The sequence below is a fragment of the Bufo bufo genome, chromosome 11 (genome assembly GCF_905171765.1).
Source record: "Bufo bufo chromosome 11, aBufBuf1.1, whole genome shotgun sequence".
NCBI lineage: Eukaryota > Metazoa > Chordata > Amphibia > Anura > Bufonidae > Bufo > Bufo bufo.
In genome coordinates this window covers 13,900,895-14,177,365 of record NC_053399.1, presented here as the reverse complement: position 1 = coordinate 14,177,365, position 276,471 = coordinate 13,900,895, and the positions used below count along the sequence as shown (strand labels likewise).

The following is a 276,471-nucleotide window of genomic DNA, read 5'->3' as shown; positions in this document are numbered from 1 at the left end:
GCGGGGGAGCAGTATAACTTACTGTCCGTGCGGCTCTCGGGCGCTCCAGAGTGACGTCAGGGCGCCCCAGCGGCCATGGATGACGTGTCGCATGGATCACGTCATCCATGCGCATGGGGCGCTCTGACGTCCATCTGGAGCGCCCCGGGAGCCGCACGACGGTAAGTATACCGCTCCCCCGCTCCTACTATGGCAACCAGGACTTTAATAGCGTCCTGGTGCCATAGTTACTATGAACGCATTTTGAAGACGGATCCGTCTTCAAATGCCTTTCAGTTTCACTTGCGTTGTTCCGGATCCGGCGTGTAATTCCGGCAAATGGAGTGCACGACGGATACGCAAGTGTGAAAGAGGCCTTATTGGTTTATATTGTTATAACCCACATTAATATTGGTGTGCGTAAATATTTGAGATATCATGGTTATATAGTAAGTGTATTTGGGTATATTTATGTATATTAAACGTTTACAATTATTTTGTGGTCTATGTGTTTGTGCAACAAAATATAATTATGCAACTGTATAATAATAAAGAGAACAAACAATACAATTCATGAAAATAAAAACTTTTATTCCACCAGAGTAGTAATTTTTTTAAGGTCAATAATAACATAATGAATACATCCAAAATAAATTTTCAAATTTAAAAAACGCCCAGGTGGCGATGGGGGACCCTGAAACTGAGGGCCATGGTAGGAGGGTGGTGAAGGGGGCCAGCTGGCGATGAGGAGGGGACAGGCTTGCCATATGAACTTTCCCCGTGATATGGTTGGCTGTATGACCGACTTAGTTGGCCATAATGTTCCCTTGTACTAGGGAAATGTGGCGGCCCCTGTGAACCCTGGGGAATTGGGCAGGTGTCAGACATGTGCCCATGGGTGTCCAATTCTCCAGGGCCACAAACATGTCTGTGGGGGTCATTTGGTGGAGTGGCTGCATCCAGAACGATTACGAGAGCCGCTTTGGTTCTCAGCAATCATTCTGGAGGCACACTCTGCAAATAATGGGGCCAGACTTCTGGCATACAAATCTAAGTGGTCCCCTGCCGGGCTCTAGCCAAATAGTCCAGGACCTGGCTATTGACCAGAGCTTTGGCAGGAGGCATGGGGCATCTTCTTTGCCGGCTGGGTAGAGGCAAAGTGGGGGGGGAATCGACTACCGAAGGCAGTGGGATGCGAGGCTGCAGAGTTTGGGCGGGTCTTTCAGCACTCTCTGTAGGAGGTAGGACAGGGGGAGTCTCCTCCTCGCAGGTGCTGGAGTGCTGGGGAGCGGACTCGTCTGCTTCCTCCTCAAGGTTGTCCTCCGTTCTTCACAATTAAATTTTTTTTTTTAGTGATGTAAGGGTGACAAAAAAAATGTGTTTTTTTTAGCACAGTTTTTATTTAAATTTTGTGACTGTGTTCATCTGGGGGGGTTAGGTCATGTGATATTTTTATAGAGCAGGTCATTACGTACGTGGAAGTACCTAATATGTCTACTTTTTTTTTTTTACTTTAGTTTTTACACAATGATTTAATTTTTGAAACAAAAAGAAATAATCATATTTTAGTATCTCAATAGGTCTGATAGCCATATTTTTTTAAATGTTTTAGGTGTTGTGTCTCAAGTAGGGGTACCATTTTTTGCGGGATGAAGGTGACGGTTAGATTTGGCACTATTTTAGGGTGCAATATGACTTTTTGAGTTGAATGCTATTAACTCCTTTTGTGATGGTAAGGTGACAAAAGAGATGGGCTTTTTTTACACCGTTTTTACTATTTATTTTTTTACGGTGTTCATCTGAAGGGTTAGGTCATTGTGATATTTTTATAGAGCAGGAGGTTTTTACGGATGCGGGCGATACTTAATATGTGTACTTTTTTTATTTACTTAAGTTTTACACAATAACAGCATTTCTGAAACCTAAAAAATTATGTTTTAGTGTCTCTATTCTGGGAGCCATAGTTATTTTATTTTTTAGGCGATTGTCTAATGTAGGGGCTCATTTTTGTGGGATGAGCTGACGGTTAGATTGGTACTATTTTTGGGGGGAATACGCCTTTTTGATCGCTTGGTGTTGCACTTTTAGTGATGTAAGGTGACAAAAAAAATGTTTTTTTTTTTTTTTAGCAGTTTTTTTTTTAATTTTTGACGTGTTCACCTGAGGGGTCATGTGATATTTTTATAGAGCAGGTCATTACGTACATGGAAGTACCTAATATGTCTACTTTTTTTTATTTCGTTTTGAAAACAAAAAAAAATCATGTTTTAGTATCTCCATAGTCTGAGAGCCATAGTTTTTTTATGTTTTGGGCGATTGTCTCAGGTAGGGTACCATTTTTGCGGGATGAGGTGACGGTTAGATTGGCACTATTTTAGGGTGCATATGACTTTTTGATTGCATGTTATTACACTTTTTGTGATGTAAGGTGACAAAAAATGGCTTTTTTGACAGGAGACTCAACCGCCCGATACATGTACTGCGCTGGTCCTCTACGGGTTAATGGTTCAATGCAGACATACCAGGGAAGGAGAGGGTCATTTACTTTCAGTTTAACTCCCTTTTTTTGACGGAAAATTGTCTTGTGACCCCCTTTTTTGTGACTTATTACAATATTTGTCGCACAGGCGTATGACACATAGGAGCGTCGAGGGAGACTCCGGCCTCGGCAAATATACTATTTTCTTTGCCAGTAAAAAGGCGTAAAAGATGCCAAAAACTATGCCTGTCATGGGAAGGGGCGCACAGACCACCAAAGATCCTAATTTGCAAGTCAGAACTTAGGCGCGTGTGCCGGCTGCAACTCTGGCGTAAAATTATCGGGTTTTTAACGACGGTGAATACTGTCCTATAAAAAATTTAGGACATGGTCCTTTATTGTCCGTTTTCCACAGTGCTCCCCCCCCCATACAATTGAAGGGGACCAATTTTTTTCAGAAAGGCGCCAATGTAAAAACGGCCGTCCGAGTTTCTTTTTTTCACCGTCATGTGAACAGAGTCTCAGGGTTTCTTTCACATGTTGCAGTCACAATGCTGTTTTTGGCTATGATGATTCCTAGATCTGCATCAAAATGGCGGCGCCAATGTTGTCTCACAGGATTCAACCTGACTTTATTATAGGGCATTTAATTTGGCTGTGGCCCTAAATTACTGTAAAAAATGGAGTTCTGTGCTACAAAGGCAATTTCTGGTGCACAGCGGTCACAGGACCTAAATTACGCGATGTTTCAGGCCATTTAAAGGGGTTGTCCGGCCTTGGGGCTGACTAAGCCTGGGGTCCTAACCTGTGGCCCTTAACGTAAACCCCCCCACTCATTGCTGTGACGTATCATACAAACCGATGTGTCCGCAGAGGAGTGTGATCATCCGCAGCGGTCACTGGACCAAGTGACTTCCCGATCCTGCAGGGATGGGAGCGGAGCAGTGAGGCACCGTGGACAACACAAGCGGGTTTTTATTATGTTAAAGCCTCATGCACATGACCATGTTTTTAGGACAGAACATACCGCCTGAAAGATGTGGAACGCATTTGACCGGTATCCGTGTTTAGCGTATTGCGGACCGCATAAACGGACAACTTAGGATCCAGGGGTTGTCAGGTCCAAGGCTGTACAACCTCTTGAAATGGTTTGCTCACCCTTGGGACCTTTTTTCCCGCAGACCCTCCCAGTGTGGCCAGACCCCGCGGTGGGAATCAGACTTAACCGATCCCCGTCGCCTGTGTTCCCGCTCCATCGCTCCCCCTTGGGCGCCGCAGGTTTTGGGTTCCCCGCTTCAGCATCCAGTTTGATGCGGGTCACGTGCCTGTTGCAGCCATTGACTGGCCACTGCGGTGACGTGTCACCCATGCGTCAGGTCACTCAGTCACATGGCGAACAGGTGACCCGTCACTTCTGTGGCAAGTCAATGGCTTCAGTGGCCACGTGACCCGTGCCAAACTGGATTTTTACGCACAGAGTCTCAAGACTTGCAGACTGATGGAGCCGGAACACAGCGGCGGGGTCTGACTACGCTGGGAGGGTCTGCAGAAAGGGTCCTCGGGGTGAACAACCCCTTTAAGTCAATGAAACAAGTCGTGACTTCCATTCATTTCTACTGGAGTCAGATTAGTGGTTGTCAGAGGAGGCCCGGTTCGCACGCAGTGGTATTCTGCCGCCCTGCCAATTACTTCGACGCGTTTTGGCGCGGTTTTGCAATGTGTTTACTGTTCATAAAAAAAAATACTTTATTGGAGGGCGGGTTCGTATGCAGGTTTTTGCTGGCGGTTTAATGCACTTTGCGCGTTTTTTGGTGGTAAAAACACTAGCTCCATATGTCAGCTGAAGGTTTAACAGACATAAGAAACGCAGGACGCATGAGCGGTTTTTGCTACTGGGCGTTTCTTTGTTTATTAGGTGGCGGTTTGGGGTGAAAGAAGCATCATTTCATTAGCTACACAACATGGCATCACTCCTAGGGGCTGAATGAGGAACCTTAGTGTATTTGTGGTAATAAATATGACAGAAACTCTGTCATTTTACACACATTATAACACGGCTCCGCACTTTACCGCGCCATTACGTTGTTTCCCCTGTTGCCAGGGCAACAAGCACATGGCTCGAGCATCTTCTAGTGTTTTCCACAGTTTTCTGTCGCGTCGTGTAAACCCCGCCCCCTCCCCAGCTAACCGAAAGTACTGACAGGTACCTGCTGCTCTGTGATTGGCTGAGAGCTCGAGCGGCGCTCCTCCAGCCAGAGGAAAAGTCAATGAAGGTTCCCAGACGTTTCTGGAACTGTGGGCGGGGCCGACTGTGTTCTATATAAGCGGCGACGAGGCAGTTTTTCAGTCAGACTTACTGTTATAGGCTCCTAGGACATTCCTTGGTGGCGGGAAGTTGTGGACCAAACACGGTAGGGCGCTTCCTTCTTCACGTCTGTCAGGCTTCCGTGTCCATGGCAACCGAGGAGCCTTCGCGGGCCGTTGGCTGCTATGGGCGACGTCCCTGGTCCCTTTCTCTATTCTATTGCTCTTGTGTACAGTACTGCAGAACTACAACTCTCAGCAGGTTGCTATTGTTCTGACTGGCCATAATGGGCTGTGTAGTTGGTGCGGCATCTCCTGATGCATTTTAGGAGTCGTAGTCCCTGATGGGTATGGGTTTGTGCTGAGGCTTGTAGTCCTGCAGGCTTATTCTATAGCAAGGTCTCTTTATTTTTAGAAGCTGCTATGTGTCTGTTAGTTCTAATGTGTATTTTGGGAGGGGGGTCTATAGAGAAATGTGGGGTCCTCATTATGGTGTGTAACTCTGTATGGATTAGTCTGGTCTAAAAATGCCTGTCCTTTTTAAGGGTATGGTGACCAAAGTCAGCACATTCATGCAGATTGGTGCATTTTAAAAAAAATTGATAAAATACTTAGCAAAAAAAAAATAAAATCCCCCATTAGTAAGCCATTTAAAAATGATTTGCCTCGCGTGTAGGGGGTAGACGATGAGGTTCTATATAATGTTGCGGGGTTCTTCCATGGCTAAGATTCTAGGACCCTGCAGGATGGATTCTTTGTAGGAAGCGTCTATTATAAAGGTTTCCGGACGGTCGTAGCTGTCGGTTCAAGCCTCTGGTAGAGGGACGGCATCATCATCGTGGTGGTCCAGAACCTTCCTGGAATAATCTGCATTAACTCCTATAGGACGGTGGGGGAGGGATGATGTCTTCAGTGGTATCTTCTAGAAGCTCGCAGTACCCAGGTCCTGGCAGTAGGTGGTGCTCTGATCTCATTCATGTGGTCGAGTCTAGAAAGATCCTGGTCTTGCTGCAATAGGGAGGAGGGAATCTCCAGCGATCGAACCATCGGAGCCGTATTTTATCCGTCTGGTAGTCGGTGCTTTTTGCGTTGCTCACGTTCCTAACTGTAAATCTTGCTTGCGACAGATGCCAGAGGAGACGCAGACTGCACCCCAGGACCAACAGATGGAGGACGATGTGGAGACTTTTGCCTTCCAGGCTGAGATCGCTCAGACTGATGTCCTTGATCATTAACACTTTCTATTCCAACAAGGAGATCTTCTTGAGAGAACTGATTCCAACTCTTCAGATGTAAGTGACCAGTGCGTTAGTAGTTATGGGGATCTTTTGCTTGCCAACATGTTCTAAAAAAAATCTATATAATTTTTTTTTTTGTAGGCTTTGGATAAAATCCGCTACGAGAGTCTCACTGACCCCAGCAAACTGGATTCTGGCAAAGAGCTTAAGATCGACCTGATCCCTAACAAGCAGGATCGCTCCCTGACCATTATCGACACTGGCATCGGTATGACCAAAGCCGACCTCATCAACAACCTGGGCACCATCGCCAAGTCTGGAACCAAGGCTTTTATGGAGGCTCTGCAGGCTGGAGCAGACATTTCTATGATCGGTCAGTTTGGCGTTGGTTTCTACTCGGCCTACCTGGTGGCCGAGAAAGTGACGGTGATCACCAAGCACAACGATGACGAGCAGTATGCCTGGGAGTCTTCAGCCGGGGGATCCTTCACGGTCAAAGTAGACAACAGTAAGTGCACAAGAGCTTTTCTGTAAGGCCTCTTGCACAAACGTGTGCGCCCCGCAAAATGCAGGCCGCAATGCACAAACACTGTCCGTGGGGCAGCCGCAGCGGATCGCGGACCCATTCACTTTTGTTCCGCAAAAACATAGGACATGTTCTATCTTTGTGTAACGGAAGTATGTGACGAAGCACTCCATAGTGCTCCCGTAGGGTTCCGTTCCGCATCGCCGGATTTGCAGACCCATTGAAGTGAATAGGTCCGCATCCGTGATGCTGAATGCCCACGGAACGGCACCCGTGCATTGCGGATCCGCAAATGCGGTAACGGGCGCACATGTTCGTGTGCAAGAGGCCTAAAGATGATATTGTAGGCCTGGTCATCAAGTGAGTGATTTGGTTGTCCGATATTTGCAGGTGAGCCCCTGGGCCGCGGTACCAAAGTGATCCTGCATCTGAAGGAGGACCAGTCTGAATATTTTGAAGAAAAGAGGATTAAGGAGATTGTGAAGAAACATTCCCAGTTCATTGGCTATCCCATTACACTCTTTGTGGAGAAGGAGCGCGATAAGGAAATCAGCGATGACGAAGCGGAGGAGGAAAAGGAAGAGAAGAAAGAGGAGGAGGAAAAGACCGAGGAGAAGCCCGAGATAGAAGATGTGGGCTCTGATGAGGAGGAAGATAAGAAGGAAGGAGACAAGAAGAAGAAAAAGAAGATTAAGGAAAAATACATTGACCAAGAAGAGTTGAACAAAACCAAACCCATATGGACCCGCAACCCAGATGACATCACAAATGATGAATATGGAGAATTCTACAAGAGTCTCACCAACGACTGGGAGGACCACCTGGCTGTTAAGGTAAACGCCACACAACATGGTCTGTACCAGTCCTTACAAGTATTCTTGAATCCACGGTATATAAATGCTCTGGTAACCACCACTGACATTCATTGTAGGTGTGATGTAGAGATGGGTATTAATTTTGGAAGCATTAGAGTAGTGACCAAGTAGGCTGGTACTGTGTGCCAAGTGGTAACCCTGGGCTTTAATATGTAATAAATGTAAAATGTAACGCTCTCTGATCTTGTAACTCTACAGCACTTCTCTGTGGAGGGCCAGCTTGAATTCAGAGCCCTGCTGTTTGTGCCCAGGCGAGCACCTTTCGACTTGTTTGAGAACAGGAAGAAGAAGAACAACATCAAATTGTATGTGCGCAGAGTCTTCATCATGGACAACTGCGAGGAGCTGATCCCAGAGTATCTGAGTAAGTAAAACCTGTGTAGATGTTGGAGAACGTAAACAAATTGTTGCCTAATTACAGAATGATGATCGTAATTTTTTACTCTGCAGACTTCATCAGAGGTGTGGTGGACTCTGAAGATCTTCCGCTGAACATCTCCAGAGAAATGCTGCAACAGAGCAAGATCCTGAAGGTGATCCGAAAGAACCTGGTGAAGAAGTGTCTAGAGCTTTTCACAGAATTATCCGAAGACAAGGAAAACTACAAGAAGTTCTACGAACAGTTCTCCAAAAACATGAAGCTCGGCATTCACGAAGACTCCCAGAACCGCAACAGACTGTCTGAACTCCTCCGCTACTACACCTCCGCATCTGGAGACGAAATGGTGTCCCTGAAAGACTACTGCACCAGAATGAAGGAGAACCAGAAACACATCTACTACATCACAGGTGGGCAGTGCCCAATCTCTGTGTGCCAGGGTTAATTCACATAGATTTGTTTCTGAAACTTATGTGACTGTTCATCTGAATTTCTGCAAGCCCCATTCAGAGGACTGGAGTGATTTTTAGTGGCAGAAAGTTAATAAACTATTTGGCTTGTAGCAGTTCAGATGCCTACAGTCCTTCTGCCCTTGCCAATACTATAGCAAGTGTGAAGACTGCAAAATGTGATGGCCACACTTTCTGGCCCAAATCTGACCTAAACTCAGTCAATGGAGTGAGAGGAAACCGGAGTACCTGTGGAGAACATACAAACTCCATGCAGGTTGGATTCAAACCCAGGACCTCCAGTGCTGCAGGGCACCAGTGCTAACCACTGAGCCACCTTGCTGGCTTTTTTTTTCTCTCAATTTGAATGTTGCTTTGTCTTCCAGCAGCATCCGAGGATCCTTTTCTTGGCACGGCTGCAGGGGATACAGCATAAAATCTGACTACAAAACAGATGGCTACAGTAACTTGCAGCAGCTGACTGAGGTTAGTGCTATACGTTGGCGGTGTGACTAAACGCCTCTTCTCTTTACAGGTGAAACAAAAGAACAGGTGGCTCACTCGGCCTTCGTAGAGCGGCTCAGGAAGCAGGGCCTGGAAGTCATCTACATGATCGAGCCAATAGACGAATACTGTGTACAGCAACTGAAAGAGTTTGAGGGCAAGACTCTCCTCTCCGTCACCAAGGAAGGGCTGGAGCTTCCAGAAGATGAAGAGGAGAAAAAGAGGCAGGAGGAGAAGAAGGCCAAGTATGAGAATCTGTGCAAGATCATGAAGGATATCCTAGAAAAGAAAGTAGAAAAGGTTGGTACCTGCTGCGGGCTCTCGTGGGGCGTGGCCTTCCATGAATGCTAATGACGCCCCTGGTGGAGACTGTATAATATTTCTAACTTGTGTTTCCTTAATTTCAGGTTGTAGTGTCCAACAGGTTAGTAACGTCGCCCTGCTGTATTGTAACTAGTACATATGGCTGGACCGCCAACATGGAAAGGATCATGAAGGCCCAGGCACTGAGGGACAACTCCACCATGGGCTACATGGCGGCCAAAAAACATCTTGAAATTAACCCTGACCATTCCATCGTCGAAACACTGAGGCAGAAGGCAGACGCCGACAAGAATGACAAGTCGGTGAAGGATCTGGTTATCCTGCTCTACGAGACCGCCCTCCTGTCATCCGGCTTCAGCCTGGAAGACCCCCAGACACATGCCAACCGCATCTACAGGATGATCAAGCTCGGCTTAGGTGAGTTGTGCCAAATGATGTTCTGGAAATGTGACAGGTTATCTACATCCTGTGGGGACACTGGAGTAATCCTCTTCTAACACTGCAGGTATCGACGAGGACGACGCAACCACTGAAGATCTGACGCCCCCAGTCACTGAGGAGATGCCACCTCTGGAAGGAGACGAAGACTCCTCAAGGATGGAGGAAGTTGACTGAATCCATTGAACTTTTAAAGACGTTCCAGTTCTAATCTTAATCGGTTAGGTTTTGTACTTGTGCAGCATTCCCGCAGCCTGCATTATGTTTAAAATTATTTATTTTTTGGATGTTGTATGTTTTTGTTAAAAATTAAACTGTTCTATTAAAATATTGCCTCCTACTAAGGTCACTCGTGTCATTGGGGTAGTCGGGGGGGGGGGGGGGGGGGGGGGGGGGGGGGGGGGGGGTGGGGGGGGGGGGGGGGGGGGGGGGGGGGGGGGGGGGGGGGGGGGGGGGTTGCGTTGCCTCAGTATCTATGTAGGTTGAAAATAAAAGCCTCACAGGCGACTTCCTGGTCCCCTCTGGAGGAGATTATATGGCACAATACTGCCTGGTGGTCCGAGCGCTGCAGTGATGTGTCCTGCCTGGTGACTCTCCTATTCTTCTTGTGGTTGCAGACACTTGGTTTGTGGCAGTGGGCAATACCCCCTGGCACAAAGTTGGCAATGTACTTTCTACTCCTCCATTGCCGTTACACTGGTCTGGCTGCAGTTGTTGGCTACAGCCTCATCAGCTAGTACAGGGATCAGCCACCTGCAGCACTCCAACAATGGTGAAGCTAGGTCTCCCAGCATGCACACTTGCTTGGTGGTTCTCGGATCGCCTCCTAGAAGTGAATGGAGCATGCTGGGAGTTGTAGTTTCACGACAGCTTAAATGCCAGAGGTTGCTGCCCCCTCAATGATGTTCCCACACTCGCTGAAGGGATTTCCATCATTTATTGAAAACCATGGACGACAGATGCCATCCATGTTCTGTCTGGTTTTCATGGACCCAGATTTCTAGGTATGTTTGGTCGGCATCCTGAACCGAAGTCATGACAGTGGGGGGAAAAGTGTGAATAAACCCATCGGAATCAATGGACGTGCGCTGCACGTGGAGAACACGGATGGCACCTGTCTGACATGAAAGAGGCCTGATAACTGGAGAAACTTCTGCCTCTGACCACATCTTGCGAGAATCCATCCTCTTGCTGCCAAATCGGCCCCCGTTCCCATGAACAGACCTGTCCGTGGCGGAAGGTGTGGGAGGTGTGTAACGGCACAAATATCTGCCTGGTGTGAATTCACCCTTGCTGCAAAAAACGGATTTCTCACTAGTTGTCAACTTCCTTGTAGGCCTGGAGAAAAAAACGGATCCGTCCCATTTCCGTTATGCAAGGGGAGTCCTCTCCTGCATAACAAAAAAACGGACAGATCCGCTTTGCAGCCCATATTTGCAGACTTCTATTATGACGGAATGAATAACGGAATGCCTCTAACATTCCGTCATAGAATTGCGTTATGGTCCGTGGTAACGGAAACCATGACTCAATTCTGCTTTTACCACCAAGCAAAGCGTGAACGAATTTCATAATATGAAATTCGCTCCTCTCTAGACAGAAGGTCTCTGGAAAGTTTCTTGGTTACCTGAGGTGAAAGAACTTCTCATAGGGGGACTCTAACCCTAAATAACCCGTCAGATTACTGCCCCCACAACAAGGAGATCACGGCGGTCTGTCACTTATTTTCCTGAAATCCTGACGGTCAACACTCAGTTGTGTACTACAACTCCCAAAATCCACACAGTAGTAGTTGTGAGCCTATCACTGTGACTGCTGGGTGCTTTCTCCATTGCTGCACATAGAAACCCATTCACATTACCAAGTTATTGCGGTGGATTACCCGTCTCTGCACCACTCTCGGCCTCCGTTCACTCCTGTGTTGCATAGCCTTGGCCTGTGAACGGCGGCCACCATCATATCCTGGGGTGAGGGTCCTCTGTGACTAGTTTTGCTTAACCCCTCAAGGACTCAGCCCTATTTCACCTTAAGGACTTGGCCATTTTTTGCAAATCTGACCAGTGTCACTTTAAGTGCTGATAACTTTAAAACACTTTGACTTATCCAGGCCGTTCTGAGATTGTTTTTTCGTCACATATTCTACTTCATGACACTGGTAAAATGAAGTAAAAAAATTTAATTTTTATTTATAAAAAAATACCAAATTTACCAAAATTTTTTTTTAAAATTGCAAATTTCCAAGTTTAAATTTCTCTACTTCTATAATACATAGCAATACCTACAAAAATAGTTATTACTTTACATTCCCCATATGTCTACTTCATGTTTGGATCTATTTGAGAATGATATTTTATTTTTGGGGGATGTTACAAGGCTTAGAAGTTTAGAAGCAAATCTTGAAATTTTTCAGAAATTTTCAAAAACACACTTTTTATGGACCAGTTCTGGTCGGAAGTCACTTTGTGAGGCTTACATAATAGAAACCCCATTCTAAAAACGACACCCCTTATGGTATTCAAAACTGATTTTACAAACGTCGTTAACCCTTTAGGTGTTCCACAAGAGTTAATGGCAAATGAAAAAATTTCAGATGATAAAATTTCAGAATTTAGATTTTTTGGCAAATTTTCCATTTTAACCAATTTTTTTCAGTAACAAAGCAAGGATTAACAGCCAAAGAAAATGCTATATTTATTGCCTCGATTCTGTAGTTTGCAAAAACACCCCCTATGTGGCCGTAAACTACTGTACGGGCACACGTACATATGATTTTTGGTTACTCTATATTACACTTTTTATGAGGCAAGGTAACAAGAAATAGCTTTTTTGGCCGTTTGACCGTTTTTTTTTTTGTTATTTACAACATTCATCTGACAGGTTAGATCATGTGGTATTTTTATAGAGCAGGTTGTCACGGACGCGGCGATACCTAATATGTATACAATTTTTTTATTTATGTAAGTTTTACACAATGATTTCATTTTTGAAACAAAAAAAATCATGTTTTAGTGTCTCCATAGTCTGAGAGCCATAGTTTTTTCAGTTTTTGGGCGATTATCTTAGGCAGGGTCTCACTTTTTGTGGGATGAGATGACAGCTTGATTGGCACTATTTTGGGGTGCATATGACTTTTTAATCGCTTGCTATTACACTTTTTGTGACGTAAGATGACAAAAAATGGCTTTTTTTACACCGTTTTTAGTTTTAGTTTTTTACGGTGGACACTTGAGGGGTTAGGTCATGTGATATTTTTATAGAGCCGGTCGATGCGGATGCGGCGATACCTAATATGTATACTTTTTTTTATTTATGTAAGTTTTACACAATGATTTCATTTTTGAAACAAAAAAAATCATGTTTTAGTGTCTCCATAGTCTAAGAGCCATAGTTTTTTCAGTTTTTGGGCGATTATCTTGGGTAGGGTATGATTTTTGCGGGATGAGATGACGGTTTGATTGGTACTATTTTGGCGTACATGCGACTTTTTTGATCACTTTTATTACCTTTTTTGGGAAGTAAGGTGGGCAAAATTTCAATTTCCTCATAGTTTTTATTTTTATGGCGTTCACCGTGCGGGGAAAGTAACATGACCGTTTTATAGATCAGGTTGTTACGGACGCGGCGATACCTAATATGTGTAGTGTGTTTTATTTTTTTTATTTTTATTCAGTGATAAATGTGTTTTTTTATCTTTTTTTTTTACTTTTTTTTGACCCAGACCCACTTGGTTCTTGAAGATCCAGTGGGTCTGATGTCTGTATAATACAGTACAGTACACTATATAGAGTATTGTACTGTATTTTACTTACACTTTGTCTGAACAGATCTATGCCTTTAGCACAGATCTGTTCAGCACCATGGACAGCAGGATGCCTGAGAAGGCGTTCTGTTGCCATGGGAACCTTCCCAGTCTGCCACAACTGAGCAGATGGGGAAAGAGAAGGAAGGGGCTCCCTCCCTCTGTGACCCCATCCTGTCTGGGGGCTGCAAAGGCACAGCAGCCCCCCGATGGGAGAGGGAGGGAGCTCCCTGACTGTTAACCTTTTCTATACAGCGGTCCGTACGGACCGCGGTATGGAAAGGGTTAAACGGCTGACATCACAGCACAGATGTCAGCCGTTTATACCAGAGTGTCAGCAATGTGCTGACACTCTGGTATACCCACTGGACGCCAATAAATATTCAAGAGGAGGCGGGCGGGGGATTGCGATCCCGCCTGCCGCACCGCCCGCCTCCGCACCGCCTGCAACACCCCCCTGCACTACCCGCCGGCATTCAGGGGTGCAAGGGGGGGTGAAAAATCTTTCATTTCGGCATATTAAAGTTTCTGATCCCGCGGTCATGGACCGTGGGGATCAGAAACTGCAGAAAGCGCAACAAACCGCAGGTCTGAATTGACCTGCGGTTTGCTGCGATCGCCGACGGGGGGGGTCACGGGACCCCCCCGCGCATTTAGCCGAGGTACCGGTACGTCATGTGTCCTTAAGGGGTTAAAGGGGTTCTCTGGTTGTACAATATTGATCCTCAGGATAGGTCATCAGTATGTGATTGGTGGGCGCTGGGCTCCTCACAAATACCAAGCACAGCGCCGCTCATTGCATAGTGGCTGTGCTTGGTATTGCAGGTCCATAAGGTGCGCCTAGGAGGCCATGTGACAGAAGGATGTGATGTCATTGGCTGCAGCTCTCATCTGTTGGGGGTGCCAGGATCTGATATTCCTGACCTAGAACAGGCCATCAATATTTTATACCTGGAAAAGCCCTTTAAGGTTGGACTTTTTCTTCTAAAAGGGATAGTTCAGCTGCACTGTCACACTTCTATGTGGGTATAATCCTGACCTGTAGGTGCAGCTCAGTGTGATGCTCGAACTACCCCTTTAAGAAAAGTTTTTTTTTTTTGTGGGGGTGGGAGGTGTTAGAGATACCAGAGCCTCTACCACACCAAATATTAAATAAAAATGAAGAAATCCTCTAAATAACTTCTACATTAGTTGTCACTCTCATCATGGCCTGCACCAACTCTAGGTTGTCAGAAGTCACTCCCCCCCCCCTGTAGCAGCGGCTAACCTACCTCTCCCTGTATGCTGGGAGTCGTAGTTTTATGACTTATGGACGGCATGATGTATTAGCTACGAGAAAATGACGTCACGGGCGAATCCATGGCCCTAGAAAGCCCGCCCACTCGCAGCGCTGCTCTGCCGCGTGACGTCACCACGATAGTAGCCCCGCCCACGGTCGCGCTCCTCTTCCTGCGCTCAGCGTGAGTGGGCGTGTCTTCAGAGGGGGGCAGACGCTTTTTGGCGCGAGCGCCAGGAACAGCAGCGGCATGCCTAGGAGACGCCAGAGGGGCCGAGGAGCGGGAGGCTGGAGACCGGCGGCCGGGGAAGGTACCGCGGGTGGCGGTCTCACTACAAGCCGCATTGTTACCGCAGGTTCTTACTGCAGCATCGGCACTGTAGTGTCTACCTGCGGGCAGGGGCTTTCTCCAGTGTATGGCTCCTGTGGCTCCTCCTTGCTGTCAGTGAATGGAAATATTAATTTTACCTCCTGGTAATGTGCTGCGCTGAACCGCCATAGTGTGATACGTTGTAGCAAACTTAAAGGGGTTGTCCACTTTCAGGAGGAAAAGGTACAGCGCAAAGGATCGGCTTGTGATCATTACTTACCCTGGTGGATCCCAGCCAATGACTGGCCTCAGCTGGGCACCAAAGAGGCCAGTGATTGGCAGCTGTCGTCACACGTCACCACTGGCGCGGGATCTGCCGAGTAAGTAATGATCCCTTCTTTATGGCTGACTGATCCTCCTGAGAAAGGACAACCCTTTTAAGTCCTCTTTCACACGACCGTATGGCTTTTTCAGTGTTTTGCGGTCCGTTTTAAACGGATCCGTTGTTCCGTATTTTTGTTTCCGTTGTGTTTCCGATCCTGTTCCGTTTTTCCGTATGGCATATACAGTAATTTCATAGAAAAAATTGGGCTGGGCATAACATTTTCAATAGATGGTTCCGCAAAAAACGGAACGGATACGGATGCATTTCCGTATGCATTCCGTTTTTTTTTTTTAGAGCCACGGAACGTGATTTGCGGCCAAATATAGGACATGTTCTATTTTTCAACGGAACGGAAACGGAATGCATACGGAGTACATTCCATTTTTTTTGCGGAACCATTGAAATGAATGGTTCCGTATACGGAACGCAAAAAACGGCCCGCAAAACGGAAAAAAAAAAACGGTCGTGTGAAAGAGGCCTAAGTCGGGGAAAGATCTGTGCTCTCAACTGCACAAATGCGTTTTTAGTAAGGTTTTACATTCACTGACAGCAAGCAATGATCTTTAAAAACTTTGCAAAATGACAAGGCCCTGATTTATCAAGAGAAGCGTCTGCTGCCCCGGACTTGAGGAGCCCTGTGCAGCCGGAGGAGGCGCCTCATCATAAAGGACATGCCGCCGCTGGCAGTGCAGGGCCCGTCAAGTCCGGGGCAGCAGACGCCAGCCCGTGCGCCGGAAGGAGGTCCACGGCGGCTCCAAGCTGCAGTCATGATTTCCGCCAATTTCTGGAGTAAATAATAATGATGATAGAGCCGGGGGCCGATGGTCCCGCCCACATCCCATCACGCCCCCTTTTCGTAGAATTGGCGAGGGCAGCGTAAAATTCTATAAGCGACTAGAAAAGTCTCGGCTCAAATTCGGAGGACCTCCACCGATCACGGGAACGGGGGCCACTTACCCTGTGGAGCCCCCCTGAAATGGCTGGTCGGAAATTCCGCGGCGCCGCTCCATTCATTTGTATGAGTACAGGGTTTCGTCCATTTCAGGTGGGCTCCACGGGGTACGGTGCCCCCTGTTCTCGTAAATTACAGTGGGGGTCCAAGTGGTAGGACATCCCCCGAACATCTAGTCCCAGGATAGGGGATAACTTGTTATAACCGGCGTAGCCCTTTAAGACAGGAGGAGCCCTTTAAGCGACCACCTGGATGAGCGTCCTGCTGTGTTATGCTCCTCCTCTCTCCTCAGGTGACGCCGACGTAGCGATGGATTCCGGGAGAAATTCCGATTATGTAGAGCGGCTGGCTTCCAAATACATGGTGAGAACCGGAGGGATGCAGAAGTCATGAGACAAAGCTCCAAATCCTCTGCATAGGCACAGAGTGAATTGTAAAATCCTGCCGTCTGCAGCCACCACCAGAGGGAGCCCAGGAGCTTACTGCATAACATACTCTACATTGATCAGTGTAATACAGGCTGCATTAAGCTCCAGAGCTCCCCCTAGTGGTGGCCGCAGGCAGGCGATATTGGGCTGATAATAGGCGCCGTTTTTGACAAACGCAACTTTAAATTTTTTTTTTTAAAAGGAGATGTTTCTGGAATGTCCTGAACTTGAAACCCTGTGGGTTCGCAACGATGTTGCTGTATAGCAGAACATTTGTCTTTGTCAGTTCATTTGTGTGTGAAAATGTGCCACCTGGAGACAGTCAGCAAGCTGCTATTAACAATGTCCATTGTGTAGTGGAATTGCAGTGAATGGGGTCTGGGTCTGACTGACTCCTTTATACTCCCTTCCCCCGGCTCATAATGAGCTAAGTCCTGGGGTCTTCGACTATTAAGTTTACATGCTTGCTGACGGTTTCCGAGTAATAGCCAGTGGGGGGAGCTTCACTCTAAAGGACATCTGTCAGCAGCATCAACGCTATGAAACCAGGCATAATAAATGTGCGGTGCAGCTGCCTCTGCTTCCCCAGCAGCGCAGATCACTACTGCGCATGCGCCAATGATGTCATCCTCCATCCGTAAGAGGAGATGCTCTGCCTATTTCGGGTGGAGGACGACCACATTGGCGCATGCGCAGTAGTCATCTGTGCTGCTGGTGCTGGGGAAGCAGAGACAGATGCACTGTGCGTGCTCCGCTAGTGTAGACTGCGGCGCAAGCGTCAGATGACAGGGCCAGTTCAATCAAGGAGACGAGGAGGAAAGGGGAGAGGACCTCTAGGGCCCGCCCCCAGTGCACTGAAGAACGGTGCAACGGAGGAACATAAATGAGGTAGCATCGTTATCAGCAGGTTCAGCCCTAGCAGGCAGTATGCAGGGTTTAATAGGGTGGATCCTGCTGACAGAAGCTCTTTAAAGTCTCATTCACCATGTAGCTTATCTGCTTGCTGATGGTTTCCACAGAGCAAACGCTTTGAAGCTCTCGCCATGGCTTCTTGAGTTACGTTTGTGTTTGCGATTTCTTGTTAAATGATCTTTTTTTTTTTGATTTTATGTCTTAAGCGGAAATGTAAAGTAGAATCCAGCACCGACTCCGAATCCGACAACAACAACGAGGTACGGGGCGCGCTGCCGCCATGGTTGTCAGGTGACGCGCGTCATGAGGATGACGTCTGCAATAATAATTATGTGAGGGGAAAAGTATTAGTGTTCAGTGATGGTGGTGAAGTGGGCGGGGCTGTGACTACCTCTCTGTTAGGGCTCATGTGTTGGATGTTTTGCGGTCCGCAAATGGCGGCTACTGGCCGTGTGACTTCCGGCGGCACCCATTGTGTGATTGCCGGGGCACGGACCCTCCGTAGATGCACTTTTGGGGACAGATCTTGAAGTGCGCATTAGACTGCTGAGTATTTTACAGTGTCAGGGCTCATACATACGAACGTGTGGCGGCCGGGCCCGTGCAGCTTGCGGTCTGCAATGCACTGGCACCGACCGTAGAGCCCCGCTGCATGCGGATCGCGGACCCATTCACTTGAATGGGGTCCGCAATCCACATCCACATCCAAAAGTACTTTTTTGCAGTGTGGCGGCACGGAGAGTAACCCCAAGGAAGGAAGCACTCCGTAGTGTTTCCGTGCCTCTGTTCTGCACCGGCCTTCCGGATTGCGGACCCGTTCAAGTGAATGGATCCGCACCCGTGATGTGGGGTGCTCGTGTATTGTAGACAATACGGGCACAGCTGGGCAACGGCTGTGTGCATGAGGCCTTAATAGGGGTATACCCATCTCAGACATTGGTGGCATCACTAGGATATGCCATCACGGTCGGGTAGGTGTGGGTTCCACCTCTGGGAGCGGCTCCTATTTCCAGAACGGCGCCCCGAAGTGCAGGAGAGCAGCCGTTCAATAGCCGAGTGAGTGGAGGGAGGGCGCACATGTGCAGGGTGCTCTTCTGGACTTTGGAGGGCCCGTTTTATACAACCGCACCTACCTGACATCGATGGCGTATCCTAGCGGTGCCACCAGTGTCTGAGATGGGAGTACCCCTGGTGTTGTGTACAGCTCCACGGGGCAGATCCCGGATTCATTGGCTCGCTATAGGGTGTGTTTTTGATGTGTTTTTCCCTTCTATATTTAGGGTTTGGGAATCAATATGTCAATCGCAGCGTCTCCTGTAGATATAAAGACGATGGATTTCCAGAAACTGCAGGTACTGATCGGGTCAGCAATAAGAAAAACTAAAGCAGACCATTCTAAATGTGCTGTAAGCAGAGTCATTAAATGTATTAGAAACATAGAAACCTAGAATGTGTCGGCAGATAAGAACCATTTGGCCCATCTAGTCTGCCCAATATACTGAATACTATGGATAGCCCCCGGCCCTATCTTATATGAAGGATAGCCTTATGCCTATCCCATGCATGCTTAACCTCCTTCACTGTATTTGCAGCTACCACTTCTGCAGGAAGGCTATTCCATGCATCCACTACTCTCTCAGTAAAGTAATACTTCATTATATTACTTTTAAACCTTTGCCCCTCTAATTTAAAACTGTGTCCTCTTGTGGCAGTTTTTCTTCTTTTAAATATGCTCTCCTCCTTTACCGAGTTGATTCCCTTTATGTATTTAGCAGTTTCTATCATATCCCCTCTGTCTCTTCTTTCTTCCAAGCTATACATGTTAAGGTCCTTTAACCTTTCCTGGTAAGTTTTATCCTGCAATCCATGTACTAGTTTAGTAGCTCTTCTCTGAACTCTCTCTAGAGTATCTATATCCTTCTGGAGATATGGCCTCCAGTACTGCGCACAATACTCCAAGTGAGGTCTCACCAGTGTTCTGTAGAGCGGCATAAGCACTTCACTCTTTCTACTGCTTATACCTCTCCCTATACATCCAAGCATTCTGCTGGCATTTCGTGCTGCTCTATTACATTGTCTTCCCACCTTTAAGTCTTCTGAAATAATTACTCCTAAATCCCTTTCCTCAGATACTGAGGTCAGGACTGTGTCAAATATTCTATATTCTGCCCTTGGGTTTTTACACCCCAGGTGCATTATCTTGCACAATCAATTTCAGTTGCCAGAGTTCTGACCATTCCTCTAGTTTTCCTAAATCCTTTTCCATTTGGCGTTTCCCTCCAGGAACATCAACCCTGTTACATATCTTTGTGTCATCAGCAAAAAGACAAACCTTACCATCGAGGCCTTTTGCAATATCACTTATGAAGATATTAAACAAAATCGGTCCCAGTACAGATCCCTGTGGAACCCCACTGGTAACATGACCTTGTTTTGAATGTTCTCCATTGACTACCACCCTCTGTTGTCTGTCACTCAGCCACTGCCTAATCCACTCAACAATATGGGAGTCCATGCTCAATGACTGCAGTTTATTGATAAGTCTTCTATGTGGGACAGTGTCAAAAGCCTTACTAAAATCTAGATATGCGATGTCTACTGCACCTCCACCGTCTATTATTTTATTCACCCAGTCAAAAAAATCTATAAGATTTGTTTGACATGATCTCCCTGAAGTAAACCCATGTTGTTTTTCATCTTGCAATCCATGGGATTTTAGATGTTCCACAATCCTATCCTTTAATAGGGTTTCCATTAATTTGCCTACTATTGATGTCAGACTCACTGGTCTATAGTTGCTCGATTCCTCCCTACTACCTTTCTTGTGAATGGGCACGACATTTGCCAATTTCCAATCTTCCGGGATGACTCCTGTTACTAATGATTGGTTAAATAAATCTGTTAACGGTTTTGCCAGCTCACCACTAAGCTCTTTTAATAATTTTGGGTGTATCTCATCAGGCCCCTGTGACTTATCTGTCTTCACCTTAGACAGCAAACTTAGAACATCTTCCTCTGTAAAGATACATGCATCAAACGATTTATTAGTCATCCTTTCTAGTGGAGGTCCTTCTCCTTTTTCTTTTGTAAAAACTGAACAGAAGTATTCATTAAGGCAGTCGGCTAGCCCTTTATTCTCTTCTACATGTATTATACTCTAGAGCTGCACTCAGTACTCTGCTGGGGGTGGTACATAGGATCAGTACAGGGTAAGTAATGTATGTACACAGCGACTCCACCAGCAGAATAGTGAGTGCAGCTCTGGAGTTTAATACAGGATGTAACTCAGGATCAGTATAGGATGAGTAATGTCTGTACACAGTGACTGCACCAGCAGAATAGTGAGTGCAGCTCTGGAGTATAATACATGATGTAACTCAGGATCAGTACAGGATAAGTAATGTAATGTACACAGTGACTGCACCAGCAGAATAGTGAGTGCAGCTCTGGAGTATAAGTATTACAGGAAAAGTAATTTAATATGTATCCACTGTGATGATCAGCTCTGCTACATCTTGCTATCTCTCTTGTGCAAATAGCAGTGTGATAGGTTTATCTGTATTATATAGGAAGCTACTATGATATGACATACAGTCAGGTCCATAAATATTGGGACATGGACACAATTCTAACATTTTTGGCTCTATACACCACCACAATGGATTTGAAATGAAACGAACAAGATGTGCTTTACCTGCAGACTGTCAGCTTTAATTTGAGGTTATTTACATCCAAATCAGGTGAACGGTGCAGGAATTACAACAGTTTGCATATGTGCCTCCCACTTGTTAAGGGACCAAAAGTAATGGGACAGAATAATAATCATAAATCAAACTTTCACTTTTTAATACTTGGTTACAAATCCTTTGCAGTCAATTACAGCCTGAAGTCTGGAACGCATAGACATCACCAGACGCTGGGTTTCATCCCTGGTGATGCTCTGCCAGGCCTCTACTGCAACTGTCTTCAGCTCCTGCTTGTCTGCAGGTAAAGCACATGTTGTTTGTTTCATATCAAATCCATTGTGGTGGTGTATAGAGCCAGAGATGTTAGAATTGTGTCGATGTCCCAATATTTATGGACCTGACTGTAATTGGCTCTACTGCACTGACAAATTCAGCTCTGCGTGGTCCGATCACGGCCATTATATCCACGCCTATTTCTCTTTCATTCAGTTCTTGGACCCTTATGATGGAGACTCTGAAGACACCTTACAGTCTAACAGCAGTGAGTGTGAGCAGACGTGCATTAGTGATGACCCCCAAGACCCCTGTCCTCTCGGGGAAGGATCTGTGGGGATGGACTGTGGACTCGTCTCCATAAGTGACCCACCATGCCTCACGTCCTGCAGCGACCGCCTGGAGAAGGTGAAGACATCTTGGCAAAGTCCAGACATATCTGAGAAATCGAGTGTGCCGAGCGGCTCATCTGACCTGTCCATGGACTCCGGTACGGTGACCGAGGACGCCAGTGTCGCGTCCGGCCGCTTCCTCCTGATTGGTCTGGCCTCCAGAGCTGAGACGTCTACGGTCTTTCCAGCCAGCCTGACGTCGGAGGAGACCAGTGACTTCAGTATGTTTGAGAGCTCGCTGATAAAACGTAAAGGGGGGATACGAATGGAGGGCGAGAAGATGAGGCTGAAGAAGCTGCGCGTCGCTGAGTATATGGTAGGTGGAATGATTTAGTCTTCTGACTCTACCCCCTGCTGCGTTCCTTTATCTGTGCTTGTGGTCAGTGGCTGTCCTGGGTTCCTGGGCAGGCAGATATTACAGCACCACTCTAGCCCATTGGCTGGGTCTGGTATTGCAACTACAGCCCATTAAATAGCAGACACAGCGCATGGACACGAGTGGCGCAGTTTCAAGAAGAAATCCACCATGTTTTTCTTATCTGACAGAACCCCCAATAATGTCCATGGGGTGTCTGCACCCTCATTCTTGGAGGTTCTAGAAGTCAACCCCCTTCCAGTCATGGTAGAGTATGCAATAACATTCGATAGATGCACCACTCCAGTAAGTCCATATACTCAAGCATCAAATGTAGATGTGAAATGGGTGGTTATCTACTCAGAACCCCCATTATTTGTTGTGTTCTTCCAAAAACAGCGCCCCACCTGGTCGCAGGTCATGTGTGGTATTGCAGCTCAGCTCTGTTCACTTCAGAGCAGCTCAGCTGCAGTACCAATTGCAACCAGTTGGGGGCGCTGTTTATAGAAGAAAGAAGCCATGCTGGTCAGCCCCTTCATAGCGTCTATGGTTAGTCGTCACTTTTTATGAATTTTTCTCTCTATAATTTGAAGTTTAGACTCCTTTATGTAATGCTGTGGTTCCCCAACTGTTGCAAGACTACAACTCCCAATATTTGGCTGTCAGGGCCTGCTGGGAGTTCTAGTTTTGCAGGAGCTGGAGAGCGACATTTATCAGTTTTCTCGCTCATTTTCCTTGGGGGACACAGAAGACCTTGGTATAGCTCAGCTCCCTGGGAGGCGTGACACGAAGTGAAAACTGTGAAGCCCCTCATCCAGCAGCTATACCCTCAGCCTGGAGAGAGAGACGGACAGTTTTTTGCTTACCACTGCGCTGCTCAGGGCCAGGGGCCCGCTCCTGACGGCGGAGGCGTAGGGCTTTGCCTCCGGCCCGCGGGGTGGGCACCCGTGGCCGGCATGGACTTGAGCGCGATGCTCCAACAGGCCCCGGCCGACCGTCGGTGCATTCCGGTTGGCTGGGCGCCGCAAATTTTGGTCCAGGCTTCGCCGCCTGCTGGGCCGCAGTTCCGGCGCTCCTTCCGGGCCCCTGGGCACCGGCGGCCGGTATGTACATGCGCCACTCCGGCTCCTTCCAGGTCCCGGCCGGTACCTCCCGGTCGGCCGGGCGCCGCAAATGGGCGGGGTGCTTGCACTCTCACTGGATTCGCTGCCGGCCTTGGGCATGCCTCCTTCCCTCAGGCGGCATACATACACTCTCACTGACTGTGGTTGTTCTCTTGCCAATACGTTGCTTGCCATGTGCATGACCCCCCCTTTCTGGGCGGAATACTGCACTCCCATTGGATACGGTGCTGGCCTTGTGCATGACCACCCCTCATTCCATGGGCGGAATTTTGCACGCTCACGAGACTCACGGCTGTCCTTGTATATGCTGTGCTGGACTCGTACATGTCCCCCTTCATTGGCGGAGTAGTTGCACTCTCACGAAATTTGGTGTTGGGTGGATTATTGCACAATCACTTAATGCTAGGATAACCCTGTGCATGTCCCCCTTTCACTAGGCGGACCTCCTGCGTTCCTGCTGGATACTGTGCGGCCATGTGCATGGCCCCCTTCTGAGTGGAATATGGTATGTCCTACTTCTCTGAAGTTGGTACTGGCCTTGGGCATCACCCCCTTTTGGGGAGGGCCTTTGCACTCTTGCCGACTGCAGTGTTTGCCAGGTACATTTCCCCCTTTTCTGGGCGGACTGCTTGCGTTCCATCGCATGCCGTACTAGTCTTGTGCATAACTCCCTTTCAGGCTGCACTTTGCACTTCCGTAGATACTGTGGGACTCTGTGGCTGGCCCCCTTCGCTGAGTGACTATTTTGCAGTGAGCGGACGTTCTTGTGCGCTCTGTGCGTTGTTTGGGCCGTGTATGCCTTCTCCTCCCGTAGGTGGGTTGGCCTTCTCACTGCTTACGGGGCTGCTCGTACGTATGCCTCCTTTCCTCCTGCGACATACTTGTTTCTCTTGGGATACGATGCTTGCCGCAAGCCTTGCACTCTTCTCTGAAGAGATCATTCTGCTTCCACCTGACCCGGACGGGCTCTACTTGCTCTCTACTGCACCGAGCTAGGCGGCACTCCTTCTCGGGTTTGGATTGTATATTGCGGTTCCGTTGTGACGGTATCCACCATGTTCGTTGGCCCTTCCACCTGGTGAGTGTTCGTGGTTCCTAGATGCGTACCCATTCGTCCTCCCGCGCCATTGCTTCCCTGCGCAAGCGGTCACATGGACGAGAGTGCTGTCTGCAGTGCCCCTCGAATTCTACGTTGGCTCTGGCGGCACTACGGTTCCCTTGCCTACTACCATTTCCTCCTCTTCTAATGCAGTGTGGTATGAGTCCTTCCTATTGGCGCCCTCTGCACTTCAGTTCTGCTCTGCTACCAGGTTCAGGCCGCTCTTCTCGAGAAGGTCACCCAACTTCTCTTGGGTGCTCGTTTATCCAGGTCCGGGGGACCTCCACTTTGGGTTCTTCAGGGTATTCGCCTTCTGCGAGGTGGTGAGCCGGGCGTCTCACATGTAGCGGGGGTTCTGCTTTTGAGCTGTCCTACTATGACTTCCCTGTTACCCACTCCTCCTTTCGGTTGGAGGGTGTTATGCTGGCCTCTTTCTCGACTGCTTTTTCTCGCCGGCTCTGTTTTGGCTCCCGCTCGGGGCATATCACTCCGATGTGGCTTCTGCCCTGGCCAGGCTTCAGAGGCTGTTCTTTCACTGCCCTCCCCTCTGGGGAGAGCTTGGTTGTTCACTTGGATGGTTCCGGTGTTCCTTGTGGCCTCGCACCGTCTCCCTCGTTCACACTGGCTGTACTAGCGGTGTGCCTATTTACCGGGTCTACCGCGTTCTGTCCTCCCGCAGGGTGCAGATTGCGTTTTCCATTCTAGGCGATGGTCCTGCTATGGACTTACCTTCTCGGTAACTTGGGAGGACTACCCTTCGGTCAAGATTGTCCTTAGATCTCCCACACCGGGACTGTAAAACCCCTTCCTCTGGTGGCAACATCGACATGGACTTTAGCCTGTCTTGTCCTGACATCTGTCGGATGCTGGGCGGACCCTTTCGGTTCCTTCCGTCTGTCCTTCTGCTCCCCCAATCCGAGTGGATATGGGACGACGTTGCTCGGGGGCCGACGGGACCAGTTTTGCTGGACTCTTCTGCCCGTGTTACTGGTCTGCGCCTGATCACATATTTTTTTTTTTCCCGCTTGCCCAGGCGATTCCAGCGGGCACGCTAGTGTTCGCTCCCGGCATGCTTCGTCCAGGATCTATTGTCGGACTTGGAGTTCTTACCTGGGGTTCTGTGGGAAGCTGGGCATTCCCCCACTCTGCCTTTCTCTCCCCATGGTTCTGTCCTTCTCCAGTCCGGCCTGGGACTCTGTTCCTTGAAGTGTCAAGTGTCGGCGCTGTCCATCCTCTTCCAGCGTTCCCTGGCCCCTCTTGGGCCTGTCAAAACCACCTCCCCCGGTACTGCCCTGGGAACTACATACTGAGCTCTCGGCGCTCCAAGCTTTCCCTTGGAGCCGTTACAGAAGTTCTCTCTACTTCTTCTGTCCTGTACGGTTGTGTTTCTGTAGCCATCGTGTCTCTCAGACGGGTCTCTGAATGGCGGCCCTTCTTGTTCCGAGCCTTCTGTCCTTCCCCAGGACAGGGCTGTTCTCCATCCCGTCCCTCCCTTCCTTCCTTCCTTCCTTCCTTCTGAAGGTGGTATCTGCCTTTCATCTCAATGAGGCTATCGTCCTCCCCTTCCCACCCCCGGGAACGGACACTTCACCGATTGGACGTTGTTTGGGCCTTGCAGTTTTACTTGGAGATCACCGGCTCTTGTCAACGCTCTGACTCTTGTGGTTCCAGGAGGTCCGCGCAAAGGTTGGACGGCCTCCAGGGTGGCTTTCCTCCGCTTCATCAGAATGGCTATTGCTGAGGTTACCGCACCAAAGGCAGGGTTCCGCCTTTGGTGTCACCGTTCATTTCACCAGAGCGGTCGGTGCCTCCTGGGCCGGAGGCATTGGGCTTCGGCCGTGCACCGGTTTTCCTTGCACGCCTTACCAAGTTCTACAGGGTGCATACTCGGGCTTCGGCGGATGCTGCCTTGGGCCGCCTGGGTTTGCAGGCGGCGGTTCCTTGATGCCTTCGGGTGCTTCGCCTTGGAGCTGTGCTCCCTCCCCTTTTGGACTGCTCTTGGACGTCCCAAGGTCTTCTGTGTCCCCCAAGGAAAATTGGCGAGAAAACGAGATTTTTGTATAACTTACCAGTAAAATCTCTTTCTCGCTCTTCCTTGGGGGACACAGCACCCACCCATTCATTGTTTTTTTTCTACACGGTTTCCGGACTTGGTTTTACCCGTTGGGTAGTTGGCTTGTTGGTTCCACTTGTTGGACATTGCCTTTTCTCACTACTTGGACACGCAACTGTCCGTCTCTCTCTCCAGGCTGAGGGTATAGCTGCTGGAGGAGGGGCTTAACCGTTTTCACTTCGTGTCACGCCTCCGAAGGAGCTGAGCTATACCCAAGGTCTCCTGTGTCCCCCAAGGAAGAACGAGAAAGAGAGTTTACTGGTAAGTTATACAAAAATCTCGTTTTCTTCTGTTAAAAAGAAAAAACGCTGTAAACGCGGGGTTTGCAACTTTTTTTCGCACCACTGCGTCAGAATTGTTGCACCTGCCATTTTTACGCTGCCCTCTCCACTTTAGAAAAAGGGGGCAAAGCGAGGGCAGGGTGGTCCAAGCAAATTTATCTTTATTCATGCCAGTTTTCTGGTGTGAAAGAAAACTGAAATCTACGACTGCCGTTCATTTCAGTCTGGCGCATGGCCTGATGGAGGATGCTCCATGTCTATGACGAGGCCCGCGCCTCCGGCGGCGCAGGGGGAATCAAGACCGGTAAAGAAAAGGTTCCCCATAGTGTCTGATCTATTCAGCTCCTCCATACTTGTTGTCCTCCCTGCGGAGTAACCTCCTCTGTTCTGACCCTCCTAAGTATTATCACTTATGGTCAGCGCTCTCTTGTGAGATCGCGCTGATGTCTTGCAGTCAGGGTGGATTTCTGTCTGACCACACATCCTTGACTCGAATTTTCCTACCTCCTCCCACCAGACGTGAAGGCTGTGACCGGAGAGTCCCCGCAGGATGGACACTTCAAGCAATAAAAGTGTAAGACTCGTTCATGTTATCACGCTGGTGTTACGAATAGAATTCGAGGACTGCGTTGTCTGGATTAGCAGCCATTTCTATGTCTCATGAATGGTAATGGGCATAGGTAACTGTTAGTCTGACTGGATCTGCTGCACGGGGATCATGCCCCGTCATATGAACTTTAGGAAGGAAAAAAGTTCTTGGGACTCCGACGGACAGATATTAGATTTGGATCTTAAAGGGATCCGGTCACCAGGAAAATCACTGCTGAACCTTGTAGGGCTAGCCCGGATGACTGTAGTGATACCTTTAACTCGGTTATCCGTTGCTTCCTTTTGGAGAAAAAGTACTTTTAATACATATGCAAATGAGTAGTTAGGTGCCTTAAAGGCAGGACCCAAGCCACTCTGTGCACCCTTGCTCCTCCTACTTCCTGTGTCAGCCCCTCCCTCTCCTTGATTGATAGAGCCGAGTGAGATGACTGCGCCAGAACCTGGATCGGTCAGTCAAGGAGAGGCTGGCAGAGGAAACAGGAGGAGCAAGGGTGCACAGTGGCTTGGCCCCGCCCTGGGTGCACTTAACTGCTCATTAGCATATGGTTTATCAGTGCATTTTTCTCCAGAATGGAGCAACGGATCGCTACGGGAAATGTATCATTATATTAGGCTAGAGCTAGACGTTGTGCCTGGTGTGGCAGTGAATTTCTTGGTGATAGTCCCACCTTAAAGGTGATTAAAAAACCAGTGACGCCTGTCCATGGGTTGTCTTATTTATTTTTATTTTTTTTTTTAGCATCTCAGCCGCATTGTAGTGAATTGGTTGGAGCTGCAGTACCACACACAACCTGTGGACCGGTGTGGCACTGTTTTCTATACCGCTCCTTTAGGCCAGTTTCGCCTATGCGTATCACGAAAGTGTGTGTTTTCCGGCCCAGCCGCAGGCTTGCTCACTTCTGGACTGTAAACCTGTGGCCAGATGTCCGTAATACAGAGGCATAAATACTCGTATGAAACCGCCCTTGAAGAAAGCATATTTGCACTGCTGTAATATGGCCACAAGACCCGATACTCCGAGGATCAAGTAACTAAATCTGCGCTCGTGCACCAGGGGAGGTTCGGGATCTGGCAGCCATATTTGAAGCTATAATGCAGGGATCAGCAATCTTTGGCACTCCCAGCATGCAACATGCTCTCCTGTTCTTCTAACTCCCATAGAGGTGAATGGAGCATGCTGGGAGTTGTAGTTTAACAGCTGGAGTGCCTGAGGTTGCTGATCGATGCTATAATGCATTGATGTACAGAGAAATGTTAATGATGTGTGCACTTTGAGGAATGAGTGACCCTTTAAGGGGGTTGTCCCATTATAACATGTCATAGATCGTTTGCCATTAACCAATAATCCAGTGAAGTGCTGATATTTGCTTGTATAGCACCACCTGGTGTTCAAAGCAGTGTACACGTCCATCTGCTGAAGGCTGGTGGTCGCACATGCTCAGTCACCCTCGGCCTAGCAACCCCGTTCACTGCAAGGCGGCCAATAGAAATGGGCTCCTGCCCTGTGGTCAATGAAGAGGAGCTAATAAAAATGCATGTGTGACCACCAGCACTCAGCTCAGTAGGTGGCCGTGCATGACGCAATACACTTTGCCCACCAGGTGGTGCCACAACTCTTCACTAGAGAAATGGCAAATCGTTTTATTATTATTTTTTTAAATCTATACAACAAATGACGCAATGGTGGGACACCCCTGTAAGGTCTAGTTTTGTTACCAGGCTAACGGAGATGGAGCAGGATTGGTTATACAATCTGATGTCAGTTGCAGGGGGCGGGGCCGTGACAACTTTTTGCTGTGCATTCACCTAAAATAAAATGTGACTTATTCAACATTTCCTCATGGCTGTAGAGGGTTTAAGACTCACGTGGTTTTTACCAGTAATAAAATGTCCTGGGATCATGAAAAAAAAAGCAGCGGCTCCGCTAGATTCTCTTCATTGGTGCAGTACCTGATGCAACCCAATGCATGTTAGAATCGGTCATGTTTTGTGATCCTGTAACCCCACTGCTTCTAGAGAGAGGGTGGGTTCAGTGGCTGCGGCTATAATAGGGTTAAAACTGATGCAAGTAAGGCCTCTTTCACACTTGCAGCAAAGTGATCGGGCAAACGGACAGCATTTGTAGACGGATCAGTCAGTTTTTTTTCTTCACATTTTTACTGGTCTGAAGGACGGATCTGGCATTGCGGTATTTTTGTCGCCAGATCCATCACTAATACATTTCAATGTAAATTAAGGCCGGATCCGGAATTTTGGACTGAGATAATGCTGCGGTATTTCCAAAACGCCGTTCAGTGACTGAACTGTAGACATCCTGAACGGATCGCTCTCCATTCAGAATGCATGGAGATAAAACTGATCAGTTATTTTTCGGTATAGAGCCCCTAGGACGGAACTCAGCGCCGGAAAAGAAAAACGCAAGTGTGAAAGTAGCCTTCTTGTAAGTTATGCTTTTCGGCCATGTAATGGCACTGCGCCCCTGTATGCATTGGAAAATCCTTATTTAAAAGGGGCTGTCCAGGATAGGCCATCAATATCAGATTGATGGGGGTTCAGCGCTCTGCCTATAAGCTGGGAGTAGCCCTGGATGTGCACAGCGCCACCCACAGAGTAGTGGATGAAGCCGGTAACTGCAGCTCACCATCCACTACATAATGTACGGTACTTCCAGTGCCGGAGCTACTTGCTTATTGGTGGGGATGCTACACCTCCAGCTGTTGCAAAACTACACCTCCCAGCATACCCTAACAGTTGTAGGCTATCCAAGCATGCTGGGAATTGTAGTTTTGCAACAGCTGGAGGGTCACCTGACCTAGGCCGCAAGTATAAAAGGACCAGGCAACCCCTTTAAGGGTAAGTCCCGTTTTTGCACCAGATTACAGGTGAAACTAAAAAAAATAAGAATATTGTGCAAAAGTCCATTTCTTTCAGTAATGCAAATTAAAAGGAATTGCATTAATGCAGCTTAAAATTAGATTTTTTTTTAAAAGGTTCCATATTCTCGGCTCAAGGTGTCACACTCTAGTCAGCTAATTAATCCATACCCCCTGAGCAAAGGGGACCCGAGATTGGGACTTTGGGGTTTCATAAGCCGTAATCATCCAAATTAGAACAAATAAAGGCTTGGAATATCTCACTTTGCCTGTAATGAGTCTCTCATAAAAGGTGAAACTAATATAAGAAGTGGCATTACTGAAATAAATGAACTTTGCACAATATTCAAATTTTTTTAGTGTCACCTGTATGTACTTAACACATTGAAGACCTTTCGGCTTTCCTCCTCTTGCGCTGCTTTCCAACTACGCGATGTAATGACAGACATGTGACCCCAGAGCGAAGACGCTGCCAGCAGCAATGTCGGGGCACCTTCACAGGTGGTAGACTTTGCCGGAATCCATGTCCCTCCCACTAAAACAACTTTTCAGATGAATGGAACAGATTTCCAGTCGCAGAAAACTTTCTGCAACAAAATATGCTGCATGTGAAGGCCGCCTTATGTTCACCATCGATGTGACTGGGGAGAGATCCGTCAGCAGTTATTTCACTTCTGTGTAGAGTAGGGATCGACCGATATTCAGGATTTTGAAAGTTATCGGCATCTGTTTTGCCGATAACGAATCGGGAACACGGATCGCGCTGCTGACAGCGCGATCCGTGTTCCCTCAGCAGCACAGGGGAGAAGGAAGCAGTGTCTCCCTCCCTCCCTCCCCCTCCCCCCCCCCCCCCCCCCCCCCCCCCCCCTGTGCTGCTGCCGCCAATGAAGATAACTCATATACAGGAGCTGGCTGCAGAATCCCATAGCCGGCTCCCGACCTCTATGACAAGTAGCTGCGATCTGCGGTAGTTAAGAGGATCTGCGGTAGTTAAGAGGAATAGTCAATCTCCAGCTGGTTAACTTTCAGCTTGCACATGTGCTCTGCTGCTCTCCGAACTGAATGGAGTATGCTGGGAGTTGTAGTTATTGTGAAACAGTGCTGGGGGTTTAGGGTGACAGAGCTGGGTTCACATTCAGAGACAGATGTCACGCTCTAGGCTTAAAGGGAACCTGTCACCTGGATTTTGGGTATAGAGCTGAGGACATGGGTTGCGAGATGGCCGCTAGCACATCCGCAATATCCAGTCCCCATAGCTCTGTGTGCTTTTATTGTGTAAAAAAAACGATTTGATACATATGCAAATTAACCTGAGATGAGTCAGAGCTTGAAAATATGACTCTTCTGGTCACACAAGTAAGGCTACTTTCACACTTGCGGCAGAGAGATCCGGCAAGCAGTTCCGTCGCCGGAACTGCCTGCCGGATCAGGCAAAATGTATGCTAACTGATGGCATTAGTAAGACTGATCAGTATCCTGATCAGTCGAAAAAATGCATTGAAATGCCGGATCCGTCTTTCCGGTGTCCTCCGGCAAAAACGGATCCGGCATTTCTTTTTTCACCTTTTTTTCAGTCTGCGCATGCGCATACCGGAATGCCGGATCCGGCATTCTGAATGCCGGATCCGGCACTAATACATTCCTATGGGAAAAAATGCCTGATCCGGCATTCAGGCAAGTCTTCAGTTTTTTTAGCCGGAGATAAAACCGTAGCATGCTACGGTTTTCTCTTTTGCCTGATCAGTCAAAACGACTGAACTGAAGACATCCTGATGCAAACTGAACGGATTACTCTCCATTCAGAATGCATGGGGACATACCTGATCAGTTCTTTTCCGGTATAGAGCCCCTGTGACGGAACTCTATGCCGGAAAAGAACAACGCAAGTGTGAAAGTAGCCTAAGATATGACTCTTATGTTAATTTGCATATGTATCAAATCGTTTTTTTTTTTACACAATAAAAGCACACAGAGCTATGGGGACTGGGTATTGCGGATGTGCTAGCGGCCATCTAGCAACCCATGTCCTCAGCTTTATACCCAAAATCCCAGTGACAGGTTCCCTTTAATCATAGGATCAGTGTTTCCTGCAGTGTTCCTTTAAAGGCTCCATTCACACATCCGCATTTTGCGGAACCGAATTGCGGACCCATTCATTTCTATGGGGCCGCACAATGTGCTTCTGGGTCCACATTTCCGTTCCCGAAAAAATAGAATATGCCTATTCTTGTCCGCCATTGCAGACCAGAATAGTACATGTTCTATTAGTGCCAGCAATGTACAGTCCGCAAAATGCAGAACACACATTGCCAGTGTCCGTGTTTTGTGGATCCGCAAAACACACACGGATGTGTGAATAAACTCTAAGGATTCATGCACTCGGCCGCAATATGTGGGCACCAGCCGTGTGCTCACCACATCACGGAGGCGAACCCCTTCACTTGAAAGGGTCAGCAATCCAGAAGGTGCGGTGTGGAACAGAGGCACAGAACCCCATGGGAGCGCTTCCGTGGGGTTTCTCTCTTTGCCTCCACACCGCAAAAAAAAATAAAACATAAAATTTTTTTTGTGGTGCAGACGGATCATGGACCCATTCAAGTTGAATGGGTCTGGATCAGTCTGCGGAATCCACACAGATGTTGCCGGTGCAAAATTGCGGTCCCCAATGCACAGAATGGCCAAGCAACGGCTGTGGGCATGAGCCCTAAAGGGGTTGCACATCTACGTAGTGTTTTAAATACCCCCCCTCTTGCACTGCACTTAATGGAATATATTGAGGGGAGTGTACCACTATCACTGGGGGGGGGGGGGGGGGGGGATGAATACATTTCTGGCATAAAAAGTCACAGACCTCATGTTTTGCAACTTTTAAAATACCATTCTTCCTAAATGTAGGCACAAGTGGTGTTTCTACACTGCCCATGCCACTTTCCTGAAAAGGGGTCAGGTCCAGTGTGCCCGCCGAAATTCTTTTGACAGTTTTCTGACAAAGCTCTGCTATAGAGTTACAATCTGGGCGCAGGGAACGTCAGACATGTCTGTTTTAGTAACCACTTACATTCCCCATGTAATACTTCTGGATCATCTATTCTTATAGGTGTATGTTATGCCATTCCTCTATTATTCCTACTAGAGGTTTACAAATTAATTGCCAGGAGTCTGCAGTAAAGGTACTGCTGCGTGTTACCAGGAGCTGGAGTCAGACTGCAGGGACAACCCCCCCCCCCCCCCCCCCAAAACAGGTAACACCCATCTGTACCTTTACTGCAAGCTGCTGGCAATTCCTTCAGGAATGGCATGACAGAGCAATAAATAGATTCTGCAGAATAGTCGGGGGGAATGTAAGGAGTTACTAAAACAGACCTGGCAGAAAACACCGGTATACAGGGGAAACTTGAAAAATTAGAATATTGGGCAAAGTTCATTTATTTCAGTAATGCAACTTAAAAGGTGAAACTAACACATGAGACTCATTACAGGCAAAGCAAGATATTTCATGCTTTATGATTATGGCCTCATGCACACGACCGTTTTTTTTGCGGTCTGCAAAACGGATTTCCGTTTCCAAGTTTGCATTGAAAATGATAGTCATCTGCGTCCGTGATCAGTTTTTCCTATCTTGTGTGCATCCGTGATTTTTCACGGACCTATTGACTTAAATGGGTCCGTGAACCATTGTCCGTGAAAAAAATAGGACAGGTCATATTTTTTTCACGGACTGAAAAAACGGATCACGGATGCTGAAGCCAAACGGTGCATTTTCCAATTTTTCCACGGACCCATTGAAAGTCAATGGGTCCGCGAAAAAAACGGAACAGCGGCCGCACACAACGGTCATGTGCATGAGGCCTATGGCTTACAGCTTACGAAACCCCAAAGTCTCAATTTTGAGGTCCCCTTTGCTCAGGGGGTATAGATTAATTAGCTGACTAGAGTGCGACACTTTGAGCTGAGAATATTGAACCTTTTAATTTGCATTACTGAAAAAAAATGGACTTTTGCACGAAATTCAAATTTTTCGAGTTTCACCTGTAAGTAATTTTCTCCTTCAACGGGGTTGCAATACCACTACGTATAGGATCTTTCCCCCAAAGAACACTTATTTATCCCTGTGGGCAGTGTCTGATTGCTGTGCCCACCCTACCAGGACTGTATTTTTCAGAAATGACCATTTTTTGTGTGCGTCCATCCCCGAGGCGGTTATTCAGAGGAGATCGGGTTTATGTAATGCATACTTTATTAGATTAAAACGCAGTTTACACATTAGACAAATCTAAAAGTTTCACATGCCAAACTCTTCCTGCTTGTAATCCTACCTGGAAACCTTCACAAATCACCTTCCTTTCCCACCTACATCTCAAATCTTTTCCTGCTTTATCACACTCTCCATTATATCACATGCCCGGATCCCTCATGTCTGTACCCACAGAACAAATCTAACACAAAAAACAGTAACCGACGAGCTGACGATCAAGTCGTTACTCGGTGCTCAGGATGGCCACCCCTCGTTCGTAGAAGCTGTGCGGGTCTTCTTTGGTGGCGATTTCAAAATCAACTGTGAAGATCAAGTCAGCCCGAGTGAAGTTAAGGTAGACCGGCAGAGTGACCTGGAGGAGGAGGGGGAAAGATGGTGAGTCTCCCTGTGATCGGAACAATCCCCCACCCCATGTCATCACCAGTGGACAGGTCAGGCAGATGTAGGAATCTCATCATTTCACATTAACCAGACCATCACACCCCTCTGCAGATCTCTCACCACGTTGGCCTTCTTCTCAGTAATGGTCAGCTTGGTCCAGCGCAGCTGTGTCAGGGCCAGCACGGTGGAGATGGCGTTAGACAGGGACAGCTTGTTATTGGTACAGGTGGCTCCTTGAAGCTTCAGCCCTAAAATGAATCATATTTCACATGGTTTGTATTATATAGCTCCAGTGGCAGACAGCACAGGCTGGGAGTTGTAGTTCTGCAAAACCTGTAAGGCTGCATGCTGAAGTCATGAGCAGAACAGTCTCACCATCAGCGCTACACTGAGTGATGCTGGGTAACTACTACTCTCAGCGTGCTCAGATGGCTGGGAGCTGCAGGTAGTGATACTTCAGATAGAGGACGGCCATGATGAGGCCACATTCACAAGGTAAACATCAGTCTCTATTAAGTACCTGTGATTCCAAAGCTGTAGGCATCCAGCACGGCATTCTGACTAGTGGTCACGCTCACTTCAGGACACAGTTCCTCTAGGGACCAACTGTTGGCCTGGGCCACATACTGTCTGGTGGCAGTAATGTACGCTTCAGGGACAAACAAGCCGCCCAGCCACACGTGGAGGTTCTGCGGAAGAGAATAATCCATCACTTGACTAAATCGGCATTTATGACCAACCCGGCAACCTCCACTGTACAACATGGATCTAGCAAACCTTCAGCTCTTTGGCTCCGCTGGCAGCGGCTGCTTGCGAGATGTTCTGCAGCTGTTTGATGCGGTCGCTGAAATCTGCAACCCACTGGATGACAGTCATCCCTGCAGGGACCGTGAAACGAGACCAGCTCCGAGGCAGGATCCCTGAGAAGAAAAAGACAGCGCTGAGCTGGGTAGGTTATAGCAGGGTGGGCACAGACCATGGCCAGGTTCAATCCTCCAAAGTGGAAGCTGCTCATCACTAATGATCCTGATGGGAGGTACCTGCCCCCAAGTCTTGCACCTGGATCATTAGGCACAGGTCGGACCCCTGCTATTTTGGTAAAAGGCAGGGATGCCCAACCTGTGGCTCTCCAGCTGTTGCAGAACCACAACTCCCAGCATGCCTGGACAGCCTACAGCAGGGCACGGTGGGAGGTGTAGTTTTACAGCAGCAGGTTGAGCAACCCTGGTGTAAGGTATCGGCCATACCTTTCACCAGCTCATTGATCAGGGTGCGCAGGTAGTTGGTCTGTTTCTTCTTCCCTTCACACACTTGGACGACGTCTGTCAGATCCTGCCGCACGTCCTGCAGTAACTTGGCGCCCATTTTTACTTCCCGCTCAAAGAATCTGAACAAAGGATCCTGGAATGAAAGTGGACGTTAGAAGCTTGTATCTACCACACAGACAGGAGATCGCAGTCTCATCATGGAGGCCGTGCCCTCACCTTTATATTATCCACCGTACGTTTCAGGTGGTTGAGGGCTTGGGGTATGACGCTGAGCCAGTTACAGGCAGTGGTGTGCAGCGTCCTCATCCAGGCCGGGCGGCCGTCAGAGGTGGAGTCCGTCCTCTGCTTCTTCTCAGTCTCTGCGTAGGCCAAGTCATCCTCATCCTCCAGCATTTGCATTTTCAGCATTTTACTGATCATGTCAATGCCTGAACCACGGGGTAGAAACAAAACAATGCAGGGCAACGTAAAGCAACGTAAACTGAAAAGAGGCGGGAAGGAATCACAACAAAAGAGTAAAATAGGAAAACCCCCGGGATAAGGATCCATTCAGATCCTGAAAGATCCCAATCCCCATGGAATCTGATAACTGACATTAATTTCACTTAAGGCTCATGCACACAGACATATGGTCCATGAGCGGGCCATATGTCCCCAAGCGCCATACATCATGCGCACGGGAGCACACAGCACAGGTTACTATGATATTATGAGTGTGGGACAATAGCCCTGCGGGCGGCCCGATGCACACCGTGTCATAGTAACCTGTGCTGTGTGCGCCCGTGCACACGATGTATGCCGCTCCGGGACATATGGCCCGCTCACGGACCGCACGTCTTGGAGGGCATATGGTCGTGTGCATGAGCCCTTACAGCTACAAGACCCCCCTGGCTGGACACTGAAGCTTTGGTCTAGCATCTCATGGTATAAAGGTGTCCGTCCCCGAACATGGACAAAATAAACGACCTAAGTCACCTAAAAAGCATTATGGCATCGTGTGGGCACTCAGGTGGTACTTAAGTCCTTCTCTTGCTTCCAGACAAGAAAATCAGTATTTCCTGCAGACACCACTGGGAGGGGGGCTCCATGCATAGAGGTTTTTAAAGCTTCCATCAAGTTCAGTGGCATCACAATAAATTCCTATGCACTCGGCTCCCCCTTGTGGTGGCTGCAGGCAACTAGCTTTAGACTATACTATATAGGAGAAGCAGGAGACAGCTGTATGGGTGAGATTTATCAATGAATTTATGACAGTCTGGTGTAAATATTTTAAGAAATCTGGTGTTCAGGATAAGGGACAAAATTACAAAGCAAAAATCTCCCAATGGGGTCCTATGATAATTGTGTACGACCTGGGAAGGAGGCAGCCACCCCGGACCACCCCTTTAACCACCAGATCTTAGAATATAGAGTTAGGAAGAACACTTTTTGTATGCACATATGGATGTGGAAGAACAGGTGGGGAAGACCCTCCACAAAAAACATAAAAATAAAATAAAAAGATACAAAAAAGTGTCATGTAAAATGAAGGAATGTTAGACATGGCAGGCTGATGGCTCAGAGAAACACGAGGAAAATACAAGACTGTTGAAGGATGAGAACAGATTGCAGGAGATCCGGTCGGGAAATGTGCGGTTGAGAGGAGATGGTAGAATCTCCACGCCGATCGCACGCATCCCCCCCCAGTCATGACACAAGAGGAGAACGTGACAAGGGTTAATGCTGTGGCTGAAGATGACAGAAGTTTAGTTTGCAGGAAAGAGAGGAGAGAGTCCAGTGCACATTACCCTGTGTCGTCAGCAGAACGCACTCGGCATTGTTCGGCAGCCCCAGCCAAGATGGTGTCTGAGTGTCCGGCAGAAGCTCTACCCACTGTACAAACTCATCCCGTCTGGCAAGATTAAAGTAATGTGCATGATTAGTTAATGTTGCATCATGAGAAAAACATGGCCGATTTCTTCTAGAACAGTGCTAGGGTCAGGTATTGCAGCTCAGCTCCGTCTAAGTCCATAGGGCTGAGCTGCAACCCCACAGATAACCTGTGGTCTGCCATGGTGCTGCTTTTAGGAGGATTACCCTACAACAGCCTAACGACGACGACACAAGGAAGTGGTTCTGCCATCAGTACCTGATGCCATCTGGCATTTGGATATCCTTGTGTCCATCCACTTTACAGGCCAATTTGAAGTCCCCATCAAAACTGGATGTAGTGAAGAGTCTGTCCAGGAAGGTGTTAAGCAGACGCTGATCAAACTCGTTATCAATGCGGCCTCCGTAAATGGACTGCGCCATGAGAGTCTTCAAAGCCGACCACGGGATCTTATCTGGGGAAATGTTCTGACGACCCTGAAAGGAGAGTCCAGTGTAATCAGCATCTCCTGGTCAGATATGGGTTGCAATGGACTCCCAAAAAGGTTTTCCTTGATTTTTATACCGATGACCTACCCTCTGGGGGTCCAACACCCAGGACCTCCGCGTATCAGCCGTTTTAAGAAGGCAGCGGTGCTCCTGTAAATGTCGGTGCCTTTTTACAGCTTACCAAGCACGGCGCCGTACGTCGTATAGTGGATGTGCTTGGAATTGCAGGCTGAGCTGCGCCTAAGCCACGTGACACATGAACGTGCAGTCACTCACCTAGAGGCCGTGGTGATACTGCGAGTGCTGCTGCCTTCTCGAACAGCTGATCAGCAGGGTTCCTGGACGTCGGACCCCCACCGATCAGTATAAAAATCATGGAAAACCCCTTTAAATCGCAAGCCCACCACCTGTGACCAATTCACAAGTTTACCACCAGTCGACTAATGTAAACATATGCCTCCATTCACTAACAGCAAGGATGCAGATTGATAGATCTCGCCAAATTTGGTCACTCACCTTTGCGGTGTCATCCAGCCAGGTGTCTACAGTATCACACGCCGACCTCAGATCAGATTCCCCAAATTCATATTTCTTTGACCAACCCAGTGGAGCATAACGCAGACGTTCCTGGATGACTGCGTGGAACCAGGCCAGCAGGAAATACAGCCGGGCACGCTCATTTGGAGCCTAAATACAAGAGAATAGCACAGGATTAAAGTACGTTCTCAAATAGACACACCGCCGATCTTCTATCCCGATGTGTAGGTGAAAAGGACGCAGTGACTGCAGCAACAACAAAGCGGACGAGGTTTTACCAAATGCTGCAGGTGGCATCAAATCTGCAAAATATCAATTCTCTCTGCAGATTTTCACCCTCCCAACAGGTGTGGATGTATCCCCAGGCTCCATACAGTATAAATACGTACAGGTCCGCATCCCCCCCCCACCTACCTTACAGATCCTGGACACAGGGATGCTACTGAACGTCCGCAGCATGTTGGCCTTCACACCAGGAGGTGGTTCAAACACGAAGATACGACCGGCTCTCAGCAGATTCACTGGCACCTGGATCAGAGCACACAATATACAGTTATGCAGGAAATAACAGGATCCAGGAGGAGCCGATCTATACACCAGTGTAATGCAGGAAGACATCTTTTCTGCCACATCACCTTTGGATTAATTTCCATGGTTAGGAAAAGTCGGAAGGAAGAATGAGGCTGCAGGGAATGAAGTTTCTTCTCCAGCTGCATGAGCCAAGCAGGAGCCAAGTGCACGTTCTTCAGCATCACCCACCTGTAGGGAGGAAGCGACGGGACTTCAGATCACGTCAGACATGAATGGTCTAGGCCAGGGATGCCCAACCTGAGGCTCTCCAGCTTGCAAAAGTACAACTCCTAGCATGCCCGGCCAGCCTACAGCAAGGCATGGTGGGAGTTGTTGTTTTACAACAGTTGGCGGGCTGCAGGTTGGGCATTCCTGGTCTAGGCCATGGATCAGCCAGCTGCTGTGAAACTACAACTCCCAGAATGCACACTCAGCTATTCTTGTAACTCCCGTAGAGAAAGGAGGACTCTGGGAGTTGTAGTTTTAAAGCTGGGGGTAGCTGTTCCTTGGTCTGGGCCATCAGTATGAGACTAACCTAGGGGACCCCTAGGCGCTACAGTGTTCCAGTGAGTGCAATGCACCCCTTCAATGTCTACACAACGCTATATACACACAGTATGGCTTTGTCTGGTACTGCTGGGGTCCGACACCCACTGATCCAGAGAATAAGGGGCCCCTGTGCCGATTGACTGCTGGGTCCGATTCACGCGGATTGCAGCAGCTGCAGATCCTACACGGCCGTGTTGGTCTGGGGTGCCACCTTGCATGGAAAACTTGGAAGGGGACAACACTAAATCAGCACTCAGAATGTGAGGGGGACCCAGAAGCCAGAAACCCACTAATCATAATGATGGTAGATCCTAGCTTTATGCCATGACTTTATAAGATGGGAATACCTTTTTTAAATCAAGAATGCGATAATTCTGGCATTTCCTTACCTTCCAGACCTCACTGCGGTATTAATGGCCTTTTCTGCTTGATTAAAACCTTCAGCAGAACCTGGAATTGTAAACGTTCAGGATTTAGCTCTTAAAAAAAAACCAAAAAAAAAAAAAACCTCCCCCAAACCCCACAAATCTCAGAAAAAAAGAGAGAAGACCTAACCAGAACCAGTACAAACCTATGGCAATGGATGTGATCTGAGTGGACTGTTCAGCTGCCAGATCCTCCGCGCGGCCGCTGGCATCAAACCCAGGGACGGAGCACATCAGAACTGGAGTGTTTGGTTTGACCTACAGTGAATGGAAAACCCATGAGGTCTGAACATGTATAAACCCTGGGGTGTACACTGCACAGGTCAGCAGCGTTACCTCCGTGTCCACAATGTGTGCCAGGTCCAGGGGCTGGTCGATGACGGACATGAAGGAGTCCCCAAGAATGGTGGAGACAAAGATGTGGGCCATGGCCAGCAGACGGTCAGGACGGAAGGCCTGGATCAGGAGCAGGCGATGCACGGCTTGACCGATTGGGGCTACAAAGAAACCACATTAAATTAGGTTGATATTTTAGAGGTGGTCATGTCTCCCAGTATAGAAACGCCCTAGATCAGGCGCGGCTATCCAGCTGTTGTAAAACTACAACTCCCACCATGCCCTGCTGTAGGCTGATAGCTGTAGACTGTCTGGGCATGATGGGAGTTGTAGTTTTGCAACAGTTGGAGAGCCTCAGGCTGCCCATCCCTGCCCTAGATACTGCAGACTGTGCATTTACAACCAGTGGACTCCATATAATGAGAAATTATGAAAATTTCCAATATTCTTTCACCAATTAAACCCCTTTCCTCAGGATAGGTCATCAATATCAGATCGACGGGGGTGCCGGATGTCAGCTGTACGAGGAGACACTGCACGCAGTGCGCACGTGCCGTCTCCCTTCCGGTCCGCTCCTGCTGTCTACGGCAAAGACCAATGGCCGGCAGCAGCGGACAGGAGGAGAGACGGCACGTGTGCACTGCTGAGGGGGGCTGCAACCTAGCAGCAATGGCTATAGGAAAAGCATCAGCCTGGACCGTGGGGCTCCTGTCCCCAGCCACCTTGTATCTGCGCTGCAGCAATGGCCATAACCCTTGGAGACGAGCCATGTATACTGTGATGGAAAAATGAATCAAGCCAGCAAAGGAAGCAAAATGGACAATCACAATACATTAGTAAGTGCCTGGTATTACCTTTCTCTATAGGATAAATGCCATTTGCTGTAGTGAGACGACAACCTCTTTAAATAAGCTTTAGTTACAAGAGGTGCCCCCCCCCCCCTTAATTTGACATCTACACTTTCTCCCAGCACTACGTACTTGCAGGCTTCTCTTCATTCCATATGTACGGGACGGTCTGTTCAGGAGAACTGCTTTCCAGCCAAATGCAGAATTGCTGCAAAGAGAGAGACAGTTCAGGGAGATCTGCATCCACGGCGCCAGGCGCACCATCACCTTTAACATACAGGAAAGGACACTTACATCGTCAGCTGCAACCTTGGCCACGACATCCCTGAAGGCGGGCAGGTTAGCGAGTCTCATCACGCCCTCCACCTGCTCTTCTGACAGACCGTTCATCTTGGGTACTGAAGAACCACCGAGGACAATCTCTTTGCCTCTGAGGAAGTGCTGGAACTCATGATCATAGGTCGGCTCCCTGCAATACAGACGGAACAGGGAGGTCAATAAAGCAGTGGGGACAGATCCGCCAACATGAGAAGGACCCAGAGCACCTCCCAGAACTACCACACAACATGCAGCCCGTGATGTTCCTGGGACGAGGGACAAGATCTCAATGTCCTGCATGGTCTTTCATCAGTGGTGTAATATGGCCGTGCTGACGGTATAAACCCTTGACCTACAGTACACACTGCTTCTCCATAACTTCAATCAGATAAGATGCCCCCATAGCAGTGGGATGGCTTTCTGGGTGCCTTGCACTGGATCACTGAAAACAGGTCCCCCAGTCTGCCATGGTGTCACAACCAATTTGCATGTCACCTGTCACATTTACGCCATGGGATTATTGACGAAATTAAAGGGGGTGATGAGGTCACGTATGCCCTAATGAAGTTCAAAAAGGGAAATGTGAACCTTACCCAATAGTTCCCTTCAGTTTAATCCTGGCCAGCAGCATGGCGAAGGTTATGTGATCTTGATGAAGCATTCCTCGAGCCACCCGGTTAAAAGCCACCTGCAAAGAAAACCATTTCAATGTCCTATACAAAGATACAGAGTATGAACCCCCCTTTCCCACCATGACACCCAGGGGATAAAACCAATTTGAGCTCTAATAGTTAAAAGGTATAGGAGAAATAATGCGATTGGTGATCTGTTTCTGGTGCAAAGTTTGGAGCACAACGGTTTTGTCTGCACTTTTCCCGCCCTCGGCCGGTCAGGATGATGTCCATGTGACTTTCCATTCTTTTGCGGACCCGTTGACTTCAATGCGTTTGTGGTACGCATTTTGTGGCCCAGGATAGGACATGGAATGGAAAGCACATGGATAACATCAGTGTCCAGTCCTTTTTGTTTTTGCAGACCCATAGAAATGATAGTTACACTTACCGGTAATTGGATTTACCAGAACCCATGACAGCACCATAGAGAGATGGATTCGCCCCCACAACTGGACAGAAAGCCCCAGAGCAATTAAAAGGGGGGGGACACCCACTTCCCCCCTCAGTGTTGATTTCAGAGTAGATCAGTAGGAGCCGTACAAAATAGAATTCCTATAACCGCATTCGTCCTTTTTCACTTGAAAGGCAAACAATTCTCAACAACCATAAGCACCAGGGAGGGAATTAGAGGGGTGCCGTCATGGGTTCTGGAAAATCCAATTACCGGTAAGTGCAATTATAATTTTTCCCTTCACCCATGACAGCACCATAGAGAGATCGAATACCAGAGATATAAAACACCCCTCGGGACGGACGCGCTTGAAAAGTAATCTTATGCTATGAAGACCCCAAAAGCTAACGAGAGGTCCAAACTAAAGTGGGAACAATAAAAATCCTAACCTAGGAATTTCAACATTATACCTCCAACCCAGGATAATCTTATAAAAGAAATCTTATGGGTTTCTCATCAAGTGTTATCATAAATTATAACAGATTTAACAGAACATCTTCGAGAAGGACTTGACGCAGAATGATCAAACTGAAGATGATTGCTGAACACCGATTCCTTTGGTGCAGATTATATTCTGAGACGTTTCTTCCTGCCTCACCAAAAGGAGAGGCCCTACCAAGGCACGCCACCTGCACTGTTGAATCTTCAGGGAGCGCGTAGCGGGGAATTCACCCGGCATGATCCAAGATCCACAGGAGGACTAGAAGAACTTCAGATGCCAAAATTTCCAACGTTTCTCGCAATCTGGCATCAATCCCTTATGTGGAGGAGCTCACGGATCTGCTGCAAGAGGTCCAAAGAGCCCACTGGACCCTTCAGACCTCCTAGGGTCCCAACTACCGCACGAAGAACCCCAGCAGACAACAACCGACCCTCCAGGGACTCCCTGGAAAGTTCTAGATGGGCGGCAAGTATTCATAGGGTTTTGCTGGTGAGCCATACCTCCTGTAGGCCATCCAGACTAAATGGACCAGCCCATCTTCTTACTCCCAACCAGGAGCCATATTGGGCTTTGTTGGTAAGCCATATGTCCTGTAGGCCGTCCAAACAAAATGGTCCAGCCCATGTCTTCACTCCCAACTAGGAGACTTACAGGGCTCTAAGCCATCTGGTCCAGCCCATCTTCTCATTCTCCACTAGGAACATTATAGGGCATCGTTGGTGTAATATGCTTATTGTAGATTAAAATACAAACTGTCAATCAGGCATAGCCACAGAACCAGTTCACCATGCAGGCATAGCCATCAAGGTAGACTGCCACCAAGACATGGTTGCATATCAGGCACAGCTGGTCACAGACACCCGTTCAGAGCCAGGTACCGTCATCCAGATACTGTTGCAAGAACCGCCAGTTATCAAGACATGGTGGCACGAGCAGCCAGCCACACAGACATGGCGACCAAAGCTGCCAACCATGCAGACACGGCCCATGCAAAGTAAGCAGCTGAACAAACAAGTCCAGCAGCAGAATCAGCCACCTACAATGCAAAGCTGGAGGAGCAGTCATCCCAGGCAAGCATAACATAGCAGCAATCAGCTCCATAGGAACATGAGGCCATGCAAATAGTCACCCTGCCACAAAGACTGACCCAAGGCAGTGAACCAAAAAGGCCCAGGCTCCCATCATTTTTAAAGCATGGACCCAAAGGGGCGCTCAGCAGACCAGGCATAGATGCACAGGCGCTCAGCAGACCAGGCATAGATGCACAGGCGTTCAGCAGACCAGGCATAGATGCACAGGCGCTCAGCAGACCAGGCACAGATGCACAGGCGCTCAGCAGACCAGGCACAGATGCACAGGCGCTCAGCAGACCAGGCACAGATGCACAGGCGCTCAGCAGACCAGGCTTTCAACAAAACGGGCATAGATGCAAACCTTTTTCAGCCAGATAGGCATACAGCCAAGCATGCACAGGGCATCGGAATTCAATGAAACCAACAAAAGATCAAAAGACATTCAGCCTGAAGCCAATAGGAAACCAACCAAGCCCCAAAGCCATCAGGCCTCCCCCCAAAAGCCACGAGGCAGTCAACCAGGCCCTGAAGCCCGACAAATATTCAAACCTATCAATTATGCTAAAGGCACCAAACAGATTCAGACCAAAAACACAAATATTCGCTGTATAACCTAAGTTCATAAGGCCCCTTTCGCACGAGCGAGTTTTACGCGCAGGTGCAATGCGTGACGTGAACGCATAGCGCCCGCACTGTATCCTGACCCATTCATTTCAATGGGTCTGTGTACATAAGCGTTTTTTTCACACATCAGTTCTGCGTTGCGTGAAAAATGCAGCATGTTCTATATTCTGCGTTTTTCACGCAGCCCCGGCCCCATAGAAGTGAATGGGGCTTCAGTTAAGAACACATTGTATCCGGAAGCAAGTGCGGATGCAATGCAATTTTTTATCACGCGCGTGTAAAACGCATTGCACTCGCGCGGAAAAAAACTGAATGCAATTGCAAACAAAACTGACTGAACTTGCTTGCAAAATGGTGCGAGTTTCACTGAACGCATCCGGACCTAATCCGTCACGCTGGTGTGAAAGGGGCCTAAGGTGTTCCTTGTTTCACATCCCTGGCGGCTGCATGCACCAGGCTCCTCTGTCCGGAGGACAGGAAGCCACACTGAGGGAGGAGGTAGGTGTTCCCTTTTTGATTGCTCTGGGGCAGATCCATCTCTCTCTATGGTGCCGTCATGGGTGAAGAGAAAAAAAAAAAAAGTGGATTGGACACAGATACAAAATACAATCATGTGCATGTGGCGATGTAATAGCTCATCGCTGGTGTAGATTTGCTTGCACATGGACTGGCCGCTTTATTAAGAGGTCTGCACCCATTAATAAATGTGCTAATTTTTATCCCCAGTGCAGTTCTGATTAAGCCAGGGATATTAAGTAATGATGCTTGGTGTGCCATACCTGGAATAGGTCCTTGGTGATGACGGAGAGACGCTGAGTGTGGTCTGTGGTGTTCTTGAGGTTGGCATTCTCGTACAGCACAGTATGGTAGATATCGAGGAAGAATTGCAGCGAGTACTGGTACAGGAAATGAATCTTAACAGGAACAAATACACAAATCATGAGAATGAAACCATCAGTCTTCACATCATCATTATACCTGAAGGGCATCAGTTATTACTTGTTTTAGGGACTCCATTGTGAAGTAGATGCTGCTACACGCGTTGGACAGGGGGAGGTATTGCTGAGACACCGTCTCCACTTCCTGCATGACGATATCCGTTTCCTCCACTTTTCGGGTGACCTCCGCCGCTTCTTTTTTCAGGTTCTCCAGGGTGGTAATGATGGTGTCATCGTCCAGAATGCGACCTTTCACCTCATTGAGTGCTTGGAGCAGAGACTTCTCCAACTGGCGCAAACGGAGCTGGAATTCGCCTACAGATGAACATATAAAACCAATTAGTTAGTAGGTCTAGAAGTTGACATCTCGGCAGCAGGCCCGTCGCCCACCCTCTGTCCAGGATGTACATGTTATAGTGTTGGCCTGTACAGTAATGAGTTACAAATGAGCTCTATGGACACGTACCCTGCAGTTTGAGGAGGTCGGAGCGCTTCTCATCGACATCGGGCCTTTCCGCCTTCAAGACTTCATTCAGACACTGGCTCTGCAGGCTGCTGCGGGTCACGGTGAAGTTGACAAGTGTCACTCGAGAGCACAGATCCGGGGGGAACTCAACCTAAAGCAAAATAAAAAAAATGTCTCCACCATGCAGATAAAAGGGTAGCATAGCAACGAGCAGAACGTTACGTACTGTGGGGTCTCTGGTAGAAAGGAAGATGACAAATGAGGGAGACAAATCAATGTCCTGATCCCCAAGTGTAATGAGCACTCTTCCTCCAGTCCTACGAACTTCACGATTCAGTACAGGGTTCAGGATGGGATCGTAGCTTTCCACGTCCTGAGGGGAGAGAGACCACAAGTCTTTAACTACACTCCTTGGACCCCAGATTGACCAGACGCAGAGCTGCACTTGTGTGGGACCACTCACCTGGACAAGGAGCGGATTACCAAAACGGAGAGCACTTTCCAAGTTCTTCCTGAAGGCATCATCCAAGAAGCTTGTGCGGGTGATCTTCCGATCCTTGTACTCATTCATGATGAACTCCGTGGCTTGGCCCGACGGATCGATGATCAAGGGATACCTACAGGGAGAAGCGGAAGTTAACACATCCACTGTATGGACGCTAACAGCAGCCCGATGTCCGGCTCCTTAGACACATGAGCACTTACCTATTGAACCGTTTCAGCATGATGGCGTTTTCTGTGCACAGGTCATCTGCAGGTAATGAGCTGGCTTGCCAACGAAGTCTCTCATCGGCATTAGACAGGTATTCTGTCCTTGCGATGTCTGTGCGGAACTACACAGATCACACAAGAAGGAAGGTGCATCTTTATTTACCATGAAAGGTTAATAGCGGGAGAGGTGAAGAAAAAATTAAGACTAAACCGACCTGGATGTTGGCTTGCTGCAAGTGATGGGACCAAGTGGTGAACAAGTTCTGTCGCATCTGTTGATCGAAGTATCCGGCATAGGCAATGAAGGCGGCAGATAATAGGCAGTCGCCAGCGATGGTGGACATCTGGTTCTTGAAGGTTTCGCTGGTCTTCTCCCACCGATCTCTCTCTGCTGACAAGCTCTTCAGAAGCGCTGTACTGCGGTTCACCTGCAATGACCAGACAGGGTTGCTTTTAAACGGTCACGAGCGCTCTCGCCACCCCCAGCACACCCCAACAGCCAGGTGCTGGTACCAGTTACTTTACCTTAGCTTCCACTGCTGCCAAGTCGGCCTTGATGGCCTGAGCTTCTGAGATGAGCACGGCATACTCCTCTTTGTAGCGGGCGATGCTGGCCTCCAGGTCTCTGATCATTTGCTCCACTTCGTTGGCTTTTTGCTGGTTGTCTTTGGCGTCATCCTCCAGCTTCTGCAGCTCGTTTCTCAGGGGCTCCACGCGTTTCAGCATATCGGCGTAGTTTAGCTGGTAAAAAAGGTAAAAAAAGACTCCGGTTATGGATGCAGAAAGGAAGCAGACAGACTGCAGGGTCAGGGTACGTCCACATGGAACGTATATTACAAGGAAAAAAATAAAATAAAAATCTGTTGCAGAATTTGTGGCAAAATAATCTTTAGGCTTTACATGTGGATTCTGTAGCGGATTGTACTCTATGCTGAAATCCACTACCTAAATTGCTATACAGATTTTTGGATAAAAGTTAAAGGCTAGGACAGTGATCTATGCCGTCTTGCCGCAAGTTAAGTGCAAGAGGCTCGATGGCTGGGGCAAACAAGGGGGATAATGGGCATCCCTGTCGGGTTCCTCTTGCCAGAGTAAAACAAGGGGAGGAGACGCCATTAACGGACACATTGGATCTGGGATTCCTACACAGGAATACATTTAATGAAGGCCGGCCCAAAACCAAACCGCAGGAGTGTACACTAAGTATGGCCATTCAACTGAGTCAAACGCCTTAGCTGCGTCAAGGGACGCCATAGCCCACCGCTGTTCTTGTCGAACTCCTATCTGAGTAAGTACTTGTACTCGTCGTGGATGAACCCGGATTGATCCGTGTGGATAATACTGAGGATGCATTTATTCAACCTGGTCGCTAAAATCTTAGCAAGAATTTTTTAGTCAAGGTTTAACAGCCGATAAGAATCCATTGGAATGTGGCTCGCATCAGGTTTAAGAATAACCACTATTGTGGCGTCATATAGGGATGGTGGTAACGTGCCAGTTGAGAAGGCCGCTGTACACATTTTCTCTAGAGGGGCTAAAAGGAGATCTAAATACTTAGCATATACGTCTAATGACATACCATCTGGGCCTAGAGATTTCCCATTAGCCAGAGAGGACACCGCCGAGGCGATCTCCTCCCTAGTGACAGGGGAGTCTATTATAGCAGAGTCAGTGAGGCAAAGTTGAGGGAATTGGAAAGGTAGGAATCGATTTGCTCAGGGGTAGTTTGAACTTGGGATTGGTACAAGTCATGATAGAACTCCTGAAAGCGGTGGACTATCGCCGTCGCCTCAAGCAGCGGGGCACCATCTACTGATTGAATGCGCAAAACTGCTGGAGATCTCTGGTTTTGATGCACCAAGTGTGCCAGTAATTTACTGGACTGGTTACCTAATTCAAAGTACGTTTGCTTAGTAAAGAACAATTTGCGTTGTGCTTTCTCCTTCAATAGAGTAAGGTATTGGCGGAGAAAAATAACCATTCCTGTCTATTGGGATCAGTGGCGTCAGCTCCATAAGCCGCCTCTGGTCTGGTACATTCCTCTGCCAATTCCCGCTCCTGACGGGCTGAAGCTCGTTTAACATATGCCATGGATGACTTCAGGCAACCCCTAAAAAGGTAAACTTTCAGGGTTTCCCGTAATACTGATGGATTTTCAAAGGATTCATGATCAGCTAAAAATATGGATAGCTGATCAGGTATCCGGTCATTCGGTGTTAGGAGTGTCAGCCAAAACTGATGCATTCTCATGGAGACAGGTGGTCGATCCATTGAAGTAGATCTGGTTAATTGTATGGGCGAGTGATCAGATATTCCTCGTACCCCACCCCTCTACCCTCTGGGTCAATAGATATTCCCTCACCCTCTGGGTCAATAACCAGGCTACCTACCTCCCACCTCACTGATTTATGTATCATAAGAGAGACTCCCCTAGAGTAGGACGTATGACACGCATGACGTGCCCACTGCACCCACGGTTTTTGCATCTATTAGTGTTCTCAAATCTGATCTCGTTTTCGTTTGGCTAGTTGTAGGATGTGGTCTCGATCAGTAGAAATGAGTAAGCGGGCAAGCACGGGGCGCGGAGGAGGAGGCTTAGCTGGGACACGATGCGCCCTCTCAATGGCGAATGCAGTGGAAAACTTTGCTTCTGGAAATGTGGCCTTAAGCCACTGAATCATGAATTCACAGGGGTTAGAGCCTTCAACCCGTTCTCAAGTTATTTCTCCTTAAGCGATTTTCATAATCGTCACATTTGTGCTGCCAAAAGTTGACTTTTTTCTCGAGAGGCAAGTTACGCAGGGATAGGTGCAGTACAGTCTCCTAGCTCAGAGACGCGGGTCTCAGCTTCTCGGACCCTATCGCGCAGATTTTGCATATCGTGCCTTAATAGCCCTAAGTCCACTATGACCTCCTCCATCTTACCCGACAATGACGATCTGCAGGCCGAGATAGCATGTAGTAGTTGGTCGGTGACCTGTTTCAAAGTAAGTTCAGAGTCTGGCTCGGTCTCTCCTGCCACTGCATCTGCAGCTTCCGGGGAGACAGGTCTGGCTGGCGAGTCACCGCCATCTTGGGCTTCTGTGCGTGCAAAGACTTTTAGCTACTCAGCTGCTGTGAGGGACTTGTTCCTTGCCATACTGCGTCCCCGGGGTCTGCCCGACCTCCTGCCTCTGGATTAAGGAATTGTGACGGCTGTTAAAGTTCAGGATGATAAGAGTTGAGATAGCGTGGAGCGGAGCGCGCTCAAGCACGTCTGTACATTCCTGCGGCTGGCCATGCCCCCCTCCATTCATTTCTATTGCGTTCTGTGAACAGCCAAGCAAGTGTGCATCTTGGGAGTCGTAGTTTAACTGCAGCTGGAGTGCCGGAGGTTAGCCATCACAGGGCTAGGGGATAACATATCAGAGGGACCCCCATGCTCATCACTCCCTTGGAGCCCCTCAAAATGAATGGCTCCATTCATCTCTTTGGGAGTTCAGGAAATAGCCTGACCTGCTGCTCTGTCTTCTTCCAAGAGGTAGATAGATGGGAGTCTTTGCGGTAGGACCCCCACCAATCTTATAGTCATCTCCGATCCGCATGAATACCTCTAACTTTTACCCACAAAATCCGGAAAACAAACCTTTCAGATCTTGCTGGTACTGCAGATTTTTGCACACACAAAAGCCAGAAGACAGAAAATCCGCAGCGTATCGGCCACATGTGGACCGACCCGAATAACAGAGGTACCACCTAAAGTTCCGGTACAGCTGACCCATTCAGAACCATACGCCATTTACCTGAGCGATCGCCCACTTCACCATAGGCCCGCACGCCAAAGAAGCTCTGTTAACAATCTCGTAATTGTAACTTGGATTTGATAAATAATTCTTCTTCATCTTCTCTCGGATAGCATCACTAGGGGGACAGAAGATTAAAAATCAGACACCAAACACAACAGTGGAAATCTTAAAATATGCTGTTCATAGGTCCAAAAGTCTGTGCATTATTCTAATGCAAAATGTCTACATAATTCTTGTTACATTTAAAAACATGTTTGCCGCCTGCCACCACTAGAGGGAGCTCAATGCATACTGTCTGATTACTGAGGTCTATGTATCTACAGTATGCAGTGAGCTCCCTCTACTGGTGGCTGCAGGTAAACAGGATTTTATTTAACTCTGCAGAGCTTTTAATATACTTTAAGAATAAAACTTAGTGGCAAAAAAATATAAATCGACTTGACAATCCCTCAAAGTGACGTTGGGGTTTATTTAATTTAATGCTGCAATTATAATTTACCAATATGGATTGTGTTAGGGTGAGCCAGCCCCAAAATTACTGGTATAAGGGAACATGCCTGTAGCATTAATGAGCAACTAATCTTTTATAATAATTTATAATATGTTGTTTCTAATCCTCAAAAAAAAAAATATATACTTTAATTTTCTATTTTTACATCCCTAAAGCGCACCATTCCCTATGCACTTAAACTCAGATCTCCGTACACCGCTGATAGTTCAGCGGTGTACGGAGTACTCATTTTAGGGAGGGAGAACGGGCAGGAGTGCACATTGCTGCTCCTGCCCATGCTCCCCAGACAATTACTAACTCCTGGCATAGTGCATGGGTACCCTGCATGCCAGGATTAGCCGAGCGGGCTCCTGCTTCTGCCTGCTCCGCTAAGCTAAGAGAACTGCATGACAATCTGTGATGAGAATACCTTCCACTGCCTCCCAGTGACTTGTTTTCCCTTAACCACCAGGCTCTTTACATTAACTCCTTTCAATGCCCTAGACCACCAGCGATACTGATTATAACGGGGCTGTCTTATCTGAGACATTGGTGGCATATTACCAGGATATGCCACCAATGTGAGATAGGTGCGGGTCCTACCTCCGGGACCCGCACCTATCTCCAGAAAGGGCCCTCAAAAGTGGAGCACGCACCGTGCATGCAAATCTATGACACTTCCAGAAACAGACAAGCGCGCAATTTCTGGAAATGAATGGAGCACACCACACCACACAATTGCACCCACCGGTCTATGCATCTGCTGGAGATGGCCGACCAGTCCCATAGAAACTAATGGAAGGTCAGCTGCACATGCACCGCTGCTCTCTTCGGGGGTCCAGTTCTAGAGATCGGTGCGGTATGCCACCAATATGTCATATGAGATCAGATCACAAGGGAGAACATTAACCCTTTTACTGCTCTAGCCCTGCAGCACAGATACTGACATTAACCTCTTCACCACCCTAGACCACCCAGGCTGTTGTAAACCTTCAAGGCTACTGGATGTCATTTGATACTATGTGGCCCTGTACATCTGGCTGCTTTATAGCGAAATTATTGGGGTGCTGTACGTTCATATTTCATGCAGTTCTGTGTTGTCTGGCTTAGGGACCCGGGCAATGCTCCCTCTAATTGCTTCGCTCACCGCCTACAAAGGCTTAAAGGGATCATTCAGTACAGCGGGCAATGCAAAAATAAATACATGGTATTAAGAGAGACAAAAAAAATAAAATAAAAAAAGTTATGGAGAACAGAGGCATCCGGAGGAAACAGGCAGGAGCTGGAGCTATACAGAGCGAGCGGGATACTGCTCTGCAGCAGGACAGAGGATGCGAGAGAAATACCTTAGATCCATTGGCTTTAGGTTGATAATGTTGGTGATGAAATTATCCCTGAGAAAAACTGTCCTGATCTTTTTCCAGTCAGTCGTCTCCTCTCCCAGAAGGAGACAGATCGACTCTAGGGCCAGTTTTACTGCGGCAGGAGGGTTGCCCATTGCTTTTACTTCAACAAGGTGTTGCCTCTTTATAGAGCTCACCGCTATTAGGAGGGTGAAAACAGGGTTAACGCTCATGCAGGGTTAGTACAGAGAACTGCCGCTCTGGAGGACGGAAAGAAACTTGAGTTCCGGGAAGAGAGAACTTTACTTGGGATAAATTAAAACTGCCTCGACTAAAGGATTGCCGCCCTTATGGTGTATGTGGGATGCGTCCAGTGAATTGCTTTTAAGCTGTGAGAACTGGCAGGGGTGCGGTCGTGATGCTAAATTGCGCATAATAGTCAAGTCACCCCTTAAAGGGGTTGTCAGTTATTTTTTTGTTCATTCTACATTTTTAACTAGGCAAATGTAAGGACTTTACCATGCACTTACTGCATCTCCAGTTGCTGCTTTCTCAGATTTCACTGGGGGTCACATGACCTGTGATGTCAGCTTCTCTCCCTGCTTGATGATGTTTCGTGCACAAGCCTGAGAGATCTGTACACGAGACGTCACTGTGCTGGCCACACCCCCTGCACTGCCGGCTGCTGCTTATTGCTCTCTCCCTGGATTCTTGAGGAAAAACATTAAAGGGAGTCTGTCATCAAAGTTTCACCTTTTTAACCCTTCCCATAGCTTTCTAGCAGCCTTAGAGTTAATAAAAACGTTACCTTTATGAGCAATCCTGGACTTATAAAAACGGGCAAAAAACAACTTAGTAGCATATGCAAATGAGGGCTCGCAAGTGCCCAGGGACGGCGTTACCCTCGTAGGTGCCGAGCTAGCTCAGCCTTATTGTCGCTTCCCCCCGCCCATTCTTTCCCTCTGACCGCCCATCTACTTAGTTCTTGTTTCGCCGAGATCCCACGCCTGCGCACTCAGTCCGTCGGCCCGCGCATGCGTACTGCAATGCCCATTCCTTGTACGGCACCACAGTAATTAATGCGCATGCACCGGCTAACGCCGCGAAGCCGGCGCAATAATTACTGTGATGCCGTACAAGGAATGGGCATCGCAGTGCGCATGGGCCGGCCGACGGACTGAGTGCGCAGGCGCGGGATCTCGGCGAAACAAGAACTAAGTAGATGCGCGGTCAGAGGGAAAGAATGGGCGGGGGGAAGCGACAATAAGGCTGAGCTAGCTGGGCACCTACGAGGGTAACGCCGCCCCTAGGCACTTGCGAGCCCTCATTTGCATATGCTACTAAGTTGTTTTTTGACGGTTTTATAAGTCCAGGATTGCTCATAAAGGTAACGTTTTTATTAACTCTAAGGCTGCTAGAAAGCTATGGGAAGGGTTAAAAAGGTGAAACTTTGATGACAGACTCCCTTTAACAACTTCAGCTGCACAGACTCAGGGCTGAAGGCTTTACTGAGTAGCTGCAGGCAGCGAGGAGACAAATGCAGGGCACAGGAACTGACAGAGGAGTTCTGCAGAGCATTGCACAAGAACAGGTAGGGGGAAGATCCTGTACGTCAGCAGTGTCATTGTACAGCTAGGACTTGTAGTCCTACACATACAACATGCTGCTGAGTATCCCAGCAGGCAGACATGTCACTCAGGGCAGCACTTGTATTCACTCCCTTTGCAAAGCAGGGGGAGGGGCAGAGATTGTAAACAAAGGGCCAGAGGAGAACCAGGGAAATGAGAAAATAGATTTTTTTTGCCTAAAACTTGCTTAGCTTAGTTATATATTGCTTCCCATCAGATTCAGTGCTATATTTTTGTTCATAACTCAGACAACCCCTTTAAAAGAGTTTTTTTTCAAGACAAAAATTTTTTGCAAAAGCTTCACTCGCTTGCAACAATCCCCTTCTATTCTAAAGCCGCCACGCCAGCGCTCCCAGCAGTCTGTTTCCAGCACTGCAGCCAATCACTGGCCTTAAAGGGCTTCTGTCACCCCCCATTGTGCAATTTTCATTAGCCGACATGAGCTATTTGCTAATGTCAGCTGAGTGCAATCATACATCTCCTACCTTTGTCTGTGGCTTATTTCTTGTAAAAATCATACTTTTATCATATGCAAATTTCTTCACTACCAGCAAGTTGGGCGTGTACTTGCTGGTAGCCGCTGCATCTTCCGCTTCTAGACACGCCCCATGTTCTCTTGATAGACAGGGCCAGCGAGCGCTCTCCTCCTCCCGTTGGCCCCGTCTGCTGCTGAATTCCCGCGCCTGCGCCGATTATGTCACACTACACCCGGAAGAGAAGACTGCCGGCATCAGCGATAATCGTCAGTCTTCTCTTCCGGGTGTAGTGGGACTTAATCGGCGCAGGCGCACTGAGGAAGGAGCTGGCAAGCGTGCGTCCTTCACTCAGTACGCCTGCGCTGATCGAGGAACGTTACGGTGCAGGCACGGGAATTCAGCAGCAGACGGGGCCAACGGGAGGAGGAGAGCGCTTGTTGGCCCTGTCTATCAAGAGGAGATGGGGCGTGTCTAGAAGCGGCGGCTACCAGCAAGTACACGCCCAACTTGCTGGTAGTGAAGAAATTTGCATATGATAAAAGTATGATTTTTACAAGAAATAAGCCACAGAAAAAAGTTAGGACATGTATGATTGAACTCAGCTGACATTAGCAAATAGAACATGTCGGCTAATGAAAATTGCACAATGGGGGTGACAGAAGCCCTTTAAGTTATCTTGTAAGGTAGTCTTTTACATTACTTCTGTAGTGATGTGTCCAACTGAGGCCAGTGACTGGCTGCAGTAATCACAAAAAGTGCCTGAAAAAAAAAAAATCGCTGCAGTGCTGGAAAGAAAGCAGGGGTGCTGAAACAGCAGGGGGTTGAGCAGCTGCGTAACGCTCTTTTTTAAATCATTCGGACCTTCAAAATTTTTGGGGTCCTGAAAAACCCCTTTAAAATAGGTTTGTTCACACCTGGACCTCCGGAGGGAACAAGTATCTGATCCTTGCCGCTGGGTTCCGGCTCCTTTGCCGCACCGCAGCTCTCATCCAGTTGGAGCAGGTCACATTGCTGCTGCAGCCAAAGAATGGCTGCAGCAGGGACGTGTCCCTCAGGCATCATGCCACTAGGTCAAACTGGATGTTGACGCAGGAAGACCTGAAAGCTGCAGCAGTAGTAAAGGGGGAAGCAAAGAAGCCAGAATGAATTGGCGGAGGATTAAGTATGATTCCCTTTGAGAACTAAAACTACCAGCATGCATAGAAATCTTGTGGATGAGAGTTGTAGTTCCACCACTGCAGGGGAACCACATAATGCAGGCCATGACCTCAATCTAGATTGGTAGTATGCAGTTTATTCATGTTTACTGCCCCCTAGTGGTGGAGCATGTACTTGCACATCAGGGCCACAATGAACAGTTTCTTTTGCCTCTCCTGGCAGCGGCAGTTCTAAACGTCTTATCTATTCACCTGATCTCTTCAGCGGAAAAGTTTACAATAGTCGGGATGAAGTTTTCCCTCATTATGATGGAACGAATCTGCTTCCAGTCCGTTGTACTCTCGCCCAGCAGCAGACAGATGGACTCTAGGGCCAGCTTCACTGCTGCTGGAGGATTAGCCATAGAACGGACTTCGACCAGATGCTGCTTCTTTATAGATTTTACAGCTACCCGACGGGATCAATGGCCGATCAAAATGGACAGAAAAAGAGGAGGAAAGAAGAAAGTTGTGACAAAAACACACAGAAAGAGGGGAAAGGGGAAAACAAAGTGAGGAAACTTGATTAGAAAAGTCATTTTGGTCATATTACAAAACAGTGATACTCAGATCTTTCAGATATTCCTTACGCTCTTTAGGTCCGTCTTGTTTAATATGTGCAAATCAAGGGGTTTCTCCGAGCCCCCAAGGACACCTTCCTACAAACCTTGCCAGTCATGGAGGTCACCTGCCAAGTTGCTGTTCATGGTGGTGGTCATTATCCAGGAATTTGAGATTGAGGACCTATCTTCAGGATAGGTCATCAATTTCAGATCGGCAGGGCTCCGACTCCCGGCACCCTTATCGATTAGCTGTTTGAAGAGCTGACAGACAGCGCTGCGGTCTCCTTACAGCTCAAACACAGCGCTGTCCATTGGATAGTGGTCGTGCTTGGTATTGCAGCTCAGCCCCATGTAACTGATGAATGTGATGTCACTAGCCTAGAAAGAGGACTAAGAGCTCACATAGTGCTGCAGCCTCTTCCCACTGCCGATCGGGAGTTGGACACACACCAATCTAATATTTATGACCTATCCCGAGAACAGGTCATCAAATTCCCAGTCAGTGAAGGCAGTGAATGGTCACATGACACAGTAGTGACAGGGCACACAATTTCTGGGGATATGGGACTTCTGTTCTCGTGATGGGTGGGATTCTCCAGCGATCAATCACCAATCCTGTGGACATTTGATAAACGAGGATGTCGGGACATTATGAGTGCGTAGGAAGGTATCTTTAGGGGGTCAGGAAGTTTGTTCAACAGCTGCAAGAAAGCTCTTTGCACACATATTTGATCAAAACTGTGTTGGGTCCATCTACCAGCAACAAGGTGGCTTCCAACAGACGGTCCCATCTGTTGGAAGTACTTGTCGCTGGTAGATGGGCCCAACACAGGTTTGATGTTAAAAAAATGTGCGCAAACCGCTTCTAACTTTCGTATACTCAACTATAACAGCAATGCAATTCCTATTTATCCACGTTTCCAGGGTTTGCATGTGTCTTTGGGCATGGAGCAGAGTACTGCTGCATCTAGTGTTAGTTTGCAGGTTCATAACTTCTGCATGTGTGAAACAGACATCGCATCTGACTCCAGACCAATTAGATGCTGTTCAGTGCTTTCCTAGTACTGACTGAGTTTATGAGCAGGATCATTGTGATCCGGGGAAGCTTCTATATGCATCTGATGTATGGTCACTGATGAGACGTACCATTCTGAGCCTCGATGACGGCCGGCTCTACCTGATCCAGATCCTCCTTCACACTCATCTGCTTGTCGGCAATTACAGCTTGCTGCTTGTAAACCTGCTCCTGGATTTCCTGACTCATGACCTGAGGAGACACCGAACGATGAGACCACGTGGGAACCCCAAATGTAAGACATTAGTATGCCTTGACAGGGCACAGGGGCAGCGGATACGTACACCGTATACCCCCTATAAGTGCATCCATAACCTCTTACCTTTTTCTTTTCAGCCTCTTGTTGATCCTTCACCATCTTCTTCAGCTTGTCATTTGCGGCTGCATTTTTCACTTCCAGTTCCTGGCTTTTTATCCTCAAGTCACGACGCAATTCTTCCACCTGAGGCCAAGAAATAAAAGGGTTACCTACAGACATTGATCGTGTGATCTTCTGTTAGAAATCTGGGTTCCAAATAGTTCACTACAACTAGGGCTGCAGTAAACGATTATTTTAGTAATCGAGTATTCTATCGATTATTTTTTACGATTAATCGAGTAATCTAATAAGAAAAAAAATACTGTTTTCCTTTATAAAAACTCAGACCCCCTGCCATTAGACCCCAACACCCTTTGTTCCCCACTGTGCGATCAGCCCCAGTGCCATCAGCTCTCCCTCACCCCTGTGCCATCAGCTCTCCCTCACCCCTGTGCCATCAGCTCTCCCTCACCCCAGTGCCATCAGCTCTCCCTCACCCCAGTGCCATCAGCTCTCCCTCACCCCAGTGCCATCAGCTCTCCCTCACCCCTGTGCCATCAGCTCTCCCTCACCCCTGTGCCATCAGCTCTCCCTCACCCCTGTGCCATCAGCTCTCCCTCACCCCTGTGCCATCAGCTCTCCCTCACCCCAGTGCCATCAGCTCTCCCTCACCCCAGTGCCATCAGCTCTCCCTCACCCCAGTGCCATCAGCTCTCCCTCACCCCAGTGCCATCAGCTCGCCCTCACCCCAGTGCCATCAGCTCGCCCTCACCCCAGTGCCATCAGCTCGCCCTCACCCCTGTGCCATCAGCTCGCCCTCACCCCTGTGCCATCAGCTCGCCCTCACCCCTGTGCCATCAGCTCGCCCTCACCCCTGTGCCATCAGCTCGCCCTCACCCCTGTGCCATCAGCTCGCCCTCACCCCTGTGCCATCAGCTCGCCCTCACCCCTGTGCCATCAGCTCGCCCTCACCCCTGTGCCATCAGCTCGCCCTCACCCCTGTGCCATCAGCTCGCCCTCACCCCTGTGCCATCAGCTCGCCCTCACCCCTGTGCCATCAGCTCGCCCTCACCCCTGTGCCATCAGCTCGCCCTCACCCCTGTGCCATCAGCTCGCCCTCACCCCTGTGCCATCAGCTCGCCCTCACCCCTGTGCCATCAGCTCGCCCTCAACCCTGTGCCATCAGCTCTCCCTCACCCTTGTGCCATCAGCTCTGCCCCATTAGCTCTGCCCCCATTGTGCCATCAGCTCTGCCCCCATTGTGCCATCAGCTCTGCCCCCATTGTGCCATCAGCTCTGCCCCCATTGTGCCATCAGCTCTGCCCCCATGCTCCTCCTGACACCCGGATTGCACAGCGTCACTGGTTTCTATGACGCTGTGCACTCCAGGCGCCTGGCCTTAGTTGCGCCCCCATCCCCTCGGTTTCACCAACTTACCTTTCCAGCAGGGGCGCTGCGGACACTCCATCGTTCTGCGCTGCTCTGCTCCTGACGTCACACAGTGTGTAAGGTCACAGCGTGCGTACGTCAGGAGGTCAGAGCAGCGCGGGACCATGGACGTACTGTGGAGTGTCTGGAGGCCGCCTGCTGGAAAGGTAAGTATTCCAAGCGCCGCGGGAGACCACGGAGCGGGAGTAATAGCAAACGCTTCACTCCCGCTCCGTGGTCACATGACACAAACGAATCTTCGATGCTAAAAATTTGCATCGAGGATTTTTTTGTGTCGAATTACTCGATTTAATCGAGTAATCGTTTCAGCCCTAACTACAACCATAGGTGGATGGTCTTGGTTTCTCCCAGCTTTTTCAAGAGGGTTCACCAACCTGATCCACAGTTTCTTTGATCTTCCTCAGACCAACATTCAAGTGCATCTGCTGTTCCTCCAGCTCGCTTCGCTTCTCATTAAAAAGATCTGCATAGTGATTGATGAAGTCCAGATAATGACGTGGAGTGATCGCCATGGTTCTGCCTCCTCTCTTGGCAAGACGGGTATTAGCCTGCAGGAACAAGCTTTTGTCAGTCCACGGAATTTGCCCACGTTCAGCTGGATGATTGACAGGCTAAGGGACTGATGCATGCACTGGACAATTGGATTTTTGTTCTTACTTTAAAATCCCTTTCTCGTTCAATTCATTGGGGGGACACAGCACCATGGTATATGCCCAGCTACCACTAGGAGGCGACACTAGATATCGAAAGGTGGGCTATACCCGCTACACAGACACTAGGCTAATCAGTTTGTACCAATAACAGTAGGAAAGAGAGAAACAAAAGCGAAGAACCAACAGGATCTGGACCGGGGAAGGAAACGGGAACAGCAGCCCGGTGACAGGAAAAGAAGTGAAAACAAAAGGGTGGGATCTGTGTCCCCCAATGAATTGAACGAGAAAGGGATTTTACGGTATGTACAAAAATCCAATTTTCTCGTTAATGTCATTGGGGGACACAGCACCATGGGAAGTCCCAAAGCAATCCCCGAGGGTGGGAAGGAAATCTCATGCAAAAAGTTGGACGCACAGGTGCTGGAAAACCCCATGACCCAACCGAACCAGGAGAGGCCATAGCATGGAGTGGTTTCAAAGAAACAAAATTATAGGAAACAGTCAGGATCCCAAGGACAAGTGGCTGGGAAAAAAAAGCCCAAGAAAGAACAAGGGGAAACACCTGACTCCCCACCGAGGTGGGATAGGGAGCAAGGCAGATGTCCTGCGCAAGAACCAAGAGTTGAACAAGTGCGCACTAAGGAGCCCAAGTAAGGATCTGGAAAAAACCAGGGCTCCTCCTAAAGAAACGGGAGAGTAGCACAGCAACGTCTGTGGGCAACGACCTAGCGCTCTGCATATGGAAGGATGCTGCAGGAGGAGAATCCATAAGAGGATAGACCCAACAAGAAAATTAGGCTATGAGGGTACCTGGCAGGAGGAAAAATGCCTGAAAAAAAAAAAGGATAACTGTCATTTTTTTTTTTTGCTAAAGTGATGGGTAACAATTTTTCTATAGACTTTATTTAGCCAAAACGTTTATTTTTTGGTAGAAAACTGGGGCTGAAATGGCCCTTAGCAGCACTCTTTAAATGAGCGTTGCTAAGGGCCATCCGTCTCCTATTAGAAAAGGGGTAACAGGCTGTGCAGACGCTGTGCTTCTGCCTCCCGTGCTTCCCTGGGACACAGAAGGCTGGGCACAGGAGTCTTAGGAGTTAAAATTACATTTATATTCCCCCTTTCTATGCAATCTAATGCTCCGTTACATTCACTGACCTGCGATAATAATTCACGAAGCAGCCGCTGGAAGTAGAAGCACTGTGCGCAGTGAGCCGGCGGCTGCTTCATAAATTATTTGATATCTAGTGTCGCCTCCTAGTGGTAGGTGGGCATATACCATGGTGCGGTGTCCCCCAGTGACATTAACGAGAAAAGCTTATACTACAGACTATGCCCAGCGGGACTCTGTATGGTCTCCATGCAAAAACACTCAGATTTGGAAGTACCTGGTGAAGGGTTAGGTGAACAAACACACAGCCATTGACAATCGCTTCCCTGTGCGATGGGGGCTCGGGCAGTTTGTCATAGGCTACAGGCATATAGTCAGGTACAATGTAGTTTGGTTTCTCAAGATCCATTTTACTTGTGAACTCCTTTCCAACTTGGTAGAGTGCTTCTGTTGACCAATCACCAAACCAGTTGAGCACGCACCTAGCAAAGAATACAAAAAAAATAAAAAAATTTAAATAAAAAAAACCTTGCAAACTGGTAATCTGCCCCGACATCTTGGGGTCATCATCTTGAGTCAACAAACCTGTTGAACAGAGCAGGGGAGGTTGCTGCTCTGTCCTTCAAACCTTCTGAAGATGGGTTCATGGTGAAGACAACATGGAGATTGCGTATGACCTGGCTGGTGAACCACTTGTACAGCTCTTCATGCGAGTCCAGCATTAGTCCTTCCTTCTGGGCTCCCTCCTTGCATTGAGTCATCAGTGTGGAATACTCATCCCCTTCAAACAAACCGGGAACCTAGATAAAAAGAAGGAAGAGAAAACAGAACATAAGCCTGTGGGGTGGCCCAAACATCTCGCCCAACCATGGTCATGTACAAGGACTTTACCTCTCCGTTGGCCAACAACGTGTTCATTCTCTCAAGGAATCCAGAATCCAAAACATTGGACTCATCCATGATGAAGGCGATCTTCTCGTTTTTGCATCCTGAGCGTCTCAGCACAGTCCTAAGATCTTCATCAAAGTCTTCCCCTGTGTATTTTCGGTGCACCTACACAAAACGGAAGGAGGATACACAGTAAACGGCAAAGCCCAGGAAGACGAGTCAGCAACCAGGGACCCAAATATTAGACCGGCACCAACCTTAATCTGATACACGCTCAGACCATTCATCCAGGCGACAAAACGGGACAGTGTGGTCTTCCCTGCCCCACTTACACCGATGAGCAGTAAGTGGCCTTGTGGCTGACGGAAAATTCTGGAAAAAAAATAAAAATAAAAATAAATTACAAAATAACACATTTTGATGCCCAGAAAAAAAAATGACAAGTAAAACTTTAGATATATTATAGTGACATATCAAAGGTTTTTGATTCTGGGGGTCCAAGTGCTGAGACCCTCGCTGATCATCAAGGCGAGGAAACAGAAGAACTCAGTTCTTTCTCTTGCTGCAGGAGACCGACTCAAGCAAGGCTCAGACTTTCTATTGATCCAGTCTTCAGCAGCAAGACAGCACTGTGTCTAAGCCAGTGTTTCCCAACCAGTGTGCCTCCAGCTGTTGCAAAACTACAACTCCCAGCATGCCCGGACAGCCTTTGGCTGTGCGGGCATGCTGGTTGCAACAGCTGGAGGCACACTGGTTGGGAAACACTGGTCTAAGCGTTCTGTTTCAGCCATCAGTGGGGGTCCCAGCACTCGGACACCCACCAAAATATTTGATAAGTCAGTATGACATAGCAAAGGTTACACTTTACAGTGTATCCTTAGGCTTCAGTGCAGGGCTTCCCCGATGCATACGCTCAATATGTACACATAGCATGATGTGAACACAGCCTTAGAGAGCAGAGGTTAAGCAATCTTTACTGACGAGTATATCGGGACACTGAACCAGTAAGTCATTTTGTAGCTGATGTCTTGGAATCCGTGTGATATTTTGCCCAAACTACTAAATATATGCAGCACTATTTAGTTACATTACCTGTCAATTCTTAGGACATGGTCCAGGACTTCGTTGAACAGAACGAGTGGCACATCCAGTTCTTCCTCGTAGAAAACTTTGAGGCGAGCTTTTACATAGTCCCTCAGCTCCTCCTGATCCACAGGGATGTAATCCTGCAAGAACAATAGAAATGTAGTGGAAAAGAGCCACTCGAGTACTACATCTCCAGGGTGAAATCCGTGTCATCTGGCAATACCTTGGACAACCAGTTGCTGTACAGGATGGGCCTGTTCAATGCCTTCTCCTTCTCCACATTGGGGAAGTGCTTCAGTGCGACCATGTCAATGTTCTCATCGGTCCAACGCCTCTCTTCATCTTCAACAAGCCTGACATACGAGAGAGACATCTCTATAGGACCATACTGAACGAGGTAGTGCGTTTGCCATACAGCACAAACTTACCTGTCCTGGAAGAGCCGAAGGGCTTCGTGGGCCCAAATTCTGATTAGTCCTTCCACAGCCAGGGTCTCAAGTGGCCGCAAGGCTTCGAATATGCCCCTCACCCACCGCGTCATTTCACGGGGAGAGTAGATGTAGTGGGGCTGGGTGTCCTGAGTAAATCTCTCCTGCAATCAGAGATAATGATGCAGTGCAGCTTCATGGAAACACACGGTGAGAAGATCAGATTACTCTACACTACCTACCTGCGACATGGTGTAGAACTCAACCATAGCAGCAGTGAGCGGTTCTGCATATGTGCGGAGTGCTGGAATGAGCCTCAGCATTGCACGGTTAAAGGTACCATAGATCTGGGTCAATGATGCAGGTCCTGGATAGTCAACATACACCACAGGAACATGGCGCAAGAACCTACATGGTAATTAACCCAGGTTACACCAAATGAGCTTCAAGAGAAGAGCCAGGCAGAAGAGAAAAAGCTCAGAATTGTCACCTACCTGTGGGTAAGAGGCTTTCTTCCAGGATCGGTAGGGGGGTTGCAAGCTCCAACAAACTGAATTCTTTCTAGTTTCACCCAGGTTTGATCAGATGTCCTGTAGAAACCTCCATGCTCCACCATCTGTGCAAAGATATCACATAATGTCAGATGCAAGGCTTTTCAGCCTGCATCATACAAGCAGCATATCCTCCCTAGACCAGTAGGTTTTGTGACACCACATAACTCTATAGCACACCATGATATACGCACCTGTCTGATGAAGGAGATGACCCTCTGGGTGCCATATTTGTCCATATCCGGCAAGTTGATTTCATCACAGAACAGTACCAGCCATTTCCCAAGTTGCACAGGTGCCAGGACCACACCGTTCGGTGTTCGCCGGTACTCACAGTAGTGATCGAAGGTTTTCAGAAGCAACTCTGGAGTGGTGGCACTGGAGAAGTTCAAGCCAACGACCTACAAGAGAGACAGAGTAACCGGATTTTAAGGCAATGAGAAATTCTGAGTCAGGAGTCAAGAGTATAATAAAAAGATATCAACTTTACCTCCATGTCAGGCAGAGCCCTCAAAGCACTGAAGAGCGTCATGGTCTTTCCTGAACCAGGAGGACCACAAAGGACGAGAGGTTTGTGTTCGGCCAGCCATGTGTAGAGGAGCGCCTCATGCCGCACTGTATCCAGAGTGGGCACAACAACATCAGGTGCTGCCACTTTGTGAGTTTCAACTTCAATTTGAGGAACTTTGCATTGCCAAGGAAGCCACTCGCCAGTAATGGAAACCTAGAGATTGGCAGCAGTGTTAAAGCAATAGCCATATGGAAAGAACCATTAGATCCTCCATGAATATAAAGCAGCCTCATACCTCGTAGTCAATGATGGGGATGTTGGGTGCACTTGGCAGTGGAATAGTGGTGATCCTCCTGATGTACTCTCCAAGTTCTGCCCGCATTTTCAGACGGCCATCTCCAGAGAACGACCACAATACGGCGTAGATGAGATATCGCTGTGGAAAAAAAGGTATACAGATACCAAATTAAATATCAGTTCAAACCAAGCAAAGCAGTAAAAATTTTACAATGACTTAATTACGCTCCCAGAAAAATATTTTCCTATAACACAGCATTACACTGTTCCCTCTGTTATTCCTCCTGGGAAAAAAAAAAAAAGTTACGAATGAACTTACAACTGGGTGTTGGCACTTGATCAATGGGGCTCGTCACAGCTGTCTGACGGTAGGACCTGAAGGCCCGGCTGGCCACATGCAATCAAGCGAAGCCCATCAGCGGCAGTCAGTGGCTGCATCGCCATGCGGCCATTGGATGCCGTGGGTGTGGCTTAGTAGCATGTGGCACTACGGGGCAATGCCCTGACCCTGTCCAATCAGTGCTGTGTCCAGGAACAACCACTGACAAGGGAAGTAACACCCGGTTGTCAGAGTATTCATAACTTGCATGAAGAATAACAGAGGAGTATCAAGACACAGACTCTCCAAATGTGTTATTTCATGGGAAATGCAACCATTCACTAGAACATACATCAGGAGAGCCGACAAATTCCCTTTAATTTATCGCTCGTAAACCCCTTACCTGTATGTAGCGCTCTAACTGGTCAATTGGCATGGGGAAATCTGGGTGATTCGCGTTGTACTGGGCGATGTTACGACAGGCTTGGTGCAGCATGGAGAACAGAGAACCCAAGCATCGCAGGCGGGTCAGGTCCATGATGTGCTCCAGTTTGAAGGCGTGCTCCAGAGCTTTGATCACCAGTCCACTGGATGTGAAGTACGGCTGCAGAACTGTCGCTGCATCTCGCTGGATCTTTAAAACAAAAAGGTGCAAATGTTTCGGGAAACTAGAGTAAAGGGGTTACATGGAGTACCCCATAATAAAGATTAAAGAGGTTGTCCGGTCCCAAAATCAAAATGCTTCCTATGTGCTCCTAACACCCCTCACCATGCATACATATGCCCCCAATACCTGTTTTTTCAGGTCTGAACTTTCCTTCCTCCCCCGGAAGACATCAGACTATCCTGGCAGATCTGTTTACTTTCTCCCCTCCTTGTTTTGTTGAATACATAACTTTATTGCTACCCAAGCCTGGATGTACTGCACAGAGACGAGTCACAGGCTGGCCTGTTCTATCCTAACTGGAACTGACAAACGGATGTAAAAAACACACTGATGACGTCCATGTGCTTTCCACAGCCGTATGTCAGTTCTGTGAAAGAGAGCATGTCCTATTCTGGTCCTCATAATGCAGATCTAAAACCCATAGAACTCAATGGGACTGCACACGGACAGTAACCTTATTTAGTGGATCCACGAGCCTTATCACTTATACTCAGTGCCCATAACAATGACGTTCACAGCGCAGCCATCCAGTGCCCCCTGTGTGCCATCCAGTGCCCACTGTGACATGCACAGTATAGCGATCAGCCTCTGTGGCTGATCGCTATGCTGTCACTCCTGCACAGCGCTTACATCACGCTGTGCAGGAGTCAGTACAGGCTTCACATAGAAGCTTTACGATACAGAGACTGACGGCCGGCCGGTGTTCCTGCACATGCGCACTAGCATTCAGCCTAGTGCGCTGTGAAGACTGCCGGACGGCGCTTTCTTCGGCAGGAGGCGGTGACGTCACTCGTGGCGATCCGTCTCCTACTGGAGAAAGGAAGAGAAGACGGACTTTGGCCGGAAGATAGAAAATCCATCAGGAGGGACCACGTGACCGGGAGGTGGATCTCCAAACTGGCTGCACTGTGGAAGGCAAGTATAAAGCCACTAACCTTCTCTCCACAGGTTAGATTTAGCCAGCAATTAGATTTGGACCGGAGAACCCCTTTAATATATGGGATATTACAGAAACAAGTTTGGTCAGCCTGTGTTCAGATGAACCCTTGGATGATCTGGTAGATGGGACAGGTACCTGCAGCATAGGAGATGCGGACTCATCCCCTTCATCCTCTTTGCCTTTCCTCATACGTTGAGCTTCATCTTCACCTTCATCAAGTGGGATACTACGCACCCTGGCCAGGAAGTTGTTGAAGATCATGTCTGTGCTCAGAACGTCCTCGCTGAACCAGACCATGCCGCATCTAGACACAGTGGCCAAAGTGGCATATTTCAGGTCCTGGACTTCAAACATGATGCGGACCTAGGATGAGAAGACAGACCTGGTTAGTGGCCTGTACCAATGTTAGTGCAGATATATCTGTGTTCTAAATCGGTTAGTCTTTTCATTTAGATTACATGTGCAAAAAAATAAAAAATAATGATCAGTGGGGGCTTGACTGCTGGGAAAAAACAAAAAGGTGTGCGCCGTTTCTCCCCCTCCATTAAAGCAAATAGGATATGAAAACAGCCAAGACGAATGTTTGGGGCTCCACTGATCAGATCTCTTCAAGCATACCTATTTCACATATGGTGGGAAAACTCTAACCTCCTTTGGAGAAAAATCATGACCCCTTTGAATGTAAAAACTAGAATAATTAGAAAATTACGTTGGGAGGCAGGCTGAGACGCTCTCCATTGGGAAGTGTGAGCAGTTTGTTATCATCCAAGACGGAGTTCAAGTTCTCAACCCATTCAGGATCTACGTCACCATCGAAGATGATCCATTGGCGCTTCTGAAGCTCCCCACGGACATTGTCAATGATCCTGTGGGCAAAAGAAGTTTAAGGAACAGGTTTGAGCTCATCAGAATCTACAGCTGCAGTAACGAGGCTGCCGTGTGGTGTTGGCAATAAACTCACTTCCTGAGAACGTGGGTGAACAAGCCGTCTGTCCATTCTCGGGTGTTTGGATCCAGGGTACCGTACAGATGGTCTTTGCTGATTGCTTTAGGATCAATGATGTGAGCAACACCTTCCACTCCCTCCAGTCTTTCTAAAGCTTTCAGCAGCACTCGCCATGCCATGGACTTGCCACTGCCTGAGGGTCCGACCATCATCAGGCCATGGTTGATTTGGGTGATCTGATAAAGCTGAAGGACCTACATGAAAATAAACATGGAATGCTTAATTACATTGCAGGTTAAAGGGGTATTCCAGTTATATCAACAGGAAAAGTTTGATGGGGGTCAGACCACTGGGACCACTACTGATTAAGAGAACGAGCACCCTATTCACCACAGGACCTCCAAAATGAACGGAGCTGCAGATGAAGCATGTGCCATGCCACTCCATCCATTCTCTATAAGACAGCTGGAGACCGCAAAGTCTCTCGCAGGTACATAGACAAGGGTCCCTAATTAATCGAGATCAGTGGGACTCCTAGTGGTTGGAAATAAAAGGAACCATTTACGGACATCTAGAAACACGGATCTAGTACCTTCTCCACCCACATTCCACCAACTTCTTCTCTGTCTCCGTAAGTCAGGTACATCTCCTGGCACACCTTCTTCAGCTCCTCTCGAAGAGCAGTCATTTCACCGCGGTGGTACTGAACTCCAGGGAACACATCAGACAACAGAGAGAAGAGCAGAGGGATGTCTTCTGCAACCAGCTTGGGAACCATGGTCTCACAGACACTTTGGATCAGGATCTGCACAAGAAGAAGAGGAGTGTTAAGTCTCTGTCACCTACATGAATATTTAGTCAAGCTGGCAATTCCATGAAACTGGGGATAAATGATCGTACTTCTTGCTCAGGAAGGTACTCGGCAACTTCTCCTTCGTCAACGGCTTCTCCGCGTTCTTCCTTCTCCTTCTTGATTTTCTGAATGCGCTCTCTCTTGACATTGCCGGCACTCACCAAGACGCTCTTCAGGGCTCGCAGACCAAAGTCATAGTGGCTCTGAGAGGACAGCTGTTCATCACACAATCTTCAGGAAAAAGAATTATAATGAGTGGTTCATCTATAAAAGGTGTCCTAAAATCTAGCCACCAAAATGGCTAATATTACCAAAAACTGCAGACCCCAAGCCAGTATATATCTCTCCATATACTGACTTTGGGTCTACAGGGGAAAAGTCAACATTTTACTAGGCATCAGCCCATTTGTGGTAGGGGCTATACGGTATAACCGTAACATTTTGAGCTTCACATGATCCCAAACCTGCAAGAAAGTAGTTAATACTACATAGACCGGACAGGTGATGAGATGTTTAATGACTGATTTAAAGTCTAAGGTTGGGACTCCATGTTGCAGCAGGGTCGTACTGGGCGAGAACAGGGAAGCATAACTGGTTGTGGAGCAAGTTTAAGTGACTCACATTGATCTTGGACACAAGAACCCAAGTAACCACTGCAACATGGAAAACCTAGCCTAATGATTGGCTGTCCATATGTCATCTTACATTACAGCAGAGACATCAAAGTATATCCACATTTACTCACTTGAAAAATGGCACAATTTTGTTGGCCAGCACTTCGGCCGTCCGGAAGCCTTGAGAGTACAACATGACCTGTGCAATGAGCTGACGGTCAGGTTTTGTCATGGCCAAGCTGCGGAACAGTTTCTTCAAGTTGTCAGGCAGGTTGGATCTTCCGGCATAACCAGGGTTCATGGTGATGAAGATAGCCATGTCAGGGCTGACTTTCACTTGTTTGTTGAGCAGTTCACAGGTAACTGTGAGAGCTGAAAGACAACAGAACGACCGTTATCTAACAAGGTATGATCTTCATTGCCGACAAAGAGGTTTCCTTACTGCGCAACAGGTTACCCAGAATACCCCTTTTAATTCTGGCACCAAAGTTTGCCAACACTTACTTTTGTCTCTGTTTGGATCGGAGTGTTCCCTTAGAGCCTCCTGGATGCACTGCACCTGCTGAGAAACCGCCGACAACATGCGTTCCTCCAATCTGTTGAATTCGTCGAAACATCCCCAAGCTCCGACCTGGCACAGACCCACAAAAATGCGACCCATGGCCTGAAAGATAGAGAAAGAGGATGGTCCAGGGAATACCATCATGGAGACATGGGATCGGCATGACAGCTTTCAAAAATTCCTTTACCTGGAAGTCAAAGGTTTCGTCACAGTTGAAAACCAGCACAAATCGGCCAAGTTGGTGTCCAAGGGCTTTGACAGATTCTGTCTTCCCAGTACCTGCAGGGCCTGTTAAGCATATCCACAATTAACACCGTCGCACCCTATAGACCGATACAGACTTATTAATGTCAGCGTTCTAATAATGGGAAATGTACTTACCAAAAGGTGACCCTCCAAGTCTGGCCTCCAGAGCCTGGGTCATGGTCAGGTAACAGCGGTCAGTCAGAGGGGTTTGCACAAGTTTATCCTGGACACCCAGGTATTCAAAGCCATAGTTAAATTTTGCATTTGCCATCTGGATGGAAAGCTGCTGCAGAACATCAGTCTGCTTGGGATCAAAGTAGAACCTCATCTGGCTCAGCCACTCGAATGACTTGGAGTTGTCAACTCGGAGTTTCATGAGCGATCTGGTGACATCTCTCTGGTGCACCAGTTCTGTGATCTGTGGAGCAGTACAGTCATTAGCTACGACACATAGCGACATAAGAATTCATCAGATTAAAGAGAAGTTAACAGTTACCAAGTGTTCCAGTTTCCTCCTTCGCAGGGGTGGCTGCTCCATCAGCACAGAATCCGCCAAGACGTTCAGTGTGGCCTCCACGTTGACCATCACACCCTGCATGGGTTTGGAGTCACCTCCTCCATTGGACATGTTGTTGAGAGCAGACTCCACATTCTCAGACCAGGCAATCTGAGCCGAGAGGACCACAAGCTGAGCCTATGGGAAAAAAAATAAAAAAAATACATGTCAAGTGCTATACAGTTAAAAAACAAACAAATAAATTAAAAAAACACAAGATCTGTATGTCCATCAATACCTATATATTGTACTTGCATATAAAGCAGGTGTGTGCACAATTAAAAGGGGTATTCCCATCTTCAGTTTTCATACTTACCTTCGTCCAGCGCGACGTTCACTTCCTGGATTCGGCGGTGCTTGATTGACGTCTTCTCCCGGCCAGGCCGCGCTTGCGCAGAAGACTAATGTTTTTCTCCCGGCCGGGCATAGTACAGAGGCGGCGTGCGCGTTCGCGGCTCTGTACTATACTGGCCAGGAAGAAGTCATCAAGGCGCATGCGCGTTCAGGACATTGCATGGCCTGGCGAGAATCTTCAGTCTTCTGCGCAAGCGCGGCAGGATTCAACAGGAGAGGTGGCCGTAACCAGGGGAGACAACAATCAGGTAAGAGGGGACTTATTTTCTCAAAAAGGGTGGGAATTGGGTAATAAAATGTATTTAGAAAAATGACCACTGTCAAATCATAGAGATTTAACAGTGATCATTGTGATGGGAATACCCCTTTAAGTATTTTCTAAATATACTGCTCCTGAACTGCAAGATGAGGTGGCCATGGTCCGTGTTGCTTATATCCATACACTAGGAGACAGAGTATCCTGCTGTCTTTTAGGTTCCCATATCGACCTAGCACTATATAATCACCCTTGACAGTTTTGACTCCTGCACTGGATATTAGTGTCTAGAAGACAACATAGGACTGCATCTTCGAGCAGCTCTGAGCATGGACCATGGCTACCACCAGAAGCGAGATTTACCTGGTACTTGTCAATCCAGGAGATGTACGTGGCAGGATCGATGGCTGTGGACTTCCCGAAGATCTCAATTTCAGTCACCGACTCGGCCAGCAGTTTAGCCAGAGTGACTCTCATTTCTTTCTCCACCAGAGTAAGCCACTCATTGATCTTTGGATGCTCGATGATGGACACTGGAGTCTTGAAGAACACCTGTAAATACACACAAAGATCACAGGATGTATTTAATAGTTAAATCTCTTCTAATACGCCCTGCGAGTAGAAGATTCCGCCGTCTTCATGCACGTCAGTGTAATCTTTACCTCCTCTCCTTCCCGTGAGGAGATTCCCAGCACAACAGAACTGTCTTCATTCAGGATGATGCTGGACACACCAGCAAACATCTTCTTGAAGTGTTTCTGCAGTTTGGCGACATTTTTACTGTTTCCGATGATCTCCAGAAGATCTTCATCACCGACGAAGTAGAATCTAAAACATGGGTCAGAGAGAAGCCAAAAATATTAAGACAGACAGACCATGTATGAAGGCACAGTCTCAGACCAATCTAGATTTCTGCACTCGCAAATCAACAGTTTTTCTAACAAATAATGTATGGCGTGCTGATCATGAACGTCAGATTCTAAGAGGTTTGGCCAATGGGCGGCTAGTCTTAAGAAAAGTAGCCACATGTCAGTCCCCATGAATGAGAACTTTGCCTCCTTTCTACTGGGAATAGGGGGCAGTGCACCGCACCGCTCTTTTCTCGCAGAGCGGTCAGCCCCCTAAGGAGGAGGAAGTCACATACAATCTTTTATGGGAACGCCCCTTTATTAAAAAGGACCATGCCATTTATAACTTATGAAATGATTCACTCCAAATTGTATAGGTCAAAATCTGAAAAGGTTATGGTAACCACAGCCTCAGAACTCACCGTGGGAATGAGGAACGCTCCCTTTCCAGATATTCTCCAAGAGCTTTCTGGATTTTGCCCAGTAAATCAGCCAATCTTTCCAGAGATCTTTGCACTCCTTGGATGTTCAGAACGTCCATGACGAGAGGAGACTTTGTGACCTTCTTCATCAGTGACACAAATTCTGTGCTGATGCTGCAATAACAAAACAGCGCTATACATTCAGAGACTTGATCATTGCAGAGATTCATCGGTCTTATAAGGGCTTGTTCATGCGTTCAGGATTTGGTGAAGATTTCGGAGCAGATTCTGCACTTAAATCCTCATCAAATCTGCGCAGTCTCCGCATCCAATGCAAATGAATGGGGTGTCCTATATCCCATACATTTGTGAAAGAAATCAGTGCGGATCTGCGTTGGCACTGCAGCGAGATAAAAACAAATCGGTGAGAATGAGCATTATCATTCCCATTGCGGATTCCGGTCAGAAAAGGCTAATCTTCATGCAGATCTGCTGGCACATCCGCAGCAGTAACCTGAGTATCAGCCATGAATCCAGAGGAAAAATGCAAATAAAAAAGGAAAAAAAAAATATAAAAAAATAAAAAATGGACATACCTCTGGAAACGCTGCGTCTCCACAGGAAGCAGGTGTTTGATGTCAGCGCTGCCAGTAAAGATGCCTTCCAGGTAAACCCAGCGCCGCTGGACATCGATCCACACATCGAAAAGGGACATAATCCTGTTGAGCTTATCTTCCCAGCTCAAGGAATCTTCTTCAAAGACCTAATAAAGAACATAAGACTTATGAATGATGCAAGAGCGGATCCATGATGGTAATTTATCCCCTTAACGATCAGGCCCCATTCTTGTTTTTTTTTTTTTTTTTAAACTCCCCACATCCCAAAAATGATAACTCCTTTAATTTTCCTTTCACATAGCCCTTTTTGAGAGACCAGTTGTAACTTTTAATGGCACCATGTCTCGTATTGGCAAATGGGAAAGAGATTTTGTGGGGTGAATTTGGGAAAAAAAAATTAAAAATTAAAAATTCCACCAAGGTTTTTGGGGTTTTAATATTTAAGTGTTCAATGTGCGCTAAAAATGACATGATGTCCTTATACTGCGAGTCTGTACGTTAACTGCGATAATAAATTTGTATGGTCATTTTGTTTTACTACCTAAAAGATAAATAAAAACCTTAGAAAAAAGGAAATTTTCTTTGCATCGCCATTTTCTAACAACCATAACTTTTTGATATTTCTGACTACAGAGCCACGAGGGCTTATTAAACATAAAATGGCGAATAGTGGATTTTAATTTTTTGTTATGGCTTTCACCATGCAAGAGAAATATTTTTACATTTTAATAGTTCTGCCATTTTTAGACACGGCGATACATGTTATGTTTGTTAATTTTCAGACGTAAAACTGGGAAAGAGGGTGATCTGAATTTTTATATATATTTTTTTGCCTTCTCCACAGTAACTTTTAGTCATTTAAGGGGCTGGAGCCTGGTTGCTTGTCCATACATCACAATAGATTATTGTGGTCTATGGGATTATGAGACACTGCCTGTTGAGCCGTGCCTCGCACATGGCAATACCCATGACAGGCCTAGGGACCTTCAGAAGGCCCAGGGCTGTCATGGTAACTGATCAGAGCTCTGCAACTTCGCTGCAGGGGCTCCAAATGGAAGGCAGAGGAGGCTCCCTCCCTCTGCCTAACTTCACAGATGATGCGATGGCCATTGACCGCAGCATCTGCGTGGTTAAACTACCGGATTCAGCGTCATTGCCGATCCTGGGCATTGCGGCCAGGTGTCTGCTGTATAATACAGCTGGCAGTTGCCATGTACAGAGCGAGCTCAGTGTGTAAACGCGCCACATGCACGTTAGTGCCATACATGTACGCCATTATATAAGCACTATTCAAATGAAGTTCCATCCATGTAATATATGGATCGACAGCCTCTCAGAACAGGAGCTTCTCTTACCAATTACAGTTCTGGCTCATTGAGAAAGATCCTAAGGTCTTATGGAGAGAGGCTGTCAACCCCCTTAAGGGGGAAGTGTAAGACAGTACCTTGTAGTAGGGAGAAAGCTTCATGGCAGAAACGCTGTTGATGTGTTCCTTGACTTTATTGAACAGATCGTCCCAGCCGCGGATCAGGCGACATTTGTTCTGGTAGTTGACAAGATCCAGTTCATACGCGTTCCACACTTCTCGGATCTGGACGCAACCAAAAATAGACAGATTATTAATAAATCCACTATACCCTGTGAAGGAAAGGCTTCTACACTGAACTATTAGATTGAATAACTTACGTGTTAGCGAAAAACCAGAATTAAAGTTAAAGGGGTTTTGCCATCTCAGACAATGGGGGCACATCACTAAGATATGTCCCCATTGTCTGATAGACGCAGGTCCCACCTCTGGGACCCGCACCTACAATGATAACGGAGTGGGGAAATTAGCCGAGCAAGAGGAGAGTGCGCCCTCTGTTATTTACATCTGCCCCATAGAAATGAATGGGAGCAGGGGTCGCGCGTGCGCTCCCATTCACTTGTATGGGAGCAGCACTTGGTGGTGGATGGACGCCGGGAAGTCTGGGGGTCCTCCAGCCACTGCTCTCCCTGCTCCATTCTCATTGAAGGTGCGGGTCCCAGAGGTGGGATCGGCACCTATGAGACAATGGGGGCATATGCTAGTGATATGCTCCCATTGTAGGTGATGGGAATACCCCCTTAATAATACGGTCCATGCACTGTTACCTGTGAGCGACTGCATCCTCTATGACTTGGGGACAGATTAACACCTCTGTGCCGGCACCCAAGTCATGGACGATACAGCCACGCGGTCTCAGACTGATAATGCAGGCATGGTTTTCTTCTGAACCTTCCTAGAGATTAGGGTTGAGCGAACTTGTGTTTTTACGTTCGGGTTATCGAAGAATCACGTTATGGATTCCGCTACCACAGACCATAACGGAATTTAGAATCCATAACCCGAACCCGAACTTTAGACGCCGAACTTAAAACACAAGTTCGCTCAACACTACTAGAGATCTCACACAAACGGCAGAACATACTGTAAGCTAAGCTGGTACAACCCTACTATTTACCTGCTTCAAGAATTCCTCCAGAGCCATTTCTCCTTGAGCAACCAGAAGGACATCCTTGACAATTGCCTCATTCCTTTGCAGGTCAACATCCCAGATCTGACCAAGGGTGAGCTCGGACACCACCCAATTGACACGCAGCCTCTTCATGAGCTGTTTCCAGTGCCGATCTTTCAGGGCTTCAGACTTCAGTTCGATCACCAGCATGTTCACCTAGTGGAAGCAGTAGATGGCACCTCAGTATCGGTAACATTCGCCCAGCAATTGAATTGCAGATGGGATCAATGTTTCACCTTCATGTAACCCTTCAGAAGTCTCTGGACGTATTCATAGGATGCATACTGACGTAAGCGGGCGGGGAAGTTCTTCAGCTGATTCAGCAATCCATCCAGGCTCTGGCGTAGCTGTAAAAAAAGGACAGACCGTAATGTAAAAGCAGTCCTGTTTGCATGGGGATACTTCTTGGCGGTTACATACCTTGCGTGGTTGCACAGACACCCATGGCTGCTCCTTCATTTGGTCAATCTGTTCCCATACTTTGGAGAGTTCGGACCAGACGCCCTTGAGATCTTGCAACTCTTCCAATGCAACCTGCATGGAAAAACCAAAAGCACAAGTATTCAATATCGCACAGGCTGTATATCGCTAGGATGATATATGTATACAAAAGCTAAACAAGGACAAATCAAGTCTTCACCTGAACCCGCTCTTCGCTGCCGCTCAGCAATCCTGTGTCGGTCAGCTCCAAGGCCTCCTTGGCTTTGGCACATTTTTCCCGGTCATCTTTCAGTCTGCCAAACTTTCCTTCGTATATTGTGAGGGCTTGAAGCGCCTCCTCAGGTCGCAGGCTTCCCTGAAAAATTCAATGAGAAGAAGTCAGAAGCATCATAGAGAAAAATGAGGAGCACTAAAACACGCAGGTTTTGGGGGCGACTGTCCCCCAGCCCTAAAAGTTTGAAGTTTCCAATGGACAAGTACACACTTTTTTAGAACATTTTTGCTGCAAAATGAAAAAGTATCAGGCTAAGGCTTTATTCACATACAGTCCCAGCATATACCTTTTACACAAGTCACTGTCTACCATAAGTCATCCGTGGGCCACCATTTTAAAAGGGATAAGGCCTCAAAGTGAGGGGATATTGATAGAGAATGCCATCTCTATGATCGGTGGCTGTGCTTAGCACTGGGGTCCTGGGTTTGGATCTCACTAGGGACAACATCTGCATAGATGTTCCCATGTCTGTATGGGTTTCCTTCCACACTCCAAAAAAATATACAAATATGCTTCCTATGAAATTGACCCTAGTGTGCGTTGGGGTGGAGAGCATATAAGGCTGCAGTAGTCTTCCCAGGGAGTCGCTCCAGTTCATGATAATAAAGGGGCCTCTGTGCAAATTTAGTGCTGCATATCATGCTATACATATTGTGTCTGACTATATTGGAAAGCGCAGAAGGATGTACGTGGTTCCATATTTAGGAATGCAGTACACCCCCGTCCCATGCCGCAGTTTTTTTTTGCTTTGTCTGGTTTGTAACCTGAACAGAAACCACAATGATCTTACCCCGACAGGCTTGGTCTTCTCCCAGTCAGTCAGCAGATCGATACTTCGGCTCTCCACAGCTCGGTCCTCCTGAACGATCTTCATCTGCAGATTTGCCACTTGCTGCTGAATGGCAGAGTCTTTGCGCCGCATGATGTCATTAAATGCACCCCATTCGCCCTCAATGTTGTCGATGTAAAGCCAGGACGATGGGAACTGGAAGCGCTGTTTCTCCAGCAGGCGCTGTCCGTTCCTATAGAGCTGCAGGAGGGAAGTGCACATTAAAGGGGGCAAGTCAATAGTAGGACATGTATAAAAAGATGGTAACATACAGAATAAGTGTCAGACTTACATCGACTTGTTTCTCAAACTGCTTGATCTTCCGCTTCAGAGACTGCACGTAGGTGATGAAGGTCACAGCATCAGATGTACTGGCAGTGTCCACTGAATGCTGCTCCAGCTCTTGACGAGACTGCAAGTAAAAGTCGACATAGTGAGGAACGGACGGCTCCGTCAAATGTGCTGACACATTATATTCTCAGCCTGTACCACATAGGGGACACGGCATGCCTCTAGGTCTAGGGGTTACCCGCACAGTTCTCAGTGTATGATCGGAGCCTTGCTGGGCACTTTGATGTAATTAGAGTTTCACTTGGAAACAGTGGAATATGCTAGATGCTTCAACACTCCGGGTCTGACCTCTGGGGTTCCTTCCGGAGCCCTTTCCCAGCACAGAGATGGCTGTTCAAGTCCACAATTTCTGTACTTACCATTCATTAGAATGGAGAGCGGCAACACGCCAGCCTTTTTCACAGTAAGGTTGACTTAACACAAATGGCGGATTTGCACAAGAACAATCCAAAGCGGATTATAGTATAAGGCAAGTAGAGGAGATGTTAGAAATGCCATATACTCAAATAGGTTGCAGATTTCACCACCGTCAATGTAGCAGCAGTGAAATGTGTGGTAAACCTGCAGCGGCGGGCAGGCTTTGCTGTGGATTAGTGGCAAAACCTGCAGCAGAATTATTCTGCCGCATCTGGACATACCCCCCCAAGAGGCCACCCTCATTTTTAGGGTCACGATCACCTATTCGTAAAGGATAACCCATTTTCAGGATCAGAAAGAGCCCCCCCCAGTAAGACCCATACGAAGACTCACCTTGGAGATCTGAGAATGGAATTCAGTCATGTTATTCCCAAGCATCTGCCCGAATTTGCTGAGAACCTCTTTGTGCCAAGAATCGTATTTCAAGTTCACTTTGGATTGGACTTTTCCGTAGTCGATGATGACTGGACCAAATTCCTTTCTGGTCTCTGCGTTGTCGAACGTCCCTCTGGCCTTTCTGATCTGAACCAGCAGCGCCTGCCATTTATTCAGATCTTCTTCCAGTCGATTGTATATGTTTTCCGCCTGCATATCCCACAGGCACTGGTACTGCAGCCACACCTGCGGAGTAATGAGCAAATGACAAACTTCAGTTCCATACCTAAAAATCCATTAATTGTGCATTTTTGGATTACTAGAAATTCTATACCAGAACAGTCATTTCACATGTGTGGACTCCCATGTGACAGTCAGTATGGAGACAGTACAGTAAGTGCTGAGAAGTGGACAGTCTCTAGAGATTCCAGTACCGGGTTATTTCCCTGTAAATCGGGCACGGGAATATTTTTGGTGTATATGGTTCACAAGACACAGATCCTGGCCAAGTGCTTAACTGCAGAAATGTCCTAGCCTTGTCCTCAAAACAGACAATTTGACATGTTTAATTTTTTTGGGGGGCCACGGAATGGACTTACGAATGCAGACAGCACACGGGTGTGCTGTCCGCATCTTCTGCGGCCCCACTGAGATGAATGGGTTCGCATTCGATCTGCAAAAAATTCAGAAAGGATGCGGTCCAAAGCCTAAAGCCTTGTGCATGGACCCTAATGGGGGATTTCTGAATTTCACAACTATTTGTACTAAGTGCACCAGATGTCCCATTTAACCTATGGCCTTCTCTTACCTTGACGTACTGCTCCACCTCTGTGACAATGTCCATAACGGCCGAGTAAGCTTCCTCCAATCCAGCAGGCCCATCGGGCATTCGGGTCAAGGCGTTGCGATAATACTTCTCTTCTTCAGACAGTTCGTAGTGGACGCCCACCTATCTCACGGCACAGAGTTGCAGCTTGTCAGGTCTAATTAAAAACAGTGGGTGCAGAATATCTATGGAGGTGAACTTACCTGGTATCTCTGACTCTGAATTCTGGGTAGAGACAAGATCACCATTTTCCAGGAGAACAGCTCTTGATAAAGTTTGTATCTGCAGTCTTCAATTGGTGGATTCAGGTAAATGACCTGATTGGTGATGCGCAGCTCATGGACAATATTCTGCAAGGAGAAGTTAAAGGCGTTCAGGTGGGAGAACTGAGGAACCTCCAGTATTAAAGGAACGGTAGACTTCACTTACCTTGATTTTCGGTTCACCACCTGGTTTGTGGCTGACCTGGGGAGCATCGGTGTCCATATCAACTTCTGCTTTGTCGTCAACCTGACCCATGAGGACCTGAGTCCATGTTTTCAAACCAGCTTGTAGACGGACTCCCAGGATCCTTTCAATCTATGAAGAAAGGACATAAAAAAGTCAATTCCAATATTGAAACCCACCCCCAATTAGCAAAATGTATTTCAACCCTGTCCACAAGTCATCTATGGTATTGCATCTCAGCCCCATTCACTTCACACAATCTGTGGACTGCTGTAGCGCTGTTTTTGAAAGAACCAGACATGATTTTCTAATCCTGGACAAAACTTCTTGAGGAGACCCAGCAAGCATGCAGAGTTTAATTAGTAATACTTCCTAGGGAATAGTCTGCAAATAAGCTCTCCTCCATAAGGAAGAAAACCGTTTCTAGATAGGTAACCTGTAAAGTCAATGTCGGACCCATTAAGGAGTCTTGAAACATGACTAAGGTACGTCAGCCAAAAGCAGAAACACCCATATGTAGACCGCACTGATTCAGAGCTTTTGCTCCCTCATCAGTACAGAGTAGAATACAGGTTAAATGGGCAAGATGCCTTTAAAGGGGTTCTGCACTTTGTTTAAACTGATGATCTATCCTCTGGATAGATCATCAGCTTCTGATCGGCGGGGGTCCGACACCCGGGACCCCCGCCGATCAGCTGTTTGAGAAGGCAGCGGCGCGGCCTTCTCACTGTTTACCGCCGGCCCAGTGACGTCACGACTAGTATCAATTAGTGTGGGCGGGGCTAAGCTCAATTCAAGTGAACAGAGCTTAGCCCCGCCCACGCTAGTTGATACTAGTCGTGACATCACTGGGCCGGCGGTAAACGGTGAGAAGGCCGCGCCGCTGCTGGAGCGCCGATGCCTTCTCAAACAGCTGATCGGTGGGGGTCCCGGGTGTCAGACCCCCGCCGATCAGAAGCTGATGATCTATCCAGAGGATAGATCATCAGTTAAATGAAAGTGCAGAACCCCTTTAAAGCCTTGCATGGTACTGGTTCACTCACAAGGATCCATTGACTCCACAAGGGAGCAGTGAACACTTGGTGTCACCCTCTAGTGGCAGAGTTCACATCTACATGACAATTACCTCCATATCAAGTTTGTTGACCCAGATGGGAAGGTTGGAATAAGAGTGAAGGTTCAAGTCATCCACAGCCTTTTGGACTCTGTTCAGGATCTCCGAGAAGGTTTTGTGGTCATACAGGCAGGTTTCTAGAGATCGAACTTCCAAGTCGATTTTCTCTTCGATAATGAGCAGGTCGTCAACCTGGAAGAGAAGGTTGGTCACTAAAATGCTACGTACAACTCTACTGGGGATGGATCACAAGCATGGACCCAGTGTATACCTTTTCTTGGAAGTTGAAGACGGTCTCTGCCAACCGCTGGACATATGGGTCGAGCTTGTAGGACTCCCATACCAGAGCGATGCCCTCGGCGATCAGAGCCTGGACTTCTTTCTTAAGTCCTGCAACCAGCAAGATTATGGTGTTGCGTTCTTCCACTTTTTCACATGTACGCTCGTAAGTGCGGACGCTTTCAATGAGCGAGATGGCGAAGGGATACAGCTGGTTGGCCTGGTGGGCCTTGTTGACAATGGCCAATGGGACGCGGAAACCGAGCCACTTCAGATTGCGGACTTCCTTGGACAAAGTTATGATTTCCGGCAGGAAGTTGACTTTGAGCTTGAGCACGTTCCCACTCCTGCCCCTGGCACGGGTGCTTTCGATGGCGAAGATACGTCCTGCCACTCCTAGGTTGCGTTGTTGAACTTTCCTTGCCCAGTCGTCAAAGATTTCTTGGGTATTGAGCTTCATACGGAAACTGTCTCCATCTTGCTTCAGCTTCTGTCCTTCAACGTGGTTCTCCCACCCTTTGCCAAGGACATCTTCCACCCGCTTCATGTATGCCGTCAGCTGCCGGTCAATCTGTTTGGCCCAGATTATGGAGCCAGACACCGGAGGGAGGTCTCGGACGTGACTCATTTTGCAGGCCTGACTTTGGGGGTACTGCACTTTGAACTTGTCATGAAGAGACTCAATGTCATCTTTTACCCGCTGGATGAGCTGAGTCTGATACTCCCGGATGGCTCCTCTGATGTGGGGTCTAACAAACAGAGCGTTAAATCGTGAGAAGATCCTGAACATTTCATTGGCATTCTTCGCTGTGCCAAGCTGATCTCGTAGGCGGGCAGTGATCCTGGTCTCCACTCGGTCGATTCTTTCATCGTATCTCTTCAGAGCGGCTTCCCATGCTTCCGTGCCTTCTTTTGAGACATCTAAACCATCAACTTCCTTGACGTTTTCATAAGCGAGATTTACTTCCTCTATTGCATTGGCATCTGCTGCATCAAACAGGACTTCTGCCACCTTCATGTCCTGAGGCTCTGGGACTTCCCCCTGGTTCTGTTGAGCAACAGCTGTGACCTATAGAACAAAAGCAATGACAGTTTTCATATGCATGGTGTATACTGGACAGGCATATGGATCCAAGCTTGACCCAACTGGTTTAAAGGTCCTGTCCATAGATCCTCTATGAGGCGGAGTGGAGAGCTGCTAGATCGAGTCGTCCATATATTAGATATATTTCTGAATGGCCACCAAGGACTGCACAGTTGGTTTAATTCTAAGAACTTTGAAAATAGCAGGCGCTTGCTTATTTTTGGAACTCATAGAAGCAAATAGAGAGGGCTGTGCACGCTTAACTACCTCCATTCATAGCAGCTGCAAAATGGTTGGGGGACCCCATAAGTCAAACCTGCACCTACCGGACATTATGGCACATCCTGTCATCTTCAGTGTCACCGCCTGCATTGTATACTAGAAGGTCACAAACCACTAGTATTAGTGCAGTTTTTATTTATTTTATTTTTTAAAGTGCATATTGTAATGGGACCACTAAAAGTAGCAGACGCCATATATACGGGACACCGCCAGGCACCTCCCCATTCTAAACATGGAGCGGCATGTCGGTGGCACCGTCAATGGCAGCGTGTACATGCGCCATGCTTTGTAGCTAGGAGATAAGCTTATACCTGAGGTCTCAGCACCCGTACGATGACCGCTCGGAGCTGTTCATGCTGGCGCCTGAATTTCCTCATCTGGTCCAGCCGCGCCTGCAGCTTCCGGTGAGCCGGATTAATCCTCCAAACCATTTTCAGGTTCTCCTCTCGCTTCCGTTTTACGATGTCTCTCAAAAGGACTTGAAGTTTCTCGTACTCGTCGTCCCAGGTTTGGAAGACTTCAAAACAGGCAACCATGACCTAAAGAATTAAAAATAAATAAAATAAAATAGCGTTTTAATATTTTCAAGGGGTTGTCCACAAATATAGCAACTTCTTAATACCAGGGACAACAGATAATTAATCGTGAGGAGCGCTTGAGCTTTGGATCATAGACCCCAAGTCGATTTGTTCAAGCCTAGTGAGGGTCACTGTACCTTTAAGAAAGCACCTAAAATGCAGTTGTCTCTTAGACACACAAGGAAGAACCCCACTTGAAATGATCTCGTCATGGCCGATACCTGATGTTTAAAGCTCGTACCTTCTCAAACTCTTCATAGGCCACGTGCATGAGTTTTCTCGTGCCCAGGACTTTCAGGAGCTGAGAACTGAGATCCCTGGAAATGGCTTCAACCAGTCTCAGTGCCCTCTGAATTGGGTATTTTGTGTTCCTGATTTTCCGGAGGTGGGTGAAAATGGCGACTAGAGCCTGCCTGATTTTGTCCAGTTCGGTGGCGGACAACAGGTCGTTCAAAGGAAAGTCCTTCATCAGCGGGTTGTAGTCATTCACTGTTTCCAGGGCTTGCTTCAGGCCTGGGAGGCGAGAAGGAATGAAAAAGGTTAATGGCCATTTTTAAGGGGTCGTCTTCTCTCTTTGATGGACATCTGCACTACCTGCAGCACTGTGTCACATCATCATCTAGTCCAGGGGTCAGCAACCTCCGGCACTCCACCTGTTCAGAAACTACAACTCCCAAAATGCTTTATTCACTTCTGTGGGAGTTCGAAGAACAACTGAGCATGTTTGCACGCTGGGAGTTGTAGTCTCACAGCAGCTGGAGTGCCAAAGGTTGCTGATCCCTGACCTAGACCAATGCCTCTGACAATTGAAAGACTAAAGCCATTGGACAATGCGGTCATGTGACTGCCTGACAGGATCCCAAGGGGTAAGAGTTCTTCTCAGAGACTTTACCTGTGTCGGTGTCAAAGCTCACAGTGGCGTGGAAACGCTTCCCGTGCTTCAGGATGTCCAGTGTGAGAAGAACCTCAGGGCTCTCGCGTTTCTCTTGAATACGGTATAGCGCCCTCTCCAGGTTCAACCAAAAACTGATCTCTTGCAAAGCTGTTCCAGAAGCCGGATCACGATCCAGTTTTGTCACCTGCAAAATAAAATGTCAGATTCAGGACAAAACTGAAGTGAAACTGCAGACACTGTACATACATTACTTCTCCTGTACTGATCCGGAGTTACTTCCTGTATTATACTCCAGAACTGCACTCACTATTATGCTCTGACACCTGCAAAATAGCAAGTGCACCTCTGGAGTATAATAAAGGATGTAACAGGATAAGTAATGTACACAGTGACTGCACCAGCAGAATAGTGAGTGCAGCTCTGGAGTATAATACAGGATGTAACTCAGGATCAGTACAGGATAAGTAATGTATGTACACAGTGACTCCACCAGCAGAATAGTGAGTGCAGCTCTGGAGTATAATACAGGATGTAACTCAGGATCAGTACAGGATAAGTAATGTATGTACACAGTGACTCCACCAGCAGAATAGTGAGTGCAGCTCTGGAGTATAATACAGGATGTAACTCAGGATCAGTACAGGATAAGTAATGTATGTACACAGTGACTGGACCAGCAGAATAGTGAGTGCAGCTCTGGAGTATAATACAGGATGTAGCTCAGGATCAGTACAGGATATGTAATGTATGTACACAGTGACTGCACCAGCAGAATAGTGAGTGCAGCTCTGGAGTATAATACAGGATGTAACTCAGGATCAGTACAGGATAAGTAATGTATGTATGTACACAGTGACTGCACCAGCAGAATAGTGAGTGCAGCTCTGGAGTATAATACCGAATGTAACTCAGGATCAGTACAGGATAACCATTTACAAAGTAATAATTTTTATGCAGATTTTGCAAATTTGTGAACAAATACACCTACAACTTGACTTTTGGTTCACATGTGGGTCGGAGGCTTTTGTTAGGAGCCCGAGTCAGACTTAGTTAAAAATGGCGGACAGTATACAGCAGTCGAGGGGTCCCATTGGGCACCATTCACATCCATCATTTGACAGAAATGCCACATTTTCATTCTGCTCCTATATTGGAAATTCGCAGAGATCTGAGCATCTGTTATATATTCTCTTATGAGCTAAACAGCCCGGACTCCAGACTGATACATTCCACCTGCACCGATACATTGTAGCAAACTACCAGGGCAGGAGACGGATTTGTGCTACTGTTTAGACTGGCTGCAATTGTAACAAAACCTGCGAGAAGTTAGCAGGTCAAGAGTCTGGATGTCAAGACAAAAGTTCTCATTCACATACAGCAAGCAGAAATGTTAGAACGGTAAGGGACAGAAATATATATAAGATTTTAAGACACAGGCGTATACCGGGAGAGAGTAAGAACATACCTTTTGTATTTCCCGAATCCAGCGGTTGACACCGGACTGCAGCTGGTTGAGGAACGTTGGGTCCTCCACCTTGTCTCCGAAGTCGGTGACTTTCGGCTTCTCGCCCCTCTCGTAGCACTGCTTGGCCACGTTGGTGATGTTGGGGTGGATCATCAGGCTGATCTCTGGGATTTCAATGTTCTGCTGAAGATGCAGAAGTCCCATCTCCAGCTCCGCAATCTTCTTCTCCACAGACGGAGCCATTTTGTCGCCATCTCTGCAGACAAATCACACACAGCTTGAGCACGGGCGGGAATAAGACGACTGTTTGTGACCAGTGCTGCTCGGCGGTTTGGAGTGGGGTTACACACCCTAATAGGGACCCACCACCACAAGCCTGAACAGAGCTGCACTCTGTATGTACACAGTGACTGCACCAGCAGAATAGTGAGCGCAGCTCTGGAGTATAATACAGCATGTAACTCAGGATCAGTACAGGATAAGTAATGTATGTACACAGTGACTCCACCAGCAGAATAGTGAGTGCAGCTCTGGAGTATAATACAGGATGTAATTCAGGATCGGTACAGGATAAGTAATGTATGTACACAGTGACTGCACCAGCAGAACAGTGAGTGCTGCTCTGGAGTATAATACAGGATGAAACTCAGGATCAGTACAGGATAAGTAATGTAATGTATGTACACAGTGACTGCACCAGCAGAATAGTGAGTGCAGCTCTGGAGTATAATACAGGATGAAACTCAGGATCAGTACAGGATAAGTAATGTAATGTATATACACAGTGACTGCACCAGCAGAATAGTGAGTGCTGCTCTGGAGTATAATACAGGATGAAACTCAGGATCAGTACAGGATAAGTAATGTGTGTACACAGTGACTGCACCAGCAGAATAGTGAGTGCTGCTCTGGAGTATAATAATACAGGATGTAACTCAGGATCAGTACAGGATAAGTAATGTAATGTATGTACACAGTGACTGCACCAGCAGAATAGTGAGTGCAGCTCTGGAGTATAATACAGGATCAGTAACGTATGTACACAGTGAACCAGATCTATATATAAACTGTATTATGGTGATCAATAGGTGGATGTGTAAGCAGGGGGTTTGGAGCTGTGTAACAGAACAGACTATAGAAAGTGACTAGTTAATAAAATAAATCAGAGCTCATGTCTGACCCGGAGCGCCCCTTACCTGTCAGCTTTGCCTGATTCACGGATGTACGATTTAAAGAATGGGGCGACCGCGTTGCTGATGAAGGAGTGCAGCGTCTCGTAGGGGGAATCCTCGCTGAGTGTGAGCACTCGCAGTTGAGAGGAGATGGGTTTGTCAGCGTCGATGACGGGGGTCCTCTTAATAAATGCCAGACTGGAGGGAAAGAAAATAGTACATGAAACATGCGCAACAATCCCCCCGACCGCCTCTCTGCAGCCGCGCCGCCCTCCGATAATCTGCTTCACCGTGTTACCTGTTGGATTTCAGTCCATAGTGGATGTCGATGTTAACCCTGTACGAGATTAACTCTCTCTCCTCTTCTCCTTCATCACCGACGTCCTCTGTGGAGAGAAGAACAGTGAGAGTCAGCGTCATTGTGACACTCAGCAGCAGCAGGGAGCGCGGGGAACGGGCACCAGTGAGGTTTTCGATCTATACATCATGATCTCAGAGGACTGGGCTGCAGCACCAGAGGGCTGAGCCGTCAATCACACCGCAGCCCCGCCCACATCCAGTCCCAGAAGGAAAGTTGCCCATATCCTGTACAATAGCAGACACCCAGAAATGGCATATAACCGGCAGCGTCACGGCTGTACGGAAATAATTCCCGCTACGCTTCTCTTATAGACGTGCATTAGAAGGACGGCGATAAATCAATTATTTCCACATATAAACCCGACAGCACCCAGATACAGTACGTAGAAAACCCAGGTTCTCTTTTAATAGACGCGATGATCCCATGACTCCACCGCGCCCTCCTCAGACTGACGGCCAAGTGACTCCACCCTGTGATCCCAGCAGCAGAGGCGGCATTCACAGGACGGACAGTAAAAATGGATGAAATTCATTGTTTTCTTTTTTTAAATCCCGCACCCCTACAGTGCCCTGAGTATATGGCCCCATTCACACGGCCGTGAACCGCAAGATACAGCAAAAGATAGGACACAGGGCGAAATCACGGACACAGAAGCCCACCGAAGGGCTTCCGTGTGTTTCCAGGTCCATGTCCTATCTTTTGCTGTATCCTGCGGGTCACGGACCAATAGAAGGCAATGGGTCCACACCGAGATGTGGAGGGCACTGTTTTTTTTTTTACAGACCCGTGGTATGCTGTCCGCAACACAGGTTATGGCAGTACTACAGTAGTTTGAACTTGGCCTATATAAGGTCCCTTTGTAGTGCTGCCTGGACATTTAATGGCCCCCTAACTGCCCCCCCCGTATCGATAATGGCCCCCTTACTGCCCCCCCCGTATCGATAATGGCCCCCTTACTGCCCCCCCCGTATCGATAATGGCCCCCTTACTGCCCCCCCGTATTGATAATGGCCCCCTTTCTGCCCCCCCGTATCGATAATGGCCCCCTTACTGCCCCCCCCGTATCGATTATGGCCCCCTTACTGCCCCCCCCCCGTATCGATTATGGCCCCCTTACTGTCCCCCCCGTATCGATAATGGCCCCCTTACTGCCCCCCCGTATCGATAATGGCCCCCTTACTGCCCCCCCCCCCCCCCCGTATCGATAATGGCCCCCTTACTACCCCCCCGTATCGATAATGGCCCCCTTACTGCCCCCCCGTATCGATAATGGCCCCATAGTGACCATGATAATGCCATTAAAAAAAAAAAAAAAATCCCTCATCCACTTGCACATGTGATGTGAGGACCCGCTCCTCACTGGGGGCAGCAGAACCTGGCATCACATGATGGGACGTCATGACGCTGGAGCCTCCGGTGAGGAGCGAGTGTCCCCACACAGTCAAGTGGATGAGGGATGTTTTTGTTTTTTAACCCCTGAACGGCCCTTTCTTTTTTCTCTCAGTGTACCCATTTTTTCATGGCCATCAGACAGACACACTCTTGTCTAAACAAAACTGTGATAAAGGGGCCCATTGGGCCGTGAAAATGGTCAACAATAAGATATGCTGCCTTGAAGAAACTCCGCAGAAATTTCTGTTGCATTTCTGCACAAAAAAAAAAACACATGTTACTTGCCGTTTTTGGCGCAAATTTAATGTGGTTTCGCTGCAGATCTCACCCTTGAATTGAAAAGGGTGAGATCTGCACACCTAACAATAGAAACCGCACAGTTGGCACGCTGTAGATTTCAAAAGCCGCACAACAGCTCAATTTCCGCACGGAATGAAAAAAGCAAAAATACGCATGAGGTTTGTCTAATCTCGTACAGTTATTAGGCCTCATGCACACGGCCGTTGTTTCGGTCCGGTCTGTTTTGGCGGCTCGGATGCGGACCCATTCACTTCAATGGGGCCGCAGAAGATGCGGACAGCACTCCGTGCGCTGTCCGCATCAGTTACTCCGTTCCGTGGCCCCGCAAAAAGAATATAACATGTCCTATTCTTGTCCCCGCTTTGCGGACAAGACTAGGCAGTACATGTAAAGGCTGTCCGCGCCGTTCCGCAAATTGCGGAACACGCACGGGCACCATCCGTGTTTTGCGGACCGCAAAATGTACCACGGTCGTGTGCATGCGGACTTACACTGAGCTTTTTCCATAATCCGCAATGTGTGCAGGCGGCCGAAGTGGGCAGGCAGGCGCAGGGAGCGTATTGAGTATCGGCAGGCGCAGGGAGCGCGCTGTGCCACAGGCAGGCGCAGGGAGCGTATTGAGTATCGGCAGGCGGGGCAGTCAGTGACAGGGAGAGCGCAGTCACACTGAACGCTGGCAGGCAGTGCCAGGGGGCACCAGCAAGAGTGGGCAAAAAGTTACAGGCCCGGGCTATACCAGCCAGTCTTGGGTGGGGCTCAGAGCTCTCTGCCTCCCCCCATTGTATGCATGGTCACATGCTGGAGGTGACTGGGAGATTGCTGCGAGTCGGACCGTGCGCTCCCGTAATTCGCCCACTGGCTCCTGGTATTGCCCATACGGCCCAGGTAGGTTTAGCATTAGGTCGCGAGCTACTTGAGAAACCTTGGCGCGGTGCTCGGGCTCAGACATGTCCTCCAAGCAGGATATGTTGGCTAATCTCTCAATTTTACACCAGTACCAGGGTGAGAAGAGCGCAGAGGGCACCCGTCTGTGATTGGTAGATTATTTTTACTGTTTATCACATCCACACATTTGCTAGGAGGTCCATTGTGGTACTTGTGGTCCGCCGCAGGCATCCTCCATTGTATGTCTTTTTGCTGGGGATTGCCATTAGCAGCGGACCACAAGTGCAGGATCTGCCCCCCCCCCAGGTATCGATGCACCACTGCATATGGGGTTGAGCACTTCCTGCTTTTTAAATACCACGCCAATCTGTAGTTTCTATACAAAAAGTGGCACTGAGGGTGGCCAGGCAGCACAAAAAAGGGTCCATCAAGACACAAACATCACCTGTCACCTGGAATAAAAAGGTGGTGTGAACGGGGCCCAGCAGAATCTACAGTGCAGTGCCGGCAGCCAGCCAGCAGGGGCGCCATCCTCCAGCAGGCCGGGGCTCTGGTGACAGCCGCCTCACCTTTCAGTGTCGTCCTCTCCACCAGGACTGTGTGGATCTGCGGATCCGACAGGAATTTCCTCATCTGCTCCAGGGCGCTCTTCTCCTCCAGCGCAGCTTCCAGGGAGGCCGGGGCGTCGCCGCCATCTTCCAGCAGCAGCGGCACCAGCTTCCTGATGTGCTTCTGCAGCACCGAGGTGTCCGCTACATTCTGCACCGCGGCCGACACCTCCAGGTTACCGGAACCGTCATCTCCGCCGCCCGTGTCCGTCATGTCTACAGCTCCTCTCCGTACGACAGCCGGGAAGCGAGTGACAGGGAGAGGCTGCACCCCGCCGCACAACAGAGAGGAGGAGGAGCCGCTTCTGGGGGCGTCACCGAGCGCGGGGGCTGCTGGGAAATGAAGTCCAATCCGCCATCTGTGCTCTCTGTCTGGTGAAGACGAGAACTACGATTCCCAGGAAGCAGCGCGGAGGCTGGAGACAAGGCGGCACTGCAGCATTACAGAGCGCTTTTGTCTGCCTGAAAAAAGATGGTGTCACTGACCCAACCAGGCCCACCTACCCACCATCCTCACTGACCCACCCAGGCCCACCTACCCACCATCCTCACTGACCCACCTACCTACCATCCTCACTTACCCACCATCCTCACTGACCCACCCAGGCCCACCTACCCACCATCCTCACTGACCCACCTACCCACCATCCTCACTGACCCACCCAGGCCCACCTACCCACCATCCTCACTGACCCACCATCCTCACTGACCCACCCAGGCCCACCTACCTACCATCCTCACTGACCCACCCAGGCCCACCTACCCACCATCCTCACTGACCCACCCAGGCCCACCTACCCACCATCCTCACTGACCCACCCAGGCCCACCTACCCACCATCCTCACTGATCCACCATCTTCACTGACCCACCCAGTCCCACCTACCCACCATCCTCACTGACCCACCCAGGCCCACCTACCCACCATCCTCACTGACCCACCCAGGCCCACCTACCCACCATCCTCACCTACCCACCCAGGCCCACCTACCCACCATCCTCACTGACTCACCCAGGCCCACCTACCCACCATCCTCACTGACCCACCTACCAACAATCCTCACTGTCGCAACATCCTCTTTCATCTGCCTATCCTGATCACATCCACTGAGCAACTCTGCTCCATGTACTTTACCTGATATTTATTGACGGCCTCTCAAGAATCATAATCCCTGATTCACAATCCCCAGCCTCATACTCGGTGATCCTCCTATATACGGCCTCATACATAGAAACATAGAAACCTAGAATGTGTCGGCAGATAAGAACCATTTGGCCCATCTAGTCTGCCCAATATACTGAATACTATGGCCTTATCTTATATGAAGGATGGCCTTATGCCTATCCCATGCATGTTTAAACTCCTCCACTGTATTTGCAGCTGCCACTTCTGCAGGAAGGCTATTCCATGCATCCACTACTCTCTCAGTAAAGTAATACTTCCTGATATCACTTTTAACCCTTTTCCCCTCTAATCTAAAACTATGTCCTCTTGTAGCAGTTTTTCTTCTTTTAAATCTTCTCTCCTCTTTTACCTTGTTGATTCCCTTTATGTATTCAGCAGTTTCTATCATATCCCCTCTGTCTCGACTTTCTTCCCAGCTCTACATGTTAAGGTCCTTTAATCTTTCCTGGTAAGTTTTATCCTGCAATCCATGTACCAGTTTAGTAGCTCTTCTCTGAACTCTCTCCAAAGTATCAATATCCTTCTGGAGATATGGTCTCCAGTACTGAGCACAATACTCCAGATGAGGTCTCACTAGTGCTCTGTAGAGCGGCATGAGCGCCTCCCTCTGTCTACTGGTAATGCCTCTCCCTATACACCCCAGCATTCTGCTAGCATTTCCTGCTGCTCTATGACATGGTCTGCCTACCTTTAAGTCTTCTGAGATAATGACCCCTAAATCCCTTTCCTCAGATACTGAGGTTAGCACTGTATCACTGATTGTATATTCTGCTCTTGGGTTTTTACGCCCCAGGTGCATTATCTTGCACTTATCAACATTACATTTTAGTTGCCAGATTTTTGACCATTCCTCTAGTTTTCCTAAATCCTTTTCCATTTGGTGTATCCCTCCAGGAACATCAACCCTGTTACAAATCTTTGTGTCATCAGCAAAAAGACACACCTTACCATCGAGGCCTTCTGCAATTTCGCTGATAAAGATATTAAACAATATGGGTCCCAGAACAGATCCCTGAGGTGCCCCACTGGTAACAAGACCTTGGTCTGAATATACTCCATTGACTACAACCCTCTGTTGTCTGTCCCTCAGCCACTGCCTAATCCATTCAACAATATGGGAGTCCAAGCCCAAAGACTGCACTTTATTGATAAGCCTTCTATGTGGGACAGTATCAAAAGCCTTACTGAAGTCTAGATAAGCGATGTCTACTGCACCTCCTCCATCTATTATTTTAGTCACCCAATCAAAAAAATCAATAGGATTAGTTTGACATGATCTCCCTGAAGTAAACCCATGCTGTTTTTCATCTTTCAATCCATGGGATTTTAGATGGTCCACAATCCTCTCCTTAAGTATGGTTTCCATTAATTTCCCCACTATTGATGTCAGGCTTACTGGCCTGTAGTTGCCCGATTCCTCCCTACTACCTTTCTTGTGAATGGGCACAACATTTGCTAATTTCCAATCTTCTGGGACGACTCCTGTTGCCAGTGATTGGTTAAATAAATCTGTTAATGGTTTTGCTAGTTCACCGCTGAGCTCTTTTAATAGCTTTGGGTGTATCCCATCAGGCCCCTGTGACTTATTTGTATTCATTTTAGACAGCTGACTTAGAACCTCTTCCTCTGTAAAGACACATGCATCAAAAGATTCATTAGTCTTCTTTCCTAACTGAGGTCCTTCTCCTTCATTTTCCTTTGTAAAAACTGAACAGAAGTATTCATTGAGGCGGTCAGCTAGTTCTTTATCTTCTTCCATATACCTTCCTTCTTTTGTTTTTAATTTGGTAATTCCTTGTTTTAGTTTCCTTTTTTCATTTATGTATCTGAAGAATGTCTTATCGCCTTTTTTCCCTGACTGAGCTAATTTCTCTTCTGCCTGTGCTTTAGAAGCTCTTATAACCTGTTTGGCCTCTCTCTGCCTAATCTTGTAAATTTGTCTGTCATCCTCGTTTTTTTTTTTTTTATAATTCCTAAATGCTATCTTTTTGTTTTTAATGATTTTGGCCACTTCTGCTGAGTACCACAGTGGTCTCTTCCTTTTTTTGCTTTTACTGACAAGCCTAATGCAATCTTCTGTTGCCTTCAATAGTGCCACTTTTAAGTAGTCCCATTTCTCCTGGACTCCAATTAAACTGTTCCAGTCTGATACCCGGTGATCCTCCTATATACGGCCTCATACTCGGTGATCCTCCCATATACAGCCTCATACTCGGTGATCCTCCTATATACACCCTCATACTCGGTGATCCTCCTATATACAGCCTCATACCCGGTGATCCTCCTATATACGGCCTCATACCCGGTGATCCTCCTATATACACCCTCATACTCGGTGATCCTCCCATATACAGCCTCATACCCGGTGATCCTCCTATATACAGCCTCATACCCGGTGATCCTCCTATATACGGCCTCATACCCGGTGATCCTCCTATATACACCCTCATACTCAGTGATCCTCCTATATACAGCCTCATACCCGGTGATCCTCCTATATACGGCCTCATACCCGGTGATCCTCCTATATACGGCCTCATACTCGGTGATCCTCCTATATACGGCCTCATACTTGGTGATCCTCCTATATACAGCCTCATACTGGGTGATCCTCCTATATACGGCCTCATACTGGGTGATCCTCCTATATACGGCCTCATACTCGGTGATCCTCCTATATACGGCCTCATACTCGGTGATCCTCCTATATACGGCCTCATACTTGGTGATCCTCCTATATACGGCCTCATACTCGGTGATCCTCATATATACAGCCTCATACTCGGTGATCCTCCTATATAGAGGCCTCATACTCGGTGATCCTCCTATATACAGCTTCATACTCGGTGATCCTCCTATATATATGGCCTCATACTCGGTGATCCTCCTATATACAGCCTCATACCCGGTGATCCTCCTATATACAGCCTCATACCCGGTGATCCTCCTATATACGGCCTCATACTCAGTGATCCTCCTATATACAGCCTCATACCCGGTGATCCTCCTATATACGGCCTAATACTCGGTGATCCTCCTATATACGGCCTAATACTCGGTGATCCTCCTATATACTGCCTCATACTCGGTGATCCTCCTATATACGGCCTCATACTCGGTGATCCTCCTATATACGGCCTCATACTCGGTGATCCACCTATATACAGCCTCATACTCGGTGATCCACCTATATACGGCCTCATACTCGGTGATCCTCCTATATACAGCCTCATACTCGGTGATCCTCCTATATACGGCCTCATACTCGGTGATCCTCCTATATACAGCCTCATACTCGGTGATCCTCCTATATACGGCCTCATACTCGGTGATCCTCCTATATACGGCCTCATACTCGGTGATCCTCCTATATACGGCCTCATACTCGGTGATCCACCTATATACGGCCTCATACTCGGTGATCCACCTATATACAGCCTCATACTCGGTGATCCTCCTATATACGGCCTCATACTCGGTGATCCTCCTATATACGGCCTCATACTCGGTGATCCTCCTATATACGGCCTCATACTCGGTGATCCTCCCATATACAGCCTCATACTCGGTGATCCTCCCATATACAGCCTCATACTCGGTGATCCTCCTATATACGGCCTCATACCCGGTGATCCTCCTATACACGGCCTCATACCCGGTGATCCTCCTATATACGGCCTCATACCCGGTGATCCTCCTATACACGGCCTCATACCCGGTGATCCTCCTATACACGGCCTCATACCCGGTGATCCTCCTATACACGGCCTCATACCCGGTGATCCTCCTATACACGGCCTCATACCCGGTGATCCTCCTATACACGGCCTCATACCCGGTGATCCTCCTATACACGGCCTCATACCCGGTGATCCTCCTATATACGGCCTCATACCCGGTGATCCTCCTATATACGGCCTCATACCCGGTGATCCTCCTATATACGGCCTCATACCCGGTGATCCTCCTATATACGGCCTCATACCCGGTGATCCTCCTATATACGGCCTCATACCCGGTGATCCTCCTATATACGGCCTCATACCCGGTGATCCTCCTATATACGGCCTCATACTCGGTGATCCTCCTATATACAAGACTCATACTCGGTGATCCTCCTATATACGGCCTCATACCCAATGATCCTCCTATATACGGCCTCATACGCGGTGATCCTCCTATATACACCCTTATACTCGGTGATCCTCCTATATACAGCCTCATACTCGGTGATCCTCCTATATACAGCCTCATACTCGGTGATCCTCCTATATACGGCCTCATACTCAGTGATCCTCCTATATACGGCCTCATACTCGGTGATCCTCCTATATACGGACTCATACTCGGTGATGCTCCTATATACGGCCTCATACTCGGTGATCCTCCTATATACGGACTCATACTCGGTGATCCTCCTATATACGGACTCATACTCGGTGATCCTCCTATATACGGCCTCGTACCCGGTGATCCTCCTATATACGGCCTCGTACCCGGTGATCCTCCTATATACGGCCTCGTACTCGGTGATCCTCCTATATACGGACTCATACTCGGTGATCCTCCTATATACGGACTCATACTCGGTGATGCTCCTATATACGGCCTCATACTCGGTGATCCTCCTATATACGGACTCATACTCGGTGATCCTCCTATATACGGACTCATACTCGGTGATGCTCCTATATACGGCCTCATACTCGGTGATCCTCCTATATACGGACTCATACTCGGTGATCCTCCTATATACGGACTCATACTCGGTGATCCTCCTATATACGGCCTCATACCCAATGATCCTCCTATATACAAGACTCATACTCGGTGATCCTCCTATATACGGCCTCATACCCAATGATCCTCCTATATACGGCCTCATACGCGGTGATCCTCCTATATACACCCTTATACTCGGTGATCCTCCTATATACAGCCTCATACTCGGTGATCCTCCTATATACAGCCTCATACTCGGTGATCCTCCTATATACAGCCTCATACTCGGTGATCCTCCTATATACAGCCTCATACTCAGTGATCCTCCTATATACAGCCTCATACTCAGTGATCCTCCTATATACAGCCTCATACTCAGTGATCCTCCTATATACAGCCTCATACTCAGTGATCCTCCTATATACAGCCTCATACTCAGTGATCCTCCTATATACAGCCTCATACTCGGTGATCCTCCTATATACAGCCTCATACTCAGTGATCCTCCTATATACAGCCTCATACTCAGTGATCCTCCTATATACAGCCTCATACTCAGTGATCCTCCTATATACAGCCTCATACTCAGTGATCCTCCTATATACGGCCTCATACCCGGTGATCCTCCTATATACGGCCTCATACTCAGTGATCCTCCTATATACGGCCTCATACTCGGTGATCCTCCTATATACGGACTCATACTCGGTGATCCTCCTATATACGGCCTCATACCCAATGATCCTCCTATATACGGCCTCATACTCGGTGATCCTCCTATATACAGCCTCATACTCGGTGATCCTCCTATATACAGCCTCATACTCAGTGATCCTCCTATATACAGCCTCATACTCAGTGATCCTCCTATATACGGCCTCATACCCAATGACCCTCCTATATACGGCCTCATACTCGGTGATCCTCCTATATACGGCCTAATACTCGGTGATCCTCCTATATACGGCCTCATACCCAATGATCCTCCTATATACAGCCTCATAGCTGGTGCGCATACTGGAAAGTCTGCGGCCGTGATCGGTCTGGGAAATATGGTCCTTGTATCGACCGCCGTTCCCCTGATCCGAACTGTCATAAATGCCTATGATTCAGTCGGGGACGCCGTGGTGAACACCATGATCGTGTTTCCCAGGACTTTGGGAGCCTTGTTCACATTTCCATGTCCGTTTGACGTCCATGGAAAATCCATCCATGAAGAATCCATGTTTGGTCCGTGTGTCATCTGTATTCCATGGACTTTGCTCACCTGAAAAGGAATTTCCAGAGCCTTTCCTACCAAAGGTTAGACAGAAGACAAATTCCATCCGTGTTGGGTCAGTGGTTTTTCACGACCCCACAGACTTCAATGGGCCTGTGTGGTCCTCAGCACTGACTGTTGCATGCTCCCGGGATTTTTCCAAACCACAAACATTAAAAGTCAATGGGTGCGTGTGCTGTCAGTGATTCACTGAAGTGTGAACGAGGCTTTGAAGGTGTTTTCCAGGTCATCAGTATCTGATTGGTGGGATCCGACACCCGGGGACCCCCCGCTGATCAGCTGTTTGAGAAGCCAGTGGCACTCACAGTAGCCTAGGCCATGTGACATCACATTTATCGGTCCCGTGGACAGCTCAGCCCCATAGAAAAGAATGGGGCGGGACTGAGTTGCGATGCCAAGAACAGCCACTATACAATGTATGACGCTGTGCTTGGTCAGCATGAAGGCTGCAGTGATCACAGGAGCCCCAGTGGCGTAGGGATCGCCATAGCAATGGCTATGGGGCCCTACGCCACTGGGGGCCCGCCGCCGACTGAGGATAAAAAAAAAAAAAAAAAAAAAAAAAAAAAAAAAATGTGGCGAGTGGGCCGGGCGTGGCGCTGTGATAAGGGGGGGGTCGGACTCGGAGCCGGCGGAGGTAGAAAGGCAGTCTGGGCGGCGGTTCGCCGGAAGTGGAGGAGGCGGGGTCGCAGACTAGGAACGTACTAGGAAGCTGCGAGTTGAGCTGCTGGAGTGTCGGTGGCTGGCTGGCGGCGCATGCGCAGTACGGGGTACAGTTCGGTCTGAATACCACCTTATACCGCATGGTTTATGGGCAGCTTACCAGCCTAAAAATCAGACCACATCTACAAACAGCCTTGTTTTGTTTTTTCGCTTCCATCATTTATTTCTTTTTTTGATTCATTTTTATGATGCGTGTAGAAACTTTATGAGAAAAAAAAAGCTTCACAAAAATGCTACACCGCAGCTCACTAGACCCTTCCCTGCCAATGGCAGATACAGAGCCATATGGAGGGTCTAGATGGCACTCTATATGTGTGCCCATGCCACACAGTAACCCCGATACTGATGAGTGGGGTGTACTGGGGCACCCTTCATCCCTATGATGCCGATGGGTCAGGACATGTGAGTGCAGCGTATGGCGGTATTATACTACGGGTGCTCCATGTTGCTGGTAACAGTAGAGAAGTTCTGGGTAGCACTGTGGCTGAGTGGTCAGCATCGTCGCCCTGTAATGCTGGGGCCATGAGTTCGAGCCTGACCAGCGGCCACAGCCATTGAATGAAGGAAGGTTGTCTGGCCTTGCCCGTGATGAGTTGCCATGCTAATACTGACACTGCAGCCGGGAGCAGGTGGCTTCTGTGCTATCAGTGACTGAGTGTAAATGACTTAACTGAGGCGGCCATGACATAGTGCCTTCATTAGGGTTTCCAGTACAGGCTTTACTGCTGACTTTATTTTTCCAGAAAGCTGAAGATGACTTCTCCAACGTAGATGCTATTGTGGTATCAGTCGGAGTGGACGAGAAGTGGCTGAGGTGAGGGCTGGCTGGGGAGTGGGACTGAGTCTCCGACCGAAGCGGCAGGCGGCAGCGTCAGTCAGTGTGGAGACTGGAGACTAGTGGAGGAGACTGGAGTTATTTCATCTGTGTGTGCGAGCCCGATCTCAGCATCTTCCCTATTCACACATATACCTGCTCAAGCCTGGCAGGCGCAACTGCATTATTTAAAGGGATTCTGTCATCAGATTTAACCCCTCTAACCTAAGCATATGCTCATGTCCAGACTAATAAAAATAATCCTAAACTGGCCTTATTAAACTTCACTGTGGCTCTATTTGCCCAAAAAACAGGTTTCTATAACCTGTCAATCACTTACTTAAGGTGCCCAAGGGGAGGTCCGTTAATACAGGGTGCCCGGCCACACCCCTCGCCGTCCGGTGCCCAGCGCCGCCTTCCCTGTCTTCAGCGCCGCCTTCTACAGCTCAGCGCCGCCTCCGCAATCCTCCCCATCCCTCTGCCAGACCCCGCGCCTGCGCACTAGGCTCAGCCTGATGCACCCACGCGGACTCCTGGCAGCGGTAGGCTCGGGATCTGGCAGAGGGACGGGGAGGATTGCGGAGGCGGCGCTGAAGACGGGGAAGGCGGCGCTGGGCAACGGACGGCAAGGGGTGCGGCCGGGCACCCTGTATTAACGGACCTCACTTTGGGCACCTTAAGTAAGTGATTGAGAGGTTATAGAAACCTGTTTTTTGGGCAAATAGAGCCACAGTGAAGTTTAATAAGGCCAGCTTAGGATTCTTCTTATTAGTCTGGACATGAGCATATGCTTAGGTTAGAGGGGTTAAATCTGATGTCAGAATCCCTTTAATAGTGTGGTGTGGGGATGTTGGGGTGGGAGGTCCGAGAGGTATGTGGGGGTGGGAGATCCGGGGGGGGGGGGCCATAAATTTTTTTTGCTATGGGGCCCAGTCATTTCTAGCTACGCCCCTGCCAGTGTCCTCTCAAACAGCTAATTGTCGGGGGTCCCGGGTGTTAGACCCCCCACCGATCAGATACTGAGGACCTATCCAGAGTCTAGGTTATAAGTATTTAAATCTTGGAAAACCCTTTTAAATTGTGTGGCCAATGACCATGTACTGACACTAGGTGGAGCCCTCTGACACTAGGTGGAGCAAATCTTTTCTGGTGCATTCATTGCCAGATATTGTTTATGTGGTTTCTGCACAGGTTGCAGTCACATCGCTCTTCTTGCTGCAAAATATATATATATAGATATTGGTGGTATAGTGAGAGGGTCCAACCATTGGGAACTCCACCAGTCCCAAAAATAAAGAGGGCATTTAACCCTTTCAGGCCCGGAGTTTTTTGTTTTTTTTTGCGTTTTCGTTTTGTGCTCCCTGCCTTCCCAGAGCCATAACTTTTTTATTTGTCTGTTCACATAGCCATATGAGGGCTTGTTTTTTTTACGGGACAAGTTGTACTTTCCAACGCATACGATTGTAGTGGGAAGCGGGATTTTTTTTTCCAAATGAGGTGAAATTGCAAAAAAAAAAAAAAAAAAAAGCGATTCCACCACAGTTTTATATTTACGACGTTCGATAAAACTGACCGGTTACTTTTATTCTACAAGTCAGTACGAATCCGGCGATACCTTATATGTATAGTTTTTCTTGCGTTTTGATTAAAAAGTGTGTGTGGGGGGGGGGGGGGGGGGGATCGTTTAATTTTTTTGTCGCCATATTTTGACCCCTATAACTTTTTTGTAATTATGTGTACGGAGCTGTATGGGGGGGGGCTCATTTTTTTGCAGGGCGATCTGAACTTTTCATCGATGGCATTCTGGGGTGTGTATGACTTTTTGATCACTTTTTATTTAAATTTTTTTTGTAGAAAATGAAGCGACCAAAAAACGACGAATCGGCCATTTGGACGACACGCTTTTTTCCGGTTTGCTGTTTGCCGTATGGGGAATATATTTTTATACTATGGGCGTATTTTCGCCGTGCCCTCTGCACTTAAGACAGGACCAGGCAGTGAAAATAGATTCACACCTGGCCAACATGCAGAGTGTGGCAGTTGCAGAGAGAGCAGAGCCTCTAGGTGTAATGTCAACGCCCCCGTTGCTCCTAGAGGCTCATTTGCATATATTAAGGCATCCTTTTTCTCAGCAGTGCGGACACATATGAACACGGGACCAACACAGACGCCTTCAGCTGCCAAGAGCACATGTAACAGGTCAGCCAGTGTCATAGGGACAAAACTGCTGACAGATGCCCTTTACCCTACAGAACGAATATTTTCCTCCTTGCACTTTGCCAAAAAACCTGCATCTATTTTCACACAGATTTGCTGCGGGTTTTACTCTATGCATTTCAAAATCCGCAGATTAGTTTCCAAGCAGATGCTGCAGATTTTTTTCTGCATTGTACAATTCATTGGCAGAAAATTCAGAGCACATCTGTCCACCAAAATCCCCCCAAAAAACGTACATAAAATGGTGGCAGGTACCTGGATTAGCCCTATGGAGTGGGCTTACCATGGGCAGATTCTGCGGCAGACGGTCAGCCTTGAATTTCTTTCAGGATAGAGAATCCTACGTGTATGTTCTGCGCTGGCTGACCGTCCGCACCCTTTAAGAGGATAACTCAGCGGAGTAAATAGTCATAGTGAGGAAAAAACACACGGCGGCAAAAGACAATAATTCTGCTGGATTCCGGCCAATTTGTGCAAAGTTGTGTTTTTTATTTTATTTTTTGGAGCGCTGATGCCTAAGACCTCAGCGAGGACAGTTGGGATGTGGGAGGAAAGCTGTTTTTCTCCATTGAGAGCTGAATAGTCAACCCCATCCTCCGTTATCCAGAGCGGATATTACAAAGGATGTAAAAGAAAACAAAAAAAAATGTATATATAAAATTCTACACTAAATTGGTTTCCGTAGCTGCAGATTTGGATAGAATTCCCATTATAAACTATTTTTAATAAAAGGGGGGGGGGGGGGGGGGGTGGATTGTGTGACCTCTTGAATGAAGGAAGTAGCTACAGTAAGTGACCGCCAGCTACGAAGCTAGCATTCAGTCCCCCAGGCTTCAAGGAAATGCACAGCGCCTGCTTTCCGCTTGTCTTTTAGGACAGATTTATTAAAGTTTTCGTCCTGTTGAAAAATATTCTACAGTTTTCAAACCAGCGCCTGGGTCTGAATACTTTTGTAATTGCATGTAATTAAAAATTTAGCATAGACACTGAGTTATTCAATAAAATATATCTGTATAGCGCCACCTGCTGTTAGTTTTTTTTTCTTATTATTTATTTCTTTGACCTGCTCATTGAGATGGCCGCACATGCTCAGTTTCATCCTACAACTGCCTCCTGAGCTGTGATAGGGAGAGTATGGACACGCCCCTGAGCTGTGATAGGGAGAGCATGGACACACCCCCTGAGCTTCAGAAGAAAAGACACTCCCCCTGAGCGGTCTGATTGTGGAGATCTCCGGATCCATGTGAGGTCCAGGGCTGATTCTGGCTTTGGTAGAAAGAGATTGTCATGTCCTATATGAGGTTTCATTTTTTTTTTACATAAGTCTTGGGATAACCCTTTTAAGCCTTACGCCCCACTTGCATGTCGGCTTTCCCATTCAGGACTTCTGGAGAACCAAACACACCCGAACATTACACCGACAGCCCAGGTATTTCAATGAGAACTGTGTAATACTTAATTTACCCTGTAGAGGCACTGCAGAAAACACTTGCTGTCAGGTGTTCTGTCATCTATAGAGCTCCCCGCAGTGGGTCCTTTAAACATCATGGGACTGTCCTAAGTGGACAACCCCTTTAAAAGGAGGATGATTCAATCCAAGAATCTATAGAGTGAGGAAGGACCAACGTAAAACTACCTCTCTCAGGGACTTTTTCTGTGGATCAACATAAGTGAGAAAATCACAAATCAGTTGACCTGGATAGAATTGTAACTTTATTTAAACCTTATAACTCACAAGATGACAGCCGCCATATTGAAAGTCATATTCTTTATTGATTCCAAGTAATACACCAAGAGCTTGAAAGCTTGTCAACGGCACGTGTAGATGAAGTGCTATGCAGAAATGTCTACAGGAACGGTAGGTCCCACCCCCTTTTCATAGCCCCGCCCACCCCGTTAAAAACCCCAAATCACTATTTTTAGCTGTAGATAATGGCGGCATTCCAGTTAAAATTTACAGTGTGCAAAAGAACAAAATGTAAACCTTTTTTTTTGAAAAGCGGTAATCTGTACACAGGACCATTTTGTACAAAATATGAAGTCTAAAGTTTTATTACTTAATACCATAAAACAAAGTACAATGTATGTACAATATTAAAACAAAGCCATACTAAAGCCACACTAAAAAGACACTCGTCATGGTACTGTTGATATTCCTCATGTACAGGTAAAATCTCTGAAAGGTGTGTACAATAAACTTTATCGAGAAAAAACAGTCACCAAAAAAAAAAATTATAAAATAAAAATAAAAATCTACCGGGCCTGTCCCCCATGGTATACATATTAGTTTGGTATAAGTCTACAGGGCCAGGAAGATTAAAACACAAAATGGTTATTCGAGACCAAGTATGGAATTTTCGGAAAGTCATTTTTGTTTGTTTCCATGGCAAAAAAAATAAAAATTCAAAATTAGAGAGGAAAAAAAATATTTCCAAGCAGCCCCTCCTCCTAGGGTTTCCCCTATTTGGTGAATGTTAAATCATCAATAAAGAGCACAAATAATATCTAGACAATATTAGATGATTGGTAGAAATGGAGTATTACACAGGCAAACAAACATGGCTATAGCAGGTAGGTCGGAAAGAGGGGGGGGGGGGGGAAGTTTAACTTTTTTTTTTTTTTAAAGAAATACATTGCCCTTGGAATCAAACAACCAAACTCGAAAAAAAGAAAAACAGCAAAAGATGGAAGTTCAAACAATGGTATACCATATATACATATAATGTACAAGCACCCAGTGTCCCTTAAAAAGATGGCGTCGCTGCTCCTAACGTGAAAGGATCTGTAAAGCGATACTTCAAGTTTAACAGGAGGGGAACAAACCGGCAACGACTTTGTTTAAACACACGTCCTGGAAGATCGCCCAACCTGCGGACCTTGTGCAAGTAGCAAAACTGACAAAAATCTGAATATTTAAAGGGAACCTGTCGCCAACCTGTGGGAGGATGAAGGGCTGAGTACATGTGCCCGAGTCACGAGGGTGGAGTTGGTCTACAGAGAATTCAGGCTGGCCCCATGCACCTCGTCATCCCAGGCCTCGCTTCACGCACACATGCTCTGAATGTGGTTTGTGACAATGTAACCGGCCTGAAAGATACACTGTCCCCATTCAGACTTCTCTTAAAAAACAGCTGCGCCCCCATGACTCTATACAGGTACTGGCGTACAGCCATCTTCTTCTCCATGATGCCAAACACTACAAAGAGCCCGGTACCGTCATGGATAACAGGTTGGTGGCAGTTTAATTTTAAATTTTTTAATTTTTTACAAAAATCTGATTAATACGGCAGTAATAAATAGGCCTTTTAAGGCTAAAAGAGATGGTTAGGTACTTGCTAGGGGAAACAACGGGTCTCACATGACTTGTGCGAGTGGTACTGTTCTGTCAAGCCAGAAGTCAAACCATGCCAGCTACTACCTTTGACCTTATTAAATCAGATTTTTTCCAAAAATGTTTTCAGTAGACCCAATCTAAGCAAAGCTTGGCATAGGCATTGAGATAAGTCTTTGGTCTGGTGCAAGTTTTATCACTTTGCCGACCTCTGAAGTGAATCGATCTTGCCAAGTTTGAGATTTGCTTTAGGAGGATCTAGAAAAAACAATTCTTTAATTTCTAGTTGGGTAGGAGGGGGTCATAGAAAAAAATTAAAAATAAAAAAAGTTTGAGCATGGGTATCAAGCCAAGAGGACAAGGTATGGATTATCCAAGGAGAAACTGCCCACCCTCAAAGTCTTGCTAGGCTGATCTCTAGTGGGCCCCTGTGCCCACTGTCATCGGATCCTGCCGATGGTCACCTACACGAGCCTATGGCTGCACAGAGGACCAGAAGGGGTGATTGTTGAAGCCAGACGCGAGACATTTGACTCTTAATACTTTACAATTTGTGGCAAGAAATATATATATATAAAAAAAAAAAATATGCAAAAATAAATACTGGCCAAAAATAAAATCTACAAAAAAAAATAACAGCACAATATTTTGGCGCTTTGCCATCATGAAACCTTGGTGAATGTTTAGCAGCATCTAAAGTTAAACAGCAATTTGCCCATATTTACAGCCTGTTTAACGGTGAGCTCTGCGGACTTCCACCTTAAATCGTCCTCATCCTCCTTTATTACAATTTCTTTGACTGTACTCAACCCCTTTATATAAAACGTTTGCAAATAATCCAAAAAATATACGGTACACATTTATCAGCCGCCAACAGCCTATGCCGTCTGCATGCATGCTACTGGCAGATAGAGTATAAAAACCAACAAAATACCCCTAAGGATCTACTGTAAAAAACGAGAGCAAAAAGGAAACAAAAAAATAATAAAAATAAATAAAAAGTCTCAGCGCCCGTGCCCAGGAACAAGATCAGCAGTGAAACTGTATTTTATTTCAAGAACAAGAACACATTTTTGAACACAATTTTTTTTTTGTTTTTATCACCTTGATTTTTTTTCTTCCCTGTTTTTTTTTTTTTTCCTTTTTTCTTTTTAAGTTGCTTGATTGACCCAATGGAAACACAACGGCTTGGTTAGTGCACTTTCTAGAAATGGCATTGTAATACTTTAAAAAAATATATATATGAGGATGACGGCGACTGACAAGAATATGGCTTTCAATACATGGGGGAAAAAAACTACAACAGAATGAGAGGCTCGTCTGAAGCAAAACAATATACATAACTGAAGAAAGGATTAAAAAAAACAAAAAAAAAAACAAAAAAAAAATAAAAAATCGCATAGACAGGAAAAACAAAAAAAAGTTAGCGCATAAAATTCTATGCAGCACATGCAGTTAAAGCCTCCATTTTTGTTCCCCCTAGTTGAAATTAGACCAGACACTCTGTTAAAAGAGATCACAGGAAAGGTTAGTAACATGGACCAGTACAGGAGAGGTCTCTCTGCAGCACCATCGTCGTTTTGCATGGCTGTCATGTGGTTCGCGATCGCGGCGAAGTGGGTGGCGGTCTACAGACGGTCCACCTCTTGTAGGATACCGGTAACTGTGTGTAAGCAGTCGCTGGAGTGGGTCGGCGATTAACACGTAACCCAATGTTCTGCATATTCGATAAAAAGTTTGTGTATTTTTTTTTTATTTTTTTGTTTTTACCATTGTTTGAACATCTGATCTTAGGCTGTACATCGGTTTAGGTTATTGCCTACAGAACTGGGTTGAAGAAAACTGACTGCATGAAACAGACCGGTATGGCACAAAAAAAATAAAAAAAATCTGCTGTGTAACTGCTTCCGGAAAAAAAATAAAAAATAAAAAAAAATCCACAAAATATTATAACTGTCATAGTCTAATGCCCGTCATGTGTTATTAAATCGTCAGCTCTGCAATGAGATTCCAAGGCTTTCATGGTATAGATGTCCTGAGGCAATTCTGACTTGCGTCGTACGAGGGGTCTTTCCTTCTTCAGATCTTTTTGAGCCTGGAAATAGGGGTAAAAACAAAGAAAACAAAAAAACAGGATAAGAAACTTTCATACTGCTATAGAAGCTATGACCATGTATGAAATGGACTGGTCACACAAGCAAGGCTTGCCTGTGGCACCATGTGCACCCCTTCTTGTCTAGGCAATCATATCACCGGTTGCTTCTCCTGCAAAGCATCGTACTAGAAGCCTACAGCTATCAGGGCATGTTGGGAGTTGTAGTTTTGCAACAGCTGGAGGGCCGCAGGTTGGGCATCCTTGTACTAGGCAACTTCAGATCTCCGCCATCACTTAACGGGGCAGTGCGGCAATCAATATCTGATCGGTGGTGGTCTGACTCCCAGCACTCCCGTCTATCACCTGTTTATAGAGGAGAAGGTGGCGCTCGTGCGAGGGCTGCTTCTTCTTCAAGGTCAAACTGGGAGGGGGGGGGGGGGGGGGGGGTTGTCCAGGGGGTCAATCTCCTTCGGTCCCCAGCTGTCTTCACTGAGTTTCAGTCCCCGCGTGTAAACTTTCAGCTCGGACAGGGGTCAATGCAGTCAATGTTGGGCCCCAACGGCGATGTGTCCCCAAACGCCAAGTCACTGCTGCAGCCAGTCATTGACCTCCATTTGTGTCGGAAGTTTACACGCGGGGACCAGAGTTCAGTGAAGACAACCAGGGACCGACTGAGCAGGCAAGTACGCCCTGGCGGGAAGGGAATGGTATGCAAAAAAGAAAAAAAGCAATTTTGGACAACCCCTTTAAGAGTTCCCCCACATTACCACATACTGTATCTATCCATGCATTTGTCCCTCATCAGCAACTGACACAAGGCGACCCCATCAGCCAGATTTACTAGCATGCTGGAATGAAAGTGACAGTAAATGATGATAAATCAGTGTCAAGGCTGCATCAAAAGAAGAGCCCGTTACCTGAGATGCCTCTTCCCTCACCGTCTTCTTAAGCATCTGTACATCTTCAAGTAAAGGTCCATCGGTTTCCATTGCAACAGGACTGTTCAGAGCGGACGTGTCAGTATATATGGGGTACTGAAATGTAATAATGTAGTAATCAGCTGAAGGGTAAAAAGAAAAAAAAAAGAGCCGCATAAGAGTGGCCGCAGCATGAAAAGAGGGGACGCCCCCCCATGGATAGGGTCATAGGGGTTTCTGGTGATATTATCAGGTACTGGGGAAATAGAAAAACCCAGGGCCGGCATCAGCACCCGGCATACCCGGGCAAGTGCTGGGGCCCACTGCTCCTGGGGAATGGGGCCCAGTGCGCCACTATGAGCGCTTCCATCAATACAGATCTAAGTGCTCATTGCTAGAGCTAAGTCACATGAAAGCCTTTTTTAGCAGCATGCAGAGTCGGCTGCCGCTGTCCCCCTTACAAGCCTCCCTGCTGTGGAGCTTCAGACACGCCCCCTCTTCACTGCAGCAGAGAAGACACGCCCCCTCTTCACTACAGCACCTTACAAGCTTCAGACACGCCCCCTCTACACAGGACGTGCTGCCCGAGGAGGAGAGAGAACCCAGCGGAGCAGGTGTGAAGAGATGCAGACATCTGTGAGCGAGTCTTCTCTGTAGGACAGGGTGGAATGCCCCTTGTATGAATCCCCCTCAGAGCCCCTTCCACCTCCCCAGGCCGCTGTCTCACTCATCTGCCTCTCATTATGGTGGTGTCTAAACCGCATGCACCATAAGGACCTTCTAACGTCACAGGGTCATGTGACTGTGCCCCCTTATACCCTGCATTGTGCCCCCTTACCATACCCTGTACAATGCCCCTAGTCATTCCCTGTACTGTGTCCTCTTATACCCTTTTATCCAGTCATTGTATGGCGGTGTTATCCAGTTACTGTATGGCGGTTTTATCTGGTCACTGTATGGAAGTATCCAGTCACTGTATGGAGGTGTTATCCAATACCTGGATGGCCATAACTGTACCCCCTTCCCTGCCCACGCCACCTTTTTTTTTAGACCTGGCATGAGTGGGGAAAAGTTGCAGATTGCTGACCACCAGGACGTGCTCTCTGTCAGTACATGGCGGCCCCCCTCTCTGCTCCGCTGTGTACCATTGCTTATTCTGACACTAAGGCTGGGTTCACATCACATTTTTGTCATCCGTTTAATTTATACCAAAAACGTATACATTAACAGATGCCTCAGACTGATGCCATACAGTGGCGGCCGTTCACCATACAGTTCCATAGTAAAAAAAACATATGTTAACGTATGTATTTTTTTACTGGACTCTGCAGGATACGTATACAAAAACATGCTTTGCTGCACATTTGTATAAGGTACCTTTTTTGTATACATCAAACAGATAGAAAACCGTGATGTGAACCCACTGGGGGGGGGGGGGGGGTCGTACAAAAATTTGCTGTGGTGCCCAGTCAGTTCTAGCTAGTGAGGGCCTCTTACACAGTATAATGACCCCCAGTGCCCCCCATACAGTATAATGACCCCTAGTGCCCCCTCCATACAGTATAACCCCCCCTAGTGTGGGTGCCATTCTGAATGGGGAGCGACTGGGGGTCATTATTCTGAATGGAGGGCCACTGTGGGGTCATACTGTGTGGGGGGCCCACTGAGATCACACTTCAGTTATTTGATCAGTTATTTCCGTCAGGCATTGTGAACCAAAACCAGCTGCGGGTCAAAAACAGAATAGGTGCAACTCTTTACATTACACCTATTCTCTGAGTAGGCCTCACTACTTGTATTGGCTCGCAATATCTGAAGTAAATAACTGACCAAATAACTGAAGTTTGGCCTAACCAGTGATTTTCATTTTTTATTTTAAAGCGGACAAAAATTGCAGCAGAGCCAGGACTACAGTTAAAGGGATTCTGTCACCTCTTTTTACCCTACAGAGATGCGGACATGCACGGCTAGATCGCCGCTAGCATGTCCGCAATATATCTGTCCCATATCTGAGTGGTTTTATCGAGTGTAAATTAGCCCGCTCCAGAACGGTTAGTCAGTCCCTTGGGCTCCTTACCAGGCGGATTTACATATATTATATATATATATATATATAGAAGGAGGAGAAAATCCGGCGGGAGCACCATTCACGGTGTGGGTGCAACGTCCAGCACAGGGTAACGGTAATACCCCAAGTATTGTAGAGATAAAAGAAGTCGGACTGCACTCCAAAATAATAGTGAAATACACGGTTTATTCACCCATAGTATGGCAAACTTGCGACGTTTCGGCTCACCAGAGCCTTCCTCAAGCTTGAGGAAGGCTCTGGTGAGCCGAAACGTCGCAAGTTTGCCATACTATGGGTGAATAAACCGTGTATTTCACTATTATTTTGGAGTGCAGTCCGACTTCTTTTATCTCTATATATATATAATTTTTACACTCAATAAAACCACTCAGAGCTATGGGACAGATATATTGCGGACATGCTAGCGGCGATCTAGCCGTGCATGTCCGCATCTCTATAGGGTAAAAAGAGGTGACAGAATCCCTTTAAGACTGACACCTCACCTAACAATAGACTTCAATTCAATTCCAAATCTGCAGAAAGCAGGATAACAGCCCCAAGACTAATTTCAGTGTTGGTAATCTAGCAGAATTAAAGAACCCGCATTTTTTTTTTTATTACTATTATTATTTTTTTTTAACAGCCAGCTGAGCCAACACATTCTGTAACTTGAGCCGCGACCCACACAAGAGATTGGATTCTGTGCAAGGAGTGCTGGAATCTCAGTATCCCCCCCCCCCCCCCCCCCCCCCCCCCCACACACAGGGCACCCGGGGGGCGCTCTGTAAACACTGCTACTTGTCAGCGATAACCACAGGATGGGCCTGTCACTCTCCCCGCATTTGGCCGCCGGTGGCTGCTCTCCATTTTTAAGCATTTGGCTTCAGTTAGCGGCTATTTCTGACACAATAAGAGATAAAGGGACCTGCTGATAAAAGGCCGAGATTACAGGAAGCAGCAGCCAATTCTATAGGCGATGAACGCAGTTGCTGCCGTTTCCATGAGACCATCTGCAGTGCCAACCATTAACTACAAAAAAATAAAAATATATTCTTATCTGAGTGGGCTATGGACATTAGAAAGGAGAACAGCAGGTGGGGGGGGGGTGAGGGCAAAGTACTCTACACGTACTCTATTTGCCCACATACAGCTCCTGCCCCCATGCCTGCTCCCTGTGCCAGCCCCTGCATCAGTGCATCTGCCCCGTGCCAGCCCTACATCCGTGCCAGCCCTTGCACCCATGCCTGCTCCCCGTTCCGGCCCCTGCACCCATGCCTGCTCCCCGTTCCGGCCCCTGCACCCATGCCGGCCCCTGCACCCATGCCTGCTCCCCGTGCCGGCCCCTGCACCCATGCCTGCGCCCTACTGTATATACACAGATACTGGTGACCGACTGAAGCAGATGTATGTGTTCTACCCTATTCTGTATAAAACATGGCTGGACCAATGTCCAACTTGAGCACTCTTACCTCTTGTATCACCTCTATTTCCTCAGAGATTGCAAGCTCCTGTGAGCAGAACCCTCATTCCTATTGTGTTACTCTGTAATGACTGATTTTGTCTCTACATGTTCCTTCTGAATTGTAAAGCGCTGATGAATAGGTCGGAGATATATATAAATGTAGATTAATATGAAACTTTATAGACAAAGCCAACAAAAAAGTCTTTTACATGATGGGGTGTAAATGGGTTCTCCCACGATATATCGCCTATCCACAGAATAGGTGATAAGTATCCGATTGGTGGCGATCAAACGGCTGAGACCCCCACCGATCCCTAGAATGGGGGGTCCGGAGTCCACCAAGTGAATGCAGCAACAGTCAAGCACATGTGCTACTTCTCCATTCATCGGTGTGAAACTGCCAGAAATAGCAGAGTACAGTACAGATGAATCGGACAGCCCCCCAAAAAATCTGCAACAAATCAGTTGTGTATGAATGGACCCTTAAAAAGCTCAGTGACCCCTGATATAAAGTTATCACAATACACACCTGGGGTTTGGATTTGGCTAGATTCTCAATTTTAACCCAAGCGTCTTCTCTTTCTCTTAGCTTTAGCTTTTCCCTGGAAGGCAGACATACAGAAAAAATATATAATCTATAAAACGGGTCCTGCAATCCTATCAAAATCCTCTACATAAATCAAACTAGGCAGTAAATCATACGGTATAAGAGAACTGCTGGATGGTCCCGCGTTAGAAATACATGCCCGCTTTATTCAAAGAACAGCACCACCCCTGGCTAGTGTCTGCTACTGCAGCTCAGCTCCGTTGAAGCCAATGGGCTTCAATGGAAAGGCACGGTGCTATTTTTCGTCAAAGGGTATTCTCATCTAGGACATTTATGTAATATCGACAATAGGCTATGACAAATGTCTGATCGGGCCCCATTCTTGAGATGGGAGCAGCTCTCCGAGGTGGAACCCACACCTAACGTGAATGGAGAGCAAGACGCACATGCGCAGCTTTCTCATTCACTGCTTGGGTCTTCCAAAATAAACAATGTCTGGCTTGGCTATATTTAGAAGTCCCATGGTAGTGAATGGAGGGGTGGCTGTTGTGACGACATGGTCATCAGTTTGAGTTAAATTAAATGTGTATTGGTGTTGGATATGTGTAATTATACAAAACCGTGTAACTTGATATCAAAAGACTGTCAGCACCCCCCCCCCCCCCCCCTTCGTTATCTCCCATTGTACTCTGAAAGAGCTCAGGACAATGATATTTTGGCGAGGCTCCTGCTAGGGCTGTCTGGAGCTATTTTAGCAGGCGGACCCCTGTGGTGTGGTGCAGACAATGTCTGGGGAGGGGAAGGGGGATGTAATGGGATTACAGTTTCATCTGATCACTTTCTGTATATACGTTTGTGCAGTTGCTCAATAAAGCAGACTTGATTTCACCTACACTGACTGGGGAAAACTGACCAGCGGTTTGCAATATCTCCCGAGTAAGGAAGAATACAGAGGCGGACATACTCTTCCTGAGTATTGGTGGTCCGTCACACTGGTGGCAGCAGTGGGATTGCTTCCTAGTGCGAGGAGCAGCACCTTAGAGACACAGGTAACGTCTGGATTTATAATTAGGGCAACGCTAGTACTCGTACAGCGCCCCTGGCTACAGCAGCATGGAATCAGCTAGTTCTTGGACAGCGTTCCATGATGAAGAAGAGGATCACCCGGATTACAGGGATGCAGTCCGGAAAGGCGTATGGCACGAGGCCCTGGAGGACGTGCAGCGTCGGCGGGGTGAGAGAGTCTCCCCAGTGAGGAGCAGAGGATGCGATTGGAGCTGCGAATGCCTCTACTGGGAGAGCAGCCCCTGAAGGGCTGGGTGTTGGAGCGCGAGACCCTGGTATGGCAGGGGACCTAGCTGGATGATGCATACCAGGCACTATGGGAGGACCCACAGACAGCAGGTGGAGATGGGACCGAGGTCTGTCTACCAGCCCTGCAGGGATGCTGAGAAGCCGGCTCAGATCCCTGGTGGCAGCGTGTTATAAAGGGAGAAGAGACAACCGGTCTCTCTTCCCAGCAGCAGCCCGTGTCACAGAGAGAGGAGACTGTCGGTCCCTCATCTTAGCAGCAAGCATCCCTGGGAGTGGAGATGGTCGCTACCCCTACCCAGCAGCGTTCCAGGGAGAGGAGACAATCTGTCGATCTCCCTAGCGGCAGAGGGAGTTCCAGGGAGGAGAGGTAGCCGACCTCTCTCCCCAGTGGCAGTGTGGTTACCCAGGAGATGATATGGGTGGCATCCCTCTTCTGCAGTAGAGTCAAGCGGACCAGTTGGAAACGGTTCTGGATTCATCTTGTCCGACTAACAGGTCAAGACCAGTTGGGGGTCTGGTACCTGGTTAGTCTACTGTTGGGAGGGGAGAAATGTGACGGACAAAAATGGTTAACTCTGCACTGAGGCTCCCAAGGAATGCGTTAGTTCATTTGTCCCTTTGTTCTATTGTGTTAGTGATTGGATTAAGTAGCCGACTCTGGTGTAGAGGAGTAGATCGCCCTCTGATACACTCAGGAGATAATCCCATCACATGTGTCTACTCTCTCCCTATTCTTTCATTAAAATACTGGGGAGGGGGATGTTTGTTTGCATGCTGTTCATGTTTGATTAAGTTATGTTGTTAGACTTTTTGAACTGTATATGTATACTGAGTTAGTTATGGTCTTCGTTAACTGTATCACAGGCAGAGGGGGTGTGCCTCTGGCCTGTGGAATTGTATAAATTGTGAGTGCTGGCTGGCACTAAAGTGTCCTGTTCTAACCTTCATGATTTGGGGGATTGGAGAACTACACTCTGGGGATTGCTATAATCATTATACTCTCCAGAGTATAATCCGTAGCTCTTGTAAGAGCTGTTCCTGTTTTGCTCTCTGGACTAAGGAGAGGTTCACCCACTGGAAGCTGGAGCCCAGCCTTTGGTCCAGGGTGGGTGGAGTACGGCGAAACACCAAACCAAGCTGCAGCGGTTCATGGGGTTTGCGGTGGGTATGGCGTCAAGTGTGGTGCGGATGGTCCTTGGCGAGCATTAGGAGGCACTCAGTCGGGGTGGCAGGCGATCCGTCACAGCCGTGCTTTTCATTCACACCGGGGACCCATTCTTGAGATGGGAGCAGGTCCCAGAGGAACCCTTTAGACATGTGTGGCATATCTATCAATATGCTATACATGACCAGATGAGAATATCCCTTTAAGAACAGCCGTGTTTTTCTAATCCTTTAGCATGGACTACCTTTGTATGCTGCGTCTCCAACCTGTGGTCCTCCAGACGTTTAATATCACAACTCAGAGTATGCTGGAGACCCACAGTGCACAATAAGATATCTGCTACTCGTATGAGCCATGGCACAGTGACAAAGCACACATGCCATGAGGTGACAACTCCGTATCTGCATTTCTCTGTGTGATCTGCCATGGCATCTAAGCGGTTACAAGCTAGATGGTGCAGCTATGTGCCCTCCTATGGAGGAGCTCTCCCCACTCAGAGCTATGGCTAGTGCAATAAATATGGCGGCCGGAAGCTGTAACTTCATCTGTTGGACTTACTTTTGCTTCTCTGCCTTGAACTGTTGAGTGCAGTCATCAAAGAGTTTTTGGTTCATCTCCATAAACAACTTCAGAGCGTTATATATCAAGCCATGTATAGTCCTGGGTTCAAGAGAACAGGGGAAAAAAGAACAGATACTTAAAGGGGTTGTCTCGTTACAGACACTTATATCCGCGACCACTGTTCCATTCAAACAGGGGTGCACTCAGCCTCTGCTCTCCCTCTGCCCCAGACACTTAGCCCCTTTCCACAGGATCGGGGCTAAGTACATAATGGGACAACCCTTTGATGGTTCAGTAACACTGCTACAGATTACAAGGAAATCTATGACGAGAATTATTATGAATGGAGTTCAGTTTAGATAATCCCTTGTGCTGGGATTTAGGGCTCATGCACACGACAGTAGTTTTGCCGTCCACAAAACATGGATCCTGGACGTGTGCAATCCACATTTTGCGGACCGGCCGGCCCTTAATAGAAGTCCTATCTTTGCCCATAATGCGGGACAATAATAGGAACAGATACGGAATGCACATGGAGTGATTTCCGTTTTTTTGTGGCCCCATTGAAGTGAATAGTTCATCATATGGGCCGCGAAAAAAATAAAATAATAAAAGACTAAAAAAATATGTTGACGTTCATGAGCCCTTAGGCAAAGACTACTAACCACATCCTAACAGAATAGTCCAAAATTCTGCACAAATGCAAGTGGTTGCAGTATTCTGTACCCTATTCATACGCAGAGGAAAATATCCATTTATTTCTCTTGCAGGGGACCCTTCTGAATGATACTCCCATAAGAGGACAGATTCATGATCCATCATCCGGCTTATGGCCATTTTACGTGGACAGATTTTTCTAATTGGCAATAGCTAATTTCCGTTTATATGGAGCGATCGTCAGTACAGTAGGTGACTGATCGTCCTCGTGATCATTGCTGTCAGCAGCACTAGTTACACAGGGCAACATGCTGCAGACAATGACTTTAATATGCCCGCCATGATCCAATAAACCAAGGATGCCCAACCTGCGGCCCTCCAGCTGTTGCAAAACTACAATTCCCAGCATGCCTGAACAGCCTACAGCAGGGCATGGTGGGAGTCGTGGTTTTACAACAGCTGGAGGGCCGCAGGTTGAACGATTGCTAGCTCGTTTGTTGGCAGATCGCAGGCCATGTTTGCATGCAAGATGATTAGGAACAAACTTTCGTAGGACTGTTTACTCCCCCTGATCATGGGCCTGTGCAAAAATCACTTCACACGGGTGTGTAGATTTGCCTTTCTCTATCGCTGCTGATCTTATGTTTACCGAGCTGAACACTATTCATCTCCTACACTGCCGACTACACGTGACTTCCATTGTTTATATTGTGATATTGTTCTGCTTGACTGGTAATTAATTGTGTTGCGCAGAAGAAAAAAAAAAAAAAAAAAAAAAAAGGTTTCTTACTTGTTCCAATGCGTCTTGGAGTTTCGGTACAAGGATGGGAACATAATGGGAAGGATTTTAGCTGCATTGTCGCTGATCAAGCTCATGATGTACTCGTTATTCCAATAATACAAAGCTCTTTCCGCCACCTGAGGAACAAATTGTTAAAACGTCTATTTTACAATGTAACAAGAATGAGCAAAAAGAGTTGTGTTTTCTTAAAGGGACGGCATACCTGAAAATGCGGGCTGGACACACACTTGGCCAGCTGTCTGAAGAGTGGTTCCATGACTTTCACAAACTCTGAAGGCTCTATGACGTCTAAAATTTCCTCTAGTTCATTTAAAAACATAACTTCCTTTGGACTGTGGGTCTTCGGCCAATACTTCAGCAGCGCCATCACCACCTGTGCAAAAACATAAAAGTTCCCCGAGTTTACTTTCTGGGGGCCGATACAGATGCAAACTCAGTGCATGACCGAGTAGGATTAAGAGGTATATTCATACGTGGCGGATTCACTGCCGATTTTTAGATGGAAATTGTACAAAGTAGTAGCAAATCCTCCACGTCATGCAAAATGATATCTGGTGGAAATTAACATGCTGTGTGGAGCTTAAATGGGTTGTCTCATCTGACACATTGGCGGCATATCGCGAGGCTATAGTACCAATGTCAGATAGGCGAGAACGGGCCCCCAAAGTGAGTGGAAAGCAGCTGCGCATGCACGGTCGCCCTCCGTTCATTTCTAAGGGACTACCTAAAATAGCTTAGCCCGTTCAATGGCTCGGCTATCTAGGACAGTCCCATAGAAGTGAATGAAGCGGTGGCTTCGCTTATGCTGTGCGCTCTCCGTTCATTTCTATGGGACTACCACAAATACCTGAGCGCGCTCGATTTGCCAATTTCCAAACTCCCGTAGAAAAGAATAGAGAGTATGCACAATGTGCTCCCCTTTACTTCAAGAGGCCCATTCTGGAGATAGGTGCGGGTCCCAGGTGTGAGGTCAGCAATCATCTGACATTGGTGGCAGACCACAGCGATGTGCAACCAGTGTCTGAGTTGAGACAACCCCTTTAAAGCACTGCATATAGTAAACCATGATCTACAGGCTCTTTCAGGGTCTAAGCGCCAATCTCTCCATAAATCTTTTCATCCATCCCTCTTTTCCTCTAAGTTTTGTGGAGATTCATGTAGGGAGCACATGAGCACAAAATACTTTCCATCGCAATTTCCTTCCAGGGAAGGATCATTCTTATTTAGCCAAAACAATACATAAATAAAATTAAAAAATAATAAAAATGAGTGAAACGTACCGGTTCAGTGAGTGTACTGTCCTTCTCCAAAAACTGAACTACACAATATGCCAGCTAAAATGAAAGGAATTTTTTTTATAAAAAACTAAAAAATATTAAACACAACAGCAACAAACTTAGTCCACGTGCACGGATAATGTTAGACATTTATTTTCAGTACGTTGCTTCAGGTTCAGCCATTCATAGTTTGTATAAAATTTTACAACCATAACTTTATTAGCTGAGCTATCAATGCGATTTTTGTGTTTTTTTTCTCGCGAATGATGCAGTTTATTTTTTTTTATACAGATAGATTTTTTTTATTTTTACATTTATATAAAAAAAAGTAAATAAAATATGCTTTTTTAATATTCTACTTATTTTTTTCTGGTAATCATATACATGCAGTGCTGCTATACAATTACACTTCTTGTTTGTATCTATCAATATGACCACCAGATATGATGTGAGAAATGCTCCTGTCCGTGGCAGCCTGACTAGACGGGCATCTGACGTTCAGCTGTCCAGTCGCCTGCACTGTAAATATACAATACTGGGTGTTTACGGGACGGCCCTCTGTAGATTTACGGTGGCTGACCCCTAAATGGTTTGTCAGTCCATTGATTTCTGGACAATGGTATTGCAAGAATGCACAGCTGAAAAATATCCTGGGGGTATACAAGAAATGTTTTAAAGGGGTTATCCCGTGACTAATGTAAAAAAAAAAATGAAAATCACGTAGCACATGACAATCCCTAACAAAGCTAGAACCAGCCCTGTACCTCACGTGGATCCGGATATCTCCCCATTCATTGCTCTACTAGATTTATATCAAGCCGACAGCTCAAGAGGAGTGTTTTTCCTGCTGCAGCTCAGGGGGCGTGTCCATTCTGCTGCAGCTTTCTCCCTATCACAGCTCAGGAGGCGTGTCCATGCTCTACCTATCACAGCTCAGGAGGCAGTTGAAGGATGAAACTGAGCATGTGCGGCCATCTCAGTTAGCCGGACAAAGAAATAAGAAAAAGAGCAAAACAGCAGGTGGCGCTATACCAACACATTTTATTGAATATCTCACTGGCTAGACAACATTTTTAAATACATGCCATTACAAAAGTATTCAGATCCAGGTGGTGGTATAAAAACCTGTAGAATATTTTTCGTGGGACAACCCCTTTAAATATAAGACCATACATTTTGAGCAAATTTAGGTTCAGGTTGTAAACCTAACTAACATGATGTAACCCATGCACTATACCAGGGCAGAGACGGCGCAGCCTCTTACCTGCGGATGGTAGACGCTCAGAGACTTCACTTTGTGTAAAGGTAATAATACCTTCAGTAAGAATATCTTGTGCTCTTCTTTTAATGGTAAGGCAAATCCATTAATTATACTGCAAGACAGAATGAACACAGGTACCTTATTATTATTATCAGAACTCATCTATGTCTATTGTGCACTTCAGTGGGGGCAAACCTGTACAACCAGATTGCGATTCCCAAACACTGGGGAGGAGACACGATGAGAGAAAAACCAGTGACTGTTGCAGGTCTACCACTGCAAGGGTTAAATCAAAGACATACTGATAGGGGACATGGCTTTGTGTGCGACAGGGAAACTATATTTTAAGCCCCACCGGGGACGAGGACGGATCTCTGCACAGTGCCGTGAAATATGTGGGATGTTACATAAGCAATACGCATTCATCTAATGTAATAAAACATCATGTTGCTAAAAATTTGGTTCTTCTAACGGTGGCCATTTCCTTGGAGAGGAAAAATCAGATGTGTTATCCTCTGCCCCCGCAAAAAAATTACAATTAAAAAGGTTTAACTTTAAGGGTTGTCAGTTTTTGAGAAGAAACATTACCCCGAGTCCCATAAAAACAGATTCATGTTTGTCTGGAACGGGAAAATACATTTAAAAAAAAAAGAGCCTTGAAACGTACTGACCTTCCCAGGATTTCCAGTAGCTCTGCTATGCCGTTGTGATGTTCTGTTTCATAAATAAACCTAATAAAAGAAAAGAAAAAACTGCCATTAAAATACACTTTAGACAAGTCTGAAAACCACTAAAGGTACTTTCACAGTTCACAGATCAGTTTTATCCTAATGCATTCTGAATGGAGAGCGATCCGTTCAGGATGCATCAGTTCAGTCCCTCTTAAGTTTTTTGGACGGAGAAAATACCGCAGCATGCTGCAGTTCTCTCCGGCCAAAAATCCCGAACACTTGCCAGAAGTGTGTACATTGAAGTGTATTAGTGCCAGATCCGGCATTAAGTGTCCCGGATGACACCGGAGACACTGATCCGGTATTTTAATACATTGGCATTTAATGCCATCAGTTTGCGTCCGGATTGCCGGTTTCGGCAGGCAGTTCCGGTGACGGCCGGAATCCTTTGCCGCAAGTGTGAAAGTACCCTTAGGATGTGTACGCACCAGTGACACACTCAGCCGTCCAGTTACTGAAACAGTGTGCCGCAGAGAAGCCACGGGTGACGTGGGCACTAATTATTCAACCACCACCATCATCATAGTCTTTATTGAGCAAGAACGTACTCTGCGGTACTCTACAAAGTTGTATTCCCATCATAAGCAACACACCCGCCCCGGCACCCCTATAGAAATGCCTATTCTTGTCCACAAGCTGCGGACAAGAATAGGACATGTTCTATCTTTTGCGGAGCTGCGGACCTGAAGGACGGGGCCGCGCTCTGCAAATGCGGATGCGAACAGCACACTGTGTGCTGTCCGCATCCATTCTGTCCCCATAGAAAATGAATGGGTCCGCACCCGTTCCGCAAAATTGCGGAACGGATGCGGACCCATTTGCGGACGTGTAAATGGAGCCTAAAGCTTTGTTTTTATGGACTTGGGGTGCGGGATTTCTACTTACTCCATTTTTGCTTGTTTGAATACCCCATTAAAGGGGTAATCGGTAACTAAAAGACATCCCCTATCCTGCACACAGGGGATAGCTAGATACAGGTAACGGGGGTCCTGTATCCCTGTCCTGATGGAGCGGCAGGTTGAGTTTACCACGGCCCCATTTATTCTCTATTAGGGCTCATGCACACGAACGTATTAACTTTCCGTGACCGTACCGTTTTTTTTTGCGGACCATATGCGGAACCATTCATTTCAATGGGTCCGCCAAAAAAATAAAAAAATAAAGAAGGAAAGGATGCAATACTAATGTCACCTGTTTTTGCGGATCCGTGTTTTACGGACCGCAAAATACATACGGTCGTGTGCATGAGCCCTAAAACTGCTGGAAATAGTCTGGGCAGTCCGATAGAGAAAACATGGAGTGTCAGGGCACATGCTTGGCCTACCATTCCATCAGTATGGAGGCACGAGACCCCCGTCCTCGAGTCCCAGCAGTCAGTCCTCCACCGATCAGTTTGTTATCTTATACCCCTTTAAGTGACTGTCCAGTCTTGGGGGGCATATTACTTTTTTCTTTGGGGAAAGGAAGACCACAGTAACAACTCACGCACCCTCTGTGGCTCAGTATACAGATTTGGAGCCAAATTAGCGGGCAGTAAGTGGGTAGACCTTGGTGAATGTAGTCACCAGCTGTGCCCACTTGCTATCGCTTAGAATGGCGCTGATGGCTATTGCAAACAACTCCAAGGCACTGGGATGCTCTTGTCGCTCTCAGCGGTGCTGTAGTGCGCATGCTTCACTTCCACTCCATTCAACCTCTGCCTTCTTGCAATCATGGGGAACGAAGGACCAGGGTGCCCCTTCCAGCGACCAGTGGGGGTCCCAGAAGTCTGACCCCCATCAGTCTAACATTTCTTCTCTAAGTAATACAGAATGGTCCATCCAGGGAACAGGTAACCAAACCACCCCCTCCCGGGAGAACAAGGTTATGAATGGGCGAGTAACAGACGTTTCCTCATTCTTTATGCCGCAGGTTTGTGGCATTATACTAGGATGAAGCTGACCGATCTAATGAACAAAAACCGCTCCGGGGAGAAGACAATGCGCATTGACAGACTATTACAATAAGAGGCCGGTCATGGTACAGCGGGGGCTCGGGGGAAGCTGTGGGGAGCGTAGAACATTGGCAACAAATTACAAGTCAAAAATTGACATAATGGCAGCTATAAATTAATGACATCACAAAAGCAACAGCTCGCAGGATACAGGAGAAAAGGAGTAATAAAGTGCATGCAGAGAAATGAGCAATACTGTATGTATGACCAGATCCTTCAATTAACTGCTTGAAAGCGTTTGAAACAAAAAAAAAAGAAAAAAACCTCCGCTCCAAGAACATTCTGTACAAGTCGAATTTACGGAGGACAGGAATAATATATACAAACTTAAGTACAACTCCCAGAGCCACAGGTTGGAGGGCTCTGTACTAGAATTACCATATTTTGGATATATCCATTCCCAGGAAAGGTGGGTGGGAAATATACCCTATCATTATAGCTCTTTATAACGGGTTGTGACTCAGCTTTTAGACTTCCGAATGCCAAGGCTACCTGGACGGGCAAAGGTTACCCAAAACGCTGCATAAACTACGCATCTGTCGTTCTGGAATGACACAGCTCGAGCTGGATGTGAAGCCACGCTGGAGTAGTGATGTCATACTGGTCGTCAGTTTACCCTAGAAACAGATCTAAAAGCTAATAATCAGAATTGGACATTTTGTGGCACTAATACTCCTGAACCGCACAACCACCAGCCTGCCAATATCGACTTGAAGCTTCGCCATTAGCTCTCCTCTAGAATGAAGAGAATCGTCCCTGCAGGGGAAAAATCTCAAATCAAGAATGACATAGGTGAGACGCCCATCTGCGGACAGGTCTGTTGGCCCGCATCAGCACACTTCTGGTTCAGCGCGTCAGATGAGAAAGCTTTTTCTTTGGAAACCACAGCAAGAAATGACAGAGAAATCATGATCCACTAGATCTTCCTATGGCCAGACATCACGCGCCTCGTAACCCCCCCATAGCACCAGCTGTACAGTCACACAAGCCTCGTCTCCATGTTTTGACACTTACCTATAAAATATATTATTGATCTGTTTCCTGATGTAGGCTCGAAGGCCTAAAAACTTCCCATAAATCCGGTGGAGAGTGGTCTTCAGGAAATCCCTCTCTCTGGGGTCTTCACTGTCAAAGAGCTCCAATAACTAGGAAACAAGACGTAGTAAGAGTCAGCCGGTGAGAAAGCTTTACAGTCCACGGATAGCTGAGAATAAAGTCAGAAATACATACCTGAAGGACAAACTTCTGATCAATGTATTTCTTTGCTACATTGGGTTGGAAATCAGGAGATTCAAGGAATCTCAAGAAAAATTCATAGACGAGCTGAAAAGACGACAAAGCGTTATTGAAGTGGTTGTCCAGGGGTTGATTTACAACTTATTAAAAGGGTTTGTGCAGGCGTTGTTTTATAAGTGAGGGGCTATCCTCAGGATAGGCCATTCATGTCTGATTGGCAGGGGGGTCTGACACGCCACGCTCCGATTAGCTGTTTCAGAGTAGCTCTGGAACTACATAGCATTGTCTATCATGTAGTGGATGGAGCCAGTTACTATCCACAGCAATACAGTAACCCGCATTGCCCATTATACAGAGGACGGGGCTGTGTAGTTCACAGGCAGTGGTGGCACATCAGTAGGAAATGCAGCAAATGCTCTACTGGTGGGGGTGCAGAGGCTGTGAACCCCAACAATCACTAGAACAAGAATTGTCATCTGCAGCCAACAGGGGCCCAACTTTGTGGTTGAAATCTACATCACATCTACTAGCTATGCCGCCATACTGCATACTAATATCAGTTGAACGAGCTATGCAGATTTGAACAAATTTAATTAAGGCCCCGTGCGCACGACCAGATCCTTTCAGCGGTCCGCATTTTGCAGACAAGTATAGGACATGTCCTATTGTTTTGCGGACATATGAATGGGGAAAGCACATGGATCATCCGTGTGCTTTTGGCATCCGTAAGTCCGTTCAGCAAAATGTGGATCACGGACCCATTGAAAACAGCGAGTCCGCAAATCATGTGCAGTCTGCACATGGACAGCATCCGTATTTTACAGGCTGCAAAAGGGGTACAGTTGTGTGCATGAGGCCACAATGTGCTAAGTCCGGGTAGCTGAATGCATTATACTGTTCTCTGTTGTCAGCCATTTCAATTGACGTTTTATTCTCTGTCCTTGTGGAATCTAGAAGAGAGACGGGGGGCCCTTACCTGCAAGTGAGGCCACGCGGCCTCCAGCGTTGGCTCGTCTTCCTCTGGGTCAAACTCTGCTCCAGTCGGGTTGGAGGACGGCGGTAATGTCCGAAACATGTTCACTGCAAACTTGAAAGAAATACAGACCAGTTATTAAAGGCCGATAATCTCTAAAGGTCTCTCCAAGTCTCATCTAAGATCTGAGGCTGTGACTAGAAACCTCCTGATATCAGTCAGGCTACTTTCACATCTCCGCCAGCTATTTTCTGACCATGGAGGTGCTGAAGCAAACGGAGCCTAAGGCCCCTTTTACACGAGCGATACGGATTGTGTCCGGATCTGTTCAGGAAAAAAAGTGATGGTTTTGCACGCAAGTGCAGTCAGTTTTGGCAGCGATTATGTTCAGTAGTTCAGCTTTTTTTTTTTTTTCTTTTATGCGGATACTATCAGTTTTGATGCGTTTTTCACGTGAGGAAAAACTGAAGAACAAAAATGATCTACATTTCCTAGCAACCATCAGTGAAAAACGCAATGCATCCGTACTGCATCCAGATGCAATGTGTTTTTCACAAAAAGCCTCATTCACTTCTATGGGGCCAGGGCTGCGTGAAAAACGCAGAATACAGAACACGCTGTGATTTTCACGTAATGCAGAGATGATGCGTGAAAAACAACGCTGATGTACACAGACCCGCAGAAATGAATGGGCCAGGATTCAGTGCGGGTGCTATGCATTCAATTGAAAGGGGCCTAACAGACCACATTGACTATAATGGGATTTGTTATATTTCCGTTCAGGAGAATATTTTTGTAGTAGAGAAAAACGTCCCGCATGCAGGAATTTTCTCTCCGATGTTTTAAAAAAAAACTAAAAAAAAAATTCAGATGTAAGCCCGAAATGGAGCTTCTGATGCAGATGTGAAAGTAGCCTAAGGGTCCATTCACACGTCCACAAGTGTTTTGCGGTCCACAAATTGCAGATCCGCAAAACACGGGCACCTGCCATGTGCGTTCCACATTTTGTGGACCACACATGGCCGGCACTATAATACAAAATGCCTTTTCTTGTCAGTGTCTGCGGACAAGAAAAGGACATGTTCTATTTTTTTGAGGAACGGAAGTGCGGATGGGGACAGCACACTGTGTGCTGTCGGCATCTTTTGCGGACCCATTGAAAATGAATGGGTCTGGATCTGTTCCGCAACGTTGGGGAACGGATCCGGACCCATTTTGCGGACGTGTGAATGGACCAGAAGGTTGAGTTCACATCAACTTTTAGCTTTACGTTCTTCTGATCCGTCAGGAGGAAAAAAAAAAAAACGGTTGCATCAGTTTAAAAAAAAAAAAAAAAAAAAAAAAAAAGGGCTTCATGCAATATTTTTTTCCGTTTAAAAAGACGGATCTCAGATGGAAATGGCTCAAACGGAAGCCAACTGGTGCAACAGGATCAGTTTTTCTTCTTCTGACGGATCAGACTGGGTCTGGGTACCGCAGTCAGTTTCTTATCACGCGCATGCAAAACACATTGCACCCGAGCGATAAATACTGAACATCGGAACGCAATCGCAGTCAAAACTGACTGCAATTGCGTACCTACTCGCACGATTTTCCCTGATCGCAGACACAACGCATCGCTAGATCAGTCAGCTACATAACAGTAATTCTGATGGTAGAAACCCTTTAAACTTTTTTAACCCCTCCATCCCTATTTTACTAAGCATTCTGTATTAAGAATGATATTATTTTCCCTTATAACCATGTTATAAGGGAAAAATAATAAAATATACAGAACACCTAAAGCTACTTTCACACCTGCGTTAGGTGCGGATCCGTCTGGTATCTGCACAGACGGATCCGCACCTATAAATGCAAACAATGGTATCCGTTCAGTACCGATCCGTCTGCATACATTTAGTAAAAAAAAAGTCTAAGTGTAAGTCAAACGGATCCGTCCTGACTTTACATTGAAAGTCAATGGGGGACGGATCCGTTTACAATTGCACCAATATTGTGTCAATGTAAACGGATCCGTCCCCATTGACTTCCATTGTAAGTCAGGACGGATCCGTTTGGCTCCGCACCGCCAGGCGGACACCAAAATGCTGCTAGCAGCGTTTTGGTGTCCGCCTCCAGAGCGGAATGGAGGCGGAACGGAGCCAAACTGATGCATTCTGAAAGGATCCTTATCCATTCAGAATGCATTGGGGCTAAACTGATCCGTTTGGGGCCGCTTGTGAGAGCCTTGAAACGGATCTCACAGGCGGACCCAGAAATGCCAGTGTGAAAGTAGCCTTACCCAAACCCGAACTTCAGTGAAGAAGTCCGGGTTCGGGTCTGGGTACCACAGTCAGTTTTTTATCATGCAAAATGCATCGCACCCGCGCGATAAATACTGAACATCGGAACACAATCGCAGTCAAAACTGACTGCAATTGCATACCTACTCGCACGATTTTCCCTGATCGCAGACGCAACGCATCTGGACCTAATCCGGACACGCTCGTCTGCAAGGGACCTTAGAGACCGAACTAATTTTTAGCCTTAAGGACCAGTAACATTTTCCCCCTCTGTGTTCCTATCGCTAGAACTTAACTTTTTCTTTAGTTTAGCTATAGGACTTGAATTTTGCAGAACAGTTGTAGATTTTTTTAGGAACCATTTTGGGGTACATATAGTGTATTAGATATCTTATTTTAATTTTAGAGGAAAATATTTTTTTAAAAAATCATCAATTTTAACATCATTTTAAGGGATTTATTGTTACAGCGTTTACTATGTGGTATAAATAACAAGATAACTATTTTGTGCGTTACTACGATTATGTTGTTTCTCTCCTATACTGCAGGCTGTCAGCTACACCCTCCCCCATCCTTCCTCCTTCAGGTTCACTGGGATCACAGCCAGCTCAAAGGGGGGATGGCTGCTTTAACTCTTCACATCTCAGGCTAGGTAGCAGCTAGAGATATGAGTCTTGTTTGTAAGCTGACAATCTAAGCTTCAAAACAAGACCACGGTTATAACATCATCTTTCACTTTCAGCTGCTATCACTCCCGGCACGATTTTTAACAGATTTGTCTCCCGACGTGGAGGAGATAGTGGTGTAATTCTGGTCTTGCTTTTTTAGACTGTCAGCTTTCAAACAAGAACCATATCTCTAGCTTCTACCCAGCCCAAGATATATGAGGAGTTAAAGTAGCCCTCCCTTACCCTGCTGTCTGAGCTCAGCTTGGGCTGAACTGCTAAGTACTGTTCTCAAAGCCTGAGCAGAGCTCAAGCAAAACTGTTAGCTGAGTAAGGGGGTTTTTCCGGGAGTTAAATATTGGCGACCTATCCTTAGAATAGGTTATAAATAACTCATTGGTGGGGGTCTGACTTCTGGCATCCCCTCAAATCAGCTTTTTGAATAGGGGTTGCTGCTCGGCAGAGTGTTGAGGCCTCTAGTATACAATGCACAGTGCCCCACAGCAGATTGTCACTGATCAGATACTGATGGCCTCTCCTGAGGAGAGGTCATCAATATTTAGTTCCTGGAAAACTCCTTTAATGTTACAGTTGAAAGATATACTGTGGGTGCTATAAACCTCTGTGGGCGAGCTGTGCTTATTTGTTACATATACTATAGGGATTTGATTGCGTAAAGTTCTAGTTTTCTAATGTATTTATTTACATGTTTGACTCACTACTTGCTGTCAGTGAATGGAAACCATTGACAATTGTTTGCAAGTGACACAGTTGAAGTCCTTGTTATGTGCCACTCTTCTGAGAGCCATTCGGCTTTGTATGGTTGCTCATCCACGTCACTTAAACCAGACTTAACCAGTGACGCTTCTGTGCATCTACATGTTCATTACAGCACCAGACAGGAGGATATTTGTGGGTATATTTTACATAATAGCTGCCATGCTAACCCTAACTGAAGACGGGTCAGAAGATGACTGGATTTATGGGCCTGCACCATACCCTGACGAGACAGCGTGAAGAGATGCACCTGTGTTTTTGAGGCTCAGATTGAAATCTACGTGCTCACCATGTGAACGACCTCAGGGTAGATCGGTTCTGTGATGACGTTGCGATTGTGGGTTATATACTCCACCATCTCGCTCAGAGCCGCTCTCTTCACTTCCTTCCATTTCAGGTCGCTCAGTGGGTCTGAAACAAAGTCGAAGAGGACGCAGCACTGGCGCAGCTTCTGAACAAACAGCTTTTCCTGCTCGGCCGGGGGCACATCTGAAACGGGAGAAATCAACACATAAGTTCCCCACAGTACGTTCCTTCCGGGCAGCGCAACTCAGATTTATCAGCACATTGTCTGCTAAGGGTACTTTCACACTCGCGGCAGAGGATTCCGGCAGGAAGTTCCATCGCCAGATTGGGCAATCTGGATGCAGACGGATCTGGATGCGGATCTGTCTGACAAATGCCTTGAAATACCGGATCCGTCTCTCCGGTGTCATCCGGGAAAAACTGATTCAGTATATATATATATATATATATATATATATATATATATATATATATATATATATATATATATATTTTTTTTTTTTTTTTTTTTTGTTTGTATTTTTAAAAGGTCTGCACTTGCGCAGACTGGAAAACCGGATCCGTTTTGCCAGCACACTTAATGCTGGATCTGGCACTAATACATTTCTATGGAAATGAATGCCCGATCCGGCATTCCGGCAAGTGTTTTTGGCCGGAGAGAAAACTGCAGCACGTTGCGGTATTTTCTCCGGCCAAAAAGCGTAAGAGGGACTGAACTGATGCATCCTGAACGGAATGCATTAGGATAAAACTGATCTGTTTTTTTTCCGGTATTGAACTCAATATCGGAAAACAAAAACGCTAGTGTGAAAGTACCCCAAGACTCCCGAAAATTTCCATGTGGAATATTCAACAGAAAGAGAACGTGTCTGCTACTAAATACACACACACACAGGCTCTTCCGTCTCATATACACATACAGTCTCTTCCTTCTCTTGTAGCTCGGTCTAGAAAACATTGCCACATCTGTCCACAGGCTGTGTGTAGTATTGCAGCTCAGGCCTGAACTGCGATACCAGACATCTCATGGCTTACAATTGGATAGGTTACTAAAGCTGGAGAACCCCCTTAGGGCTGCAGCAGTAAATTCTGCCATCTTATTACAGTCCACTCAGGGGTCACAGAACTTCACAGTGGCTGCTCTCTCCAGCCCTCGGGATAGGTCATCAATATCAGATCAGCGGGGGTCTGACTGCCAGCACCCACAGTGATCAGCTGTTTGAAGAGGTCACGGTGCTCCGACAGGCGCTGCTGCCTCTTCATACTATACCGAGCACTGCACCATATGTCGTATAGGGGCTGTTCTTGGTAATGCAGCTCAATTCCATTCACTTCAAAGGGACTGAGCTGTAAAAAAACAAAAAACAAAAACAGGCCATGTGACTGACAGACGTGACATCACAGGCCAAGGAAGAGGTCACGGCCCCTCCCAACAGCTGATCGAGGAGGGTGCCAGGAATCGAACCCCACCAATCAGATACTGATGACCTATCCAGGGAATTAAAGTATTAAAGTCTCCGAAAACCCCTTTAAGTTTCAAACACGATTTACATTGCTGTGCTACAATTGTGTGGTTTATAGGGTCTTGCAGCAAAAAATCTATAAAAACAGAAATTTACTGTGATCTGCTAAAATTTTTCCTTTAATTTTATGAGGAACTGAAGGATTAAAATGGGTATTTTTTTTAAATCTACGATTTGCCATAGCATCCTATTCCGTGGGGGTCTGACCCCTGGACCTCCTGCCAACGATGGAATGAGGTCCCTTTGCCGGTGGTTATACAATGCGCTGCTGCGGAGTTTCCCCGTGAAAAAAACACTTACTCTATCTGCTGACAAATGTCTGAACGCTAGGACTCCTACCGATCACTAGCAGGGGCCCTGAGCCCCCACAGTCCCTTTTCACTGCTCGAGGGGGCTGTGGCAGTGGTGGTCGCACATGCGCCGTGCCAGGAACATTCGGGACCACCAACTCCTCCTCACTTCTGTTTAAAGAGGTGATCGAGGTCCCTGTTTCTTTGATTGGAGGGGGTCCCTATGGTAGAGTATACAGAGATCAGACATTTATCACATATGCTTAGCAGTGTAGGCCCCTCTCTTCCAAGGACTGCGGGTAGCCCACAGTTAGACCACCATTGATCAGTATTGTAGTGATTTGCCGTCGTTTTCTGAGGAGGGTATCTGCCCCAATGTCCAGGCGAGGAATCAGAAAGGAGAGCAGCAGACCAGAAGTTACATGCATTCTGCAGGAGATGGGTGACCCGCACTTGTGCCAATGGATGGAGAATTTTCTGTTTTATTGGGGTCTCTTTTTTTTTAAATCTTCTTGCAGTGAAAATACTAGAACGCCCTCTGTATACACAGGTCAGACAATGTCACTCCGAGGCCATTATATCACTGTTATCAGTGATCTGCATACAGATGAATGATGGGCAGCAGGCACACTCCATGTCCTCCCAGCATGTTAGAACCACGTCACTGGTTTCCATGGCAGAGATCTGAACGTGCACCAACTGCATCTATATTGAGCTGTAGTTGGGCTTTCTATGAGGGGATGATTTCTATTTGCCATAAGGGTATATTCACACACTGGAGATTTATTGCAGACATTTCGGCGACTGTCCAATTTATTTGCATGTAGGTATACATCCATCCTCACATCCCAGGGCAGGAGACAGGCGCGCGGCCACGCCGCCCAGGGCAGGAGACAGGCGCGCGGCCACGCCGCCCAGGGCAGGAGACAGGCGCGCGGCCACGCCGCCCAGGGCAGGAGACAGGCGCGCGGCCACGCCGCCCAGGGCAGGAGACAGGCGCGCGGCCACGCCGCCCAGGACAGGAGACAGGCGCGCGGCCACGCCGCCCAGGGCAGGAGACAGGCGCACCGCCACACACGCTGCGCAGAAGACAGGCGCACCGCCACACACGCTGCGCAGAAGACAGGCGCACCGCCACACACGCTGCGCAGGAGACAGGCGTACAGCCACACACGCTGCGCAGGAGACAGGCGTACCGCCACACACGCTGCGCAGGAGGCAGGCGTACAGCCACACACGCTGCGCAGGAGGCAGGCGTACAGCCACACACGCTGCGCAGGAGGCAGGCGTACAGCCACACACGCTGCGCAGGAGGCAGGCGTACAGCCACACACGCTGCGCAGGAGGCAGGCGTACAGCCACACACGCTGCACAGGAGGCAGGCGTACAGCCACACACAGAGGAGACAACAAAAAGGTATCTCGCTGGTGCCCAAAAATTTTCAACAGCAGGTCTTCTTCTCTGGCTACACTTTCTGCTTTCTATCGTCTCGCCGTTACGAGAAGCCTCTGTGCTGCTGGGGTGAAATGGCTTAAAGGGATAGTAAACTTTCCAATTAAATAAAGCTAGTTTATCAGAGTACTGAAGGTGCTCACGGCTCTAATACACTTTTATCCTAATTGGTCCCAGAGTTCATCTCAGGGAAGGCGCTGCAGGTTGGGGCAATGCGTTTACCCATGTAAGCCAATACTGAATCCAACCTGCCTAAGACGCGGACTGGTTAGTGTATAACGCGTAATGCAAACTCAGGCCAGCTAAAAGAAACCTCAAACTCTGAATTCTTAAAATAGCCCTAAAAGTGAAGAAAAGACTGTTCCCCTCACTGCGGCCAAACAAACAGGAGACGAGAGTCATTGATGCGGCTGCTACGGGATACAAAGCCTCGACCAAAGTATGTGCGGAAGAGGAGCTCAGCAAACTGGCTGCAGACCCTGGACAAACAGTAGCCAGGAGGGTCCGCCCCAGGCTTTTCAGATGGAGGCGACTATTTTCACCGGGTCCAGCAATGTCCTGTATCTGCCACGGACTTGTGTCTTCCATAGTGTAATATGCACAATGCAAAACGTAGTCCACAAACACCTGCCAAGGCCTCGCACTGCCTGTCGAAGGGCTGATTTGGGGCTTGAACTGCTGCCTATGGTTCTTCTTGCTCACAGCTGAGGGTATGCTACAAGTGCATCTCATCTTAGCAATCCTCTAGGCTCCATTCCACATGTTATGTTAACGTATTCGACGTATGTGGTGGAAAAGCTCAAGCCGAACGTAGCAATAGGTGCTCGAACTAACAGGAGGCCAAAAGAGGGTCCCTTTGGACTTTGTCTGGGTGGTATATATATAGCGACGTATGGCACCATATGGCTATACAATGGCATATACTGTGGCCATACACATTAGATGAAGGCATTGGCGGAAGCTGCCAATTGCAGCAGGATGGGCAGACCATCTAATGTGTACAAGGGTGTCCAGATGCTCCGACAGCTGAAAGAAGGATCGCGCATGCTGGGTTTCAGTGTGCCTGATCCTTTGCTTCCATGGGAGAGAATCAGAGCTAAGCATGCATGTGTATGGGGCGAGGGTAGCATCTACTCAGCCGTCTATACTCTCCACTTGGTCTGAACAGAGTCTTCGGTGCTAGGAGCCGTCACCATATTAACAGTCTGGAGTCCAGACTCTTTATGGACAGAGGACAGTCTAGACTGGACCCAACTGTAGCAAACCCTCAGTTGTGAGAAGTGCAAGGTGCATACAGGCTTTCAGTACCTGAATGTAAACAAGAGAATCCTGTTTACTGGCAGCAAGCAGAGATCTTGGAAACAGCAGGGAATCTGTCACCAGCGACCTCCCAAACCAGCTGTGGTTCACCTGATTAAAACGCAGTTTTTCTTTTGGTTGATCGGAGACTTCGTTCCTGTCTTAATACGCAAATTAGGCCATTGGTGCAATGAAGGCTTCACACAAGCTCTGCTCCTTTCTCTGACCAGCCCCTCCCCCACTGATTTCATTGACCGGGTCAGGCAGTGGCAAATGACCAAGGGAGGAGCCGACCATAGAAAGGAGTGGAGCGTGTGTGCAATACGAGCAATGGTGACACCCTCATTGCACCAAAGCCCTAATATGCACATTAAGATAAAGTATCATAAGGGCTCATGCACACTAACTTATTTTTTGTCTGTGTCCATTACGCAGACGGCGGTTCCGCAATACACGGGGCACGGGCCGTGTGCATTCCGCATCACAGATGCGGACCCATTCACTTGAATGGGTTCGCAAATCCGGAGATGCGGTGTGGAACGGAAACACAACAGCCTTGTGCATAAGGCCTAATAGGGAGGTCACTGGCGAAGAGTTCCCTGTAAGTTTACTGGAAAGCTGCAGAATTTCTTATGAAAAAAGTGAACCTAAAACCGGAAAACAGCTTAAACCGTAAATGCGGCAAAAAAGGAGGGGACGCGGCACTTAATAAACAACTCAAGGAAGAACTGCATGTCCTGCTGGTCTGAGAAGATTCAGCTCCGTCAGAGGACGCGGGCAGGGCTCTTCTGCGGGGCGGCTGTGTTCAGGGTACAGTTGTTGGCATTCCTCACTTGGCATCAGCTTCTGCTGCCCTTTCCTGATTGCTAATGAGCCCTGATGCCATGCATCATCCTCGCCCAGTGCAGCGAGCAGGAGACGGGAGGTGGGGGCAGGAAAACCACCCGAGTTCATCCCAGTAAATAACACACAATGCACAGTCAAACTCAATTACAGCCTTCGTCATCGTTGCCTGGAAACCATTGATGGCTGAGAGCTCTCTAACTGGAAAGGTGCTAAATAACGGCGACGCATGAACAGCCGCTGCCCAGGACTGGAAATCCGAGAGCGGGCGCACGGCATGGGAGCCTCTGCCGTGCAGGCTGCAGCGGCCAGCAGGAACTAAAACGGGAACCTGGGGAGATGCATTTCATCTGCATAAAGGGGGGGGGAGATTACGTACATCGAGTCTGCGGAGGTGGCCATTCTGCCCCGTGACGAGGAAGCAATCTGTAATTGATTTGTCTGAGACTTCACATTTATCGGTCACACGGCCCCATAGAAGTGAATGGGGCTGAGCGCAATACCAAGCATGGCCACTATACAATGTACGGCGCTGTGCTTGGTGAGCACGGAGGAGCACCTGTGCCTTCTCAAACAGCCGATTGGTGGGGGTCCTGGATGTCTGACCTCCCCCCCAACGATTAGATACTGGATGACCTATCCAGAGGATAGGTCATTAGTATAAGTCTTGGAAAACCCATTTAAAGGGGTTGTCCACATACAAAAACCACGAGTGCAGTGCCTGCATACCGCACATGTCTGTTGGCGTCAATCGCTGGCATCTACAGCTGAGGCCAATGACTGGTTCCGGCAGTGACATGCAATATATGAGCAAGTCACCGATGATAATGTCGGGGGGACAGGAAGTGTTGAACTGGCGAGTTTTAAAAAGATAAATAAATAAATCATGACAACCCCTGACAAAAAAAAAAAGGGGAGGGATACCGACACATAGATAGAGACCAACAGGTGTCAGGTGAACGGGAGCATGGCTAGAATAGGGGTCAACAACCTCCTGCATGCCAGCGTTTGTTTATATGGGACAACCAAGCAAGTGTGCATGCTGGGAGTAGTAGTTTTACAACAGATTGGAGTGCTGGAAGTTGCTGATACCAGTCAAATTTAGCAAAAACAAATCTTGTTCAATGTAGACGTGTCCCTTTAAGATCCTTAGCCTGGCAAAGGAAGAAAAAACACTTGGACCTCCGATGGAGATTGGGACAAAGTTGACCAGTCTAATGGTGGCTTTAGTCTTGTAAAAAAAAAAAAACATTAAAATAAAAGACATTTATGGCATATCCAATTGGGTGAACAGGGGTCTTCGGCTAACATGGAGTTCAGGAGACCCCAATTTCCCACGACATGAGATCCCCATGGATCAGACATTTGTGGTAGATATACAATGACGTATTTTTGGTGAAACTCCCCTTTAAAAAGTTGAGTGAGAAAAAAATAAAATAAAATAAAAATCAGAAAATACATGTCCGTGGGATGTCATCGTGGTGCTTTCCCAAAATGAATGATTCAAGTGTCCATTACACCTCCCTTCAGGGGACGTCACTCAGCTTCCATGGCTGATATAATAGGGGACAACAGACTGCACGCTCGATGCAACAGTCAATAGACTGAAACCTGCTGGTTTAATGGATGCATTCCTAGTCTTTCTTGCTTTACCGCTAGCAGAAAACGTCTAGAAATAAATAGTCTGCGAGTCCAGGCCGCATTTGGTTTGTGTGGAACAAGAACCTACTTGCAGCAATAAATGACAGCGGCAACCTCCCGCCCCTACAGTGAATGCAGCAAGCGAGGCGGCCGGCCGTCAATCAGGCGCGCTCGGTATGTAGTCACATTTTCATGGGCTTCAGCAGGGTTCGCTCTGAGTCAAGCCTGAACATGGAAGCAAAATGTAAAATATCTGCATTTCAGAGATAAAAGGGGGTTGGGGGAAGGCAGCGCGACACTTGTGGATCATCAGACGGGGGGGGAGCAATACATATCCATACCTCTCTAATGCCGTCCAGATCTACAGAACAGCAGCAACTTGCACCGAATCCGATCGGCCTCTGGCACCTGCTCCTATTTCTAGAATAGGGCTCCAAAAGTGAAGGGAGAGCAGACCATGCATGTGCGACCACCCTCAGTTCACCACTATGGGAGTTCCGAAGAAAGCCAAGCACTGGCTTAGTTTTTTTCCAGCAGTCCCATAGCGGTCAATGTAGAGGTATGGGAGTTCCGAAGAAAGCCAAGCACTGGCTCAGTTTTTTTCCCAGCAGTCCCATAGCGGTGAATATAGAGGTATGGGAGTTCTGAAGAAAGCCAAGCCCTGGCTTAGTTATTTTCCAGCAGTCCCATAGCGGTGAATATAGGAGGTATGGGAGTTCCGAAGAAAGCCAAGCACTGGCTTAGTTTTTTCCAGCAGTCCTATAGCGGTAAATGTAGTGCGGTGCGTTCTCCATCGCTATAGGATTTCCAAAAATATTTGAGCTAGCTGCTCTGGTATTTTTCAGGAGTCCCACAGCGAAGAATGGAGAGCAAGCTGCGCATGAGCGGTGTGTGCGCTCCCCCTCAGGGACCCCTTGGAGATAGGACCCTCGCCTATCTCCAAGCAGTCCCCTTGGAGATAGAACCCCTTGGAGATAGAACCCTCGCCTACCTGACAGAGGGCATATCCTAGCGATACCCCATCAATGTCTAAGATGGGAGTACCCCTTTAAGGCCTGGGTCTGTATTTTGTTCTGCAAAATACAGATACCATCTGTGTGCATTTGTATAGAATGGGCTATTCTCATCTGCAATACGCACAAGAACAGGAGCTTCTGTTTAATTTGCGGACCAGCAGAAAATTCTCATATGTGGCCCCACAGAAGCTAATGGGTCAGTGTGCTATCCGCAAAAAAAATGGATGAAAAATTGCGTGCGTAAAGCCTCACACAGGTGAGGGGAAATTGTTAGTGATCTGTCTAGCTATGGCCTCTCAGACATCCTGCACACGAATGTGCCGCCCGCGTGCTTCTGCAATTTGCGGAACGGAACAGACGGCCCATTATAGAAATGGTTATTCTTGTCCGCAAAACGGACAAGAATAGGACATGATCTATAATTTTTGCGGGACCACAGAACGGAGCAACACAGCACACGGAGTGCTAGCCGCATCTTTTGCGGCCCCATTGAAGTGAATGGGTCTGCACCCCGAGCCGCATGCGGAACCAAACCACGGTCGTGTGCAAGAGGCCTTAGGTTGAGATTCCCATGACCCCCCCCGGGAATTAAAGCAGCCCCATACAGCTGGTGATGTGCCATCTATAGGACCATGTCCAGTTAAAGGGGTTGTCACACGAAAAATATTCTACAGTTTTCAAACCAGCACCTGGATCCGAATTCTTTTTTAATTGCAGGTCATTAAAAATGTAGCATAGCCACTGAGCTACTCAATAAAATGTATCTGTATAGCACCACCTGCTGTTTCTTTTTTCTTATTTCTCTGTCCAGCTCACCGAGATGGTCGCACATGCTCAGTTTCATCCCTCAATGGCCTCCTGAGATAGGGAGAGCATGGACACGCCCCTGAGCTGCAGCAGAAAGGAGACTCCCCTTGAGCTCTCAGCTTGATATAAATCTAGCAGAGCAACGGACGGGGAGATCTCTGGATCCATGTGAGGTAGAGGGCTGGTTCTTGCTTTGTTATCAAGAGTCCATCATGTACTATAGGTTGTCCGATTTTCATTTTTTTACAATGATCATGGGATAATCCCTTTAAACAAAGGCCAGGTTAGAATTATTATATTTTTTTTTGTGCGGTTTAACTGTGCTTCTTTCTTGAAGAAGATGAGCCTGGCACCCCCTTATTTCTAGTACTATGCCAGTGTCTACGGTAGATTCACTGCATCGAGGAAAGGTTGCAAAAAAAATAAATAAATAAATAAATAAATAAAAAGTCCTTCGCAATTTTAGCCTATTATCCTGAGCAGACAGGGTATCGCCACAGGAACCTGTATAATGTATATTCCACAGTGGTCATGCCCGAGCACTCCTGGCACGTTGACCCCGGGGAAGCGCTTTCCACGCGTTGAAGTGTTTCACGAGTCCTTTGTCCGTGTGAAAGTCATTGCTCCGCAGCGCCGGGGAGGCATCTTTCAGGGTGGCACCATTTTTCATGGGTGTCGGATAGATGGTAGATTACTGGTGCCATGAATAAACACAAGCGGCTGATAATGAAGAGGTAATGCCCGGGCACAGTAAGCTGCATTGTGAGTAATGATTCTGCGGGCCCGGTTATCTCCCGATACAGATAAAAGGGAAGTGTAGATCTCCACCAGACCAGAGTGGAGCTCTGCCAGGCGGACATTCATAACGGGCGATGCTGGAGAAATCAGTTCTGCACCGTGCCCACTTAAAGGGGGCACCCCCTGATTGTTTAGGGATCTTGTTCAGTTTCCCATAACTGTGGGAGTGAAGGTGTCAGGCAGCAGCTGCTGGACCCCCTTAAATTATTGGGGTATCACCTGTATGTCTTTGCCATGGGGCCGGCAGGGAGGAGTACGAACACGTCACGCGATTCCGTGATTCCGTTCTGTATGATAATGTTTCGTACATTGGAACTGATCGCTTTAAAGGATAACCGTTTATTATCTGAATGACTATTATTAGCCATTATTCGACAGCTACGCCTCTTTCTGAATGGTCACGGATCCACCCGCTTTGCTCATCATGAAAATATAATCCTATTTAAAAGCAAACTCGTCCCCGGACAGGTTTCCTGTCAACTCCGAGCATTAATTAGACAACGCAATCTATTCTTGTTGTAAAGTGATAAGCCGCCACTGGCGGGAGTCGGACCCTCCTAAGAAAAAAGGGGCTGCAACTCTGGTTTTGAGCTGCATCTGCTTCACGTCTTGTCCCATACACAGTGGCCCCTGCTGAAGGGATGGCCCCAGTGAAGGGGGGCCACAAGCCTCTCATTCTCGGGATCATAAAGTGCTGGCATATCCTAGCAATGGGATGAGATGGGGAGACCCCTTTAAAGCTCACTTTTCTATGCCTGGGAAGACCAGGATTAAAAGGGCATCTGTCAGCAGTTTTGTACCTATGTCACTGGCTGTCATGTTACATATGCACTTGGCAGCTGAAAGCATCTGTGTCGGTCCCATGTTTATATCTGCCCTCAATGATGTTTTAATATAAGCAAATGAGCCTCTAAGAGCAACGGGGGCGTGGCCGTTACACCTAGAGGCTCTGCTCTCTCTGCAACTGCTGTGCCCTCTCCAGTTTGACAGGGCCAAGCAGTGAAAACGTCATCACACCTAGCCTTGTCAAAGTGCAGGGGTCGTGGAAGTCGCAGAGACAGCAGAGCCTCTAGGTGTAATGGTAACGCCCTCGTTGCTCATGGAGGCTCATTTGCATATAATAAAACGTCATTTTTCTGAGCAATGCGGGCACATATGAACATGGGACCAACACAGACGCCTTCAGCTGCCAAGCGCACATGTAACAGGTCGGCCGGTATCATAGGGACAAATCTGCTGACAGATGCCCTTTAATTCCATAGATCACCCAAACGGTTGACTGTCTCACAGCCAGGTTACATCCGAATTATAGAGGAGGAGCAGCAGTTTTGGGAGCCAATCACGAGCAAGATCTGTCAAATAAAATAGACTTTATAGAGGCATATACAATACGTTAGGTGTCCAGAGCCATTTCTAGGGCTCGGTATGCAGCCATTGGGATTTCTCCAGCCCCAGTTTAAATGACTTTTGACAGTTCTAGCTTCACACAATGGAATCGTTGCCTAACGGAACGTTTTGTAGCTTTTTAATACACTCAATAGCAAGCAGAAATTTTGGAAATGTGACGATCCTATGTATTATGGAAGATGCTGCACCATATAGCAAAAAAGCTGGTAGAACTATGCCAGGTACATCCACCTATGGGTAACTGTGCCAGGGCAAAAGTTTAACCTGTGCCAGGCATAGTGAACGCACAAGGACAACCAGCATTTCACGAGTTTTAGGCTACTTTCACACTAGCGTTGTTTTAATCCGGCGTTCAATTCCGACACCGGAACTGCCCGCCGGATCCGGAAAAACGTGTGAAAACGGATTACATTTGAATCCTGATCAGGATTTTGATCACAATGAAAAAAACGGATCCGCCATTTATGGACTTTAACTTTTTTTTCACATTTTTCGGGTTTAACATGCAAAAGCCGGATCCGTTTTGACTGAACACACAGTGCCAGATCCGGCGTTAATGCAAGTCAATGGGAAAAAGGCCTGATCCGGCGTTCAGTCAAAGTGTTCAGGCTTTTTGGCCGGAGGTAAAAATACTGCATGCTGCGTTTTTCTGAAAAGCCTGATCAGTCAAAAAGACTGAACTGAAGACATCCTGATGCATCCTGAAGGACTGACTCTCCATTCAGAATGCATGGGGATAAAACGGATCAGTTCTTTTCCGGATTTGAGCCCCTAGGACGGAACTCAGCGCCGGAAAAGAAAAACGCTAGTGTGAAAGTACCCTAACACGCTCGCTGCGAAAACCAAAACAAACATCAAACAGCTGAGTGTTTTCTGCAATTGCATTAAAAGGGTTCTATATCTTTTTCGTACCGATGACCTATCCTTTGTATCAGCGGTTTGAGAAGTCAACTGCGCCCAGAGGCCACGTGACATAGAGGTGACGTCACTGGCCTGCGGAAGCAGCGAGCACCACTGCCTTCTCCAACAGCTGATCAGCGGGGTCCTGGGTGTCGGACCCCCGCCGATCACCTATCCAGAGGATAGATCATCAGTAAGAAAAATGTAAAGAACCCCTTTAATACTTGGAATACCTTTTAGGGCTCATGCACACAACCGTATTTTGCATCCATGACCGCACACGGACGTCCGCACACCGATGTCCTATTCTTGTCCCTGTTGCTGACAAGAATAATAATTTCTAGTGATGGGGGTGAGAAAAATGCAGACTGCACACAGGTGTCCATATTTGGTGGATCCGTGGCTTGCGGACTCCAGGCTGCGCTGATAATTCCTCCCAGACTGCCACTGCTGATCTACGCAACTCACAGAGAACACGCTCACTTTGAAGGGTACCTACGCTGCAGAAAGCGTCTCACATGTCAGTTTGCTTTGATCGGTGGGGGTCCAGAGGCCCAGACCCCCTCCCAGCAATGGCTGTAAAGGGGCAGAAGCGCTTAGCTGGCTGCCGTGCCCCTCCAGATGTGGCTCTCTGCGGGTAGCAGAGGGGTGTCCAGGTTCATGGAAAGTCTGAGTCCATATGCGGATAACTAAGTCTCCCCCGAGGAGGAGAACAAAGCAGACTGTAGCCAAAACAGACACAAAATTCAGGTGAGCACCTCTGCCGTTTGTGGGGGGGGGTCTCCACAATTGGACCACCCCCGGATTAATACTTATGGCACGAGATCATGACATGTCATACGTTTTAGTGGCACACAGGTCTGTACAGGTTTTCAGCCTTTATGTTCCTATACACTGACAGCAAGCAGAGATCTAGAAAACAGAGGAATTTAAATATCTGTACATATTAGTCAGCTTTGGGTTATGCTTAATATTTGTCCTGAGGAAACCACACATGACACCATACAGCGCATATTATGTCATGCTCCGCCCCCTGGGGGGGAAGGGCGGGGTCAAATCGGCATAGCGTAACTGACGCATTACTAGACAGTATATTATTGATCCCAGACAGACTGTTACAGCTAATAAAGTCTGAGTAACTAGGAGGGGGAGGGGCGGAATAAAAAATAAAAAAATAGGAAAAAATAATAATAATTTGGGTGAAGCAGGCATCCTCAAACTGCGGCCCTCCAGCTGTTGCAAAACTACAACCCCCCAGCATGCCCGAACAGCCTACAGCAGAGCATGGTGGGAGTTGTAGTTTTACAACAGCTGGAGGGCCGCAGTTTGAGGATGCCTGGGTCAGAGGATCCCAAAACCAGTATGCACCAGTATGACGGCTCTCACCAGCTGCAAATTATTTGCCAATCCGTCCATTTATTTGCTCATGGAATATTACATGAAAAAAACTCCTAAAAACATCAAAAGAGCCCACAGGACACCAAGCAAAGTCTGATACATAAGCAGCAACATGTGTCATTCTGGACTACAAGTCTCATCATCCTGCATCTGAGGGGCGGGGGGTGCATAACAAAAAATATATATATATATAACCTGCTCCTAGAGTAAAGTCATGCAGCGAGATTTGAGGTGGACGTTGCTACGGTATATGTTGTGGCTACGCGATCTACAGGAAGGCCACTCGCTTTATGTCACACAGACGCCGACGTGAAAAATAAATAAACCATGTGAACGGGCGCCATACACCGCGGCGGACCGGGGCTTGCAATTAAAATCTAATAGTACTAAAGATATTTAATTGTAAAGAACACATTTCTTTTGCACTCCCCGAGTAGCCTGCGCATTTCAATACTCTGAAGTCCTGGTATCGGCTGAGAAAATGCATTGCATTCACAAAAAAGAAAAAAGGAGGGGGGGGGGGGGGGGTGCGCATCATAGATCGAAATGTCCCACCCATCATGCGCTGGAGAATAAGGAGTCCAAATATAGAAACTAGCAGGGATCATTGAAATAGTCGCGTCCTAGCAAATGATTTATGTATAATTCATGTGATCGAGGCTTTCGACATCCAACAGATGGGTGGTGGGGGTTATAACACGAGGCGGGAGAGACTGGCAGAATGTGACATTGGCATGGACGGCTAATCAGGTTGGATAAGAAAGCTCCTCTCCTACCCCGTCACCTTCCCTCGGACAGCGATTTCACATCCTTTGACATGAGCAGCGCTTAGGGGAAAAGAGGGGGGAGGGGGAAGAAAAAGGCAGAAGAAAGCTGCAGATCATTGGGATTTAAGAGGGTTACAATGACAGGGCAATCCGGTTCAGGGAGCTGAAGGGTTAAGCTGCGGAGCACTTCCTGCTTCTGGTTACCCAGCCTTCACAATGACCGTGTATTAATGAAGCCTTCACTATTGTATGAGAGGGTGGAAATGGGAAGAAAAAAAGCAACTCACCGCGGATGTAGAGCAGAGCCGCCGGCTGGAAGGGGCCATTGGAATTTGCTGCGTCTACCACCATCCTGCTTGCAGGTTCGTTACATGTCAGCATCAAAAGAAAAACCCCACTGGAGGGGGAGTGTGAAGAAATAAGCAGCGTACTCCTTAAGGCAGGGAACCAGCCTCCATTTTAGTTATGAAAAAAAAAAAAAAGGAGAGGGAGAAAGGAAGCAGGCAGGTCTGCAGCTGGAGGGAATGGCTGGGGCCAGTGATGTCAGCAAACAGGAGGCGCCTGATTGGCCGGCCCTAGCAACTGAAAATGACACTGAAAACTACAAATAGAAAGGGAGATCCGATTGGCCGTGGCGGGGACTGATCAGGGTTAGGCTCAGCCTCCATTCAAGTGTAACTTTTTTTTCCCCCCCCTTTAAAATCGGTGACACTGGGGCAGGGGAGGTCAGAGGTGCAGGGACAAAAACAGACCCCGGGAGGGGAGGAAACCATACAAATAAGAAGCTCCCCTCCCTCCAAAGCTTTTGTTTAACAAAACTATGCTCAGGGCGGAGACACAAAAGGGAGGGCGAGGAAGGGGTTAAAGAGGCTGGAAGAAGAGAGTTTACTTACTGCACAATAAGCCCCTGCCACAAAGAAATGCAGGGGAAGGGCTGCAGAAAGCAGGTATGGGTAGTACAGCGCAACAATGTATCCAGTGCACAGTAGTATTACAAAGTATCAGATGTATCTTGTGAGAAAAATAAGCACAAAGTAAATAAACAACCTCTCTATGCACACGGCTGCAGACCAATCAGAGGCTGCAAAATTCAAAAGAACAGTCAAGGGTTTCTTAGATCTCTTGTTTCTGGGAAAGCTGGGTCCTGCAACCACAAATGGGTTATCACCCGACTCTCCAGGCTACTTTCACACTTGCGGCAGTGTGATCCGGCGGCCAGTTCAGTCGTCGGAACTGCCCGCCGGATCCGCCGATTAGGATGTGACTGAAAGCATTTGTGAGACGGATCCGGATCAGTCTCACAAATGCATTGCAAAAACAGATCTGTCTCTCCGCTTGTCATGCGGACAGACGGATCCGTCTTGTATTTTTTTCCCCCACATTTTCCCTGGTCTGCGCATGCCGGAAGGACGGATCCGGCACTAATACATTCCCATGGGGAAATGCAAGTCTGCAGTTTTTTTCGCCGGAGATAAAACCGTAGCATGCTACGGTTTTATCTTTTGCCTGATCAGTCAAAACGACTGAACTGAAGACATCCTGAACGGATTACTCTCCATTCAGAATGCATGGGGGATATGCCTGATCAGTTCTTTTCCGGTATTGAGCCCCTGTGACGGATCTCTATGCTGGAAAAGAAAAAACGCTAGTGTGAAAGTGCCCCAAGCACGAATACAGGGGTTGAAGGTTCAGCCCAGTGTAACTAGCGCTACCGTTATTCAGTGCTTTGGGAGAGCTGGGTGACGACTCCTACGGTAGGACAGACGGAGAAATAGAGGAAAAGATGAGCTGGGAGCTTGACAGACTAGGGCGACTCAGGGGCCCACATTTACCACGGATGTTGTGCCCGTTTTCTGGGGTTACCCGCACCATTTTTTATTGGCACAGTGGCCCAGGTTTACTAATGTGACTGCATCAAAAAAAAACCTGTAAAAAGTGGTGCAAATTGGAGCAATTTAGGGCATCTAGGGTTTCTACACTTTTTTTTCCGGCAGGGCAGGGCATAGAAGGAAGGGTGGGTGTCTCAATTTTTGCCCAAACTATTTTAGGTTTACAATGAAACTCTATGGTGAATGGATGCCACTGTATAGCATCAGTCTGAGTCATCCGTTTAACGTATACATTTTTTGTATACATTAAACAGATGGTAAAAATGTGATGTGAACTAAGCCGACCAATAGATGGTACAGAGACAGAATAAAGCGTATTATACAGCCTGAGCCCCTGTGATACATCTGGTGCAGGTCTGGACAGCGGGGGTAAGCTTACATCATCTACAGGATTAGTATTAGAATAAGATAGATAGATATATCTATCTATCTATTATCTATACACACACTAAGTCCTCATGCACACGACCATATGTATTTTGCGGTCCGCAAAAAATACGGATGACGTCTGTGTGCGTTCCATACTTTGTGGAACAGCTGTCCCCTAATAGAACAGTCCTCTCCTGGTCCGTAATACAAACAATAATAGACATGTCTATTTTTTTTTGGCCAGAACGGAAATACGGACATACGGAAGAAACTGAATGCACATGAAGTAGCTTCCGTTTTTTGTTTGTGTACCCATTGAAATGAATGGTTCCGTGTCCCCTCCTCCCTGCCCCCCACAAAAACTAACAAAAAAACACGGAACGGACACAGAAAGAAAATTTGTTTGTCTGCATGAGGCCTTACTAACATGAGTGCATCTACATTTTGGTGTAAACCAGGCCAATATTTAGCATAATTTGGGGCACATCTAGGTTCAGAAAAATTTCTTGCTCCTCACTCAACATGGGGGCAGAGTCTAATATGTAACATTTTGCACCAACATTGCGCCACAATTCTGACATAATATTCTCAGACAGACAGGCAATAGTCGACTTCATACCAAACGAATGTGTCTATCCCAGCACCATATGTACCATCCAGCCTGAGCCCCTGAATCAAAGTGCAGAAGGCGTGGCAGTTGCAGAGAGAGCAGAGCCTCTAGGTGTAACGGCAACGCCCCCGTTGCTCCTAGAGGCTCATTTGCATAAATTAAAACATTTTTCTCAGCAATGCGGGCACATATGAACATGGGACCGACACAGATGCCTTCAGCTGCCAAGTGCACATGTAACAGGTCAACCAGTGTCATAGGAACAAAACTGCTGACAGATGTTAAAAAATAAAAATAAAAAATTCCTTCAACTGTAATGATATGGCACATGAGTTTACAATGCAATCTCATGTGAATTCACATAGCATATGAAGGCTGGTGGACATGGAGCCCTGCCGTCCAGGCCCTGTGTGCCGACCAGGCTGCATCCACCAGTCCAGGCCCTGTGCCGACCAGGCTGCATCCACCAGTCCAGGCCCTGTGCCGACCAGGCTGCATCCACCAGTCCAGGCCCTGTGCCGACCAGGCTGCATCCACCAGTCCAGGCCCTGTGCCGACCAGGCTGCATCCACCAGTCCAGGCCCTGTGCCGACCAGGCTGCATCCACCAGTCCAGGCCCTGTGCCGACCAGGCTGCATCCACCAGTCCAGGCCCTGTGCCGACCAGGCTGCATCCACCAGTCCAGGCCCTGTGCCGACCAGGCTGCATCCACCAGTCAGGCCCTGTGCGACCAGGCTGCATCCACCAGTCCAGGCCCTGTGCCGACCAGGCTGCATCCACCAGTCCAGGCCCTGTGCCGACCAGGCTGCATCCACCAGTCCAGGCCCTGTGCGACCAGGCTGATCCACCAGTCCAGGCCCTGTGCCGACCAGGCTGCCATCCACCAGTCCAGGCCCTGTGCCGACCAGGCTGCATCCACCAGTCCAGGCCCTGTGCCGACCAGGCTGCAGCCACCAGTCCAGGCCCTGTGCCGACCAGGCTGCAGCCACCAGTCCAGGCCCTGTGCCGACCAGGCTGCAGCCACCAGTCCAGGCCCTGTGCCGACCAGGCTGCAGCCACCAGTCCAGGCCCTGTGCCGACCAGGCTGCAGCCACCAGTCCAGGCCCTGTGCCGACCAGGCTGCATCCACCAGTCCAGGCCCTGTGCCGACCAGGCTGCATCCACCAGTCCAGGCCCTGTGCCGACCAGGCTGCATCCACCAGGTAACTGAAGTGCTGCTGTCTGGGGAGACCTGCTTTAGCCATGCCAATGTAAATGAGGGTTCCATTAGATGACAGCAAACATAAAATTGTTAAAAAGCTAAAATTAAAACAACGCACAGTAGAAAGTTGCAGAATTTCTTTTTATCATAGGCTGAAAAAACAAGAGGCGGCATGTGCTAGACATTCACCAGCAAGACCGCCTCACCTTACACTCACATGAGCCTCTGACTGCACGACACCTGAGTAAGCGATGACTCTTCATTGGAACATGAGGAGAATGCAGACTACTGAAGCCGTTTCATTTTATAATGAGGCACGATCGCCGTGCATCATAATTTCACAACTTTGTCAGAGCAGATCCCCAGCCCGGCGGCCGACATCACCGCAGTGAAAGGATTCAAATCCACAGACGACCCGGAAAGCCAAAGCCCAAGCAACACTGCGCAGGCCCCTGAGGGCTGCGGGGAGTCACTTGGGTGCCACCGGAGATGTGGAAACATTTAATGGTACCCAATACACCCTGGATATGAACTTCTACGGCCGACGAGAACGATCTCGTTCTCCTCACTGCGGAACAGGTCGCTGCCATAGAGTCATCAGGAAATAGATAACAAGATCTCTCAGACAAACTAAGCTTAGCTTGACAATTCTATGAGCCCTCCTGATGATCGGGCACAGGTTAAACATTTCAAATTAATGTATTTTAGCTATAAAAAATTCAAATAAAAACATACATGACAAAGAATGACACCAAAAAACACAATGGAGAGTGGTAAAAATCCACATGGTTTTAAACTGTTTTTTTTAATGCCGTTATTACACACTCCCCAAATGTTAGAATGAACCCTAGGGACTCATTCACAAATACATGGATTTTCACGGCCTGCCGTCCTCCTGAGCGCACGGCGTTATTGATTGCTATGACGCCGTGCGCTTCGTGCCGCCGCTGTACAGTAATACACTTGTATGATCTATACGAGTGCATTACTGTACAGCGGCGGCGGCACGAAGTGTACAGAGTCATAGCAACCAAATGACGCCGTGCGCTCAGGACAGGTTTTCGCGGACCGTGGTACGTGAAAATCCACGTAAGTGTGAATGATGCCTTAGGGTATATACACACACACACAATGTGCATAATGGATGTTTTTTTGGCATGGAATTTCGTGTGGAAAATCTGCGGCATAATACAGCAACGTTTTTTTTTCTTTTCTTAATATGCGGAAATACGAATCCGCAGCCCGTCAATCGTTTCTATTTTCAGTGCAGAGTTCACAATTTGCAAATCCATGTCAAAATCCTTGACAAAAACTACAAGCAACACATACGGATTTTAGTGCGGAAACGCAGCAAAATCCGCATAAAAAATCCACATAAACTACAATGCCATGTGCATGTACCGTGAGGCCAAACGCAGCATAAATGAGGCAGATTTTCAGCAGCACAATTGCATTGACGGTAGCAGAGAAGTGGATCAGATTTTTAACAAATGCTGCAGAAAGTGTTCACAGTGAAATCTGCCCCTATCCCAAACTGTGCTGCCGATTTCAAGGTGGCAGCGTGTCCATTTAGGTTACAGAGGTCTGTCTTGGATTTCACCATTTGCAATGCAAAGGGTGAAGTCTGGAGTGAAAGCCCAGCATTTCCACACTGAAATCTACAGCAAAAACGGCAGTATTTGGAGCAGATATTGCGGTTGTGTATTTCCACCTGGTACGTTGCATATCTTCCTGCAGAAATCCACGAGTTTGCTGCCAAAACAATCCCATCCAGATGAAAGGAGCAGTTTACGGTCACAGAATTTTTTTATTGTGTGCAAAGCTTACAATGCTAGAGAATAGTAACATGAGTAATACTCCTTACTGATCCCCCCCCCCCCCCCCGCCGCTTCCATTTCTTGGGGCGCCTGCCAGTCTCTGATGACATGACATGTGACCGCTGCAGCAAATTACTGCCATCATCGGTGACCCTAGGGGTGTCCACAAATTTCTGGAGCTGGGTAAAGAGCACGAGAGCAGCAGGGGATTGGCGAGGTACTACTCCTTTTATTATTATTTATTTATTTTTACTACTTTCTAGCATTGCAAGATCAATGTTAAAAAAAATATATATTAAAAAATATAAAAAATAATTTAGGTGGACAACCCCTTTATGCAGAGCAATGGGGACTTACACTACACGGGCACAGTTTATGGAGGCCTGTAGCTAACGAATGCAAACAGGAAGCGGTCAGTGGAGCTGGAGAGAAGGCACCAGTGTGGCACTGACGTGAGTGACGGCAGAAGGTCTATAACTCCCCATAGGTCATTGCTATGGGATGGTCATTTATGCCGAACCTAAAATAAATCCCGTCATAGAGTGAAGTAAACCTGCAGTATGTGCAGGAGCTCCACTATTTACTGTACATAACCCTTTGTGTGAGGAGCTCAGGTAACGTGGGGATACGGCTATTTTTGGAGCATAATTCGGGGTCCGTCTTTTGATGGGTTTCGGGATGCTGCCTGCGCGCCGCTTTCAAGGCTGCATCCTCTATGTCCCCTCTCCATAGGACAATGGAAAACATGCACGCCATGTTTCCTCCCTCGCTACGTCCACTTCCTTCAATTGACTAGCAGGGTTATTAAGGGGAGTGAATTGCTCTGCACCTGCGTCTCATAAGGCAGAGAGGCGTCAGGCAGCAGAACAGGGGGCAGAGAGGCGACCGGCAGCAGAACAGGGGGCAGAGAGGCGCCCGGCAGCAGAACAGGGGGCAGAGAGGCGCCCGGCAGCAGAACAGGGGGCAGAGAGGCGCCCGGCAGCAGAACAGGGGGCAGAGAGGCGCCCGGCAGCAGAACAGGGGGCAGAGAGGCGCCCGGCAGCAGAACAGGGGGCAGAGAGGCGCCCGGCAGCAGAACAGGGGGCAGAGAGGCGCCCGGCAGCAGAACAGGGGGCAGAGAGGCGCCCGGCAGCAGAACAGGGGGCAGAGAGGCGCCCGGCAGCAGAACAGGGGGCAGAGAGGCGCCCGGCAGCAGAACAGGGGGCAGAGAGGCGCCCGGCAGCAGAACAGGGGGCAGAGAGGCGCCCGGCAGCAGAACAGGGGGCAGAGAGGCGCCCGGCAGCAGAACAGGGGGCAGAGAGGCGCCCGGCAGCAGAACAGGGGGCAGAGAGGCGTCCGGCAGCAGAACAGGGGGCAGAGAGGCGTCCGGCAGCAGAACAGGGGGCAGAGAGGCGTCCGGCAGCAGAACAGGGGGCAGAGAGGCGTCCGGCAGCAGAACAGGGGGCAGAGAGGCGTCCGGCAGCAGAACAGGGGGCAGAGAGGCGTCCGGCAGCAGAACAGGGGGCAGAGAGGCGTCCGGCAGCAGAACAGGGGGCAGAGAGGCGTCCGGCAGCAGAACAGGGGGCAGAGAGGCGTCCGGCAGCAGAACAGGGGGCAGAGAGGCGTCCGGCAGCAGAACAGGGGGCAGAGAGGCGTCCGGCAGCAGAACAGGGGGCAGAGAGGCGTCCGGCAGCAGAACAGGGGGCATTATTGGATAAACCTGCAACTTAGGCCCCATGTACACGACCGTATGAGTTTTGTGGTGCACAAAACACGGAACCTGGCCGTGTGCATACCTTAATTAAAATTTTTTACCCCTGTAGAAATGTCTTATCCTCGTCCGCAAATCTTTTTTGCGGGCCAGTGAAACAGACGGTTGTGTGCATAGGGCCTTAACAGATTAAAACTGATAAGACAGTGAATACCTTTTACTGCCAATACACTTTAGATTAAGGGCTCATTCAGGCGGCCGTATGATGTCCGCAAAAACGCAGATCCGTTTTTTTGCGGATAGTTGATGTCCGCAAAAAAAACAAAACTGAATGCATTCCGCATTTTTGTGGACCCATAGACTTCAATTGGGCCACGTCCTGATTTTCACTGACAAGAATAGGACATATTTTAATTTGTTTTGCCAAGCCATAGAACGGAAGAAAAGGGCCCCATAGAAGTGAATGGGTCTGCATCTAATCTGCCAAAAACCAGCCGTCCGAATGAGCCTTTAAGAGGACCGGTCATCTCTGCAGACGTCTCGGTTGTAGGCACTACTTGCATTCCCCATGTAATAACAATTCCGGAGCATCTATTCTTAGGACTATGTTGTGCCGTTCCTTTGTTATTTCTACTAGCAGCTTGGAGTAAATATACAGATGGGCGTTACCAGTTGGGGGTATGTCCCTACACCGTGACACCGGCAGCACTGATTGGACAAAGTCAGACACTCCCACTACTGGTAACACCCAGCAGTACCTTTATTGCAGCCTGCTGAATTTTTTACTTCTAGCAGGAATAATACAGGAATGGCACAGCACAGAGTCCTAGGAGTTGTTAGTACATGGGGAATGCAAGTAGTTACTAAAATGGACGTCAGGAGAGGGGACAGCTCCTCTTTAAGGGTGGACGTGCTGCACTCCAGTTCATTTATGTGAACGCCCCCTCCCAAAAACATTCCTACCACAATTTTCCAAAAATACACAATTACAGAAAATTACCCACAACTCCATCATTCATGAAGAAAGTAAATTGGCCTGATCGGCAGATGTATATTTCATCGGTTGTCTGTCATTGGGATTATTTGTAGATTTCTTAACATTGAATGAAAGTCTCCCCTTTGTTCTGGTGATTTGGGGGGTCCCGGCGTTCACACACTGCGAACCTAGCTCACCGTTAAGCCGACAATCCTTACAAGCAGGACTAAAAAAAAAATTCACAGATTAGGGAAAATACTGGAAATACAACTGCAGAGGATGGCAGTTGTAGTACTTCCTGTGCCACCTGCCAGTCTTGCTAGCCAGTCAGGCCGCAATGGCCGACGCAGGTCACGTGTGACCTAAAAGCAGACAGGAGGTCATTTATGAAACTGCAGCATTCAGGTTAGTAAAACCTTTTAGGGACAAATCGGAGCTTCATGGGACTGGGGAAAAGACAGAAGAGAATAGGAAGCTGCTTGTCCACTTCTTCCAGCTGAAAGACACATGCATGCTCAGCCATATGCTTATGAGCAGGTCAAGGTAAAATGGGAGAAACAAATCCAGCTTCAGAACACATAGCTTGACATACCATGAAATCACTACTAAGAAATGGATGATAAATATTTATACCAATTAGGGTAAAATAGGAGGGCGCCAGCTTTCAATTAAAAACTTCCCAACTGTGCGGCTCTGCGGGGGGATGCAGCACGGAGGAAGAGAGGGGTCCGGCGATGACTGCAGCCTATAGGTCAACTCCAGAACCTGCCATGCTGATCATCATTACCTGAAGGCAAATTACATGAAAGCCATCACGAGTCGTCCATGTCAGATACAGAGAGAGAACCTAAACTAGAGAGAGACTCGGAGACCGCTAGAAGTCCACCCCGTGTCACTGATGAACAAATCCGCCATCTGGTTTGCTAGGAATATGGCTTTCCTTCCATGTTGTACAGATCTCCTCCCTACAAGATGCAAAATGGATCTCACTGCACTGTACACTAACTCCGAATACTGCGTGCGAGGTCTGAAATAGGAATTAGAATGTCCTAGACCAGTCATAGGCAAACTGCGGCCCTCCAGCTGTTGCAAAACTACAACTCCCACCATGCCCTGCTGTAGGCTGAAAGCTGCATTGTAGTTCTGCAACAGCTGGAGAGCCGCAGTTTGCCTATCACAGTCCTAGACCAATCAGGAAAAGTCGTCAGGAAATGATCTTTACCTGTCAATGTTATTTTATACCTTCCAGTACACATACAATTCAGTCTAGAAAAAAGTATAGCAGTGTGTACATTACATCTTGTACTGACCTGGAGTTACATCCTGTATCATACTCCAGAGCTGCACTCACTATTCTGCTGGTGCAGTCACTGTGTACATACATTACTTATCCTGTACTGATCCTGAGTTACATCCTGTATTATACTCCAGAGCTGCACTCACTATTCTGCTGGTGCAGTCACTGTGTACATACATTACTTATCCTGTACTGATCCTACGTTACATCCTGTATTATACTCCAGAGCTGCACTCACTATTCTGCTGGTGCAGTCACTGTGTACATACATTACTTATCCTGTACTGATCCAGAGTTACATCCTGTATCATACTCCAGAGCTGCACTCACTATTCTGCTGGTGCAGTCACTGTGTACATACATTACTTATCCTGTACTGATCCTGAGTTACATCCTGTATTATACTCCAGAGCTGCACTCACTATTCTGCTGGTGCAGTCACTGTGTACATATATTACTTATCCTGTACTGATCCTGAGTATTATACTCCAGAGCTGCACTTGCTTTCCTGTGGTCACAGCTGAAATCTTCCTACATTCCCTGCTTGTTCAGTGTGCAGAAAACTTTCTCTGGTGATTTGCACTCAGGGGAGCATGGTCTTCACACTGGGCTCTGTACAGTAAACCGATTAAAGAAAAACTGCACTATACAGAAGTCCAGGTAGGTTGTTGAGGCCTCGTTCACACTTCAGTGTTTGGTCAGTGATTTCCTTTAGTGATTTGCAGGTAAAAACCACAGAACAGGTGCAGATCTTTCCATTATACCCTACCTCTGTGTAGGCTTCACTACTGGTTTTGGCTCACAAATCACCGACCAAACTCTGACGTGTGAACGAGGCCTCAGTGTCTGATAACAAGCTTGGAGGTTTCCAATAAGAACCAACAGAATTATGAATGCAGCCAGGACTACAAGGACGCGCTCACATGGCAGATCCCATTGTGAAGGAGAATTCACACTGCAAAGGAAAAAAAAATAAAAAAATACAACAAAAACCTGACAGTGAAGAGGGCTAAATCCCAAAGGGGGGGGGGGGGGGGTGTCCAGTACATCAGGGGGCTTCTCAGATTTTTGCTACTTAGGATTTTCCAGTCCACAGTGATGGCAGGCATCGCCAGCGAACAAGTGCCCGTGCTACCTACGTGGCAGCCCCGAATACCACTGTGCACTGCTCATATTACCCCCGGCAGTGCCAATCAAGTAACATCACGCGGTGCCCTAAAGCGGCAAACACCAGCGCACCTCAGCAGCACCAGGCACATAAAGTGAAGCAAAACAGAAGAGGGAATGCCTGGAACAAGTCACGCCAGTACCACAGATCTCTTGTGAAGCAGTCCCAGCCTACATTGGCTCCTTGGTGGGTTTCCACGTGGCCCATCCCACTGGCTTCATATGACCGATGGCCACACAACAGGTCAGAGGGGAGTGTGGAGATGGGTTGACCCTCTCCCACCCGTGTCCCTATCAATGTACATAGGACATGTCCACATTCCTGGACGCCTTCGACATTTCCTCTAAATCACTGCATCCAGTGCCCCCCCCCCCCCAAAGGGGTGAAAGCCGATTTCTTGCAACCTGTGAGTAACCAGGGTCCCCATCGGCTCTTTGCACAGGCAACGTGCAGGTATGGCGCCATGGTGCCTTTTGCCCTTGGCAGTACTACATTCCCTCACATACACAGAGATATAGCGAGCTCTGTTTAATTGGGACGTGGGGACACGCTCCTCATGCTTTGAGAAGCACTGCTCAATAGGAGGACCTGCTGATCCGGTCGGGCAGCAGAGGGGGGCGCTACGTGCAGTCGCAGAATAAACACAGTATTGGAATGAATGAGTGATCAGAGTAAGGCCAAGTACTCCATGGGCGGAGCAGCTCATTTCCATGGCTAATAGACGGGGTAGCGGTGGTCCAAGCAGTGAAACGCCCTTCCTCTATATGCCTTGAAAAGGACCTGGAACCTGAAGAATGCAACCTGTGGTTCCCTGTAATCATACATTTTAAGCGGGGGAGAGGCTAACTGTAAGAAAATCAATCTCTATCTATATGATCACCAAAACATGCACTGCGTCCTCTTATAAGGGGCAGGCTTTGGGTTCAGTGACCTCTCATCATGAGCAGTGCCACCACGTGTGTGGCCGACGCACCACAGGCTGCGAAGGTGAGAAATGTGCCCCTGACTGACAAATCACACGGGGTTTATTTTCCCCTAAGACATTTTCCATATAAAAATCCCCTCTGGTTACTCTGTACGCTGCCACCTAGTGTGCAATCTGAACATAGCATAACATTTTTATTTATTTATTTTAGTTATTCATGGTTTACAAGATCTCTGCTTGCTGTCTGTCAGTTAGTAGATACTATGACAAATCCGATGCACGACAGACCCCACTGCAAGTCACAGGGACTCGCTGGGTGCAGTCGGCATTGGTCATACATCCTGCAGATGTGCTTAGGTCACAGATGTGAACAGAGCCTTAAAGGCGTAGTCGCACTTATCATGTAGAGAAAGTTAATACAAGGCACTTACTAATGTATTGTGATTGTCCTTATTGCCTCCTTTGTCAACTTGATTCATTCCCCCCCCCCCCATCACATTATACACTTCTTGTTTCCATGGCTATGACCACCCTGCAACCCATCAATTTTTGCGGATCCATTATAACAATGCCTATCCCTGTCCACAAAATGGACAACAATAGGACATGTTCTATTTTTTTGCGGAACGGACATGTGGACATACAGAATGCACGCAGAGTCATTTCCGTTTTTTTGCGGACCTGTAAAAGAAACGGAACGGAAACAGAAAAAAAAATACCTTCGTGTGCATGAGACCTAAAAAGCACAGAGGCATCAGAGCTACAACTCAACAACTGATCGGTGGGAGTCGGAAATTCTCTATCCCGAGGGTAGTCCACCAACATTAAAATCAAAGACTAGCCCTTTAAGATTATGTTCACTTTGCAACCAAAAAGCAACTTTCATGTATAGAGCTCCATCGCAGACCCCCTCTTACCAAAATAGAGAGAAATGAGGAGAGAAGGAATAACAGATGGCGGCAGGACAGGCTATACATAGAGTTTTATTGTAACCAGTATAAAATGGAAGCACATAGGTCTGCACAGGAACTGCCTACTCAAAACGGTAAAACGATAAACAAGGTTACTACATTTTTGGCGGTATTATAATTTTGGCGCTGGTGGCGCTCTTAATCCTGGCTGCAGCGGGGACCACTCCTCCGTATAACACGGGACTGGAGAACCTGGCAGTGCCCTCCAGCTGCAGAGAGGTTGCCCCGCAGGACATGGGTCTCTGTCAATTACAAGGCACAAACAATAGAGCCTTAAATAATGAATCTCTCCCGGGAACACACAAAGGTCACCAGTGTGCGGGTTGGTGAAGCAAAGCAGATGCCAGAGTCACGTGCGATTTGGCGCTGTTATTACTAATCAGGTGCCAGGGAAGACGACTGCAGCACGTCCAATGGCAAAATGCACATTACCTCAATCTATCTGGTCTCTAACATGCCGCTATGATGACTCCACCGACCAGGTAGAGCGGATCCGGTCGTTTAAGCTCACATTCACTAAAATGGAGGCAGACGGTGCCACTCCACAGTACGCTATGTGAACCGTACTCGTATGGCCAGATTCAAAGCAGTGAGCCAGGCAATTGTGTCAGTTGACTCTGGATGTTGGGAGTGTTTCCATTCACTGACAGCAAGTGGAGACCTTAAATGGTGAGGAACTGAAACAAAGTCGACATAACTTTTTAGAAAACCTACTTTAGGCTGCGTCCAAACTGCGATTTAGTCCTTCTCTGGGGGGGGGGGGGCATACTTTCCAGTACAGTTTTCAGGTTTTCTGGCCGCTTCCATGGCAAGGTGGGACTAAGCTCCAACCTCAGGTGGCTGGGCTTACGGAAACTGCTGAGCGGGCCTGGGAGCTACGCAAATAGCAACATGTTCTGCTACGCTCTTTAAGTAGCTCCAATTCACTGCAATGGGACCTATGGAAAGTACTAAGTTCCATCTTGCGGTGGAAACTGCGGGACGGGACAACCGCTGATGAGCTACTTGCAGCGCTGAAGCCTTCCGTGCAGGTCAGGGTTCTGATACCTGGTCACAGCTGGACCCAGACAAGACTTCGGTTTCCATAAGGATCTCCATATCAGGATGACGCTCCTCTCCGCTAATTAAAGCCGCGCTGCAAGAATTTATTGCAGGACGTGACAATGCCACACGGGCTGGGCTTAAATATTCCAACAAAAGAACAGACAAGGTGAATTTAATAGGCTTTGCTGCCTAGGACGAAACTTTTAACAAAATGAAAGGGGAGGGGGTTAGTTTGGCAGATTGTCAAATTAACTCCCAAGCCGAGTGAGAAATACTAGCATCGGTCCCGGGAACACAAGGTAAAGCTGCAGTCACTCTTGGTTTTACTCTGGAGCAATAAACTCTTAACCGCTTTCATTACTGGCAGGTTAACACCTTCAGGAATTCCTTCATTTCATTCCTGATGCATTGTGTGAGGGATTCAGGGTGAAGGAAATTTCTGAGCGGTGCCAAAGGTGTCCAGACCTATGCTCAGTGCCATAGACTTTGAATGGTGCAGCAGGGTGCTTGCTCAACCGCATGTCTATTTAAACTACTCCTAGTTGCAGCGGAGTCGGCCGATCATGGGGACCCCAGAAGCCATGCCCTTACCGATCTAGCATTTACCACCAATCAGGAGATAAATGCTCCTGGCTGGAATACCCCTTCAACCATTGTACTTGGGAGAGTGGAAGGAAACTTGAATGAAAGAAAACGCAAGAACGCTGAGAATATACCAACTCATTCAAGATATTGCTCCTGATCAAATTTGAACCCGAGACAATACTTTGCTTTCCATGTCTTTCCTGGAGGCAGAGCCACATCGCATCTTACAATTCATGTCTGATGGCTGCAGGACCTTGCATCTCGTTGGAGCCCCCTGCTGGTTCGGTGTCTGTACAGAGCAGGCCGTAGTACACTGCAGACATACAGCAGCCTGATGCATTCACAAACACAAAACTCTGCAGCTCTCAGAATGCAATGCAGCAGCTTAGCATAGTGTGCATCATAGCAATCAGTGTTATAAGACAGGACTGAACGTTAAAGGGGCTTCTCTCACTTCAGCAAATTGCATTTATCATATAAAGTTTATATAAAAGGCACTTACTAATGTATTGTGATTGTCCATATTGCTTCCTATAGCCTCTATATTTTTCTATCACATTACACACCGCTTGTTTCCAGGGGTACAACCATCCTGCAATCCAGCAGCGGTGGTCGTGCTTGCACACTACAGGAAAAAGCACTGGCTTTTCTGGTGGCCGAGACTGTGGAAGCATGCACAGGAACGCATGCGCACCAGCTCCCTTTCTGGCCCCCTCATATCTGCGCTGCAGATATAATGAGATGGAAAAAATCAAGCCCGTAAAGGAGGCAATATGGACATCACAATCCATTAGTAAGTGCCTTGTATTAACATTGTCTACATGATAAATGCCACCTGCTGAAGTGAGAGACAACCCCTTTATCAAGTTTGTAAAAGTCAAGCAAAGTATTAACAAAGTTATATGAACAATTTAGTCGAGTGAAGTGCTTGGAGAAGACGAAGAAGCTGCTCCTAGAAAACTGATCTGGCATGTCCGATACAGACAGATAGAGCTGGTTTGCAAAATTTCAGCAATTATTGAAAAGATGGAACATTTTAACTCATTGTCCCCACATCACTCTCCAATCTTCGATGTCAGACTCTTAGGCCCCTTTTACACGGGCGACAATTCTGCGCAGGTCCAATGCGTGAGGTGAACGCATTGCACCCGCACTGAATCCCGACCCATTCATTTCAATGGGGCTGTTCACATGAGCGGTGATTTTCACGCATCACTTGTGCGTTGCGTGAAAATCGCAGCATGCTCTATATTGTGCGTTTTTCACGCAACGCAGACCCCAAAGAAGTGAATGGGGCTGCGTGAAAATAGCAAGCATCCGCAAGCAAGTGCGGATGCGGTGCAATTTTCACTCATGGTTTCTAGGAGACGATCAGGATGGAGACCCGATCATTATTATTTTCCCTTATAACATGGTTATAAGGGAAAATATTAGCATTCTTATTACAGAATGCCAAGTAGCGGATCTCCTCTTCTTTCTACTTTTTTCAGGACCTTTGATGACGTCAGTCCTGAAAAAAGTAGAAAGAAGAGGAGATCCGCTATGCGACCAAGTGGATGGTGTGAGTAAAATTTGTTTATTTTTAACCCCTTAATGGACATTTTTTTCTTAAGAATGCTATTACCATGTTATAAGTGAAAATAATAAAATCTACAGAACACCTAACCCAAACCCGAACTTCTGTGAAGAAGTCCTGGTTCGGGTCTGGGTACCAAACATGCCGATTTTTCTCACGCGCGTGCAAAACGCTTTGCACTCTCGCTGAAAAAACGCGCATTTTTCGCGATGCCCGCGTGAAAGAGGCCTTAGTCTGGATTTCCATGTTCAGGTTTTTAGATGCAGTTTTTGAAGTAAAAATCAGGACTGGATAATAAGGGACAGAACATGTAATGCACAGATATTAGTTCTAGTGGTTTTTTTTCCCCCAATCCACACCTGTTTTTTGACCGGCCACCTCTTGGCATATTTGCCGTGCTGCAGCCGGATCTTCACTGGTCCCCATTATAGTTACGGATCCGACAGGGTAGCATCTTTGAGGCTACTTTCACATCTGCGTTTTTCATTTCCGGTATTGCGATTTGGCAGAGGATCTCAATATCAGAGAAAAACTATTTTCGTTTTGTCCCCATTCATTATCAATGGGGACAAAACTGAACGGAAAGGAGTGCACCAGAAGGCATTCCGTTCCGTTTTGTTGCGCTCCCATACCGGACAGAAAACCACTGCAAGGGGACATAATAGAATACGGACCCAGTACCAATTGACTTACAACGGTTTGAATGCCGGATCCGTCATAACGGATACATAACGTCATACAACGGAATCCGTTCATAACTGATACAGCCGGTTGTATTCTCAAAAATGGAAGTGTTTTTACTGATTCCGGATCAGGCAAAAACTTATATGTGAAAGTAGCCCAACGCCAGTGTGAAACAGGCCTAATTTCAAATGTTCCCAAAGCCACTAGACGTGACAAAATAAAAATACAGATCCTATACTCCCCAGTTAATCTCCAGCCATTTCTAGCACCGCCGCTCCCGTCCTCCCAGACCAGATTTATTTTAGGCTACTTTCACACTGACATTTCTGGGTCCGCTTGTGAGATCCGTTTCAGGGCTCTCACAAGTGGCCCAAAACGTTCAGCCCCAATGCATTCTGAATGGATAAAGATCCGCTCAGAATGCATCAATTTGGCTGCGTTTGGTCTCCGTTGCGCTTTTGAGGCGGACACGAAAATGCAGCTTGCAGCGTTTTTGGTGTCCGCCTGACGATGCGGAGCCAAACGGATCTGTCCTGACTTACAATGTAAGTCAATGGGGACGGATCCGTTTTCACTGACACAATCTGGTGCAATTGAAAACGGATCCGTCCCCCATTGACTTTCAATTTAAGTCAAGACATTTTGACTTACTTTTTTTTTTATATATGAATCATGCGAACGGATCCGTTATGAACGGATACAAGCGTTTGCATTATCGGTGCAGATCCGTCTGTGCAAATACAAGACGGATCCACACCGAACACAGGTGTGAAGGTAGCCTTATCTGACTGCAGTGACGATGTGGCGTATACCTCATCTGATGCTGCAGACAACCTCAGTGATTTGCTGCACTTGTCACATGGGGTGCATGGCTATGTCATGGCTGCAGCCATGTAAACAAAGAATGGAGGTGATGGCCAGCATGGCGGACGATTATAGGAGTACGGGATTTTTTTTTTTATCACATTCAGTGGCTTTGGGCGAGTCTTTAAATAAGTTGGACAACAAACTCAATTTTAGAGAAGTGCATTATAGGCAATTGCCTATTAGTGAGTAAGCTCATTTTTGCAAGGCGAGAACAAAGTTAACCCTTCTACCGCTGCCATGCAGGCAATGCCAGCAAAGCACTGGCCTCATTTATGAGAGGTCTATGTCAGTGGTCCACTCGTAGCGGCTGCATCTATGTAGCAGCAGGCATTCTCTGAGCAGCTCACCAACGCAATACAGGCTGCTCCAGTCCATCGTGCCTAGTCTTGCCTGTATATGCTCTGAAATGGGTCAGGAATAACTCCGGGGTGAGGAATGCTGCCGCTATACACCAGTAAATACAATTACCTTTATCCAAGCAGGAAGACGACAACTATTTTGTTTTTCAGGACAACCGGCGCAAGAAAGGAAGCGCACGATGCCCAGCTATAAGCAATTAGACAGTGCACGCACCTTTGAGAGCTGGCAGCTTCTGAAGTTCGCGGTTATTGCTCACGTTGAATCTTGAGGAGCTCTGACGCTTTTCCTTCTTTACGACAGCTTGAGGGGTGGGTACCTTTATTTTCGATACCTGAGCCGGTGGGGGGGTACTGTTTGCCTTCTTGTTAGACACCTGAAGAAAAAAAATATATATACACATCTATAAAATGAATGTACCAAAATATAAATCTGGCCACAGATACAATTTCACCTGAGCATCACACAGTACTATTTTCCACCACAGCAGAGGTGGAGAGACCCATTATATCTGACCACCCGGTCCTGTCAAGCTGCAGGCTACATGACTAAAGGCTCCCATACACATTAGGCTACTGTCGGACGAACCGGCCGTTTTTGGCAGGACCAGCTGACAGTCTAATGTGTATGGGGCGCTCCTGACTCTCCCACAACAGATCGTGTCGGGTGCTTTAAAAGCTTGAGCCTTTGGTTCTTCCGGGAAATAAGCCGATGCCGCAGGTGTCTGGCAGCGACCTTCTCCTCTCCCAATGAAAGCACATGCACACTCAGCCAAAGCAAGCACGTATGAAGGACTCAGGAAGGAGAGCCTTGAGGCCGACAGCTACCTAGGTGTGTGGGTACCTTAACAGCCTGAAATCTCTTACAATGGCAAACCAGAATTTTGGATGCAGGCCACTGGCTGGCTGCAGTTTTGTGCATTGGACTACAGTGAACCCTATATAATATTCTGTCTCAGACCACCAACTTGTCAGTACTCCCCTCCTTGCACCACCAAACTTTTTCTGTTGCCGCCGCCATTACCCCCATGATCTGCGCTCCATAATACTCAGTCTATACCTGGAAGGGATTTTCCAACAACAGGCATCGCTCCTAAAAATAACGCTCATAATACTTTCATTAATCCCCATACATAATGACGTCTCCTCAGCGTCCAATCACTGCCACGTCACGGTGGCCACCAGCCATTGCTGCAAGGGGACGGCATTATGGAGGACACATCACCACAGGAATGAAGGAGAGTGAAGAGACGTGTGTTACTATTATCAACAGCTGATGATTTAGGAGGTTGGTCCCCGGACTGATGATTAATGTATGATCGCTGGGGGTCCGATTGTTTGCTCCCCCACCAATCACAAAAAACAGTGGTCCCCAAGTCCTCTGCATGACTACAGCAGTGGTGCATGTGGGACCCCTGCTCCATTCACTGTTTGTGGGACTGTCAAATACAGCTGCTCGGCTTTCTCCGACAGTCTCATAGAATCTAGTGGAGCGGTTCTCAAGATCAGTGGGGGCCTCCGCTATCGAACCCCCAGTGATCAGAGAATTTTTCCCTAACCTGGGGATAGGTGATAAATGTTCTTTTGGGGAAGCCCCTTCAAAGGGGGTATTCCCATTTTACACATTTATGACATATCCACAGAAAGCAATACGTGTCTGACATATGCGGGGTCCAGAACTGGGGGGGGGGGGGGGGGGCCACAAAACTCTCGGTGAGGTGGCTGCTGGCCAGCAAATGCAGGCAGAGAATGAATGGAGAGGTAGAAGGCATGCCTTACTGTTTCCGTACACTTCCCCCCTTGCGTTCCTTGTGTGTCGCTTTCTCCATTCACCTCTATTAAAGTTATAGAATTGCTGGGCATGCGTGCCTCCTCCCCATTCCCTCTCTGCTTGGAAGTGTTGGCCAGTGGCCGTCTCACCAGGCTGGATGGGGGCCAGGTCTGGAGATGGGATGCTTCTTGCACACAAACGTTTTTCTTTTAGTTTACGTTCCGTTTTTTTGCGTACCATATACAGATCTGCAAAAAAACGGAAGGTACTCCTTATGCCTTTCATTGCCGTATTTCCGTTCAAAGATGGAACAGGTCCTGTTCTTGTCCGCATAACGGACAAGGATATCACTGTTCTATCAGGGGCCAGCTGTTCCATTCCGCAAAAAAACGGAAAGCACATGGACGTCATCCGTATTTTTTGCGGATCAGTTTTTTGAGGACCGCAAAATACTGAAAAAGCCATATGGTCGTGTGCAAGAGGCCATATGCTGCTGATGTAAATGTCTAAGGCTACTTTCACACTAGCAGCAAGGACCTCCGGCAGGCTGTCCCGTCGGGTGAACAGCCTGCCGGATCCGTCCTGCTGCTATAAAACTACGACATGTCCGACATTTATTCCGGCAGCCTCTAGCCGTGCCTCGCCAGAACTCTGCCGCCATTATAGTCAATGGGGATGAAGCAGCAGTCCGGAGGCACACGGTCACTAGCGGCAGTATGGATCCGGCAGGCTGTTCACCCGACGGAACAGCCTGCCGGAGGTCCATGCCACTAGTGTGAAAGTAGCCTAAGATAGGACTACTCCTTTAATCTGGCCATTTGATGATTTAGACGTCTGATCATCCAATGCTCACTTCTAGCATACAACTAAAGTATGAGATCAGTATGCTTTTCTATGGCGATTTGATAGTCTAAAATGTTTCATATTCCAGCACCTCCCAGATCAGAAAGGTGCTGGATTTAAAGGGGGTTAAAGGGGACAAACAGCTGCTATTACATGCATTTGCTTAGTACATGGCAGCCATTCAGATGAAGTTCATATACAGTAGTTCTGGTTCACAGAAGATTCCCCAAATGGAAGACACCCCCCCCCCCCCCCCCCCCCCCCCCCACAAATTATGTCCACGTCTCTTATGGTCCATATCGTGAAGGGTTGTCTTAAAGGGATTTTTCTCTCTATATCATTTCATGTTCCTGCCTTAGACGACGTCTCTCGCCACCAGTCTGTCATTTACATTCAGAGTCAATCTTAGCAGCACATCAAAGAAAGTAATTACAGGCGAATGTGCGCTGCGGGAACAGTAAGATCATTGCGATACGAGACACACAGGAAGTCAGGTACGCATACAAGAAGGTGGCGAGATCTTAACCTATTAAGTGAAAACACAAGACAGGCCCTATAGAGAAATCAGACCCCTTCAGCACTGCTCGGCGACTTCCGCCTGCGGAAAAACTGGCGCAATAATTTTTTTTCTATGCAGATCAGCGAATGCGTGCTCCGGTGATTTGCATTCTGGGTAGCGTCATCTTCACACCAGTCATCGGGTGGGGGAAAAACTCCCTATCGCCTGCATATTACAAGCTACGCGATGCGAGTCTCAGTAAAGAAGCTTGCCAACATATATGCCAAGGTACAATATATCTATACAGTGGAGTATACTGGAGGTATACAGTAGGAAGTCTTCCGGGAGTATACCTCTGTGAAAACAGCCTTGCCCTGCTACAATTCGCAAGAGCCGTGCCAGATTACATACTGCACGTGCCTGCAGGATCCTGCCCTCCGAAAATTTACTTACAAGAGATCAACAGCGGACGCTGCCAAGTTTGGAATAACCTCTTGTTTACACAGCGTCTCATGCAAAACATAATGTAGGTCTATCTTGCCAAAATGACCACTTATATTGGGCAAACACCCAAAAGGTTAGAAAAGTGTTGGTATATAAAAAAAAAAAAAAAATTTAAAAGGAACTCATGTTGAGCTGACATTGAAGGGGGGTCCCCTAATCAAGATCCCCATTGATGGAGTCTATGGAAGTGGTGCAGTCCCCCCAATAATAAGAAGACCCCTCCCGAGTTTAGCCTGTGGTATAGAAAAGGGTTGACAAGCTGATAACTCATCACTCAGCATCATGGGGAGATCAGCAAAAACGGCGGCAATCAGATGAGATCGTATCCAGAGGTGGCAGACATTGGGATGAAGAGCAAACAATCGACGTGGACACCGACACAATCGGCGGCATGCCAAGCAGCCGTCATGGAGGCCAGGGGTCTGGAGAAGGCATGCCAGGTTATTGCTCCCATTACACCCAGAGGCAGGGAGTTTGTTAAAATCACTATGTCAAATGCTCACAAGTTCAAGTCCCCTAAGGGGGCTTAAAGGGGTTATCCAACATCATACAACAGCCCCCCCCCCCCCCGTGCCGGGCCCATCACACAGAATATACTTACCGGGCTCCAGGTCCCCACACCGCTGCTGCTGCTTTTCCCTGTACATGGATGAAAACAGCCGATGCTAGGGAGGCTTGTCCCCGTCTGCCATTGGCTGCTCGCCCCCGACACCGGATGTTTGCCTCCGTGTACAGGGAGAAGCAGCAGCGGCGTAGCTGGGACCAGGAGAGGGGTAAGTATATTCCGTGTCCTGGGACCCCTGCGGATCAACTGTTTGAAGAGAAGGCAGCGCTCTTACGAGTGCTGCCTTCTCTGCTCTGTTTACCGCAGCAATTGCAGTGTAATTACAAGTATGGCATCCCCATTCACTTCTATGGGACGGCTCGGTTCAAGTGAATACTACAGGTCGCCCCATAGAAGTAAACGGGGGGACGCCATGCTTGTAATTACACTGCTCATCACTGCGGTAAAGAGAGCAGAGAAGGCAGCGCTCGCTCGTACAAGAGCTGTCTTCTCTTCAAACAGCTGATCCGCAGAGGTCCCAGGAGTCAGACCCCCGCCGATCGGATAATGATCACCTATCCTGAGGACAGGTATTTAACAGTAAAAAGCAGACAACTCCTTGAATGTCAAGATGTCTCTTACTGCTCTAGGGATTTGGGGATCATGAGAATTAGAATCTGACATACTATCTCTTTCCTTTTATCCACCAAGGGCAGATGTTAGGTGACAATATGCCCCCCCCCCCCCCCCGCCCCAACCTCTGTCATCAAGACTGGCTTTTAGAGACCAAATTTTAACACCACTTAGGGCATCTACTCCTTCTGGTGATGCACGTTTCCCTTTGATGCCGGCTGCTCCTCATTTCCTGTGCTGATCTAAGCTCCGTCCACAGTCCCAGCTCTCCTGCTTTACCACAGAAAATCCTGACGCGTGCCAGAGCCGCACAGGGGCCCTCGCCAGCACTCACTTCATGTTCAGGGTTCTCTTGTCCTTCTTTTCCACTTTTGACACTTTTTCCAGTTTTTGGAGGTTCCTAGAATACAATGCAAAAAAAAATATCTTCATTAGTAAAATCGGACCCCAGTTCTCCTGCAAGCAACAAACAAGGTACGCAGGCCTGCCAGAGCTAAACCTGAAATCCGGAGACAAAGGAAGAGGGAGGCCAACCGTGACCCCCCAGGAGCCAGAGGGAGGCCAACCGTGACCCCCCAGGAGCCAGAGGGAGGCCAACCGTGACCCCCCAGGAGCCAGAGGGAGGCCAACCGTGACCCCCCAGGAGCCAGAGGGAGGCCAACCGTGACCCCCCAGGAGCCAGAGGGAGGCCAACCGTGACCCCCCAGGAGCCAGAGGGAGGCCAACCGTGACCCCCCAGGAGCCAGAGGGAGGCCAACCGTGACCCCCCAGGAGCCAGAGGGAGGCCAACCGTGACCCCCCAGGAGCCAGAGGGAGGCCAACCGTGACCCCCCAGGAGCCAGAGGGAGGCCAACCGTGACCCCCCAGGAGCCAGAGGGAGGCCAACCGTGACCCCCCAGGAGCCAGAGGGAGGCCAACCGTGACCCCCCAGGAGCCAGAGGGAGGCCAACCGTGACCCCCCAGGAGCCAGAGGGAGGCCAACCGTGACCCCCCAGGAGCCAGAGGGAGGCCAACCGTGACCCCCCAGGAGCCAGAGGGAGGCCAACCGTGACCCCCCAGGAGCCAGAGGGAGGCCAACCGTGACCCCCCAGGAGCCAGAGGGAGGCCAACCGTGACCCCCCAGGAGCCAGAGGGAGGCCAACCGTGACCCCCCAGGAGCCAGAGGGAGGCCAACCGTGACCCCCAGGAGCCAGAGGGATATTTAGGGCTTATACACAAGACCGTAGTTTCAGTCAGCAACCGATCCGCATTTTTTGCGGACCCGATCATCTCAATGGGGCTGCAAAAAAAAAGGAACATGTCCTATTATAGTCTGTTTTGTGGACAACAATATGACTTTTCTCTAGACCAGGGGGGTAAAGGTGGCGTGCTCACAGCCGGGATCAATGTTTTGCAGCCAACCTAGAGCCAACGGGAGATTAAAGCTGAATTATGGAGCCAAATCAAACCAAACCTGAAGCCTGTGGGGGCGTGTAATAAGAGGAGACCGCACATATGGATCTGAACATCTCTGGAGCTTCTCAGCTCAAGATACGTGACGTACAGTAGTGATTGTGGGGGCAGGGAGGTTTCTACACTTCCTGTCACTCATCCCATTGACTGACGCTATAGACGGCCTCGCTCCGGCATGACATGGCCGACAACGGGGAACAACAGACTGCAGAGCATCGCTTCGATAGAATAGACCCCTTCATTAATAAAGGACAGATGGAAGCAGCAAAACATGAGGTGGTGGGGAACGCTGAACGACCTTGAAGCTCTCTGACAATTATTAGCACCCCCCCCCCATTGCTTTGGATGACTTCCATTGGGGAATTGCAGTTCATGCGATTGCCTAAGATAATAAAACTCCTACCTCTTTACACTAAATGGCATCAGAAAACGTATAATAATATAATCAAAGGCCACAAATTCAAGAAATCAAAAATGTAATTCTCTGACGGTAAATACTGATTGAATACCTCTCTAACCTGTAGGGGGCGATCCCTAGGAGCCCCTAATTTCTAGCACATGGGGGCTGCAGTATTAGGGGAGGTGCAGGGGCTGCTTTCGGCTATTCTCCTACACAGCGTTAGGTGGGGGCTGCACAAAACCCCATTCTCTTCAATGGGACAGTGTTACTATAGCAAAGTGTGGGGTCAAAAGTGACGCAGTGTCGTTCTAGGGATCAATGGGGGTCCCGGGGTCACACCTGCAAATTTTTAGAAATGGGTCACCAGACCTCAGTAATGATGAAACGTACCTACAACCAAAGAAGAAATTCCCACTATCCATACTTTGGGGCTGACAAAGTCCATGGAGCGAGAAATCAAATCCACTGCCACCAATTGGCTAGTCCAACTGGCACCTAAAGCCTCCTGCTGTTGAAAAACTACAACTCCCAGCATGCCCTGACCAACAGTGGCTGTTAGAGCATGTTGAGAGTAATAGTCTTACAATAGATAGTGAGCCACATCATGGAGACTACTGGCGATAGCATTCTGTCCATGTGTGGGGCTGATCAATGTGCCGGTGACCCAGCAGTGGCCTACGGTGGTAACGGACCGCCACTGTGTGTCACAGGACAATCGCACACCAGCCCCCGTCTGCGAGTATCAATGTGAACGGCATGAAGTAACATTTCTAATAACAGAGCTGCAGAAAAATCTCGTCTCAACAGAAGTCAAACTGTGCAACTTTATCACGGGGCCGGGGCTGCGCACTTTGCCTTTACTCCCCATAGAATTCAGTGTTGTACAGAGGCACCAATTAATACAACCACCGTCATCTGTAACTTCTTGCACTGGGCAGCGCTCCAGAGCCACTGCCACCCCCCATAAAACCTGAAGGTGAATGTAAACGGAGAGACCAGTACGAGTTCACTGCTAAACACCATTTTACAGATTATACTCCAGAGCTGCACTCACTATTCTGCTGGCGGAGTCACTGTGTACATACATTACTTATCCTGTACTGATCCTGAGTTACATCCAGTATTATACTCCAGAGCTGCACTCACTGTTCTGCTGGTGCAGTCACTGTATACATACATTACTTATCCTGTACTGATCCTGAGTTACATCCAGTATTATACTCCAGAGCTGCACTCACAATTCTGCTGGTGCAGTCACTGTGTACATACATTACTTATCTTGTACTGATCCTGAGTTACATCCTGTATTATACTCCAGAGCTGTACTCACTATTCTGCTGGTGCAGTCACTGTGTACATTCATTACTTATCCTGTACTGATCCTGAGTTACATCCTGTATTATACTGCAGAGCTGCACTCACTATTCTGCCGGTGCAGTCACTGTGTACATACATTACAGCTGAGCTGTTAGGAATATATCCAACAGCAAGTGTGCTGAATGATTTTATTGCCAACCAGCAGAATATTGAGTGTTGCTCTCTAGAGGATATATATGTAATGTTTACAGTGACAACTTCATACATGATATATATATATATATATATATATATATAAAAAATATAATAATAATAATAATAATAATAATAATAATAATAATATTGTATTGAGAAGTAAAAATGTCCTTTCATTTTGGTTTCTGCCCAGTGACACATGGACGGAGCTGTCACTGGTCATAGAGCAGACTCTGATGAAGTATTTCCGATAGGAGTCCGTGTCACTGACAGCCTGTGATGGTAGAAAAGGTCAGCGCCTCCTTACAGAAGCTTCAGGGGGTGAAGAATTATTCAGACTGGAAGAGTTTCCCATAGCAACCAATCAGATCGCGGCTCTCATTCCTCATAGGCTCAGTGTAAAATGAAAGCAGCGTCCTGATTGGTTGCTGTGGGCTGTCCGGCTTGCACTAGTTTTGACGCCCCGCAGCTCCAGATGTTGTCAGGGCACCGCAGCCCCTATGCTGCAGGCAGGAGGAGAAGCCGGGCGTGCACGTAGAAAGTTTCCCCCCCTGCATGCCGGGGAATGACCGGCGACCTGCTGTGTGGGATGCCGCCTCCCCACAACTTCTATTACTCCAGTCCCGGGCTAGGCCCTGGAGCGCCCGCTAAAGTTCAATCCCTGCTGCCACACCTCCCCTCACGTCCCCGCGCCGCCGCCCACCCCGCACACGCTGCGGCCGGATACGGAACACTCACTTTGTCCTTCTTGTTTTTATTCGGCATGGCGGCGCTCCTGGCGAGGCTGCGGCTGGTGGTGGCGGCTCTCGGTGACACTCACCCCTCCCCCGCCCGCCTCCTCCTCTTCTCTGGCAGCTCCGTCTAGTCCCCTCAGTTCTTCCCAGGCTGCTGCCGCAGCGCCTCACCTCCAGCCGTGCCTGCTCCCAATCCCATTGGCTGCCTTCAATCACGTGGGTCAACGTCTATAGGTCGAGGCCCCTCCCCGTTGTTTTTTTGGGGCACGCCCCTCTTTCTTTTGGGGTGTTCTCGTGAGAGGTGGACCGGGAGTTGGGGGGCGACGTCCGGAGCCTGGATATCGTGGGACAGTAGTATTATACCAGAGCTCCTCAGTGTGTGACTACCACTCTCATCATCCTTACTCCCCCCGGTCTGTACACTATACTTCAAATATCTTTCTCTGTATACTGTACTGCACCCATCATCCTACCTCTGTATACTGTACTGCACCCATCATCCTACCTCTGTATACTTTACTGCACCCATCATCCTACCTCTGTATACTTTACTGCAGCTATCACTATAACACCCATCATCCTACCTCTGTATACTGTACTGCACCTATCATCCTACCTCTGTATACTGTACTGCACCTATCATCCTACCTCTGTATACTGTACTGCACCTATCATCCTACCTCTGTATACTTTACTGCAGCTATCACTATAACACCCATCATCCTACCTCTGTATACTGTACTGCACCTATCATCCTACCTCTGTATACTGTACTGCACCTATCATCCTACCTCTGTATACTGTACTGCAGCTATCATCCTACCTCTGTATACTGTACTGCACCTATCATCCTACCTCTGTATACTGTACTGCAGCTATCACTATAACACCCATCATTCTACCTCTGTATACTATACTGCACAAATCAACACAACACCTATCATCCTACCTCTGCTCTGTATACTGTACTGCACCTATCATCCTATACTACTACTGCAGCTATCACTATAACACCCATCATTCTACCTCTATACTTTACTGCAGCTATCACTATAACACCCATCGTTCTAACTCTGTATACAGCACTTCTATCACCACTACACCTATCATCCTACCTCTGTATACTACTACTGCAGCTATCACTATAACGCCCATCATTCTACCTCTGTATACTTTACTGCACCTATCACTATGACACCCATCATCTTACCTCTGTATACAGCACTTCTATCACCTCTACACCCATCTTCCTGCCTCTGTATACTATACAGTCCCCTATCATCACTACAACTATCATCCTTCCTCTGTATACTGCACTCCACAACACCCATCATCCTATCTCTGCATACAATATTGCACCTATCACCATGACACCCATCATCCTTCCTCTGTATACTATTCTCGACATATATCACTATTACTCCCATTGTAAACCCTACAGTATGTTTACCACGCACTAGCTCCCCCATCATCCCACCTGTGTATACTAGACTGCATCTATCACCACCACTCCCATCCTCCTGTCTGCACCAGACATCACTTGTAGCTCTTCCTTCCGTTTTATTCTGTGTCCTCTTTCAGCCTGGGGTCGAGGACAGGAGAGCGATGTCTGCAGCTTCTCAGAGAGGATTTCCTACAACGCTACATTGTAACACACCCTCAGCTGATTGAGCAGGAGAAGGCAATGACCATGTTCCACTTTTCGATAAAAACGGGAATGTCTCTGTTCACTGACAGCAAGTAGAGATCTTGAAGGTGCAGCTTCATAAATTGACGTGCTGCTGATTTAAAGCTCACAGCGGGGGTCAGTTTCCGCAGTGCCGCAAGTTTTCCGCCCTCACTTTACATATGGCACTGGGGCGAAAGACGGCTACGGATGCCATGAATGTTGGGCAGGTGCAGGACGGTGGCTCCCCACGGAGGGAGAAGCTGGCGGGACACCGTGCTCCTCGCATGCGCCAGCAGCTGGTTTGTAAAAGGGCATGTCCTTCCCACCTTGGAAGGCTTGTTGGGTGTGTCCTGTAAAGGCTGCAGCTCTTGAGGGTGCTGGCAGCTGGTGCCTAGGGGCATGCAGGCAACACCAGCCACCCAGAGACCGGGACAGTATCTGCACGTGTCCCAACTTCAGCAGGTCTTAAAGGGGGGCACTAACCTATATATCGGTGCTGTGCCGCAGCACCGAGGGCCCCGCCCCCTGCATCCGGTCCATTATCATGTGCAGCCTTGAACAGTGACGTACCCCAAGCAGCACATTAGATAATTTTTTATTAATTTTTTGGCTGGGGCCTCCCACTTCTCCCCGTCAGGAGGAGGAAGGATCGGACATGTTGAATGTCATCGCCCCTTTCTTTTGTTCTGACTGGAGATGAGCAACCACCTCCTTTTCTGCCATTGAAAACACATGCATGCTCGGCTGGACAAGCATTCCTGTGTATGGGAGAGTCTGGAGGAATAGCTGTCATCTGAATGAGCCATCTGTCCCCAAAGTAGATGGAGCATCAGGGCGGCCCGCTCCTGTATGGGAGTGCTGGAGATGGCGGTACAGTGCTATTTCCTGCACTCCATTTATTTAAAGGGCACCTGTCAGCAGATTTGTCCCTATAACTTTGACATGTGCGCTTGGCAGCTGAAGGCATCTGTGTTGGTCCCATGTTCATATGTGCCCGCATTGCTGAGAGAAATGATGCAAATGAGCCTCCAGGAGCAACGGAGGCGTTACCATTACACTTAAAGGCTCTGCTGTCTCTGCAACTGCCACGCCCTCTGCGATTTGATTGACAGGGCCAGGCAGGCGTAATGACATTTACGCTTTGAAACAGAGCTTCCTTATACATAGAAGTAGACAATCCCTTTAAGACCCGCTCCTCGCACACCTCCCCGCTGTCACTCTGGAGCCCCTTGGCCCCTGGCGGCCATCCTCTCTGGACTCTCTCAGCGCCTTTCTTTTTTCCATCTAAATTATTTATATCCCAAGTCGTGTTTCCCTTCTCCCTGCTTGTGGATGGGAGCGCAGCGGGCGGCGTGTTCGCGAGCCGCTCGCACCATCTGGCAGGGCTGCACGTACGGTTTTCTGCGATGACGTCATTAGTCAATTGCTAATTACTCTGCGGCCAGAGACGACGACATAATGGAGCTGCATCACAGTCTGATAATGTAGGCGTTGCAGACGGGCTGTCAAGATATTGAGGGGTGCTCCCCTAGACCCCCACAAACACATGAGAACAGCGAAGCCATTAGTGGGGGGCGCTCAAGCTCAATAATATCACGCTAACTGCCTGGTGATGTCATCGCTCCACTGTGCATGCTGTATGGATTCAGTGGAGTTAAGCCTCAAGCGGGTCCACGTGTGCACATAAATGTGCCGCCACTGCTTTTCGCTCCATCGTCCTCGTCTTCACGCTGATTACAAATTCTGCTCTGCCGCTTCTTACTTTTATCTGTTTTTGGGAAATCTGGTTAACAAACAAATGGCCGCCATAGGAGTTGTCAGGCCGGGAGAGGTGTGCATGCCTGTCCCTAGGGATCCGATGGTTCGGAAAATCCGGTATCCTGGCCGTACTCATGGAAAGTTATGTGGAAGGTGTAATGGCGGCCGTTGTGGTTGTCCTTGGTTGGCCATTGCGGGAGGGGGCCATACAGAGAGGGTGGGTTCCCCTCTATGGCATCCATATGCCCTCAAAGGACGTATGGACCTGGGTTATTGGGGTCCTGTGCAATTCTGCTCTCACTCCTGAGATAAGCGGTGACAGTGCTGTCCAGCAGCCGCTTATCTCCCATCGCAAGTCACTTTTTTTTTAATCAAAACTGAATACCGTTAAAATCTGTAGAATCCGTTTTGATGTCTCGCGTCCTACCCAACCATTTTGCCATTATTACAGGCTGGTTTATTGAGGAGGACGCATCATTTCACAGACAGGTCTCCTTTTGTGAGCCGAGGTTGTTCTTCGCCTCGGGAGGCAGTTCAGTTCCTCTCCGCTCCCTGTTCTCTTGCAACCGTCTCGATGAACTGGATGACTGTGCTCGTCTTTTGTATAAAAACAGGACAGCTAGGGAAGGCACCATCGCAGCCAATCAAATAGCCGCTTACATGTCATCACCTGCCCTGGACAAATGAAAGCTCGAGTCTGATTGGAGGATAGATGCAACTAGTAACCAATCAGATCGCAGATTACGTGTCATCACCTGCCCTGGACAAATGAAAGCTGGAGTCTGATTGGAGGATAAGTGCTCATATACATAAGGCCTTATAGAGGAGTTGTCCATAGCAACCAATCAGATAACAGCTTATATGTCCTTACCTCCCTTGGATAAATGAAAGCTCGAGTCTGATTGGAGGATAGGTGCAACAAACAACCAATCAGCTCGCAGTGTACATGTCCTCCCCTGCCCTGGACAGTTAAAATCTGGAATGCAGAGGAGTCACCAGGGTCTTGGGCCCCCTCTCCCTGATACCTGGAAACTACTTCGTTACACCCGTGCCCTGGCCGTGGTTCCTAACCGTGCCCCATCCTGTATAGTGCCACACGCTATGACACCTGCCTCCCTGTGAGGTCTCTGGCGCATTTTTGGGATGCAGGTGGCGCAATGACACCACTGCACTGCCTGCACCTTTCCACAGAAGTAGCAGGCCTGCATTCCTGGATAACAGCATGGTACTGGGCATATGTGTGGCACTATATGGGGGGGCGGTGCCTTTGGCAGTATACAGGGGGCGTGATGTGTGTGGCACTATACAGGGGGCGCAGTGCAGGTGGCACTATACAAGGGGAGCAGTGCGTGTGGCACTATACAAGGGGAGCAGTGCGTGTGGCACTATACAAGGGGAGCAGTGCGTGTGGCACTATACATGGGGAGCAATGCGTGTGGCACTATACAGGGGGCGCAGTGCAGGTGGCACTATACAGTGGGTGCGGTGCATGTGGCAGTACACGGGGTGCAGTGCATGTGGCACTATACAGTGGGTGTGGTGCATGTGGTAGTATACAGGGGCGCGGTGCGTGTGACAGTATACAGGGGGCATAGCCTTTTGGGGCCCTGATCCAAAAGGGGCCCATCCAGGAGGGGGAGGACTAAAAGATTTTGTCAGGGCCCCCTCAACAGTATTACCCAATGAAATTATATACAGTGACAGTGTAGAAAACGGATCGAGCAGCTGCCGGGCCTGGTCTGAGAGAGCGATCTTTACTAGCCACAGGAATAGGGGCAGCATGAAATGAAGGGGTTGCGAAAAACATACTGGGGGAGCGGCCAATTAAAAAATTTGCTGTGGGGCCCAGTCATTTCTAGCTACACCACTGTTCGTGGTACGTGTGGCACTATACAGGGGGTGTGATGCATGTGGCACTATACAGGGGGCGCGGTACATGTGGCACAATGCAGGAGGCGTGGTGGGTGTGGCACAATACAGGAGGCGCTGTATGTGGCACTATACAGGAGGTGCGTGTGGCACTATACAGGAGGTGCGGTGTGTGTGGCACTATACAGGGGGCGGCATGATGCATGTGTTACTATTATAGGGCACTTTGTGTATGAGGAGCTATATTTTCAGTGGACATGTGACATGATTGCATTCAGTGGTGCAGTGTATACTGCCGTTATCTTCAGGACACAGTATATGGCACTAAGAGGAGTTGTGTTAGTATTTAGGTGCCAAAGTATTGGAAAAGTGAGGAGCAGCAGAGACGAGTTCTAGTCAGGAGAAGTCATCATGGTGGTCTGAATCGGATGGAGAATAATTCTGGAGGAGACATCACCTGTAAGTCACTAAATCTAAATGGTTATTCTGCCTCTGATCTCTACTGTAGTCACTTGCATGGTGTAGATTATCCGCTCCCCGATGTATAAGCCCAACCCCTGGAAGGTCACTCCCATTTTTTACTGTCCAATGCTGCACAAGTATCACCCTGTGAAGCACCCTCCCGGATTGATCTCTTTGGGAATGTGGGCGAAGAATCAATCATACCAAGCACCCACTAACTGATACTCGAAAAGTAAAAATCTGGACATTTAGGGCCTGCCCTTGGATGACCCCAAAATGCCTACAAAAGACCCGCTTTAGGGTGGGGCTTATGCAAGGTCCGCCTGCCTCTCTCATGAGCTGATTTGCGGTTTGTGCTGGCAAAATCGGGACTAAAAGTTGGAATGTGATTGGATGATATTCTACACTCTGCAACCAATCACATCATGGCTTATCGGACGTAACATCAGTGCCTGATAGGTCCAGGTCCTAGAAGGACCATCACCTACTGGGAAAATGATGGTCAGGTTACCCCCCCCCCCCCCCCCCCCCCCTCCCAGTCTTCATTGTGTTTAATAGATTAAACTTGAGTCTATGAGAGTTATGAAAAGGAAGCTCTGCCTGCCCCCCATGGCGGCTGCTGCGAATGGTCCATGGGTGCTGTGAGTGAGGCTGAACTGCAATACCTCACACAACCTGCGGACAGGTGTGGCGCTGTTTATGGAAGTGAGATGCCGTATCTTTTGATGTAGACAGGCATGCTCAACCTGCGGCCCTCCAGATGTTGTAAAACTACAACTCCCACGATGCCCTGCTGATAGCTGCAGGCTGTTCGGGCATGCTGGGAGTTGTAGTTTTGCAACATCTGGAGGGCCGCAGGTTGAGCATGCTAGGACAAACCCACTCAACATTTTTGGCGTATCTCTATGTTAGATATCTGCAGGTCCCCCCTCTGGTTCTCTGACGGTCCCATCCCACCGCCAGAGCCGAACCATAAGGGCTTATGCACACGTCCGTGGCCCGCAAACAATGGGTCCAAAATACATGGGCACCAGCCGTGTGCACTCCGCACCACCGATGCGGACCCATCCACTTGAATACATGCACTACTTTTTTGCGGTGCGGACAGTGGGATGCGGATCGCAAACCCCATTCAAGTGAATGGGTCTGCGATCCGCATGCAGCCCAGTGTCCTGTGCATGAGGCCTAACAATGGAGAGGGGTCATGCATGTGCGGCTTCTCTCCCTTCACTTCAGGAGTGGGTCCCCTTTAAGATAAGAGTACCCCCTTTAATTACAGTCAACGTGGGCGACATTTATAAATCTGCACCTTTCCTCTGTGCGCCCCGCTTCGGCTGGGTCTAGAGTAGAAATTCTTACACATACTCAAAATGGAAAAAAATAAAATAAATCACACAAAAAAATGGCAACCAAAATTTGGTGCAAATTTTTTTTTGTTTTTAACAACAACAAAAAAAACGCATCAATTTTTTTAGGATCTATTATTTTTTTTCCTGCAAAGTTTGTGACAGTCAGAAAGCACTGTCAGTGGGACGCGGAGAGGAGACTGAAGAGGTTCCCGTTTTGTACTTGTTTGGTAATCAGGAAGCAGCAGCAGCCGAGGCGAGTGTTGCTACACAACCATCTGAGTGCGATCCAGGGCCGAGCGCTGCGCTCCCATCACAAGCGCTGCTGCGCGGCGATAATTGGCTGCCGTCCTGCAGCGTGACCTTCAGCTGCTGCTTGTTGGACGAGAGCAGGAGGAAGGTGATTCACGTGGAATGAAAGTCAAAAAATTAGGAAACAAAAACATGACCTTTTTACCATCTTTTCAACACCCTTTCGAAAAAAAAAATAAAGTTCTTAAAGGGGAAGTATTGCCATTAACCTTCTAGTACATCTGCTAGTTGCTCTTCAGTGATTACCATGCGCCTGTATTTACGCAGCATTTTTTTCCATTCCAACTTTGCAAAGTGATTTCCATCAGGTCACTTATAGCAGAGGCCCCCTTTTTTTTTTTAACCCTTTCTAGTACAGCAGTGGATCCCATTTTTGTGGGATCTGTCAGCAGAATTCTTCTAGAATTTCATAGCATGGGGAAAAACCAAGCTGTCACCTGTTTGATGGCGCTGCATTACAAAAACGACACGGAAGAAGGGGTATGGAGCTGGGGGTGACGGCTGTTTTCACACTGCTGACGTTTGTCACAGTGTATCAGTTTAGGTTAGCCTGGAGTTCAGGACGTCGGTGATGCTGCTGTCTATAGTTCCCAGAGGACTTCCTACACTGATACATTGTAACAAGTGCCTAAAACAGGAAATGCTGCCGTGTTTAAAGGGGTTTTCCAGGATTTGCTTTTTTTTTTTTGTTAGGACCCATAGTGTAAGCCAGGGCATGCTGGGAGTTGTAGTTTTGCAACAGCTGGAGGCACACTGGTTGGGAAACACTGGTGTAAGCTAATGAAAGATTCCCACTTATCTGCTTCCAGCTGCTCTGGTCCTGAGCCCTGACTCTGTTCTGCGATCCTCCGGTCCCCCAGCCAGGATACATATGGGGTTTGGTGCACCGCTATAGCCAATGACTGGCCTCAACAGTGATGTGTCCCTAGGCGGCACATGACCCGGCAGTGATGCGCCCCTTGGGGACATGTCACCACTGAGGCCAGCTGTTGGTGGCATCTGTGCTTGTGACTAGATTTGTTGCGATACCAATTTTTTTTATTCAGTTTCGATACCATAAAAAAGTATTGCGATACTCCATACCATTCGATACCACGTGAAAAAAATAAAACACCAAAAAAGCAGCGTGCATTCCGCATTTTAAAAAATAGCAAATCGCGCAGTTATTTATTTATTTATTTTTCTCTTCCGGCGTTCACCGCATAGATTTTTTTTCATATTTTAATAGTTTGGACTTTTTGGACGTGGCAATATGTGATGTTTATTTATTTATATTTTATATGTAAAATTGGGAAAGGAGGTGATTTATTTAGATGTTTTTTTTTTTTACTTTTTATTTAATAACTATTTCCCCCCTTAGGGGCTAGAACCTGGGATCTTTTAATCCCTTGTCCTATTTAGGCCTCTTTCACGCGTGCGTGTGCGCCCTGTTGCCGTATTGCGGATCCGCAATACACGGGTGCCGTTCCATGGGCATTCCGCATCACGGATGCGGACCTATTCGCTTCAATGGGTCCGCAAATCCAGAGATGCGGAATAGTGTGGAACGGAAGCACGTAACGGAACCCTACGGAAGCACTGCGGGGGTTCAGGACCACAGCCGCAGGGGAGGAGTAAATTAGGAATATTTCATTAGGTCAACCATGCTACAGGGCGTTACTGAAAAAACAACCAAGTCCTGGAAAACCCCTTTAAGAACAGAGAGTGACTCCGGAGGACCCGGCATGTCCATGCATTACATAGACAGCACATTGATTTCAAGGAGAACTGTGTAATGCTTTATTTCCCCTTGGGGGGGAGCTACAATGAAGTAAAACAGTTGCTGGCGGGTTCCTTCACAGATTGCATCCGGCCCCTAGAGGTCACAGGTAACCTCTGTCGATCATGAAATCGGGGGTCCTGAGCATGCGCCGCTCCCTCCATTCACTTGGAGCTCCCATAATAGTAAAAGGAGAGGGCTGCGCATGCGCTGGTCCCAGAGGTGATCGTCGTCCGGTGCCATTTTCTTGGTGTCTTCTCCTTCCGCTCGGTCCCAGGGTATTCTCTGCATAATGTTGAGCGGAGCGCTGTGCAGTCATCAGGCCTTCATGTCTCCTGTATCCGGCTGGAAAAGGTCACTGTGCAGGCGTGACAGCATCTGGTCCTGACACTGCACAGAATCGCACACGGGAAGTCTGCCCGTCACATGTCAACACCCGGCGCAGTCGATAAGTAGCTGTAGTAAACCTCAGCAAGCCCGATAAATGCGGCAAACCCCGATACACGTTCATCACTAGGGCCCTATACATCCTGGAATTGCATATTTCATTTTGCTGAAAACATTGCCGAAAAAAAATCAAGTAGATTTAAAAAAAAATAACAATTTAAAGGGGTTTTACAGGAGTTCAATATCCTCAGGATCGATTATCAACATCAAATCGGTGGGGGTCCGACTCCCAACACCCTCGACGATCAGCTGTTTGAACAGGCCGTGGCACTCTGAGGATAACCGTGGCCTCTTCCGAGGCTAGTGACGTCATGTTCATCGGTCACATGGCTTAGGGGAAGCTCTGTCCCATTCATGTGAATGGGCCTGAAATCCAGTACCATGTACAGCCACTATTCAGTGGACGGCGCTGTGCTCGGTATGCTGTAAGGAGTCTTTGGTGATCACTGTTTAAACAGACGATTAGCTTGGGAGGGGTTGGAGTGCAGGGAGTCAGATCCCAACAGATATGATATTAATGATCGTAAGGATAGGTCATTAATATCGAACTCCCAGGAAACCCCTTTTAAATAGGCTTGTCGTGGTTTGAAGGTCTAAATCCTCCTTAAAGGGTTTTTTGATGGCCCATCTAAGAGAGAAACTTGAGCTCTCTTCATACTCTCCCTCCCACATTTACCATCACCTGTGCTCCTGCCTGTATGGGGGGACTAGAAAGGGGGACAGTGCAGCTGCCATTAGAAGAAGCGGTGGTCAGGGGGACAATGCTGCTGCCATTGGAATAGTAGTGGAAAAAGGGAGAATACTGTTGCCAGTAGTGGAGGGTTAACATTGTTGCTACCAGGGAGGAAGGTGTCTAAAGGAGGCCATTATTACTGTCTTTGGCGAAGTGGTAGGAAGAGAAGCAATGCTGGTGACAATCGGAGTGGGATGGGAAAAGCGACTATTCTGTTGCTAGTTGGGGATGGGTGAGAAGGAGAACAATGTCATGGTCATTGGGTTAGGGCAGTGATAGGCAAACTGTGGCTCTCCAGCTGTTGCAGAACTACAACTCCCAGCATGCAAAGACTGCCTACAGCAGGGCATGGTGGGAGTTGTAGTTTTGCAACAGCTGGAGAGCCGCAGTTTGCCTATCACTGGGTTAGGGTGTTACTTGTTGGGGGGGGGGGGGGGGGAATTCTGTGTTGTACTGTGTTATTTCGCACTGCTGGGCGGTATGTTCTGGTTCACTGGAGTATTTGATGTTGATTGAAATCATACATTTCTATCTACCTGTAGTCACCACTAGGGGGAGCTTACTGTATATTGTATTGAAGCAGTGCTTCAATGGATGGAGATGTGAATTGCGGCTTTGACTTTTCACACTGCAAGATAACAGCTGATCAGTGGTGACAGACCCCCCTCCGATCTGATCTCAATGGCCTATCCTCGGGATAGGCCATCAACATCCTGGACAACCCTGGACAAGGATAGGGCATCAATGTTTTGATTTGTGAGGGTTTAGCTCCCAGGGCTCCCGTCAATCAGCTGACTGGAGGGCAATGACACTCCAGAGTGTGTCACGTGCCCTTCATTGTTTACCCAGGTACAGCGCCATACTCATGATGGTGGCTGTGCCTGGTACTGCAGCTCTCAGTCCCATTCACTTGTATTAGACAGAGCTGCTGCAAGCTGTAGGTAAACTGCGGGCCCCAGCTGTACGCCAGGTCTGCCGGGGTCATTTCTAGAAGAAACATTTGTTTACATGAGGATCTGGGTATTTGCCAGTGCATTATGCATTATAATGGAGTCCATTACCGTCCCTGGTGTTCTTATGGACAAGACGCATGTGGGCGCACACCCTGATTACCCAAGAGCTATCGCTGCAGATTACAAAATAGGAAACACCATGAAATATTAAAGATGTGCTTCCAAGAATAGTGAAGTGGACGCGACGGCCGAGGAGCAATCTGAAACTGCTCCCGAGAAGGTCAGCGAGCACGGGCGGTGAATATCGGGGGTGGGGGGAGACAGGGAAATCAGGGCTAGAGGAGCAGGTCATCCAGGATATAGCAAAATTATATATCTGGTCTCCTTGGAAAAGAGACATTAATGTAATATGGAGAGATTGACAGAGGGGTGGAATTGCAGGGCATGGGCCCCTGGTAATTGGTTCCAGGAGGGGCACCAATAAGCCATGGCCCAGGGGTATAGATACAGAACAGGGGATAGGTCATCAATATCTGATCGATCAGGGTCCAGCAGTTTGAAAGGGCTGCAGCATACCAAGCACAGCGCCGTACATTGTATAGTGGCCATGCCTGGTATTGCAGCCCAGACCCCTTCACTTGAATAGGACTGAACTGCGCCTAGGCCATTGCCCTAGGAAAAGGCCTCAGCACTCCATGAAGCACTGCAGCCTCTTCAGCTGATCGGTGAGGGTGCCGACAGTCGGACCACCACTGATCTGATAATAGATGATCTATCCTGAAGATAGGTCATCAGTATTGTACTCCCCGAAAAACCCCTTAATCATAATTTATTCTGCCGCCACTAGGTGGAGCTAATGCATATGGATTTATCATTGACTCCCATAGCCGCTCTGTAAATCCCTATGCGGTGAGCTCCCTCTAGTGGCAGCTTCTGGCAAACATTTTTTTGTGTGAAGAAGGGCAGCAGGGGATTTGGAGCTCTGTATTAGTTTTGACTTCTATTCATAACCACCACCATTTACCCCTTAACCATCGAGAAAATTTAGATTAAATTGTATTTGAGCATTTCTCTAAACAAGATTGTTATATGATATATTTAATTGGGATTTTAGTGTCCCAGAGCCGCAGAAATGCTCATCTCGGAGTCAGCACTCCCAGCTGTGGACGTGGACGTGAGCATATCAATCAGTGCCGGGTCTCTGGTGACCGGCTGGAGAGTCACTGGAGGTATCCATTGCATGTTCATGTGTTTCTGTTAAATAATGCATGCTACGGTTTCCACTTCTGAGCTAAAACGCTGCGCTGAGAGACGACGGCCGCTGGGTCTCAGCCAAGTTGTGCACTTCACATGCTTTAGATATGCGAGTCATCCCAAACTGCCTGGATTATAGGGTATTTAAAAAAATATAGTTTTTTTTTATTCTTAGTATTATTATTATTATCATAATTTTTATATTATTATTACATATTGTATTTATTATATAATTAGCTTTTATGCATTTTTCAAATTTGTTTTGCTTTATATTTATTTAGCATTTTTGTATATATTTTATCAAATAATTTATCTATTATATCAATTTCCTATTTATTATATTGCAAAATGTAGTTTTTATTGTAACATTAAATGTATGCTTATTTAATTGTAAAATATTCTATATTGTACAGTAAAATATCAAAATGTGTTATACTGGATTTGAATTTTATATTATTCACTTTAGCAGCAGTTTTTTTATTTGTATTTTATTGTTAGGAAATATTTAACTCTGATTTTTAGGGTAAAATATTGTATTTTATAATAGCATGTACAGTAAAGGGTGAAAAAAATCCCAATACCGCCACCTACTGCACAGTAGAAGTGCAACCTGTTAAGGTCATGGATGGCTCAGATTTTCCGATTAGGTTTATGTGTAGTATGACAATTTCGCCCTCTGGTGGCAAAATGAGAGTATCACCATTGTATATACATTTCCACATGGGATTCTTTTTTAATTAAAACCTGGCAAACCGGTTCAGGTTGTTCTTAACTTTTGTGTTTCATCTTACTGTTAAATCCTTCCACCTATAACCCTCTCACTCCCATTAACAAGGGATTTAACCCCTTCAGGACACAGCCTTATTTCACCTTAAGGACCAGGCCATTTTTTGCAAATCTGACCAGTGTCACTTTAAATGCTGATAACTTTAAAACGCTTTGACTAAGGCCTCATGCACACGACCGTATTTTTTTGCGGTCCGCAAAACGGGGTTCCGTTTTCCCGTGATCCGTGACCGTTTTTTCGTCCGTGGGTCTTCCTTGATTTTTGGAGGATCCACGGACATGAAAAAAAAGTCGTTTTGGTGTCCGCCTGGCCGTGCGGAGCCAAACGGATCAGTCCTGAATTACAATGCAAGTCAAAGGGGACGGATCCGTTTGACGTTGACACAATATGGTGCCATTTCAAACGGATCCGTCCCCATTGACTTTCAATGTAAAGTCTGGAGTCCCTTTTATACCATCAGATCAGAGTTTTCTCCAATCCGATGGTATATTTTAACTTGAAGCGTCCCCATCACCATGGGAACGCCTCTATGTTAGAATATACTGTCGGATATGAGTTAGATCGTGAAACCTCATTTCCGACAGTATATTCTAACACAGAGGCGTTCCCATGGTGATGGGGACGCTTCTAGTTAGAATATACTACAAACTGTGTACATGACTGCCCCCTGCTGCCTAGCAGCATCCGTGATCAGCACAATTAACCCCTTAGGTGCCGCACCTGAAGGGGTTAATTGTACTATCATATCCCCCTGTAAGAGATCAGGGCTGCCAGGCAGCAGGGGGCAGACCCCCCCCTCTCCAGTTTGAATATCATTGGTGGCCAGTGCGCCCCCCCCCCCTTCCTCCCTCTATTGTAATAATTCGTTGGTGGCACAGTGTCCGCCCCCCCCCTTCCTCCCTCTATTGTAATAATTCGTTGGTGGCACAGTGTGCGCCCCCCCCCTTCCTCCCTCTATTGTAATAAATCGTTGGTGGCACAGTGTGCGCCCCCCCCCCTTCCTCCCTCTATTGTAATAAATCGTTGGTGGCACAGTGTGCGCCCCCCATTGGCCCCCCCTCCCTCTATAGCATTAACAACATTGGTGGCCAGTGTGCGGCTTCCCATCTCCCCCCCCCACCCCCCGATCATTGGTGGCAGCGGGTTACTAGCAATAGTACAATAGTAAAAGATTCATACTTACCTGGGAGCTGCGATGTCTGTGTCCGGCCGGGAGCTCCTCCTACTAGTAAGTGACAGTTCATTTAGCAATGCGCCGCACAGACCTGTCACTTACCAGTAGGTGGAGCTCCCGGCCGGACACGAACATCGCAGCAGCAGCCAGCAGCAGGTAAGTATGAATCTTCTACTATTGTACTATTGCTAAGTAACCATGGCAACCAGGACTGTAGTAGCGTCCCGGTTGCCATGGTTACCGATCGGAGCCCCAGCGATTAAACTGGGACTCCGATCGGAACACCGCTGCCACCAATGAGGGGGGGGGGATATGGGAGGCCGCACACTGGCCACCAATGTTGTTAATGCTATAGAGGGAGGGGGGGCCGATGGGGGGCGCACACTGTGCCACCAACGATTTATTACAATAGAGGGAGGGAGGGGGGGGCGCACACTGTGCCACCAACGAATTATTACAATAGAGGGAGGGGGGGGGGGGGCCGCACTGGCCACCAATGATATTCAAACTGGGGAGGGGGGGGAGGGTCTGCCCCCTGCTGCCTGGCAGCCCTGATCTCTTACAGGGGGCCGTGATCAGCACAATTAACCCCTTCAGGTGCCGCACCTGAAGGGGTTAATTGTGCTGATCACAGCCCCCTGTAAGAGATCGGGTGCTGCCAGGCAGCAGGGGGCAGTCTTGTACACAGTTTGTAGTGTATTCTAACTAGAAGCGTCCCCATCACCATGGGAACGCTTCTGTGTTAGAATATACTGTCGGTTCTGAGTTTTCACGAAGTGAAAACTCAGCTTTGAAAAAGCTTTTATGCAGACGGATCTTCGGATCCGTCTGTATAAAAACTAACCTACGGCCACGGATCACGGACACGGATGCCAATCTTGTGTGCATCTGTGTTCTTTCACGGACCCATTGACTTGAATGGGTCCGTGAACCGTTGGCCGTGAAAAAAATAGGACAGGTCATATTTTTTTCACGGCCAGGAAACACGGCTCACGGATGCGGCTGCCAAACGGTGCATTTTCCGTTTTTTCCACGGACCCATTGAAAGTCAATGGGTCCGCGAAAAAAAATGGAAAACGGCACAACGGCCACGGATGCACACAACGGTCGTGTGCATGAGGCCTTATCCGGGCCATTCTCAGATTGTTTTTTCGTCACATATTGTACTTCATGACACTGGTAAATTTATTTATAAAAAAAAATACCAAATTTACCAAAACTTTGTAAAAAATTGCACATTTTCAAGTTTCAATTTCTCTACTTCTATAATACATAGTAATACCTCCAAAAATAGTTATTACTTTACATTCCCCATATGTCTACTTCATGTTTGGATCATTTTGGAACTGATATTTTATTTTTTGGGGATGTTACAAGGCTTAGAAGTTTAGAAGCAAATCTTGAAATTTTTCAGAAATTTTCAAAAACCCAATTTTTAAGGACCAGTTCAGGTCTGAAGTCACTTTGCGAGGCTTACATAATAGAAACTGCCCAAAAATGACCCCATTCTATAAACTACACCCCTCAAGGTATTAAAAACTGATTTTACAAACTTTGTTAACCCTTTAGGTGTTCCACAAGAATTAATGGAAAATAGAGATACAATTTCAAAATTTCACTTTTTTGGCAGATTTTCAATTTTAATAATTGTTTTCCAGTTACAAAGCAAGGGTTAACAGCCAAACCAAACTCAATATTTATGGCCCTGATTCTGTAGTTTATAGAAACACCCCATATGTGGTCGTAAACTGCTGTACGGGCACACGGCAGGGCGCAGAAGGAAAGGAATGCCATACGGTTTTTGGAAGGCAGGTTTTGCTGGACTGGTTTTTTTGACACCATGTCCCATTTGAAGCCCCCCTGATGCACCCCTAGAGTAAAAACTCCATAAAAGTGACCCCATCTATGAAACTACACCCCTCAAGGTATTCAAAACTGATTTTACAAACGTTGTTAACCCTTTAGGTGTTCCACAAGAGTTAGTGGCAAATGGAGATGAAATTTCAGAATTTAAATGTTTTGCAAATTTTCCATTTTAATCCATTTTTCCCAGTAACAAAGCAAGGGTTAACAGCCAAACAAAACTCAATATTTATGGCCCTGATTCTGTAGTTTACAGAAACACCCCATATGTGGTCGTAAACCTCGGTACGGGCACACGGCAGGGCGCAGAAGGAAAGGAATGCCATACGGTTTTGGAAGGCAGATTTTGCTGGGCTGTTTTTTTTGACACCATGTCCCATTTGAAGCCCCCCTGATGTAGAAACTCCAAAAAAGTGACCCCATTTTAGAAACTACGGGATAGGGTGGCAGTATTGTTGGTACTAGTTTAGGGTACATATGACTTTTGGTTGCTCTATATTACACTTTTTGTGAGGCAAGGTAACAAGAAATAGCTGTTTTGGCACCGTTTTTTTTTTTTTCAACATTCATCTGACAGGTTAGATCACGTGATATTTTTATAGACCAGGTTGTCAAGGATGCGGCGATACCTAATATGTATACAATTTTTTTATTTATGTAAGTTTTATACAATGATTTCATTTTTGAAACAAAAAAAACATGTTTTAGTGTCTCCATAGTCTGAGAGCCATAGTTTTTTTTAGTTTTTGAGCGATTATCTTCGGTAGGGTCTCATTTTTTGCGGGATGAGATGAAGGTTTGATTGCCACTATTTTGGGATGCATATGACTTTTTGATCGCTTGCTATTACACTTTTTGTGATGTAAGGTTATTTTCTACGGTGTTCATCTGAGGGGTTAGGTCATGTGATATTTTTATAGAGCCGGTCGATACGGATGCGGCGATACCTAATATGTATACTTTTTTTTATTTATGCAAGTTTTACACAATAACAGCTTTTTTAAAACCAAAAAAATTATGTTTTAATGTCTCCATATTCTGAGCCATAGTTTTTTTGTGGCGGCGGTGATCGGAAATACACAGGTCGTACCCGTACGCCCTGTGTCCTGAAGAGGTTAAAAACTGATTATAATAATATTCTATAAATCTATGTAGAACACATTGGCAGCAATATTATAGTGTAGCAGTTATATTCTTGTACATAGGAGCAGTATTATAGTAGTTATATTCTTGTACATAGGAGCAGTATTATAGTAGTTATATTCTTATACATAGGAGCAGTATTATAGTAGTTATATTCTTATACATAGGAGGCAATATTATAGTAGTTATATTCTTGTACATAGGAGCAGTATTATAGTATTTATATTCTTGTACATAGGAGCAGTATTATAGTAGTTATATTCTTGTACATAGGAGCAGTATTATAGTAGTTATATTCTTGTACATAGGAGGCAGTATTATAGTAGTTATATTCTTGTACATAGGAGGCAGTATTATAGTAGTTATATTCTTGTACATAGGAGCAGTATTATAGTAGTTATATTCTTGTACATAGGAGGCAGTATTATAGTAGTTATATTCTTGTACATAGGAGGCAGTATTATAGTAGTTATATTCTTGTACATAGGAGCAGTATTATAGTAGTTATATTCTTGTACATAGGAGCAGTATTATAGTAGTTATATTCTTGTACATAGGAGCAGTATTATAGTAGATATATTCTTGTACATAGGAGCAGTATTATAGTAGTTATATTCTTGTACATAGGAGCAGTATTATAGTAGTTATATTCTTGTACATAGGAGGCAGTATTATAGTAGTTATATTCTTGTACATAGGAGCAGTATTATAGTAGTTATATTCTTGTACATAGGAGCAGTATTATAGTAGTTATATTCTTGTACATAGGAGCAGTATTATAGTAGTTATATTCTTGTACATAGGAGGCAGTATTATAGTAGTTATATTCTTGTACATAGGAGCAGTATTATAGTAGTTAAATTCTTCTACATAGGAGGCAGTATTATAGTAGTTATATTCTTGTACATAGGAGCAGTATTATAGTAGTTATATTCTTGTACATAGGAGCAGTATTATAGTAGTTATGTTCTTGTACATAGGAGGCAGTATTATAGTAGTTATATTCTTGTACATAGGAGCAGTATTATAGTAGTTATATTCTTGTACATAGGAGCAGTATTATAGTAGTTATAGTCTTGTACATAGGAGGCAGTATTATAGTAGTTATATTCTTGTACATAGGAGCAGTATTATAGTAGTTACAGTTGTGTTCAAAATTATTCAACCCCCACTGAAATTGAGTGTTTTGGCCAGTTTGACATTGATTTTGATCATTTCAGTCATCTTGTTTACAATTAAATCAAAGAGGCCCTTGTAAGTCAGGCAAATATAACATAACATTTATAATGAAATAACCACAAATGTCTTTTCTGTGCTCACATCATTATCAGTTTTATTCAACCCCCAAGTGTCTTAGTTCTTAGTACAACATCCTTTTCCAGTTATAACAGCTTTTAAACGTGAAGCATAGCTTGACACAAGTGTCTTGCCGCGATCTACGGGTATCTTCGCCCATTCTTCATGGGCAAAAGCCTCCGGTTCAGTCACATTCTTAGGCTTGCGCGCTGCAACTGCTTTCCTTAAGTCCCACCAGAGGTTCTCAATCGGATTTAAGTCTGGTGACTGCGATGGCCACTTCACAATATTCCAGCCTTTAATCTTTAACCATGCTCTAGTGGACTTGGAGGTATGCTTGGGATCATTGTCCTGTTGAAAGGTCCAACGTCTCCCAAGCCTCAGGTTTGTGACGGACTGCATCACATTTTCATCCAGTATCTCCTGGTACTGAAGAGAATTCATGGTACCTTGCACACGCTGAAGCTTGCCTGTACCTGTAGAAGCAAAACAGCCCCAAAGCATGATTGACCCCCGCCATGCTTCACAGTAGGCAAGGTGTTCTTTTCTTCATAGGCCTTGTTCTTCCTCCTCCAAACATAGCGTTGATCCATGGGCCCAAACAGTTCTAATTTTGTTTCATCAGTCCACAGAACACTTTTGTGGTTTGTCCACATGACTTTTGGCATACTGCAGTCGACTCTTCTTATTCTTTGGAGACAGCAAGGGGGTGCGCCTGGGAGTTCTGGCATGGAGGCCTTCATTACGCAGTGTGCGCCTTATTGTCTGAGCTGAAACTTCAGTACCCACATCTGACAAATCTTTCTTCAGTTCCTCAGCAGTCACACAGGGACTTTTCTCCACTTTGCGCTTCAGGTAGCGCACAGCAGTCGAAGTCAGCATCTTCTTTCTGCCACGACCAGGTAGCGTTTCAACAGTGCCCTTTGCCTTGAATTTGCGAATGATGCTTCCTATGGTGTCTCTTGGTATGTTTAACATCTTTGCAATCTTCTTATAGCCATTGCCCTTCCTGTGAAGAGAAATCACCTCTTCTCTTGTCTTCCTGGACCATTCTCTTGACTTCACCATGTTTGTAAACACACCAGTAAATGTCTAGAAGGAGCTGAGTATCACAGTCCTTTTACATCGGCCTAATTGGTGCTTATTATGCTTGATTGCTGCTCCTTGACATCCACAGGTGTTTTCAATACCTGATCGAAAACACTTAAATGAACCTCTGTTCTTAAGAGTGGTAGTCTTTAAGGGGTTGAATAATTGTGTCAATGAAGAAATCACAAAAAAAACATTTAATACTGTATTACAAAAACAATTGATGTCATTTTAGTTGCATTTGGTTCTTTAAAAAGTCCTTGTAAGATTTCATTCTGAACACAATTACAAATGTACACTAAATTCCCTAAAACCCTTTACAGCATTGGGGGTTGAATCATTTTGAACACAACTGTATATTCTTGTACATGGGAGCAGTATTATAGTAGTTATATTCCCGTACACAGGAGCAGTATTATAGTAGTTATATTCCTGTACATAGGAGCAGTATTATAGTAGTTATATTCTTGTACATGGGAGCAGTATTATAGTAGTTATATTCTTGTACATAGGAGCAGTATTATAGTAGTTATATTCTTGTACATAGGAGGCAGTATTATAGTAGTTATATTCTTGTACATAGAAGCAGTATTATAGTAGTTATAGTCTTGTACATAGAAGCAGTATTATAGTAGTTATATTCTTATACATAGGGGCAGTATTATAGTAGTTATATTCTTGTACATAGGAGGCAGTATTATAGTAATTATATTCTTGTACATAGGAAGCAGTATTATAGTAGTTGTATTCTTGTACATAGGAGGCAGTATTATAGTAGTTATATTCTTGTACATAGGAGCAGTATTATAGTAGTTATATTCTTGTACATAGGAGCAGTATTATAGTAGTTATATTCTTGTACATAGGAGCAGTATTATAGTAGTTATATTCTTGTACATAGGAGCAGTATTATAGTAGTTATATTCTTGTACATAGGAGCAGTATTATAGTAGTTATATTCTTGTACATAGGAGGCAGTATTATAGTAGTTATATTCTTGTACATAGGAGCAGTATTATAGTAGTTATATTCTTGTACATAGGAGCAGTATTATAGTAGTTATATTCTTGTACATAGGAGCAGTATTATAGTAGTTATATTCTTGTACATAGGAGCAGTATTATAGTAGTTATATTCTTGTACATAGGAGCAGTATTATAGTAGTTATATTCTTGTACATAGGAGAAGTATTATAGTAGTTATATTCTTGTACATAGGGGGCAGTATTATAGTAGATATATTCTTGTACATAGGAGGCAGTATTATAGTAGTTATATTCTTCTACATAGGAGCAGTATTATAGTAGTTATATTCTTGTACATAGGGGCAGTATTATAGTAGTTATATTCTTGTACATAGGAGCAGTATTATAGTAGTTATATTCTTGTACATATGAGGCAGTATTATAGTAGTTATATTCTTGTACATAGGAGCAGTATTATAGTAGATATATTCTTGTACATAGGAGCAGTATTATAGTAGTTATATTCTTGTACATAGGAGCAGTATTATAGTAGTTATATTCTTGTACATAGGAGCAGTATTATAGTAGTTATATTCTTGTACATAGGAGCAGTATTATAGTAGTTATATTCTTGTACATAGGAGCAGTATTATAGTAGTTAAATTCTTCTACATAGGAGGCAGTATTATAGTAGTTATGTTCTTGTACATAGGAGGCAGTATTATAGTAGTTATATTCTTGTACATAGGAGCAGTATTATAGTAGTTACAGTTGTGTTCAAAATTATTCAACCCCCACTGAAATTGAGTGTTTTGGCCAGTTTGACATTGATTTTGATCATTTCAGTCATCTTGTTTACAATTAAATCAAAGAGGCCCTTGTAAGTCAGACAAATATAACATAACATTTATAATGAAATAACCACAAATGTCTTTTCTGTGCTCACATCATTATCAGTTTTATTCAACCCCCAAGTGTCTTAGTTCTTAGTACAACATCCTTTTCCAGTTATAACAGCTTTTAAACGTGAAGCATAGCTTGACACAAGTGTCTTGCCGCGATCTACGGGTATCTTCGCCCATTCTTCATGGGCAAAAGCCTCCGGTTCAGTCACATTCTTAGGCTTGCGCGCTGCAACTGCTTTCCTTAAGTCCCACCAGAGGTTCTCAATCGGGTTTAAGTCTGGAGACTGCGATGGCCACTTCACAATATTCCAGCCTTTAATCTTTAACCATGCTCTAGTGGACTTGGAGGTATGCTTGGGATCATTGTCCTGTTGAAAGGTCCAACGTCTCCCAAGCCTCAGGTTTGTGACGGACTGCATCACATTTTCATCCAGTATCTCCTGGTACTGAAGAGAATTCATGGTACCTTGCACACGCTGAAGCTTGCCTGTACCTGTAGAAGCAAAACAGCCCCAAAGCATGATTGACCCCCGCCATGCTTCACAGTAGGCAAGGTGTTCTTTTCTTCATAGGCCTTGTTCTTCCTCCTCCAAACATAGCGTTGATCCATGGGCCCAAACAGTTCTAATTTTGTTTCATCAGTCCACAGAACACTTTTGTGGTTTGTCCACATGACTTTTGGCATACTGCAGTCGACTCTTCTTATTCTTTGGAGACAGCAAGGGGGTGCGCCTGGGAGTTCTGACATGGAGGCCTTCATTACGCAGTGTGCGCCTTATTGTCTGAGCTGAAACTTCAGTACCCACATCTGACAAATCTTTCTTCAGTTCCTCAGCAGTCACACGGGGACTTTTCTCCACTTTGCGCTTCAGGTAGCGCACAGCAGTCGAAGTCAGCATCTTCTTTCTGCCACGACCAGGTAGCGTTTCAACAGTGCCCTTTGCCTTGAATTTGCGAATGATGCTTCCTATGGTGTCTCTTGGTATGTTTAACATCTTTGCAATCTTCTTATAGCCATTGCCCTTCCTGTGAAGAGAAATCACCTCTTCTCTTGTCTTCCTGGACCATTCTCTTGACTTCACCATGTTTGTAAACACACCAGTAAATGTCTAGAAGGAGCTGAGTATCACAGTCCTTTTACATCGGCCTAATTGGTGCTTATTATGCTTGATTGCTGCTCCTTGACATCCACAGGTGTTTTCAATACCTGATCGAAAACACTTAAATGAACCTCTGTTCTTAAGAGTGGTAGTCTTTAAGGGGTTGAATAATTGTGTCAATGAAGAAATCACAAAAAAAACATTTAATACTGTATTACAAAAACAATTGATGTCATTTTAGTTGCATTTGGTTCTTTAAAAAGTCCTTGTAAGATTTCATTCTGAACACAATTACAAATGTACACTAAATTCCCTAAAACCCTTTACAGCATTGGGGGTTGAATCATTTTGAACACAACTGTATATTCTTGTACATGGGAGCAGTATTATAGTAGTTATATTCCCGTACACAGGAGCAGTATTATAGTAGTTATATTCCTGTACATAGGAGCAGTATTATAGTAGTTATATTCTTGTACATAGGAGGCAGTATTATAGTAGTTATATTCTTGTACATAGGAGCAGTATTATAGTAGTTATATTCTTGTACATAGGAGCAGTATTATAGTAGTTATATTCTTGTACATAGGAGCAGTATTATAGTAGTTATATTCTTGTACATAGGAGCAGTATTATAGTAGTTATATTCTTGTACATAGGAGCAGTATTATAGTAGTTATATTCTTGTACATAGGAGCAGTATTATAGTAGTTATATTCTTGTACATAGGAGAAGTATTATAGTAGTTATATTCTTGTACATAGGGGGCAGTATTATAGTAGATATATTCTTGTACATAGGAGGCAGTATTATAGTAGTTATATTCTTCTACATAGGAGCAGTATTATAGTAGTTATATTCTTGTACATAGGGGCAGTATTATAGTAGTTATATTCTTGTACATAGGAGGCAGTATTATAGTAGTTATATTCTTGTACATAGGAGCAGTATTATAGTAGTTATATTCTTGTACATAGGAGCAGTATTATAGTAGTTATATTCTTGTACATATGAGGCAGTATTATAGTAGTTATATTCTTGTACATAGGAGCAGTATTATAGTAGTTATATTATTGTACATAGGAGCAGTATTATAGTAGTTATATTCTTGTACATAGGAGAAGTATTATAGTAGTTATATTCTTGTACATAGGGGGCAGTATTATAGTAGATATATTCTTGTACATAGGAGGCAGTATTATAGTAGTCATATTCTTGTACATAGGAGCAGTATTATAGTAGTTATATTCTTCTACATAGGAGCAGTATTATAGTAGTTATATTCTTGTACATAGGGGCAGTATTATAGTAGTTATATTCTTGTACATAGGAGCAGTATTATAGTAGTTATATTCTTGTACATAGGAGCAGTATTATAGTAGTTATATTCTTGTACATAGGAGCAGTATTATAGTAGTTATATTCTTGTACATAGGAGCAGTATTATAGTAGTTATATTCTTGTACATAGGAGCAGTATTATAGTAGTTATATTCTTCTACATAGGAGCAGTATTATAGTAGTTATATTCTTGTACCCAGGAGCAGTATTATAGTAGTTATATTCTTGTACATAGGAGGCAGTATTATAGTAGGTATATTCTTGTACACAGGAACAGTATTATAGTAGTTATATTCTTGTATATAGGAGCAGTATTATAGTAGTTATATTCTTGTACATAGGAGCAGTATTATAGTAGATATATTCTTGTACATAGGAGGCAGTATTATAGTAGATATATTCTTGTACATAGGAGCAGTATTATAGTATATATATTCTTGTACATAGGAGCAGTATTATTGTAGATATATTCTTGTACATAGGAGCAGTATTATAGTAGTTATATTCTTGTATATAGGAGCAGTATTATAGTAGTTATAGTCTTGTACATAGGGGGCAGTATTATAGTAGTTATATTCTTGTACATAGGAGCAGTATTATAGTAGTTATATTATTGTAGATAGGAGCAGTATTATAGTAGTTATATTCTTGTACATAGGAGGCAGTATTATAGTAGTTATATTCTTGTATATAGGAGCAGTATTATAGTAGTTATAGTCTTGTACATAGGGGGCAGTATTATAGTAGTTATATTCTTGTACATAGGAGCAGTATTATAGTAGTTATATTATTGTAGATAGGAGCAGTATTATAGTAGTTATATTCTTGTACATAGTAGGCAGTATTATAGTAGTTATATTCTTGTACATAGGAGCAGTATTATAGTAGTTATATTCTTGTACATAGGAGCAGTATTATAGTAGTTATATTCTTGTACATAGGAGCAGTATTATAGTAGTTATATTCTTGTACATAGGAGCAGTATTATAGTAGTTATATTCTTGTACATAGGAGCAGTATTATAGTAGTTATATTCTTGTACATAGGAGCAGTATTATAGTAGTTATATTCTTGTACATAGGAGCAGTATTATAGTAGTTATATTCTTCTACATAGGAGCAGTATTATAGTAGTTATATTCTTGTACCCAGGAGCAGTATTATAGTAGTTATATTCTTGTACATAGGAGGCAGTATTAAGTAGGTATATTCTTGTACACAGGAACAGTATTATAGTAGTTATATTCTTGTATATAGGAGCAGTATTATAGTAGTTATATTCTTGTACATAGGAGCAGTATTATAGTAGATATATTCTTGTACATAGGAGGCAGTATTATAGTAGATATATTCTTGTACATAGGAGCAGTATTATAGTATATATATTCTTGTACATAGGAGCAGTATTATAGTAGATATATTCTTGTACATAGGAGCAGTATTATAGTCGTTATATTCTTGTACATAGGAGCAGTATTATAGTAGTTATATTCTTCTACATAGGAGCAGTATTATAGTAGTTATATTCTTGTACCCAGGAGCAGTATTATAGTAGTTATATTCTTGTACATAGGAGGCAGTATTATAGTAGGTATATTCTTGTACACAGGAACAGTATTATAGTAGTTATATTCTTGTATATAGGAGCAGTATTATAGTAGTTATATTCTTGTACATAGGAGCAGTATTATAGTAGATATATTCTTGTACATAGGAGGCAGTATTATAGTAGATATATTCTTGTACATAGGAGCAGTATTATAGTATATATATTCTTGTACATAGGAGCAGTATTATAGTAGATATATTCTTGTACATAGGAGCAGTATTATAGTAGTTATATTCTTGTACATAGGAGGCAGTATTATAGTAGTTATATTCTTGTACATAGGAGCAGTATTAGAGAAGTTATATTCTTGTACATAGGAGCAGTATTATAGTAGTTATATTCTTGTACATAGGAGCAGTATTATAGTAGTTCTATTCTTGTACATAGGAGCAGTATTATAGTAGTTATATTCTTATACATAGGAGGCAGTATTATAGTAGTTATATTCTTGTACATAGGAGCAGTATTATAGTAGTTATGTTCTTGTACATAGGAGCAGTATTATAGCAGTTATATTCTTGTACATAGGGGCAGTATTATAGTAGTTATATTCTTTATCAAATTTCTTTTTATTTGAGAAAAATACACAGTCATGTAGAGAGTTATACATCTTGTGTCCAGACGCAGCTGGATAAGTGCATAGTCAGCAAACACAATATATTCAAGATGATTGCATACACGACTTCAAATAATAAAGTGACATATGTAAACAAATATCTGACGAGGGGGGGCTATAACGAGACAAAGGAAGGTGGGTTGGGGGAGAGAGAGGGGAGGGGGAGAGTTGGATGTCAATCAAAATCTTAAGTCAAGACATATCTAAGCCTAGAATTTGCGGTATAGCTTCCAAGGAGACCATAGTTTTACAAAAACTGCTCTAGAGTCATTTTCCCAGTGGGCTAATTCTTCAAACCAATATAGTTGGTCAATTTTTTCGGTCCACATCAAGAACGAAGGGGCTGATTCATTTTTCCATAAAAGAGGGACCAGCAGTCGAGCTGCTGTAATAAGCATGGTTTGTAGGTTATACTTTGAGGGGGTAAGCGTGCTATTTGGACACCAGAGCAGCAGGAGTTTTGCATCTAAGGTAGTCTGGATATTACATATCCTGTTTATAGCTGCCTCTACTTCAACCCAGAACGGTTTTATTTTCTCGCAGCTCCACCAAACATGAGATAAAGAGCCAATATCTCCTCCACACCTCCAGCAACTGTTTGGGATAGCGGGATTGAGCCTGTGAAGGAATTCCGGTGTCTTATACCATCTTGTAAGTAATTTATAAGAGTTTGCCTGTATTCTAATACAACGGTTGAAACCATGCGAGTGTGTGAGGATGAAGGCTTTTTCAGGTTCTGACAGGGACAGGGACAGCTCCTTCTCCCAGGCTGCAAGGAACCACAGATCTGGAGGTGCGGAGGAGAGTAGCTCCCTGTAGAATGTGGAGAGAGGTTTCTTGGGGCGAAGGGCGTTAGAGATTTTCCCCTCCAACCAAGAGGGATCTACCGTAGGCCTGGGAAAAGATTCCAAAAGCGCCACATCCTTCTTAAAAGCCATAAGCGCTAGGAAAGAGGCTCCTTGAACCCTCGGGATTTCATATATTTTACTCCAATTTAAGGCACCTGATACAGTTATGATGTCTTTCAGTTTAAAGTTGGCTAGTATAGCCCAAATTCCTGTTGCATCAGAGGTGGTAGGGTGAACATATGCCGGCAGCAGATCTAAGGGGAGACTCAAGCTTGGGAACCTAAGGGTCGAGGACCCATATAGTTTGGTCCATTCCAGTAACAGACCCTTCCATAGGGGCGAGGTAAACTTATTATTAGCAGTACATTTGCGTAAGCCCCAAAGAACTAACCTGTCCCTATATGAGAGCAAATAACACTCCAGTCGGGAGACAAGGCCGAGAGGGCGCCAAGAGATGAGGCTCAAAGCTCTGTTCAGCATCGATGCTTTATAGTAAAGGTAGATGTCGGGTAGGCCGAAGCCTCCCAACCTCCTCTCCCGAGTGAGAGTGGCATAAGCCAATCTAGGGGACCCTCCAGACCAAACAAAGGTTGAGATGACCCTGCGGACCTCCACAAAGAAGGAATGGGGTAGCCAGATAGGGAGGGTTTGGATGAGGTAGAGCAGTCTGGGGACAATAAAAGCTTTAATGAAGTTTTTCCGCCCAATCCAAGAGATAAACGGAAGTTTTAGAGATTGTAAGTGTGATCTAATGGATTTCAGCAGAGGTACATAATTAAACTCGAAAAGATCTTCTGGTTTTGCTGAGATATGTGTACCTAGAAAAGGGATTGACTTAGTGGCCCATGAAAAAGCAGCGATACCTTTAAGCGTATCTACAGTAGCGGATGGGCAAGAAATATTCAGGGCCTGTGACTTAGTATAGTTGATCTTAAAATTTGAGACCGCACCATATTCCTCAAAAAGGGCTTGAAGTCTGGGGAAAGAGGCTAGAGGGTTGGACGTTATGACCAAAAGGTCGTCTGCAAAAGCGGCCGTCAGATGGGTATGCGACCCCAAGGTGATCCCCTTAATGTCCGGATCTTGCCTGATCCTGGCCAGCAGGGTCTCCATGACAATAACAAAGAGGGCAGGTGAGAGTGGGCACCCCTGCCTCGTCCCATTAGTAATGGGAAAAGCTGGAGAGAGTGTTCCATTAATCCGTACTCTGGCAGAGGGGAGCGAATAAAGTGAGAAAATGGATTGGATAAACTGGTCCGGAAGGCCGAACTTCGACAGTGCCCGAGACATGAATTGCCAACTGATCCTGTCAAAGGCCTTTTCTGCATCCGTACTGAGAAGAGCTAAAGGTATTGAGTGCTGGCGAGCATGCGTGATCAATTGTATGACACGGACCGTATTCTCACTCCCCTGTCTGCCAGAGACGAACCCCACCTGCTCCTCGCCGATAATGCCAGGGAGAACCGACTAATAGTAGTTATATCCTTGTACATTGGAGCAGTATTATAGTAGTTATATTCTTGTACATAGGAGGCAGTATTATAGTAGTTATATTCTTGTACATAGGAGGCAGTATTATAGTAGATATATTCTTGTACATAGGAGCAGTATTATAGTAGTTATATTCTTGTACATAGGAGCAGTATTATAGTAGTTATATTCTTGGACATAGTAGCAGTATTATAATAGCTATATTCTTGTACATAGGAGGCAGTATTATAGTAGATATATTCTTGTACATAGGAGCAGTATTATAGTAGTTATATTCTTGTACATAGGAGCAGTATTATAGTAGTTATATTCTTGTACATAGGAGGCAGTATTATAGTAGTTATATTCTTGTACATAGGAGCAGTATTATAGTAGTTATATTCTTGTACATAGGAGGCAGTATTATAGTAGATATATTCTTGTACATAGGAGCAGTATTATAGTAGTTATATTCTTGTACATAGGAGGCAGTATTATAGTAGTTATATTCTTGTACATAGGAGCAGTATTATAGTAGTTATATTCTTGTACATAGGAGCAGTATTATAGTAGTTATATTCTTGTACATAGGAGTAGTATTATAGTATTTATATTCTTGTACATAGGAGCAGTATTATAGTAGTTATATTCTTGTACATAGGAGGCAGTATTATAGTAGTTATATTCTTGTACATAGGAGCAGTATTATAGTAGTTATATTCTTGTACATAGGAGCAGTATTATAGTAGTTATATTCTTGTAAATAGGAGCAGTATTATAGTAGTTATATTCTTGTACATAGGAGCAGTATTATAGTATTTATATTCTTGTACATAGGAGGCAGTATTATAGTAGTTATATTCTTGTACCTAGGAGCAGTATTATAGTAGTTATATTCTTGTACATAGGAGGCAGTATTATAGTAGATATATTCTTGTACATAGGAGCAGTATTATAGTAGTTATATTCTTGTACATAGGAGCAGTATTATAGTAGTTATATTCTTGTACATAGGAGCAGTATTATAGTAGTTATATTCTTGTAAATAGGAGCAGTATTATAGTAGTTATATTCTTGTACATAGGAGCAGTATTATAGTATTTATATTCTTGTACATAGGAGGCAGTATTATAGTAGTTATATTCTTGTACCTAGGAGCAGTATTATAGTAGTTATATTCTTGTACATAGAGGCAGTATTATAGTAGTTATATTCTTGTACATAGGAGCAGTATTATAGTAGTTATATTCTTGTACATAGGAGCAGTATTATAGTAGTTATATTCTTGTACATAGGAGCAGTATTATAGTAGTTATATTCTTGTACATAGGAGCAGTATTATAGTAGTTATACTTTTGTACATAGGAGCAGTATTATAGTAGTTATATTCTTGTACATAGGAGCAGTATTATAGTAGTTATATTCTTGTATATACATACAGTATTATAACGGTTATATTTTTGTACATAAGGGCAGTATTCTAGTATAATTTTGTACATACATACAGTATTATAACAGTTATATTTGTGTACATAGGGGCAGTATTATAGTATAATCTTGTACATACAGTATTATAACAGTTATATTTGTGTACTTAAGGGCAGTATTATAGTATAATCTTGTACATACATACAGTATTATAACAGTTATATTTGTGTACATAGGGGCAGTGTTAAACCTATTTTTTTTATCTTAGAAATGTTTATTTTGTCATTTATCTCATCATCTCTTGTGACTTTAATCATTCATGAATTTGTACCCCTTTTACATTGTAATTTGTGCATATTGATCTATATAATGTTTTTTTAGTACCAGAATTCCTGCATGTGTAACTGACTGTGGGGATCAGATATACACATTGTAGGTCTCAAGTAAAACTGAAGAGGGCGCCATTTTATGAGAAAAAACTTTCAGTGAAAATGTTGGCACAGTACAACAATCACATAGTATTAAGTAAGGTTTGTTATATGATCCCTGGACAGCGATGGCTAATTCCTTGATGTCTTTTCTATCCATTATGACAACTTTTAGCAGATAGTTCCACCAGAAGCAAGTACTTTTTAGCATATTTAACAAGCATTGTCCATCACTAGACTACTTTCACACTCGCGTTTTGAGTGGATCCGTCATGGATCAGATAATACTACCGTCTGCATCCGATTGTATTATCTTTATTATAGCCGAGACGGATCCGTCTTGAACACCATTGAAAGTCAATTGAGGACGGATCCGTTTTCTATTGTGCCAGATTGTGTCATAGAAAACGGATCCGTCCCCATTGACTTACATTGTGTGTCAGGACGGATCTATTTGGCTCAGTTTCGTCAAATGGACATCAAAACGGTGCAAGCAGTGTTTTGTTGTCCATCTCCAAAGCGGAATGGAGGCTGAACGGAGGCGAACTTATGCGTTCTGAGCGGATCCTTATCCATTTAGAATGCATTGGGGCTGAACTGATCCGTTTTGGACCGCTTGTCAGAGCCCTGAACGGATCTCACAAACGGAAAGCCAAAACGCGAGTGTGAAGGTAGACTTTCACAAAAAAAAGACTTAGGCCTCTTTCACACGATCGTATGGCTTTTTCAGTGTTTTGCGGTCCGTTTTTTCACGGATCCGTTCCGTTTTTTGTTGCCGTTGTGTTTCCATTTCTGTTCCGTTTTTCCGTATGGTATATACAGTATACAGTAATTACATAGAAAAAATTGGGCTGGGCATAAAATTTTCAATAGATGGTTCCGCCAAAACGGAACGGTGTTCCGTTTTTTTTTTGCGGACCCATTGACTTGAATGGAGCCACGGAACGTGATTTGCGGGCAATAATAGGACATGTTCTATCTTTGAACGGAAATGCGGAAACGGAATGCATACGGAGTACATTCAGTTTTATTTTTTTGCGCAGACATTGAAATGAATGCAAAAAATGGCCCGTAAACGGAAAAAAAAAAACGGTCTTGTGAAAGAGACCTAAGTATAAGCTAAATGGTTTTCTGCCCAGTTCTGAAAAGTAAATGAGGGCCAGTGGATGTCACCATTACTATACAAGAGGTTGTCACCCAGCTTTCCTAGAGTCCAGAGTAGGTGATAAAAGTATGATTGTTGGTTTAACCCCTGGGACCCCTATTCATCACACGGCTGGTGTTCTTGGGTCTTTTAGAAGGGGCATTAGCCTCCACATAAAAATAGAAAAGAATTAGCCATCTACTGGATAAGGGTTCGTTCACACGAACGTACTCTGCGTTCCATATACGGGCCATTTTCTGCATTTCGCATACAGAACCATTCATTTCAATGGGTCCGCAAAAGATGCGGACAGCACCCTGTGTGCTGTCCGCATCCGCTGCTCCATTCCGTGACCCCGCAAAAATTATGAGTCCTGTCCTATTCTTGTCCGTTTTGCGAACAAGAATAGGCATTTCTATAATGGGCCTCCTGTTCCGTTCTGCAAATTGCGGAAGGCACGCAGGTGGCATACGTTTTTTGCGGACCGCAAAAAAACACGGCACAGTTATGTTAACGAGCCCTTAATGCAATACCTGTATAGTTACCCTCCTCATTTCCGTCTCTGCAGTAGAGCCCAGAGATCAGCGAGATGTGGGAGCGAGAAAGGTATGTAGATAATTTGGTCTGGGGTCTGGATATATTGATCAGGCCTATCATGGGGTTTGATATTAATATAGTTGTCTGGTCTGCAGTCTGATATTGATATCGGGTCTGACCTGTGGTCTGAATATATTTGTGAAATCTAGTTTGGGGTATGGTACTAATATAGGGGTCTGATATTAATATAAGGCTTTGTTCTAGCGTCCGATTAATATAGGGGGCTGGTCTGTGGTTTGATATTGGGCTCTGATTAATGTAGTGGATTGGTCTGAGGTCTGAATATATTTAGGGGTCTGATATTAATATAAGGGACTGGTCAGAATATATTTGGGCAGTCTAGTTTAGGGTCTGATATTGATATAGGGCTCTGATTAATATTGGGGGCTTGATATTGGGGTCTGGTCTGGGGTATGATTAATATAGTGGATTGGTCTGAACATATTAAGGGGTCTATTTTGGGGTCTGATATTAATATAAGGGACTGGTCTGCGGTCTGAATATTTTTGGGCAGTCTAATTTGGGGTCTGATATTGATATAGGGGTCTGATTAATATACGGACAGCAAGAAAATGTAAACTAGCACATCCATAGTCACAGGTGCACATCCATAAAGCTAGCACGCAGACAGCAAATAAAAACGTATGGCAGCACACCATTACACATGCAAACAATAGAATTGAGGATTAGGGATTATTTCTGGATTAAAGCGGTACAATACCTACTATACATAGAAAATGGAAGCTCTTTGCGCACATTTTGGATCAAACGTGTGTCGGGCCCATCTACCGACGTCAAGGTGGCTTCTGCAGACGGGTACCTAACGCTAACAGAACTGCCTCTCCTGGGCCAAACCTAAGCCTACAATGTTCAGGGCGGTGTAGGAACCAGTTACATTTATACTCTGCTCAGAAGCCCTGGGCAGACGGGCGGGGAGTGCTCAATCTAAAGGGGGGAGCTACCCTCCAAAAATACTGCAAGAAAATGTAAACTAGCGCATCCTAGTATGGGAGTGGATATTAATATAGTTGTCTCGTCTGGGTGTATTTAGGAGATGAAAAATTAATTTAGCGGTCTGATGAACTCCAAAGTCTAATCTGGGGTCTGAACACTTTTATGTCAGTTTCGGGGTTTGATTTAGGGGTCTTAATCAGTTTATTCTGAGGTGTGAAAATAATTAAAGAGTCTGGTTATGGGACGAAATTAATCACGGGGTCTAGTCTGGTGTCTCAGTTTTTTGTGGGGTCTGGTATAGCGGTAATATATACTGCTACCACTTTTAAAATGTTTGGGTAGGAATTTAGAGAATCATTGCCCATGATGAAGGAAAAAGTAGCCGCGAACAGGTCCAGCTGAAGACTGAAGGAGTTGTCCACAGCGCCTCCAAGGGTTGTCTCTGGTATCGCAGCTCAGTTCCTTCTGTCTTCCTGAAATGGGATCGGCACCTATCAATCAGAAAACTGGAATACCCCTTTAAGTGAGTGGCTTTATTTTCTCTTCCCTCCTGGTTTAGTGTATTTTCAGGGGGCTACCACAATGCCCCTTGTAAAGACTTTTTCTCCGCCTGCCATTTCCCATGAAGATTTTTTGTCTATATGGCTGTAAATGGATATTTTCAGTAAATGCTCTGGGAGCAGCGAGCACGTCGGCTTGTAGAAGCGGTAGACCTGCAGGATACGTATTTAGTGGTGAAGTGCAGCAGAAGAAGAGTTTTATTTCCCTGTGATGGGGGAGACCACCAGGCCAGATCACTCGCAGCACAATCAATGGCAATGGTTTCCATATGTGATGGTGAATGAATCCTCCAGGTTCTACTCTCAGCCGTTTCCATCGGGTTTCCTTTCCATAGCTGTTTGGAGTCCAGTACGAGGAAGTGGTCCAGCACTGGGGAGCTTGTCTTGGATAAAAACTCCCATCAGAACAAACCACGGACCTGGCGAAGCGAGAGCAAAGTCACTGGAGGCAGCGCCCAGAACCAGGGGAAGAATGTAATAATAGAGAAATGTAGTCATTCTCCTGCATCACCGGGGAACATGCCCACTGCTCAGCTCCTTCCTAGCAGGGGCCCCAAGTGTCAGCGTCATTATCCTGTACCCCAAGTGTCATTGTCCTGTACCCCAAGTGTCATTGTCCTGTACCCCGTGTCATTGTCCTGTACCCCAAGTGTCAGCGTCATTGTCCTGTACCCCAAGTGTCAGTGTCATTATCCTGTACCCCAAGTGTCAGCGTCATTGTCCTGTACCCCAAGTGTCAGCGTCATTGTCCTGTACCCCAAGTGTCAGTGTCATTATCCTGTACCCCAAGTGTCATTGTCCTGTACCCCGTGTCATTATCCTGTACCCCAAGTGTCAGTGTCATTATCCTGTACCCCAAGTGTCATTGTCCTGTACCCCGTGTCATTATCCTGTACCCCAAGTGTCAGTGTCATTATCCTGTACCCCAAGTGTCAGCGTCATTGTCCTGTACCCCAAGTGTCAGCGTCATTGTCCTGTACCCCAAGTGTCAGCGTCATTGTCCTGTACCCCAAGTGTCAGCGTCATTATCCTGTACCCCAAGTGTCAGTGTCATTATCCTGTACCCCAAGTGTCAGTGTCATTATCCTGTACCCCAAGTGTCATTATCCTGTACCCCAAGTGTCATTGTCCTGTACCCTGTGTCATTATCCTGTACCCCAAGTGTCAGTGTCATTGTCCTGTATCCCAAGTGTCATTCTCCTGTCCCCCAAGTATCAGCGTGTCATTGTCCTCTACCCCGTGTCAATGTGTCATTATCCTGTACCCCAAATGTCAGTGTCATTATCCTGTACCCCAAATGTCAGTGTCATTATCCTGTACCCCAAATGTCAGTGTCATGATTCTGTACCCCAAGTATCAGCGTGTCATTGTCCTCTACCCCGTGTCAATGTCATTATCCTGTACCCCAAGTATCAGCGTCATTATCCTGTACCCCAAGTGTCAGTGTCATTATCCTTCACCCCAAGTGTCTGTCATTATCCTGTCCCCCAAGTATCAGCGTGTCATTATCCTGTACCCCAAGTGTCAGCGTGTCATTATCCTGTACCCCAAGTGTCATTGTCCTGTACCCCAAGTGTCAGTGTGATATTGTCCTGTACCCCAAGTGTCAGTGTCATTATCCTGTATCCCAAGTGTCAGTGTGTCATTGTCCTGTACCCCAAGTATCAGCGTGTCATTGTCCTGTTCCCCGTGTCAGCGTGTCATTATCCTGTCCCCCAAGTGTCAGTGTCATTATCCTGTCCCCCAAGTATCAGCGTGTCATTATCCTGTACCCCAAGTGTCAGCGTGTCATTATCCTGTACCCCAAGTGTCTGTCATTATCCTGTCCCCCAAGTATCAGCGTGTCATTATCCTGTACCCCAAGTGTCAGCGTGTCATTATCCTGTACCCCAAATGTCAGTGTCATTATCCTGTACCCCAAGTGTCAGCGTGTCATTATCCTGTACCCCAAGTGTCAGTGTCATTATCCTTCACCCCAAGTGTCTGTCATTATCCTGTCCCCCAAGTATCAGCGTGTCATTATCCTGTACCCCAAGTGTCAGCGTGTCATTATCCTGTACCCCAAATGTCAGTGTCATTGTCCTGTACCCCAAGTGTCAGTGTGTCATTGTCCTGTACCCCAAGTATCAGCGTGTCATTATCCTGTACCCCAAGTGTCAGTGTCATTATCCTGTCCCCCAAGTGTCAGCGTGATATTGTCCTGTACCCCGAGTGTCAGTGTGTCATTATCCTGTACCCCAAGTGTCAGTGTCATTATCCTGTCCCCCAAGTGTCAGCGTGATATTGTCCTGTCCCCCTGTACCTGTTGCTGTAACATTGAATGCTGTAGATTTGGCGTGATGTTCATTTCTGTTTTCCTGCAGTGTAATTCCCTCTTTCCCTTATCTGTGGAGATAGTGTCCTCGGCTTTGTGCCGGCATTTTGTGGTCAGATCACATTTTCGCAGCAGGAATTCTGCTGCCTGCCGCTGTGGTTTACATAGCAAAGTTTTTGGAAGCCTGCACTAAACCGAGTTTTGCAAACCTCATTATTTCACCATGAAATATTCTCTGCTGGGAGGAATCTGCGGCATGGTGGTGAAACATAAAGATAATGACCTATAAAACATCAAAAGCAGAAATCGCTCCGGACATGTCCTCCTCTCCTGGAATTCTTGGAAGGATCGTGAATTTCTTACGTTACCATTGAGTAAGCAATCTCTTACTATTATACTATATGTTACAGGGAAGGAACCTCCAGAGGTGGCAGCTCTGCGGCGCGCGGTTGTGCAATCTCGACTGACTAATCCCAATGTTCCAGGGGCGTAGCTATAGGGGGTGCAGAGGTAGCATAGGGGGGGCCCAAAGACCCTTGTGCCACATAAGACACTGGCATTATAGAAAGTGCATACTGGTCAATTCACACCTCTGGCTGGAGGGAAGGGGTTAGGTTAAGAATTTGGCATGCGGGGGTGCCCTTTCAATGTTTGCTTCAGGCAGCAGGAAGGCTACGTGCTCCCCTGCCCCTTGCCAACAAGCACTGAGGGACGGGGGCCCAAGCTGAACTCTTGCACCAGGGCCCATGAGCTTTTAGCTACGCCCCCGCAATGTTCCCAAGTGCTGTCGACACTGACCTACAGGTTAATGACAGCACTGGGACAGTTAATGATTGGGCTGTGAACACGCAGTAAACACTAGTGGAAAATAACAGTGGAGCTGTCCTAGGAATTTCCAAAATTACCGGAGCCGTAACCAGGGGAGGCAATCCAATTGTCTCCCCTGCCTATACCAGTACATTACAATGTCCCCCAGTACAATGGGCAAGATCTCTCTCCTGGAGCCGCTGCCGATCGCACAAAGAGCCAGTGGACGGCAATGGCAGATGCTTCTTCCAATGATAAGGAACAGAGACGCTCCTCATTTCTAGTCAGAGACGTTACATGGGGCAGCACCCTTTTAGGCTCCAGGACCCGAGTGTGACCGCTGCACCCACAAGTGTTACGCCCCTGGCATCTAGTTGTTTTTTTTTATGCAGGTACAACTACCATGATATCGAAATTTCTGGCCCAGGAAGTAAAAAAGGATCATTAAGGCTCCATTCACGCGTCCGTATAAGCATCGGAAACGGGTGCGGACCCATTCATTCTCTATGGGGACGGAATGGATGCGGAGAGCACACTACGTGTGCATTTCCGGAGCGCGATCCCGGAAAAAAAATAGAACATGTCCTATTCTTGTCAATTGCGGACAAGAATAGGCAATTCTATGGGGGTTCCGGCCCGGGTGTATTGCGGATCCGAAAATGCACCACGGACGTCTGAATGGAGCCTCAAGGTGTTGTCCGGTTTCCTTGTGCGAGCGCCACATTCTCTTCAGTCGCCGTCAACATCTCGGCGCTGAGAAGGTGTAATTACAGCTCCTCTGTCCCATTCACTTGACACTACAGTTGCTCTCTACCATTCAACTGAATGGGACGGAGGAGCTGCGAATTTGGCTGCGCTCCCATGGAGCTCCTCAAACAGCTGATCAGCGGGGGTGCCAGGAGTCAGACCCCCACTGATCTGATATTCATGACCTATAGGTCATCAATATAGGAAACTGGCCAACCTCTTTATCCTCTGTGATGTAAAGACGTCGGCAGCGCCAATCTCCCTCCTGTTCTGATAATTTGTTACAATGTATCAGAGTTCAGGCTGGTTAGTTCACAGAGAATTGTCTAGACTGGATACAATTGTAGCGAAGCCTCAGCTGTGATCAGTATTAGGTTAGGATGCGTTTTATTGCTCTAGATATGAAGGAGTAGGACCCAAATCACTGACAGCAAACAGAGATTTTGAAAATGGCGAGAAATTCTAACGCAAAGCGCATTAGGCTATTTTCACACGTGTTTTGGTTTTCAGAGGGTCTCAAAACCTGACCAAAATGGTTCCGTTTTGATTACACATCAGGAATGCACCGGTTCCGTCAGTATCTGATCGGTGGGGGTCCGACACAGCTGGGACCCCGACCGATAAGTGATCTGTGTGGGGTGTCAGGAGTCGGACCCGTGCCGATGTGATATTGATCATCCATCCTGAGGATTAGGTCCTCAATGTTGGAAACCGGACAACCCCTTTTAGGATTGATACCACATGGCTGCATTCTTCCAAGAAACAGCGCCATCTCCATCCACAGGCGGTGTATGGCATAGCAACATGGCTGAGCTGCAATACCAGACGCAACCTACGGACAAGCGCGGTGTCTTTGGAAGAAAGCGGCCATGTTCTTCGAATGCTGGAAATTCGCTTTAATGGAGTAGAGTGAAAGGGGCAATGGTGAGAAGCTGTTCATATGGGGAGATTTTGGTAGCGTAGTCCTTCGGGATTTTTCTTTCTATTAATGTGTGGGAAAGGTACACATAAGGTATATTGTTACCGAGGAGGGGGGAGCGATTTGGCCTCAGATATACACAATGCATACAATATAGGAGGCTTTCAATAACTTAATATAGCAATACCTCGAGCTTCTGCCTGACATCTAGGTGTGGGTGTAATTCTAGTCCTTCGTGCATACGATATCCTACCCGTATTCTGAGCTTCAGGGGCTTTACAGGACATTGAATACAAAGGGTGTGTGTTTAGATTTCTGGTTTCGCACATCCAACTGCATTTTTCTCGCATGCATTTCCACCATGTGTTTTAAGGATACTTTTTCTTATCTTGGCTTTTTGCCTGCAGTTCGGTTAAGTAACATTATGGGTGAGCGAAAACTGGGATAGAAGACAATGACAGTGCGGAGGCCAAGGAAGCAAGTCTAGGTCTGGGTCAATGGCGGTCTGAGACTGTCAATCGGTACCTTTATAATAGTACTAAGCAGTCAACACATAATAGTGTCATATAGTGCTCAGGCTACAGTACAATACAGAACCTACATAATAATGACATACAGGCCCAGATTTACTAAACTATAGATCAGGGATCGGCAACCAACGCCACTCCAGGTGAAACTACAACTCCCAGAATACTCCCTTCACTTGTATAGGAGGTAGAAGAACAGCTGGGCTTGTTTGCATGCTGGGAGTTTCACAGCAGCTGCAGTGCCATAGGTTGCTGATCCCTGCTATAGGTGGTGTAGAAGGGTACAGGATAATGACACTGACACTGGGGGTACAGGATAATGACACTGACACTGGGGGTACAGGATAATGACACTGACACTGGGGGTACAGGATAATGACACATTGACTCTTGGGGTACAGGATAATGACATGCTGATACTTGGGGTACAGGATAATGATACATTGATACCTGGGGTACAGGATAATGACACTGACACTTGGGGTACAGGATAATGACACTGACACTTGGGGTATAGGATAATGACACATTGACTCTTGGGGTACAGGATAATGACATGCTGATACTTGGGGTACAGGATAATGATACATTGATACCTGGGGTACAGGATAATGACACTGACACTTGGGGTACAGGATAATGTCACTGACACGGGGTACAGGATAATGACACTGACACTTGGGGTACAGGATAATGACACACTGACACTCTGGGTACAGGATAATGACACACTGACACTTGGGGTACAGGATAATGACACTGACACTTGGGGTACAGGATAATGACACTGACACTTGGGGTACAGGATAATGACACTGACACTTGGTGTACAGGATAATGACGCTGACACTTGGTGTACAGGATAATGACACTGACACTTGGGGTACAGGATAATGACACTGACACTTGGGGTACAGGATAATGACACGCTGACTCTTGGGGTACAGGATGATGACACTGACTCTTGGGGTACAGGATAATGACACTGACACTTGGGGTACAGGATAATGACACTGACACTTGGGGTACAGGATAATGACACGCTGACTCTTGGGGTACAGGATGATGACACTGACTCTTGGGGTACAGGATAATGACACTGACACTTGGGGTACAGGATAATGACACTGACACTTGGGGTACAGGATAATGACACTGACACTTGGGGTACAGGATAATGACACTGACACTTGGGGTACAGGATAATGACACTGACACTTGGGGTACAGGATAATGACACGCTGACACTTGGGGTACAGGATAATAACACTGACACTTGGGGTACAGGATAATGACACTGACACTTGGGGTACAGGATAATGACACTGACACTTGGGGTACAGGATAATGACGCTGACACTTGGGGTACAGGATAATGACGCTGACACTTGGGGTACAGGATAATGACACTGACACTTGGGGTACAGGATAATGACACGCTGACACTTGGGGTACAGGATAATGACACTGATACCTGGGGTACAGGATAATGACACTGACACTTGGGGTACAGGACAATGACACTGACACTTGGGGTACAGGACAATGACACACTGTTGAGCTCTACTATTCCGATACATACTTCTTACTGGGGACATGGGGTGTGTTGCGGTAGAACTGTATTTGCGCAGTTGTGGGTGACTTTAGTGCAGTCTTTTTATACGTCTTTTCTGTCCACGGCGGATCCTGTACGCGTGTCATACATACGGTGATGTGGTGAGGTCGTGAACAGCCAGTTATAAATTCCTTCCCTTTATTTCTCGCTGGATGATAAGTGACACTGGTTTAAACTTGTATTATTATGTAAACCTGTCATAGCAGAGGCACCCGTATGTCACACGCCCGTATCTACCTGACATCAAGTCATGGAGGGTCTCTGAGGACATGAAGCTGTTTATACTAGTGATACCATGATCATTTCCTGCAGCCACCACTAGGGGAGCTCATTTCCTTTGCATTTCTACAGCTAGTATTGATTACGATAGGTGTATGCAGTGAACTCCCCCTAGTGGTGGCTGCAGGCAGTTAAAATGCTATTATTTCTTGTTGTAAAGCCTTACAGTCCTGAATTTTGGAACCATTTAAAGGGCATATAAGGATATTAATGGTCTGTAGTAATTCATGGGTGCTGATTGCCTTCATATAAATACATACACTGCTAGTGCTAGTGCCCCAAGTTGATGTGGACTGTGAAGTTTTACCCACAGATGGCAAATGAACATGAAGGATTATGTCTAGTATATGGACAAAAGTTAAGTAAGGTTACAGGTGCAAATACTTGGAATTATACCCATCCTATAGAATAAGATGCAAAGTACACCAAAGGTATGGGCTTGTACAGAGCGAGATAAGATAGCGAAGGCTATAAAGGACACGTGAAGCGTCACGGTGCAGCTGTCCTCATAGAAGGGGGGATATAAGGCTATGGGAAGTTATACAGAGCTGTAGAGAAGATGTAAGTAAAAAAAAGGGGTGGGGTTTATGCAAATTGCGCACTAAAAGGGACATTTCTGGAAATTCAGGGTGAAATAGGCGGAGCTTATAATAGCGCTTTGAGATTTAATTGTTTGCATTTTATTAGGGAAGATTGTCGGTAAACACAAAGTAACCAGTGCAAAGTATGAGGGAGTTGCCCGTAGCAACCAGCCAAGTGACTACTTTCATGCTGCAGTAGGTCAGTGTCCGCTGGAATTCGAATTTTTGTATTGTCTTCCTTCAAAGACGGTGTATGTAAAGGAGATAGGGGGGACGGAAACTCCTTCCCCGAATCCAGGATCAGTGCTTGTTGGTACCCCTCCTGAAAAATGGAACAGTCCTGTATTTAAATGACGCACTGCTGCTTTTCCAGTCTTAAAGGGGATGTCTGGTTTACAAATATAAGCCTATTGGGGAATTCTGTGTTAATACAAAGGGGGGAACGGTCTAATGTTCAGAACCATCAACTATGAGACAGAGCAAAAAGTGGCTACAAAGAGGGTCTCTCACTCTGGAGGACCCAGCACGTCCATACATTATTACACGGACAGCCCTTTGATTTCACTGTGTAATACCTCATTTCTCCTGTGGTGGTGCTGCAGGGAAATTGAACACTTGCTGCCGAGTTCACCTAGAGGTCACAGCTGATTGGTGGGGATCCATTGATCATCTTATCTTTGGTGGTTTCTTCTAACATAACCACATTGTCTAAAGTGGAGAACCCCTTTAAAGCACACTGTAGTAGAGGTTTATACAGCTGTATAGTGGCGACAATAATACGACGTCACGGTGCATTATGGGTCGATTGGAGACATGCCCAGTTTAGACGAGGTCTGAGGACAACCCCTGCTGCAAAGCACCACGGCCCTGACTTTTGTGACCTCGAAAGCGTCATTTAGAAGTTATAATTCTGCGTTATCCAGGTGAACATCTGACTTGGGTGGAGATGCCCTTTAAGGGCGAGGTAGAGGCCAGGCCAGGAATGAGTGTAGTCATGCAGGGGATGTATGTGCCTGGTGAGGTATTCTAAACATTAGTGATATACAACCTGGGGGTGGGGGGGATGTTATATACGTCTCCCTGATCTGGGAGGTATGGGATCTGGAGATGAGCAGAGAAAATTCTTCTTTAATTGGTCATCCAGCAAAAGGTGTCATCATAAATGCAGACATCAATGCAGCCGTCACCCCGGCGGCCATAAGTCTTACAGGGATAATTCGCCCCCACCCTCTGAATTCCTCCATACATTTCTCAGAAACGGCTCTCTACGCACAGCGCAAATATGTGAAACACGCAGAAGAGATGAACTGTGGACTAAAGCGCGGGATGTGTATGTGTACAGAGTATGGGGTGCGGAATATATACATATATTTATAAACCGAGTGTATGGGGCGCGGAATATATATATACACTCAGCTAAAGAATTATTAGGACCACCATACTAATACGGTGTTGGACCCCCTTTTGCCTTCAGAACTGCCTTAATTCTACGTGGCATTGATTCCACAAGGTGCTGATAGCATTCTTTAGAAATGTTGGCCCATATTGATAGGATAGCATCTTGCAGTTGATGGAGATTTGAGGGATGCACATCCAGGGCACGAAGCTCCCGTTCCACCACATCCCAAAGATGCTCTATTGAGTTGAGATCTGGTGACTGTGGGGCCATTTTAGTACAGTGAACTCATTGTCATGTTCAAGAAACCAATGTGAAATGATTGGAGCTTTGTGACATGGTGCATTATCCTGCTGGAAGTAGCCATCAGAGGATGGATACATGTTCTCATTCTGTTTACGCCAAATTCGGACTCTACCATTTGAATGTCTCAACAGAAATCGAGACTCATCAGACCAGGCAACATTTTTCCAGTCTTCAACAGTCCAATTTCGGTGAGCTCGTGCAAATTGTAGCCTCTTTTTCCTATTTGTAGTGGAGATGAGTGGTACCCGGTGGGGTCTTCTGCTGTTGTAGCCCATCCGCCTCAAGGTTGTGCGTGTTGTGGCTTCACAAATGCTTTGCTGCATACCTCGGTTGTAACGAGTGGTTATTTCAGTCAACGTTGCTCTTCTATCAGCTTGAATCAGTCGGCCCATTCTCCTCTGACCTCTAGCATCCACAAGGCATTTTCGCCCACAGGACGGCCGCATACTGGATGTTTTTCCCTTTTCACACCATTCTTTGTAAACCCTAGAAATGGTTGTGCGTGAAAATCCCAGTAACTGAGCAGATTGTGAAATACTCAGACCGGCCCGTCTGGCACCAACAACCATGCCACGCTCAAAATTGCTTAAATCACCTTTCTTTCCCATTCTGACATTCAGTTTGGAGTTCAGGAGATTGTCTTGACCAGGACCACCCCCCTAAATGCATTGAAGCGACTGCCATGTGATTGGTTGACTAGATAATTGCATCAATGAGAAATAGAACAGGTGTTCCTAATAATTCTTTAGGTGAGTGTATATGCAGAGGGTATTGGGCGGAAAGTCCTGGGCTGCTGGGGGCACAGATGTGCGAGCTCAGCGGTTAGGATCAGACATGATAGACTTAGATACACCACCCAGAAGACAGTATCACATATGAAAGGATTAGATACACCACTCAACAGGCAGTATCAGATATGATAAAATTAGATACACCATTCAGCAGGAAGTATTACACCTGTTAGCCTTACATACACCACTCAGAAGACAGTATCACACAAGATAGGCTTAGATACACCACTCAGAAGACAGTATCACACAAGATAGGGTTAGGGTACTTTCACACTTGCGGCAGTGGAATCCGGCAGGCAGTTCCGTCTGGCGGATCTGTCAAAACGTACGCCAACTGATGGCATTTGTAAGACTCATCAGGATCCTGATCAGTCTTACAAATGCATTGAAATGCCGGATCCGTTTTTCCGGTGTCATCCGGAAAGACGGATCCGGCATTTATTCATTTTTTACATTTTTTTTCGGTCTGCGCATGCGGCAAGTGTTCCGGATTTTTGGCCAGAGATAAAACCGTAGCATGCTGCGGTTTTATCTTTTGCCTGATCAGTCAAAAAGACTGAACTGAAGACATCCTGATGCATCCTGAACGGATTACTCTCCATTCAGAATGCATGGGGATAAAACTGATCAGTTCTTTTCCGGTATAGAACCTCTAGGACGGAACTCAGTGCCGGAAAAGAAAAACGCTAGTGTGAAAGTACCCTTAGATACACCACTCAGCAGACAGTATCACATATGAAAGGCTTAGATATTCAGGCTACATTCTGACACATGATATGCTTAGATACTCAGATGATAAGCTTGGATACAACACTCAGAAGACTTATGGGGACCTGTCTGTGGCTGAGGCACTTATGGGGGTACACCTGTGGTTGAGGGACGATGTACCCGTTTTCATGGCATCTATGGGGGTACACCTGTGGTTGAGGGATGATGTACCCGTTTTCATGGCATCTATGGGGGTACACCTGTGGTTGAGGGATGATGTACCCGTTTTCATGGCATCTATGGGGGTACACCTGTGGATGGAGCACTTATAGGACAAACCTGTGTTTGACACAGTTATGGGGGTACACCTATGTCAGGGGCAGATATGGGGGTTTATCTGTGGCTGGCACCTGCCCAGCATCTGCTTAGGACACATTTTACAAAGGTTTGGGGGGAAGGGTTATGCATACAGACCACATTCATCCACTATGCTGAGACTTGTAGTTCCCCAGCAGCTGGGTAACCTCAGAGCAGAACATATTGAGTGAGCTGAACGTTGTCATGTGAGGTCCAGAGTTCACCTCACCTAGAGGTTCCTGTGTGCCCGGGGCAGCAGTGACGTCTGATGGAATCCGGTTCCTCCACAATAACTGACATAAGAAAAAGAATGAGGCCAAAACTTTCCAGAGAGATAATCGGCTGGGTCCCATCCAACACCAAAGACTCGGCGTCTGGGCTGCAAAATCACGTTAATGGCTGCTGTTCACACCTTCCATTTCTCTTTCAGGATTTTATTATCGATTTTACATAACAAAAAGTAATAAAAATAAATAAAAAAAAAAGGGGCAAAAAGCAAATGAAACAGAAGTCCTGCCTAATAAAAAGTCTGCTCAGCTGTTTCTTAAAGGGGGTTGTCTGACCCCCACAGCCAGGCTCGGACTGGCCCACAGGGGTACAGGCGAATCCCCCGGTGGGCCCCTGAGCAATGTGGGCCCCTAGTCTTCCACCCCCTGCACATAAGGCCTCTTGCACACGAACGTTGTGTGCCCATGGCCGTATTGCGGCCCGCAGACGGCGTGTCCACAATACACGGGCACCCGTCCGTGTGCACTCCGCATCACAGATGCGGACCCATTCACTTGAATGGGTCCGCAATCACGGAGATGCGGAACGGAAGCACTACTGAGTGCTTCCTTGGTGTTTTTGTCCGTGCCTCCGCGGTGCAGACGGATCACGGACCCATTCAAGTTGAATGGGTCTCAATCCATCCCGGCCGCCACACGGACGTTGACCGTGCATTTGGGGACCGCAAATTGCGGTCCCCAATGCACGGAACGGATGCACAACGTTCGTGTGCAGGAGGCCTAACACAGTAGACTTACTGCACTACATACATTCACTATGCAGCACCTCAACCGACCGATGTTCATATCAAAAAACTTGTTAGATTTGAATGTATCTGTACGGTGGGCCCCCAAAATATATTTTACTGGTGGGCGCTAGGCACCACAGTCCGACACTGCCCACAGCAACTTTACTTGCAGCCCCAAGATTACATTTGTCCTGTAGCGGCCGTTGCAGTAGAAATCTGCAGGTGCCCCCAGCGTGCCTCTGATCGCCAGCAGATCCTCCGTTACTGAAGGGGTAAGTCAGTCCACATGGGGTGCAACTGTCCAACCCCCACAGCAATTTTACTTATAGCTCGAAGGCATCATGCACACCACCTTATCCGTTTTGCGGTCCGTAAAGTGTGGATCCACAAAATACGAATACTGTCTGTGTTGCATTTGCAATTTTTGCTTACCCATTGACTTTCATGGGTCCGTGGTCGGCATTTTGCGGACAATTATAGGACATATTTTGTGGAACAGATATACGGATGTGGAAAGCACACAGATCATCCGTGCGCTTGTGGAACGGACCTTCGGATACAGAAAGCACACAGATCATCCGTGCGCTTGTGGAACGGACATTCGGATACAGAAAGCACACAGATCATCCGTGCGCTTGTGGAACGGACATTCGGATACAGAAAGCACACAGATCATCCGTGCTCTTGTGGAACGGACATTCGGATACAGAAAGCACACAGATCATCCGTGCGCTTGTGGAACAGACATTCGGATACAGAAAGCACACAGATCATCCGTGCGCTTGTGGAACGGACATTCGGATACAGAAAGCACACAGATTATCCGTGCTCTTGTGGAACGGACATTCGGATACAGAAAGCACACAGATCATCCGTGCTCTTGTGGAACGGACATACGGATACAGAAAGCACACAGATCATCCGTGCTCTTGTGGAACGGACATTCGGATACAGAAAGCACACAGATCATCCGTGCTCTTGTGGAACGGACATTCGGATACAGAAAGCACACAGATCATCCGTGCTCTTGTGGAACGGACATTCGGATACAGAAAGCACACAGATCATCCGTGCTCTTGTGGAACGGACATTCGGATACAGAAAGCACACAGATCATCCGTGCGCTTGTGGAACAGACATTCGGATACAGAAAGCACACAGATCATCCGTGCGCTTGTGGAACGGACATACGGATACGGAAAGCACACAGATCATCCGTGCGCTTGTGGAACGGACATACGGATGCGGAAAGCACACAGATCACCCGTGCACTTGTGGAACGGACATTCGGATACAGAAAGCACACAGATCATCCGTGCGCTTGTGGAACGGACATTCGGATACAGAAAGCACACAGATCATCCGTGCGCTTGTGGAACGGACATACGGATGCGGAAAGCACACAGATCATCCGTGCACTTGTGGAACGGACATACGGATACAGAAAGCACACAGATCATCCGTGCGCTTGTGGAACAGACATACGGATGCGGAAAGCACACAGATCATCCATGTACTTTGCACATGCTTATTAGTGATGGCCAGTTCGCCGTGTTCGCCGCGAACACATGCGGGCTGCCATCTTAACTGACAAGTCCGGCGATGCACAGGTAAGTCCTTACCTGTGCCTGTGCGCGAGCCGGTCTGAAATGAAATGCGGTCTCCGGGTGCAGGCAGTTCCGAGTACAGCCCGATGAAGGCCCCCGGCGGCTGTTCTCTGAACTGCCTGCTCCCGGTGACCGGCTCGCGCACAGGCACAGGTAAGCATCACTGATGCTTATGTCCATTTTGCAAAAAGACAGAACGTGTCCGCAAAATGTGGACCATGGACCCGTTAAAGTCAAAGGGCCTGCAAAAAATAATGCAGATAAATACATCTGTATTTAGCGGATCCACGGTTTGCGGACCGCAAAGCGGAGACGGTCATGGGACCTTAAGTAAAAAAAAGCCACTTACCAATTCAGTGTTCCAGCACTGGTTGAAATGTTATAGGCCTCATCCATTATCGGATGCCCCACTGCAGTCATTCACTGACCTGGCTGCAAGCGGCACTTGATGACAGATGGAATGTCACACCGCGGATCAACAAGATGGGACCCTCAGTGCTGGAAAGGAGCAGCGGTGAATAGGTAAGTGGCTTTTTTCAGACCCTGGGGTGTATCTATCACGAGGCAAACAAGGCATTTGCATAGGGCGGCACTTGACAATGGGGCGGCAAAATGCCTTGTTTGCTTAGTGATAGTTACACAATATGCTAAATATTTTTTTTTGCCCCTTGTCCGATCCGATCCTTCACTATGTGAGCGGCATCGCTGGCGCCGCATAGTAAAGGAGTTGAAAAACGTACTTCCTCCTCCTCCTGACTTCCTCCCGACCTCCCCTGCCTTTTGCATCCGCGCGTTGCTGTCATGACGTCACACGGAGGTGGAGTCACGGGTCGGCAACGCTATAGGGTGAGCCTTATCTCCTCCAAGTGCAGAACAGATCCTGCACACGGTCTGAGCCTGCGGTCTTCAAAAACTGTAAGTACTTAAATTACAGTATTTCTCAAGAAAATCAATTACTTAGTTGTTTTATGGGGTAAGGGGTTGGGTGGTTAGAGGGGGGAGAATTAGGAAGGGGTTAATACTGTACTATCTCTAGCTGCACATTGTTTTTTGAAAAAATTAAAAGTAATCTGTAAAATAGGAAGGGGTTTGGCCTTGACAGGAAGGGGTGGGTCAAATTTATATTAGGAGGTGTCCAAGTTTAGTCTAGCCTAGGGCAGCACAAAACCAAGATACACCACTGTTCAGACCACCCCTTTAAAGGGATTGTCCCATCTGAACTGTTACTAAGGATCTGCCAGCGATCAGAAGCGAGCTGTTGGCAGCTGCACATTTCTCCTGCAGCGGCCCCTACAGGAGAAGTGTAGTATTACATGCTCCTCCATTCAACTGAACGGGCAACCATGTAATTGTGTCCTCCTGAACTGCAGTCTGTTTGCAGGGGCTATCCTGGGTAATAGAACGGGGAGGGTCATGGGCTAATGGGAGTGCTTATGGTGGTAGACCCCGTACAATGGATGGGGTTCTTTAACAACCCCCTTTAAGCTGACCTTGGACCAGAAGGAGTTTCCCCGATCCGGCCAGTGTCCTGACACTTTTCATTATTTATAAAGACATAGTAACCCCTTCCCACTATAAGGCCTCATTCACACGGCTGTTGTTTGAATCCGCATCCAAGCTGCAATTTTGGGGCTCAGATGCAGACCTATTCACTTCAATGGGACCGCAAAAGATGCTGTCCGCATCCGGTACCCCACAAAAAATAAAAATAAAAAATGTCCTATTCTTGTCAGTTTTAGGGACAAGAACAGGCGTTTCTGGAATGGGCTGCACACGGGCAGCATCCGTGTTTTACGGATCAGCAATTTGTGGACTGCAAAAACGGCGTGCGGTCGTTTGCATGAGACCTAAGGCTACACGCACATGACTGCACCGTGTTTTGCAGTCCGCAAGCTGCGGTTCCAAAAAACACGAATGCTGCCCGTGTGCATTCTGCAATTTGCGGAACGGAATGGGTGGCCCATTATAGAAATGCCTGTTCTTGTCCGCAAAACGAACAAGAATAGGACATGTTCTACGGAAAAGGAGCAACGGATGCGGACAGCACACTGAGTGTCTTTTGAGTCCTTATTGAAATGAATGGGTCCGCATGTTGCGCCGCTATCTGCGCCTGAAATACGCCTAATTTAGGTGTATTTCAGAATAGAAAATGACCCCCTAAAATCATATGGCGACCTTGTATTAGCCAATTTTAAGAGAACCCCATGGAAAAAAAATTGCATGCCATTTACATGTCCGATTTTCGGCGACATGTGCGTGCCATCACGCCGCATTTTTTTTTTTTTGCAAATGCAAATTCGGGATTTTATCCCACCCCATATGGATCTATCAGCCAGGACACTGCACTGGGAACTCACACACCACCAAACGACGCCGGAGGAAGCGGTCATGGTGGAGAGTCGGTGCCTGTGTGGGGGTTATTGCACGTCTCATCTGGCGGCGTACAGCTGCATACCGCTCAGAGCGGTAACCCTAGAAAGCAGCGTGTTTTTTTTTCCAACCCATTGTAATATAAAACCAGTTCAGTCCATCCGTCTGGGGAAAAGCAAACAGCTCGTCTCCTGCAGGTCTCACCTGCACGGCTTTTCTTTTTCTAGCAGTGATTGAAACACAAACTATGTCGCTGGGCGAGGACACAGAGCAGGTGACACGCAGCTCGACACTGCTACGTCTGCATAGAGTTTAATGGACTGCTTCCTGGTAAGATTTGGGACAGTAATCCAGTCCATATTAATTGCATGCGAGGCCGCGGCGTCACCGGGATGTGGCGGTGACATAGCGACATCACTTCAGTTTTGTCCAAAAATCCAACTTTTCTCTCCCATCTTAAAATGATATACCATATGGGGTGTGACGGCTCTATCTCTTACCTGTCAGCAGGATCAACCCTAACAAACCAGGCACACTGCTGAATGAAATGATACCTGTCCTGTGAAAAACGGTAGGGGGGACTTTTATTCTTTATGCAAATAAGGGCTTCAGGGCACAGAGGGGCCTGCACCGGAAAGCTGATAGGCCACGCCCCTCGGTGCACTCAATCTCCAAAAAAATTGGGCTGGGCATAACATTTTCAATAGATGGTTCAGTAAAAACGGAACAGATATGGATGCATTTCCGTATGTGTTCCGTTTTTTTTGCGGACCCATTGACTTTAATGGAGCCACGGAACGTGATTTGCAGCCAAATATAGGACATGTTCTATCTTTCAACGGAACGGAAATACGGAAACGGAATGCATACGGAACACATTCCGTTTTTTTTGTGGAACCATTGAAATGAATGGTTCCGTGTATGGACCGTATACGGAACACAAAAAAAAAACGGCCCGTACCCTCGTACCTTAATAGGGTTGATCCTGCTGACATGCCCTGTTGGCTAATTTTTGCAATCACCAAAAAAAAAAATTGGGGGGAGGGGGGGATTTGCAATCTCAAAGGAGCATGAACTCGCATGTCCACTTGAACTGATGCGACCCCAATGGAATCTAATAGCCACCATATGGCACTATGATCTCCCGTGAGTCAATGTGGCCTTATGTAGATATGAGCTCTGATGAAAAATGTATGGTATATTGGCTTAAATAGCAATTCCTTGTATGTCCTTTTATTGTAACGGTTAATGTTCACTGCAGGAAGATATATATTTCCTCCCTACCCGCAGTTTAGGATAGTCGGGGAACGGGATGCAGACGGGCTGCGGGTGGATAAGCAGGGAGGTCCTGCCCTGGGTAATGCTTTCAGCAAACAGAATTATGTCAAGGAATTGCTATTTAAGCAGGTTTGTCATAGTCTGCATGTTAGCTGTGAATGTGGTGCAAGGCCATGTCGAAGGAGATGGAACAACATAAATTGGTTTATAAAATCGCACTGCGAGTCCAACATTGTCGCATATTGTATGAAATCTCAAGTACATGTGACCGTATGGTAATGCTTCAGGCCTGGGCACCATGGAGGTCATAGTAGTAGCCGTGATGGGTTTTTTTGCCGCAGTATAGTGCCCAAGTAAATGTATGCCGCCATACTGTACCTAGGTTTTTTTTCTTTCTATGGGATGCCAAATGAAACTGACATGCTGCTCCAAGAGACGCCATATGACGGAGTACTCCCCCCTAAAAGCTGTATTTACAGGGGAAAATATCTCCGTAAGGGCTTGTTCACACGAACGTACGTGTTCCGTTCCATGCATTGGGCACCGCGATTTACGGTCCCCAATGCACGGAGAACGTTCGTGCAGGCTCCGGGACGGATCCAGACCCATTTAACTTGAATGGGTCCGCATCCTTCCATTCCGCAAAAACATAGAGCAAGTCTTATCGTTCCGTGCTTCCGTTCCGCATCTCTGGATTTGCGGACACATTGAAGTGAATGGGTCCGCATGCCATGATGCAGAATTCACATGGAACGGTGTCCGTGTATTGCGGATCCGCATATGCGGTCCGCAATACGGAAACGGAACACGACCCGTATGTGCACACGACCGTATGTATTTTTCGGTCCGTAAAAACACAGATCCGCAAAAAATACGGATGACGTCCATGTGCATTCCGTATTTTGAGAAACGGAACAGCCGACCCCTAATAGAACAGTCCTATCCTTGTCCGTAATGCGGACAATAAGGGTCCATTCACACGTCCGCAAAATGGGTCCGCATCCGTTCCGCAATTTTGCAGAACAGGTGTGGACCCATTTATTTTCAATGGGGCCGGAATGTGCTGTCCGCATCCGCATTTGCATATCCGCACTTCCAGATCCGCACTTCCGTTGCACAAAAAACCGCACTTCCGTTGCACAAAAAAATAGAACATGTCCTATTCTTGTCTGCAATTGCAGACAAGAAAAGGCATTTTCTATGAGAGTGCCGGCAATGTGCGGTCCTCAAAATGCGGAACGCACATGGCCAGTTTCCGTGTTTTGTGGATCCGCAAAAGACATACGGACGTGTGAATGGACCCTAATAGGACATGGTCTATTTTTTTGCGGAACGGACACACGGAAACAGAATGCATACGGAAGAACTTCCGATTTTTTTGCAGACCCATTGAAATGAATGATTCGGCATACGGTCCGCAAAAAATAAATAAAATAAGTTTGTGTACATGAGCCCTAATACAGAGCACCATATGGCGACATTCTCCATAATATGATCCAACCAGAAATTGTGACCAACCTGTGTTATAAAATGTCCTGTCGTAGGGGAGAATCTCATGCACACGAACATTGTTGTTTTGCGGTCCGTTTTTCACGGATCCGTTGTTCCGTATCTTAGGTTTTTTTTTCTCTCTGATTTAAGTCCTCTTCCGTTCCGTTATTGCACAAAACATATCCGTATGGTTTCTGTATTTGATCCGTTTTTTGCGGATCGGAAACAGAAACAGTAACTTATTAATCACCAAACACATGAGCAATATGGGCTGGGCATAGCATTTCTACAGTATGGATCCGCAAAAAACTGATGAAATAGGCCTCATTCACACAAACGTATTTAGTTTCCGCATCCATATGTCCGTTCCGTAGCCTTGCAAAAAAAATAAAATAGAACATGTCCTATTCTTGTCCGCTTTAGGCATTGTTACAATGGATCCGCAAAAAAAAATAAAAAAATGGATGGCATACGGATTTCATATTTTTTTTTTGCGGACCGCATACGGTTGTGTGTATATGTGTTGCGTTTGCGTTCTGTATTTTTTGTGGACCCATTGACTTGAATGGGGCCCTGGATCATGATTTGCGGACAATAATAGGACATGCACTACTTTTTTGCGGAACGGAAATACGGTAACTGAATGCGCACGGAGTACCTTCCGTTGTTTTCGCGGACCCATTGAAGTGAATGGTTCCGCATATGGTCCGCAAAAAATTAAAATAAAAAAAATGGAACGGAAGCGGAAAGAAAATACGTTCGTGTGCATGAGCCCTAATACAGAGCACCATATGGCGGCATTCTCCCCCGTATTTTTTGAAAAAAAAATAAACCATGTTTTGTTTATCGTTTTTTATTCCCGCACGATCCCCTTTCAATGAAACAATCTAACGGCTCCAGGCATCCTCAAACGGCGGCCCTCCAGCTGTTGCAAAACTACAACTCCCAGCATGCCCGAACAGCCTACAGCAGGGCATTGTGGGAGTTGTCGTTTTACAACAGCTGGAGGGCCGCGGTTCGAGGATGCCCGATTCTAACCCCAGTCAAGCCAATTAACCTTTTCAGGCATGGAATGCAACTAGGATCTCACTAATCGCTTCCACCACGTCGCATGAAATATTATACGGTTTTAGCCTCAGGTATAAAATTGGCGCTGACACTGATGAACGCGCAGCGCTGTCCTCAGATGACATCACAGATCATGGCATAGGACCATTCAGATGTAGTAGATTCAGCCCCCCCCCCCCCTGTATGTGGCAGAGCTGCAGACCCCACAGCCACAGAGCCTCACGTGTCAGCTGTCACTGGGCGCGCCCCCTGCTGGACACCTCCGCCAATCACAGCACACAAATCACCAGCCTCCTTCGGTCTCTTTAAACTTTATTTGTATCATCTCAGTTGTTTGTTTTTCAAATCGTAAAAAAAAACAAAAATAATAATAATAATATTTATATAAAAAAGTTACAAAAAAGAGTCACATAAATAAACAAATATATCATTGTCTTTTGTCACTGTTTCCGCTCGGGCTGGACCCCTCGCCGGCATTTACTAACATCAGACGCGATTTTTTGGTTAACCATTTAAAAACCGATCTTCACTTCTAAACACCGACCAGATCCAGCCCTGTGACAGCGAAGCAACCACACTGGGGGGAGGGGGGCGGGTGGTTTCAAAGCTGCACGGAGTAACTACAAGTCCCAGAAAGCCAGGCATGGCTGGGACTTGTAGTCCCCCCCGGCAGCTGCACAGTCACACATACAATAGAAAAATAACATACATCCTCCTCCTCCTTGTAGCTTATTTTTGCAGCTTCCAATTCCACCTGGGTGGTCTTGGTTTACCCACCCCACCCCTTTGGCATCCATGGGGTTAAACGCATGTCCTCCTCTGGGATAATACTGCCTTGGATTTGTACTGGAAATGGAGAAAATAAAAATACTTGGTGGTGCCCCCTTTAAATCTGGATGACCAGGGTGCCCTTGTTGAGCATGTGCTTGTGGTATTGGTCCAGCCAGTTCCTCACTTCAGAGATCTTGTAGCCCTCTGGTCCTCTGCCCCCCTGGTAGACCACCTTGCCATCCAGGATGATGTAGAGTCTCTCGAAGTAGGCACCGTAGGCTGCATTGGAAGCATTGGACATGGCATCGACCACCACCCTGCAGCCTGGAGCCCCCTGGAGCATCAGCTGGGCAGCCCTCAGCCTGTCCTGGAGGCTCTGATGCTTTGGGATCTGGTAGGAGGCATCTGTGCTCACCCAGCCGTCTGAAGGATGGGCTTCCTCTATGTAGACCAGCAAGAAATCTGCAATGTCAATGTGCTGGGTGGCCAGCCTGTGATAAGCCTGCAGGCGAGCCATGAAAGGGGGTCAGGTGCAACTGCCAAAATTGACAATCAGGGGTCTCTGCCTCTGGGAGAAGTCCAGGATCCTGCAAAGCCTCTGCCCCTCCAGCACCACCACCTCTGTGTTGGGGGCAGAGCAGCCCAGGTAGGCTGACTTGAAGTAGTCTAGTTTTTGGCCATGCCACACAGCCTTGAGGGACTCCAGAGTGCACATGCGGTTGGAGTCAGAGACGCACAGAGGGGGGTCATCTCTCTCAGGGTTCTCCTCCTTCACACGGAGCAGGACCCTCCTTCTGATGCACTGGAAATCCAGAAGCCACAGCATGAGGGCTGTGAGCAGGAAGCGAGGCAGCAGCAGGCAGCAGGCAGCCACCTGTTTGAGAAGTTTGCAGGTGTGCTGGGCTCCAGGGCAGTGCAGCATGGTGACACCCCCCCTGTGGATGCTCCAGGGCACCACCACCTCAGGGGCTCCAGGCTCTTCTGAGATCCCTCTTCTCCTTTTTCCCCATTTTATAGCCACAGATTTAAATAAAAAAGATGACTCCACCTCCGGACAGAACCGCCTCTGTGTACTTGAGCCTGGGGATTACCTACCCTCCACTAATGACCTACAAAGCAGGCGCAGAGGATGCCACCAGAGGGGGGACTCTCCCCGGACAGGCCGGGCACCAGGGGCATTCTGCACCCATCCAAACACCCCACTTGCACAGCTTGCACCCCATCTGCCTCATCCCAACCCACACCCAGCACCTCAGTCTCTTTCCAGTGACTGACCCCCACTGTAACTTTTTTTTTTTCTGTGCGCAAAAACCAATAGCATCTGTAAGGCATCCTTCAGCAACTCAAGGGTTAAACCGCTCTGGGATGGTGCACCACCCCAATCCTCCCAGCAGCATTTATCAAGAGCAGTGAGCTGACTAGACCCCCCCCCCCCCCCTCCTTCCAGTCTTGCAACCTGCACCAGCTGCTAGGAAGGGTACTACAAGTCCCAGCATGGAGGAATGCTCTGGGTTTAGTGCACCACCACATCTAGGTCTGCCTTTACATTGCATTAACCCTTCCAGCAGCCTTTATCATGGACACTGAGCTAACACCCCCCCCCCCTTCCTTCTAGTCTTGCAACCTGCACCAGCTGCTAGGGTACTACAAGTCCCAGCATGGAGGAATGCTCTGGGTTTAGTGCACCACCACATCTAGGTCTGCCTTTACATTGCATTAACCCTTCCAGCAGCCTTTATCATAGGCACTGAGCTAACCCCCCCCCCCCCCCTTCCTTCTAGTCTTGCAACCTGCACCAGCTGCTAGGGTACTACAAGTCCCAGCATGGAAGAATGCTCTGGGTTTAGTGCACCACCACATCTAGGTCTGCCTTTACATTGCATTAACCCTTCCAGCAGCTTTTATTCATGGGCACTGAGCTGACTAACAGCCCCCCCCCCCCCCCACACACACACACTCCTTCCAGTCTTGCAACCGGCTCCTGCTGCTGTGGTACTACAAGTCCCAGCATCTAGGAATGCTCTGGGTTTAGTGCACCACCGCATCTAGGTCTGCCTTTACATTGCATTAACCCTTCCAGCAGCTTTTATTCATGGGCACTGAGCTGACTAACAGCCCCCCCCCCCCCCCCCCCACACACACACTCCTTTCAGTCTTGCAACCGGCTCCTGCTGCTGTGGTACTACAAGTCCCAGCATCTAGGAATGCTCTGGGTTTAGTGCACCACCGCATCTAGGTCTGCCTTTACATTGCATTAACCCTTCCAGCAGCCTTTATCATAGGCACTGAGCTAACACCCCCCCCCCCCCTTCCTTCCAGTCTTGCAACCTGCTCTAGCTGCTGTGGTACTACAAGTCCCAGCATCTAGGAATGCTGTGGGTTTAGTGCACCACCACATCTAGGTCTGCCTTTACATTGCATTAACCCTTCCAGCAGCCTTTATCATGGGCACTGAGCTGACTCACCCCCCCCCCCCCCCCCCCCCCCCCCCCCTTCCAGTCTTACAACCTGCTCCAGCTGCTGTGGTACTACAAGTCCCAGCATGGAGGAATGCTCTGGGTTTAGTGCACCACCACATCTAGGTCTGCCTTTACATTGCATTGACCCTTATTAGCAGCCTTCATCATGGGCACTGAGCTGACTAGACCCCCTCCATCCCCCTTCTTCCAGTCTGCACCAGCTGCTGTAGCACTACAAGTCCCAGCATGACGTGCACTCATGAGTCTGCTCCTCTCCTCCATGCAGATGGCGTCTGAAATACAAGTGACAGCCCAGCTTCTCAGGCAGGATTTAGAAGGGTGAGGGTAGGCTGGTGGGTGAGGGGTGATGCTGGGCAATAGAGGGTTGTCCTAGGGTCAGTAGATCAGCCTGGCATTACATAATGCCCAGTCATAGCATGTGGATTCCCAATAGCTCTTGCAAAAGGATCAAATCCTTATCTCCTCAGCTTCAATTGGCTAAATATTAGCAAACCCGTCTGCCAAAGCCCCTTTTATCTGCTAACCTTGTGTGGGTCCCAACAATATGTTGTTGCAGAGGAGGTATCGATGCGGGTTGTCGCAGTGGCCTTGGGTTCTGTGCAGGTGATCCACACTCTGCTCCTGGGCACAGGGTCAGCTCCCTGCGAACTGCCAGATGCAACCTGTTGCAAGCAAGAAGACAGGAAGTCTCAGCGCCAGTTCCTCCAGTCGCCACTAGAGGTAGCTGTTGTCTGATCTTCCCCCAGATACTCTGCACACAAGTGTCAGACTGATTCTCCTTCCACCCCACCCAGAAGCAAAGACAGGGTTTGTTCACCCCCCTCTCTCATACCCAAATATTTCTAACTTTATTTATTCATTTCTGACATTTAGATCCATGGATCAGGGAAGGTGTCTTTTAGGATTGGGTGGAGTAATACTGGTAATGCCTGGGTTCTCCTTTAAAGTGGTGTACACATATAGGGCTGATATAACTGCTAAAGAATATGCTGTAGAGGTAATGTGTATTTCTGCACCTAGATGGCGCCATACGTGCCCTCACTGTACCTGTGACATGTTGCATTGGATAATATAATATGGAGCTGTTCTCAGCATTTCGTCTAGGGCTCCATAGAAGTGATAACTGTATATATACCAGGGGTAGGCAACCTCCGGCACTCCAGCTGTTGTGAAACTACAACTCCCAGCATGCATACGTCCTCTGCTCTTCTCAGACCTCTCAGCTGCTGTAGTGCCGAAGGTTGCTGATCCCTAGTATATACTGACCTACCGGTGAGTGCAGCTCTGGAGTATAATACAGGATGTAACTCAGGATCAGTACAGGATAAGTAATGTATTTACACAGTGACTCCACCAGCAGAATAGTGAGTGCAGCTCTGGAGTATAAAACAGGATGTAACTCAGGATCAGTACAGGATAAGTAATGTAATGTATGTACACAGTGACTCCACCAGCAGAATAGTGAGTGCAGCTCTGGAGTATAATACAGGATGTAACTGAGGATCAGTACAGGATAAGTAATGTATGTACACAGTGACTGCACCAGCAGAATAGTGAGTGCAGCTCTGGAGTATAATACAGGATGTAACTCAGGATCAGTACAGGATAAGTAATGTATGTACACAGTGACTCCACTAGTAGAATACTGAGTGCAGCTCTGGAGTATAATACAGAATATAAAACTCAGGATCAGTACAGGATAAGTAATGTATGTACACAGCGACTCCACCAGCAGAATAGTGAGTGCAGCTCTGGAGTATAATACAGAATCTAAAACTCAGGATAAGTAATGTATGTACACAGTGACTCCACTCGTAGAATAGTGAGTGCAGCTCTGAAGCCCAGCTGCACCAGTGATTGATAAACATAACAATAGATTTCGCTATTCTTTCTCTTTTTACGAGTGACAGGTCACATGTGTGATGACGGTGGTTACTACTGTCAGATATTAAACAACTACAAATAAATACGGATGTTCCCCTTCTGTGTCCATCCTCCGTTCTCTGCCCTCTTCATAGATGATTACCTACATGTCAGCCATCTCCCTTTCTTCTCGCACAGTCAGTGCTTCCACCATCGGGAGAGGCACATTGGGAAATCTCCAGTCCCTCGCTGGACAGCTGTGCCCTGTGTGCATGGTTCATTGACCCTAAGACAGACAGGACTGGCACTGTACATGGGTATATGGAGTGAACGATCAGCAGAATGCGATCCCGGTATGCGGGTTGCATTATCAAGTAACTGGACTGGGCACAGTGAGATTGGAAGGTGCCAGGAGGCTATAATGGCCACTTAATCCTAACATTACCTGATAGTCATCTGCTCCTTCCTGGTGTTTCGGTTAAGATAGAACCATTCTGTCATTGAATTCTCTCTCCCTGCACTGACTTCTTGCTGAGCTTCTGCTTATACACAGAAGCCAATCAGAGTAAGAAGAGCTGCAGTGTAATGCATGGGGGAGATGCTGGACAACAGTCTGAGCATCCCATTGTGCAGGAGGTAGATTTCCGATTACCACCGACTCCAATAGACACTGCAGATAGCTGAAAATGGACAGCAACTAAGTAGCAAACATGGATAATAATAAATACATATTATTAGACGTTATTTGCTTAGCTTTTGTGAGGGTCTATATTTGGTCCCCATCACAGATATTTGGGGTTCCCTATCCCAGCTGCTTTCAAAGCAAGAGAACTGAAGGAAGTAGGGCTTTGAGGATGGACGGCAAATAGATTTTTGCACTTTATTTAACTTTTAACTATGATCATGACCCTTCAGCAATGAAGAAGGTCAGCCGCACCAGAGACAATGGCAGAAGGACATGAGAGATGAGCAACACCATAGAAGAGGCCAAAATCATGGACCCCCTGCGTCACCGGAGGCGTTAGCCTGTCAGCACCATGGACAGAGAATGGGACTATTGAGGCTGTGTGTATTCGGGGTACACATGAATAATACAGGGGTACAGGGTGTTCCCTTCTGTACCTTTATGCCGTATTTGCAGGATATAATGCGGGTCCCACCTCTGCTTTTGACCCCAATGCTTTGGACATCCACAGTGACATTATAATAGAGCAATATCCAGTGACATTATAATACATCCATCCGCAGTAACATTATAATAGCGTCATCCACAGTAACATTATAATGGATTCATCCCCAGTGACATTATAATAGAGCCATCCCCAGTGACATTATAATAGTGTCATCCACAGTAACATTATAATAGCGTCATCCCCAGTGACATTATAATACATCCATCCCCAGTGACATTATAATAGCGTCATCCACAGTAACATTATAATAGCGTCATCCACAGTAACATTATAATAGATCCATCCGCAGTGACATTATAATAGAGCCATCCCCAGTGACATTATAATAGTGTCATCCACAGTAACATTATAATAGCGTCATCCCCAGTGACATTATAATAGATCCATCTGCAGTGACATTATAATAGATCCATCCGCAGTGACATTATAATAGAGCCATCCCCAGTGACATTATAATAGATCCATCTGCAGTGACATTATAATAGATCCATCCGCAGTGACATTATAATAGAGCCATCCCCAGTGACATTATAATAGTGTCATCCACAGTAACATTATAATAGCGTCATCCACAGTAACATTATAATAGCGTCATCCCCAGTGACATTATAATACATCCATCCCCAGTGACATTATAATAGCGTCATCCACAGTAACATTATAATAGCGTCATCCACAGTAACATTATAATAGATCCATCCGCAGTGACATTATAATAGAGCCATCCGCAGTGACATTATAATAGCGTCATCCACAGTAACATTATAATAGCGTCATCCACAGTAACATTATAATAGCGTCATCCCCAGTGACATTATAATACATCCATCCCCAGTGACATTATAATAGCGTCATCCACAGTAACATTATAATAGCGTCATCCACAGTAACATTATAATAGCGTCATCCACAGTAACATTATAATAGATCCATCCGCAGTGACATTATAATAGAGTCATCCCCAGTGACATTATAATAGAGCCATCCGCAGTGACATTATAATAGATCCATCTGCAGTGACATTATAATAGTGTCATCCACAGTAACATTAAAATAGATCCATCCGCAGTGACATTATAATAGAGTCATCCCCAGTGACATTATAATAGCGTCATCCGCAGTGACATTATAATAGATCCATCCGCAGTGACATTATAATAATCATCCCCAGTGACATTGTAATAGTGTCAGCCCCAGTATATCTATCACAGTGCCAGGCTCAGAGCCCCTATAATATTGTCATCTACAATGCCCCCACAATAGTGTCAGCCCCCATAACTTAGTGTCGTAGTCTTAGTGGAGGTGAGAGCAGCAGAAGAGCGGGACATTGTTATTTTCACACTGCTGTCTCTGTCGCTTTATCTTACATTTTTTGTTGCAATGTTTGTTTGTTTTTTGCATTGTCTGGTGTGAACTCAACCTAAATACTAGGAGCCCAGTACATCCATATATCAAGTCTCTGTGATGCTCTATAGAAATCCCACAGCTATCCATAAGTCCCCGGACTGACCCTCTCCCTCTTTTTTGTTGTTGCCCTCATTGGTTGCATGTTGTCATGTTGAGTATGATACGTTGCGGTCCGGGTGTGTGCACCAGCTTCGTTTGGTCTGCTGGGGTCTCTCAAACTGTACGTTTCAGCAGCGTATAACTGCAGTGCTTATAGACCTCACATATCATGACTTCCTGAGCGCTGGGATCTGGCAACGCTCGCTCGGTCTAAGCCGGTGAGATGAACTTTCCTAGCTGCTGACAGCTCCATCTTTATTTTCCTTTGCCTAGGGGCATGTGCCCGGGGTGCCAACAAGCCACTCAGCCAGGATATTTAGATACAGGAATAGGGCAGTAAGGTGAATTTATACCCCCAGGTGAAGGAAAGCCTAGCTACAGCTTAAGGGGCTGATTCCTAAAAACAGCAGCCATATTTACACCAGGGAACCCTAGTATCCTACAATGAAATCATAACCCAAAGGGGTTGTCCATTTTAGAAAACCCATTCTCATTCTGGTTAAGGAGGGGTTCCTCTGTGCAGGGTCTTCATCTCTAGACAGAGCGGAGGTTGTCTACAAAGAGTGTCTGGAGGACCCGTTTTGTCCTCTATTAGGGCTCTTGCACATGAGCGTATTTTCTTTCCGTGTCTGTTTCCCGTTTTTTTGGGCGGACCGCCTATTGAACCATTTATTTCAATGGGTCCGCAAAAAAAAACGAAGTTACTCCGTGTGCATTCTGTTTCCATATGTTCGTATTTCCGTTCTGCAAAATAATAGAACATGTCCTGTTATTGTCGGCATTACGGACAAGGATAGGACTGTTCTATTAGGGGCCTGCTGTTCCCTTCTGCAAAATACGGAATGCACATGGACGTCATCCGTATTTTTTACGGATCCGTTTTTTGCAGACCGCAAAATACTTACGGTCATGTGCATGAGGCCTTACACGCACAACCCCTTGATTTTAGTAGGCACCGTGTAATGCTTCATTCTCCCTGTGGTGGCGCTGCAGGAAAACCGAACACAGGTTTCCCCAGCAGGAGGTCACTTTGTGATCAGCTGATTGTCAAGGGAACGTTCTAAAGTTCAAAGCGGACAAACAGATTTAAAGGGAACCTGTCAAGTTGAACAAAGAGTCAGATCTGCAGGCGGCATGGTATAGAGCAGGAGGAGCTGAGCAGATTGATGTATAGTTTATGGAAAAAGATTCATTATGTGGTATTTTATCTATATAAATCCCTGCTCTTTCCAGGCTTAGGAGTCCAGTGGGCGGTCCTATCAGTGATTGACAGCTATTTCATACAGGCGAAGGTTAGTAATCATTGATAGGACCACCCACTGGACTCCTACCTATAGAAAGAGCAGGAATCTACATGTATAAAGTATAAGTTAACATAATCATTACACATAAAACTATATATCAATCTGCTCTGGATCAACTTGCAGGATGACAGGCCGAACTGGATGGACAAATGTCTTTTTTTGGCCTTATGTACTTTGTTACTATGTTACTATGCTCAGCTCTTCCTGCTCTATAACCTGCTGCCTGAAGATCGGACTCTGTATAAAAAGTGGAGTTTAAAGGAAACGTCCAGTAATCACATTGTGTCCCACTTTAAAACTCTATCTAGGACCCCAATGATTCTAGATATATACATTTCTAATACAGAAATGTGTAAATAACATCTTATAATGTAGTTCACTCCCATTATGTATCACTTTCTTACCTTGGGCGGGGCTTAGTTGTCACATGATCTTCTGAATAGGAGAAGGTAATCAACATAAAGAATGGTGTCAGTTATTTGTGGGAAAATATTTGCCATAGTGATAATAAACTGCTGCAATGTAGAAACCCTACTGTAATAATGACTATTGTTACGGCAATGGGTTGTGTTAATCAATGGATTTGTCTTTGGTCTAATCCTTAGGGCATTATCCTGATGGTCCCCTGGTATTCACCCTTTAGCACCCATACAGGAATCTGGACTTTGCTGTAGGGGAATCACCAGGCCTCTATCTCCTGGAGTAGTCTCTCTCTGTGGTTGAAAGCTGACCCACCGGATCAGAGACACTAGTGCAGGGCATCAAAGGATGAGACAAATACATAGTCAAGGACAGGCCAAGGTTAGGGCTTCCAGAGTGTTAGAATCAGTCCAAGGTCAAGGCAGGCAGTGTAGGATCAGTGCCGAGGTCAGGCACAGGTCAGGACAGGCAGCAGAGGGTCTGAGAACAGTAAACAGGCAGAGGTCAGAACACAGGAAGACAACAGAATACAGCAGGAACCTAGCAAGGTAAGAAACCTAATTGCTCAGAGAAAGGTGCCTGAAGTACCCCAGGGTTAACAGCCATCGGCTGGTGAAGATTAGGGTGCACACACATTCTGGTAACTTAAGAGCTGAAGGAAACGCGCATGCGCTCTACAGGCAGCAGTGGAGAAGCTTTGCTGGCAAGGAGACTGCAATGTGCATGGAGGGACAGAGCAGACCCAGTAAGAAGGAAGCTGGAGGAGGGTCTTGGCCTCTGGGTGAGATGACAGTGGTGGCTGCGGCTTGCAGCCGCTACTGTAACAACTATTGGGACCCCCAGGGTAGCTGATCCCTAAGGAAACTGTTAGCTATTAGAGCTTTGTTGGATTCTTCCCCTTTAGAATTTCCATGTTTTCTTAAAGGGATTATTTATGTCAAAAGACCATGGAGGAACCTGGGGCCAGTTGCAAATATTATTTCTCCCTAGGATTGAAAAATTAGTGATACACCTATACCTATAGGCAGGGGTGCACCTAGCCTTTCTGCTGCCTGAGGCGAAACCTGAAACAGTGCCCCCCCCCCCCCCCCAATACCAATTTCTTAACCTAACTCCTTCCCTTTGGCCCATAGCCCATTGGTTGCCCCTCATCTTGCCCCTACCTGGTGCTGCCTCACCTAGCCTCATTGTTGGTGCACCCCTGCCCATAGGAAAACAATATGACTTTGTGGAGTACTGTTGTTTACATGGAAGTGTCCCTCAACTGTTTAAAATGATCCTCCAGAGAATGTGAATCCAAGAGTCTTAGTGTAGATGGGGGACAATAAAAAACATCAGATTTTACCCCTTCCCCTCCTCTAATTTCTGATGGGTCACTTTTAAAGGGACATTGAGACTCAACCAAAAGAAGTAGTAAAAGTACCAGAACTCCCATGACTTTCTTAAGGCTATAAATATTGGAAGGTGACTGGAATAAAACCAAATGGACACATGGAGAACATACCAAGTCCATTATGAGGTCTCCTCCAGATCTCGAAATGAGTTACAATTGAGACAATTGGCCTCCTACACTTTATGTCTTGAGTATTTACTACCTGGCTTGAACTTCTTCCTCCTTGAGTGCTCCCTGTTTGCTTCTTTATGCTACATCCAAGAAGATGTTGACCTAGTCTGAACCCCAAGTTCTTCATGGGACGATCTATCCTCCAGGCCACCCATCCAAAGATTTGTGCTTGTAGGCTGCAGACCGTACGTCAACCCATTCATAAACATCTCCCTAAACTTGACACATTATCTGAGATACTTACAGATGCCTTACGAGATGCATACCGAACGTCTGGATTAAATCTGCCTTCTACACGATTTCTGGACGGTTTTCTTGGCAGTTTTCTGAGTGATAAATTCTCTCAATGAATTCACGGTTTGGTTTTGGGATGGACACAACGTGTTCTTTTCCGTGATCATTTATCAACATTCACTTCCTTGGAAGCCCTTTGAAGCTTTCTTCTGATTCACCTTGGAGACCTCGTCCCAGATCTCCAGTGTGTTGAGTTCAGTTTATGAAAATAGATGGGATTTCTTCTGCGACTCCTCACTCTCACATTATAGACCGTCTCAGAAGGCTCTAACCATCTTGGAAGGCTCCTCATGGATGAAAGAAATCTTCTGCAGTGGCTGTTTTCTCTAAAGGCTTTTTTTGAGTCTAGTAGATGCTGATGTAATGTGAAGGGTGGCGATGGACAATAAAGGCCACCCATGTGGCTGCTAAGGTTCCGTTGGAAAGTGGGGGTTCATCCACTTTGCTCTGTTCAAATTGTTGCTCTTGGGCTCCAGTGCAAAATCTGCAATAGCCACCCTTTAATGACATAGCAGATTAGCATTTTGCTTCTTCAGCACCAGGACCTAGGGCCAACTACTAACTCTGCACCCCCTTTCGCTGTGCCCTTGGTGGCAAAAAACTTGTGCAAAACTTCAGAGGAACTTCATGGTTAGCAAATAAGGGCTACTCAAAGGAGGGGAGAAAACCACCAAGGCCTTTCTATAGTCATTGGCAATACTTGGCGACATAAGGGGGTCGAAACCCCCTCTCTGGTGTGTATGGCACTGCATATGCTATATAACATTTGCATGTGGCATAGCTCCAACCTAGGATGCTACTAATCCAGAGCACAACAATCCTGACACTGCTATGTGGCTACAGATAGTGAGACCCCTATCTCAGGCTGTCCCATCCCTCAAGGCCCTTGGTCAGTGGTCAAAGGGATAGTTTTCTCCCTGAGGAAACTTAACCAACACTTCGCCAAGGGCAAGTGCTTCATTCTTCCCTATATGCCTGCAATGGATGAGACAAAGCTTGCGAAGATGAAATGTTGGGTGACTCTGACCCTGTATATTTTAAAACTATAGCTGAATATCCCCCCCTATCATGTTTTAGGGACGGGTGTACTAGAACAACAATCCCTGATGTACACGACGTCCTGTGGCCGCCTGTAATTGCTGCTAAGTTTAGTGCAGAACTGCATATGCTGAAAGTGACGGCTTCAACAGCTTAATTCACAAACCAGTCATTACATAAACCACATGTTGTGAGCGAGCCGACACCGTGCTGGAAGTGGAAGAGAGCCTGAGTTTTTATTCACAGGGGCAGTGTTAAGGAATGCTTGACAGGAGTAAAAAAAAAAAAACTGCTGCAGAACCTCTTCCAAACAGCTTATATATAGAATGAAAATAAATAATGTTTTGTCTGGTCTCCCCTGTGTACGTAAATAAATTACTTATCCTGTACTGATCCTGAGTTACATCCTGTATTATACTCCAGAGCTGCACTCACTATTCTGCTGGTGGAGTCACTGTGTACATGCATTACTTATCCTGTACTGATCCTTTACATCCTGTATTATACTCCAGAGCTGCACTCACTATTCTGCTGGTGGAGTCACTGTGTACATTACATTACTTATCCTGTACTGATCCTGAGTTACATCCTGTATTATACTCCAGAGCTGCACTCACTATTCTGCTGGTGGAGTCACTGTGTACATACATTACTTATCCTGTACTGATCCTTTACATCCTGTATTATACTCCAGAGCTGCACTCACTATTCTGCTGGTGCAGTCACTGTGTACATACATTACATTACTTATCCTGTACTGATCCTGAGTTACATCCTGTATTATACTCCAGAGCTGCACTCACTATTCTGCTGATGCAGTCACTGTGTACATACATTACTTATCCTGTACTGATCCTGAGTTATAGCCTGTATTATACTCCAGAGCTGCACTCACTATTCTGCTGGTGGAGTCACTGTGTGCATACATTACTTATCCTGTACTGATCCTTAGTTACATCCTGTATTATACTCCAGAGCTGCACTCACTATTCTGCCAGTGCAGTCACTGTGTACATACATTACTTATCCTGTACTGATCCTGAGTTACGTCCTGTATTATACTCCAGAGCTGCACTCACTATTCTGCCAGTGCAGTCACTGTGTACATACATTACTTATCCTGTACTGATCCTGATTTACTTCCTGCATTATACTCCAGAGCTGCACTCACTATTCTGCTGGTGCAGTCACTGTGTACATACAGTACTTATCCTGTACTGATCCTGAGTTAAATACTGTATTATACTCCAGAGCTGTACTCACGGTTCTGCCGGTCTGTAGACTAATCCCTACGTATCCACAGCCTCCATGTGTAACACTATGTGTAGGTAAACTAGCGGGCCCGGTATCCTCAGAAGCTATGAAGTTAAAATTAAGCCATATTTCCTACAACGATGCAGTTGAGATCACAGAGTTTATGGTCAGACGCCCTGGTACTTGCAAGATGACTGCTGGTGACCTGAGGTGACCTCTGTGTGGACATCTGTTCACGGCACTGACGGTCCTCTGAGATCCACACAGTCACCCGGAGCGTCATGCAGTCAGATCAATGAGCAAAATCTATATGTTTCATCTATCTATGTATTGCTCTCTCTCATATCTATCTATCTATCTATCTATCTATCTATCTATCTATCTATCTATCTATCTATCTATCTATCTATCTATCTATTATCTATTTATCTCATATCTATCTATCTATCTATTATCTATCTATCTATCTATTATCTATTATCTATCTATCTATCTATCTATCTATCTATCTATCTATCTATATCATATCTATCTCGACCTATCAAACGATAGATATGTTATACATATACACATGAGACAGATGATAGGTAGAGAAATAGAGAACCAGATAGATAGATACATATTAGATAGGGAGAGTTGAGATAAGTAGGTTGATAATAGACAGACAGATAGATGGATTAAAGGGTTTCTGTCACCCCACTAAAGTGATTTTTTTTTTTTGGGCTAGTTAAATTAGTTATATAGCGATATATTATAATATAATAGTGTTCCTTACTTTGATCCAGCAGTTTAGTCAAAAAACGAAGTTTTATCATATGCAAATTCGGTCTCTACCAGCAAGTAGGGCGTCTACTTGCTGGTAGCTGCTGCAGAAATCCGCCCCCTCCTCTTGTTGATTGACAGGGCCAGCCGGGATCTCCTCCTCCGGCCAGCCCTGTCGGCATTTCAAAAATCGCGCGCCCGTGTTGAATCGGCGCAGGCGCTCTGAGATGAGGAGGCTCGTCTCCTCAGCACTCCCTCAGTGCGCCTGCACCGATGACATCATCGAAATAGAAGACGTTCAGTTCTGTATGTAGCTGTCTCCTCTATGAGTGAGTACACAAGTCTGTATGTCGTTTACTGCAGTGAAAATGCCGGCATAACTTATGCCACTAGAACAGAATGGGGGTCATTTATCAAAGACCAGCATTTTACACCGGTCTTTGCTAGCCCCTTCCCTGCCGGAGGATCCTCCTAATGTGTGACGATGTGCACGCCGCTTCATAAATTTGGTGCATCTTACAGCAGTCCATCTGCCTAAATTGTCATTTACGCTTATTTGAGGTAATTCTAGTAAATTTTCTGGGGCCGATGGCCCTGCCACTGCTACGCCCCAACCACTACCTATTGGCGAGGATGGTTTAAAAACACAGCATACAACAAAACTTAAAGTTGGTAAAAAAGTAGGTATACGACTTTATTACACTAAAACAGGCATAAAGACTCTTACTAAATGACCTCAATATACTTAACTTTTCACCCCAATCACCACCATGAGCTGCTATGCTTCTTCTGCTGTCTCATGGTAACATCAGTTCTAGATCATCCTCGTATGTTTTCATGCTGTTGAGTTTGTTGGATGCTTCCTGTGGAATTTTGTAGACTTTTCTTATTTTCCATGTGGGCTATGGAGTCTTTCCGATGTAACTATCAAATGTGTCTATTTCAAAAGCTTGTCTGTTTTTTAACACATGTGCACAAGAATATAACAATAATACTGCTCCTATGGGCCGGTACAAGGCAGGGGCCGAAGGAGCGGGTGCCCTGGGCGCTACCATTTGCGGACAGGAGGGGGGCGCAGGTGAAGTGCCAGCCACGGCCCCCCCTACATCATGCTGTGCCCCCCCATGTGCCCCCCCAACTAAAATGACCCCCCCCCCCCAAGTGAGCAGCCGCCGGGCACAGGGAGATGAGCGCTTCCATTGCGCTCATCTCCATTGTAAACTGTCTGTGCCAGCGGAGGTGCAGGGGAGGGAGAGGCGTGTCCCTTCCCTTTCCTCTGATAGGCTGCAGGCAGGCACCGAAGTGGAGGAGAGGCCCCGCCCCCTAATTACTCCTGTTTACCTTTCTAAAGCTAAAGGACCTTTGATGATGTCATCACAGGTCCTGTAAGGGAACTGCACAGTGTAAAGTGTAGTTCCCAGGTTAGAACAGTGCATCTGCCAGGACCTGTGATGACATCATCTTCAACATCACAGGTCCTGCAGAATCTAGCAAAGGAACTGCACCAAAAATGGTGTAGTTCCTAGGTTTCAAAGGTACATCTGCCAGGACCTGTGATGACATCATCACAGGTCCTTCAACCCCTAACAGCAAGTATTAGAAGTTCACAATCAGCTCTGCATTGATCCATACAGACTGGAATGGAGAGGTAAGAGGAGGTCCTCCACTTTTCATCATTTACCCCCCCCCCCCCTCCATGCCCTGTTTTTACTCATTGCTCACTCATGTATACTACTTCAGACAGTTACCACTACCTCATGTACCTCACAGTGACTATAATGCATAACTGACCACATATTTCTATAAACACTGCATCTACAGTATTATACCTTCTATGTGTCACATCAATACACTGCTCTGTATATATATATATATATATATATATATATACACACACATACATGCACACACACTGCATATATTACACAGTATTATACATGCAATATGTACAGATATATAGTATATACCGCAGTGCACTGATATGTGAGGTATGAGGTATAATAGATGCAGTGTGTACAGATATATAGTATATACAGCAGTGTACTGATATGTGAGGTACGAGGTGTCAATACACTGCTGTATTTACTATATACCTGTACACACTGCATCTATTATACCTCGTACCTCACATATTACACTACTGTATATACTGTATACACTGCATATATTATACCCCGTACCTCACATATCAGTACACTGCTGTATATACTATATACCTGTACACACTGCATCTATTATACCCTGTACCTCACATATCAGAACACTAGGGAATATACTATATACCTGTACACACTGCATCTATTATACCGCGTACCTCACATAACTGTACACTGCTGTATATAATATACATCTGCATCTATTATACCTCTTTTGTGTGCCAGGGCTGTTTTGTAATCCCATTCCGGCCCTGATGGCATAAATTATAAAATGCAGCAGCAAGAATAGTTCATGGAACAAAGGGAGGGGCTATAAAAGGGGAATGGGGGCCCAATTTAGATTCCTGCTATGGGGCCCAGTGATTTTTATGTACGCCCCTGGCTGCAGGCACTAGGCCGGCAGCCTATCAGAGGCCGGCGCAATGACGTCATCGTGCCGCCTGAGCCTTACATTACAGCGTGGGACACAGGAAGAGGCTGCATCGCATCGCTGACACTTAGGTAAGTATAAGTGTTTTTTTTTTGTTTTTTTTTACAATAGTGTTACTGGCACATTGGGGGGGCTTATTACAAAACTGGCACATGATGATGGGGGGGACTTTATACTGGCACATGATGATGGGGGGGAACTTTATAGTGTCTGTGACTTTCAAAGTCCCACAGTCCTTTGTTCTATTGCTTTAAGTATATTCTTGTTTTAAAACAACATTGATTCTTTCTTAAAAACGGGGGGGGGGCGCGCAGTTTGCCATCTTCGCCCTGGGCACCAAATGGCCTTGTCCCAGCCCTGCTCCTATATATAATAATATAGTAGTATAATACTGCCTCCTATGTACCAAAATATAACTACTATAATGCTGCCCCCTATGTACAAGAATATCACTACTATAATACTGCCCCTAAGTACAAGAATATAACTACTATAATACTGCTTCTATGTACAAGGATATAACTACTATAATACTGCACCTATGTACAAGAATATAACTACTATAATACTGCCTCCTATGTACAAGAATATAACTACTATAATACTTCTCCTATGTACAAGAATATAACTACTATAATACTGCTCCTATGTACAAGAATATAACTACTATAATACTGCTCCTATGTACAAGAATATAACTACTATAATACTGCTCCTATGTACAAGAATATAACTACTATAATACTGCCTCCTATGGACAAGAATATAACTACTATAATACTGCTCCTATGTACAAGAATATAACTACTATAATACTGCTCCTATGTACAAGAATATAACTACTATAATACTGCTTCTATGTACAAGGATATAACTACTATAATACTGCTCCTATGTACAGGGATATAACTACTATAATACTGCTCCTATGTACAAGAATATAACTACTATAATACTGCTCCTATGTACAAGAATATAACTACTATAATACTGCTCCTATGTACAAGAATGTAACTACTGTAATACTGCTCTTATGTACAAGAATATAACTACTATAATACTACCTCCTATGTACAAAAATATAACTACTATAATACTGCTCCTATGTACAAGAATATCACTACTATAATACTGCCTCCTATGTACAATAATATAACTACTATAATACTGCTTCTATGTACAAGGATATAATTACTATAATACTGCTCCTATGTACAGGGATATAACTACTATAATACTGCTCCTATGTACAAGAATATAACTACTATAATACTGCTCCTATGTACAAGAATATAACTACTATAATACTGCTCCTATATACCAGAATATAACTACTATAATACTGCTCCTATGTACAAGAATGTAACTACTGTAATACTGCTCTTATGTACAAGACTATAACTACTATAATACTACCTCCTATGTACAAAAATATAACTACTATAATACTGCTCCTATGTACAAGAATATAACTACTATAATACTACCTCCTATGTACAGGAATTTAACTACTATAATACTGCCTCCTATGTACAAGAATATAACTACTATAATACTGTTCTTATGTACAAGAATATAACTACTATAATACTGCCTCCTATGTACAACAATATAACTACTATAATACTGCTCCTATGTACAAGAATATAACTACTATAATACTGCTCTTATGTACAAGAATATAACTACTATAATACTGCTCCTATGTACAAGAATATAACTACTATAATACTGCCTCCTATGTACAAGAATATAACTACTATAATACTGCCTCCTATGTACAAGAATATAACTACTATAATACTGCCTCCTATGTACAAGAATATAACTACTATAATACTGCCTCCTATGTACAAGAATATAACTACTATAATACTGACTCCTATGTACAAGAATATAACTACTATAATACTGCCTCCTATGTACAAGAATATAACTACTATAATACTGCTCCTATGTACAAGAATATAACTACTATAATACTGCTCCTATGTACAATAATATAACTACTATAATACTGCTTCTATGTACAATAATATAACTACTATAATACTGCCTCCTATGTACAAGAATATAACTACTATAATACTGCTCCTATGTACAAGAATATAACTACTATAATACTGCCTCCTATGTACAAGAATATAACTACTATAATACTGCTCCTATGTACAAGAATATAACTACTATAATACTGCTCCTATGTACAAGAATATAACTACTATAATACTGCTCCTATGTACAATAATATAACTACTATAATACTGCTTCTATGTACAAGAATATAACTACTATAATACTGCCTCCTATGTACAAGAATATAACTACTATAATACTGCTCCTATGTACAAGAATTTAACTACTATAATACTGCCTCCTATGTACAAGAATATAACTACTATAATACTGCTCCTATGTACAAGAATATAACTACTATAATACTGCCTCCTATGTACAAGAATATAACTACTATAATACTGTTCCTATGTACAAGAATATAACTACTATGGGGGCGGAGCCTGACTGCCGACAGAGTCAGATGCATGTAGGAGAGCTCTCCTCTGTGCAACCCTGCAAACTGGCTAAAATAGCAGTCAAACTTGGCACAGAATGGGCAAAATTGGCAGATATACGCCTAAAGACAAGCCTGACCCTATAAGACCGGATCGCTGTGTCTCTGACATGGAGAAATTCCTTAACAAGAAGTCCTCCACTATCGCGCCTACCGCTTCCAAGATGGCGCTGCCTGAACATGAGGACGGGACACAAGACTCGGAGGAAGCGGACGGCTCCACCGCAGACCCAGCAGGCGAGCTTTCGCAGCCAAGTCCTGCACCGATCTCCAGGCAGTTCCTGCAGCAAGCATTAACGACAGCACTGTCTCCGGTCCTCCATGACCTCAAAGAAATTAAGACAGATGTCAAACACATTGGGCACCGCGTGGAAACGCTAGAAAACACCCAAGCGGCCATCCTCAACTACGTCCAAGTCGCTAGTGCGAATACCGCTGCTTATGTTAACTCTCTTGACAATGCCTACGCGCTAATAGAGGACCAGGAGAATCGCAGCAGGCGGATAAACCTCTGCATACGTGGCCTTCCTAAGAGCGTGTCCCACGAGGCCTTACCGGAGACTGCCGGAGCCATTTTCACCACTCTCCTGGGTACCACCAAAGCAGCGGTGATACACATTGAACACATCCATAGGGCATTGAGGCCTAAACCGAAAGACACGGACTATCCCAGGGATGTTGTTTGTGGTCTGCTAAAGTATGTGGACACAGTGGGGCTGATGCAGGCCGCAAGAGACCAGAGGGAGATCGTTTTTGAAGGAGCCATAATCTCTATATACCAGGACCTGGATCCCTCCACGCTGAACAAGCGGAAGGCCCTGCGGCCTCTCACGGATTATCTACGCCACATCAAAACCCCCTACAAATGGCTCTTCCCATTTGGCCTAACTTTTGCAGTTGGGGGACAAAGATACGTCATCCGCCTGCCATCGGACCTACAAGCGGCGTGGGAGCTTCTCCAAACCAACCCACTGGACATCCCCTCGTGGCTACCGTCTGCAGGAGTTAGTGTCCCACTACCGGACCTTCCGGAGGCCCAGGGGTGGACAAAGGCAACGTCAAAGAAGAGGAATATGCACAGGTCTCGAGACACGTAACTCACTTAATTGACTGAGCAACTTTTGAGCTACAGCCGAGTGACCCAGTCAGAGGCACCGTTCGATGGCAGAAACCCCCCAGAGGACTTACCCGATCACCTCACTTCTGCCGTACATGTAAGTATTAGCAATTTGCTAAATATATGTGGCCCCCCTTCTGTATACTCCAGCAGACCCCGGGGGACCCTATTCCTAGTGGGGCTCCTACCGAGATCTAGTCTCCTGTTAGACTGATTCGCAACCACCATTGTTATCATTGCGCCAGGTATGCGGGGCGCGCTGGTTTACTACACCGATGGACCAGACGCACACTGACCCCCCCCCAATCCCCACCAGGATTACAATAGCGCAGACCTGGTGTGTGCGCCAACAAGGGTGGCCTTCTGTGCCTGCTCTGCCATATCTAATTGAAATGCTGTGGCGCTGCCGGCATGGGACCCACCACCCCATGCTCTCAGTTATCTTACCTTCTGTTAAGTTGGATGATATTTATGTTTACTGCTCACCTCCCTGGTCGATGATTTTGCCTGAGTGCTCCTATGCATTGTGTACCCTAAACGTCATGCCAGATGTCCCAAATTAAGTGCACCTCTTTCAATGTGAGGGACTTCAATACCCCCCAAAAACGCTCTCAGGTTATTCGCCTCCTTAAGAAATCCCGCACAGGAATTTGCTTCCTCCAGGAGCTGCACTTAAAGGCATCCAACGTTCCTAACATGCAGAAATCCTACTTCTAGCACCGGTTTATTAGTGCCTTTGACAAGGCCAAAAGAGGGGTGGGAATAGCAATCTCCAAATACATCCCCTTTAAGTTGTTGACAACGCAGACCAACCCAGATGGACGGTTCATATTTGTGAAGGGAGTTATAGGGACACAAAAGGTCACTCTGGCCAGTCTGTATGGCCCAAATAGGGTCCGGAAACATTGGATCAAAAGCACCTTGCAGAAGCTCAGATTGTTTGCGGAAGGAGTTTGGCTGCTGGGTGGAGATCTAAACGTCACACTGAACCCACATGTAGACACATCGGACGGCACCTCACAGCTAACTCAGTCAGCAATAGGATGTATAAATAACTACCTCTCTGAAGTAAATCTACTTGACACCTGGCGCCTAACGCACCGGAATGGACAAGACTATACCTTCTTCTCCGCCCCCCACAACACATACAAGAGACTAGACTATATATTCATCTCCAACAACTCCATAGATATGGTAGAAAGCTCCAGCATAGATCCTATCACGGTCTCGGCCCATGCCCCGACTTCGACAGTAATGCACTTTTACAGCTTACCCACTCAATATAAACAATGGCGGCTAAATGAAACGCTACTGGACAGACCCGCGGATGTCAAATCTCTAGAGCAAAAGCTAGCATGGTTCTTCTCTGAGAACGCTACACAGGGATGCCACACACAACATTGTGGGAGACACACAAAACAGTAATGAGGGGAGAACTTATTGCACTTGGCTGCAAAGTTAAAAGGGACCGGCAAAAAACATTGCACCGGCAAAAAACATGGAGTCCATCCATAAACACTCCAAAGCACTAAATGCCCAAATGGAATTAAGCAAACTAAGAACTCAACTTAAAGACCACCTTAATATTTGCCATGCGAAGGCCTACCAATACTCCCAGTTCCGATTTTACTCACATGGAGATAAAGGTACGAAGCTTATGTCCTCTCTCATTAAGCAGCGCAAGGACTCCATGTACATCCCCAGTATAAAGTCAGAACTAGGGGTCACATTATATAAGACGGCAGACATAGCCAATGAATTAAAAAAAATTCTATAAGCAGCTCTATGGACTGGCAGACCACAACGCCCCCATAAACCCCCTGTCTGACACAGCAATATATGAAAGGAAGCTCGTCTGCACTGGGTTCGTGCGGCGAGCGGATGGACACAGCAATAGACCAGTTCCTGGAACATCTCAACCTCCCCCAAATTACATCTCAAGAAGGGGAGACCCTTCTGGCCCCAGTCACAGAAAATGAAATTAAAAAAAATACTGAATTCAATGCCATTGGGCAAAAGCCCTGGCCCGCATGGCTTCCCAGTAGGATACTATAAAAAATTTGCCAGTTCCCTGGTCCCCCACCTAACATCCTGGTGCAATGCACTTCTTACTGGCTCACAATTACACAGTCGCTAGAGGCCACTGTAACCCTTTTCCCCAAACCTGGGAAAAGACCCCATACTCTGTGCTAGCTACAGGCCCATATCACTGTTAAACGTGGACATAAAAATCTGAGCAAAACTTCTAGCCACACGCTTAAGCCTACTGCTACCAAAAATCATCCAACCCAAACCAAGCAGGCTTTGTGCCCGGTAGAGAGGGGAACCACAACTCCTGCAGGATAGTTACAGCTATGCAATGGTCTATACAGCACCACCTTCCCCTGACCATCCTCAGTGTTGATGCGGAGAAGGCCTTCGACCGGGTGACCTAGGACTTCATGACAAAAACTCTGCACAGGTTTGGCATCCCAGAGCGGTTTCAGGACGCAGTCATGACGCTGTATAGTAACCCGAGCGCGAGAATGAGAGTTAATGGCACTTTGTCGCCATCCTTTCCCATACGCAACGGGACGCATCAGGGCTGCCCCCTGTCTCCAGCTCTCTACATCCTGGTGATGGAGACTCTTCTCCAGGCAATCAGTGATCACCCCGCTATACGGGGAGTCAGAGCCAACAACGACTCCATTGAATACACCAATGTAGCTTATGCAGACGACTTACTGATAATGGTGTCCAACCCGGTCGAGGCCTTACCGCATCTCCCTATTCGATCAATACGGTAAAGTGTCAAACTACAAAATGAACTACTCGAAGTCGGAAGCAATGAACATAACAGCTCCCCAACAAACTATAGCGGCCCTTAAAGCTTCTACTCCCTTCCACTGGCAATCTGAGTCCATCACTTACCTAGGAATCAAAATCCCCCCCATCCCAAACAAGTTGTTCCAACTTAACTACACGCCACTCCTTACGGAGATTCAGCAACAACTTCAATCCCTGCGCATTCCATACACTACATGGATGGGAAGGAAAAACCTGCTGAAAGCCTTCGCACTCTCTAAAATCCTCTATGTTATGCAAATGTTACCCATCTTTCTCCCCAACTCATACCTTTCTCGCCTCAGGAGACTCTTCTCCACATATCTTTGGGGAGGAAAAGGCGCTAGATTGGCTCACAATAGGTTAATACTGAGACGCAACCAAGGGGGTTTCGCCCTACCTGATATTCACACATACTACCATGCCATCCACCCGAAGAGATGGCTACAACTGCACGTCCCCTGTCACCGCACCATGGGCAACGAACTAGAAATATTACAACTCTCCCAAGGTCAAAGGGCGGCTTTGTGGGACCCGACCTTCACATCACTACACACACAAGTGCTGCTTAAAGGCACTAGCTCAGTCATTAAACACCTCAATAAGGAACATGATTTACTTCCTACTCCATCAGCTAAGATGCCTCCAGACTTAGCCCCATTCACAGCTAGACCCAAAGTAGAATAAACACCTCAGATCTGGAGCCGGTTCAGGGAATACGGATTTTCTTAAAGGTTCTAGAGGCGAGCTTCCAAACCAGCACCCTCTTAGACAGGTTTAGGACGAATCCAATTTTCCGGAGTTGGTGCTTCTATGGCTGCCTACAAAGGCCCTATCACCCTCAAAAGGCAACCTTGCAACACACCTAATACAAGCAGCTCGTCTGCTCATCCCTCAACGATGGCTTAGCACAGACCCTCCAACGTTCTCTCACTGGGTATCCAAGGTCGATTGCTTACATAGGCTAGAAGAACTAGCTAGTTGGGGCACTAGGACTCATGAGAAACACAGGACACTCTGGGATCCTTGGTTGACTTCCAGGCAATCACTTGGGGCCAACACTCTCCAGGCCCAAACATAGGGACCCCTTATACACTAACACCTATACACCTGACTGGGTGCCAGATAAGTACACTAATAGGAGTTACAGAATTGAGTTCACCAAGGCGCTAGTCAGACACCTCAGACTTTCCCATCGACCACACTGCCCAGTTAGAAGGGCAGGCTTCCCCTTCTCTCCCGGTTACCGTTCACATATAAATTGTGTTATGTCATTTACTGCAACTGCTCAAGTATAATGTATGACCTTTCATACTGCTTACAGGTTTCCTATATACACTCACCTAAAGAATTATTAGGAACACCATACTAATACGGTGTTGGACCCCCTTTTGCCTTCAGAACTGCCTTAATTCTACGTGGCATTGATTCCACAAGGTGCTGATAGCATTCTTTAGAAATGTTGGCCCATATTGATAGGACAGCATCTTGCAGTTGATGGAGATTTGAGGGATGCACATCCAGGGCACGAAGCTCCCGTTCCACCACATCCCAAAGATGCTCTATTGGGTTGAGATCTGGTGACTGTGGGGGCCATTTTAGTGCAGTGAACTCATTGTCATGTTCAAGAAACCATTTTTCCCAGTCTTCAACAGTCCAATTTTGGTGAGCTCGTGCAAATTGTAGCCTCTTTTTCCTATTTGCAGTGGAGATGAGTGGTACCCGGTGGGGTCTTCTGCTGTTGTAGCCCATCCGCCTCAAGGTTGTGCGTGTTGTGGCTTCACAAATGCTTTGCTGCAGACCTCGGTTGTAACGAGTGGTTATTTCAGTCAACGTTGCTCTTCTATCAGCTTGAATCAGTCGGCCCATTCTCCTCTGACCTCTAGCATCCACAAGGCATTTTCGCCCACAGGACGGCCGCATACTGGATGTTTTTCCCTTTTCACACCATTCTTTGTAAACCCTAGAAATGGTTGTGCGTGAAAATCCCAGTAACTGAGCAGATTGTGAAATACTCAGACCGGCCCGTCTGGCACCAACAACCATGCCACGCTCAAAATTGCTTAAATCACCTTTCTTTCCCATTTTGACATTCAGTTTGGAGTTCAGGAGATTGTCTTGACCAGGACCATCCCCCTAAATGCATCGAAGCAACTGCCATGTGATTGGTTGACTAGATAATTGCATTAATGCGAAATAGAACAGGTGTTCCTAATAATTCTTTAGGTGAGTGTATATTATTCTAATATGCCACACGACATTATATAAACATGTATACAATGCACTATGTACTATGTTACATGCTATGTTTGGTCGTCTCTATAGCGGAAATCTGACAAGGAACACAACTACTAGGTCCTTGGCGGTGCGCATCATCCACAATAGGGATGTTATATGCAATATGGCATGGTTTTCTACCTTTGTATGATATGCTAGCATAAACACCTTTCTATGTAATGTACTATGCTGAGAATATATTTACATGCATCTATGTAGATGGTTACATGCAATGTGAAACAATGTGATACCTGTAAATACAATGCCAATGCCTTAGTATGCTTTTCAGTTTACTGTTTAATAAAAAGAAAATTAACAAAGAATATAACTACTATAATACTGCTCCTATGTACAAGAATATAACTACTATAATACTGCTCCTATGTACAGGAATATAACTACTATAATACTGCTCCTATGTACAAGAATATAACTACTATAATACTGCCTTCTATGTACAAGAATATAACTACTATAATACTGCTCCTATGTACCAGAATATAATTGCTATAATACTGCTCCTATGTACAAGAATATAACTACTATAATACTGCTCCTATGTACAGGAATATAACTACTATAATACTGCTCCTATGTACAAGAATATAACTACTATAATACTGCCTCCTATGTACAAGAATATAACTACTATAATACTGCTCCTATGTACAAGAATATAACTACTATAATACTGCTCCTATGTATAAGAATATAACTACTATAATACTGCTCCTATGTACAAGAATATAACTACTATAATACTGCTCCTATGTACAAGAATATAACTACTATAATACTGCTCCTATGTACAAGAATATAACTTCTATAATACTGCTCCTATGTACAGGAATATAACTACTATAATACTGCTCCTATGTACAAGAATATAACTACTATAATACTGCTCCTATGTACAAGAATATAACTACTATAATACTGCCTCCTGTGTACAAGAATATAACTACTATAATACTGCCTCCTATGTACAAGAATATAACTACTATAATACTGCTCCTATGTACAAGAATATAACTACTATAGTACTGCTCCTATGTACAGGAATATAACTACTATAATACTGCTCCTATGTACAAGAATATAACTACTATAATACTGTCTCCTATGTACAAGAATATAACTACTATAATACTGCTCCTATGTACAAGAATATAACTACTATAATACTGCCTCCTATGTACAAGAATATAACTGCTATAATACTGCCTCCTATGTACAAGAATATAACTACTATAATACTGCCCCCTTTGTGGAAGAATATAACTACTATAATACTGCTCCTATGTACAAGAATATAACTACTATAATACTGCTCCTATGTACAAGAATATAACTGCTATAATACTGCCTCCTATGTACAAGAATATAACTACTATAATACTGCCCCCTTTGTGGAAGAATATAACTACTATAATACTGCCTCTATGTACAAGAATATAACTACTATAATACTGCCTCCTATGTACAAGAATATAACTACTATAATACTGCCTCCTATGTACAAGAATATAACTACTATAATACCGCTCCTATGTACCGGAATATAATTGCTATAATATCGCCATTGGAAAAGAAGATATAACAGATGCTATATTACACTTTGACTTCTGACTGTTTTTTCCTTATCAGATGCATTTCTGTCCTAGAATTGTTCTCTCTGTGAGTTCGGGTCTGCAGAGATACTAGTCTATCACATATCTGGATGTTGTTTTTAGAAAGCTTGGATCATGAGTGATGGCGTCATTGAGCGATGCTATCGTGCCGAGTAAACATGAAGATGCTTGACTTGTATCCAATGAGAACATTGAATTGGATAAAGATGCCTGGAAAAATAATTGCAATTTAAACTGAAGGAAACAAACAAAAAGGCGTTGTGCGGGAGTCTATTACTTTCAAATTATACAAAGTATGCAATGGTACTGAGATGAAGATGTGACCGGCCAAAAATTATGTTAAAAAAATCTTATTTTTATGCTTTTATTTTAATTTGATGCCTGACTCAATCTCATGGAAAATCAGCCCATTTTATGGGATTGTTTTTCACAATAAAAAGGAAAATTTTGTTACAAATCAATGGGAATAATACATTTTTCCCTTCATTCATCAGCACGTAGAAAAGAATTTTAATTTAATTTTGACTTTTTCAATTGCCAAAAAATAAAAAGGAGAAAAAATGAAGAGTTGTCAAGTTCTAAAGAAAAAATCATCACTTTATTACAGACAAGGCATTTATTTTATTATTATGGATACATGGGGTGTTTTATTATATATGTGATGAGATAGGCATTTTATATATATATATTATTATTTTTTTCATACCTATACTTCTAACCTATATCCTCTCTCCAGAAGGACTGTTACAGTAATTTGTCAGGTTAAATGATATCCATTGAAACCCCAACCAGCTGATGCTCATTAATCCCAGACCCATCTGGCCTCTCCTCGTGAACCAGGGGCACTGACTTCAAGAATAATTATCTTCAAAGGGGGGACGTTTGTAAAGGTAAAGCCGTCACTCGGGCCACAGTTCAGGGCAGGATCCAGGGACCTTATATTACCGGCTCCTAAGGACAATCTCTAATCATCTAATCAACATGCTGCTATAACCTGGGGATCTTCTCTATATAATTATATATGTACAGCTGGTATAAGTTATACATCTTCCTGTATATAGTGATATGGACCATGCTGGTATAACCTGGGTATCTCCTGTATATAATTATATATGTATAGCTGGTATAAGTTATACATCTTCTTGTATATAGTGATATGGGCCATGCTGGTATAACCTGGGCATCTCCTGTATATAATTATATATGTACAGCTGGTATAAGTTATACATCTTCTTGTATATAGTGATATGGACCATGCTGGTATAACCTGGGCATCTCCTGTATATAATTATATATGTACAGCTGGTATAAGTTAGACATCTTCTAGTATATAGTGATATGAATGATGCTGGTATAACCTGGGCATCTCCTGTATATAATTATATATGTACAGCTGGTATAAGTTATACATCTTCCTGTATACAGTGATATGGAGCATGCTGGTATAACCTGGGTATCTCCTGTTGTTCCTGACTGTTATATGTAAGGACTTGTCTTATCTGTCTTAGTTATCTGTTTATTTTTCTTAAATCTTAATTTTCTCTTATCTTGGATGTTATTTTGGGGCTTTGAACCCAATTACTCAAGTTACAATGGTTTCAACATACAATCGTTGTCCTGGAACCAATTAATATTGCAACTTGCGGGACCAGTGTAATTATATATGTACAGCTGGTATAAGTTATACATCTTGTATATAGTGATATGGACCATGCTGGTATAACCTGGGCATCTCCTGTATATGATTATATGTGTACATATGGTATACGATAAGCATCTTCCCTTATATTGGATTGCTAAATATAATCCTGGTTTTGTGACCCTCTTAAGAACATAAGGGTAACAAGGGTAATTTTGTGCAGGGGGTTTACAATTGTGAAATAATTTGACCCAATTTTTTAATCCTTTTTTCCCTTAACCTTATCTTTGCAGTATCTGGAATTTAATTCAGACAAGTTTGGTGACTGCCCACGTAGTAGTTCTAATGGTGGCTACATTGGTTGTCGCTGAGCTTTCCCTGGAGTGCAAAATGAACGTGAAGTGTGATTTCTCATTAATCCACTGCGGCTGCATAGAAGACGATCTCATCATGAACTAAGCAGAAGGAAGATCATTGTAAAACAAAGCAGAGTGCAGTCTGATCCTGGTTGAAATTTGCATTGGACCGTTTACCCAGGATGTGCCTCAGTACAGCTTGTTCTGGGAGATTGCGTCTGCTGGCGTTAGATTAAAAATTATTCTGTCTTTGTAGAGTCACAATTAACATTACACAGTGTCCCTCCTAATAAATGATCTCCAATAGTGGTCATAGAGCAATGTCCTGTTTTATGCATATTAAAACACAAGCCACAGATATTATGAGCATGAGGTAACCCTTAGACTCCTGAGTTACATTCTGTATTATACCTCAGAGCTGCACTCTCTATTCTGCTGGTGCAGTCACTGTGTACATACATTACATTATTTATCCTGTGCTGATCCTGAGTTACATCCTGTATTATACTCCAGAGCTGCACTCACTATTCTGCTGGTGCAGTCACTGTGTACATACATTACTTATCCTGTACTGATCCTGAGTTACATCCTGTATTATACTCCAGAGCTGCACTCACTATTCTGCTGGTGGAGTCACTGTGTACATACATTACATTACTTATCCTGTACTAATCCTGAGTTACATCCTGTATTATACTCCAGAGCTGCACTCCCTATTCTGCTGGTGGAGTCACTGTGTACATACATTACTTATCCTGTACCGATCCTGAATTACATCCTGTATTATACTCCAGAGCTGCACTCACTATTCTGCTGGTGGAGTCACTGTGTACATACATTACTTATCCTGTACTGATCCTGAGTTACATCCTGTATTATACTCCAGAGCTGCACTCACTATTCTGCTGGTGGAGTCACTGTGTACATACATTACTGATCCTGAGTTACATCCTGTATTATACTCCAGAGCTGCACTCACTATTCTGCTGGTGCAGTCACTGTGTACATACATTACTTATCCTGTACTGATCCTGAGTTACATCCTGTATTATACTCCAGAGCTGCACTCACTATTCTGCTGGTGGAGTCACTGTGTACATACATTACTGATCCTGAGTTACATCCTGTATTATACTCCAGAGCTGCACTCACTATTCTGCTGGTGCAGTCACTGTGTACATACATTACTTATCCTGTACTGATCCTGAGTTACATCCTGTATTGTACTCCAGAGCTGCACTCACTATTCTGCTGGTGCAGTCACTGTGTACATACATTACATTACTTATCCTGTACTGATCCTGAGTTACATCCTGTATTATACTCCAGAGCTGCACTCACTTTTCATACAGATATTATTGCTTTGCATACTCCATATATTGGAATTTTTGCATCCTTGGCTGAATGCTTTCTGCACTACAGCTGAATTTACAAAGCTCCAGAGCCTGTGTTTAACGCTAAGAGCTCTACTCCCTGTCTCCTTCCTAATAAACCCTCTCCAGGTCCCTCTGTCTGCAGCTGCCGTCCTCTATGTCCGCGCCAGTCCTTTTATTTTCTCTTGATGTCTCCCGGCTTTCTGTGTTCAAGCTTTCCAGCTGGATGGGTGTTTCTGCTCTGTTTACCGGTCCCGTGTTCTGCATGTTACATACATGTTCTATATCCTGGCACATGACATGGGGTTAGAAGTGCCACAGAAACTGAGAGCTAATGTTGTAAAAACAAAAAACAAATAGCAGGGGACGGTGGAAGAGGGAGAAATCCATTTTGTGAATTAGAAGTTGCGCTCATGAGTGCAGGGTCACCTGAGGTGAACCTCTACACAAGTCCATGCTGCTCGCCTCACATCCAGCTTCTAAAATCGACTTGACGTTCATGGGAGAGGAGAAGGATTGCTACAGAAAATGCTGCAGTAATCAGACGCTGATACGGCAAATCGTACACCTTAACGCATTGTATGGTCAGAGGAAAGTGGTGGGAACCATCCAAGGATGTGAATGGATCAGGAATGTACAGTGTGGAGGCAGGGACGTGATGGGAGAAGATGAATAATGAAAATAAAAGAAAACCTAGGTATGAGTATGCCAAAAACAACAACAATAATGACGAAACATAAATAATGTGAAGTCTAATAATAACAATACAACAATAACATAAACGTAGTAAAAAATAATTATAGGATCACATAATAATGATGATGCAAGATTGAAATGTTGCAACGTGTGTACAGGAGTCTCGCTTTCATCTTCACCCCAGAGTTCTGCAGTTTTTCCATCTTTATTAAAATAAAATACAATATATTATCTTCTACTAATGCAATCAGCATACAGTGAGACCGTACAATGACCAACGTTGGCCATACACCTGAGATAGAAGTTGAACGGAATGGCTAATTTTGACTGCCAAAAATGTCATCAGACAGGCGGAAAATTTCAGCCGCTGTATGTAAACACGGCATGACCATCTGAATTCGCCCGATCCTTTGCCATTGTGGTCAAGGTCTAGAGAGTCCGTTTTTTTTTGTTTTGTTTTGTTTTAAATAAATGACTCCCTGGTCGGCCAGTTTAGTCTGGTATGTTGCCGGTGGGATCGTTCGTACGAATGGTCCCATGGATGACTGGCCGCAATGCCGCCGATCGATGTCTGAAACGTATATGGCCAGTATAAATTTAATACAATCCTAACTGTAGTAATAACAATATTAATTATATAAGGGTACAAACTCCAATGTAAAGTCTAATAATGACGATATAACAATAATATAAACATAGTAATAAAATATATCATAGGATCTAATGATGACGATGATGAAGCAAGATCTTAATAACAATATGACTAAAACTCTAATCATCACAAATGTAAAAAAGAAGAATAAACAGTAACAATAGAATCATGACCAATATGTCTCCCGGGGGCATAGTCAGCCCAGTGTATTCCCCAAGTACAGTGGCGTAATTAGAAATGACTGGGTCCCACAGCAATCTTTTGGACCCCCCCCCCCCCCCCCCTCATTTACACCCCTTACTTCCGGCTCCTTTGACTAGTCAAGATCCTTCTCTCAGACCAGGCCCGACAGCCACTCAGTTTTCTACATGTACAAAATATATGTCATGTCACTGTATATCATGTCATTGTATGAGGGTCCATTCAGACGTCCGCAACTGTTTTGCGGTCCGCAAATTGCGGATCCGCAAAACACGGACACCGGCCATGTGCGTTCTGCACTTTGTGGACCGCACGTGGCCGGCACTATACTAGAAATGCCTTTTCTTGTCCGTGGCTTCGGACAAGAATAGGACATGCTTTCCGTATTTTTTGCGGCCCCATTTTGCGGACATGTGAATGGACCCTTATACTGTTGAGGTGGTCCTGACAATAAAATCTTTAAGTCCTCCTCCTGGGTGGGCCCCTTCTGAGGCCGAGGCCCCAAAGCAACCACTTCCCCTATAGCTACACCCCAGCCCAAGTATAGTTTTAGAATATGTTCTGGTGCTGGGGGTCCGCGTGGATCTCCCCTTTTTTTGAGCGCACTGCGCACTCCTTAGCACCTCAGGATCTTGAAAGCTTTACATTACAGCATTGTATACACAGTAGATTTCTACTTAGAAGAAGATGGACCTCTCCTCTAAATTATTTGAAAGGCATAATCCTAATACATTCTACAGAGGGTAACCCTCTGTAAGGGTACTTTCACACTAGCGTTTTTCTTTCCCGGCATGGAATTCCGTCACAGGGGCTCTATACCGGAAAAGAACTGATCAGTTATATCCCCATGCATTCTGAATGGAGATCGATCCGTTCAGGATGCATCAGGATGCCTTCAGTTCAGTCTTTTTGTCTGTTCAGGACGGAGATAATACCGCAGCATGCTACGGTTTTATCTCCGGCCAAAAATCCGGAACACTTGCCTGAATGCCGGATCTGGCATTTTTTTTCCATAGGAATGTATTAGTGCTGGATCCGGTATTCAAAATACCGCAATGCTGGATCCGTCTTTCCGGTCTGCGCATGTGCAGACCAAAGAATATGTGAAAAAAATAAATGCCGGATCTGTTTTTTTCCGGATGACACCGGAAAGACGGATCCGGCATTTCGATGCATTTGTAAGACGGATCAGGATCCGGATCAGTCTTACAAAGACCATCAGCTGGCATACGTTTTGACAGATCCGGAACTGCCTGCCGGATTCCACTGCCGCAAACGTGAAAGTAGCCTAAGCAAAACAAATCCCCCTCCTGTCCTCATAGTTTGTTACAATGTATCAATGCGGGTAAAAATGTATGAAACAGGAGGCTAGAATGTTCACCTCCCAGAGTGTTGTCTAGACTGGATACAATTGTAAACAAACAGTACACAGGTTTGTATGTAAATAGAAACGTTCCCATTTACTGACAGCAAGCAGGGATCTTGAAAAGGGTGAGCAATTTTAACATGCAGTATAATAGAAAGTGGCAGAGCTTGGTATTATTATAATATGCTGACTACGCTTTATTGGCATAAAATCAGAACGTCCTTTTGTTTGAAAATCACAAACCCAGCTTTGCTACTTCTGAATTCGCCTCTGTCTTTTTGGATACATTTTATATATCAGGACAGGGTTAATAATAACCTAGAGACGGAGAGACACCAGCAAAGGACTCTCATTCTTGTCTGCTAACAATCACTCCTGCTTCTGGCCGGGCGATCACCCACTGGCAGTGCCCACGTCCAGGGTACGCGCTCTTCCAGAGAACGCTTTGTTATCTGTTCATTAAGGAATGTGTTGGTGGGACGTGAGTCCTGGGATTGATGCTCCCAAGTGATACAACCTCGTACAGGGGCCGTGAGGTTAGAAGATGTTCAGCCACTCGAGTGATCTGATTGGCCGGAAGCCCTCTTGTGCTTTTATAACAAAAATAGAAAAATCTGAACAAAATGTTCAAGCGCAGGAGTCTTTGGACAGATGCAGTAATTATCCTGCGATGGTCAGCTTTAATCCAGGCAATGAGAGTTATTTCTGAGTCCTCCTATGTAAATCTTTTGGCCGGGGCAGGAATTTATTGCCTCCCCCCAGCTTGCTGAAAGGGCATGCCACAATCACAGGGAGCATACATACCCAACCCAAGCTCAAATAACATTTGGATGGTCCAGGTTTCGGCTGTGGGGTCCAATGTTAATGCAAATGACAAGGATAAACAGAGCAAAAATACACCTAAAAACATTCCAAAAGGGAAAAATCTAACATAAATAGATAAGTTAGAAAAAGATAAAAAGGTAGTTAAGTAGATATAATGGATATATAATAGATGTAAGATTGATGAATAGATAAATATAAGATTTATAGATAGACAGACAGGGATATGGATGCTCCTCATTGTCTGCAGTTGGACATTACTCCTATTATCTGCACGTTATAATTAGTGGGGGTTGTGTTGCTTTGCAGGATGTTTTTTTTCGTTATTAATTATCAGCCCAGACCACGCTGAGCTCTGACTGCTGTTTACAAGGTTTTTATTTTAGAATTGTTCTTTTGTTTATTACCACTGTCCGCTCTGAGGAACCAGGCGATGGTTATTGTGTCATGGTAGAAATATGATTAGACTTAAACCACCTTTCTTAATTCTTATGTTCATTGGTGTATGGCTGCTACACCCCCTGCTGCCTGCAGAATAAAATGGGGTCAGATTAAGTTTTTTGCTGTATGTTGAATCACTTTGTAAAATAAACCTGTAATAGGTCTGAATTATATCCTGCTTTATACTCCAGAGCTGCAATCACTGAATACATATATTACATTGCTTATCCTGTACTGATCCTGAGTTACATCCTGTATTATACTCCAGAGCTGCACTCACTATTCTGCAGGTGCAGTCACTGTGTACATACATTACATTACTTATTCTGTGCTGATCCTGAGTTACATCCTGTATTATACTCCAGAGCTGCACTCACTATTCTGCAGGTGCAGTCACTGTGTACATACATTACATTACTTATCCTGTACTGATCCTGAGTTACATCCTGTATTATACTCCAGAGCTGCACTCACTATTCTGCTGGTGCAGTCACTGTGTACACACATTACTTATCCTGTACTTATCCTGAGTTACATCCTGTATTATACTCCAGAGCTGCACTCACTATTCTGCTGGTGCAGTCACTGTATACATACATTACTTATCTTGTACTGATCCTGAGTTACATACTGTATTATACCCCAGAGCTGCACTCACTATTCTGCTGGTGCAGTCACTGTGTACATACATTACTTATCCTGTACTGATCCTGAGTTACATCCTGTATTATACTCCAGAGCTGCACTCACTATTCTGCTGGTGCAGTCACTGTGTACATACATTACTTATCCTGTACTGATCCTGAGTTACATCCTGTATTATTCTCCAGAGCTGCGCTCACTATTCTGCTGGTGGAGTCACTGTGTACCTACATTACTTATCCTGTACTGATCCTGAGTTACATCCTGTATTATACTCCAGAGCTGCACTCACTATTCTGCTGGTGGAGTCACTGTGTACATACATTACATTACTTATCCTGTACTGATCCTGAGTTACATCCTGTATTATACTCCAGAGCTGCACTCACTATTCTGCTGGTGCAGTCACTGTGTACATACATTACTTATCCTGTACTGATCCTGAGTTACATCCTGTATTATAATCCAGAGCTGCACTCACTATTCTGCTGGTGCAGTCACTGTGTACATACATTACTTATCCTGTACTGATCCTGAGTTAGATCCTGTATTATTCTCCAGAGCTGCACTCACTATTCTGCTGGTGGAGTCACTGTCTACAAACATTACATTATATTACTTATCCTGTCCTGATCCTGTATTATACTCCAGAGCTGCACTCACTATTCTGCTGGTGGAGTCACTGTGTACCTACATTACATTACTTATCCTGTACTGATCCTGAGTTACATCCTGTATTATACTCCAGAGCTGCATTCACTATTCTGTTAGTGGAGTCACTGTGTACATACATTACATTATTTATTCTGTACTGATTTGAGTATTATATGTATTATACTAAGCTTAGCGCCTAAACCTCCCAGGATAACCTGCTTGTTCAGTATCTGCAGCTTGTATTACACTATGTGATCCTCCAGGAAATTGTCGAGAGGGAAGCGTTCCTTCCCGACTATCGCCTGCTCGTCAGCAGAGGAGACTGCTGCTATTACATGCAGCGATCTCCTCCACAGTATGGGTAGGAGTGATCTCTAATGCCATCGCTCGTCCCCATACAGAATCATTGTTTTCTGGCAGCAGATCGCGATTACAAAAGATGAATTTTAAGCCTGGAATGAGTGTTTTCTCGTTCATCGGGTATTCAGTGGCAGTATTACACAGGCAGATCATCGCTAACGAGCGTTACTATGAACGCTCGTTAGTGATGATCTAGCCGAGCATCGGCCATTGTGATATAAGCCTAACTCACTATAACGTCAAAATGAATAATGTAATATGTTGCGCTCTAAAAAAAAAAGTTCCTCGGACCCCAAATGGTCGCCTGCTATCACCTGTTGGACCTCACGCATTTTCCTGAATTGTGCACTACCATCAAATGGACATTGGTCCATGTATCCACTGGATATACGAAATGTTAGATCAGTGGGACCATTGGAAACTTCCACCAATGTCTACATAAGTAATAAATAATTTTTGCTGGAAATTAATTTGAGGAGCCATTCATGCTTCCAGAGGGTTGAACGTGGCTTGTCCATTGCTTAGCAATAGGTACTACTGCCAGTAGATGACTCAGTGAATGACATTGTTAGATCTCTACTGGAACATAGGGATCTCCTAACATTCTAGAACGGCCATTGTGTACTGATGTGTGCCAACAGCACGTTCGTACCCTAGGGGGTGAGAAAGGAAGATGGTCGCTGCTTCCCAACCTTGTAACTCAGAGTTCTCTGTAAGTAGGTGTTTTGGAAGAGAACTGGTGAGGGGATTGGTAAGGAAATTGTCTCCCTACCAGAGTTGCTTTTTTTGTGCTTGCACAGATGAAGTATTAAATAGAGATATTTAGTTTTATGGATAGAATTACCCTTTGGAAATCTGGAATTTCTACAAATCTCACAAAATAAATAAATAAATCAAATTCGAATGTTGTTAATAAGTTCTCTTTAAAACATACATTTCTAATTCCATTCCCATCATCATCATCATCCGCTCTGCTGTAGGTAATATTATTATTAGTGTCATATTATATCATCCCATTAGAGTGACAGAACTCTATCCCAGGTGAGTTCTATAAAAAGAACAAGCTAAAATATTATTTCAGAAATAGTACGCCGTCTCCGAAACCCGTGTATATTCACGTATTCATTTATGAAGCTTCCTATGCCAGAACCTTATTTAGAAGTAACATCCTGGCTGGCTCGCCAAAAACTGCAGATGTGACGACAAAGCAAAAGGTCTCTGGAAGAAGTTGGAACTAAGGAGGTTTCTGTAAATAGAATGAATTTGAGGCAACATAAGGTGAGCGGACATTTGCATGGCAAATTAGACAATTGCATATAGAACTATTCCTTCACATATCAAAAGTAGAAACAAAGTCCAGCTTCCAATAAAACGTGACAGTTTTTATTCAAAAAAGTGCAGTAAAAAACCGACATACATACGGTCATGAGTAAGGATCGGTACTATGTGATCCTAAAAAGACACGTTTTTTGGAAGCTGGACTTTATTTCTACTTTTGATACTTACTTCCCGCCTGGTTCCCGTGCTTCCTTTATCAGTATAGCGAGGTGAGCGCAGCTGCTCCTTTCTTATATTCCTTCATATACTATCATCAGTTTATCTTAGGAGTTTATGTGCCGAGTAGCGGTAGCAGGGACATTAGATTCTCGCCAAGACAATCCTGCGTCCCTTGTCGTCATCCTTATGGGTTCCTTTCACGAGTTTCCACTTGCAATAGGGAGCAAGTCGGATAGTACGACTATATCAGGGAATTGTTATTTATGCCTCTTTAATGGTATTCTTATTATTTGTACCTTCGTGGGACACAATCTCATTTCCAAATGTCAGATACACATATGAAAGCCAACTTTATAGGAAGGCAACAGTATTTTTTTTTGAAATGTGGAAAGAATCTGGAAAACCTGGGGGAAACACAAACAACCGCAGGAATAAAAAGGCTATGTAAATGTTGCCCTGGTTAGGTTCATACACAGGACCTCAGTAGTGAGAGGCAACGAAAAGAAAAACAAACGTACAAATTCCACATCATTGTTTACATTTTTTTAATACAAAACAATAAGCCTCCAAATCAAATAATAACACTGCACGTTACATGTCAAAAACTCCTTTATATATGCACAAAAATACTTCACCAACCATATTTAGTAAAGCACAAACAGTCAAAAGTCAATACTCTGAGCAAAAACATATAATACAGCTATATCTGTGTTAAGATCCACTGCAGCCAGTCTAAACCCAAAAAACATTAGTTACCTTAACCTTTCCAAAGATATTTTGCCTGCAACTGAGTCTAAATGTTTGAAGAACCTAAAGGGGATGTTCACGAAGGGGGACCTTTTCTACAGACCCCAAAATGTGGCCAGACCCGCGGTGGTAATCCCACTTACCTGATCCCCGACGCTGGTCTACAGCACCATTGCTGCCCCACCAGCTCCGCAAGTCTCGGGTCTCCCTGCATCAACATCTGGATCATGTCACCACAGTGGCCATCTCACTCTAACGCATGGGTGTGACATGTCACTGCTGCAGCCAGTCATTGGCTGCAGTGGTCTTGTGATCCGGCGTCACACTGGATGTTGACACTGGGTGTCCCGATACCTTCAGAGGCAGCAGGGCAGCAATGGGGACCCAGTAAGTATGATTACCACTGTGGGGTATGTAGAAAAAAGTTCCTATTCATGAACTACCTCTTTAAAAGGGGTTGTCCATGACTGGACAAAATCTAACCAAGTAGGGAAATTCCATAAAAATGGCAATTGGTGAAATGGTGATCGCTGTAGCCATGCAAGGCTACTTTCACACTCGCGTTTGGTTCGGATACGTCATGGATCGGCACAGACGGATCCGTTCAGATAAAACAAACGCCCGCATCCGTTCAGAACGGATCCTTTTGTATTATCTTTAACTTAGCCAAGACGGATCCGTCCTGACACACAATGTAAGTCAATGGGGAAGGATCCGTTTTCTCTGACACAATCTGGCACAATAGAAAACGGATCCGTCCCCCATTGACTTTCCATGGAGTTCAAGATGGATCCGTCATGGCTACAGAAGACATAATACAACCGGATCCGTTCATGACGGATGCATGCGGTTGTATTATTGCAACGGAAGCGTTTTTGCAGATCCATGACGGATCCGCAAAAAACGCTAGTGTGAAAGTAGCCTAAGTAAAAACTGGCAGGGCGGGAATGGAGTGGGTTTTTTTTTTGGATTTTTACTCCGTTGGCTGGATTTCATTCTGTCTTGGACAATCCCGTTAACCCTCAAAAGTTAAAACTAACAGATAAGACTTGAAGTTTAAAAAGTTTACCCACAGATTCCACTAATGGTTGGATAAAGGACGCACAGCAATCTTATGTGTCAATGGACACGTCTTTGTGTTCTGTAATAATCACTGGCAAGCAAAAGAAGTACTTTGGTTGCCAAAAGATGAGATCATTTGCCCTGGAATCCTAAAAATAGATTCTTGCCCCCGGAAAGGAATTTCCTATCATTTAGTCCTTGAAGATGGGGTGAATGCTGGACCTATTACTCACGGGCGAAATGTACTTGTGCAAGATCTCACATTTCCGGGAAGGCTATAAGATCAGTTTCCTGCATCTGGATGGATTGCAGGGATGTGCCGCAGCACCGGAAATCAACACTAGGGGGCTCCACTTCTGTTTTCATTATGGGGCCTCACCACCTTTATGTACACTCCTGTATAAAAATAGCCGTCAGTATATTCAATGGAAATAAGATAAACTTTGGTGGCACTGTATAAAGGTAGGGCACTGACCTCTGGCCACAAACATTATCTCTGCCATTTCCTAATTGAAACCAGAAAGTCTGTTTATATTTTTAAGAGCAATTAATACACAAATTCCTTCAAATCAGCGGATGGTGTTTTGAGGTAGCTGTTCCCTCCACGCTGTAGACTTGTGGTTTATACAATGCTCTACACTTCCAGGCATTCCTGTACTGCAGGCTTTTTAGAGCGTGAACCCAACCTACCAATTTCCTGTTTTTCTCCACATTATATGAAATTCTACAAAAACACAGAAGTGGCATTGGTGTAAGAGGATTTGGATGTTCTGGGATGTAGAACGCAGGGAAAAAAATATGTCTCAATTCACAATTTTACAATATTGCATGTGAACTTTCCAGTAAGGTGACAACTAACAGAAAGTTACCAACACCGCCCGGTCTTTCCAGTTTTGGATATCTGGCTCTGGGATTGTCCCTTTTATGTTCCAATACTTACTAAACACATATTAACATTCTTCCCAGAGCTTATTTTTTTTATGCGTTGTTTATACAATTATGAAAATTGCTGCATCTGTACAAGAATATATAACTACTATAATACTGCTCCTATGTACAAGAATATAATTACTATAATACTGCTCCTATGTACAAGAATATAACTGCTATAATACTGCGCCTATGTACAAGAATATAACTACTATAATACTGCTCCTATGTACAAGAATATAACTACTATAATACTGCTCCTATGTACAAGAATATAATTACTATAATACTGCTCCTATGTACAAGAATATAACTGCTATAATACTGCGCCTATGTACAAGAATATAATTACTATAATACTGCTCCTATGTACAAGAATATAACTACTATAATACTGCTCCTATGTACAAGAATATAATTACTATAATACTGCTCCTATGTACAAGAATATAATTACTATAATACTGCTCCTATGTACAAGAATATAATTACTATAATACTGCTCCTATGTACAAGAATATAACTACTATAATACTGCTCCTATGTACAAGAATATAACTACTATAATACTGCTCCTATGTGCAAGAATATAACTACTATAATACTGCTCCTATGTACAAGAATATAACTACTATAATACTGCTCCTATGTACAAGAATATAACTACTATAATACTGCCTCCTATGTACAAGAATATAATTACTATAATACTGCTCCTATGTACAAGAATATAATTACTATAATACTGCTCCTATGTACAAGAATATAACTGCTATAATACTGCGCCTATGTACAAGAATATAATTACTATAATACTGCTCCTATGTACAAGAATATAACTACTATAATACTGCTCCTATGTACAAGAATATAATTACTATAATACTGCTCCTATGTACAAGAATATAATTACTATAATACTGCTCCTATGTACAAGAATATAATTACTATAATACTGCTCCTATGTACAAGAATATAATTACTATAATACTGCTCCTATGTACAAGAATATAACTACTATGCGTTGTTTATACAATTATGAAAATTGCTGCATCTGTACAAGAATATATAACTACTATAATACTGCTCCTATGTACAAGAATATAATTACTATAATACTGCTCCTATGTACAAGAATATAACTGCTATAATACTGCGCCTATGTACAAGATTATAATTACTATAATACTGCTCCTATGTACAAGAATATAACTACTATAATACTGCTCCTATGTACAAGAATATAATTACTATAATACTGCTCCTATGTACAAGAATATAATTACTATAATACTGCTCCTATGTACAAGAATATAATTACTATAATACTGCTCCTATGTACAAGAATATAACTACTATAATACTGCTCCTATGTACAAGAAATATAACTAATATAATACTGCCTCCTATGTACAAGAATATAATTACTATAATACTGCTCCTATGTACAAGAATATAACTGCTATAATACTGCGCCTATGTACAAGAATATAATTACTATAATACTGCTCCTATGTACAAGAATATAACTACTATAATACTGCTCCTATGTACAAGAATATAATTACTATAATACTGCTCCTATGTACAAGAATATAATTACTATAATACTGCTCCTATGTACAAGAATATAATTACTATAATACTGCTCCTATGTACAAGAATATATAACTACTATAATACTGCTCCTATGTACAAGAATATAATTACTATAATACTGCTCCTATGTACAAGAATATAATTACTATAATACTGCTCCTATGTACAAGAATATATAACTACTATAATACTGCCTCCTATGTACAAGAATATAACTACTATAGTACTGCTCCTATGTACAAGAATATAACTACTATAATACTGCCTCCTATGTACAAGAATATAACTACTATAATACTGCTCCTATGTACAAGAATATAACTACTATAATACTGCTCCTATGTACAACACTATAACTACTATAATACTGCTCCTATGTACAAGACTATAACTACTATAATACTGCTCCTATGTACAAGAATATAACTACTATAATACTGCTCCTATGTACAAGAATATAACTACTATAATACTGCCTCCTATGTACAAGAATATAACTACTATAATACTGCTCCTATGTACAAGAATATAACTACTATAATACTGCCTCCTATGTACAAGAATATAACTACTATAATACTGCTCCTATGTACAAGAATATAACTACTATAATACTGCTCCTATGTACAACACTATAACTACTATAATACTGCTCCTATGTACAAGAATATAACTACTATAATACTGCTCCTATGTACAAGAATATAACTACTATAATACTGCTCCTATGTACAAGAATATAACTACTATAATACTGCCTCCTATGTACAAGAATATAACTACTATAATACTGCTCCTATGTACAAGAATATAACTACTATAATACTGCTCCTATGTGCAAGAATATAACTACTATAGGGGGGCGGAGCCTGGCTGCAGACCTAGCAGGACACATGTAGGAGAGCTCTCCTCCTTACCACTCTGCTAACTGGTAAATTCAGCGGTCTAATTTGCTCAAGAATGGGAAAAGTCGGTAGATATATACCCAGAGAGAAACCTGAAGTCAGCAGACCGGAGCGCGGTGCCTCCGACATGGATAAATATCTCAACAAGAAAACTACAGCTCCTGTGCCGGCCGGTCCTAAGATGGTGCTGCCGGAACTAGATGTCTGGGGCAGGGATTCGGAGGGAGAAGATGAAGCTGCTGCAGAGCACACAGCAGGCCCCACATCACAAAGTGCTGCCCCGATATCCAGGCAGTTCCTGCAGCAGGCTTTATCAGCAGCCCTTACCCCAGTGATTCAGGATCTGCAGGAGATTAAAGCTGACCTGAAGCATATCGGCACGAGGGTGGAAACACTGGAAAGTAACCAGGCGTCCATCTCAAATTACATCAGAGCTGCAAGCGATCACACCATGGCTCTGGCAGCCTCTCTGGACACAGCATACTCCCTCATAGAAGACCAGGAGAATCGGAATAGGAGGAAAAACCTCCGGATCCGCGGCCTGCCTGAAAGCACCCCACATGAAGGCTTACCAGAAGCTGCCGGCGCCATCTTCTTCCTGCTCCTGGGAAGCTCCAGAGCGGCCGAGATTCAAATAGAAAGAATCCATAGAGCGCTCAGGCCGAAGCCAAAAGAGAGAGAGAACCCCAGGGACGTGGTATGCGGTCTCCTGAGGTATGTGGACACTGCTGCCCTAATGCAGGCTGCCAGAAATATGAAGGAGATCATATATGAGGGGGCTAAAATCTCCATCTACCAGGACCTGGCATCCTCCACATTGAATAAAAGGAGGGCGCTGCGGCCCCTCACTGACCATCTGCGCCATCACAAGGTGCCATATAAATGGCTATTCCCCTTCGGCCTCACATTTGCTGTAGATGGGAAGCACTGCACCATTCGCCTGCCACAAGATCTCCAGGCGGCCTGGGAGCTGCTGCAAACAGATCCACTAGATGTACCATCATGGCTGCCGTCTGCAGAGATGGGAACACAGCTGCCAGATCTCCCAGAGGCCTCAGGATGGCTTAAAGCTCCACAGAAGAAGAGGAACCAGCACAGATCTAGAGACACTTGAAGTCCTAGAGACTATACAGAGGAGTTATCTTACCTCAGATGAAGTTCTCCACAGACATCATAGAGGGACAGGTTCTTACTTGATTATATCACATCTTAAGTCTGCAAGTATACCTGTCTGTCATGAGTCCTGAATTGTTCCCGTTCTTGTTGTAATCTGCAGAGCAGACATTCTGCTTTGCAATGTTATTTTACTGCATTCAACCTAGACCATAATATGTAAGGTGCTATCCCGCACCAGTTCAGCAGGTGGCGCAATGTGGACACCATTATGAAGATATGGTTCCACTTTGTACCCCCCCTACCTACCAGGGTTATCTTGGCACAGACCTGGTACATGTGCCTGATTAAATGGCTGTTCATGCCCGCTTCACTGCAGCTAAGTGACCTGCTGCGGTGTTGCTGGCATGGGAGTCATTGCACTGTTATACTTGTCATGTTGACAGAATCTTTAGTTGTGATGTTACTAGTTCACTCCCTAGATACGGTCGATGTGAATAACTGGAGTTCTCCGGTTCCAAAGACACCCCATTTTCTCAATGATGTCGTCAATTAAATGTACAACGTATAATGTAAGGGGCTTTAACACCCCACAAAAGCGCTCTCAGGTCATCCGTCTGCTAAAAAAGAACAATACAGATATTTGCTTCTTTCAGGAGCTGCATTTTAGAGAAACAAATGTACCTAAAATTCAGAACCCATACTTCCAACACTGGTATTTCAGTGCCATTGAGAAAGCAAAAAGAGGAGTGGGTATTGCAATTTCTAGAAAAGTACCATTTACATTGATATCTACCCTGACGGACCCTGAGGGCCGCTTCATTTTCGTGAAAGGCCTCATAGGTACACAAAAGGTCACACTCGCTAGTTTGTACAGCCCTAACCGTGGCCAGAAACAATGGATCAAGATCACACTAAGTAAACTAGATCTGTTTGCAGAGGGGATTAGATTGATCGGGGGAGACCTCAATGTCACACTGAATCCTTTGATTGATGCTTCTGACGGCTCCTCCCAATTGACCCAATCAGCACTGGGGTGCATCAATAGGTACATATCAGACATGAATCTGCTGGACGTCTGGCGACTAGCCCACCCAGATACTAGGGACTTCACCTTCTTCTCGGCCCCACACAAATCACATAAGAGGTTAGACTATATCCTACTGTCCAGTAATGCCGTAGATATGGTGGACTCAGCCGACATAGGTGTTGTGTCCGTCTCTGACCACGCCCCAGTCTCTGCTGCCCTCAGATTTTCCAGCTTGCCTGCCTCAGTTAGACAGTGGCGCTTAAACGAGACGCTGCTAGATAGACAAGCAGATACCTCAATCCTGGAGCAAAAATTAAAGGACTTCTTTATAGATAATGCGACACCAGGTATGCCCCAGACGACACTGTGGGAGACGCACAAGGTGGTTATCCGGGGAGAGTTAATAGCCTTAGGTAGTAGGGTTAAAAAAGAGAAACAAAAGATCCTACACGATCTCTTGGTTCAGATAGCAGATAAAGAAGCGGTCCATAAACGGTCTAGAGCAATAAAAGTCCAGACTGAACTGACCCAGCTAAGATCACAACTAAAAGACCATTTAAACATTCAAAACGCAAAGGCTTATCAATATGCCCAATTTAAACACTACTCACACGGGGATAAAGGTTCTAAACTGACATCCTCCCTTATTAAACAAAGGAAGGAGTCCATGTTCATACCCAATATCAAATCCAGTACTGGAAATATGCTGCATAAAACAGCTGACATTGCAGAAGAATTTCAAAAATTCTATAAGCAACTATACGGCCTGTCAGACCCTAATCACCCAGATCCATCAATACCAGAAGCAACAGACTTGTTTTTGAAAGGCCTCAATCTACCCCAGATAACCTCCCAAGAAAGTGACACATTATTAGAGCCAGTCACCGAACTAGAAGTGAAAAAGTTACTAGCCTCTATGCCCATGGGTAAAAGTCCTGGCCCAGATGGCTTTCCAGTGGGCTATTATAAAAAATTCTCAGATATATTAATACCCCACCTGGTAACGTGGTGCAATGCACTCCTAAATGGTGAAACCCTTCATAAACAATCACTGGAGGCCACGGTAACCATCCTCCCCAAACCGGGGAAAGATCCCCTTCTCTGCGGTAGTTTTAGGCCAATCTCGTTACTTAACGTAGATATAAAAATATGGGCCAAACTTCTGGCGACACGTCTGGGAAATCTACTTCCTAAACTTATCCACCCTGACCAATCTGGCTTTGTTCCAGGGAGGGAAGGGAATCATAATTCCTGTAGGTTAATCACAGCAATACAGTGGGCCAAAAAGAAAAACCTCCCCTTGGCGCTGCTCAGTGTGGATGCGGAGAAGGCCTTCGACCGGGTGAGCTGGGACTTTATGAGGAGGACTCTACTGAGGTTTGGAATCCCGACGAGATTTCAGGAGGCAGTCATGTCATTGTACAAGGATCCGAGTGCTAGAATCAGGGTCAATGGCACATTGTCCCCATCCTTCCCTATTCGCAACGGGACACATCAGGGCTGCCCCCTATCTCCTGCCTTATATATATTGGTCATGGAGACCCTTCTTCAGGCCATTAGAGACCATGTAAATATACGTGGTGTGAAAACAGAAAATGACGTGGCATATGCTGAATACATTAACGTGGCATATGCTGACGATCTACTGATCATGGTTTCTAACCCGGTCGAGGCCTTCCCGCATCTTTTGACACTGTTTAAAGAGTATGGTAGGCTATCAAACTACAAAATGAATTATACCAAGTCAGAAGCTTTAAACGTTAATGCTCCGGCGAGCTCCATAGCCATTTTGAAATCAAATACACCATTTAAATGGCAGTCCTCCTGTGTTTCCTACCTAGGAGTTAAGATTTCCGCCTGCACGGAAGATTTATTCCGGCTTAATTATACTCCCCTAATATCAGAGGTCCAAAACCTGCTCCAATCGCTACGCCTCCCTTATTCCTCTTGGATGGGAAGGAAGAATATACTAAAAGCGTTTGTCCTCCCAAAAATTATGTACGTACTACAGATGTTGCCAATATTTTTACCTAACTCATATTTTACAAGGATTCGCAGGCTTTTTATGACTTACCTATGGGGCGGCAAGAAGGCTAGGGCTCCTCACCAGAGGCTGATACTGGGGCGTGGTCATGGAGGTATAGCACTGCCGGATGTCCAAACATATTACAGGGCTATTCACCTGAGGAGGTGGTTGCAGCTTTATTCCCCTGTCTACCGCACATTGGGCACGGAACTGGAACTAATGCAGCTCACCCAACCACAGAAAGCAGCACTATGGGGTCAGGCAAATGCATCACTCCATTCACATGTCCTCTTAAAGGGCACTAGCCTGGTCATTAAACAGCTCAACAAGACACATGGGCTCCTACAGAACCCCCCTAGTATAATGCCAGCAGATCTCATACCACACTCGATTCAGCCTCCAGGATCTCAGGTCTCGCAGATTTGGCACAGATTAAGAGATTTCTCCACAGCTGACTTTATAGGAAAGGTAAACGGCACTTTACCGGATCAACATCCCCTTAGCTTAGCCTGGAGTACATTTAACTTTCTAGACCTAATAACTATAAAATCTGCTGGGAAACAACTAACTACTCAGAAGTCATGTGTAATGACCCCGACATGGTTTGAAAAATTAGCAACCCCCCCTTCCCCTCAACGCAAATTGATATCCACTATATATTTGGCCTTGATCTCACCACAACGTCGCATTACTCCACAATATGTCCACACCTGGGCTAATGACCTTAAGGTTACCTTTTCGGAGACAGATATTCTCCGTATGCACGCACACTCGCATGGCTTCTCCCGCTGCGTGAAGATCCAAGAGCACTCATATAAGGTCCTCACACAGTGGTACCTCACCCCTAAACAACTATTTCTTAGTGGTCTGAGTGATCACGACAGGTGTTGGAGGTGTGGGGAAGAGAGTGGCACTCTTCTACACATTTTTTGGTCCTGTTCTAAAATAAGAGGATACTGGGATGGCGTCTCTCGGACCATTAATGAAATTCTAAACACTAACCTGACATTAACCCCAGAGTTGGTTCTTTTATGGCTTCCAACAAAAGAACTATCGCCATCAAGGAACAAACTTGTTATACACTTGATTCAAGCTGCCCGTCTACTTATCCCCCAAAAGTGGCTGAGTAAAGAACCCCCCACCACCTCTCAGTGGTTAAGCAAACTAGATCACGTTCATCGTATGGAAGAGCTAGCGGGCTGGGAACTTAGGGCACATGAGAAGCACAAAAAGCTATGGGCCCCATGGATTACATATAGATATGCGAATGGTACACCAACATCTTAAACAATTTTCAACAGACAAACAACTTTGAAAATGTCCCCCCAGACAGGAACGACACATTAGTGAGAATGGAGGGTGCTAAACCTTCTTTCTCCCTTTGGAATCATCAAAGGTTATCTTAACAGCCTCAGACCGTATCTGTCCAGTTCTAAGGACACCCCCCCCCCCATCCCCCATCCTCCCCCCCCTTTTTATATGTTTGTTTGACCTACCTACATCAGGTCACACACCAAATGTCAATTAGTTGGTTCTAGATGACCTTGCTCTGAAGACATGCACTTTATATATGTCATATGTATACTATGCACTATACTGTCAAAGTACGCTTTAGACTTGTCTGTAATAACTCTGATTTGTGCATCAATGTATGTAAACATCTCTTTTGATATGCTTTTCAATAAAAAGACAATTGACAAAGAATATAACTACTATAATACTGCTCCTATGTACAAGAATATAACTACTATAATACTGCTCCTATGTACAAGAATATAACTACTATAATACTGCCTCCTATGTACAAGAATATAACTACTATAATACTGCTCCTATGTACAAAAATATAACTACTATAATACTGCTCCTATGTACAAGATTATAACTACTATAATACTGCTCCTAAGTACAAGAATATAACTACTATAATACTGCCCCTATGTATAAGAATATACTATAAGAGTCCTCCGCACTGTACTATAGCGGTGTCTGCTGCAGGCGAGTGATGCAGGATTGAATCCTCCAGTTGACTCCTAGTCTAATGTTTCTTGGTCTCCATATTTTATTCCTGGTCATGTTTTTGTAAACTTTTTAGCGATGACTATATGGCAGCATGTGGAAAGCTGTTTACAGTGATCCATCAGATGTCCCACAGGACGATTCATTCTTCTGCCTACGAATAATCCAATCTGAACAGACGCTAGATACAGGGAAAATTGTAATGGACCCAAATAAATATTTATGGAGTCAAGTGTGTAAAATTTGCCCAAGCAGCCCTCGATCAGCCAGGAACACTTGGATAACACCAAATGTAATAAATTATTCAGTTACTCTGGGGCCAGAGGAGAAGGAGTTGAGAGTTCGCTTTGGAGTGGAGCATAACGTTTAGAATTCTATTCTCTAATTTTCCAAATGGTGTTTTGGCTGGCCCAGTTTTACCGACTCCTATTTCATAAACACAGGCAGCTACAGTCCTGCCCATAATTATTCATACCCCTGGCAAATTTTGACTTAAAGTTACTTCTACTCAACCAGCAAATAATTTTTTGACGGGAAATGACATAGGTGTCTCCCAAAAGATAATAAGACGATGTACAAGAGGCATTATTGTGGAAAAAAAACATTTCTCAGCTTTTATTTACATTTGAGCAAAAAGTGTCCAGTCCAAAATTATTCTTACCCGTCACAAACTGTCACCAAATAGTCCAAGCTGTTCTAAAGCATCCTAATTACCCCGATTCATTGGGAACAGCTGTTTTAATCAACTCAACAGGTGAAAACCAGCAGCTTTCTGCAGTTGGTTTGTGGACAGTCATGGCTAAGACAAAGGAGCTCAGTGAGGACCTGCGGCTGCGCATTGTGGCCGCTCACAAGTCAGGAAAGGGCTACAAGGCCATTTCTAAATGTTTTCAAGTTCCAGTGGCTACAGTGCAAAGTATTATTAAAAATTACAAGATGTTTCGCACTGTGGAAAATCTCAGAGGACGTGGTCGGAAGCCAAAAGTGACACCTGTGTTGGCCGGGAGGATAGTTAGAGAGGTGAAGAAGAATCTAATGATCACCACTAAGGCCGTCCTGGTGAATCTGGGCTCTGCTGGTGGCAATGTCTCAAGGCAGACAATCCAACGGACACTGCACACTGCAGACCAAGGAGGACGCCACTTCTCCAGATAAGGCACACAAAAGATAGCTTGGCCTTTGCAAAACCTCATCTGGACAAAGAAGACGACTTCTGGTCTTCTGTGTTATGGTCAGATGAAACAAAAATTGAATTGTTTGGTCACAATGATATTTCCTTCATTTGGCGTAAAAAAAGAGAAGCCTTCAACCCAAAGAACACCATCCCCACTGTCAGACATGGTGGTGGTTTTTCAGCCAATGGACCAGGGAACCTAATCACAGTAAACGGCACCATGAAAAAAGAGCAATACATGAGGATTCTCACCGACAACATCAGGCGTCTGCAGAGAAACGTGGCCTTGGGCACCAGTGGACATTTCAGCATGACAATGACCCAAATCACACAGCAAAAGTGGTGAAGAAATGGTTAGCAGACAACAACATTAACGTTTTGGAGCGGCCCAGCCAGAGTCCAGACTGGAATTCAATTGAGAATCTGTGGAGGGAGCTAAAGATCAGGGTGATGGCAAGAAGACCCTCCAACCTGAAAGATTTGGAGCTCATTGCTAAAGATGAATGGACAAAAATACCTGTGGAGACCTGCAAAAAGCTGGTCTGCAATTATAGGAAGCGTCTGATTGCTGTAATAGCCAATAAAGGCTTTTCTATTGATTATTGAGAAGGGTAGGAATAATTTTGGACTGAACACTTTTTGCTCAAATGTAAATAAAAGCTGAGAAATGTTTTTTTCCCCACAATAATGCCTATGTCTCACCTATATCATTTCCCGTCAAAAAATTACTTGCTGGTTGAGTAGAAGTAACTTTAAGTTAAAATTTGCCAGGGGTATGAATAATTATGGGCAGCACTGTACATAAAGGTGGAACCGACTTGACAATTTAAAGAGTAACTCCAATGCATATCAGTCCCCTATTACCTAGTCAGATTATCTTTGGTTTGCCAGAAAAAAACATTCTAAAATTTAGATCAAACGATCAAGAGGTTAAAAAAAAGATTATCCTCTTGTATAACGTTCATAGGGAGCAGCGGCGGACTGGGAACTTAAAGTGGCCCTGGAAAAAATACTAAAAGTGGCCCCGTTTTGTAGTCAGGTCCTAATTGATGGAAGGCAGGGCCAGCACAAATAGGCAGGGCCAGCAATACCATATTGTGGCATATTATATAATCCCAACAGAGCCAAAAACCACTGTCCATCACAAAATACATCCAAAAACTTTCACTGACTGACCGTGAAGAGGGCTCAGGCGGCCCTTTGGGCATCGGCCCACTGGGGAATTTCCCTGTAAGGTCTATGGCCAATCCGCTCCTGATAGGGAGGTAGTCACAGGCCTGCCTCTTTGACAAATTTCATTGAATAGTTTTGCTGCATTGCTATCAGGGTACCTTGCTCTAGAGCTTCTTCAAACAGAAAACTCCCTGCACCCCCGCCGATCTGATATCGATGAGGATAAGTCATCGAACTCTTGGACAACCCCTTTAAAACAAGTCTGTGCTGCATGAAAAGGCAGTCTTCTGCGCACTTCAACGAGGGTCTATGAACCGTAGAGGCAGCCCATGCAGCTGCATTTGGGACCTTGGATGAGAGGTTTGGTTGGTCCCATACCCTTTGCTTTTTGGTGGAAGGAATATGAGCAGGTTCCCCACAGGAACTCCAGAGGAACTGCATGGGTAGCATACGAAGAGGTGGGGAATGCGTGGAAAACCCAACACATTCATTTAGGATGTCCAGTTTGATGCCCCTTCTCTTCAGTGCAAGTAGCTGAATGCTCTCCAGGTCAGGAGGACCCTTGGTTGATGAAGAACCTGAGACTACATCAATGGTAGAAGGCAAAATAATAGAAATAACATGGATCCCTGGCATGCATTATAGTCTAAGGGTCCGTGAAAACCACAGATGTCATCTGTGTTTGTTCCGTGGTTCTTACAGACCATTGTTACGAGATGCTCTGGAATATGGATGACACTCGGAAGGCAAAAAACAGACACACGGACCAAACACTGATCATTCACTGACATCTTCACAGATGATCCACTGACTAGATGTCATCATGGACAAGAACATGTGAAAGAGGCCTACTACTAAAGGGTTTGTCCGGAATTAGAAACATGTGGCTGTTTATTTTATCTTCAAAGAAATTCCATTGGGCTGCAATACCACACAAAACCTGAGGACAAGTGTGGCGCTCTTTTTGGAAAGAGAAAACTTCAATGGTTTTCCAGTCCTGTAAATTCCTTTTATTATGCTATGAACATGCTATAACAGCGCTAGAGTTAGGCTTTACAACAAATAAATCCCCCCCCCCCCCTCTACTGGTGCCCTAGGCAGCTGCCTACTCTGCCCACCCTTTGTCCCGCCTCCGTGCACCTGCCTATTCAAAGTTTCCTGATACAGGTGAATTATTGTCACCAACAGGCAGCACATTTCAAAGGGGCTCCTCAGTTCTGTCAACGAGTTGGCAATTTATAGCGGAAAATCAGCCAAATTGGCAGGAGCGGCTGTAGGCTTTGATTAGGCGTCTGCTGCTCCACAAATAATTATCTCTGCTCATTCAATGAGGACCATGTCAGCCAAAAAAGCTCATCATGATTGCCATTCTGTTACTGGCCCCTGGTTGATAACACACAAGACCGAGTCAGTGACCTGGTATGGGATAGATGATGTACGAGAAAGACTATAGACGTATGCAGCTCATCTGAACAGCCATGGACACCTTACATCTGCTGATGCTAGAGTGCAAGGAAACTGTGAACTAACCTCGAAGCCTGCAGGC

At 46.1% G+C, this 276,471-nt stretch overlaps 5 protein-coding genes and 1 non-coding gene across 8 annotated transcripts; 3 read left to right on the top strand and 3 right to left on the bottom strand.

The window, feature by feature from the left end:
- The first annotated feature begins 5,889 nt into the window (after window positions 1-5,889).
- On the top strand, window positions 5,890-9,842 carry LOC120982543 (heat shock protein HSP 90-alpha-like). Its single transcript, XM_040412775.1, is given in 10 exon segments — window positions 5,890-5,976; window positions 5,978-6,035; window positions 6,038-6,054; window positions 6,142-6,508; window positions 6,917-7,359; window positions 7,600-7,765; window positions 7,852-8,190; window positions 8,765-9,033; window positions 9,141-9,474; window positions 9,563-9,842. Coding segments are annotated over 10 exon segments (2,190 nt in total). The 3' UTR covers window positions 9,673-9,842.
- Window positions 9,843-14,813: 4,971 nt separating this feature from the next.
- Window positions 14,814-22,242, top strand: LOC120982334. Its single transcript, XM_040412399.1, has 5 exons — window positions 14,814-14,881; window positions 16,510-16,580; window positions 17,764-17,817; window positions 18,838-18,909; window positions 21,733-22,242. Exons 1-5 carry the CDS (start codon window positions 14,821-14,823, stop codon window positions 22,240-22,242), a joined length of 768 nt encoding a protein of 255 aa, XP_040268333.1. The 5' UTR covers window positions 14,814-14,820.
- A 12,339-nt stretch (window positions 22,243-34,581) lies between these two features.
- On the bottom strand, window positions 34,582-90,800 carry DYNC1H1 (dynein cytoplasmic 1 heavy chain 1). 2 transcript variants are annotated; one of them, XM_040411597.1, is made up of 77 exons: window positions 90,485-90,800; window positions 87,276-87,363; window positions 87,002-87,175; window positions 85,806-86,061; window positions 84,338-84,524; window positions 83,687-83,958; window positions 83,179-83,406; window positions 81,494-82,570; window positions 81,235-81,414; window positions 80,091-80,240; window positions 79,865-80,011; window positions 79,644-79,784; window positions 78,794-79,081; window positions 77,985-78,104; window positions 77,654-77,893; window positions 76,789-76,944; window positions 76,569-76,682; window positions 76,385-76,495; window positions 76,095-76,304; window positions 75,056-75,202; window positions 73,591-73,757; window positions 72,995-73,168; window positions 72,387-72,552; window positions 72,088-72,276; window positions 71,055-71,252; window positions 70,694-70,976; window positions 70,500-70,600; window positions 70,255-70,414; window positions 69,882-70,122; window positions 69,184-69,367; window positions 68,876-69,088; window positions 68,299-68,537; window positions 68,047-68,203; window positions 67,473-67,700; window positions 66,134-66,364; window positions 65,410-65,550; window positions 65,094-65,327; window positions 64,798-65,004; window positions 64,547-64,668; window positions 64,295-64,460; window positions 64,053-64,216; window positions 63,848-63,977; window positions 63,631-63,764; window positions 62,796-62,910; window positions 62,542-62,703; window positions 62,236-62,450; window positions 61,928-62,132; window positions 60,264-60,437; window positions 58,465-58,584; window positions 58,214-58,334; window positions 53,208-53,403; window positions 51,369-51,486; window positions 48,112-48,327; window positions 47,802-48,014; window positions 47,581-47,708; window positions 47,339-47,492; window positions 47,102-47,248; window positions 46,876-47,026; window positions 46,471-46,724; window positions 46,251-46,385; window positions 42,801-42,895; window positions 42,184-42,358; window positions 42,022-42,097; window positions 41,042-41,202; window positions 40,852-40,963; window positions 40,670-40,730; window positions 39,797-39,920; window positions 39,576-39,689; window positions 39,141-39,311; window positions 38,395-38,612; window positions 38,054-38,157; window positions 36,483-36,694; window positions 36,246-36,399; window positions 35,776-35,918; window positions 35,519-35,687; window positions 35,119-35,246; window positions 34,582-34,969 (listed from the first exon to the last, which is right to left on the bottom strand). In XM_040411597.1, exons 1-77 carry the CDS (start codon window positions 90,735-90,737, stop codon window positions 34,841-34,843), a joined length of 13,938 nt encoding a protein of 4,645 aa, XP_040267531.1. In that variant the 5' UTR covers window positions 90,738-90,800; the 3' UTR covers window positions 34,582-34,840. The 2 variants fall into 2 exon arrangements, with proteins under 2 accessions (XP_040267531.1, XP_040267530.1); XM_040411596.1 differs by lacking the exon at window positions 53,208-53,403 and adding an exon at window positions 56,718-56,913 and having other exon boundaries at window positions 90,485-90,799.
- An 8,212-nt stretch (window positions 90,801-99,012) lies between these two features.
- LOC120982627 lies at window positions 99,013-99,111 on the top strand. The gene has a single exon (XR_005774958.1). It is a non-coding gene; the product is annotated as a small nucleolar RNA U6-53/MBII-28 (small nucleolar RNA).
- Window positions 99,112-104,723: 5,612 nt separating this feature from the next.
- PPP2R5C (protein phosphatase 2 regulatory subunit B'gamma) lies at window positions 104,724-169,115 on the bottom strand. 2 transcript variants are annotated; one of them, XM_040411598.1, is made up of 16 exons: window positions 168,946-169,115; window positions 165,178-165,243; window positions 160,267-160,426; window positions 127,867-128,066; window positions 123,857-123,967; window positions 122,875-122,967; window positions 122,659-122,789; window positions 119,592-119,651; window positions 118,924-119,032; window positions 117,663-117,716; window positions 116,585-116,755; window positions 116,371-116,498; window positions 114,921-115,022; window positions 111,866-111,938; window positions 107,807-107,923; window positions 104,724-106,889 (listed from the first exon to the last, which is right to left on the bottom strand). In XM_040411598.1, exons 1-16 carry the CDS (start codon window positions 168,970-168,972, stop codon window positions 106,758-106,760), a joined length of 1,734 nt encoding a protein of 577 aa, XP_040267532.1. In that variant the 5' UTR covers window positions 168,973-169,115; the 3' UTR covers window positions 104,724-106,757. The 2 variants fall into 2 exon arrangements, with proteins under 2 accessions (XP_040267532.1, XP_040267534.1); XM_040411600.1 differs by lacking the exons at window positions 160,267-160,426; window positions 165,178-165,243; window positions 168,946-169,115 and adding an exon at window positions 142,312-142,514 and having other exon boundaries at window positions 106,758-106,889.
- A 54,173-nt stretch (window positions 169,116-223,288) lies between these two features.
- Window positions 223,289-224,770, bottom strand: DIO3 (iodothyronine deiodinase 3). The gene has a single exon (XM_040412247.1). The coding sequence runs from the start codon at window positions 224,684-224,686 to the stop codon at window positions 223,880-223,882; it is 807 nt and encodes a 268-aa protein (XP_040268181.1). The 5' UTR covers window positions 224,687-224,770; the 3' UTR covers window positions 223,289-223,879.
- Window positions 224,771-276,471: the final 51,701 nt, after the last annotated feature.

Excerpts from the sequence above, each read along its gene's own strand:
- LOC120982334 (XM_040412399.1), top strand. The coding sequence starts at position 14,821 with ATGCCTAGGAGACGCCAGAGGGGCCGAGGAGCGGGAGGCTGGAGACCG. Across the intron at positions 16,581-17,763 it reads GGCTGGCTTCCAAATACATG|CGGAAATGTAAAGTAGAATC; the intron begins GTGAGAACCGGA and ends TTATGTCTTAAG. Across the intron at positions 18,910-21,732 it reads TGGATTTCCAGAAACTGCAG|TTCTTGGACCCTTATGATGG; the intron begins GTACTGATCGGG and ends TCTTTCATTCAG.
- DYNC1H1 (XM_040411597.1), bottom strand. The coding sequence starts at position 90,737 with ATGACGGACACGGGCGGCGGAGATGACGGTTCCGGTAACCTGGAGGTG. Across the intron at positions 86,062-87,001 it reads GAATCAGGCAAAGCTGACAG|AGATGGCGACAAAATGGCTC; the intron begins GTAAGGGGCGCT and ends ATTTGTCTGCAG. Across the intron at positions 76,496-76,568 it reads TGTCTGTGCAACCACGCAAG|CTACGCCAGAGCCTGGATGG; the intron begins GTATGTAACCGC and ends CTTTTTTTACAG.
- PPP2R5C (XM_040411598.1), bottom strand. The coding sequence starts at position 168,972 with ATGCCGAATAAAAACAAGAAGGACAAA. Across the intron at positions 116,499-116,584 it reads TGTCCAGCCCGCATTTTCAG|GTGGCGGAAAGAGCTTTGTA; the intron begins GTATGCCGTCCC and ends TTTGTTCCTCAG. Across the intron at positions 115,023-116,370 it reads TCCAAGACGCATTGGAACAA|GACTATACATGGCTTGATAT; the intron begins GTAAGAAACCTT and ends TCTTGAACCCAG.